This window comes from Choloepus didactylus, chromosome 9, assembly GCF_015220235.1.
Source record: "Choloepus didactylus isolate mChoDid1 chromosome 9, mChoDid1.pri, whole genome shotgun sequence".
Lineage (NCBI taxonomy): Eukaryota > Metazoa > Chordata > Mammalia > Pilosa > Megalonychidae > Choloepus > Choloepus didactylus.
In genome coordinates, this window is record NC_051315.1 from 53,144,875 (window position 1) to 53,407,755 (window position 262,881).

Consider the following 262,881-nt stretch of genomic DNA (forward strand, 5'->3'; position numbering starts at 1 on the left):
TCCAAATATAAGACTCAGTGGCATTCCAGAAGGGGAAGAGAAGGGTAAAGGTCTAGGAAGAGTATTCAAAGAAATTGTTGGGGAAAACTTCCCAAATCTTCTAAACACCATAAATACACAAATCATAAATGCCCAGCTAACTCCAAACAGAATAAATCCAAATAAACCCACTCTGAGACATATTCTGATCACACTTTCAAATATGGAAGGGAAGGAGCAAGCTCTGAAAGCAGCAAGAGGAAAGTAATTCACCACATACAAAGGAAACAACATAAGACTAAGTAGTGACAATTTAGCAGCCACCATGGAGATGAGAAGGCAGTGGCATGACATATTTAAAATTCTGAGAGAGAAAAATTTCCAACCAAGAATACTTTATCCAGCAAAGCTCTCCTTCAGCTTTGAGGGAGGGCTTAAATTTTTCACAGACAAACAAATGCTGAGAGAATTTGCTAACAAGAGACCTGTCCTACTTGAGATACTAAAGAGAGCCCTACAGACAGAGAAACAAAGAAAGGAAAGAGCGATAGGGAGAAAGGTTCAGTACTAAAGCGATTCAGTATTGGTTCATTAAAGGACAATAAGAGAGAGAGGTAAAAAATACACCTGACAAACATAAACCAAAGGATAAGATGGCTGATTCAAGAAATGCCTTCATGGTTATAATCCTGAATGTAAATGGATTAAACTCCCCAATTAAAAGATACAGATTCGCAGAATGGATCAAAAAAATGAACCATCAATACGTTGCATACAAGAGACTTATCTTAGACACAGGGACACAAAGAGATTGAAAGTGAAAGGACGGAAAAAATATTGCATGCAAGCTACAGCCAAAAGAAAGCAGGACTAGCAATATTAATCACAGATAAAATAGACTTTAAATGAAAGGATGTTAGGAGAGACAAAGAAGGCCACTACATACTAATAAAAGGGGCAATTCAACAAGAAGAAATAACAATCATAAATGTTTATGTACCCAATCAACGTGCCACAAAATACATGAGACAAACACTGGCAAAACTAAAGGAAGCAATTGACGTTTCCACAATAATTGTGGGAGACTTCAACACATCACTGTCTCCTATAAATAGATCAACCAGACAGAAGACCAATAAGGAAATTGAAAACCTAAACAATCTGATAAATGAATTAGATTTAACAGACATATATACAACCTTACATCCCAAATCACCAGGACACACATTCTTCTCTAGTGATCATGGAACTTTCTCCAGAATAGACCATATGCTGGGACATAAAACAAGCCTCAATAAATTTAAAAAAAATTGAAATTATTCAAAACACATTCTATGGCCACAATGGAATACAATTAGAAGTCAAAAACTATCAGAGACTTAGAAAATTCACAAATACTTGGAGATTAAACAACACGCTCCTTAACAATCAGTGGGTTAAAGAAGAAATAGCAAGAGAAATTGCTCAATATATAGAGATGAATGAAAATGAGAACACAACATACCAAAACCTATGGGATGCAGCAAAAGCAGTAGAGGGGGAAATTTATAGCACTAAACACATACATTAAAAAGGAAGAAAGAGCCAAAATCAAAGAACTAATGGGTCAACTGAAAAAGCTATAAAATGAACAGCAAACCAATTCTAAACAAAGTAGAAGAAAAGAAACAACAAGGATTAAAGCAGAAATAAATGACATAGAGAACAAAAAAAACAATAGAGAGAATAAATAACACCAAAAGTTGGTCCTTTGAGAAGATCAACAAGATTGACAAGCCGCTAGCTAGACTGACAAAATCAAGAAGAGAGAAGACCCATATAAACAAAATAATGAAAGAGAAAGGTGACATCACTGTGGATCCCGAAGAAATTAAAAAAATTGTAAGAGGATACTATGAACAACTGTACACCAACAAACTGGATAATGTAGAGGAAATGGACAATTTCCTGGAAACATATGAACAACCTAGACTGACCAGAGAAGAAATAGAAGACCTCAACCAACCAATCAGAAGCAAAGAGATACAATCCGTCATCAAAAAGCTTCACACAAATACATGCCCAGGGCCAGATGGCTTCACAGGGGAATTCTACCAAACTTTCCAAAAAGAACTGACAACGATCTTACTTAAGCTCTTTCAAAACATCAAAGAAAATGGAATACTACCTAACTCATTTTATGAAGCTGACATCAATCTAATACCAAAACCAGGCAAAGATGCTACAAAAAAGGAAAACTACAGACTTATCTCCCTAATGAATATAGATACAAAAATTCTCAACAAAATACTTGCAAATTGAATCCAAAGACACATTAAAAAAATCATACACCATGACCGAGTGGTGTTCATTCCAGGCATGCAAGGATGGTTCAACATAAGAAAATCAATCAATGTATTACAACACATTAACAAATCAAAAGGGAAAAATCAAATGATCATCTCAATAGATGCTGAAAAAGCATCTGAGAAATCTAACATCCCTTTTTGATAAAAACACTTCAAAAGGTAGGAATTGAAGGAAACTTCCTCAATATGCTAACAAGCATATATAAAAAACCCACAGCCAGCATAGTACTCAACGGTGAGAGACTGAAAGCCTTCCCTGTAAGGTCAGGAACAAGACAAGGATGCCCACTGTCACCACTGTTATTCAACATTGTGCTGGAAGTGCTAGCCAGGGCAATCCAGCAAGACAAAGAAATAAAAGGCATCCAAATTGGAAAGGAAGAAGTAAAACTGTCATTGTTTGCAGATGAAATGATCTTATATCTGGAAAACCCCGAGAAATCGCCAAGACAGCTATTAGAGCTAATAAACAAATTTAGCAAAGTAGCAGGATACAAGATAAATGCACATAAGTCAGTAATGTTTCTATATGCTAGAAATGAACAAATTGAAGAGACACTCAAGAAGAACATACCGTTTTCAATAGCAACTAAAAAAAATCAAGTACCTAGGAAAAACTTAACCAAAGATGTAAAAGACCTATACAAAGAAAACTACATAACTCTACTAAAAGAAATAGAAGGGGACCTTAAAAGATGGAAAAATATTCCATGTTCAGGGATAGGAAGGCTAAATGTCATTAAGATGTCAATTCTACCCAAACTCATCTATAGATTCAATGCAATCCCAATCAAAACTCCAACAACCTACATCGTAGACTTGGAAAAGCTAGTTATCAAATTTATTTGGAATGGGACGACGCCTCAAATTGCTAAAGACACTCTAAAAAAGAAAAACAAAGAGGGAAGACTTACACTCCCTGACTTTGAAGCTTATTATAAAGCCACACTTGTCAAAACAGCATGGTACTGGCACAAAGACATATTGATCAAAGGAATCAAATTGAGAATTCAGAGATAGACCCCCAGATCTACAACTGACTGATCTTTGATAAGGCCCCCAAAGGCACTGAACTGGGACATAACAGTCTTTTCAACAAATGGGGCTGGGAGAGTTGGATATCCATATCCAAAAGAATGAAAGAGGACCCTTACTCATACCCTACACAAAAATTAACTCAAAATGGACCAAAGATCTCAATATAAAAGTACCATAAAACTCCTAGAAGATAATGTAGGGAAACATCTTCAAGACCTTGTATTAGGCAGCCACTTCCTAGACTTTACACTCAAAGCACAAGCAACAAAAGAAAAAATAGATAAATGGGAACTCCTCAAGCTTAGAAGTTTCTGCACCTCAAAGGAATTTGTCAAAAAGGTGAAGAGGCAGCCAACTCAATGAGAAAAAATGTTTGGAAACCACGTATCTGACAAAAGACTGATATCTTGCATACATAAAGAAATCCTACAACTCAATGACAATAGTTCAGACAGCCCAATTATAAAATGGGCAAAAGATATGAAAAGACAGTTCTCTGAAGAGGAAATACAAATGGCCAAGAAACACATGAAAAAATGTTCAGTATCACTAGCTATTAGAGAGATGCAAATTAAGACCACAATGAGATACCATCTCACACCAATTAGAATGGCTGCCATTAAACAAACAGGAAACTACAAATGCTGGAGAGGTTGTGGAGAAATTGGAACTCTTATTCATTGTTGGTGGGACTGTATAATGGTTCAGCCACTCTGGAATTCAGTCTGGCAGTTCCTTAGAAAACTAGATATAGAGTTACCCTTCGATCCAGCGATTGCACTTCTCGGTATATACCCAGAAGATCTGAAAGCAGTGACACGAACAGGTATCTGCATGCCAATGTTCATAGCAGCATTATTCACAATTGCCAAGAGATGGAAACAACCCAAATGTCCTTCAACAGATGAGTGGATAAATAAAATGTGGTATATACACATGATGGAATATTACACGGCAGTAAGAAGGAACGATCTCGTGAAACATAGGACAACATGGATGAACCTTGAAGACATAATGCTGAGTGAAATAAGCCAGGCAAAAAAGAGAAATATTACATGCTGCCACTAATGTGAACATTGAAAAATGTAAAACAAATGGTTTATAATATAGAATGTAGGGGAACTAGTGATTAGAGAGCAATTAAGGAAGGGGGAATGATAACCCAATAAGAACAGATAAGCTATCGTGGGTATATTTAACTTTCAGGAATACCCAGGAATGACTATGGTCTGTTAATTTCTGATGGGTATAGTAGGAACAAGTTCACAGAAATGTTGCTATATTAGGTTATTTTCTTGGGGTAGAGTAGGAACATGTTGGAAATAAAGTAGTTATCTTAGCTTAGTTGTCTTTTTCTTACTCCCTTGTTATGGTTTGTTTGAAATGTTTTTTTTATTGTAGGTTTTTAAAATTTTTTTATATAGCTGATTTTAAAAAAAAGTTAATTAAAAAAAAACCTACAATAAAAAAAATTATGCAGAGCCCCCTTGAAGAGCTGGTGGAGAATGCAGGGGTGTTGGGCTTCCCCACCTCGATGGCTGCTGATGTGCTCACAGACACAGGGGACTGGTGGTTTGATGGACTGAGCCCTCTACCACAGGACTTGCCCTTGGGAAGACTGTTGCTGCAAAGGAAAGGCTAGGCCTCCCTATAATTGTGCCTAAGAGCCTCCTCCCGAATGCCTCTTTGTTGCTCAGATGTGGCCCTCTCTCTCTAGCTAAGCCAACTTGAAAGGTGAAATCACTGCCCTCCCCGCTACGTGGGATCTGATACCCAAGGGAGTGAATCTCCCTGGCAACATGGAATATGACTCCTGGGGAGGAATCTAGACCCGGCATCGTGGGATAGAGAACATCTTCTTGACCAAAAGGAGGATGTGAAAGAAAATGAAATAAGCTTCAGTGGCAGAGAGATTCCAAAAGGAGCTGAGAGGTCACTCTGGTGGACACACTTACGCACAATATAGACAACCCTTTTTAGGTTCTAATGAATTGGAAAAGCTAGCTGTAAATACCTGAAATTATCAAACTACAACCCAGAACCCATGAGTCCTGAAGAGGATTGCATAAAAATGTAGCTTATGAGGGGTGACAATGTGATTGGGAAAGCCATACGGACCACACTCCCCTTTGTCTAGTTTATGGATGGATGAGTAGAAAAATGAGGGAAGAAAAAAAAACAGGGGGGGCACACAATGTTCTTTTTGCTTTAATTGTTCTTTTTCACTTTAATTTTTATTTCTATTGTTCTTGTGTGTGTGGTGGTGAAAATGTCAAAGTTTAATTTTGGTGAGGAATGCACAACTATATAATGGCACTGTAAAGAATTGAATGTACACTTTGTTTTGTATGACTGCATGGTATGTGAATATATCTCAATAAAATGAATAAAAAAATGAATTAATTTGTATTCATACAATATTCATGACTGTACATAAATCATTTTTAATTAGATAATAGTGCTACATTCTTTTCATTTATCCAAGAAAAGTGAGAACTATATTCAAAACTTTATGCAAATAATTATAGGAGTTTTGCTCTTAATCTTCAAAACTTGGAAACAACTCAAATGCTCTTCAACTGGTCAGTGGATAACATAAATCCATACATTCATCTTACTCAACATTAAACAGAAAGAAACCAACTACTGGTACACAACAACATGAATGAATCTCAAAAGCTTTATGCTAAAAAGAAGAAACCAGGCTCAAAATGACACAGAATGTATAATTACATTTACATGATATTCTGGAAAAGGCAAACTATAGGTTACAGACCAGTGATTGTTGAGGGTCTGGAGATGGGAGAAGGGTTGACTGCAAAGGGGTACAAGGGAATTTGGGGAGTTATAGAATTGTTCTGTATCTTTATTGTGGCGGGTAGTTACATGACTTTATGTGTTTACCAAGTCTCATAAAACTGCATAGTAAAAAGGATGAATTTTACTGTATGTAAATAAATTCAATAAACCAAAGTTTTAAAAAATTAGTAAGTTGATAACAGACACTTACGGAGGCTTGGACTTCTGGTATTGACTGAGATAAACAATTACATGAAGTGTGATGGAAGTGGTCTTGACATTCTCTCAAAGCAGAAATTCCCAACTGGTTTGCCAAGAATAGGCTACAGGTAGACCAGGAATGTTGGCCCCTTCAGCCCAGACAGAGCAGGGCAGGCCTTTGGCCCCAGAGCTCCCAGGCCAGGCGGTTTCAGCTAGAAGCAGTCTCAACTCTGTCCCCATTGGACTGTATGCATACTATCTGTGTTGGCCGTGGTGTGAGGAAGCATGGGAAGCTCTGTCTTAAAAGGAGATGAGCCCTCAGATCTGACAGTTTCTAGGAAGGCAGCATCCCCTGATTAGGGAGTACTGCTCACTCCAGGCTACTTAGGGAAATCTGGTCCAGATAATAGAAGAAAACACAACCGCCATTACAGACTATTTACACAATAACAACATGTGAAAAGCTATATAATGAAACTTAAAGGATACAGTCAAATGTGTGATTAGAGGGAATTCATAATCCTAAAATGTTCTCAGTATTTAACAAGGATAAACTTGACATTTAAGTCAACACTGTGGGCTGGTTTGGGCGATAGGTACAATACAATTAATTTTAAGAAGAAATAAACAAGAAGGATGAAAGTAATAAAATACAGGCAGAAAGTGATACATCTGAAAAAAGAAAATATTGACGAGCTTCCACACACACAATTGGATATGGAAATGCAAGAAAAATAAGTATTCCAAATAAAAATTTGAACATAAATTATGTTCATATGATAAATAAAAATAAGGAATTTCAATAAAAATATAGGTTTCTAATAAGATAAAAAAATAATTACCAAAATTCATGCAAGAAAGAGAAAACCTGGATAAACCACTAACCATGAAAGAGGAAAAAAGTTGTCAAAAACTTAACTCATCTTTCCCTTGCTCTATAAACTTTTCCAGAACATAGAAAATGCTATCAGTGGTCATCACTAGATTATGTGAATGTTTATTTTCTGTTTCTTTTCTATATTCCCCAAATATCTAACCAACATGTAATACTTTCATAATATTATTTAAAAGAAACAGTCCTTATGAAAACTCTATCACTACTAGTTCATTTGAGATTTGGCCTTTGCTATCCTGCCTACCTCAACAATTTAAATGAAAGCACAAGTTTTCTAGAACTGTCCTCATTCTTGGAAAAAAAAAAAAAGAAAGAAAGAAAGAAAAAGTTTTGCATCTTCTCACTGAGTACATGCCACAGTCTGTTAATGGATGTATACCTGCTTAGGAGTAGAGAACTAGTTTAAATACATTTTAAACTATCCATGCTTCCAAAGGCCTGAATGGCCCTATGATCTGCAGGAATTCTCAAATGAATCTGTTCAAAGAGCTTGCCTCCAAGTTCTCCTTCATCACTTAACTGTTACATGAAAAGAAGAAAGTCAGATGACTTGAAGTGGTGAAATATAAACTCCCTCTGAAATCTAAGTTGTATTTTTGTTGGGTTTAAATAGTTCCCAAGCTACTGACAAAGTACTGGGAAATTTATTTTGTCTCTAAACATAATGAAAGTGTAAAGAAAAGACACTGCTACTGACATATTTCTCCTATATATGCTGACAGACAAGCCTCAAATTTTCATCAGTGGGGAACATGGGAACACGTCTGAAAGGGTCTGTACAGTGATTGGGCAGGAAGAATGACAGAGACAAGAAATCACTTTCTTAATAACAGAAGAAAAATCCAGGAAGAAAAATACAAAAGCATGAGAAAAAAAAAAGAAGAAAGAAAAGAAAATGCTGGAATTACCTGAAAAGATCATCTTGTTTTCTCTCCTTTCTTCTCTATTAAAACTGTAAAGATTGAGGGACAGATTTCAAGATCATCTAGAACACCAAACATATTAAATTAAAGATAGGTTCTAAATATGTCTGTACGTATTGAAGGACTGGAGGTGAGACCACCACAGAATTAGTGAGGAAGGTGTATCAAGAGAACTCCTGACCTCTTTAGCTAATATGAATGAGATGAAAGGCATATACAAAGGAATGTCTTTCAAGGGCATGAGAAATTTCGGTATCCATTTATCATGAATAAGTGTTCACCATATGTTCATTATGTAAATTAAATTTCCTCTTTTCTCTGACAGAAAGGTAGCACAAGCAAGAAGGCTGTCAGCTCATGGCTTCCCATTTTTCTAACAGTGATAGATTTGGGGATAGTATGGCCAGCAAAGGAAAAAGTCCCTAAACCTGTTCCTGAAAATCATGATGACTAAACTGACATGGGTTTATACTTTAGAATTTGATTTTTATCACACATTATGTTAAATTATTTCATATATATGCTGTATATGTATTGCTTTAAAAATATTAAAAGGAAAATACATTAGAATAATAAAGGGGAAAAAAAACAACAGAAGAGTAGCTGGCACAGGTGGGGACAATTTAAAATGGGGTTTAAATTTTCAAAAAGTTCTGTATGGATTTAGATTTAGTCATATTGTTTTTCACAATGATGAAGAGATAAGCAAATGTGATTTTATAAATACTGTGAGGAATACATAAGAAATCATAGAAGTTAAGGATGTATCGAAATACTGGAAATATGCAGGTTCCTATAATTCAAATCAGGGGGAGGATGTAGAAGTTTATTCATTCACCAATACATATTAAGGCCTATGATCAATGTGGCAAATAGAGCAGTGAACAAGAAAGAAAAATCTATTCTCTCCTGAATTTTACAGACAACGGCAGTGGTTCTCACAATGGGGGCAGCTTAAGATAGTCACTAGGGTTGGAAATAAAACATTAGAATTTGTCTTTGTAATTTTTTATCTTAGAAATAAGAAAGATATTAAACTATACTAATACCTAACACACAAATTGAAAAGAACATCCTCACCGAGCCCAAACGTGAAATGATCCTATGTGCTGCATGGTTTATTGAGATATCCTGATGGAACAGTAGGAGTTCAATAAGACAAGTGGTCTTCACTCATATTTGAAGTATTGCAATGTAAGTGCACTAGTTAAGCAGATTTACAGATTAAAATGTTTAGTTTTAACAAAATTCACCCTCAAAATGGGCAAGCAGTGAAAATGGACTCCTACAAAGGAGTACAGATTAAAGGCAAGTCTACTAATGCAAGTCCAAGTGCACAATTAGCAAATTCAAGTACTGTGATCTCTCTTCCTCCTTGTGCAAATTTCTTGTCAGAAATTTATGAGTTAAAAACAATGATAATCTCATCAGATCTAAAACAATCATGCTTTCACTAAAATATTGTATTAATTTATTAATATTAACTTTAATATAGTTATTAAAATGTAATGAGAAGGAAAGGTTTTCACACTGAAAACCAAAAAATATAAAATGAAAATAATTAATAATGGTGCATTTAACTTTAGCTCATTCTTTCTCAATTTCTAAATTGGTTGTTTCATAATATTTTATCATATTCATTTTTGGTTATATTTATATTTTAATAAAGAAAATAATTTATACATAAATAAACACTGGAATGCAAATTAATACAAATGTTTTTCTGTAAGGGGTATACTATCAAAAATATGTGGAAGCAATTGATTTGGAGAATATAAATCCTAAAAATAAAAGATCTGTGAGGCTAATGTACTCAGGAACATTCTAAAAGAAATACACTGTGAATATTTGAAAGAAATGTAAATATAATGAAAAGAATGTAGTGATCATTAGAAACCAGCATGACTCTTCTAAAAATGCATCATACAAACTGACTTCATCTGTCTTTCTAACTGATACCACTCTGACACTAAGAGAATGGAGTAAACACTATTATCCTGACTTGAGCAGAGCATTTAGAAAAAATCAAAATGTGAATAAATCATAGAATTTAGATGGCATACATTGGGAGGAATAGCTGGTAAGATAAATAACCAGAATAATCTTTCCAACTCACTTCCTCTTTTTTTTTTTTTTTTTTTTTTTTTTTTTTTTTTTTTTTTTTTTTTGGCTTTTATAAAAGGAGGTTTATTTGGTTACACAGTTACAGTCTTAAGGCCATAAAGTATCCAAGGTAACACATTGACAATTGAGTACCTTCACTGGAGGATGGTCAATGGTGTCCAGGAAACCTTTGTTAGCTGGGAAGGCACGTGGCTGGCGTCTGCTCCGGAGTTCTGGTTTCAAAATGGCTTTCTCCCATGACATTCATCTCTAGGCTTCAGCTTCTTTTCAAAATGTCACTCTTAGTTGTTCTTGAGGTGTTTGTCCTCTCTTAGCTTCTCCAGAGCAAAAGTCTGCTTTCAATGGCCATCATCTGCAGCTACTCTCTCAGCTCCTGTGCTTTCTTCAAAGTGTCCCTCTTGGCCGTAGCAAGCTCGCTTCTTCTGTCTGAGCTTATATAGTGCTCCAGTAAACTAATCAAGGCCCATGCTGAATGGGGGAGCCACTCCTCCATGGAAATTATCCAATGAAAGATCTCACCCACAATTGGATGATCACATCTGCACAGAAACATCCAATCAAAAATCTCCAACCCAATCAATACCAATACGATTCCTGCGCACACAAGACTGCATCAAAGATAATGGCGTTTTGGGGGACATAATACATTCAAACCAGCACACCAAGGAAGAACAACCTCCAGGATGATTCTCAGCTTCTCGCCAACTCAAGTTGGTGTCCTGGGTAAAGGATGTGTAGGCTGGAAATAGAGGCTAGGATATTTTCTGAATTTTGGGATAAAAGAAATCAAATTACTCTTGGTAATTTTTTCAAATGGTGACTAAGTACCTAGTAATTGACCACAGAGACAATTTTATGTCTTTCTTCTGGACCTTTTGTCTACCATTTCTTACCTGTAAACTTAAATGTGTTATAAAATTGGAACAACAGCATTGCAATGAAACAGCAACCAAAAAAGAACTCACATTTTTATCACTTCCTCTTTTACCTCAAATCCAAAGTCCTTCGATCTCTAGGAACATGAGATCTACAACCCATCGATCCTTCCATCCTTTCCCTGACCCTCACACCCCTCAAGCCCTCACTACCCTCGTTAGGCAGTTTGAATTCTGTGGTTCAATCATTACAATCATCTCTCACAGAGGCTCTCAGCCTCCTTGACTCTCCCTTGCTTTCCTGGCTAAACTTCCACTCTGCAATAAGTCTATACACGCTCCTCTGCAGCTAACTGGGCTGCAGCTAAACTAGCTACAGCCCTGCTATCTAGTCTCACTTTAAATTCATCACCAGGTAGCCCTTAATATCACCCAGGATCATGTTATGTCCCTCTGTCCATTCACACTCTCACACTCCTAAACAACCATTTCACACCTTCTTTTTTCCTTTTCAAAGCATCAACACTTTCTCCTCCATCCTCACTCTGTTCTAATGAATTTGCTCCCAATTTCACTGAGAAAATTGAAGCCATCACACCCACCCACCCACATCTGTGCCCATAAACTCTTCCTATTCTCCTGTTTATATGGAGAATGTTTCAGGTGTCTGTCAAAAATTATGATGGGTCTGAGATTTTTAACCTACTTGCAAGCTAATATGTTAGCCTGCCAGTTTCAATGGTGTTAGCAAAAGACATGAGACTCCTGGGTTGGACACAAAGGATGGTTTATTACTCATAGAAATTGCAATTGCTATCAAAGGTTCCCTGTGCTCCAGTTCCCACAGGGTGATATGATAAAGGCCAGGTAACATCTGCACCTGCAGTGGGTTGAATTATAAGAGAGGAACTTTGAGCATAGTATACAAAGTTTTATATTTTGTATAATGGCCTATGAGCAAACTTGCTCAACTTTTACTCAAGAAGAGGATACTATCTTTATTATACTAGAGAATAAGCAAACCTGCCTTTTCTCCAAAGGGAGAACTTCCAAGGCTCTTTGCTATATGGACAGACATTCTCAACAAGGTAGTCCAGATGTGTGCCTTTGCTTGTAACACATGCAGAAATGTAAGAACCCTGGGGAGACTTAAGAGTATCCCCTTTCATCTACTTAAGAAATTACATTAGCAATTTCCCCACCTCTCTCCTGAGTAACCAACTGCTCTTTCTCTATTGCTCATTCCCAATTAGATAAAGTTCTTTTATCTTAAAAAAAAAAAAAAAAATACATATTATCTTGACTTTTGGCTCCTTACTACCCTTGTTTCCCTCCTTCCTTTCATAGAAAATCCCATTTGAAAAAAACTCTTTAGGTTCACTAGCCCAAATTTCTCTCTTACATTGTCTCCTGGATGTACTCTTAGGCCTCTCCTCACCAGTCCACCAACCCTCCTCTTGTCAAGATCAACAACAAAATGATTTTAATGTTGCTAAATCCAAACGTCAATTATCGATTTTCATCTCACCTGACCTATTAGCAGTATTTAAGTCAGCCATGTTCCCTTTCCTTCTTGAATATATTTTTCACTTAGTTTTCAGGAAATCACTCTCATGACATTTTCCACCTGTCTTTCCGACCATTTCATTCTCCTTTGTCTGTTCCACCTCATCTCTCCAACCTCTAAATGTTGAAGTGCTGAGGGCTCAGTCCTTGGACTACTTCTGTATTCTATTTACACTCATTTCCTTGGTGATCCATCTAGTTTTATGGTTTTAAATACTATCTACTATGTGCTGTTGATGCTCAAGGTTGTATTTTCAGCCTATAGCTCTTCTCAGAACTTCAGACACTATGTCCACCTTCCTAATCAACATGCTTTCTTGAAGATGTTAACATGTATGGAACCTGGGTGAATGGTAGACAGGAAACCTCTGTACCATCTTAACAACTCTTCTAAAATTATTTGAAAATAAAAGTTTTAGAAAATCATGAATGTTCTACAGAGCATTCACATCCTACTTTTTTTCTTGCTGATAGTTTAGAATAAATTCTATTCTTTCATTTTAAGCCTCAAAAAAAAAAAAAAAAAAAAACACCAAAAAACCAATAGGCATATTATGGGATATTCATATAGTGAAATATTATCTGGTGTAAATTCATGAGGGAGGTCTGTGTTACCATCTGGACATGTTTAAGTGAAAATAATCTTTAGGGGAAAAAAGAGGAGCCCAAGGAAGTATTTACATACCGATGGCCACTGTATAAAAACCATTCATGACACATACACATTTTTTAAGAGTTGCAATTTATAGCCTTTAAGGAATAAGGCAGCACACTGGGCACTGCCAAGAAACCTGTGACAAATATGTAGGAATAATGTACAATAAGGAAGCCCAATTGTGGTCTAGGTTCCCTCAAAGCCCTGTGTGCAAGTCCTGGGTTTGTGGTTCAGCTGCGGGAAGAATGGGGTACATGTTCCTGTGCCATCAAGGTCAAAGGTCATAGCGGCCAGACCACCAGAGGGTGCTCCCCGCTTGCCTCCAGGTTCTGTTCTTGGCTCCTCCCCGCCTGCCGCCAGAGGGCGCTGCAGGCTGCCGGCACTCCGGTGTTATCTTGGGCCTCCAGGCTTTGGGCCCAGGAGGGCCCGAGTGGTGTGCAGAGGGGTTGGGGCCAGTGGCCATGATCATTTCATATGGAATAGTGGCTTTTTGGAGCTCACCAAGACCCTGGTGATCCAATAGCATAGGGTGCAAAAAAAGTGTTGGACTTCCTCACCTGGACTGGTGCTAATGTTGTCACAAACATTGGGACTGGCGGTTTGATGTGCTGAGCCCTCTATTGTGAGACTTGCCCTGATGAAAGTCGTTACTGCAAAGGAGAGACTAAACTTGCGTATAACTGTGCCCAAGAGTCTCCCCCTGAGTACCTCTTTGTTGCTCAGATGTGGCCCCCTCTCTCTCTCTCTAACTGAGACACCTTGGCAGGTGAACTCACTGCCCTCCCCCCAACGTGAGACCCGACTCCCAGGGGTGTAAACCTCCCTGGCAATGCAGGATATGACTCCCAGAATGAATCTAGACCCGGCATCGTGGGATTGAGAATATCTTCTTGACCAAAAGGAGGATGCAAAATGAGACAAAATAGTTTCAGTGGCTGAGAGATTTCAAATGGAGTTGAGAGGTCACTCTGGTGGACATTCTTATGCACTATATAGATAACACCTCTTAGGTTTTAATGTATTGGAGTAGCTAGAAGTAAATACCTGAAACTACCAAACTCCAACCCAGTAGTCTGGACTCCTGAAGACAACTGCATAACAATGTAGATTACAAGGGGTGACAGTGTGATTGTGAAAACCTTGTGGATCACACTCCCTTTATCTACTGTATGGATGGATGAGTAGAAAAATGGGGACAAAAACTAAATGACAAATAGGGTGGGATGGGGGGGATGGTTTGGGTGTTCTTTTTTTACTTTTATTTTTTATTCTTATACTGATGCTGATGTAAGGAAAATGTTCAGAAATAGATTGTGGTGATGAATGCATAACTATATGATGTTACTGTGAACAGTTGATTATATACCATGGATGATTGTATGGTATGTGAATATATTTCAATAAAACTGAATTTAAAAAAACAAAAAAACAAAACAAAACAAAAAAACATGCTTTCTTGAATAGCAACTTGGTATCTCAAACTTAGGCATTCCTGATATTTTCTCCTTAACTTGCTCCATTTGAAGTCTTTTCCACCTTGGTAAATGGCGACTCCACTCTTTTAGTTGCTCAGGCCAAAAACCTTAAAATCATCCCGCATTTCTTTCATATTCTGCATCCAACCCTTCAATTTAACCTGCCTGCTCTACCTTCAAAAGTATCCAGAATAAAACTGATTTTCATCACTTCCATTGCTACTACCATCCTAGTCCAAGCCACCAACATCTCTCACCTAGATTACTGGAATAGCAACACATCCCTCTTCACTTGCCAAAAACCCTGGTATCCTTCCTTTTGCCTACGGCCAGTTTTGGTTAATTCTCAATAGAGCAGCCAAAATAATCCTTTAACAATGTAAGTGACATCAAGTGATTCCTCTACTAAAATCCTCCAAGAGCTTTCCATTTCACTCAAGCAAAGTTCAAATTTCTTACGGTGACTTGTAAAGCAGACTTTTCTCTCTGACCTCATCCTACTCTTCTCTGCCAACTGTGCTTGAGGCACACTGTTCTCCTCTTGTTCCTTGAATACACCAGGCATACTCTGCTCTCAAGACCTTTACCATTCCTTCTGCCTGGAATGGTAAGCCCCCAAAGAGCCAAATGGCTTGGAATTTTGTTTCCTTCAGGTCTTTATTTTGTGGTACCCTACTTGGCCACCCTGTCCAAATTTGAAACAATTCTTCCACATTTTCTGCCTCTCATTTCTTTACATTTTTTCATCAGCATTTAATTATTATCTAATGTTTTATATTTCTCACTTATTTATCCTGTGTATTACCTACTACTCCCCCCACTAGATTATCAGCTTTATAAGAGCAGAAATTTGTGTCTGTTTTGCTTATTCCTCTATGCCCAGCACCTGCAAATGTGCCTGAAACACATGGTATTCATTTTTATTTATAGGAAGAATGAGTAAATCATTCAACAAGGTGGAACTTAAAAAGAGGTGAGTTAGTATATTAGTCAAGTTTCTCCAGGAAAACAGAAATCGCAGAAAATATATATAATGTAATATACATATATAATGTAATTTTTATATAATGTAATAATATAAATAATGTAAATATTGGCTCACAGAACTGTAGGGGTGGACAAGTCTGAATTCTATAAGGCAGGCTATAAACTGGGCACTCCAATGAAGGTTTTTGATGAATTCCCCAAGAGAAGCTGGCTGGCTGAAGTAGAGATGGAAATCCTTCCTTCTGACTCCTGACATCATCAGTTCTCCTTTTAAAGCCTTCAACTGATTGGATAAGACTTAGCTCCTTATTGAAGGCAGTCTCCTTAGTAATCAACCATAGATATAATCAACTTACTGATGATTTAACTTCACAAAATATTTTCACAGTAACAATCATGCCAGTGCTTGCCTAACCAGACAACTGGATACCATCATCTAGCCAAATTGACACATGAACTTAACCATCACAGTCCACCCCTTGTCAACTTGACACCAATACACATCTCCTTAAACCATACTTAATCTCTAAATAAAAACAGTAAAAATCATATTTTAACCTAACAATGCTCAATTATCTTGTGCACAACTGGAAACACACTAACTCTTTTCCCAGAAGAGGATTCAAGTCCTTGGGTAATATTTACTCTTAAACTTGAAAACTTAAATACTATAACATAAAGTTAATACAACTCATGTAATATGGTAAGAGGATAAGACAGGAGAGAAAACAAAGCTATTTGCATGATGTATATATGCAAACACATTCATAAAACAGAGAAAAAATACTCATAAACATTACAGTCCTTATTTCTGTAACTGGTCACATGGTCATAGTTCATATTTATAACTACCTTCTTCCACTACCCACTCCCTATCCCCTTTATCCTCAGCAAGCACCTCAGCTGGCTGTAGTTCTTTGACTGGTGGGGTGACCCAAACCTTAATTCCTGAAATTTCTGGGCCATTATTAGGCTGTCTGGATTGGGTTGTTGCAATTTTCCATTGATTTTAATCACAGGGTATGGTAGAACTAAGAGATGCCTAAGGGATGTTCTTTTTCTAGGCAAACTCTTCTTCACCTCCATTGTGTAGTAGAAGCCCCATTTTTCCTTGATAATCAGGATCAATCACCCCAGTCAGTACAGTAATTCCTTTCTTTGGCTGTTGATTCAGAGGCATGAGGAGCCCAAAGTGCCTGGGCTGCCATCTTTATCTTCTAGTTCACTGGAATCATTGTTGTGTCTCCTGATGGAAGCCCTCTGTGCTGGTTTGGCTGTATTATGTCTCCCAAGAAAAAGCCATGACCTTTTAATCCAATCTTGTGTGATATTTGGATTAAGATGTTTCCATTAAGCTATGACCCACCCAACTGTGGGTAATACCTTTGATTAGATTACTTCCATGGAGGTGTGGCCCCACCCATTCAGCATGGTCTTAACTAAATCACTGGAGCCCTATAAGAGCTCAGACAGAAGGAGCTCAGTGCTGCAGCTTAGAGAGACATTTTGGAGATGGCTGTTGAAAGCAGACTTTTGCTGATGCTTTGGAAATACTAGCCCAGAGTTTGCCCTGAGAAGCTGATGCAGAGACACTTTGGAGAATGCCATTTTGAAATGCAACCTTGGAGCACGCAGACGCCAGCCACATGCCTTCCAAGCTAACAGAGGTTTTCTGGATGCCATGGCCTTTCTCCAATGAAGGTATACTCATGTTTATGCCTTGGTTTGGACACTTTTATGGCTGTAGAACTGTAAATTTGTAACCAAATAAAACCCCCTTTATAATAGCCAATCCATTTCTGGTATTTTGTGAAATGGCAGTATTAGCAAACCAGAACACACTCCTCCTTTTGTAACTAAGACCTGTAGACTAACAGAGGTTCAGGTTCTGGGAACAGAAAGCAAATCTTTTTCTCATGGAACACTAGGAGTAATAGTGGTACCACTCCCATTTCTACCTCTTGATTCTGGGACCCATAATCCTGGCTACAGGAGAAAATGCACCACAGATTGGACACTAATATACAGCTTATACAGCTTCCTGGGGAACACTGCCCCAGGCCTGCAAGGTATTGCCTCCCAGTTGGCACCATAACTGGGTCTTCAAAAGGCCATGTCACCATTCTATCATTCCAGGTGCTTCAGGATGATGGAGAACATGGAAAGACTAGTGAATTCATGAATATGTGCCCACTCCCACACTTCGTTTGCTGTGGAGTGGATTCCTGGATCAGAGGTGATGCTGTGTGGAATACTGTAACAGCAGAAAAGACATGCTATACATGGATGATAGTTTTGGCAGAAGCATTGTATGCAGGGAAGGCAAAACAGTATCCATAGTATGTGTCTATTCTGGTTAGAATAAACACTGCCCCTTCCATGACGGAAGTGGTCCAATGTAATAAACCTGCCACCAGGTAGCAAGCTGATCATCTCAGGGGATGGTGCCATATTGGAGACTGAGTGTTGGTTTCTGCTGCTAGTAGATTCAGCACTCAGCAGTGGCTATAAACAGGTCAGCTTTGGTGAGTGGAAGTCCATGTCGTTGAGTCCATCCATAACCTCCATCCCTACCACTATGGCCACTCTGCTCACGAACCCATTGGTAATGACAGGAGGGGCTGGGGAAAGAGGCCAACCGGTTTCCAAGAAAAAGTAATCCTATCCACTTCATTATTAAAATCCTCCTCTGCTGAAGTCACCCTCTGGTGAGCATTCTCATGGTATGCAAATATCTTCATCTTTTGCCCACTCAGAGAGGTCTATCCATATAACCCCAGACTTCCTTGTCACCAATTTTCCAATCATGTTATTTCTAAGCCCCTGACCATCCAGACAAATCATTGGCCACAGCCCATGAATTAGTATACAAAAGCACCTCTAACCATTTCTCCTTACAAGCAAAATGAACAACCAGATGCACTACTCAAAGTTCTGCCTACTGGGAGGATTTCCCTTCACCACTGTCTTTCAGGGATGTCTCAGAAAGGGGCTATAGTCTACAGCTGTCTACTTTCAAGTGGTATCTGTAAACTGTTAAGAACCATTTGTAAATCAGTCAATTTGTGATAGGGAACTCCCCAAGAGGCCATAGCTGTGGGATTGGAAAGTGAAGGTAATGTGGCAGGATTTGGGGCTGTATTAGTTAGGTTCTCTAGGGAAACTGAACCAACTGGATATATCTGTAAATATGAGATTTTATAAAAGTGTCTCACACAACTGTGAGAATGCTTGAGTCCAAATTCCATAGGGCAGGATGCACAAGTCCAAATTCCATAGGGCAGGCAGTGAGCTGGCAATTCCAATGAAGATCATCAATGAACTCCCCAGGAGAGGCTGACTGGATGAAGAAGAAATGAAAGTTCTCTCTCTTCTCCTTTAAAAGTCTTTAACTGATTGGATTAAATCCAGCTGATTGAATTCTCTCATTGTGGAAGGCATGCCCTTCATTGATGTAGTCAGCCACAGATGCAATCAACTGACTGATGATTTAATAAACCAGTTTTCTGGTTTAATAACCAGCCACAAATATCCTTGCAGTAATGGTTAGGCCAGTGCTTGCTTGACCAGACACCTGGGCACCATCACCTGGCCAAGTTGACACATGAACCCTACAATCACTGGGGCCATGGACATTTGGGCAGCTTCCTCACATAACATACTTGTGCCTTCAATGCCTGCTCAAGCCCTATCTTGTATATACAACTTCCATTTTATGATGAAGTCCTGCTGTGTATACCCAACTTTATGGATTTGTGGGTCAGACATCACCCAGTTCATGATAGGCAACTCAGGTCTCATGGTAAATTTGTGGCCCATCATTAAGAACTTAGTTTCTACTAAGGCCCAGTAGCAGGTCAAAAGCTGTTTCTCAAAAGGAGAGTAGTTATCTGCAGAAGATGACAGGGATTTTCTCCAAAGTCCCAAGGGTCTGCACTGTGATTCTCCTATGGGAGCCTGCCAAAGGCTCCAGACAGCATCTCCATTTGTCACTGAAACTTCCAGCAACACTGAATCTGCTGGATCATGTGGGTCCATGTGGCAGAGCAGCTGGCACAGCAGCCTGGACCTGTTTCAGAGCCTCCTCTTATTCAGGTCCCCATTCAAAACTAGCATCTTTTGGGGTCACTCCATAAATAGGCCAGAGTAGCACACCCAAATGAGGAATATGTTTCTCCAAAATCCAAAGAGGCCAATCAGACACTGTGCCTCTTTTTTAGTTGTAGGAGGGGCCAGATTAAACAGCTTACCATTCACCTTAGGAGGGATATCACAACATGCCCCACACCACTGGATACCTAGAAGTTTCACTGAGATGGAAGGACCCTGAATTTTTGTTGGACTTATCTCCCAACCTCTGACACACAATTGCCTTACAAATAGTCTAGAGTTGTTGCTACTTCTTGCTCATTATGTCCAACCAACATGATATCATCAACAGAATAGAACCGTGTGATGTCTTGTAGAAGGAAGAGGAGATCAAGATCCCTGAGGACTAGATTATGTCAAAGAGCTAGAGAGTTTATATACTGATGTAGGACAGGGAAGATGTATTGCTGACCTTGCCACTGATTTCAAACTGCTTCTGGTGGTCTTTACTACTAGGAATCAAGAAAAAAACATTTGCTATATTAATAACTGCATACCAAGTACCAGGGGATGTGTTGATTTGCTCAAGCAATGATACCACATCTGGAATAGCAGCTATGATTGGAGTTACCACCTGGTTAAGTTTATGATAATCCACTGTCATCCTCCAACATATTTGTTTTCTGCACAAACCAAATAGGAGAATGAATAGGGATGTGGTGGGAAGCATCAACCCTCCATCCTTCAAATCACTGATTATGGCTAATTTCTGCAGTTCCTCCAGAATCCAGTATTGCTTTTGATTTATTACTTTGCCAGACAGAAGCAGTTCTACTGGCTTCCATTTGTTATTTCCTACTATAAGAGCCCTCACTCCACAACTCAGGGAACCAATGTGGGAACTTTGCAAGTTGTGGAGTATGTGGGAACTCTGCAAGTTGTGGAGTATGTCTGCTCCAATTAGGCATCCTGGGAGTGGGGGAAATAACCACAGAATGGATCCAGTAACCCACTGAACCCATTGTGAGACAGACCTGAGCTAAAACTCCATTGATCACCTGATCTCCATAAGCCACCACTCAGACTGGTGGATCACAGTGGCATTTTGGGTCTCCTGGAATTAATGCCACTTCCAAGCCAGTATATAAGAATCTCTAAAATGTGTGATCATTTCCTTTTCTCCAATACACAGTTACCCTGGAAAAAGGCCAGGTCCCCCTAGGGAATGCTGGGAAGATTAACATATAAATTTTGGGCAGTGTAGCATGGTCCTTCCCCAGGGGTATCTGGTCTCCCCTGCATTCAAGGGGTTCTGGGTCTGTAAACTGTCTCAAGTCTGGGAACTGATCGAGGGCCCACGATTCTCTGTTCTTGCTATTCAAGTTAGATTCTCATTCACTTGATCTAGAACTCTTCTGCTTATACAGATCAAGTAAGAATTTGGTAGACTGCCTATCTATTTTACTTCTAGGTACCCCATGATCTACTAGCCAACACCATAGATGTCTGCAAGACACAGTATTCTATTTACTAATTTTGACTCTGAGCCATGTCCATCTTGTCTTTGGTGATTAAGTGCTACAAATTGGCTTCTGCAAATCTGGGATTCAATCATCCCCATTGTGTTTAAGGATCCAAGTTCAATGACAGCAGTTCCCACAGTAATATCTGACATACAGAGAAGAGCAACAACAGACCTCTTATTGAGTTAGCCTCTTACAAATTTATTCCTCACAGTCTTGGTGAAAGGTGTGTTCTCTGGGCATTCCTAAGGTGGGTGAGCAGCTCTTACATGGTAAATCCACTCTAACATTCTAATCTCTCTGAGCTTTTGGATCCCCTCAACTACATTATATTTGGGCAATTCCAGCATTTCAACTTCAGGCAATGTAGGCCACCTTTTGGTCCATGCTACAGCCACTCACCTAAACAACATGTTAGGGCCTTTTCTAGCCTCTTGAGCTAGAATACTGAATCCAGAATCTCTGTTTAGTGGGACCACATCAATAAATTCAGCCTGATCTCATTTATATTCCTTCCACTATTTTCCCACACCCTTAGTATCCATTCTCACACACATACCCTAAATTCTGTCTATATAAATTGGAAAAATCATACAATTCTTTTGTAGTGTGGCACATCCTCTCAGTACCTCCTCTCCTTTTGGGGCTGTTGGGACTTCAGTCTAGTTATAGGTCTGGAAGAAAGTGGTGCTGGTGGGTCCTGAGAAGAATTAGCAGTGTCTTGCAAGTCAACTACCTCAAGGCATTCCATTACAGTGGTGTTAAGGGCTGTTTCCTCAAGTGGTTACAGGTTTATCAGGCAAAGCAGGGATAATATCTTCAGGTGGAAGCTGAATGGCTGATTCCTCAGGGCTTAGTGGAAAATACGTGGCTGATTCCTCAGGGGAGACCATCACAGATTTATCTGGCAAAGATGATCCAGCAGAATCTAGGGTTTCAATGTCCCCACTGTCATTATCAACCCAAATGTACCCATTCCAATTTTCAGGACCCCATTCCTTTCCAATCAACATCTCAGTTTAATAGCAAACATCCTGAAAGTTTAGAAATTCAATTTATGTTGTAATTCAGCCACTTACAGAATGAGACTCTGGGTCTGGTTTTCAGAAGTCTCAAGTCTCTGGCTACAAGAATAAGAGTTTCTTTCAGGATACAGACAGACACTTTTATGTCTTTCATGAGGCACTTAGCCTGCGAATTTGAAGCCTTAAGTTCATCCCTTTCTTTAACAACTGTATCCAACGTATTTAGGAATATCCAGCCAAAGTCATTATACTTTTTAACTCCATAAAACTCTGTTAAGGTGTCAAATACACTCTTGCTTTGCCTCCTAATAGCAGTATCCATGGTTGATATTTTGAGTATCTCTCTTGCCATTCACACTATGGATCTGATTATTCTTATCACTGGAAATAGACTCACTAGTGACTTTGAATCTAATCAGATTAGAGAACCAATTCCAAAAACCCCAGAACCAACTGACAGATCTCATCTTTAAGATTTTGTTTCTCAAGAATTACTCCTGATACCAAATCTGTGTTAGGATTCTGCAGGGAAACAGAATCAACAGGAGATGAACATTATAGGAATTGACTCACACAACTATGGGGATGGGCCAGTCTGAATTCCTTAGGGAAGGCTGCAAGCTAGGAACTCCCATGAAAGTTTTGATGAATTTCCCAGGAGAAGCTGAACGGCTGAAATAAATATGGAAATTCTTCCTTTGACTGCTGAAATCATCAGTTCTTCTTTTAAGGCCTTCAACTAATTGCATGATTTGCCTTGTTGAAGGCAATCTCCTTAGTTGATTGTAGACGTAATCAGCCATAGATGCAATCAACTTACTGATGATTTAAATTCATGAAATATCCTCACAGTAACAATTAGACCAGTGCTTGCCTGACCAAACTACTGACACCATAACCTGGCCAAGTTGACACATGAACTTAACCATCAGAGTCAGATTTGAATGCAAGAATCAATCATCCAAATCAAGGGGGGGCAGGGATTTTATTTGGTCCGTCTTGCAATTTTCCACAAATATTGTGGTATTTTGTTTCAGTGCCTTTGCATGTGCTTTTTCTTCTGGCTTCCATTCCCTTCTCCCTCAACATTCATCTCATTTATCAATTGTTAAATGAAGCATTTCCTACTATAAGACACCACCTCATAAATCCATGAAATCCTCTTCCAGGCTGCCTCTGTAGTACCCGCATACTTCTATTGTTGCCACTATTACACCATGTTGGAATTATTCCTTTTTTGTCTTTCACCTTAGAAGACTATGAATTCCTAGATGTTAAGATGTTAAGATCCATGTCTGTGATTTTCTAATGTCCATGTTAGATAACAATTTTTCAAATTCAATTAAATTTTCATTAAAAAAAGATACAGAATGATCTAATTTTCCAAAAGCTTTAATGTGAGACAAAATTATCATTAGTAGATATACATTATCCAGATTACAAAGAATTGATCTCAAATATTTATTATGCCAAACTGCTACTTGAGAGTGTGTCTCTTATCACCGGGTGTAATTAAGCAGAACTTGAATGGTAATGCTCAGGGATGCTTGAAAAAGAGGTTCCCGACTCACATGAGAAGTTGGACTTCAATTGCCTGAAGAGCCTGTAGAATTATGGTTATCTGAATCTTTGACTTGTCTTCTTTCATTGCAACTGATGGTCGTCTGAGGTTTTAGTATACTATACTGCTCTAATTTAGTAAAATTTGGATACAATTTAAGGATTAGGTGCAAAGTCAAATATGAATCTACAGTGAATATAATTTCTCAAGTAACAGAAATGATTTCACGGTCAAGATATTTTTTCAATTTAAAGGCCTCAGTGTCACATCAAATAAGTTATTTTTTATATTAATAAGCTTAGCTTTCAAATAACACAAGTATTTTGCTATTCTAAAACATAATTACTAATGATATTTTCCTTTGCTTCTTATTAATCTTCTCCTCTCCTTTCTCCCCTTTTCCATATTTTAAATTTAAATAGTTCTTCTATTTCTGTGAAATTTTATAAATGATTTTGAAATGTTTGGTATTTAGAAGCATCATTTATTACTGATTTTTATTTTTTAGAAAAAAATGTATTTAATCATTATAGTGTTAATGACTCAAGAATAACAACTTTGGCTTAAAATACCTTATTGCCTACTACAAATATAAAGATTAATCATGCTTCTACTGATAGGTTTATCACAGATGATATTTCACGAACTTATTATATTCTCCAACTATATCCTAAAGAAATACCAAACATAGAAAGACAAACATTGTTGTGCTCATTCTATAATGAATATTTTAGCACAGAAATGTTTAAAATGACTTGTCTAAGATCACATAGCAAGTCACTGGCAGACTTAAAAGTAAACTTTTTTCCTGAATTTTATCCCACAGTTCTGTACATTTCAAACCTACGAATAAGTGGGCTTTTGGAATCTACTAGATGGATGGATAATTTTTTCAGGATTTCCTTGAATTTATTTAAGGCAAAAATAAAAAGTTCAGTTTGCTTTTGGTTTACCTATATAAAAGAAAATGTATTTTGTCTTACTTGAAATTGAGTTTAAAAATTTGACTATCCCAAAACCAGACTAGACTCTTAAAATAAATATAAGATTTAATACTTGAAATGCAATACTCCACTAATAATTTTTTTTCTTTAAGTGTCCCCTCCCTGCCCCCAACTTCAGAAAGATGCCTTCACACATGAATTCCCGTCTACCAGGAGACCTTTTCTGCTCCTGATTTTTAAGGGATTTGACGTAATTTAAAATCATTCAAATTCTAAAAAGCATGCTTGGTTTATTGGCTAATTTTTTTCTGCTTTTTTATTATGCAAAAGTGTGATACTTTATTTCTTTTAATACATAAGAAGTCAAATTACTATCCGTGCTTCAGTCCTATGAGCAAGAAATGTGCAAAAATGTGCCATGAGTATAACTGCTAACACAATAAGCATTCTCCCAAGGGTCACTCTGAAGTCCGGGAACCTGTAGAAACTGAGAAAATGTTCCTTAAAAATATGTCTCAAGATTTTGAATTCTTTTTACTATGTTTGTGATAAACCCACACATTTTTACTAAAATATTTTCATCACACTAATAATATATTTTCTTTCTTAATGTCACAGTAGAAAGAAAGACAATGACTATAGAAATGAGGATTTTGAACCTGACTTCTGCAGATATTGCCATTCAGTAAATCAAAACTTCACAGAATAAATAGACAATTATTTGAGGAAATTAGTTTAGGAAATTAGAATTTTTCAAGGACATGTGGAAGTAGAGCTGAAAGCATATTTTACTAGAAAACATACATTTGTGTATATAAATTAATATAAAACATATATGCATATATGCATACATGTACATATATAAATTGTTCTTATTAGCAAAGGTTGTGTACTGTCAAGTAGGACATGTACATGATGTTCCTCAGGTTTTCTCTCTTTGTTTTGGGTCTACATAATACTTGAGAAAATGAAAATTCTAAAGAAGGCAGACAGTAATTTCCAAGAAAAAAAATAATAATAACCAATTTGTAGGTGTCTTAATCCTTGCTATGTTAGCCTTTGTTACTGAGCAAGGGCTCACTGCCCAACACACACAGAGGCCAATGTTATGACATTGGAATTCGGAGAAAAGAAAGAGTTTTATTGTCAGGTCAATTGGTAAGGAGAGAGTAGGTAAGAATCCAATCTGTCTCTCAGCTCTCATAACTAAGGGAAGTTTTACGGGAATTTGAGATGGGAGGTAGGGACAGAAGTGGATAGGTTTGACTTGGCATAGTCCAACTGGTTAATTAAAGAGTTGTCCATATGTTATAGAGTAGACTTCAGGCTATGTAAGGACCTCTAGCAGTTGATTTGTTTCTGATGTAACCTTGTCCTTGTACTCTTGGTTCCAAGGGAGGTGATCTTTGTTCCTGGTGTTTCAAAGGTCATCTAAAGGACAAAAGTCTGTTTCTGTGCCTTCGAAACAAACTCAGAAGAAAAGGTTATGGGAACAAAGGAAATTCCCATAAACTGGTTTTGGTCTGCTCTTGCCTTCACCTCAGCCTCAAGAGATAAACTAAGAGAGAAATAGATATACATCAAAAATTGCCTTGTATTAGGCATCTTTCTACTCAGCTATTCAATAGTGGCAATTAACCAACTTCTTAAATGAAGCAGATATCCATGGGACAAGTCAAGTTAGAGCATATTACAGAAACTCTCAAGACATTATCCTATTGTCCAAAAAAAGGCCTGTTTGTGAATCTGAAGAGGACAGATTAAAAACATAGCAAACATAGCAGCAGCTACAAAGGCTAGACTGGCTTTAATGATATAAATCACCAAACATTCTGTAGTACTTCCAAAGATTATTTCAAAAGAATTCTGTCCTGATCTATCCAAGTCATGAAGTTGTAGAATCATATTTGGAATAACATCCAGTCCATCCAATGGGAAATCCATTCATCTAAATAGACCTAGGTTGAATATTTCAGAGTCCCTGTACAACCAGAAGGGAGAAAGAGGGTAGGGGTGGGAAAGGAGGGGGGGGGGGGTGGAGTGGGGTGGGGAGAGAAGAAAGGAGGGAGAAAGGAAGGGAGGAAATTACTGACAATCTTTCAACATTTCTGTATGCCTTTCTGGAAGAATTTTACACTCAACCAGAATCAAGCTCTAGTATTCCTAAACTGCTGAAAGGTAATGAAAAACAAAATAAGAGTGCATGATCATCTGCGTAAAGCCTTATGTGGAAAACGCAACTCAAAAAAGAGTTTCCTTTGCAAACACGTATCTAAAATATCAAGCTTATAAAATATATACAACCATATTCTTTCAATGTCTTTTCAGAAATTCAACATGATACTTGACTATTTTAAAAATAAAATGTTCAAAATCCTTGGAGTTTAAAAACCTCTCCAGCAAATTTTCCCTGGGCACAGGATATGTGTAAACCATGGACACAATACAAAATATATGGAAGTAGGTATATGGCAATTTCATATAATTCAATATAATACATAAAACACACCTTTCCATTCCTTTGGTAACTACATAAAAGGAATCTAGATTATCACAAGTGATATTTATATGCTGTTTGTGTCTCAATAACAATGATGGGAAAAATTGGTGCATTCCTCAGATGTTTAAATCAACTGAAACATTACATTCTCATGATGCACTGTGGCATGAGTAAGGATATAATATCCTTAGTCATATACGCTTTGCTAATTGCCCTAGGTTCATTTATTCTGTTTTTTTTCCTGACATTTCCTTTGTACCCTACCCCCAATCTCTCCATCCTTCTCTCTCTCGCTCTCTCTCTCATTAGGCCACTTCTTTCTTCCTATCCTTCTTGCTCTAAATATACTTGCTACAAGTATTGCCTCTTTTCTACGTTATCTTTTTTTAAGCACAATGCCAGTGCCATTTTTCTTGTGATTTGTGAAAGGCTTTCTTGCCTGTGTCCCTGCCCAGGCCTCCTACCCCCTGCCTAAGCTTTTCCTTTTTCCTCTATTATCTAGTATGCTCTCTGTTATATTTCTAGCCCTTAAAGTTCACATGGCTCATGAGGAAAGAAAACTACAGCTGTGGTGAAACAACAGAGGTTTGTCCCAAAACTATCCTAGGTTATTTGGATCTAGTTTACGAAGTGGCCTCCAAACAAAAGCTTAATTGTGTGAGTCTTGAAAAAAATAAAACTGCAAAAATCAAGCAAAAGTCTTGGAGAAAGCACTTGGGATAATCAGTTGTCAAGATTTAGGGCCCTATCCAAATTGTACCACCCCTGAATCTATATGATAAAACAAGATATATTTATATTTTTCCCTTTGTTTACAAGGGAATTGGACCAAAAAAGCTTCTGTTTGCTCAATTACAATGAACTACTAATAGTAATATGATGCAGAATGCATCTTTAACTCTAAGTGATAAGTATAAGAAAACTACCTTAATTTGAATGGGATTTTGCAAACCTCTGGGGGGAGGTGAGCTTGTAGTGCCACTCAGAGAATCTCATGACTGAAGAAATTCCCAGAGGAGAATGCTGGAAGATAATAGCCAGTTTTGGCTTCCACACTTGAATCACCTCTTTGCTTAGAGATGTGATGATTTAAAAGTCATCAATTTGACCAGTTGTTATATTTTGTTTTTCTTTAACATCCTTTCACATTTATTTTCATGCCTGCTTCAGTTGCCTAAAAGTATTCCCTTTACTGTGCAGGCACAAGGTACCAGGTGACTGTGACTCGGTACTGATCAGCATTTTTCTTTTCATTTTACAAGTAAATACTTTTTTACATGCTTTGAAAAAGGAATAGATATATTTGAAGTCTTAATAGGGAAACTGGTCACTAATAACACAATTGGATCTGTCGCCTTCATCTTCCCTCTTCATGCATCTCCAATATGTCTGCTGAGCTGCTGGCCCATAGAGAAAAAATGATCCTGATTATAACTAGAAACATTAAAAATTCCTATATTTGCAAGATCAAAGTTGCTATTAGTATAGCACCAGGTATACTAATTTAAGTTATCTGTAAGCTACAGTCAGAAGTTAACAGTACAGAGAGAGTTAGTGGAATGGAACTTCTAAACAAAATCTTTCATAAAACCATACCTGAATCTTGTGGTAAAGATGGAATGTAGAAGATACGTGGATTCCAAAAAGGTCATTAGAAATTAAAGATGAACCAAACTGACAAAATAGGAGGAAAAAAAGCAAAAAGCTGGGGTACTGTTATTTAACTAATACTGATGTATAACCATGAATACAGAAATTGATACTCTAGGAATTTGTTAAAGAAGAATACTGTTGTGATAAGAGAAAAGGGGACATTAACACTGACCAGCTTTTGAGCAGTAATATTTTGCCCTGGGAAGTTCTGTGAAAATTGCACTGTACCAGTAATATTTAATTGTAGCATAAAAATTAAACACCATTTACTTGATATAAAGTAGGGATAGTATGTAAATTAAGTAAGTTTCAATTCATGTCTTCTTAACTCACATCTGTTGGCAGTTTAAATAGTTTTAATGTCATTAATTGTTATAAAAGTGCAAGATTTGCTGTATGCTTGCCACTTAGGACCAAAGGCACAAAAGTCTAATTGAACTAAGTAATTAGTAATTTGTCATTTCCTATTGTCAGCAATTACTTTCCATTAGAAATCCTCACTGAAAATTCTAATTTGAAGTGAGGTTTGCATTTTATTGCTGTCCATCCAAATTAGTTTAAAATTGACAGCTACATTTTCATTTAAAAATTTAAAGATATTAAATATGCTTGAAGAAACTGAAGCATACTAGGCTCCAAATAAGCCTGTGTGTGTGCGCGCGCATGTGCACATGAATACACTCAAAAGAAGACAGCTACCACTAAAGGTATAGTTTTATTTCCCGAAAAGGGAGTTGCTGTACAAATATCACAACATCATTGCTTCTGTAAAATTCCAGGTTTCTGACTGTTACACTCATGCACAGATCCCTGCAGTGATGCTCTCACCTGCACACAAGGACATAGCATACCATCAGCCTTTTTTCTGGGGTTCCAAACTCCCTCTGGGATGTGACTATTGGATGGTTTTTCAGTTATTCTTTCTTCATGCTCCACTAGCTAGTCAACATTGTCCCTTCCCTAAGTATGATGTTAAGGGAGGAATTTTATCAGCCCTCAAAAAAAAATGATACTAAAAAGGTAATTTATCATTAACATGGGTCTGCTGAACTGCTTTAATCTGAGGGCAACTAGTGAATGAAACTAATGCTTGGTTCCTTTGCAAAAGTTGGAGCACCACGTGTTTTTCCAACTAGACATTCCTCCTCTTTTAAAACTTAACAAGTCTGTTTCCCTTAAAGTACAGCTGGATTTCTTTAACAAATCTGATAGACCAGGTTTCCAACTGTTAAAATTAAAAACATAAAAATAAAGAATGTCACCTATTTTTCTCTGTACCTCATTATTAAAATCTTGAAATTGCATTTCAACAAATCTTTTTAACTGCAAGACTAGAGATAATATACTTGTACACAAAGGCCCAATGTCTTAGATGAGCCTAACAAAAGTTATTTAGGGAAAAGTATATTCATATGTTTATTATGATAAATCTGACTGCGTCCATAAAGAACAGATCTGATTTATTAACCTAGAGTTAGAATTACATTAAAGGGCAAAAGACAATGGAATTTCACAATTACATGTCTAATAATTCAATAACTAATAAGTGTTGAATGCATCTTTATATTAATTGGAGTGATATGGTATACTAACTTCATTTTTCCTTAGTTATATAAATGCTGTAATTGACTTGTAACACTAGAAATGGTGATGAATTTCTCTTTTTTTAAAATGACACTCTAATCATTACTCTAAATTCATATACTTTCACAGAACAAATTTTCTAGTTATCCCTTTACTAACTAACTAGATATATTGCACATCTGTAACACTTAAGTGAACATTAATTAGTGCTAATTTACAATCAAATTCCAATGGAGAAGCAAATTATGCTTTCTTGCACGTCAAAAGTCTTTATCATGACCATTATGATGAAGAATGCCAGAACATCTTAATTATTTCTGCTTATAAATAACGTTTCCCACAAATCTTCAAATTGCACAGGAATGCTCTAGAAAGACCAAAAAAAAAAAAAAAGCTCATCTCATTATAATTTGGTTTTAATTCAATGCTAATCCAGTTCAGTTCAGTGAATATTTTGCTCTCTTCACTGAAATAAAAAAGATTGCCTAGAAATTTAAGAGTGAATTTGTTCATTGGGTATATTGTTTGAGATATCTTGAAATGGATTTAAGAAATTTTGCTATATAAAATATCCCAGTTTAAAGAAACAAAAATTATTTAAATTATAAAATATTAGCCTCCTTTCATGTGTCATATTTCAATAGGTTCACGTAGTTCTATAGCGATATGTTTCACAGAAGAAAAAGCAGCAGCAAACACTTACAGACTCTTATTTGGCTCGTTCTAAAACTGCACATAATTGCCAATAAGGCACTGAAGAGAAAAGAGAATTAAATTAAAAGTTCAATAAACACTGATCGATATGCTTGTAAATACCAAGTCTATAAAATGATCTTCTCTTTAAATGTAGTTAATGTAGTTATAACACAGGTAAATGTTATATATTTTGAAAATGAGCTGATAATTTAAAAATCTAGTTAAATTTGTTTCTAACAGAAACATGCCAGAAATCTAGGAAGACTGCCAGAGAGGAATTTTTAAAAAAGAAAGAAAGAAAGAAAAAAAGAAAGAGAAAAGCAGCCTGTGTTCTCAAACTACAGCTGTCTTTTGGTTTAGCATTAGCTCACAATCAGCTGAATAAAGAAGTCATCTCTGTCTAAGACGTAAATAAATCACAAGCCTCAGTTACTTTACCACTAGCTGTTTGTCATTCAGGAAAATAATGGTTAATCAATGTCTAATCAATGAAGATGTGTAACATATTAGTTTGTAGTCCTTCATCATCCTATTTTCTTCAATTGCCTGGGGGTTTGTGTTCAGTACTTACAGAATCGATTACAATTGAGAGTGATCATTCAGCTCATGTTGAGAGCTGTCAGCTGTGCTTTCCGCCAAGCAGTTTTACTCTTGTGTTTAATATGAGATGCTAATATTTGGCTGCATCTGACAAACTGGAGTCCATGGTGGAACATTTCATGAGAAGTGCTTAAATAATTAATTGTATCACTACATGTCACTTGATGAAACTAAACTTTTCCTGACTTCACAATAATCATAAGCATTACTGGCGTGCTGTGGAAAATTAAAGGGAAATCGCTTCCTTCTTAAGTTTGATCATGCTCGCAGGAAAGGTCTAAGAAAGGCAACTACCAATGTTGCCTTTATAAATAACTACAGGGTGGGAGAGTGGGGTGGAGGGAAAGGCGGTGCAGGAGAGAAGACAACCCTTCAATTTTCATAACAAAGCAACATTTTCCCAGGTAAGGATGCTGTATCCTTATGTACAAGCATCCTTGAAAGTCCACAATTTCTCACAAACACCATGAGAAAAGTTAGACCACAGCCTTTCTGACACATTTCCTTTAAGAAACACCTTTTCTGGCTAGGCACAATTAAAGTCCAAAGAAAATGTTAATTGCCTGACAACCTGTTTCCTTGTCATTTATAAAAATGTGTCAACAACCTATATATCCTGAAGACTGGGAGAGCATTAAAAAGGGTGGGGGCAAGGAGAAGAATCTCGGTCAAGTTATGGAGCTTTTTGTTTTAATTACTGTTTTTATGATTTTCTTTGGAAATTGTGCTGATGACAATCATACGGCCTAATGTTAAAAACTAATAATGATATCAGATTTCATTAGAAACGTTTTTGGATCTTGATAGTACAGCTTTTAAAAGAACAAAGTTCAGTTCTCATTGTTAGTATCAGTTCCAACAGCACCCTCTAGTGCCCACAGCTTTGAAGAACCTGTGGAAGGGGGAAGTCATTTGTATGCAGTTCAAGCTCATTGACACTTGCTTTATTGCCAATATTAAGAAACTTTAAAAAGTATATCCATCATCGCAAGTGACCCAAATGTGCTCTTAAACTTAAAAATGTTTTAATATAATTCTGTGATTAAGCATACCAGAGAAAGTTAAGAATGATCTAAGATTTTTTTAAGTTTTAATGGTGCATTAACTTTATTAGAGCACTGCTTCAGTGATATACTGTCAAATTTTATGGACATTTTGGAATTTATTTTAATTGTTTAAACTGCTAGGATAGCTGAGAAAAACTTAACTAATGACAACACTTTAAAGAGAAAGGTTGCTTCATGCTGAATGCCAGAAAGTAAAATTAAATACTGAATTTACATTGTTTCCAGTAACAGCAGGAAGAAAAAAATTATTTCTTCATCCCAATCTTTAATAATGTGACTTGCTTTAAAAAGTAACTAATTTTAAAGGTGAGCAATAAATATCCCATCAACTGATTAAACAATCACTTTTGTTTTCTCTCCAGATTTAACTCCCTTCATTTCACAAATAAATCCCATTATAGTCGTGAGTACATTGAACTAAAATGAGCCTCTTGAAAAGATGGAATGATATCTGCAAAATACTGATTTTAATTAGATTTTTAAATAGAATTTCATGGTCAAAAAGAACAACTAAAGGGAACACATGTGGATTCAATTTTAAATAATGGATGTATCTTTGTGGGTTGATGAGCCAAATGTGTAATAAATGAATTTGAAACCATGAATTTGTAGTAATATTTTAAGCAGCCATGAACTGTATTCATACAAACAAGACATTTAGCCAACCTTACCTACAAAAACAAACTAAAACAAAAACAAAGAAAGAAGCAAAACCTCCCTCTTTAAATCAAAAACAGTCAAACCCTATCAGTTTTGTGCTTGGGGACAGAGTGAGGAAAGACTGAGGACAACATCGCTAGAGGCACCCTATCCTGGATAAATTCCCAATCCACAAAAATGCTACAACCTTATAAAATTATATATTATATTATATTATATTATATTATATTATATTATATTATAAAATACATGATTGTATTTGCCTCCTTTATACCCAAATTTCTTATTGAGAAAACAGTTCATACACTTACATCCTTAGGTGTTTCAGCAAAACCATAAACTTACTAAATTATTCCTTATGTATCTTTCTTATCACAATTAGCATATTTCAAAAGAAAAGAAAACTAACGTTTATGCAGTGCCTAATATATTCCACTTCATACTGTGGATAAGCATATGCATTACCTCTCAGAATCAGAGCAAGCTCTGTAATAAACTTGGTCACCATTTTCTAGAAGTTACTATTTGTTCCTATCACTCCATTAAACAGTTAGAATATGGGAAACCCTGTGCACTGGATATCTTTTAACTGGGCTACATATCTGGTGCAAATATTTGTAGTCTCCTTAAATTCCATTTTTACCATTAGAAGTTCCTAAATAGAACATATGCATTATAAAAGACAAACCAACAAAGAAGTATGTAAAAGATCTTCATCTTCTGCACAGCTACCATGTGAGGTGAGCTAGCCCCACGAAGGTCTGCACTTTGATACAAGAGCTGTGATAATGATAAAAAGTTAATGGATTTTTGCCTATGTCAACCTGATGATAGCAGACCTTGTTATTTTCATTATTTTCTAAGAAGGGGATGGCTGCCGCATGAATATGAAGGCATACGGCATTTCTTAGATTCATAGGTACAGGGGCTACAAAGCTTTCTCTCCTTTCTGAGGTAGATAAATTGAGTTCCATGCAGTTTACTATGTAGGGGTCTTTCAAATGAGACCACAAAATCTTAAATCCTTCCTCTCCTGTGTGGACATTAAAGGTCCCACAGCACTTTTCATGAGTAGGGCCTTGCCACCATGCCACTGGGCTAATTCCTGGGCTCTACCTTAAAGTCCAGCAGCCAGCTTCTCTCAACAGGATATTCATGTATTAAATACCCTGGAAAAGTTCAGTATATTTATTAAATTTATTTAAAATGTTATCCTAATGGTTCTGAATCTATTGTTTGTGTATTTTTTAACAAAAAAGAAATCAAAGGTCTCCTTAGGTGAAGTTACAGTAATGTTTGTTACATAAAATCAAACTTCCTTCCAAAATATTTGATTAGTCCTTTTGAACACAAATGCCTACAGTATTAATTTTATTTAAAAACAAAAACAACCAATATATAATAAAAAACAATCTTATAATACATGATCCATGCTTTCTGATACAGGTAATGTAAAATAAATGATATAATCTCCAAAACAATGACAAATGAAAGACTTGGAAAAGGTTATGGTTTGACAAGGTAACATTTTTGAAATCTGGACACCAATCAAATTGATGTAACTATTGGTGATGCAACACTCCCTGACACTAACATCTTTACCACTGCCTAAAATGTATAGAAGAGCCTATTGTGATTGCTTAACGTCAGCTTTTGTTCATAAGCTCTTTCATAAAACTGAAACCAGGAAAATGATTTAAAGCAGTTCAATTTGTCTATTTACCTTAATCTTTAACTATTCCCATATGTCTGGCTACATGATGTATGACTCTTCATAAACCAATTTTTCAAAGATATACACGACAGAAAAAAGTCAGGCTCCTAACCTTTTATGCACTGAACTTTTATAGAGCACTAGAAAACAAAATGCTTTTAGTTTTCAGAAAAGGAAAAAAAAAGGGGGAAAGGTTATTTTCTTCTCTCTCCTCTTAGTAAATATTTGCATCAGTGAAAGTAGAGCAAGCACTAATTTCTAGATATGAAATTTCTAGATATGAAAGGCCTTTCAAAGGTCCCACCTACAGACATCAATGGTAAAGGTTTGTTTAAAATATGATGATCTGCAAATTAAAATGATTAAACTCCTACAGGTCCTTTAGTCAAGGTAGGAATATTGTGCTACATATAATACCACTCAGCAAGGGTGAGGAGAAAATAAGAAATGCAGATTAGAGAAATCTCATTGTAAAGAGCCTGATTCATGATAATAGTGGAACTGCTTTAGCGTCAATCTTGGGGAAAATCGTAGGTGGTGAATTCGGTCAGCAATGAAATAGAATGTTCTCATTATTGTTAAAATAGCACAAGATTATTTCATCACTTCTTAATTAATTTGCATGACTTTATAAAGACAGAAACAAAAATAAATTGCCTCTTTCCATTCATTCATGTAACCATATTTACACTGCATACCTACCGTGTGCTTGCAAATGGATAAATAACTATGAAGGGAGAAATCCACAGCCAGGTCCTTGAGGAGCCTAGTTTAGTTTTAAAATGGAAAACCAGCTTCAGGATCCTTACTATAAGGTTATGATTATGAGCCAACAAAAAAGTGAAGTCTTTCTGGTACTCTTAGTCTTTAAACCTTCTTGAGCTTGGTCCTTATGCAAATGTTGTTCCTATATATCCTGTATTATTTTCAAGGTACACTCCAATTTCGCAGCTGGTTTGCCCAGTCTTCTCTCATACAAAGATTCAAAACATTAGAATTCTTGTGATGTATTATATGGAATGCAGAAAAGGGAAAGAGAGTTAGCATGTGTTAGACACTTAAAACTACGTGCCAAGCCCAAACCTAGGCACTTGGCATATGTTACCTAGGAATACAGTTATATCATGCAACCATTAACATTTTTACTGCAGATTTTCATCCTTCAGAAGCAGATTAAGATCGGTTTTATAAAATTGTATACTCTTTACCTGAAAATAGAAGAAAGTCAAATAGAAAAACCAACACATCATTAAAATCAACTCATTTCAGTGTCAACTGAATGATACCAACTGATTAGTCAACTGATATACCAACATTTCTCCATCTGTAGCTAGTTAAATAGCACTTTTCTTATACAGATTTTGTGAGAGGTCTAATGAATGACTATATTAATTGATAGGTCATCAGATTTAATGCAACTTCCTAAAGAAGTAGCTTTTATACTAAAAAACATTAAATCTTTCAATCAATGTGAAAAAAATTAACATTAAAACAAAATCTATATTTAAAATCTGCATGACAAAAATCAGGATGCTGTCTAAAGTTTATCAAAGAATTTTATTCTCAATAACACCATAGGTTGATTCTATGATTTGTCCATGACATTTACCAAATAACAATAAATGTCACACTAAGATCTGAGCACCAGTAAAGTACATCGTTTATCTATTTACTGTCCCCCAAGTGAAATGCTTAAAGTATATCCTTATGCATATGTTTTTGTTTACAGACATATATGTTTATACATCTATACATAAAATATTTACTGTTACACATTTTACTATATTTGCAGTACTTAAAATGCAGATGTGGCTATCCTTATAATTTTGGAAATGAGAAATCTAAAACTTACAAAATAGGTGCCAGATTTATCTGATGTGATAATCATTAAAGCTTTGAAAAGTAACTCACTTAATAAGTCTGTGAGAATGACAAGAAATGTTTATATTCCCAAATCAAAGATATTCCAAAATAATTTACTTTGTTCTGTTAGTGCGAATTCTACTTTCTAAGTTTTATTTCAATTTCAGACTAAGAAATTTATCATTTCTTAGTAATTTGGAATAAAGTAATTTGGAATAACTAAAGAAATGAAAGCACCGAATAATCTGAGTATAAAGTTATGTGGTTTAACAAAATTATACTGGCAGTTCTCAGAATCTAGAGAAAAGCAAACACATTTCTACAGCATTTGGTAAATGGCTCTAATCTGTTTACTTAGAAATCTTGCCACTTATCTTGTTCTTAATCCACTGGTAAAATAAAGACAAAAACAATTTAATAGAAATCAGATAGCCATCACAAGGTGCGTGTTTATATGGGGCTACATGTTTGATAATTGTGAGGTTTTAGGAGGCTAAATAGATAAGCATTTAACTGTTCTTATATAAATTTAAAAACTTGTACATAACTAATTTTTTTAATATTTTTAAAAATTTAAAATTATTAATTTTTTTGAAATAAAAGATATATTTAACCTAAAATATAAATAATTCAACTTTGACATTTAGCTCATTTGAATTAACATTCAAAACCAACTACTTCACAAAAAAACAAACTCATTTAAAATAGCTTTCTTTTATACTTAGGTTTTTTTTTTTTTAATAGCTCTTGTTAAAACTTCGAGTAGGCTTGAGAAACTGAATGTGGATCATGTATACAATGTAGGGTCAATGCTGTATTGAATTTCCAGACCATTTTCAGACTACCTTCTGGCGATGGAAGCATTTTGACCACTGACACTCCCTGTGGGTATATCTGACTATCCTGGTACAATGCACCATTCCCCATTATTGAATCTACAACAAACTGCTGTAGGTTATTCATTGATTGAGTGTTTAAGTATATTCTTTAGGAGCAAATAGAGAACTAATCTGTAAGCAATCACATAAAATAAAAAATCAGCAGAATTCTTGCTTCAAAGATGCTTTGAGCTATAACACTTAATTATGTGCATTCTTTGATTATATTGTGTCAGATTCAATAAAGATATGTAGGAATTCTATTTCTTTAGATCACTGTAGATTCTACTCAGTGCTTCATTGAACCAGCAAAGAAATTAAGAAAGTACCTTCCAGACCAATCACGCAGAGTTAAAGCGAATTTACTCCCTCCTTTTTATACCAACAGTTTTTGCCTGGATGAATAACAATATGCACCACCATCTTTATTTAATTGATAAAGATGCAGACAGTGACTCTGTAGTTTTCCAATACACAGTAAATTAAATATCAGATAAACTGTTTTCAGCCTATAGGCTGATGTGTAAATAGGCACATACGTCTCCATTCATCTTAACCAGACTGTATTCTAAAATTAGCTTAAGGGCCCTTTGCACAATCTTCTTAAACAATTCAGATCCTAAGTGTGTGTGTGGCGGCATGTGAGAGAGAGCAGACAGCTCTGCCTCCCTTCACGCGGTCCCTGTGTCAGCGCGTATTTAGGACAGCTTCCTAACATGCAATCCGTTCAGCCGCAGTACCGATTTCAGGGTTCTGAGGGAGGGAGAAAAGTTCAACTCCTTAAATGCATTTGCTATTCTTCTTCTCTGAGAACCTGATATGTTCCTTTATTTCTCAGAGAAATGATTTTTGAGAATATATCTGCCATGACAAACTGATTTCTTTTTGTTTGTATTGACCTGGTTGGTTTTTAGTATTTTAACAAATAAATATTTAGCAATGTAAGGATAGAGTAACATGTTTAAGAGATACATGCTTTCAAAAAAACAATTTAGAAATATGCACACCTTTGATAACAACTCCTGGCTTTCAGAAAGTGAGGTGGGAAGAAAACAGTGCAAATATTTTACATAATCTTATATCATGTAAAGCTCTATTTTATTCTTTTGTAAATAATGCTTTTGATTGGTTAGACTATGTTTTGTTTTGTTCTGTTTTGTTGCCAACAAAGCTATCAATGAAGTCACCATCTGCATCAGAGGGAAAAGAAGCCCAAATTATTAATATTAATAAGCAAAAAATTACAATTTCACCTAAATTCTTTTTCTGAAACTCAACAGTAGGCTGCTGTGCTGTTGTTGCTTTTTATTTGCTTAGCTCTTTTCACATTCATGGCAGCTTAGAAGTGTGTGGAAGAAGCTAGCACTTTGTTGGCCACTAATGTAAAAGTGGAGTAAAACCTAGAATTTAAACCAAAGAATGAAATTCTTGGGTATTTGAAGAGATTACTAAATTTGGAAGTAGTTTATTTCTAATAAAGCACTTCAGTAGTATTGCTTTTCAAGTGGCAAATAAGTAGGGAATAGAAAATAAATTTAAAATACAAGCAAAGAACATAAAAAGAAAATGCCAGTCTCTATGGTTCTTGTCACCTTTCTACTCACCTTTCTGCTCAAGTGTACAGAATTCTTCAAGTGTAACAATTAACGATCCAGGTCAGTTAATCTACGTGATTGATAGTGTGGAGATCTGTATATGTAAGAAAATGTGGCCCATTCAACAAAGGAATTTGCACTATAGAACCAGAACATAGAAATGGAACTCAGTTGCTTATAAAATAATTAAAAAAAAAATGTTGATGATATAGGAGGTTAAAAAATATATGATTGTGAACACTATTCTAGAGATTTCCACCCTCAGTTAGGAACTATTTAAAAGGATATAATAACTGATAATATTTCCCAACTTGAGGCCAAGCTTTTACTCCCACATATAATACTTTTATTGCATGGAATTTATTAACTGCATATTTTATATTCTTGAAAATGCATACATTTAACCAAGATACTTACTCAAAAGGGCAAGGGGAACTCTCCAATAATTTTTAATAGATTCATTTTGATTCCTCCAAGAAAATGTCTTTCTTCAATGTAAGAAAGATTCTTTCTACTGCTAAAAATTAACCCATATAGAAATGCCCATATCAAAAAATAAAAATCATTCAAGCCACCAATGAAACCCAGCTAACATCATCCCCCTGGCATCATTGTTACCACTTTATCTATACACTTATCACACCAAATTATTACTATCTTTTTTGTTTGCATGTAGTCCTTAGGAAATTATGAAAATTTTAAAGACTTGAACCATATTTCATTCAGAGCCTAACTCAGAGAGGAAAACCTAGCAAATTTTCAATTAGTATTTGTGGGAGAGGAGAATAGGAAGAAAAGAAAGGAAGGAAGGAAAAATGGAAGGATGGAAAAACTTGAATAAGGAAGCTGTTAGAGGACAACCCAAAAGAAAAACGAGTGGTATAAAATGTGTAACAGTATTAAGTTAAACAGCCTTTGCTATCAGACATCAATAGTATTAATCTATAATTAAGTAATACAGATATAAATATGGGTTGTTGAGTTGACAATTCATCCATTAAGAATTTCAAAGTGGAGTTTTTTTATTATATAAACTCACTTTACTGTTGTATAATTCTACGAGGACATATTTTATGAAGGTGAGTCTATGTTTTTGTTTCAAACAACAAGATCACATTCTACCCACCACTGCCTTGTTTCTGAGCCACACTGTCATAATTAAGTGTTCCTATGTGACAGTCACGTTTTTCCTACCAGATAATTTGTCCACCTGATATGGATAATCTGTGACATTCAGTGGCAAGTTAGGTGAGAATCCTACAGAAGATAACATCATCACTTTGGAGTAAACTGAAACATAAGGTCAGGGTATTCATGCACAGGAGTTTATGTTTTACTGGACCTCGTGTATACAGTATTTCATAATTCAGCCATGTGGGTATTTCACTCTAAAATGAGTTTTGTAGAAAGGGGCAAGATCCAGAATTGCAAAAGATTTTAAAAACCGATTTTGACAACTAAATTATATTCAGAGGGTAAACTTCCCATTGACTATGGACAATGATACCATCCCTTGCCATCCTCACCAATCCTCATCTTCTATTCCTCCCTGACTTAGAGGGCAACTATGGTGGTTTGCAGCTAGATACCCCAGAAAAAAACATGTTCTTAAACTTAATCCATTCCTGTGGTAGTGGTCACTTGTAAATAGGACTTTTTGATAAGGTTACTTTAATTAAGGTGTGGCCCAGCTGAATCAGGATGGGTCTTAATCCTATTACGGAAAGCTCATGGGAAAGGTCACACAGAGCGAGAGAAAGCCAGAGGGAGCAGGCAGAAGCTGAAGGCCAAAAGAACCAAGAAGAGAAGCCAGGGGAGGCTGCCATGTGCATTACCATGTAATAGAAAAGCCAGGGACCAAGGATCAGAATGCCAGCATCTTCCAGGAGGAAGCACCTCCTTGAAGATGCTTTGATTTTGGCTCCTCCTAGCCAATAAATTCTCATTGTTTAAGCCAACCCACTGCAAGTTAGCTTTGGCAGCTAGGAAACTGAAACAGCAATCCATGTACCATCTGTTTTAAACATTTGGTAACAGCGTAAGTGACCCACCTCATAGCACAGCTCTAGGACATACAGCTACTATCAATATATAGCCTCTAGTAATCACCAGCCTCTAGTAAGAACTAGCCTCTAAAATGTTTCTGATAGGATCTCCTGAACGTTTACCAGTAACAAAAAAGTGTCAACAATGGAGAGCAGGGGGAAAAAGTAGTCTACTAACTAGGAATTGCAATGAACTCTGTGGACTGACAATGTCCAGACTGAATGACAACAAGCTGCCCATGAACAATTAGGTGTGGTGAGCTGAGGGCACTAAAAGCAAAAGAAACACCAGATGGATGTTCTTATGAGCCACCAGATAAATGGCCCCCTGCAGCCAGCAGCAGCACAGCTGGTTCCAGAGTCTTCCCACAAGTGAAGACCCTACTTAGCAAGATCTCAGACTGACCTCAAGTCTAACAGGGAAAGTTGCCATCCCCAGTTTTTGCCGAGGCTACTGTACTCACTCCAAGAACAATAGTCACACGTGTACTATACAGAAAGCATTACTCCTTGGTCTCTGCAAAGAATACAGTCTTTGCTCACATTCATTTGTGAACTACAAAGAATGGCAGAGTTTTCTTAAAAGTACTCCTGAGATTTTAAAACTCTTAAATTTCATTCAGACAGAAATTGAAGTTCTATTATCAGCTCTTTTCTGGTAATAAGTAAGGCATTTTCATCTGACAACTGACATGGATTTCGATTCTACCAACCATAAGACAGGGTTTGCATTATGGTCGACAGCAGTGATTTCTCATTTGGCATAACGTCAAAATACATTGCCTAAAATTGCATTTTGTATTTGTCTGGAGCTTTAAAAACTAATAAAAATACATTCCAGTTTCCTATTATATAATCTATTATGAAGATGCTACCAAAATAAAAATAAATTAAAAGTTTGGAACATAGATTTGGAATAATCCTACAAACCAAGGAAAGGAGGAAAAGATACCTAACATACTAAATACTACGAAAAAAGAGCAGGGTGGAGTTGAATTCTTCATCTAAGATGAAGAGAAACATTTTCATTTCTTTTCAGTCTGCCTAAATTTAGTCAATTTTAGAAGACTGGATAATTTGCAAAATGAAATAATTTATTAAATTCTTCTATTTATTGAAGACAATTATATAATAATGTAGATTATAAGGGGTGACAGTGTGATTGTGAAGATCTTATGGATCACACCCCCTTTATCTAGTGTATGGATGAGTAGAAAAATGGGGATAAAAACTAAAGGACAAATGGGGTGGGATAGGGGGATGATTTGGGTGTTCTTTTTTCACATTTATTTTTTATTCTTGTTCTGGTTCTTTCTGATATAAGGAAAATGTTCATAGATAGATTGTGGTGATGAACGCGTAACTATGTTATCATACTATGGACAGTGGATTGTATACCATGGATGATTGTATTGTGTGCAAATGTATTTCAATAAAACTGAATTTAATAATAAAAAAAAATTCTTCTGTTTATATAGATCATTTACATGCTACTTGAGAACTGAAAATATCTTTTCTTGCTTACTATCAGGGCCTATTGCCAGATAGAAACCATATAGCTTTTGAATATGTTTGACTGGAATTAGGCTTTGGGTAGCTTTCATCTAGTTCACAGATAATGGTGATACAAGCTGAAAATAGTGAACAATTTTTTGATAATTTGTTTGTGGAGAAACAGAGAGAGAGAGGGAGGGAGAAAGTGAGGGAGGGAGGGAGGGATAAGCTTTAAGCTTAACTGCAAGAATCTCACTAAAAGATTTCATGAGGGTTTATTTGGTATTGACATGTACATGTATTTCCCTCTCAGCTGGAATGACTCCAAAAGGGCTGTCATGGTTGGCCGAGTAAATAATACATGCTTTAAAAACAATTATAAATCTGTATTCACCTGATGGACTTTGTATTCATTCCAGTCAATTGGGCATATAATACTCGTTTAAAAAATAAGTACATATAATGCATTAAAAACTGCTTAAACGCCCATTTAACCGGAGGGGCCAAAGCAGCTCTAAAATGGAGCATGTGATTAACACTAATGGAAGTTATGCATACGTAATGAAAGGAGAACTCCAAACCCTTTTAAAGAGGGTTATGACAGGAGAATGACAGCTAGGAAACATTAAGATTTAAGGCTTCTACTGCTTTCAAAAGCAGTCTCTGCCCTCACAGCAACCAATAATTCCCAGAATGGTGAATCTTAGGGTCCAAGGAAATAAATACACTGGTATTTAAGGTAAAATAATGGTAAGGGGAATGGCAGTAACAGCCTTATGATAAATAATTCAGCTCTGTAATTGGGTTGCATCTCTGTTCTTAAACAGCTATTTACTATGGCTCCTATCCCACTTAAATATCTTACACAAGATTCCTTCTTTGTTATGTCAAACACAAGAAAGACCTATATTCTAATATTTTAATGAGCATAACTTGGAAATAATTTCAAGATTTTTTTTATTCCTAATGTTTTCTTTTTAAAGAAGATGAAGGACATATGCAACAGTTGGCTTTAAAAACAGAATTGATTCTGGCTTATTTCTCTTTTGATTGGAGTTTTAAAAACTACTTATCAATTGGCTACATAAATCATGAGATTTGGGAAGCAATTAAAAGTCTGCCTCTGGACCAAATTGCTTCCCCTTTAGCCTGAGAAAGTGGTTTGAAATGATCATCAATGGAGATATTTGTGGGGGGTTAGGATGACAGAATCTCCCTGTTAAAATGCAAACATGTTATCGGACATAAATATGCATTAATTCATGAGTACTCCCTAGCCCATAAATTAACTTCCCAGATAAACTACCCCTGACCTTAAGAGGCACAGCATGTATGGCAATGGGACTCAGGATGGAGCAGTTCTGATGGGAGAAAAGGTACAAGGGCTGATGAGTGTGCTTAGAGGTAACACAAAAGACAAGGCTGTGTGCATTCAACAGGCAAACTAAAGCATGGAACTGTCTCAAGGAGCCCTTAAAAAAGACCTCACATTCTCATCCATTATCTTGCAGACCACTTTCAAAGTAATACGCCACTGATAACTACTAGAATTCTGCCTCAGTCTCAGTCTCTTTCCCACAGCCAATATTAAGTCACAAAGTTTGAATGCTGCTAGAATGTTGGTATCTAGAAAGTGAGGACTTTTTTTTTCATTGTAGCAAATAACACATGAGATTATAAGCATTAGAGCTCTACTGAAGGTAAATGGGATTGAAAGGGGTTGTTTAAAGTCATGTTTCCCACAGATCAGCACCACAGATATAGATAGGTGCTTGCATGATATACTTCTAAGGTATGATGCAAAGAAAGTTGAAAACAGAAGGGTATATGGGAAAAATCCACCTACTGCATACTAGAAAATAATTAATAGGAATACCATACACTAATACTAGGGACAAAAAATTAAAAGCTGACAAGAGCCACAAGGTGTTTTGGGTCATGAGAATGGTTTAAAATGGAGAATGATGAAGATTGTACAACTAAGTGATATAATGTGAGATATGGATAGATTATAGTGGACATAACATATGCTATGTGAACTTAGGAAGCTCCTACTTTATAAGTCACAGCAAAAGCAGGGATTTTTATGTGTATAGTATTTAAGTATTATTTATTTTATTTTATTTTGTGGTACCATATATAAAATAAATTTTTCCATTTTAACAGTCTTTAAGTGTATGATTCAGTGGCATTAACTGCACTACAGTGTTGTCCCACCATCACCACCATCTCTTCCCAAAACTTTTTCATCACCCCAAACACAAACTCTGCACTCTTTAAGCAATAACTCCCCATTCCTTAATAGTACTCCATTGTATGTATATACTACATGTTGTTTATCCAGTCATCTGTCAATGAACACTTGGGTTGTTTCCATCTTTTGGCAATCATGACTAAAGCTGCTATGAACATCAGTGTAAAAGTACCTATTTGAGCCCTTGATTTCAATTCTTTGGGGTATATATCTAGAAGTGGAATTGCCAGTTCATATGGTAATTCTATGTTTAACTTGTTGAGGAACCACCAAGCTGTTTTACACAGGGGTAATGCATGAGGGTTCCAATTTCTCCATATCTTAAACAATACATATTTTCCTTTTGTTTTAATAATAGCTATCCTAGTGGGTGTTATGAAGTATCTCATGGTTTGATTTGCACATTTCCCTAATGATTAACGATGTTGAACATCTTTTCATGTGCTTCTTGGTCATTTGAGTAGCAAGAGAGTATTATTAGTAATTGGAAGAATGTATAATATGTAGGAGTTGCTCAGTGAATATCTGTTGAGTGGATTAATGGAATGAATAATTGAGTAATACAGGAATGCTTTGCAAAGGCTCAGGACTAAAAATTAATTTCAAAGTCAAATAATGACCTGATTTCCTATTTAGTCTTACTTTCCAAGGTATAATGAAGATAATTTCAACTTTGAATAGATGCTTTGAATAAGTAAAAGCTTTCACACACACACACACACACACACACACACACACAAGGGTATTCACAGGAAAGGATGTGAAAGTAGCTAGCAGCAGGAGGAGAAAGGGGAAGGAAAAAAATTGAGAATGTCTTGGAGTCTCATTCATAGGAGAACACAAAAATTGATCAAACAAAAGTTTCTCAGAAATTCTTGAATCTAGTTCCAGTTTCTGCAAAGGCTGGCAAGTTATGTTTACTGTTCTTATATTCTCATAAGATAAATGCTGCCTTCCTTACTGCCAGGTATAGCCTTACAATAAATCACTATAACCTTAGCCTAGGAACTTCCTGGTCCCAGTTCTCTGAGAATGAGAAGTTGCTGGATCTCAGGCAGAGGGCAGAGGATCTCTTACCAAACTCTGTGCCGCCTTTATCACCTAGACAAGTGCAGGCCCAAAGAGTCCCACTGTTTCTGCCTCTTTCTCCAGAGTTGCCTAAACACAATCCCAGAGATATGAGTTGGCAGCAGGGTTGGAAAAGTGGCTCCATTTTAATTCCCATCCTACTCTATCCTCCCTACATCACACACCAAATCTACTCTCAACAGGTGAAAAAATTAAGCACCTGAATTAAAGGAATCAAATATTGGGGAAGTCGATGGGGAAGGGAAGTACAAGAGTAGCTTGCCCCAAAGTCCTATTAGACAGGTATTATTTCATGCAATCCTCACCACCTCTCTAGGAATTTATCTTCAGTTTCCACATGTGGAAACTGAGGCTAACTTGAGAGTTTAAGTAACTTGCCCACAATTTAATTTTTAATTGAGGCTGAGCTGGGATGTGGACCTAGAACACCAAAACATATGAACTTTAATTCTATGCTAGAAAAGGGAACAAACTATTTTTTACTTATTTTGTAAATCCATTAATGTATTAGCAATGCCTTGAGCATCTGACAGGCACCAGCACCAGAAGCCGAGTGTTCAACCAGAAAGACATGGGAGTACCCCTCACGGAGCATACAGATTAAAGGAGATGAAAAATAAACTTGAAATTAAATATAGTGTCATGAGTGCTACAGAAGCACCTAAGAGACCTTCTAACCCAGACCTGCCGAGTTAGAGAAAGTCCTGGTTACACTGAAATCTAAAAGGTGAATTGGATTTAGTCAAGCAAAGAGGCAGTGAAGGCAGTCCACATAGAAGAAACAATTCATGCAAAAGACCAGAGGTAAGACAAACAAAACTGAAGAGTGGAAAGGTGCACAAAAATGATGCGGAAGAAACCAGCAGAGACCAGTTCATGCAGGACCCAGTAGGCCATAGGAAGGAACTCAGACATTATCTTGAGGGCAAAGGAAAATCATTGAAAGGGTTTAATAAGAGTAAAATATAATCAGATCTGTGTTTTTGAAAGATTTCTCTGGCTCTGGTGTGAAACAAATTAATTGGAACAAATGAAAGGAAAATTATTTAGATTGAACTATATGAACGTAGACACTTTCCTTACCTTCTGTAGCTATGAGAAAACATGGACAGAACTTGAGGATTTGTTGGATTATGGTTAAGGGAGGGAAAGGAAGCAGCAAGCGTGACACTCCCCCAAGGTTTTGAGCCGCTGCTTAGATAGTGATGTCACTCATTCATGCAGGAGAGGGGAAGAAGAAAATCGAAGCAGATAGATAAAGAAAAAGCCTGGTTGGAGGGGATCACTTATTCCCACAGCTCACCACAGGATCAGAAGAGGCCGTGCTGTTTTTAATGAAAACCCTGATTCAACAAAAGGAAAATAATGAGGTTTAAAAAAAGGGGGGGGAGGATAATATTGTGAACAGAGTTATCAATTCTTTTATATTTAAAAAATAAAATCCTTAAACTAAATTCTCAATTCCCATTTTTCTGTAAAATAGATATCATTCTCAACCCATAAAAATAGGCTTTTATTTTTGCATAGATTTATAATCTGACCTTATCCAGGTTGCCAAACCCTAAGAAATAGCTTCAAGACTGTAGATTAACCTTTATAAGGTGTACTTGACATGAATTTTTAAGAGATATAGTGTCTTCAAATAAATGATCCCAACACAAATTTGAGATTCAATCAGCATTAATGGTGGTATTAGAAATGATAACTTCAATTATAGGCATAATGCATTTTCCCTTGGGAGATTAATTTATGTAGAGTAGGTACTTGGAGTTTGCCCTGGTACAGCCATACTTCAAACCTGCTTGTGACCAAGAAAAGGCATTTGCACTAGTTTCATTTTAGATCATAGCAAATGTTCTTTAAAAAATAATGTTATGTAACACACTTTTTCATAAAGTTGGGTTTTTTTCCAGTTATCTGAAGAAAGGGGCATGGGTTGAAAGTAAAAGGGACAAGATAAGGAATTAAAAAAAGAAATCTCTAATTTTGTCCTCATGTGAATTTTATTTTCAACTTGCAGTCTTGAAAGAAGTAGCTATAAAAATATTGTGCTATGTAAGAATAAAATATGCAATTTCCCTCAGTATTATTTTTCATTTCACTTTTTTAAGGAAAAATACAACTTTTCAAGGAGAGACATGGCTAAAAATCAAAAGTAATTTTGAAGGATGTTGGAAGTTATTTTTTCAAGGAGGATCATGAGTTTTCTCCTGAGGATAAAAACAAAAGTATCTATAAATCAAAATTATCCAAACTGAAAACTCAGAAGAGTATTTTTTCTGTAGGTAATTTAGAAAAAAACCACAAGAAAAAAATTTTCCTAGGGACACTGACAAGGTGGAGTAGAAAGATATACATTTCTTAAAATGTACTGTAAAATTCATGGATTGATATCCATATATAATATCAATAAAATACATAAAATTAGCATAATTTAAAAGTTGTTATTAATTTTAAAGTCCTAAACTGTTAATAATTACAAGTAACATTTACTGTAAAGCTTTTTATGTGCCAGGCAATATGTATCAGATGTGTTAGGTACTCTGAAGTAAGTTCTATTATCAGTCCCATTTTGCAGATGAGTAAACAAAGCCTGGAGTTTATATCCGCAAATCTGTAAAGCATGAGGTAAATACCAGCATGTTATGGTGCTCCTCTAGGAGAGAGTGAGGTGAGCTGACATAATTGTATTTAACTAATGGGGGGTGGGGGGGGTATAGCACTCAGAGGTGAGGATGGCCAACTAATTTTTAAAATCTCAAAATCTCATTTCTTAAGAATTGTGAAAACTGAGGTGGGGTAGGGGGGTGTCCAGTTATACTTCTGGCCTGATCATTGAGCTTATATCATTTGAGTCATTTATCCATTCAGTTTTTCTATCTGCAAAATGAGAATTAAACTGGATTGAACTAATGGAACATTCTGATTAAGTGGCATTTCTTATGTTTTAATGGTTATTATATAGAGTTATAATTTTTTTTAACTGTGGTTCATTTTTTTTTATTAAATTCAGTTTTACTGAAATACATTCACACACCATACAATCATCCATGATATACAATCCACTGTCCACATTATGATAACATAGTTATGCGTTCATCACCACAGTCTATCTCTGAACATTTTCCTTACATCAGAAAGAACCAGAACAAGAATAAAAAATAAAAGTGAAAAAAAACACCCAAATCATCCCCCCATCCCACCCCATTTGTCATTTAGTTTTTATCCCCATTCCTCCACTCATCCATACACTAGATAAAGGGGGTGTGATCCATAAGATCTTCACAATCACACTGTCACCCCTTATAATCTACATTATTATATAATTGTCTTCAGGAGTCCAGACTGCTGGGTTGGAGTTTGGTAGTTTCAGGTATTTACTTCTAGCTATTCCAATACATTAAAGCCTAAGAGGTGTTATCTATATAGTGCATAAGAATGTCCACCAGAGTGACCTCTCGACTCCATTTGGAATCTCTCAGCCACTGAAACTATTTCGTCTCATTTTGCATCCCCCTTTTGGTCAAGAAGATACTCTCAGTCCCACGATGCCGGGTCCACATTCATCCCCAGGAGTCATACTCTGCGTTGCTAGGGAGATTTACAACCCTGGGAATCAGGTCCCACGTAGGGGGGAGGGCAGCGAGTTCACCTGTTGAGATGGCTCAGTTAGAGAGAGAGAGGGCCACATCTGAGCAACAAAGAGGTACTCAGGGGGAGACTCTTAGGCACCATTACATACAACTTTAGACTTTCCTTTGTGGTAATGAGCTTCATAAGGGCAAGTCCCATGCTTGAGGACTCAGCACATCAAACTGCCAGTCCCAATGTCCGTGACAACATACGCTAGGGGATCAGCATCCCAAAGTCTAGAGATAGGCCCCACAATTCAGGGATAGAGCCAACTGCTGTAAGAGCTTACAATCTAGGGACTATTACAATTATTGTGTCCACGTTAGGCTATGTTCTAAGATTCAATTCTGAGTTTACACATTGTAGTTAGTCCATATTAGTGAGGCATCATTCCTTAGAGTTATAATTTTTAAGCCTTTAAATAATAAGTCCTTCATAAAAACTTTATTTTAAAATAATTCAATACAGTATTCATTAATTAATCCATCACATATTTGCTACACATTCAGAACACTTTGGTGGGTACATTGAGAGAAATAAAGGTCTCAGACAGTCTACACTATCCACGATATAAAAAGCTACTTGGAAGGATGGAAAATCACATGCAACCAGTATAAAATTGCTAAGCAATGTACAAACCAGTACAAAATAATATAGTAGAAACTATTCACCTAAATAATTATGATATATGAAATAAAGTCATAATCAGTGTGCACAAGTATAGCCAGGAAAGAGGATTGATTTTAAGGATGGGTTTTGAGCCAGAAAATCAAGATGAACATAGATGACCAAAGAGTAAAGGTTGTAAAGACTGAAAATGTGTATTTTGGGGGCTAATAAAGGTGTAGGAGAAAGAAGAGCTGAAACGTTGAGGGAGGGCAATTGACAAATGGCCTCAAAGCTCACACAACATAGATTTAAATGAAAATAACAGCAACCTTGTTTTGATCCAGATCTCCAAATTGCTTTTAAATTTTTGAAATCAAAAATTCTGATTCTAATATACTGTTTCCCTAAAGTATTTGCCTGAAGTATCTGTCTGTCATACCAGTGCTTCATAAGTTACTTTATGAGTTTCACACTAAACAAATTAAGTGAGAGAACCATTTTTCCTCTACCTCTCTGTAAAGTAGTCTTAATGGCAATTGTGTCTTTTGTTTGAATTTAATCTCCCTTGTGTAACTTTTAGTGCTTTCTGCAAAATTCAACAGTTCAATCTGGAGCCAAAGAAATAAAACCTTGATGACTCTTAAAGAGTTTAAGATTAATGCAGGAAGAAATTACCTTGGTTAGTCATGCCTATTCTTCTTAGCAGTCTGAAGTTTGCTTTTGTTGAAAAAGTTGTGGAAGTTTTATGTGAACAAGACTCAGTGGATCCTGAGGTATGGTTTGTTTTTTAATCACTGAATTCAAGGAGAAGCTAGAATTGCATTTTGAATGATTATATTACTGTATATGCTATCAAGTAATGGCCAAACAACATAGGGTATTAATGTGCATGATAAACAGAAATGAATCCAATCCTTCCTCTTTAGATTATGTCAATGGAACAAGTGAATACTCTATGGTTTGGAAACAATATAAACACACTTTTAATGTAAGCCCACATATAACTGTCATGAATATCTTTCCAAGAGTACTGTGGTAAACTACTCAACATCAAGACATGTATTACACTGGGGGACTTGTAATTGTCCTCCCAGAATGTGCTATGAACACTGCAGTGTTTAATCAATTAATCATGCAGCTACTGCTCTGCAAATCCTCTACCACATGAGTTGTCAGTATCTCTGCATAGTATGCATAAACTAAGAATGGAAACACAAAAGACCCCGTTTTATTTTTTGCTTTTTTTTTTTTCCCTGATGCCCCTTGTTCATAGCAAAAGACAGCAAGGCCATTTGAACTGTGGACTAAGAATATTAACACATAACCTAAGAGTGATTAGTATAACCTAGTTATCTGGTTTTATTTAATATCTACTAAAAATACTGTTCACATTATTATTAATGGGTAAAAATAGTATCTAATATCTATCAAGCAATTATTATATGCCAGATAACCATGCTGAATGCTTTCCATGCAATCTCATTTTTCCTCACAATTACTGTATTGCAGTGGTTCTCAACTGGGACCATTTTGCCCAGAGAGGACATTTGGCAATGTCTGGAAAATTTTTGGTTGCCACAGCTTGGGGGTGTGGGGGTTGTGCTATTGGCATCTAACGGGTAGAGGCCCCAGATGCTGCTAAACATACTACACTATACAGAACAGTCCCCACAAAAAAAAGAATTATCCACTCCAAAATGTCAATAGTGCTAAAGTTGAGAAACCCTACACTGTTTCTATTCTTATCTTCACTTAACTGATGGGAAAAATAAGGTTTAGAGAGGTTAAGCAATCTGCTCAAGGTCACAGAGCTAGTAAATGGCTGAGATGGGACTCAAACCCAGCACAGTCTGACTCCAAAGCCTACAGCCTCCCACCACATTCCACTCTTGCTGCAATGCGCCTTACTATAAAAACATTTGCCTCATTTTCTACGGTGGCTTAATGCAGTAAACTGAGTGCTTTGAATCAGAGGTCCTCAGTTTTGGTTTGGTTTGGTTTGTCACTAATTCTTTGATCTTCACAAGTCAGCCAAATTCTTATCAGTACGGTGGGAGCCTTCAGATAGTGCTTTACTAAATCTTTCTCCTTATTTTCTATGATTCTAAACACAGTTACCTGATTGCCTCTCCATCTCTCCTCTGGGTGTTAGATTAGGCCTTGATTAGGTTCTTCCCGTATTCTGTTCCTGCTCCTCAGCAAGCAGGAGAGAAATCCCTGGAGTGGCTGCCTGCTGACTTAACCATTTTCTCTATGGAACAGAATCCTGCCATCAGTGTAAGCAGGGATGACTTTTTCCACCTCTAGGGAACAACCCAAACACCACTGGGAAGCTAAGGGAGATTTGGCACTGCCCTATTCTTCTGTCTGTAGAGTTTCAGATATTCCATAGGGAAGCCACTCTGAAGTAGTAAAGATTCCTAGGGGAAGGGATCCACAGCCTAACCTCCAAACCAAATAGCTGAGGACTCAATATATGTTGCTCAGTTACCTGCATGCACCCCAGGGACCAACAGAAAAGAGCCCAAACAAAGTTAGCCATCAGCATGAAGCTGGAATCTCCTTGTCCTGGGTCATCTTATTTTTACACCCACTCTAGAAGTAACACACATGACCCCAAATAGCAGCTTCCCTAAACCACAGCATCAGGAGCTGTAATTTGTCTCTAAATAGATTTGAGCTAAAAGAAACAATACTTCTCTTTATGTGCCCTTTTGAGGGACCAGATTGGCTTCTGTGGAAAATGGGATGGGGAAGAACACGAAGAATGCACTAGGCTATCAAGCAGAACAAAACCCACTAAAGAGGATTCCATTACAAAGTGTTTTAAGAAGTGATTGCCAGCAGGACTTCTGGTTCTTGAAACTTGCTTGTGTGATCCAGAGGTGATGGGTCTTTCTGCCCTAGCTGAAACACTGAAACATATCACGCTCCTTTTCAGATCCCAATTATACATACCAATCATTGGTAGGCAGAACATGGATTAATCATAACCAGATAATTGAAATTTACGTCAGAAACTAAACTTAACAGTTTCTTCTTATCCTCCCTCACTGAGTCACCTCTGAGATGTGCCAATAAAGATCAAAATTACCCAGTGTGGACTCCATTTCTCTTATCTCTACCATGCCAGCTTCTCCCTGGCATTAAAGTCCAAGTAGCAGGATGAGAGAGAAACAGGAAACCTACAACATCCAGAAACTCAAAATTACCATGAGTAAGTACAAATGGGCTGCCACTTGATTACTTATGTCATGAAATCCTCCTTCCCCACTCCTCGCTCTGCCTAGTTTTTTTATAGTTTCTGCTTTAACCCCTCAGAGTGGAAAGCAGGACTGCTCACTGGAACAGAGGCAAAGTTCAGAAACAGGCAGACTCCTCATCAGAAAAACAACCACCACAACAATAAAAAACACGAGAAAACATCAATCGGCAAAGTTGCTCATGGAATTTGAGGCAGTGAGGTCCCCCCCAAACCACAGACCAGATGGCTGACCAATGCTGAGTGTAGCACCACTGGGGAGACTCAGGGTGAACTTCCTATTCCCTGAAAGCTAATCAAATACCTTAGAAAGAAAGCACAGTACCTCTCTACTCTTTGAGCTTTGGATAATGCAGAAATGGAATCAGTTGCTTCTAAAGGAGATCTGGGCTAATTTGAGTCTACATAACTCACTCTTTATCATGCCCCCACCCCTATCCAACATCCTATCTGAACACACACACACACACACACACACACACACACATACACACACACACACACACTTCTTTCATTGCATATCTTTCCAAATATTTAAGCGAGCTGGCTATATTAGGGTAGAGCTCCGGCAGCTGAAGCTGTCACAGAGCCATCTCCCCTTGACATTGCCATAATCTACTAGCAGTCATTTGTCTTTTCCTTCATCTCCTCAGAGCAGAGGCTGATGTTCAGGGTGGTTTTGGAATATGGACAGGGGTCTCCACAGCCAGGAAGAGACATCTAACGCCTCTCCTTCCCCTCCCGCAAACCGTGCTGAGCAGTTGTGACTCCTCTAAGGCTTGAATGTGGGTCTCCAGAGGTGAAAGGAGCACGGATTAGCCCACTGTGCTGCCTTGCCCACAGCATAGTATAATATTAATTAGTCACCTTCCTTATTATTCAGTCAAAACATGCCAGTCTGAAATAAATTACATTCTTAGCACATATTTCACACCCCTGGATCAAGTCTTGCAAGGGTTTTCTTTTATTATTTATAAGATCATGTGCTGTCTTCCTGCGGAAAATGAGATCGTCTGCATGAGGAAAAAGGTAAAAGAAATGCAGAGAAATGAAACAATCAGATATTCCCTAATGATATTTAAAAATAGAAAATTTGCTACTGTTACATACAGCGTGTTCCATCTTTTGAGATTTAATGGCTCTCTTGTGGTTTAATGGAGAATTACTTTCAGTAATTGATTATTAAAATTTAAAATTGCTAACCATCTTCATTATTAGATGAGCGAACATGTTATCCTTGTAATTAAAAAAGCCCAAGACTCACTTTCATCCTGTTGACAGAGCGGGCAGACTGTCTCCACACTCAGACTTGATGGTTTCAGGCTTCTTGTTTGACAAAAATAGCCAGCCAGTCATTTGATGATGAAAATGCAGAACATCCACGGAGACTGAGCAGAAAAAATATAATGACCAAAAAAATAAAATAATAAAAAGCCCTACAAGCTAATTGAAGTTTTCAGTCCCGACTCATTAAATGCTATGCATCACTTATGTGATATTTCAACATGCTGTGCTCAGGTAACACGGGATGCTGTCACATTTTTCCAGCCTCCCTCAACACACCTTTGCAAAGCATCACAACCTTTCCTCCTCCATGTGCAGTAGCGCTTGCTCTTTCACCTTTCACCTCTGATGTTACCATTACAAATTGTTGGTTTCAGCAACATACTATAAAAAGGGGCACTGGAAAAATCCAGGGTGATTTCCTGTTCTTGCGAATGTATTTATGATGTCTGGAGATTGGAATGGAGAGCTCAAAGGCTTAAGCCTCTCCTGAGTCAAAAGAGTGGTACATCAAAATCCTTCCCCAAGCCCCACATCCTGAGAGGGAAAGCTTTGTCAGTCAGTTATCCACACATGGGGGTGCGGGATTTGTCTTTACTTGGATCTTACATTTCCTTGAAAGCTTTCACCATATTAGAATGTTCATTTTGTGAAGGCAAAACTCAGTGATTTCCAAAGACAAACTGTATAACTGTCAATGCAAAGAGCTTATTCAAAGGGGAATCTTTCACAACTCAAGTATGAGATAGATGTCGGCGTCTGGGAAGGGAAAATGAGTACACTTGAGAAGCACAAATATAAGTGAAGCAAAAGATTATTGTACGTGAAGATTTATTCTGAAAATCAGGGAAAATCATTTGAATATCAGCTTTCCCATAAAGCCTAAATTGTTTGGCTTATAAAATCCCTGCTCAAAGACTGATTTTTAAAAATTGCAGAATGACTTGCTAATATTTCCCTAAGATCCAGACCTTCAAGGATGTCCTCTCTGATTCAACCAGCCAACCTTGATTATTCTCTAATGCAAATCACCACCCTACCCTTAGTCCACATTCAAAGACTATGATATCACTGGGCAGTATTTTACATCGTGATGTTCTCATGTATTTGTCCTTGTGTTTGTCTTCCGATTTGATTACAGAAACGTCGAGAGTAAGAACAATTTTGCTTTTTTTTATTTCTTCACTGTTTCCACTTACATACAGCCTCCTAGCTGTCATTGAGCTCAACAGGCATCAGGCCTACCACTCATCTTATTTGTTCACTGGTTTAAATATGGAGACTTGACAGGAAGCTGGGCTCTTCTATTTTAATTAAATAAAACCTTGAATTTAGGACCATACAGTCTAGATCAGCCTTTCTCAATCATGGAGCTTTTCTTTTTTTTTCATTTCTCCCCAAAATAGTGCATAGCTAGTTCCATTATAGATACACATAAGCAAATTCATTACATACAATGAGCATTTGGGCTTAAATTTTGGAACTGCTCAAGAAAGCCTTGTCTAGATCACTCTTTCATATGACCTTCAACAATCTCACAAAGCCATCAACAAATAAGAAAATCCCTTCCCTTTTCCAAAGTCATTCTGGCTTTGGTGATATGGCAACTTACATCCTTGAATAAAGTGCCATCCCATTTTTAAGACCATCTCATGTGGTTATCTCCTCATTATCACCTTCCTATACCTAAACACTGTGGCACTTAACCTGTTCTAATAACTGACATTTCTACACTTACTCAGGTACCACTACTAAATTGTATGTGTGCTAATAGCATAATTCATACGTGAACATTTTCTACATTATACAGCATGTAACAAGAGTGCTTTTTAATGTATAAGAGATTACAGTACATGTGAACTGAATAAATGAATGAGTGACTAGATGAAATCAAGCAAATGAGCTAGCTCAGGATTTCTTTCCCTTTCTCACCCCTGTTTCTTAAATTTAAATATGAATGAAAATGATACCCAATATGAGTATACCGATTAATGCTTTACAAAATGTTTCTTTGTCAGGTAGGCATCAGTAATTTACCATATCCAAAACAAATTCTTCCCAGTCTTCCATCTGAATTAATAGCCACTCAATCACTCCTGTTTCTCAGCCCATAAACCTCTGAGTCATCCTGAGTGTCTCTCTTTTTTCCATACCCTGTATTAAATTCACCAACAAATTACGTAGGTTCTTTTGTCAAAATAGATTCAGAATAGAGTCAGACCAACTACTACCACATTGGTCCAAGGCACCATCGTCTGTCGCCTGGAGACAATCACCTCTTAACTATTCTCTCTATTTACTGCCTGAATCATCCTGTTACAACATCACTTGGTTCCTGTGCCACAAACCATTGAATGGTTCCCCATTTCATTATAATGGCCCGTGAAGTCCTACAAGACCTTCTCCTCATCTTTAGTATCATCTCCTACCATCCCTCCTCTCCCTGGATTACCACCAAGCAACCTGGCCTCCTTGCTAGTCCCTGAACCAGGCACCCTCCTCAAGAAATGCTCAAGGCCTTTGCATTTGCTGCTCCCTTAACCTGGATTGCTCTTCCCCAGCACAGATGGAAAGAGAGATTTTTTCCTTCACTTTCTTCAGGTTACTGTCCAAATATCACCTTATTACTAAGGCCGTCAGAGGTGTATAAATCTGTCTTTTTACAACTAGTTTAATCTAGATAATTTTTCAAGTAGTTTTAAAATGCAAAAATTACAAAGGTTATAAACTACTTACAGAATATCACCATGTCACAGGAAAACCCATATTGACATAGTTTGGGTGTATAATATAAGCACATAATTTGGGAATGCCATGGCTCCCTAGGAGGGGACTGCTAAAATTGCTTTTCCCATAGTAGTTTCTTTCTCCCTTTTCCCTTTCATGTTCCACAAATTGTGAGGATACCTTAGAAGGGTTCTCCAGAGTTATTGCAAACAATAGAAATGGTTATCCCAACCCCATATTAGCTTCTAACATTGATTCTATTGTACCTATTTTTCCACAAGGCTCAGGGCTCAGAAGGAAGAAAGGAAAGGAGGGAGAGAATGAGGGAGAGAGGGAGGGGAGGGGAGGAACAGAGGAAGAAAAAGGGAAGGGAGGGAATTTTTTAAAAAAAAGAAAAGAAAGAGAAAACCTTTACTTACTACTTCTTTGTAGTCAGACAAACCACACTAAAAATAAAAATTCATTGAGCAGCAAAAGATTTTCCCCAAACTTTTGTTTTTGTTTGTGTTCTTATTCTCACCAGTTCTTCCACACATTATAAAGTACTGCAGCAACACAACTGATCTCAGCCTGTTGGCATCAAAACAATTTCTGGAAAATATTTCAGGTTTGCCAAATTCTTTCAATCTAACAAGTTATGGTGCCTGGACCAAGGTTAGTTTTTGTGGCTGAAGAAAAGACTTTCTAGAAGGAACTTTCCCTGATAAGAAGTTTTATATGTAATAAAAAAATTCCCAAGAATCCTTGAAAATTGGAATTGGATTGGACATCAGCTGATTTACCCTCCCTCATTTTACTGAGAACAAAAAGACCCAATGTGATTAAATGATTTGGCCAAGCCATGAGGTTTGTTCCTTGGCTCCTTCTGCTCCTCCATGTTATGTGCCTTTATATTATTGTATCATTCTAATACTCACATTGAAAATCCAACTAATGTCAGCCCTACTGCTTAGGAAGTCATAATCCAGAATTTGAAGACAAATGAGTAACGTGACAATAATCATAGTCACAATTATGATAAATAGAACTTCAAATACATCATTTATAACCTTCAAAGCATTTTCGTATCTATCACCTCATTTTATCCTAACAATTGCTCTACAAATTATAAAATAGAAAACATTGCATAAATATTAATATATACATCTTTTCTGTTCTCATATTCATATTTGGAATCCATTAATGCTGTATGCTATATATTTATGTGTCAGCACATACAAAAACCATCTAGGGGCTCTGTAAATGGCACAGAGTGAATAATTAAGATCAGACATCAAGACACTGACATCTCATTCACTGGTAACACAGAGGGATGGAATGCTGATAGTATTTTTAAATGCGCTCCAAGGGGAGAATCTAAGATGGTGGCTAGGAGAGACAGGGCAAAAAAACACCCCCATGAAAAATACTAGATAAAAGCCAGAGAGTGACCCAGAACACCAGTTCCAGCAATGAACCAGCTGGACAAGGTCTGCTAAGTCCACAGGGACCGTGCACTTGGTGAAACTGGGAGTCTGTGTTCTGAAACGAGTGCGTGAACCTGCTGAATGTCTGGCAGCCATGCTGTGGTGTGGAGAAACCGTGGGTTGGTGTTTAGAAACAGACTAGTTCTTTTTAAAAAAAAACCAAAAAGCGGCTGCAGATATGGCAGCGAGCGCCACACAGTGAAGTGCAGTGGGAATGGGCTGTGCGAACGCCTCATTATCCAGCATGGAAGATAGCCTTTCGTGGACCCACTGCTAATTGTCTCGGAACAAGGACAGCAGAGGTGAGCCAAAAGGGGAAAAACCACGCCCCTTGCAGCCATCTTCCCGGCTGCTGGGAATGCTCCTGCCCAGCACTGGAGCCACGGACAAGAGCCACACCAAGGGACCCAGTGTGACAGGAAGTGTTTCCCACAACACCGTGCACATGCCACAATATCGAGCATGGACAGTGGCCTTTCGTACACCCACAGCTGGTTGTCCCGGAGCTGGGAAGGCAGAGCTGTGCAAAAAGGGGGAGGTTAACATGCCCCATTCAGCCATCTTTACAGCAGGCTTAGAACACCCCTGCACAGCCCAGCAGCCCAGGGCTTCCTTTGAGGGATGGCACGTACTTGTGACGTAGCACAGCCTTCCACCAGCAGAGGCCCTAGAAGGGCACAGCTGGGAAGAGGGACCCACCCAGAAATCCCAGGGACCCTAAGCCAATACCAAGGACTCATGGGTCACTGGCAGAGACAGTCTGTGGCGAGACTGAAATGAAGGTCAAGACTCTTGCAACAGCCTTAAATCTCCAGGAACACCTGGGAGGTTTGACTATTGAAGCTGCCTTGCCTCCCTAACCGCTCACATGCCCCACATTCAGGGCAGCCAGCACCAACAACACACCCAAACTTGGTGCACCAATTGGACCCCACAAGAACCAGACCCCCACACACCACAAAGACAAAGTTGGGGAGAACTGACTTGAGGGGAATAGGTGACTCGTGGATGCCATCTGCTGGTTAGTAAGAGAAAGTGTACACCACCAAGCTGTAGATCTGACAAATTAGAGATTTGGGTTTGAATAATCCTTCATATCCTAAAAGAACACTATCAAGTAAAGCAAATGCCAAGAGCCCAAAAACAACAAAATTTTAAAGCATATGATAAAACCAGATGATATGGGTAATCCAAACCCAAACACCCAAATCAAAAGATCAGAGGAGACACAGTACTTGAAGCAATTAATCAAAGAACTAAAGACAAACAACAAGGGCATGGCACAGGATATAAAGGACATGAAGAAGACCCTAGAAGAGCATAAAGAAGAAATTGCAAGAGTAAATAAAAAAATAGATGAATTTATGGAAATAAAAGAAACTGTTGACCAAATTAAAAAGATTCTGGATACTCATAGTACAGGACTAGAGAAAGCTGAACAATGATTCAGCACCTCGAGAACCATAGAATGGAAAATGAAAGAACAAAAGAAAGAATGGGGAAAAAATAGAAAAAATCAAAATGGATCTCAGGGATACGATAGATAAAATAAAACATCCAAATATAAGACTCATTGGTGTCCCAGAAGGGGAAGAGAAGGGTAAAGGTCTAGAAAGAGTATTCAAAGAAATTGTTGGGGAAAACTTCCCCAACCTTCTACACAATATAAATACACAAAGCATAAATGCCCAGCAAACTCCAAATAGAATAAATCCAAATAAACCCACTTCGAGACATATTCTTATCAGACTCTCAAATACTGAAGAGAAGGAGCAAGTTCTGAAAGCAGCAAGAGAAAAGCAATTCACCACATACAAAGGAAACAACATAAGACTAAGTTGTGACTACTCAGCGGCCACCATGGAGGCGAGAAGGCAGTGGCATGACATATTTAAAATTCTGAGAGAGAAACATTTCCAACCAAGAATACTTTATCCAGCAAAACTCTCCTTCAAATTTGAGGGAGAGCTTAAATTTTTCACAAACAACTGCTGAGAGATTTTGCTAATAAAAGACCTTCCCTACTTCAGATACTAAAGGAAGCCCTACCACCAGTGAAACAAAGAAAGGAGAGAGAGATAAAGAGAAATTTAACAGACATATATAGAACATTTACATCCCAAATCACCAGTACACACATTCTTCTCTAGTGATCATGGAACTTTTCTCTAGAATAGACCATATGCTGGGACATAAAACAAGCCTCAATAAATTTAAAAAAAAATGAAATTATTCAAAGCACATTCTCTGACCACAATGGAATACAAATAGAAGTCAATAACCATCAGAGACTTAGAAAATTCACAAACACCTGGAGGGTAAAAATGAGGGGGAGATGAAAACATTCCCAGATAATCAAAAGCTGAGAGACTTCATCATCAGTAGATCAGTCCTATAAGAAATGCTAAAGGTAATTGTGCAGGCTGAAAGGAATGGACACTAAACAACTGACTGAAACCACATGAAGAAATAAAGATTTCCAGTAAAGATCACATGGTAAATATAAGTACCAATACTACTGTATTTTTGATTTATAACTCCACTATTAACTTCCTACAGGATCTAAAATACATAAACTGTAATGATAAATCAGTGGTTTTGGATTCAATGTAAAATAGGTAATTTTTGACAAGAACTACATAAAGGTGGGAGAATGGAGGAGTACAGGGACATAGTTTATGTGTCCTATTGAAGTTAAGTTGGTATCAAAGAAAACAAGACTGTTATAGACTTAAGATGTTAAATTTAAGCCCCACGGTAAACACAAAGAAAGTGTCAGAGAATATGATCATAGAGTTGAAAAGTAGAGTATGGGTTATGAGAAGTGGGGGAAGGGGAAATGGGGAGTTAATAAGAAATGAGTGTAGGGTTTCTGTTCGGGGTGAAGGGAAATTTCTAGTAATGGATGGTGGGAAGGTGATGGCATTGCAACATTGTGAATGTGATTAATCCCACTAAATGGAATGCTTGGGAGGAGTTGGAATGGGAAGATTTATGCTGTAGATATGTTTCCACAATTTAAAAGAAAGACAGTCTAAATAGATAATGACAATTAAACGACAATTAAATCCTGGATGAGATCTAAAAATAGAGAAGAAAAGGCTCAAAGGACACAATTGGGACATAAGAAAAAAATGAAATATAGAATGTAAACTTTGTATCAATGTTAAACTTCTTGAACTTCTTAACTACACTTAATGTGATTACATAAATGAATATTCTTGTTCATAGGAAATATATATGTGAATTATATTATTTGTTCAAGGATGTGCGCAACTTGCTCTCATATGTTCAGAAGACAGAGCAATAGATGATGGATGATAGGGAGGGAAGGAGGGAGGGAAGAAAGGAAAGAAAGAAATGGTAAAGTGACAAAATATTAAAGTTGGTAGATCGGGGTATCAGTGGAGGGGGTTTGGGGTATGCTGGAGTTCTGTGTACAGGGTTTGTATTCTTTTTGCAACTGTTCTGTAAGTTTGAATTTATTTCAAAATAAAAATAAATAAATAATAAATAAATAAATATGCTCCAAGGGAGGGATTTCCCAGATCCTTAATAAAATTTTCCCCCCATACATAATGGATACTACCAGTCAGAAACTGCATTCCACCACATAGCTTATGTCAAGATTTTGATGGAAAAAAAAGAAGAAAAGGACATTGTCCATTTGCTCATACAGTAGACAACTGTCTACTTTGTGAAATTTGAATGGAGTCAGGCAGGGCCTCTGGCCAAAAAAGTACATCCCTCAACACCTGTCAACTGCCTGAAATCCCACCATTACTGACTCAGTCTTTTATGTCTTGAAATCTTTTTCAGGCCTTATGCAATCCATTAAAATGGATATAGTTTTAGAAGGGCCAAAATCTTCTCACAGATTAGGCCCTTAATTAATGGAAACCAGTATAAGCCAGGGGTGAAGGAAATGACAGTAGAGGGGTGGTTTTAAAACAATACAACACAATCAAATATAAAGCCAATCATGTAAAACTTGCCTAGGCCCAACCTATGCATCAGAATGTTGAGTGGGACTTTCCTTGTTGCCTTAGTATGGACACCAGGATCCACAGATGAAAATAACAGGCAAAAACTGCCCAAATTCTTAGGCAGAAAATAAAAAAGTACTTGCAAAGCCCCCTGAGGGACTGGGGAAAAATGTAGAACTCTTAAACTTCCTCAACTAAGGAAATCCTGGTATTCTCTCAAGCTTTAGGAACTCCCAGTTTAATAAGCCAAGCCCTCAATCTAGAGGCCTGCCCTTATGAAACTTCTCTCTGCAATGTCGAAGCTAAGCCTACTTCTAACTATGCCTAAGAGTCACCCCCAGGACACCTCTTTTGCTGCTACTAAGCCTCTCTCTCTCTAAGCCAACTCTACAAATGAACTCACTACCCTCCCCTCTACATGGGACATGATTCCCAGGGGTGTAAATCTCCCTGGCAATGTGGGACATGACTCTCAGGGATGAGCCTGGCCCAGGCATGGTGGGATTGACAATGCCTTCTTGACCAAAAGGGGGAAAAGAAATGGAACAAAAAAACAGTTTCAGTGGCTAAGAAATGTCAAATAGAGTTGAGAGAGCATTCTGGAGGTTACTCTTGTGCAAGCTTCAACCAGATGTTGCAAATTGCCACAGCATGCCAAACCCCAACTAACAGTATTTCTGAAAACCCTAAAGAATACCCTGGGCTCTACCTAAAATTCTATAAATGTCTTACCTAGTAAGTTTATTTTTTCAGAAACTTAAGGTCTCCAGATTGTTCCTATGCCAGATAAACCCTGAAACCCAGGGGTACCAATCTTTCCAAGAATATCAGCCAGTTTATTCCTCTACCCCATAAGGTCAACACCCCCTTCCAGCATGAAGATAAAATGGTCATTGCCCAGATATCCCTGAAGATTGAGAGAAAGATCAAATGAGAGGGAGGAGGTATAACTGAGAAATTAGGATTTAACAAATGACTGTGACTACTGACTCATTATATAGATATTTCTTTTTGGTTTCTAGTATATTTAAATAACTAGATGTAATCCAGTAGCCCTGATCATTAATAATGATTGTATAGCTATAGAGCTAAAAAATAAAAAAAAGTCAGTTGCCCACGTTTGTATGGATCTACTTCTGGATGTTTTATTCCATTCCACAGATCTATATATCTATCTTTGACAATACCACACTGTCTTAGTTAACCTACCTTTATTGTAAATCTTAAAATTTGGTAGAGTGCAATACTAGGGGTCAACAAGGGGGAAGGGGGGGATAAGGAGTATGCGATGTTTGTGATTTTCTTTTTTCTTTTTATTTCTTTTTCTAGAGTAATGCAGATGTTCTAAAATTGAACATGGTGATGAATGCACAACTGTGTGATGATACTGTGAATCTCTGATTGTATACTTTGGATGGACTGTATGGTGTGTGAATATATCTCAATAAAATTACATTAAAAAATTTTTTTAAAACTGCCCAAATTCTAAAGAGAAACAACAATGACTGGGGCCAGGCAACTTGATCCAAGGAATGCAGAAGTTTGCCACCTGGGCAAATAATTGAAGCCTGGTTGTTGGGAAGGGGCTCCAGAGTGGAACCTTTACAAAAATTTTAAGCCTGTTTACTGTTGCTTGAGGGTCGGGGAAGAGGCTGGATAGGAAATGGTGCTGGGTGGTGGTGGTTGTTTCAACCTTTCTGAGCTCCCTGAGACCCTACATACCTACCAGAGTTTTAAGAACCAATTACATTATAACACTTATTTTTGTAAAAAAGTCAAATTATAGGCTAACCAAGAGGGAGACCCAACTCTAGTTGACCCAATATCATTAGTATTAAGATTTCTATAATCTACTAGCTTTAACCATCATGTGGAGTGTTGTAGGTTGAATTAGGTACTCCACGGAAAGACATATTCTTAATCCATGTTCCTGTGGGTGTGAAATCATGTGTTAATAGGATCTTTTGTAGATGCTATTTTTAGTTAAGGTGTAGTCCAACTTAATCAGGGTCAGCTTTAATCCATATCACTGGAGTAATAAGCAAAAGAAACTTGGACACCTTCAGTCACAGAAGGCCACAAGAAGGAGCCAAAAGCTGGAAGTCAGCAGAAATTGGAAGAGCAAACACATGGAGACAGAGATGGCTATGGATGGGAGGCAGATACAAGCTAAGGAACCCCAAAGATTGCAACAAGCCAGCAACAGAATGCCACAGATTTTGGTTAGAAAGTATGCTCTTGCTGACACCTTGATTTCAGACTGCTAGACTTGGAAACCATGAGACAGTAAATTCCTGTTGCTAATGCCAACCCATTACATGGCATTTGTCATAGAAGCCTGGCAAACTATGAATGGAGCTTAGATGATAGTCAGTCAAATCATTTACTGTGAGAATAAGTGTGTGTGTGTGTGTGTGTATAGACACAGTATGAAAACTCCCTGGGGGGAAACTGGCAGTGTGTGGTCAAGAGAACTGCTATGACCACCTGGTCATCCCATTCTTCCCAACCAAACACCCAGGTGCCTCCCAAGGCCATAGTCTAAGGATACTGGGCAAGGGGACTGCAAGGACTGGGAGCTGTGGGCAGCCCACTGCACATGCCAAGGCACAGCCAAGTACAACTTTCTCTACATTTTATTGTATCTGTTCATTTCACAACTAGTACTTGGGGAAGAAAACACCTGACCAGACCCTGAATACAAAATCCTACTTCGACTGGATAAAACTTTGGCTAGGTTGGAGGACACCTCACAATATCACAGCGAAAGAAGGAATGAAAATCCAAAATGCAAAGGATCCTAGTATATAGTAACTTTTTCTGACAAAACCCCCTCAGTAAAACCAAACTGACAGCCTGGGAAGCAGCAGCTTGTTTGATAAAGATGTTCTACAACCCTCAAGGTGATGGTGCTGCCACCAGGGACACATTCTACGAACATATATAGAAAGAGAGAGGAAAGGCTCTATTTGCTCACTGGAATTTTCCAGCACTTCCATAAATGTCAATAAACACTGGTCTAAGGGGTATATGATGTTCCAATATATTTTGGTATAAAAGTTGTAACCAGGAGAGTCTTAAAATCAAAGTGCTGGAGGAAAATTTGTGAGTCTGTTGAGGAAGACTAGGGCATTCTCAGAGGCAACATAAAACTTCAGAGTGGGCTGGAGTCCCCTGAAGCCAATCAAATGATCTGTTCCACTGAAACAATTATTAAACAACTGTTGAGTGGTCTGTATCGTTGTCTTTATTACAGGTGAATTGTAGCCATTGCCAGCTGTTTCTGTGGCAAGTTCTTTAGCTGCAGGAAAGCTGGCATTGTGCCCAGGTGCTTCCTGGGCACCACCACCTCTTCAAAGTGTTTTTTCTTTCTCCCAGAGAGTGCTTCATCCTGTCATTACATGGTTTCCCTGTGCGCTCATCATTACAACAATGGAATCCATAAAACCAGATGCAGAAACAAAGGAATAACTTATTGGCAACTAATGAAACACAGAAAGATTATTCAAGCACTACATGCGAAAGGACTTTGAACCAGTTTAAATGATCTTCTTGTATTCCACTGCCCCATTAACACAGGCGTGAAGGAAAGTGTCTCAGCTTCATAAAAATTACATGATCTTTGCCTTAAAAGTCTACTCTTGATACCCCTACATCTCAACCTCTTCTCAGAGTGCTGATTTGCTTCCTGTTCACTTATCCAAATTCTGCCCATCCATCAAGGCTTGCTCATCCCAGCTTTTCTAGGAAATGTTTCCAGATAACTCCAGTCTCCACTGATATTCCCTTCTTTGACATTCCTCCAATAATTTGGGTATGTGCCCAAATTTGGCCAACAGGCTCTAGGGTAAGTATGGTACATTTTAAGAAACAATGCACATTGCAAATAGACCAGGGCACTTTCTCCCTCTGATCCCAGATGTGCTCTCAGAAATGACTCAATCAACATTCCAAGTAGCTCCATCCGGTACTCCGCATCATCAGGTGGGATGAAACCTGTTTGCCATCCCTGGTACTGAGGAAAGAGACAACCCCAATCAGAGGCTTACAAGACATGTAACCATGGTTTTTCTTTTTGATGTTTTAATCCTCTGAATCCGTGTTTTACTCTGAAGGACAAAACCAACGCTGTCACCCTTCAGCGTGACAGTACACACTGCACCTGGCACACAGTAAGACCCTGGTATATGAATGTGCCCTCCTTCACCTGCCCCTGCCAATGGCACTCATTATCTTGTGCTGCTAACTAACTTTTCAGATCCTAACTATTCTAGTAGATTGCAGGTTCTTTGGGGATAGGAATATGCTAATGCTAAAACTGTATACATGGAATGTAGTTTTTACCTTTTTTCCTAAAATGGTAGCCACAGGCTGGAAGAAATTTAGGTGATTTCATTAATGGAAATAGAGGATTAATGAGCTAACACCTTCAAACAACTGATTCTAGCAATATGATCTCTTCTTCCATAGATGCTATTGATATGAAAGTTATTGAATAGAATAAATCCCTAAGCATTTGTTTCCATTTGGTCCAGATATGTAATAATCTTAAGAACCTACTTGTAGATTCCTGTGTATTGACAGAATTTTAATCCTTTCTTTTAAAGTCTTGATAGGGTGTACTGAAGTCCAGAGATGAACGCCCTGCTTTGGGCAGGCACAGCTTTCACAAATGGCAACTATACAAATGAGAAGTACATTTTCTATATTAGCTTTATGTGTTACACCAAATTGTGTTTGAAAACCGTTTTGAAAGAGGATTGGAAATAGCACCGGTGTCATGTTATTCTCCTAGAGAGAAGAACTAACTTATCATGAATATCAAATTGCCCTCAAACCTCAGGCCAGTAAAATTTTTTAATGCTTTGGTGGCCCCCAATGTGCCACTAAAGGGGCAGCTGACTGTGTATCATCCAAAATATAACAGAAATCAATTTCTTTAATTCAAACATCTCCATTCCATCTCTTCTGCAATCTAGTTTGTGATGCAAATGTCAAATTTTCCAAATTAAAAGTCCCCCTTTTTCCTTATATACACATAGTAAATGCAAAACTTCCAGTCACTAAAAAATAGATTAAGTAATCATATAATCATAGAATTTTCAGTGCTAGATGAGATCATCTGGCCCAACCCCCTTATTTAACAGATGAGGAGACTGATGTCAGTGGAGAATTATAGCCTCTGGGGTAAAACAGAGTTCATTAACTCATCTTAGAAGGATCTGTTTTTGTTGTTAGAATAAACGATTAAATGATTCCCATTTCATGCTATCTCCTTTATTCAGAAAGTGTACCATTCGCCATCTCCTTTTGTCTGTGTAACCATGACAATTGCTCGGAATAATATAGCTATCAGTATAAAAATAGCCTCATTAGCATCAACAAGGAGATCGCCTATCAACTTGGACCTATTAAAGAGCTGATAACCACGTTCCCTGCCTTGCAGTTTGCAACCACACAGTCTCCCTACTCCTCCCTCAGGCCAGCTCATTCTTTCAAGGCTGTGTCCTCCACAGTTTGACAGCTGGGATTTACAAGTTGAATCCTACCTTAGAAATCCCTGTTCTCAAGCAGGCTCAACTGGATCTTGTGCTTGGATTTCTGGCCTGCCTCTACTTTGGAGAACCCCTAATGTCATGTCTAAAGAAAAAGTGAACATTTTCCCTCTGTGTATACAGCAGAGGACAGAGAAAAATTAGTTATAATTTAGAAATAGACACATTCATTAGCAGGAATCCTTTAAAGAGGGTTTGGGATTTGTTTGCGGTTCTTCGATTTTTTTTCCACTCCCACTCTCTACCCTACCATGAGTAATTTGATAATTTATACCATTTTCTATAGATATATACAAAGTAAAAGAAAAAAAAAAAAAGTAAAAAACAAACAAACAATAAAAAACAGTTTGTCAAGGTATTTCCTTTACATCCCCACTCACCATAAAAGCACAAACCAGGTATAAATGAAAAACATGGGAAACAATACTTGTGAAGGGTAGAGAAAGACTTTCAACCAATTTTAAATCATCAGCTAAGTTAGCTTTGGCTAAATTTAAACTAAATTGAGTTGTCCAGTTGAACTACATAGAGGAAGAGGGAGAATGATGGAATGGCATTCAACAAACTGCCTCAAGAATTAAAAGGTTACAAAATATACCACTGCCTTGAAAACAGATAAATAGATTAGTGGAACAGAATGGAGAGTCTATAAATATATCCACACATTTTGACAGAGGTAGGAAGGCAATCCAGTGGAGACAGGATAGTGTTTCAACAAATGGTACTGGGGCAACTGAATATTATCCACATCCCCAAAAATGAACATTGATCCATAACATGCACAACATGAAAAAATTAACTCAAAAGGGATCACAGACCTAAAGTAGAATTTAAACCTATAAAACTTCTAGAAGAAAACACACAAAATGTGTAACCTTGAGTTAGGCAAAGATCCATGAAAGATAAAACTTTCATCCAAATTAAGAACTTCTCTTCAAAAGGCACTGTAAAGAGAATGAGAAGACAAACCACAAATAGAAAATATTTGCAAATTACATTTCTGATAAAGGATTTGTATCCAAAATATATAAATAACTCTCAAAATTCAATAATAAAAAAAAAATACAAAAAGGGATGCAAAATACTTGAACAGCTACTTCATCAGAAAGGATATATGGATGGCAGATAAGCACATACTAGCCATTAAGGAAATTAAAATCACAATGAGACACCATACATTAATTTTAGAATGGCTAAAATTAAAAAAGACCAACCATATCCAGTGTTGGTGAGGATGTGAAGCAACAAAACTCACATACACTGCTGGAGAGAATTTAGAATGCCATAACCACTTTGGAAAACAAATTAGCAGTTTCTTAAAAGGTTAAACATACATTTACCATATGATCTGCAATTCTACTCCTAGGTATTTCCCCAAGAGAAATGAAAGCATATATCTATAAGAAGACAAATCTAAATGTTCATAACAAATTTATCTGATATAACCAAAGAATGGAAACAACCCACAATACCCATATGGGTAAATAAATTGTGGTATATTCCAAACAATGGAATATTACTCAGCAAGAAAAAGGAACAGATTGTCAATACATGTGACAAAATGGATGCTGCTCAGGTAGAAACCATACCTTCAGTGGGATCAAATTGTTTGCTCTGAAAATAATGTTCAAAATAATTATGCTAAGGGAAAGAAGCCAGAGAGAAGGGGGGCGGGGAAGGAGAAAGAGAAAGAAACAACTAAACGACTTCATTTATAGACAATTCTAAAAAATGCAAACTACGCTAGTGACAGAAAGCATATCAATGATTGTCGGGGGGGGTTATGTAGAAAGGTCTCAGGGAGAGCAGAGAGAGGTATTAAAAACTTCAAAGGAAATTTTTTGGGGGGAGGGTGATGGATATATTCATTATTCTAACTGTGGTGATGGTTATGGGTATAACTATATGTAAAAAACATCTAATTTTGCAGTTGTTAAAAATAGATGGAGGGGATAAAACTAAGTATACCATGACCTGATTTATTGATAGGGTGGTTCCCTTTGATTACAGAGTGCTACTGTTGAGGACATGGGTAAAGGAAAAATAAAATATGAGGGAAGAACAGATAAAGAATATCCAGCCAAGGGGTCGCTACAATATTGCCAGCTGAGTTCCATTAGTTTAGCTTAATTTGGGAATCATTTTCTGTTGTACAGTTTCTAAAAGCAGCAATTTTTTGTTTCTTTTTACTCATCACCTCATGCATCACCATCCACTGAGCATTGACCTGTCCCTGGCATCTTACTAAGCACTTTACCTGCATTTTCTCATTTAATCCTTCCAGCAAGTGTTAGTGCGCCCTTTTTACAGATGAGGAAACTAGGACTCAAAGATTAAATAATTTGCTCCAAGTCAGACAACTAGTAAATGGCAGGCAGAGCTAGGATTCACAAGCAGGTCTGACTACAAAGCCCCATGCCCTAATATGTGCTATTTTTGCTGCTTACTCAGAAGATAGGAGTAATAGATTGGGTGTGAAAATAGCACCAAGCTTTTATGACTTAATGAATGTATCACTTAAAATGAGCTTCCCTATTCAGCCATACAATCTCCCCCTTGATGCAGATGCACTTTACTCCAAAACTCTTATCAGTTTGCTCTTCAGGGAATAGGCAGGCTGGGGGAAAGCCTGCTGGTCCTGATAATAAACCTGAAAGACATATGAAAACATGGATGAAGATAAGTAGAGATAAGAAAGATACAGAGATGAGACTTAAAGCAACTAAGGGAAGCCATGTTCGGCTGTGCAATTTGCTCATTTTACAAGGTCATATGACTGAAGGGGCAAGTGGAGGTTTCAGCCCAGACTCCCCAACCCCAGGCTTGTGACCTCATCTCAAGATGTTCTATCAGAGGAAATGAGGAAATGACACATTTTAAAAAATTGTGCAAAGCTGTGACATGAGTTAGGGGTGCCCTTAATGAGCAGATTTCCTTTGTTTGGCTTTTGTTCTTTTAATATCTTCCAAACTCATAGCATTGCATTGCCACTCTGTATTCTGCATTAGTCGTGTCAAATAATCTGCTAAATAATGTGTCCTAGAAGGCACGATCTGAGCCAAGGTAGCTCATGTAAAAAGAAAAAATAACGGCATAAATGATAAATGAAATGAATATTTTTAAAAGAAATTTTATGGTATTTAATTAATCTACCAGTTTTACTAAGTTGCTTTCAAGTGAAATGGTTCTTTACCAGCGCCTTTTGAAAAGGTTAGAAGTGAATTCCCTGAGCTACAATCATTAGCATATAGATGTCTCTAAGTGTTAATTTCTGTTTTCACTGAATGAATGTAATTTAAAATGAGGCCCTTTCAAATCAGTTAACTTCGGTCATTTGAGAAAGATAAGAAAAATGGACTCAAGCATGAACCCCCAACAGAACCTGCTTCTTCAGGATAAGTGCTATATGCCACAGCCATGCACTACTTTGGGAAATTACGGATCTGTTCAGAAAGAGAAGGAGGGTTTGAGGTGAGCAGGTTAAAAGGACCCCAAACATTTGCTTTCAAGTAAGCTAATCATGAAAAGGAAATTGAAAATGAATGAAGAAATCAATTTTCAAAAATATGGCAGTTCGGTCCCTATAGAAAAACCCAGTAATATAGTTGATGCAATCTGGAAACAGCAACTTTTTATTTCTGCACAGTGCTTGGCACATAGAGATTACTCAATACACTTTTGCTAGTTGTGTTATCATAAATGGAAAAATTGTCTAACAGTGATTTCTAACCTGGTAAGCCCCCACTTTCACTCATGCTCCCTTTATAGCACCTTCTCTTTACAGTAGTAATCCTTCCAAAATATAAATCATATCACGTCAATCCCATGCTTAAAACACTTCAGTGGCTTCCCCTTGCTCTTAGAATAAAAGTCAATCTCCTATCCATAATCCATGAAGCCCTACATGAGCCACCTTTTTTTCCTCATCTCACCTCCATTCCCACTAAGCTCAGCTAGACCACCTTCTCTCAGTCTTCCAGGTGCACGGCCCTCTCCTAACTCCAGGCCTGCAATTTTGCTGCCTCTGAATGGAAAGTTCTTCCTCCAGCTCTCCCAGAAGGCAGTTTAGCTCATCCCTCAAACCTCAGATCAAATGTTACTTCCCTCCAGACAGGTCCCCTCAATCAGCCTACCCAAAATGACTACCCCTAGTGGTTCTACATCTCATCGTTCTCTTTCCATCATAACACTTATCATAATCTAACTTAGTAATTATTTAATTCCTCACATGAATGGAAGGACTCTGAGGGATCTTGAAATTTAACTCTGGTCCAGTGTAATATCCCTGGATTTACCAGCTCCACTCTAGATTTTCTAACAGCCTATAGTCCTAAAGATACCTAAGGTCCATAGCTTATTCCATACAGAGTAAATCTCAGTACAGAAATCACTGCTTTCAAAACTCTATCTTAAAAATCCAAGGATTATCTACGTGTCCCTGTAATATTTATAGTACACAATAGCACAAAAGCACTTAATGCACAGTGCTGACCTGTCTACCATACTATACTTACCTGTTTATAGGACCATTCACTCACTCTAAATTGTAAGATGTGTCAGGAAACAGATCACATCTTGTTCAACTTTGTATCCCATAGAGTGTTCACATAACAAATACACAATAAATATCCAACCATTCCCCACCTTCACCAGAATTCAGACACACTGCCATTTGGAGTGCTTCTTGAAATTGGCATTCAGCACTCTCCATTCTGCCATAGTGAAGAGAAAAAGGCAGTCATAAACTGGGGGACCCTTATAACAGGTGAAGGTATTGGCTTGGGACTCCAATTCATATAACTAATTCATTAAATAGAGCACTATGAGACTGGGGTAGAACAATCAATTCATTCATTCATTCATTCATTCTTCATCCAACAAATGCTATTGAACACCCACCCACACACTGTGTGCTAGACACTAAACTAAGTATTAGGTATACAGTGATGAACAAGGCAGATTAGGGTCTTTTTTGGAGTTGACAGTCTAATAGAGAAGTAAAAACATAAGCAAATGTAAACAGGTAACAAAAATCCATAATTTAAAGTCATGTGAAGAGCGTTCTGAAGCTATGAATAGGGACCAGGTATAGAAAATAGGATTTGGAGGAGTAAGGTGGCTGGGCAGGCCTCTCTGAGATGGCATTTAAATGGAAACCAAAAAGAAGAGAAGAAACCATTCATGCATAAACATGGGGGGGGGGAATATTCAAGATAGAGAGAACAACATGTGTAGCAATCCTGAGCTGGGAAATGTCTGGGTACAATGAAGGACTTAAAGGAGGACTTAAGGAGACACTGAGTCGGGGAGGAATGGATAACAGGGCAGAGATAAGCATAGCCTGGATCACGGAGGACCTGGTAGTCACAGTAATAACTTTCTCTTGTATTCAAAGTACAATGGAAAGCCATTGAAGGGTTTGAAAAAGCAACCTGATAGTCTGTATTCTGATGATGAATGATTATTCTGGCTGATAGAGAGAGAATAGATTAGACATGGATATTTACAAGAGTCCTTCCTCTACATGCTAACATATTCTATCTGACAAAATCTTTCCTTAAGTAATGGGATCTCTTCCAATCCTCTCAGGAAACTCCTATTAGGATGTTTCACTTATTCAGGTATGTGATCACACTGTTGAGCTTATCATAACTTCTCAGTGCACAGGGACACTGATGCTAGGGATACTGGTGAATCCTTATGCTTTGACACTGGATCTATAAATGGATCTTGTGTACAGCTTCATTCTTTTGAGAGGAGGTCTATGGTGGTTTGGAGCTATATGTACCCCAGAAAAACATGTTCTTAAACTTAATCCAGTCCTGTGAGTGTGAAGCCATTGTAAGTAGGACCTTTTGATGAGGCTACTTCAGTTAAGGTGTGGCCCAGGGTGGGGCTTAATCCTTTCCTAGAGTCCTTTATAAGAAGAATGAAACTCAAACAGAAAGAGAAAAAGCCATGGGAAGCAAGAAGCTAAAATTTAATGGAAACTAGAAGAGGACAGAGAGGCCAGGAGACTGCGACATGCATCTTGCCATGTGACAGAGAAGCTCAGGACAAAGGATCACCAGTAGCCAGTCTCAGAAAGCCAGTGTTCAGGTTTGCTAATGCTGCCATTATGCTAAATATCAGAAATGGATTGGCTTTTATTAAAGGGTTTTATTTGGTTACAAATTTACAGTTCTACAGTTATAAAAGTGTTCAAACCAAGGCATAAAAATGAGTATACCTTCACTGGAGAAAGGCCATTGGTGTCCGGAAAACCTCTGTTAGCTCAGAAGGCATGTGGCTGGCGTCTGCTTGCTCCAAAGTTGTGTGTCAAAATCACATCCTCCAAAATGTCTCTAGGCTTAGCTTCTCAGGGCAAACTCCAGGCTAGTATCTCCAAAACATCAGTGAAAGTCTGCTTTCAATGACCATCTCCAAAATGTCTCTCTAAGCTGTAGCAGCATTTCAGTCTGTATGGCTCTTTTTAAAGTACTCCAGTAAACTAATTAAGACCCAAGCTGAATGGGCAGGGCCATATCTCTGTGGAAATAATCTAATCAAAGCTATTACCCACAGTTGGGTGGGTCACATCTCCATGGAAACAACCTAATCCAAAGATTCCAACCTCATCAACACTAATACATCTACCCCAACAAGACTGCATTAAAGAACATGACATTTTGGGGGACATAATACATCCAAACTGGCACAGTCAGTCTTTGAGTAGAAAGCAGCACCTTGGTGATGTCTCAAAGACTTTCCTCTTAGCCTTAAAACAATGAGCTAATAAATTCCTGTTGTTTAACCTGACTGATTTCTTGGTATTTGCTTAAGCAGCCAAGGAAAACTAAACCAGATTTTGGTACCAGGAGTGGGGTATTGCTATTGCAAATACCAAAAAAGTGGAAATGGCTTTGGAATTGGGTGATGGGTACAGTGTGGAAGAATTGTGCAGTGCTAGACAGAAAAAGCCTGAATTGCTTTGAAGAGACTGTTGACAGAAATATGGATGCTAAAGGTACTTCTAATGAGGCCTTAAATGGAAATGATGAATGTGTTCTTGGAAACTGGAGGGAAATTGATCCTTGTTTGAAAGTGGCAGAGAACTTGCCAAAATTGAGTTCTTACATTGGATGGAAAGCAGAATTCCAGAGTGATGAAACTGGATATTTAGCTGAAGAGGTTTCAAAGCTAAATGTAGAAAGTGCAATCTGGTTTCTCCTTGTGGTTTATAGTAAAATGTGAGAGGAAGGGATAGGCTGAGAACTGAACTCCTGAGCACAAAGAAACCAGAAATTGATGGTTTGGGAAATTCCGAGTTTCTGGAAAGCAAGTCTCCATACTCACATAGTGCTCCATGTGAGGGTTTAATTCAACATGGATCTAGTCAACTATTTCAGTGCAAGTCAGGACTGGAAATGCAGTTATCCAGGAAGGAGCTGTGGAAAGTCCTACTGCCTGATGGATTAGACCCCTGCATACTACATGCAAAACTGACAATTTTCTTTGTGAGATCTTTATAAATGGTATCACTGCCAGCCTGGCCAAAAAGGGACAAAGAAGGGACAGATTGAAGGAGAAATCACTTCAAGGGCAGAACTATGGAAGCTGAGGTCTGGACAGAAGACATCTTCTTGGGCCAAGAGAGTAGCCCCATCCATGTGTGTGGAAAGGGTGAGTTTGCTCTGGTGCTTGGAGGGGTCAGGCCTTCTGCCCCATTGTTCAGGGAGCATGGGGATGGTGAGACTGATGCCCCTGCATTTGTGAAGAGCCTGGCTGTTAATCAATGCTCAGAGATGATGGGGTTTGCAGAGAGAAGATGACGGATGTTCTGGGGTTTGCAAAGAGCCAGGCTGCCATCCAAATGCTTGGACAGGGTGGGGCTGGAGCTCTGGGCTTTGCTCACAGACTGGCTGCCATCCTGATGCTCAGAGAGGGTGGAGACTTCAGCCCAGTGTTGGGGAGAGCAAATCCACTTGGAACGGGTGGAGCTGCTGTTCTATCAGGCCTGAAGGAACAAAACATCGATCCATATCCTTGAAATCTAATGGAGTTTGCCCTACTGGGTTTCAGAATTATTTGAGATCTGTAGCCCCTTCTGCTGGTTTGAATCAATTATGTCCCCCACAAAAGCCATGTTCTTTAATGCAATCTTGTGAGGGCAGACTTACTAGTCTTTTGATTAGGGTGGGACCTTTTGATTAGGTTGTTTCCATGGAAATGTAACCAACCCAACTGTAGGTGAGACCTTTTGATTAGATCATTTCATGGAGGTGAGACCCCACCCATCCAGCGATTAGTTCACTGGAGTCCTTTAAGAGAGCTCATGGAGAGAAGGAGCTCAGAGAAGCTGAGAGACACATTTTGGAGAGAAGCAAAAATATGTAATCCAGAGTTTTCCCTGGAGAAGCCAAGAGAGGACTCTCAAATACTTAGAGAGAGAAATGCCTCAGGAGAACCAAGCAGAGCGATGAAAGATGCTAAGAGATGCAGAAGACCAGGGACATTTTGGAGAAAGCCATTTTGAAATGCAAACCAGGAGCAAAGGACCAGCGGATGACAACCACGTGCCTTCCCAGCTGACAGAGGTGTTCTGGATGCCATTGGCCTTTCTTCAGTGACGGTATCCTCTTGTTGATGCCTTAGTTTGGACACTTTTATGGCCTTAAAACTGTAAATGTGCAATATAATAAATTCCCTTTATAAAAGCCAATCTATTTCTGGTATTCTGCATAACAGCAGCTTTAGCAAACCGGAACACCCCTGTTTTCCTTCTAATTTTTCCCTATCGGAATGGGAATGCCTATGCTATGCCTTTCCCTCCATTGCATACTGGAAGCAGATAACTTGTTCTCTAGGTTTCACAGGTCCATAGACAGAGAAGAATTTGGCCCAGAATAGATCACACCCCTAAGACAGTTGTGATGGGAATTTTTACTTAGCATTGTTTCTGAAATGACTTAAGGCTTTGAAGACATTGTGAGGGAATGAATGTATTTTGTATGTAGAAAGAACATGTCTTTTGGGGAAACAAAGGGTTAAGGGTAGTGGTTTGGAGCTGTATGTATCCCAAAAACTACGCTCTTAACTTAACTCATTGACTCCTGTGGATGTGAATCTGTTGTTAGTCAAACCTTTTGATGAGGTTACTTCAGCTAAGGCCCGGCCCAGAATGAGGCTTAACCCTATTATAGGAGTCCTTTCTAAGCAGAATGAAAGACAGATACAGAAAAAGCCATGGGAAGCAAGAAGCTGAAATTCAGTGGAACCTGAAAGAGAAGGAAGAGGCCAGGAAAATGTACCATTCATATTGCCATGTGACAGAGGAGAAGCAAGGAGCAAGGATCACCAGAAGCCAGCCCCAGAAAGCCAGCTTTGAAAATAAAGTATTGCCCTGATTTGGACTTTCTTGTAGCCTCAAAACTGTGAGCTAATAAATTCACAGTTTTTAAAACCACCCATTGCTGGTATTTGCTTGAGTGGCCAAGGAAAACTAAAACAAGGTTATTCCTGTTTTGCTTGCTTGTTAATCTGTTTACGAAGGTCCCAGTTATATAACCATAAGGTCCCATTTTAAAGGCAAAAACCTAAGACACTAGAACTCCTACCTCCCATTGTAGTGCTAGGCATTCAAAGCCAGTTCTTCCAGTTCTAATAGTAATATCACTCCTATCCCTGTATATATCTATATAAACAGATATAAATTCTAATGGGATTAAAACCAAAATACAAAAACAAAAATAGGAAATATTTATTACCTTCAGATGCCAATCAATCAGGGATTATAAAGGAATGGGTTAATTAATTTGGCCTTCTGTACACAAAAGATACCATAAATAAAGTTTAAAGACAAGTCCCACACTGGAAGAAGAAATTTGAAACACATAAACCAAGGAATTAGTATCAAGAAAATTAAAATAACTCCTATAAATCAATGATGAAAATGCAACCTAATAGTAAAAGGGACAAAATACTTGAACAAATGTCAGAAGAGGACACTTGAATTGCCAATTAACAAGATTCTGTGAAAAGATACTAAGGTACATTACTATTTCCTATCAATCAGACTAGCAAAAATAATTAAGTCTGTAACTTAATTTAAGTGTTGGTGAGGATGTTCATAACTCTCATACCTTGCTGGTAGGAGTGTAAATTGTTAGGAATAATTAAGAAAGCATTCTGACAGTACCTTGTAACATAAAAGATGTGCACAATCAATAACCCAGCAATTCAACTCTAAGGTAGAGAGTCTAAAAATAAACAAAACAAAACAAACAAAATTCTCACAAAGAAGCACAACTTAGAATATTTTTGCAGCATTATTTATAATAAAATACGAAGCAATCTAAATAAATATCATATAGAGAAATGGACAAATAAATTGTTGTCCAATCTTTAAACGCAGCCAAAATGAAATACACATATAGCTAGAGAGATAGCTAACTAGGTGAACATGGATAGATGTCAAAATACAATATTCAGTTTAAAAAGCAAATTATTGAATATGTATAGGATGATAGAATTATGGAATTTTTCAAACTCACACAAAAATACAATTTATTGTCTATGATACTTACATATGTAGCAAAAATAAAATATAAAATTTGTGAACATGATTAACTTTGGGAGAAAAGGAGACGGAGGGCTGTAATGTTTTATTTCTTTAAAAAAAATCATGAAGCAAATATGATGAAATGTTATCACTTAAATCAACTCTGGAGCATGTGTAAAATGTTGTTTGTCATGAAAAATAAAGCTTCAGTGGGGGAAGGGGCAAGTAATAGTCCTGTTTCTTATACACTCAGGGAGTCAGTGCCATATCTCATTTCTCACATGCTTCACCTTCCTGAACTAGAGTTATCGTTATTATACACATTAATACTTGGATACTTTTTACTTTAAACAACTTGAAGTATCTTTCATTTAAGAAGCATCTGACTCCTGAGCTTACACAGACATAAACTAGGTAAGTTTTGATGTCCAGAAAGTACTAGCATTTATATTGGAACCACAAGCAGAAATAAGGAAAGGCTCTTACTCTGAATTATGGAAGTGGCGAATACCCTGTGTCAGGGCATTGATTAATTAGATTGGGCTACATTTTGGTTTGTAGCAAACAACCCCAAAACAACCCTAAATGGGTTTCACACAGAAATATTTCTTTCTCACTCATGTTATATGTGCAAAGGAAATGGGTTAAGAGTTTCTTTCCACCCAGGATCCCAGGTTATAGAGACTTCACCATCTTCTAGCTATTCTATCTGAAAGATATAACCACCTCAGTACCTTTATCAGGTCAAGAGAAGTGGAAAGAAGACAAACAAGCTGTTCACCACTGCACAGTGTTTTGACCAAGAAAACTAGCAAAAGTTACAAACTAATCCCAAGGGATTGTCTTCCATGCTCCTGAAAGGAGAGAAAAACTGAATGCTGCTCACTGCTAGTAATGTCTACCAAGGTGAAGGCCTGGGTAAGAGCTGGATATCCAGAAGGGTATCTGGAAAGGGCAGCAAATGCAAGGTTGAAAAGGTTGAAAAAGTATGAAAGGAGCAGACTACCAAATCCCTGTCTAAAAGCAATCCTTGGTAGATTAAAATGTTTGACAGACACACAGAAACTGGAAAAAGATAGCTCTAGTTCATCACATTAGTGTATGTGATGGTTTGGAGCTGTATGTACTCCAGAAAAACATGTTCTTAAACTTAATCCCTTCTTGTGTGTATGAAGTCATTATAATTAGAACCTTTTGATGAGGGTCAGTCGAGGAGTGGCCCAAGGTGGGTCCTTTATAATCATAATGAAACTCAGAGAGAGAGAGAGAAAGCCATGGAAAGCAAGAAGCTGAAATTCAACAGAAGCCAGGAGAGAATGAAGAGGCCACCATGTGCACTGCCATGCCACAGAGGAGTCCAGGACCAAGGATCAGCAGCAGCCAGCCCCAGAAAGCTAGTCTTTGGGAAAAAGCATTGCCTTGATGCCTTGATTTGCACTTTAACCTCAAAACTGTGAGCTACTAAATTCCCATTGTTTAAGTCAAACCATTACATGGTATTTGCTCAAGCAGCCCAGGAAACTAAAACAGATTTTGGTACCAGGAAAGCGGGGTGCTGCTATTGCAAATACCAAAAAGGTGTAAATCACTTTGGAATTAGGTAATGGGTAGGGGCTGGAAGAGTAGTGAGGTGATTGGTAGGAAAAAAACTTAGACTGCTTTGAAGAGACTGTTGGTAGAAGGTACTTCCGACCAGGCTTTAGAAGGAAATGATGAATATGTTATTGGAAACTGGAGGAAAGGAGATCCTTGTATGAAAGTGGCAGAGAACTTAAGAAATTGTGTTCTTATGTCAGACGGAAGGCAAAGCTTGAAAGCGATAAACGTGGATATTTAGCTGAGATTTCTAAGCTGAGATTTCTAAGCTAAGCAAGGAGATGCAGCCTGGTTATGTGGGAGGAAAGGGATATGCAGAAAACTGAATTCTTAAACACAAAGAAGCCAGACATTGATGGTTTGTAAAATTCTGAGCCTTATCCAGATAGTGTGCTCTGAGACTGGGTCCAGAAGCCCTAGTCTGGGATCTCCCTGAGCTTCCAGAAAGTGAATCCCTGGAAAACAGTGCTCCATGTGAGGGTTTAACTGAACATGGAACCAGTTAGCCATTTCAGAGGAAGTCAGGATTGGAAATGCAGCTGTGCAGGGAGGAGCTGTGAAAAGTCCTTTCATTCATGGTTTGGGTCCCTGTGAACTATGTGCAAAGTTGACAAGATTTTCGCAAAATTTGTATGAGAAGAACCACTCCCAGTCTGGACCGAAAGGGACAGAGAAGGGACAAATTGAAGTAAAAATGACTTAAAGGGCACGACCTTGGAATCCAAGGTCTGTACCAAAGAGATCTCCTCAGGCCAAGAGAGCAGGCCCACCCATGCATGTGGAAAGTGTGGGACTGCCCCTGCACTTGGAGGGGTGGGCCTTCCACCCTGTTGTTCAGGAAGAGTGCTGCTCCCTCAGTGCTCAGAGAGGTTGAGGCCTATGTCCTCGTGTTTGTGGACAGTCTAGCTGCCATCCTAGTAGTTGGAAAGGTCAGAGCCTGTGTATTAGTTAGGATTTTCTAGGGAAACAGAACCAACAAGAGATTATCTGTAAATACAAGATTTTATAAAAGTGTCTCACGCAACTGTGGGGATGCACAACTCCAAATTCTGCAGGGCAGTATGCATGAGTCCAAATTCCATAGGGCAGGCAATGAACTGGCAACTCCAAAGAAGGTGTTCGATGAACTCCTCAGGAGACACTGGCTAGCCAAAGAAGTGAAGGTCCTCTCTCTTTCTCCCTTAAAAGTCTTCAGCTGATTGGATTAAACCCAGCTGACTGAATTCTCTCATTGCAGAAGACACACCTTTCATTGATGTAATCAGTCACAGGAGCAGTCAACTGCCTGATAATTTAATAAACCAGCCTTCTGGTTTATTAACCAGCCACAAATGTCCTTACAGTAATGGTTAGGCCAATGCTTGCTTGACCAGACACCTGGCCACCTGGCCAAGTTAACACATGAACCTAACCATCACAGGCCTGTGTCTTGGGGTTTGTGGAGAGCCTGGCTGCCACCCCAATGTTCAGAGAAGAGCCTTTACCCCAGTGTTTGGGGAGAGCTTAGAAGGAGTTGAACTGCTGTTGCATCAGGCCCAGAAAACAAAACATTCATCTGTAGATGACTCTCAGACTCTCAATCTAACAGAGTTTGCCTTGCTGGGTTTCAAAATTGTTTGGGTTCTGTGATCACTATTTTCCTTCCAGTTTCTCCCTATTGGAATGGAAATGCCTATCTTATGCCTGTTTATCCCTTGGATATTATTAGAAGATAACTTATTTCTAGATTTCAGAGGGGAATTGTGCACCAGGACAGACCACACCCAAATCCAATTGTGATAAGACTTTTTACTTAGCATTGTCACAGATGACTTAAGCCTTTGGGGATGTTGTGAAGGAATGGATGCATTTTGCATGTAGAAAGAACATGTCTTTTTGGGATTCAGTGGGTGGAATTGGTGGTTTGGAGCTGAATGTACCCTGAAAATCACGTTCTTAAACTTAATCCGTTCCTGTGGATGTGAATCCATTTTAGGTAGGACCTTTTGATGAGGTAACTTCAGGTAAGTTGTGGCCCACCCCAATCACGATAAGTTTTAATCTTATCCTGGAGTCCTTTATAGGAGAATGAAATTCAGACACACAGAAAGAAAGCCACAGAGGGAGCAATCAAAAGCTAAACATCAACAGAACCTGGAAGAGAAGGGAGAGAATAGGAGACGCCACCATGTGCCTAACTATGTGACATGCTAAGGACCAAGAATCACCGACAGCCAGCCCCAGAATGCCAGTCATTGGGAAGAAAGCATCGCCTTGATGACATCTTGATTTGTACTTTCTTTTAACCTCAAAACCATGAGCTACTACATTCCCATTGTTTAACCAGACCAATTTCATAGTATTTGCTTGAGCAGCCAAAGAAACGAAAACAGTGTAGAACCTCAGTGCATTATGTACCAGATGCCCTGAATCAGAAATACTGGACGAACATTTTAAGTACACTTTTTCTCCCAACAATTCGAGCCAGATATCTTTCATTTTGCTTGTCACCGCAAATAGGTACTCAGTCTTCCATGATTTAATATGTTTACAAGAAAGTATAAAAGTCCAAGAGGGTAATTCATTCTCATTCTTTCACTTCTATTTACTGGATTCATTACAATAAAATGAAGCCCCAGAAACAGTTGGTGCAGACTAAAAACAAAAATCTTTTAAGGGGATTATGTTGTTTACCTTCAGTGATGCCAGAGCTTGTGCAATTATGCCTAAAATGAATCTCATTAGGCTGAGTCTCTACTAAGTTCATTTATTATACTATAGCTTCATAATATAGCAGATTCTCTATAGCAGAGCTAAACAGTAATCAGCTATACTGGCAGTTCTCTATGTGAGGTTTCATACTAGGTATTTCTAAATTCAAGGAAATTTACTGCAAAAATGTATCCATGTTCTATGACATGAAATTCTAAGCAAATATAACAGAGCTTGTCTGTCTCCTTTATCGTTTTAAAGAATTATTGGTAGTTGTAAAAATAACATAATCTGCCCTCAAGCACAATATTTAATTATTGGCTTATGATTTTTTTTAGCTTAATGCAGCACCAATAATGAGTTTGTGTCCATTTCTTCATTCTTAACCAAGATCTAGGGATTTATATGCCTATTCATACTAAAATCTAAAAGCACAATATCAATTTGATAAGATATTAAAACCTCAGGGAAATTGCTGTGGTAAGTTATCTGTTAATTTTGATTGCAGAGATTTAATAAGATCAACTTATTTGGGATTTTTTTTTCCTGCAGTTCATTTTTACTTACACATCTATTTTCAGGCATGTCTCTGACAGCAAGCCCCGATTTTCCTCCCTTTATCCTTTTGTGACAAAGAAAGAAAAGAGAGTTAGGGAACAATCCTTTCCCTAGAACAAGAGCAGCACAGCCTTTTAAAGGACTTTTATTATTTTATGTGGTAAATGTTCACAGCTCTCAAATTTATTAGTACAGCTGTCAACATGTATATTCAGTTTGATAATAATGTTTCACTTTAACGAGGCCTCTTGGAATTATTTATTATTAAATATCATTACTTTCTGCAAATGTTCATGCTGATTAAGCCCATCTTTTCAGTCTCTTATCACACTTAGACCCATCACAGTGTGATGAGATGTTGAAATTTAAGCTAACTTGCTTTACGCAGGAATTTTTTAAATATACTTTAATGAAATGTCTATTGACATAACTATGGAAAGTAGAAAAACTCATTTTTAAAAATCAACCGACCACGCCTGAAGTACATTTGCACTCTTCGACATGACAATAATCACTTAAACGTTTTGGACTGCCTTTGTGTGGAGAGCATTGCGATGAACTGCATTTACCAAATATTCTGCCTATGGTACTCTGCTATGAACATGGCATATCTTTCCCCAAGGCTCAGATGTCCATAAAAATGCCTTGAAATGTATTAAGTGACATAGAAATATAATGTGCTATTTTCTTTACTGCTGATGACAGTAAGAAGAGATGTTGTCCAAACTCTTGATGGTTTTGTAAGGTAATAATGGACATGTCAATATTATCAATATTGCCATATGAAGGTTCCTAGAGAGTAATTTCATGAGTACAATGGAAAAGTCCTATGAATGGATTTTATACATTTTATACCTTTTTCAACATGAACTATGAAAGTGTTAAGATTTTCTGATCTCAATTCAGTATGAAAGAGAAGTGTGGAGATTACGACAAGGGGTGTGTGTTTACTAAATGGAAATCTTTATGGGCAAGCTATGGGATAAAAATGTCTTATTTTGAAAAAAATTGCAGCCAAAAGCTACTTAAATTTGCCAATTTGGGTTGCTCCCATCATACCTATAAGTTCTATCACTGGACCAACCTTATTGCTTTATACTTATCAGTTTATGGATTTGTCCTCCTCATATTTGTGAGTCTATTGAGGACAGGCACTTTATATTATTTATGTTTCATTTCCTTAGCACCTAGACCATACTTAAGACATAGTAGACAAGAATTAAATGTAGACAAGAATTAAATATTAACTAAATTAATTGAAGGTAGAGAAAGCACACATGAACTTTGGAGATTTTCTTACATACAAATTGGTTTATATTTATTGTCATTGTCCTCAAACAGTAACTAGTGGTACTGGTGTAGGTGAAGAGAGAAGAGTGGCCAAAATTATTTCCAAAATCCTGAAGGATTATTTTACATTTTTTCTTTCTGTTATGGTTTGGTTGGAAATACATTTATTATTCAAATCAGCAAATCATGTTAATTCTACAAAGCCCAATTCAACCTATTCTCAGAAATGTAAAATTTTGAGAGAACTACTTACTGTATGAATTTAGAATTTTTCCCTTGGAAGACTTCATCAAAAAGGAATATTTCAAGTTGTGCTTTTAAGAACAAAAAGATTGTGAATAAATGGAGGCCTTGAATGAGAAAAAGTCTACTTCTAGGAGAACAAATATGAAAAGGTGAGCATGAGAACCTACCAAAAACAATGCAGGAATCAACAAACAGCAAAGGAGGAAGTGGAACCCAGAGTGGTTTTGGAGAAAATAGACTATTTAGAAGATAGGGCACTGAAAGATTATGACAAGGATGAAAATGGTAGTTAATGAATGGGTTAAAAATTACATATAGAGTGGCAATCTTGAATTCTTCCAACCAAAATTTGTCAAATGATTATTATGTTAATACAGGAATATTTATTGAGCTAGGCATTAGGTCTGGTATACTACATATTTTATCTCAATCCTATGCCAATTCATTTTGTAAAAAGAAACTGAAGTATAGAGAAATTAAGTTATTTGCCCCAAGGATCTGGTAAGTGGACTTGACCTCTCAGTCTTTCTTTGCCTAAAGTTTACGGTCTTTTCATCTCTCCACCTACCCCACCCACACCCCACACTGCCTCCCTTAAGTCCCTTCCAACTAACATAGCTCTTCTACAGAAAGGCTTTTAGCCGTTTTTTAAAAAAGGAAAAAAATACACACACACACACACACACACACACACACACACACCATTAAACAACAATTGCCAAACAACAAATACAAGTAACTGCAAAATAAACAGCTTTATCAAAATCTTGGGAAACAAACAAACCCTGAAATACGAAGGCACAGAAAACAGATTATAGCAAGATATTTATTCTACAAATCCAGAACTGTTGTTTCTTAATCATTTGACCTATTTTAAATCATTTTACAATTGCCATTTCATTCACCCACAATGTTTACCCACAGCTATGACTGTGTCATGTTGAGTGTGGGATGATGTCAGAGCATACAGTCAAAGACACCCCAGCATAAACCATAGTCTGAAAGCAACCTTCAGAGAAATGTCTCCAAAAGAGGTGGGATTGATGATCATCCTTAGACAGGTGGTATTAAGGGCCTAACATGAGAGGAGCGGGCGAATCTTAGAGTTCAGTCAGGACTCTTGAATGGCCTTAAGGCTACTGCTTATATTCATCATGGTCTTTCCATTTCTAAATCAAGACTGATTACGTCGTCTTCAGTTTCCTGCTTCTATGTCAATGTGTCAAAACATAACCAATAAACATTGATTTATTCATAAATGTTCTACACGGCTGTGACTCCAGAATCCCAGAAGTGTGAATAACTGGATAAAGTCCAATGGGTAGGCCCTAACAGAGCCCTCTTCAAACAGAAATGGAAGAGGCTTGGAAGATGCATTCTGTCCAGGAATGTTGTGTTTGGAATCAACGGCCCTCACATTGAGGCATGCACTCCCAGGCCCTTAGTCAAGATACTTCCCACGGAGCTTATTCAGGGGAATGTCTGAACCTTAGAAAGCATGATAGGAGCCTTATCTACTGAAAAGAGCCCCTTTGAAAAAAGGTCTTAAGCCTTTGAGTCAGGCACCCCATGATTTAAAAGCAAGCTCATCCACTCTACTTCTCTGTTTTCTCTTTTGAAACATCAGAATAGTACAACTTCCTTTTTTTTTTCAATTATTAAATGTGATAAATTATGCAAAGAGCCTATGATAGTGCCTGGCACTTAGCAGAGCCCTCCAAATTATAGTTATTCCTGATATTGTTTCATTTGCCCTGTAACACAGCTAAGAAAACAGAAGCATAAAAGTTTAAATGTCTTTTCTGCTATCGCACAATGGAAAGACCTGGACTGATTCCAAATTTGTGTTTGTAGCAAAGAAGAATCCATTATCTGGAGAAAGTTGCCTTTTAAAACCTAGAATTTGGAAGGAGGGGGAGCAGCAGTCAGAGCTGTTTAGTGCAATTTCTTAATTTTATAATTAACTAAAAATAGCTTTATTGTAAACTAAGGGATCTCAACAGCAGTCCCAATTTGATCTGAACATTTACGCTTCACTGCTTATACTTCACAACAAACCTTCAAATTGGAAAATTCACTGGAGTAATTAAGATTTTTAATTGGAGGAAAAAGTATACAATTCACAAAATGCATTTAATTAGCCCTCAGACCACTCACTGATCCAACACACAATTTCCAAAACAACTGAAGCATTCTATAACACAGTCTTTGCTACAAAGGGAACTGTATTTTTAAAACAAAACAACTGTAACTATCTTATGGAGTAAATGTGTCCTAATTGAAAGATTTTCTTACCTCTTAGCATTTAACCTTATTCCCTTTAATGTCTCACTTCTTTCTTAAACACTTTCAAGATTGTTTTCTTTATTAATTATACAAATCATTAGTATTAAAAGGCAATATAATGGTTTCAAGAAGTAGCTTCACAGAATATCTGCATATTTAATCAACTGTCTCTAAATTTTTAATCATTTGAATCAGGTTCTTGTCTTGCAGCTTAACTTGATAACAAACCTACCAACTGGTAGAACTAATTGGAACAGAATCAGTCAATAATTTATAAGGAAAGGAAAAAAAAAAAAAAACAAGTGTTCTAAAGGTATAAGACCACAAGTCCCAGTTATTTCTGAGAGGTAACAAACAGTGAAAACAATGCTTGGCTTTATAAATCCATGGCGCACTGGTGACATCCACTGGCTGTCCCTTAGCATCGTTCAATTCTTTGGCGTTTCAGTGAAGAACTCATAAAACGAGAACTGGTAGGTTTTACATATTTATATCTTTCCTTAATGTTAACATTAGTAGAATTACCATACATATCCGACATATCCATGGTATTTAGTGTATCATGTGTCCAACATTTAAAATCTTGAAATTCAATAATACATGAGAATATTCTAAATATTCTGTGCTACAGTAACTCCATTGAAACTCCTCACCACTGTGCGTCTGAAAGAGGACAAACTGAAATGTATTGAGAAGAGAAAACATCTTTCCTGGTTGTATGATCAGTGAAGAGCAATACTGTTATTTTATAATAGTAAGAATCTGGCAAAATGCTTTGCTGCTGTGATTTTGAAAATAGTGAAGCATTTGACAAAGATTAGCACTGGGCAGGAATTGGTCAGGTGCACTAAGATGGTGGCTCTCAAAGTTTAGGTAGCCTCAGAAGCATCTGGATGGCTTACTGCAAATGCATATTCCTAGGCCCCATTCTAGAGCTACATAAGCATCTTTGAGAGAAGCTTCTGATGCAATTGGTTCACAAACCACCCTTTGAGGAACACTGCAACAAGATAAAGAATCTCTTCTCCTCAGTTCAGAACACATACTATTTTGGATTCCCTTTTGGAGGCAGCATGGAAAGAGGTTCTACTTTATCACTGGGATAAATTCTTGAGAAATAATGTATTTTGCATTGTTTCATTTCCCAAAATTTCATATTCAAAATCAATAAAAATTGTAAAATGATTAAAAAAAAAAAACATTTCTCTAAATCTTCTAGGCAGTGAATAAATGGCAGGAATATTTCACTGTTGTTTTACATAAAAGTCAAGTGCCTGCAAAAAAAAATGAGATTAAATGGATGGGGGAAGACTAGTATGAAACTTTAAAAGTCAATACATAATTTATACTCCCTATACAAATCCATGTATTAATAGTAGCGTGTCACCTGTGAGTGGTAAAATTACAGGTGGATTTTTTTTCCTAGTAAAATTATCTTGTCTAATTTTTCCACAATGAAGATGTATTATTTATTTGATTTTTTAAAATGTTTGAGTAAAAATACCCTACAGATTCTGAGAAAATTATGGTGGTGCATGTAGTGCTAGATGGTGCATTTAGCAATTCTGATAATATTTAACCAATCATCATCATCATAATCATCATCATCCCTCATAATCCCACAACTACATTTCAATTAACCAGAAGCTTCATGGATTATTTTAAGAAATGAAGTACTGCATGAAGGGTTTGGGCATTTACTTGGGAGCTAGGATTTAAATACTCTGAGGTTCTAATTATGACTTGCAGAAAAAGGACAATTTTGAGAAGTACAAAGAAGGCAAAAGGGCAAGAAAGCACAAAGGCTAAGATTTCCTATGAGAAACTCAGGAAACAGTATTATAGGCATGAGTTATAAAATGGTAAGAACAGGAGAGACAGTATAAACAGCATCTAAAACTTGGGAAAAAATTATTTTTTCCTATTTTCTGGAGATACTGAAAACTCATTAGGTAGATAGAATTGATTCTAGGTGAGTTATGGAAATAACTGTATTAAAATGTTGCAATATTACAATGTACTGCAACAAGAAAATAATATCCTTTCAGGCAACATGCTCAAACAACCTGAAGATTTCCAAAGACCTGTGCAGGCTTCACAAATATCTGGGATAATGCTGCTGGAAAGGACCTGGGGAATTTGGTGCTGAAGCCAGTTTGCAATCTTCACCAGTCCTTCAAGATAAAAAAGCTGGGAGCTAGCTTAGCTTCAGAAGATAAAAACAGGTATCTTTTAATGAAAATTCTCTAGTTCCTTTGAGTTACAAAGACCACAGCCTGGGGAGAGAACCTAAATTTAGACTTCTCTTCCTTTCCTAAGAAAACAGGCATCTGCAGAGATTTGTGCTCATTGTCCATCGAGAATTAATGGGAAATAACTAATCCACATCTTTTGGCAGAAGAGTAATATGCTCAAATTGAAACACTAGATTGGATGGACAAGAAATCTAACAATCTACATGTGCATTTTATATTAAACAAGAATGCCAGATCACATTAAAAAATGACAAACAAATGAAGTAGGTAAATTTAGGGAAGTAGAGACTATATATAGAATAACTTGTCATTTTTTCCCCATGTAGGTAAGTCTATTTTTTTTTCTAAAATGAACTTTATTTTTTCTGATTATAAAAAAGTATACCAATCATGGACGACTACATAAAAAAAGACAAAGTTGACTTCCTTTTACACTTCCATACCCAAATTTCTAATTTTGTATGCAAAAGATAGTCTCTGTACTTTACTGTTTCCTTCTGATCAAGCCGTAAGGTCTCACCTTCCCTATGTAAAGTGGTTCTAAATAAAGACAGTTCTTTCTCTAAGAATTCTGATAACATCTGCTTAAATCATAAGTTTTTTACCACCACAAGTATTGCCATTCTCTTAGTGTCTCTGGCCTTAAACTACTAATATATTTCTCCCTCATTCCTCTCACCCAACCACTGATTCCGTCTCCACTAAATCATGTTTTCATGCTCACGGCTCGAAGGGAGGTTCTCCTGATTGTTGCCAAGACTACTGCAATAGTTTCTTGATGACTCTCCCTCCTTTCGTTCACTTCCTACCCTTATTCATGTTATCTACAGTTGCCATTCTAACTCCAGACCTCATTAGACTACTTCTGTCCTCAAATTATTTCAGCCATTCATTTTTGAGCTTTTTTGATACACAGAACAAAGACAAAAAGGTAAATAAAGCACAGCCTTGATTTCAACCAGGTAACATTTAATGAGGTGATTCACTGAGATACCTGGCTATGGCTTTCCATAACTAAAATGTAGACTGCTTTGCTGGGCATTGAAGGCTCTCCCTAAGGCAGCAGGAGCTTGCCTTTCCATTTTCCATGACTCCCCACACCTGTTACAGAGACCTGTTTACCTTAGTCACAATTAAACTGTCATTTGCTAAAAACTCTTAAATTGACTCTGTGCCCTTTCCAAGCTGCCTGATATTGCCTGCCTCCCCTCACCCCCACCAAATTATGATGACATTGTAGTCCTTTCTCCAAGGCTTTTCAATCTTAACTCCTACATGCTTTCCAAGAACCCACCTCTCTCTCCTTCAGCAAGTGCAACTAATGTCTCTCTCCCGTTGTATTTATAATATAATACTTGCCAAACCTGGCTTCTAGGATATCCTTGTATACCTACAGTTCTTTTCAATTTTGCATCTCTTAAAGTGCTTTTCACGTAACAGGCACTAAACGTATGCTGAAGTGAACTTAGCACACAAGAACATCATTTTCAGCTTCTAATCAGATGGCTGTAGTTACCAGAGCTTCTGTGCTGTAAAGGGGAGAATTACCAGCCAGGAGAGATATATAGATGGAACCTCCAGTTTTCTACTCTGTGTTCTTTAGAGAATACAGAGGGTGATTCACAGTCAGTGCCTTAGTTTGCCAGAGCTACCATCACAACTATCACAAACCCGTTTGGCTTAAACAACAGGAATTTACTGGCTCACCGCTTTGAGGTGAGATGTCCAAAATCAGATAACAGCAAGGCTTGCTTTCTCCTGGAGTGTGTTAGCACTCTGGTGCTGATAGCGAGCAATCCTTTGTATTCCTTGGCCTGGATCTCTGCCTCTCAGTAGCAGTGATCCCTTTCTCCTTTCGCCTGCTCTTCCGCTTTAACGCTGACTTCTGACTTCCGGCTTCCGGCCCCTCCCTATGGGTTTCTTCTTCTGGCTTCTGGTTTCATCTCTTTGTGTAAGACCTCCAGTAAGAGGAATTAAGAACTCTCCTTATTCAGTTGGGCCACAGCTTATCTAAAAAATAATCTCTTCAAGTATTTGTTTACAATGAGTTCAAACCCACAGGTATGTGGCTTGAGATAAAGAACATCTCTTAACTGGGGTACATAAGAATGCCTGTGTCAGGGAGAAGAGCTTTCAAAATAGCGGAGGGCAGCTTAGAACACCAAGTTGTAACCATTACCAGTGACAGTCTTTCCTCTTCAGAGAAGTCATGATCCAGGACATAGTCTGACATCACTAACAGAATACAAATACTATGTGTAGGCCTGGCATAGTTGGTGTTCAGAAGCCAGAGACGACATGGATGCTAAACTGGGACGTTGATGAACAGATATTGGCCACCCTGAAATGTAGTTAATCCAAATTCTCCATCCAATCTACTCAAGTCAGTCAGGGCTTACACAATTATATGTGTGAATATTATTCTTAATTGAAGCACTCCAAATTTTTATCTTGTTTTATTAGGTCTACTGGATGTTTCAAAATAATTACCTAATCCCTCAATATAAGGAAATAAAAAAACAACAAGGTGGTCTGCTGTGTTTACTTCTTTCTAGGAGACTGAAATATACCAACTCGAGCGCATGAACAGAAAAGGAAGAAGTCAGAACTGATATTGTCTTCATCCCTATTCAAAATGGTACAAGGTAGCAGAACTTAATTAAATTGAGAGATAATCCAAAGGTAATTCCTATTTACTTTGGGAATTGTTTTAATACCATACTGTAAATGTGTCTGACAGCCTCAGATTTACTTTTGTATTAGATTTAAACATAAAAACAAAGACATAGGAGGCGGGGAAAGATGGCAGACTGGTGAGCTGTATGTTTTAGTTACTCCTCCAGGAAAGTAGGTAGAAAGCCAGGAACTGTGTGGACTGGACACCACAGAGCAATCTGCGTTTGGGCATACTTCATACAACACTCATGAAAACGTGGAACTGCTGAGATCAGCGAAATCTGTAAGTTTTTGCGGCCAGGGGACCCGCGCCCCTCCCTGCCAGGCTCAGTCCCGGGGGAGGAGGGGCTGTCAGCTCCGGGAAGGAGAAGGGAGAACTGCAGTGGCAGCCCTTATCAGAAACTCATTCTACTGATTCAAACTCCAACCATAGATAGACTGAGACCAGACACCAGAGAATCTGAGAGCAGCCAGCCCAGCAGAGAGGAGACAGGCATAGAAAAAAAACAAGACGAAAAACTCCAAAATAAAAGCGGAGGATTTTTGGAGTCCTGGTGAACATAGAAAGGGGAAGGGCCCTGAGGCGCATATGCAAATCCCGAAGAAAAGCTGATCTCTCTGCCCTGTGGACCTTTCCTTAATGGCCCTGGTTGCTTTGTCTCTTAGCATTTCAATAACCCATTAGATCTCTGAGGAGGGCCCGTTTTTTTTTTTGTTTTGTTTTGTTTTGTTTTGTTTTTTTAATCCTTTTTTCTTTTTCTAAAACAATTACTCTAAGAAGCCCAATACAGAAAGCTTCAAAGACTTGCTATTTGGGCAGGTCAAGTCAAGAGCAGAACTAGGAGAGCTCTGAGACAAAACACAATAATCCAGTGGCTGAGAAAATTCACTAAACACCACAACCTCCCAAGAAAAGGGGGGTGTCCGCTCACAGCCATCATCCTGGTGGACAGGAAACACTCCTGCCCATCGCCAGCCCCATAGCCCAGAACTGCCCCAGACAACCCAGTGTGACGGAAGTGCTTCAAATAACAGGCACACACCACAAAACTGGGCGTGGACATTAGCCTTCCCTGCAACCTCAGCTGATTATCCCAGAGTTGGGAAGGTAGAGCAGTGTGAATTAACAAAGCCCCATTCAGTCATCATTTCAGCAGACTGGGAGCCTCCCTACACAGCCCAGCAGCCCAGAACTGCCCTGGGGGGACGGCACTCACCTGTGACATAGCACAGTCATCCCTCAACAGAGGACCCGGGGTGCACGGCCTGGAAGAGGGGCCCACTTGCAAGTCTCAGGAGCCATACGCCAATACCAAGGACTTGTGGGTCAGTGGCAGAGACAAACTGTGGCAGGACTGAACTGAAGGATTAGACTATTGCAGCAGCTTTAAAACTCTAGGATCACCAGGGAGATTTGATTGTTAGAGCCATCCCCCCCCCGACTGCCCAGAAACACTCCCCATATACAGGGCAGGCAACACCAACTACACACGCAAGCTTGGTACACCAATTGGACCCCACAAGACTCACTCCCCCACACACCAAAAAGGCTAAGCAGGGGAGAACTGGCTTGTGGAGAACAGGTGGCTCGTGGACGCCACCTGCTGGTTAGTTAGAGAAAGTGTACTCCACGAAGCTGTAGATCTGATAAATTAGAGATAAGGACTTCAATTGGTCTACAAATCCTAAAAGAACCCTATCAAGTTCAGCAAATGCCACGAGGCCAAAAACAACAGAAAATTATAAAGCATATGAAAAAACCAGACGATATGGATAACCCAAGCCCAAGCACCCAAATCAAAAGACCAGAAGAGACACAGCACCTAGAGCAGCTACTCAAAGAACTAAAGATGAACAATGAGACCATAGTACGGGAGATAAAGGAAATCAAGAAGACCCTAGAAGAGCATAAAGAAGACATTGCGTGACTAAATAAAAAAATGGATGATCTTATGGAAATTAAAGAAACTGTTGACCAAATTAAAAAGATTCTGGACACTCATAGTACAAGACTAGAGGAAGTTGAACAACGAATCAGTGACCTGGAAGATGACAAAATGGAAAATGAAAGCATAAAAGAAAGAATGGGGAAAAAATTGAAAAAATCGAAATGGACCTCAGGGATATGATAGATTATATGAAACGTCCAAATATAAGACTCATTGGTGTCCCAGAAGGGGAAGAAAAGGGTAAAGGTCTAGGAAGAGTATTCAAAGAAATTGTTGGGGAAAACTTCCCAAATCTTCTAAACAACATAAATACACAAATCATAAATGCTCAGCGAACTCCAAATAGAATAAATCCAAATAAACCCACTCCGAGACATATACTGATCACACTATCAAACACAGAAGAGAAGGAGCAAGTTCTGAAAGCAGCAAGAGAAAAGCAATTCACAATATACAAAGGAAACAGCATAAGACTAAGTAGTGACTACTCAGCAGCCACCATGGAGGCAAGAAGGCAGTGGCACGATATATTTAAAATTCTGAGTGAGAAAAATTTCCAACCAAGAATACTTTATCCAGCAAAGCTCTCCTTCAAATTTGAGGGAGAGCTTAAATTTTTCACAGACAAACAAATGCTGAGAGAATTTGCTAACAAGAGACCTGCCCTACTGGAGATACTCAAGGGAGCCCTACAGACAGAGAAACAAAGAAAGGACAGAGAGACTTGGAGAAAGATTCAGTACTAAAGAGATTTGGTATGGGTACAATAAAGGATATTAATAGACAGAGGGGAAAAATATGACAAACATAAACCAAAGGATAAGATGGCTGATTCAAGAAATGCCTTCACGGTTATAACGTTGAATGTAAATGGATTAAACGCCCCAATTAAAAGATACAGATTCGCAGAATGGATCAAAAAAAATGAACCATCAATATGTTGCATACAAGAGACTCATCTTAGACACAGGGACACAAAGAAACTGAAAGTGAAAGGATGGAAAAAAATATTTCATGCAAGCTACAGCCAAAAGAAAGCAGGTGTAGCAATATTAATCTCAGATAAAATAGACTTCAAATGCAGGGATGTCTTGAGAGACAAAGAAGGCTACTACATACTAATAAAAGGGGCAATTCAGCAAGAAGAAATAACAATCGTAAATGTCTATGCACCCAACCAAGGTGCCACAAAATACATGAGAGAAACACTGGCAAAACTAAAGGAAGCAATTGATGTTTCCACAATAATTGTGGGAGACTTCAACACATCACTCTCTCCTATAGATAGATCAACCAGACAGAAGACCAATAAGGAAATTGAAAACCTAAACAATCTGATAAATGAATTAGATTTAACAGACATCTACAGGACATTACATCCCAAATCACCAGGATACACATAATTTTCTAGTGCTCATGGAACTTTCTCCAGAATAGATCATATGCTGGGACATAAAACAAGCCTCAATAAATTTAAAAAGATTGAAATTATTCAAAGCACATTCTCTGACCACAATGGAATACAATTAGAAGTCAATAACCATCAGAGACTTAGAAAATTCACAAATACCTGGAGGTTAAACAACACACTCCTAAACAATCAGTGGGTTAAAGAAGAAATAGCAAGAGAAATTGCTAAATATATAGAGACGAATGAAAATGAGAACACAACATACCAAAACCTATGGGATGCAGCAAAAGCAGTGCTAAGGGGGAAATTTATAGCACTAAATGCATATATTAAAAAGGAAGAAAGAGCCAAAATCAAAGAACTAATGGATCAACTGAAGAAGCTAGAAAATGAACAGCAAACCAATCCTAAACCAAGTAGAAGAAAAGAAATAACAAGGATTAAAGCAGAAATAAATGACATAGAGAATAAAAAAACAATAGAGAGGATAAATATCACCAAAAGTTGGTTCTTTGAGAAGATCAACAAGATTGACAAGCCCCTAGCTAGACTGACAAAATCAAAAAGAGAGAAGACCCATATAAACAAAATAATGAATGAAAAAGGTGACATAACTGCAGATCCTGAAGAAATTAAAAAAATTATAAGAGGATACTATGAACAACTGTATGGCAACAAACTGGATAATGTAGAGGAAATGGACAATTTCCTGGAAACATATGAACAACCTAGACTGACCAGAGAAGAAATAGAAGACCTCAACCAACCCATCACAAGCAAAGAGATCCAATCAGTCATCAAAAATCTTCCCACAAATAAATGCCCAGGGCCAGATGGCTTCACAGGGGAATTCTACCAAACTTTCCAGAAAGAACTGACACCAATCTTACTCAAACTCTTTCAAAACATTGAAGAAAATGGAACACTACCTAACTCATTTTATGAAGCTAACATCAATCTAATACCAAAACCAGGCAAAGATGTTACAAAAAAGGAAAACTACCGGCCAATCTCCCTAATGAATATAGATGCAAAAATCCTCAACAAAATACTTGCAAATCGAATCCAAAGACACATTAAAAAAATCATACACCATGACCAAGTGGGATTTATTCCAGGCATGCAAGGATGGTTCAACATAAGAAAATCAATCAATGTATTACAACACATTAACAAGTCAAAAGGGAAAAATCAATTGATCATCTCAATAGATGCTGAAAAAGCATTTGACAAAATCCAACGTCCCTTTTTGATATAAACACTTCAAAAGGTAGGAATTGAAGGAAACTTCCTCAACATGATAAAGAGCATATATGAAAAACCCACAGCCAGCATAGTACTCAATGGTGAGAGACTGAAAGCCTTCCCTCTAAGATCAGGAACAAGACAAGGATGCCCGCTGTCACCACTGTTATTCAACATTGTGCTGGAAGTGCTAGCCAGGGCAATCTGGCAAGACAAAGAAATAAAAGGCATCCAAATTGGAAAAGAAGAAGTAAAACTGTCATTGTTTGCAGATGATATGATTTTATATCTAGAAAACCCTGAGAAATCGACGATACAGCTACTAGAGCTAATAAACAAATTTAGCAAAGTAGCGGGATACAAGGTTAATGCACATAAGTCAGTAATGTTTCTATTTGCTAGAAATGAACAAACTGAAGAGACACTCAAGAAAAAGATACCATTTTCAATAGCAACTAAAAAAATCAAGTACCTAGGAATCAACTTAACCAAAGATGTAAAAGACCTATACAAAGAAAACTACATAACTCTACTAAAAGAAATAGAAGGGGACCTTAAAAGATGGAAAAATATTCCATGTTCATGGATAGGAAGACTAAATGTCATTAAGATTTCAATTCTACCCAAACTCATCTACAGATTCAATGCAATCCCAATCAAAATTCCAACAACCTACTTTGCAGACTTGGAAAAGCTAGTTATCAAATTTATTTGGAAATGGAAGATGCCTCGAATTGCTAAAGACACTCTAAAAAAGAAAAACGAAGTGGGAGGACTTACACTCCCTGACTTTGAAGCTTATTATAAAGCCACAGTTGCCAAAACAGCATGGTACTGGCACAAAGATAGACATATAGATCAATGGAATCGAATTGAGAATTCGGAGATAGACCCTCAGATCTACGGCCGACTGATCTTTGATAAGGCCCCCAAAGTCACTGAACTGAGTCGCAATGGTCTTTTCAACAAATGGGGCTGTGAGAGTTGGATATCCATATCCAAAAGAATGAAAGAGGACCCCTACCTCACCCCCTACACAAAAATTAACTCAAAATGGACCAAAGATCTCAATATAAAAGAAAGTACCATAAAACTCCTAGAAGATAATGTAGGAAAACATCTTCAAGACCTTGTATTAGGCGGCCACTTCCTAGACTTTACACCCAAAGCATAAGCAACAAAAGAGAAAATAGATAAATGGGAACTCCTCAAGCTTAGAAGTTTCTGCACCTCAAAGGAATTTCTCAAAAAGGTAAAGAGGCAGCCAACTCAATGGGAAAAAATTTTTGGAAACCATGTATCTGACAAAAGACTGATATCTTGCATATATAAAGAAATCCTACAACTCAATGACAATAGGACAGTCGGCCCAATTATAAAATGGGCAAAAGATATGAAAAGACAGTTCTCTGAAGAGGAAATACAAATGGCCAAGAAACACATGAAAAAATGTTCAGCTTCACTAGCTATTAGAGAGATGCAAATTAAGACCACAATGAGATACCATCTAACACCGGTTAGAATGGCTGCCATTAAACAAACAGGAAACTACAAATGCTGGAGGGGATGTGGAGAAATTGGAACTCTTATTCACTGTTGGTGGGACTGTATAATGGTTCAGCCACTCTGGAAGTCAGTCTGGCAGTTCCTTAGAAAACTAGATATAGAGTTACCATTCGACCCAGCGATTGCACTTCTCGGTATATACCCGGAAGATCGGAAAGCAGTGACACGAACAGATATCTGCACGCCAATGTTCATAGCAGCATTATTCACAATTGCCAAGAGATGGAAACAACCCAAATGTCCGTCAACAGATGAGTGGATAAATAAAATGTGGTATATACACACGATGGAATACTACGCGGCAGTAAGAAGGAACGATCTCGTGAAACATATGACAACATGGATGAACCTTGAAGACATAATGCTGAGCGAAATAAGCCAGGCACAAAAAGAGAAATATTATATGCTACCACTAATGTGAACTTTGAAAAATGTAAAACAAATGGCTTATAATGTAGAATGTAGGGGAACTAGCAATAGAGAGCAATTAAGGAAGGGGGAACAATAATCCAAGTAGAACAGATAAGCTATTTAACGTTCTGGAGATGCCCAGGAATGACTATGGTCTGTTAATTTCTGATGGATATAGTAGGAGCAAGTTCACAGAAATGTTGCTATATTAGGTAACTTTCTTGGGGTAAAGTAGGAACATGTTGGAAGTTAAGCAGTTATCTTAGGTTAGTTGTCTTTTTCTTACTCCCTTGTTATGGTCTCTTTGAAATGTTCTTTTATTGTATGTTTGTTCTCTTTTTAACTTTTTTTTCATACAGTTGATTTAAAAAAGAAGGGAAAGTTAAAAAAAAAAAAAAAAAAAAAGATGCAGTGCCCCCTTGAGGAGCCTGTGGAGAATGCAGGGGTATTCTCGTACCCCACCTCCATGGTTGCTAACATGACCACAGACATAGGGGACTGGTGGTTTGATGGGTTGAGCCCTCTACCACAGGTTTTACCCTTGGGAAGACGGTTGCTGCAAAGGAGAGGCTAGGCCTCCCTATGGTTGTGCCTAAGAGCCTCCTCCCGAATGCCTCTTTGTTGCTCAGATGTGGCCCTCTCCCTCTAGCTAAGCCAACTTGAAAGGTGACATCACTGCCCTCCCCCCTACGTGGGATCAGACACCCAGGGGAGTGAATCTCCCTGGCAACGTGGAATATGACTCCCGGGGAGGAATGTAGACCTGGCATCGTGGGACGGAGAACATCTTCTTGACCAAAAGGGGGATGTGAAAGGAAATGAAATAAGCTTCAGTGGCAGAGAGATTCCAAAAGGAGCCGAGAGGTCACTCTGGTGGGCACTCTTATGCACACTTTAGACAACCCTTTTTAGGTTCCAAAGAATTGGGGTAGCTGGTGGTGGATACCTGAAACTATCAAACTACAACCCAGAACCCATGAATCTCGAAGACAGTTGTATAAAAATGTAGCTTATGAGGGGTGACAAGGGGATTGGGAAAGCCATAAGGACCACACTCCACTTTGTCTAGTTTATGGATGGATAAGTAGAAAAATAGGGGAAGGAAACAAACAGACAAAGGTACCCAGTGTTCTTTTTTACTTCAATTGCTCTTTTTCACTCTAATTATTATTCTTGTTATTCTTGTGTGTGTGCTAATGAAGGTGTCAGGGATTGATTTGGGTGATGAATGTACAACTATGTAATGGTACTGTGAACAATCGAAAGTACGATTTGTATTGTATGACTGCGTGGTATATGAATATATCTCAATAAAATGAAGATTAAAAAAAAAAAAAAAAAGACATAATGCTGAGCAAAATAAGCCAGGCACAAAAAGAGAGATATTGTATGTTACCACTAATGTGAATTCTGTGAAAAATGTACAATGTTTTATACTGTAGAATGTAGGGGACCTAGAGATACCAATTAGTGGAGGGGGAATGATAATCTAATAAGATCAGATAAACTATGGAGGGTAATCTCAATGTTATGGGAATGCTCAGGAATGATTATGGTTCGTAAACTTTCTTGGATATAGTAAGATCATGTTGGAAGCAATAGAGTTATTTTAGGTTTTTTTTTTCTCTTATTCCTTTGTTTTCTTAGGGGTTGTTAATTTTCTTGGGGTATGGTAGGAACTTGTTGGAAGCAATGTAGTTATTTTAGATTATTTGTTTTTCTTACTCCTCTGTTTGGACATGGTTTATTAATTTTCTTGGGGTATGGTAGGAACATATTGGAAGCAAAGTAGTTATTTTAGGTTATTTGTTTTCCTTAATCCATTGCTTTGTTTGAAATGCTGTGGGGTTTTTTTGGTTGTTGTTTGCCTGTTTGTTTTTAATTTTTTGATAAACAAAGTTAAAAAATTGAAAAAAAATCAGTAGAAAAATGGGAGTAAAAACTAAATGACAAATAGGGTGGGATGGGGGGATGGTTTGGGTATTCTCTTTTCACTTTTATTTTTTATTCTTCTTCTGATTCTTTCTGATGTAAGGAAAATGTTCAGAAATAGATTGTGGTGATGAACGCGTAACTATATGATCATACTGTGAACAGTTGATTGTATACCATGGATGACTGTATGGTTTGTGAATATATTTCAATAAAACTGAATTAAAAAAAACAAACAAACAAACAAAAAAAAACACACACATAAACACACATACGTGTGAGTAAAGCCCTTTATCAGAAGGAATCAGGAGAAAAAACAATTGCCCTCTGCCAACTTTTCCTCAATAATTTTACTTGATTACATACTTTAAGGTCAAAGTAAGAAATTACATCCAAAATCTGGATTCCATGATAATAAATTTAGATTATTGAAGTTATAGATGTAAGTAACAAAGATGAATAAATAGGTCAATTTATGACAGCATAGTATTTAAAATATTACATTTTCAGATATCATTGATCTGAACTGGTACAAAATGAGATGAGGCATTTCAAGTCAAAACTCAAGGTACTATTACAAATTAGGAATATTCAGGGCTGTTCTGAAAGGATGAAAGATGTGTGTTTAGTCCCTACTGTTGCATTTAGAAGTTCTATGTGTATTTCAAGCCTTTGTAGACAAAGGATCACTATTTCATAACATCAGATTTATGTTCTAAGTTTCAGAGTTTTAGGGAATTGGGTTTGCATTGGCTAAAAGTAAACTTAATATTTAAAAACTGAACCAATAATTTTTTCAGTTATAATTAATTTTATTAGGATTTCACGAATGTCTTCAGATGCTTTGCTACCAAAAAAGTATCTTTTATTTAAAACTAAAATATGCATTTTTTAAATACTGTTTAAAAAATATTTCTAACTTTCCCACAATGTTGTTACAAGGGCCAATTAGAGAAAATAGGCAATATCTTGCATGATTTTAATGTTTATTGGCTGTCCTTTTTTCTGCTCTTCTTCTTTTTTAGAACAATGAAAATCCTTCCCGTGAAAAAGGAGAAAAACAGAGTTATAGAATCCCATCAAAAACTTTTCAGATTGTCTCAAGGAGATGATAATGGAGGTTTTTGTCTCAAGTTTCCAAAATTTTTGGCTTCCATATTGATGTTGCTATGGTAAGAAACTGAAAAGGGGGTAGAAAAAGAGAGAAAGGATTTACCTATTAGGATCCTTATAGATTTTGAATCTTTTATTTCACCCATTTTGATTGGGTTAATGATCTAGTAGTGAAAAGATCTTAAGAGCCTCTGAAAGCTAGAGCATGAGACAAATGTGAAATATTAAGGTGACAATGTAACATTATGACAGCTCATATGCCACAAAAAGATGTGTGCAAATTACATGTGTCCTCTATATTTTGATCATTCTCTTAATAAGAATTTGGTTCTGGTAAATCATTAACTGATTGAAAAATTGCAATGAAAAATGGGTCACTAATAGTTACAATACCAGTATAAATTTTTCAGTATAGTTAATAATTCAATAACATATAAAATTCATTCAGAAAAAAATCAATATTTCAAAATAATTTTAAAGTACTTCAAAATATGGTGTGATTTTAAGGTTATGATAAAATATAAGCAGAAAATACAGAATTCAAAGTAGCTTTTAGTTTTATTAACAAGTTGTGGGTAGTTTCTTTTAATTGGTAACTTAAGATCTTAATCATACTTCTTAAGTTACAAAAAAAAGTAATGTAATTGAAATTCATTCTGCAAATTCATTCTGAACCCAGAAACTTTTCCATATTTTGTGAGTAAGAATTCTAATGCTGCTACAATAAATATGGACAAATAGATGTTTTAAATATGCATATTTGAAGAAAATATTATAGTAATATAAAATCACACAAGAACACACCAAATCATTTCTTTCTTAGATTTAATTTTAACGAATTTTAAATGATGAAAGAAATGTCAATCCAAGTCTTTGATTATTTGCAATGCACAAACAATTTTTTGAACTTGCAGGTGAAATACATTTTTTTCACCATGGCAACATTTTCACCCTTATTTCTGGTCTTTCTTTTTTCTTCCCCCACCCCTAGAGTCCTTTTTCTTTAACAGTTTAACAAGTCACTTCTGGTTTGGCTAAAGAGCAATCCTAGCACAATAATGTTTCAACTTGCAAGGAAGTACGCCCTTATTGAGTTGATAAAACTCCACCAGCTGGATTAGATCTGTGAATTTTGTGTGGCCGTCATCCAGGGTGTGGAATGTTTCACCGTCATCTTCCACCTACAAGAGGAATAACAGCAAACTGGTAAAGAAGGCAAATTACTGAGAACAGAAATCATATTTCATTGCATACTTAGGTCTTTATATGCCAAAATTGACAGGTTTCTAAAATTATAGAACAGTGAAAAGAATGATATGACATGCATACTTCTAAAAAAATCAACTGTTCCTAGTATAAGCAGCATGGCTGCACTTTCTCTACTTCTAATTCTTCCAACATTCTGTTAGTTAAGATAGTATCATTATCCTGAACAATGAATAATGAGAAATTTGCAAGGTCTGTGAAATAGTAACCAGAGGATTTTAATGCTCTCACATATAGAAATTAATCTCCGTTTCTAAATGTTGCCTACTTAATAGCCTCCCTTAGTATATTAAAAATGAATATTTACATTTGTATAACTAAATTGATTCTGAGGCCATCAAATATTATGCTAATGGAATGTCAGTGAGGTTTTTTGTTATTGTTTTGGTTTTTGTTGTTTTGGCTCTTTTTGGTAGTGAAGTCTTCTGGCATTAAACAAGTCATACTTGTTGGGACATTGATCACATAATCAAAGAAATAGGGAGGATACTTTTCATGGCCTTTGGATAATTCCCAAAAGAGGCAATCAATAGGAAATACTACTAATTTAACAATCTTACATAATACTTTCCCGAAAGTAGAATGAATCTCTATTTCATACTAAGTGGTTCCATCGTACAGACTACATACATTCAAGTGCACGTGTGTACGCACACACATACATAGGCACACACACAGCAGCAGCAATACAAAGCCCAAAGCAAATTGTGTCACCCAGAAGAGATTTTTTTATTTTTCACGGAGATTTTTTAAGTGTGTTCAGAATAGTTTAAAGGTTCACCAGTTCCATAACACCTGTATTTCTATCAGAACTATATAAACAAAACAAAACTAAAAATATTTTTGAGGAAGAGAGAAGGGGTTTTAACATAATTTTTAAAGAACCGTTAGTAGAATTCAAGAGAAAAAAATCTCTAGTGGCCTTTTAACAATAGGTGGCATGGGATCTATGCAATATCGCTAAATCATATTTCATGAAAAAGGAAAATTTGATTTTTATAATTCCTGTATTTCTTATATTAATTCAGGCTCATAAAATCATTTCTGCCAAACTTAACTCTAGTCAAAGCACAAGCTCCCAAATTATATTTAATAAGAGGACCAAAAGAAAACCAAAGTTTCCAAAAGCTTGTGCATTAAGATCACTTCTAATATAGGAATGTAAAATCACAGGTTACTTACTGGTATAATTTGAAAGTGCTTTATTTTTTGTCCATGACTCATTGACAGTACGAAAGTTTTGGGGTTACTCTGACTATCCCGTACCAAGAAAACTCTAAGGAGAGAGAAGTAATTTCAATATGTTGCTACATTTACTCATGGGTTGCATAAAATATAGCATGTAAAAAATCCAGGAAATGTATTCATGAATGTTGTAGCCTGGGTTTCCTTTACTGTGCATTCAATGGGTGGAATTATACAACACGGTAAAAAGTATGGTAAAATATAAACTTATATATAAAACTGTCATCAGTGCTAATAATCATTTTATAGAATAAACATACAGCCCATCTGTCAAATTGTTTGCTTACACAATAATTTATATAATGTTATGTTGGCATCAACAATTAATGCCATATGTCCTTTTTTAACTGGGAAAATGGGTATTCACATATAATTGTAGTTCTCTTTTGCAAAGAGAAAGAGGTATTAGTGTATTGGTGTTTTAGTTTTGGGGCCATATTTAGGCCATAAAGAGAGAAAATTATTTAGAATGAAATCATTTTCCTACCCCCTCTCCTATACTGGATCCCATTTCTTCTTTTGATTCTGGGTCCTACTGTTTTATGTACAACAAGAAGTCAGAACAGTGAGAAATGAATATTTTTTTCTTAAAAAATCAATCCTGAAATAATTTTTAAAAGTTTAAGCAAAACATATGAAGTAAAAGAATCACCCAAACAACATTTACCCTGAAGAATGGAGTGTAACAGAAAAGCATCTATAATGCCAGCCTAGAAACACAAAACATGGCCAAACAGCCTCAAGAAAAATGCTGCCAGCATAGATTTTTATGTACTGCCAATACAATGCAAAACCAGTTTTGTATTAATTGCTGGCAAACAGACTGTGCAAACAAGTCCCCACTTGTGACGCCAACCTAATGTTGCTGTGCCTGGGCAAGAGACACCACAGATATCTGATGAGATAATCCATTTTATTTGTGCTGTGTGAGATTCTGACATTACATCACTGCGAGATGGGACAAAAAGGAGTTTCAAGGATAAATCAAGCTGTAATTCTCTCCCTCTCCCAAGCAAATCTCCACTACCACCTAGTGGACTGCTTGGTACCATCACATCTCTCCAAAGGAATATTTAAAAAAAATTTTTTTTAATTATATATATGAATATATTATAATTTCTTATGTACAATTATTTGATTTGATTTACAAAAACTGGTCACAGAAACAAAGGAAAATTAATCCAAAATTAATCCTCCCAAGCATTTTAACAATTCTTTGTGAGTTATTCCTTTCTTGCTTTCCCCCAGATTGAAATTCTGCTGATTGTTCAAATTTATATCCAAAAAGGCTGTGCTCCACACAGAGAAGCATATGAAAATCTTTTCTTATTTAAAGTTTGGTGAAATACTGACTTTCTGTTAATAATCTTCCATATGAAGATATATTTTTATTCAAATTTCAGTATTAAATCACCTCAAAACCTTGTCATTACCTTAAGTCAACCCTTGAAGATAAAAGATTCCATCTTTTATTTTGTTTAAAATTATGTTGATTTTATTTCTCAGTCAAACCTCAAGACAACCTCCCTATTTTGCAATGAATTTGCAAAAAGAATTTAGAGTTTTAGATAGTATCCAAATTACTTAATAATTTCAGAAAAATAAAATGCTTTACATTATAAATTTTTCATAATATAATATTTATCTTGCATCCTCTCCATGGTATACAACAAAAAGATAACATGCGAAACAATCAAGAAGTACTACTATGTAGGTATATTACTTTAATCTGCTAAAATTTACAAGAAAAAAAATCGGGATGCAGAGAGAAAAAAAAAGAAACAAGCAGCAAATAATGTAAGAAACAGCCTTTACTTCATGTGTCTTGCGTTATACTTAAAAATAAAACTTGTAGGATAATATCACAAGACAAACCATATTTTGGAAAGCATATTAATTTCATATTCAAATAAAAATTTTTTCCAATATCTACCACCAACTTAATTAACACCTTAAAACAAGTTTAGTTATTTTTCCCATCTCAATATCTGAGATGTTGGAATTGCACATAATGGGTAATATTTGTGACCACTGGTTAAAAGCAGAGCATCCTACTGTGTGATCTGTTTATTTATGCAACAAATACTAAGCACACATGATATACTAGGTTTATGTGGATATTGGTAGGATACAATAGTCATCACCCTTAAAAAATGGTAATCACCCTTAAAAACAGAAGTTTCTTCTGTTTCATGATAAGCCAAAGTCAAAAACTTTATATATGTATTGAATAAGTAAGTACTGCTTATAGGAGACACTGAAATCACTACCATTCAAAATTGAAACAATCAAACTTACCCATCCACGAGCCCTTGCTGAATGATCAATCGCTGTGCTTCATCTCTAGAAATTTTGTGGTGAAACCATGGCTGTGATCGGTGGATGGCTGAAGAAATAAAATGGATGAATACGAAGATCTGTTTGAAATGTTCACAATTTAATTACATGTACTTTCTACTGTACCCCCTCACTGACTACATCTAAGTGCACACCCATCCATCCATTCAGTTATAAAGACTGTATACAGACCTACCCATGCTTGTGGCAGAGCTCTGGGAAGAGGCAGTGGGGCTACCATGAGTGCCCAGTCGTAAACATCCTTTTTTCTGCACAAGGAAGGGAGAAATGATTTTCAAGTTTTGAGTGCAACAAACTCAAATCATAAATAAATATTTTGAAGAAAGTGAAGCTACTAGTACCCTCCAAGCAAGTCCTTCTTCAACTGCAACTGAAAGGGCTTCAGTGGGATTTTCTATAACTCTGCTTTTCTGGCCTGAGAAGTCCATTGCTACCAGGGAATTCTCTGATATACTTCTCTGGAAAAAAAACACACTTTTAACTATGAAAATATCTTTCACAGTTATCTTTCAGTGCTTTGCTTAACAATAACTTTCCATTCCAGAAAGGAGTGAAAATGGTGGCTGGCAACAAAATACATTTTAGGTAATTAAAAAGTTAAAATACATAGTCAAGAAAAAATGGTGCTATAAAATATTTTGGTTAAATAAGTAATGCAGTTATGTAAGTGCTAGATTAAGGGGCAGATTTTTTCAAGGTAATCTTGTCTTTCTACTAAAACAATCCTATCTTTTCATATTCTCCAGTAAGATGGGAAAACTCCAATTTAGAAAGGAATAACCCATCCTCTGGTTAAGAGAATCCATTACTTCTGAACTCATGTCTTTAGTATGCTTTGAGATTCATGAATTGTCATTTAAATGTCAAGTCCATCTGCTTATGAAGCAGCTATATTATAAAAGTCAAGATACAAAAAAAGCTGTGATTTAGATTGACTTGCATCATGTCTTTGGAAAGAAATATTACTCATATTTTATAATGGAGAAAACTAGAATATGTATTTTTAAACTATCATTAACTTTTGTCTTAATCAGAAAATGAAATTTAATGAAGTTAAGAATTAAGATAATTTCATAATATTAAAATGTCTATGATTTACTATATGAACATTATTTTTATCTTATGAGGATAAATAAAAATGGCAAAATGGAGCTGCAAAAATAAATCTTAATGACTAAAGAAGAACTAATATAAAAGGAAGACATCTTGAAACAACATAATTTAAACAAGAGGTAAAGTCATCTTTTCTGCCAATTACTTCCTGTATTCATATTCTTTGGAAATAAAAATAAAATATCCAAAACCTGTATCTTATTTTTAATTTTCTTGTTTGCTTGTTGAGGGCTTGACTTCTTAATCATCTTTTTAAAAGTATGCTTCCAGTAGACAAAGATGGCAACATAAGAGGCTCAGGGTGCTGTTCCCCCAGAGGATCTTTGAACAACTAGCAAAAACTGGCAGAGGCATCATCCTCAAAGCTCTGGAAAATAGTTAAAGGGTTGCAGTAACTAGGTGACAGCTGAATCAAAAAAACACAGCATTAAATTTGGGTAGGGAGGGTGATGTCATCAACATGGTGATGTAAACAGCTGCTGAAAACTTCTCCCCAGAGATTCAATGAAAAAAAGGACAATTCTGAATTGTCTGAAACTCTGGAATAGGATATAGACTGGAGAAGGACCCTGCAGATGCTGAATTGAAGAAAGAGAAGAAATATCAGGTAGGACTCTTCCGTCCCAGATCAGCCAGTCCTCTCCCCTCCCCCTCACTTGGGCGCAGTGTGGGAAAGGCACAGAATCAGCAGATGGGAACCCTTCCACCAGGGACAGAGACTTAAAAACTCTCACAGCACTGAGACATACCCCCCATTGTTTGAAGACCCAGGGGACAGGGGAGGACATTTCAAGGTCCAGGTCAGTGAGGGACAAAGAGACTGAGAAAACACGGACGGAGACTGGGTCTGAAAACTGTTCTCCAGCCCTGGGTCTGAAAACCATTCCCTCACTCTTGAGGGAAGCAGCAGTCAGTGACCGTTTCCTTGCCTTGGGGATGGCTAGAGCACTAAGTCAGCTGAGGGAGTACTCTGCCACAGGTGTAACCCCACATCAAGCCAGATTTTGGTCAGCAAAGTGAAGGCATAGGAATCCCACAGTTTCCACTCACTTGTGCAGACCCAGCCTGTGCTCAGAGGCAAAGCAGCCTCTGAGGATGAGTAAGTTACTGAACAGCCCAATCTGCTGGACAGTCCAGAAAGTGCAAGGGAATAGAAACACTTTCAAAAAGATGCTCCAGACCCTTTATTAGGACCACAGGAGCTGGTCTACATGTCCTGCACAGAAACCCAGCCCCATTTTGGCTGAGCAATATGGACAACATGACTGTCAAAGCAGGGCTTTAAAAAAAAAAACCCAGGTCTTGCTGACTGGCAGAAAACACAGCACCACTGGAAGCCAGCAGATCTATATTATCACACATAGTGAACTTGCTGGGGTGTCCAGTGCCTACCTCCCATCACTGTGATAGATCATAGTGGGTGACTGATTTGGGGGGAAGCCTGGGGAGAAAGAGCCAATCGACAACCAGCCAGTGATAAAAACAAATAAATATAGAGATCAAAGAAAACCAACAAGAAAACTCTAGGCAAAAGAGAGAAAACAACCTCTAGAATAAACTAATCAAGAAAATCAAATGCCTAGACAGCAAAAAATCACAAGCCACAGCAGGAAACATGAATACATGGCCCAGTCAAAGGAACAACTAACATCCCAACTGAAATTCAAGAGTTGAAACAACTAATTAAAGATGTTCCAGCAAATCTAAATCAAATCAACGAGTTGAAAGAAAATGTGACAAAAGTGATGAAAGATATAAAGAAGACACTGGGTAACCATAAGGAAGAATTCTTAAGCTTGAAAAAACAAATGGCAGAACTTATGGGAATAAAAGGTACAATGGAAGAGATGAAAAACACAATGGAGACAAACAACAATAGACTTGCAGAGGCAGACGAAAGGATTACTGAACTAGAGGACAGAAAATCTGAAACCCTACACACAAAAGAACACAGAAGAAAAAGAATGGAAAAATACAAACAGGGGTTCAGGGAATGGAATGACAACATGAGGCACACAAATATACATGCTATAGGTGTCCCAGAAGGAGACGAGAAGGGAAAAGGGACAGAATGAATAATACAGGAAATAATCAATGAAAATTTCCCAACTCTTATGAAAGAGATAAAATTACAGGTCCAAGAAGCACAGCATACCCCAAACAGAAATGATCCAAATAGACCTACACCAAGATACTTATTAATCATATTTTCAAATATCAAAGACAGACAGAGAATTCTGAAAGCAGCAAGAGAAAATCAGTCCATCACATACAAGGGAATCTCAATAAGACTATGTGCAGATTTCTCAGTAGAAACCATGGAGGCGAGAAGGCAGTGCTGTGATATAGTCAAGATACTGAAAGAGAAAAACTGCCAACCAAGAATCCTATATCTAGCAAAATTGTGCTTCAAAAATTAGGGGGAGTTTAAAATATTTACAGAAAAACAGACACTGACTGAGAGAGTTCATGAACAGGAGACCCCCTCTATGAGAAATACTAAAGGGAGCGCTACAGACAGATAGGAAAAGACAGGACAGAGAGGTTTGGAGAAGAGTGTAGAAATGAAGATACCAGGAGAGAGAAAGAGGGTAAAGACTGGACATTTGATGCTGAAGGAATACAGAGTGTTCAACAGGATTGATTGTATAGATCCAGCAATGGATAGCACAATACTGGGTGATGGTAGCACAATATTTTAAGAACACTGAACAAAGAAGACTGTCAATACAGTTGAAGGAGGAAGGTTAGGGGCATGTAGGACACCAGAAGGAAAGATAGAAGATAAAGACTGGGCTGGTATAAAACTTAGTGAAACCTAGAGTGGTCAATGATTGTGATTAAATGTACAAATATAAGAATGTTTGTACAGGAAGGAGAACAAATGAATGTCAACTTTGCAAGGTGTTGAAAATGGGATGCTACTGGGGAAAAATACAATCAATGCAAACTAGAGTCTATGGTTAACAGTAGCATTGTAATATGCTTCCCTTAACTGTAACAAAAACAATATACGAAAGCTAAATATCTGTAAGAGGGGGATATCAGGAAGGGGTATGGGATTCTTAGCATTGGTGGTGTTGTCTGACCTTTTTATTGTATTTTGTTTTTTATTTTGTTGCTTTTTAGTTGTCATTTCTTTTCCTTTCTTTTCTTTTCTTTTTCTTTTTTTCACCTCTTCTTGTTTCTTTGTGGAAGAAATGGAAATGTCTTCATATAAATAGTGGTGGTGAATGCATAACTATATGATTATAAAGGGAACCATTGATTGTTTACTTAGGAGGGAATGTATGGTGTGTGAATTAAACTGTCTAAAAAATAAACAGAGGGATACAAGTGCCTGAGAAAATGTGGAGAGAGGGATGTACCTAATCACCATTGGTGGGGAAGCAGAATGGTATAGCCTATCTGGAGGGCAGTGTGGTGGTTCCACAAAAAGCTAAGCATGGGATTGCCATATGGTCCTGCAACTCTGTTACTGGGTATATACTTGTAAAGAACTGAAAAGAGGGGCACAAATGGACATTTGTACAGTGAGGTATATAAGGGCAGTATTCTCGATTCGCAGTGAATACAGGTGGCCTAAGGGTACATTGACTGATGAATGGAATGGCAAACTGTGGTATATACATACAATGGAATATTGAGCTGCTACAAGAAAGAATGAAATTGTGAGGTATGCAACTATGTGAATGGACATTGAGGACAGTATGTTGAGTGAAATAAACCAGAAATGAAAAGAAAAACATTATAATGCCTCACTAATATGGACTAACTACAATATGCCAACTCTGAGAATTGAATCTGAGAGCACAGGTTATCAGGGGAAGGCTTATTGTAAAGGTTCCTAGATTGTAAGCTCTTACAGCAGTTGCATCTATTCCCTGAGTTGTAATCGCTATTTCTGAATTCTGAGATGCTGAGCTCTTTGTGTATAACTTGGTCAGTCCCTGGAACTTCGGGTATTTGTGTGACACCCGAGACTCAGAGCCAGAGTCTGGCCGCTATGAATGTCAGCATTACCCCAGACAGCAAATGTTAAAGAGGTTGAAAAAGACATCAGACTTCAATTAGAGATATGCATGAAATGGACTTGTTTAGGACTAAGGTAAAACAGACTAAAGAGTAAAGGATGATATTGACGGTGTTTTAAAACTTCAACTTCTGTGTGAGACCAAAGGAAGAGATGTTTAATAGGTGTAAAATCTATATTTTTTGTAGCACCCTATAAAATTTAACTTGTATAGTCAGTTTATTGAAACACCATAATTATATGGAACTTTGAATAGGGAGTGAAATCTGGTTGGTTTGTACAGGTTTGTGTGAAGCTCTGGTACATCCCAGAGTAATTTGGGCAGAGAATAAAAATGTGTTTGCAAAACCCCCTTAAGGGACTGGGGGAAAATGTGGAAATATTAAACTTCACCACCTGGGGAATTACTGATACTCTCATAAGCACTGGGGACTACCAATTTAGAAGGCTGAGCCCTTGATCTTGGGGCTTGCCCTTATGAAGTCTGCTACTGCAAAGGAGAGGCTAGGCTAAGCCTTCTTAAAATTGTGCCTAATAGTCACCCCCAGAGAACCTTTTTTGTTGCACAGATGTGGCCTTCTCTCTCTAAGCCAACTCTGCAGGTAAACTCACTGCCCTCCCCCCTATGTGGGACATGACTCCCAGGGGTGTAAATCTCCATGGCAACAAGGGACATGACATGTGGGAATGAGCTTGGCCCTGTCATCATGGGATTGAGACTGCCTTCTTGGACCAAAAAGGGGAGGAGAAATGAAACAAAATAAAGTTTTAGTGGTTAAGGATCTCAAATAGAGTCAAGAGACAATTCTGGAGGTTATTCTTATGCATTATATATATATCTCTTTTTAGTTTTTAGTGTATTGGAATAGTTAGAAGGAAATACTAGAAACTGTTGAACTGCAACCCAGTAGCCTTGTTTCTTAAAGATGATTGTATAACTGTATAGCTTGCACTGTTTGACCATGTATTGTGAAAACCCTGTGGCTTACATTCCATGTATCCAGTGTATGGACAGATAAGTAGAAAAATGAGAACAAAAAGTAAATGAATAATTAGGAGGGATGGGGGATATGGGATGTTTTGGGTGTTCTTTTTTACTTTTATTTTTATTCTTATTCTTTTGTGTGTGTGTTAATAAAAATGTTAAAAAAATGTGGTGATGAATGTACAACTATATGATGGTACTGTGAACAACTGATTGTACACTGTGGATGACTGTATGGTTTGTGAATATATCTCACTAAAATTGAATTTAAAAAATAACTAGAGGATATGTATTTTAAAAATGGGTAGGAGAAGCTCATGATGCCCTTGCTAGCTTCTCTGTGAACCCATCCAAAGTGCAGCGTGGATCCAGTTTGAGCTCCCAATGTGGGTCCCTGACTCTGTTCTGGAGGGAACAGAATAACCCCTACACACATACTGTGCTGTATGTCAGTGCCAATATTTTGGGTAGCAGCCTAAAAGATCGAACTAGGAAACTCCTCTTGGACTCAAACCCCTAGAACTTGCCCTGTAGACAGAAGCAGCTTACTGACAGCTAAGCAGTATAAGAAACAATTAAGTCAAAGTGGCTGGGGGCAAAAGATTACCTGCTTTTTGTCATACAATAGAGGGAAAGATAGTCTATGTCATAGACAGTAGATGTGGCATTCAAATTCCGATAAATAGGGGACCTCCTAAGGCTACAAGGAAGATCAGTAAGGAAATAGAAGACTTGAATGATAGTATAAACCAAACAGACCTAACCGACATACATAGAACATTTCACCCAAAAGCAACAGAATCCACATTTTTCTCTAGTACACATGGATCATTCGCAAGAATTAAACATGTCACATTACAAAACAAGTCACAATAAATTGAAAAATATTGAAATCATACAGGTATCTTCTCTGACCACAATAGAATGAAGCTAGAAATAAAAAACAGAGGGAGAACTGGAAAATGCACAAATGTGGAAATTAAACAACACACACTTAAACAACCAATGGGTCAAAGAAGAAGTCACAAGAGAAATTAGGAAGTAATTTGAAACAATTGAAAATGAAAACACAACATATCAAAATGTATGGGATGCCGCAAAGGCAGTGCCCAGAGGGACATTCATAGCTTTATAAACGCTTTGAACTTAAATCAGCGACCTAAACTTACAACTGGAGAAATTCGAAAAAGAGAAAGCTAAAACCAATGTGAGCAGAAGGAAGGAAATAAAAAGATTATAGTGGAGATAAATGAACTAGAGAATTAAAAAAGAAAAGAAAAGAAAAGAAAAACCAAAAGTTGGTTCTTTGAAAAAAATCAATGGCTCTTTAGCTGAACTGACAAAGAAAAAAAGAGAGAGAACACAAATAACTAAAATTAGAAATGAAAGGAAGGCATTACTTCCAACCTCACAGAATTTAAAAAGATTTAAAGAGTATACTATGAAAAACTGTACATCAACAAATTAGATAACCCAGATGAAATGGACAAATTCCTAGAAACACACATACTATGATTCAAGAAATAATAGAAGATCTCACCACATGAATAACAAGTAAAGAGATTGAATTAGTTATCAAAACCCTCACAATACAGAAAAGTGCAGGACCAGATGGCTCCACTGGAGAATTTAGCAAACATTCCAAGAATTATCACCAATGCTGCTCAATCTCTTCTAAAAAATTGAAGAGGGGGGAACACACCTAACTCATTCTATGAGGCCAGCATCATCCTAATATCTAAGCAATATAAAGATAACACAAGAAAATAAAAAAATAAAATAATAGAACAATATCCCTGATGAATATAGATGTAAAATTCCTCAACAAAATACTAGCTAACTGAATCCAACAGAACATTAAAAGAATTATACACCATTATCAAGTGGGATTTATCCCAGGTGTACAAGAATGGTTCAGCATAAAAGAAACCCATACCTGATCATCTGAATTGACACAGAAAAGGCACTTGAAAAATCTAGCACTGCTAGATTTTGATAAAAACACTCAGAAAACTTAGAAGGAAACTCTCTCAACATGATACAAGATATATATGAAAAACCCAAAGCTAACATCATACTCAATGGGGAAAGACTGAAAATATTCCCTGTAAAATCAAGAACAAGACAAGAATGCCCACTGTCACCACTGTTACTCAACATCACACTGGAAGGTCTAGCCAGAGCAACTAGGCAAGAACAAGAAATAAAAGGCATCTAAATTGGAAAAGAAGTAATTAAACTTTCTCTATTTGACATGATCCCATATATATAAAAATCCACAACAAAGTTACTAGAACTAATAAACAAATTCAGCAAAGTGGTGGAGTACAAGATCAACCCTCACATGCAAACCTATTTTCTGGGGACTCACTTTCCAGAAACTCAGAATTTTCTAAACCATCAATTTCTGGTTTCTTTGTGCACAGGAATTCAGATCTCAGCTTATCCCTTTCCTTTCCCATTTTACTATAAGCTGAAAGGTGAAACTGGCTGCAGTCTCCACAATTAGTTTAGAAATCTTTCAGCTAAAGATCCAGGTTCATCACTCTCAAATTCTGCCTTCCATCCAACATCAGAACTCAATTTTCCCAAATTCTCTGCCATGTTCAAACAAGGATCACCTTTCCTCCAATTTCCAATATCACGTTCATTTCCTTTTAAGGCCTCATTGCAAATACCTTTAGCATCGATATTTTTGTCAATAGTCTCTTCAAAGCAATCTAGGCATTTTCTATCAAGCACTGTACAATTCTTCTAACCATTAGGTAATTCAAAAGCTGTTTCCACATTTTTTTTGGTATTTGCAATAGCAGCACCCCACTCTCCTGGTACCAAAATCTGTTTTAGCTTCCTAGACTGCTTAAAGAAAATACCATGAAATGGATTGGCCTAAACAATAGGAATTTATTAGCTTATAGTGTTGAAGTCATGAAAATGCCCAAATCAAGGCATTATTAAGGTGATGCTTTCTTCCCGAAGCCCAGTTGCTGGTGGTCCTTGGCTCCTCTGCCACATGGCAAGGCACATGGTGGTATCTCCTAGTCTCTCTCTCTCTTCCTTTTTTTTTTTTTTGGGGGGGGGTGCTGATTTCAGCTTCTTGCTTCTGTACCCTTCTCTCTTTGTATTCATTCCATTTTCAAAGGACTCAAGATTAGGGTTAAGACCCATCCTGAATGAGGTAGTTCACACCTTAACTGAAATAGCCTCATCAAAATGTCCTCCTCACAATAGGTCCACACCCTCAGGAATGGATTAAATTTAAGAACATGTTTCTCTGGGGTACATACAGCTTCAAACCATCATAACTAGTAATGAGCAATCTCAAGAGGAAATCAAGAAAAAAATTTAATTAAAAATAGCAATTAAAAGAATCAAGTATGTAGCAATAAATTTAACCAAGGATGTAAGTGATTTATACATGGAAAACTACAACACATTGCTGAAAGAAATCAAAGAAGACCTAAATAAATGGAAGAATATTCTGTGTTCATGTACTAGAAGACTAAATATTGTAAAGATATCAACCCCAACCAAAGCTATTTACAGATTCAATGTAATCCTACTCAAAATTCCAAAAGCCTTCTTTACCTGCCAGTCATCAAATTTATATGGAAGAGTAAGGGGTCAACACAGACATAGGGGACTGGTGGTTTGATGGGTTGAGCCCTCTACCATAAGTTTTACCCTTGGAAAGACGGTTGCTGCAAAGGAGAGGCTAGGCCTCCCTGTGGTTGTGCCTAAGAGCCTCCTCCCGAATGCCTCTTTGTTGCTCAGATGTGGCCCTCTCTCTCTGGCTAAGCCAACTTGAAAGGTGAAATCACTGCCCTCCCCCCTACGTGGGATCAGACACCCAGGGGAGTGAATCTCCCTGGCAACGTGGAATATGACTCCCGGGGAGGAATGTAGACCCGGCATCGTGGGATGGAGAACATCTTCTTGACCAAAAGGGGGATGTGAAAGGAAATGAAATAACCTTCAGTGGCAGAGAGATTCCAAAAGGAGCTGAGAGGTCACTCTGGTGGGCACTCTTACGCACACTTTAGACAACCCTTTTTAGGTTCCAAAGAATTGGGGTAGCTGGTGGTGGATACCTGAAACTATCAAACTACAACCCAGAACCCATGAATCTCGAAGACAGTTGTATAAAAATGTAGCTTATGAGGGGTGACAATGGGATTGGGAAAGCCATAAGGACCACACTCCACTTTGTCTAGTTTATGGATGGATGAGTAGAAAAATAGGGGAAGGAAACAGACAAAGGTACCCAGTGTTCTTTTTTACTTCAATTGTTCTTTTTCACTCTAATTACTATTCTTGTTATTTTTGTGTGTGTGCTAATGAAGGTGTCAGGGATTGATTTAGGTGATGAATGTACAACTATGTAATGGTACTGTAAACAATCGAAAGTACGATTTGTTTTGTATGACTGCGTGGTGTATGAATATATCTCAATAAAATGAAGATAAAAAAAAAGAGTAAGGGGTCAAAACTATCTTTAAAAAAGGAGAACAAAGTTTGAAGACTCACACTTTCCAATTTTAAAACTAATTGAAAGGGTACTGTAATCAAAAGAGCACATTCTTGGCAAAGGACAGACATATAGAACAATGAAACAAATTGAGAGATCAGAAATAAACCTCATATCTATGGCCAACGGATTCTTGACAAGGATGCCAATTCCACTTAACTGAGAAAGAATAGTCTCTTAAACAAATGATGCTGAGAAAACTGGATGCCCATAAGCAAAAGAATTAAGGGAACCCCTACCTCACATCATACATAAAAAAACCTCAAAATCTGTCAAAGAACTAAATATAAGTACCAAACTATAAAACTCCTAGAAGAAAACATAAGGACGCATCTTCACAATCTTGTGTTAGACAATGATTGCTTAGAATTCACACCAAAAGCAGGAACAACAAAAGAAAAAATAGAAAAATGGGACATCATCAAAATTAAAAACCTGTTTTTGCATCACAGGACTTTATCATGAAAGTAAAAAGAAAATCTATAAAAGGGTAGAAAATATTTGTAAACCACATATTCGATAAAAGGTTAATATCCAGAATATATACAGAAATTCTACAATGTTTCAACCAAAAGACAGACAACCCAATTAAAAAATGGGCAAAGACTTGATCAGACATTTCTCCAAAGAAGATATACCAATAGCCAAAAAAACCCAAAAAGAAGATATACAAACAGCCATTAGGGAAAAACAAATCGAAGCCACAGTGGGATACCACTTCACTCCCACGAGAATGGCTACTATTAAAATAAAGGACAATATCATTGGAGAGGATGATGAGATACAGGGAATAGTTGTATATTGCTGGTGAAAATGTAAAATGGTGCAGCTGCTGTGGAAAACAGTTTGGCAGTTTCACAGAAAATTAAGTATAGAATTACCAAATGTTCTGGCAATCCTACTTTTGGCATATAACTGGAAAAATTGAAAGGAGTGCATTCTTCACAATTGCCAAAAGATGGAAGCAACCCAAGTATCCATCAACTGATGAATGGATAAAAAAATTTAGGGGTGTGTGTGTACATACATAAATATATATACATATACAAATCTTATCCAGCTGCCAAAAGGAATGAGGTTCTTATTCATGATATATGTTATAATATGGATAAATCTTCAAGACATCATGTTGAGTGAAATAAGCCAGATATAAAAGGACAAATACTGTATGATTTCACTGATACGAAATAATTAAATTAAGCAAATTTATAAAGTCAGAAACTAGAATACAGGTTACCAGGGGCCAGGATGGGGATAGGGAATGGGGAGTTAAAGCTTAGTGGGTTCAGAGTTTCTGTTTGGAGTTTCAGAAAAGTCTTGAAAATGGTTGGTGGTGATGGCAGCTCAACACTGTGACTTTGATTCTGAATTATATATTTGAAGGTGGTTAAAAAAGGATATTTTAGGTTGTATATATGTTACTAGAATAAATTTTTTTTCAAAAGCATAGCACTTTACAATACAAACATTGAACCCTAATGTAAACTATGGACTATAGTTAATAGCACAATAATAATAATATTCTTTCATCAATTGTAAGAAAGGTACCACACCAATGCTATGTGTTCATAATAGGGGAAACTGCATGTATGACGAGATGAGGGTGTCACTCTTTTTATATAATATGAAAAAGAATTAAAATTCTCTGAAAGAAAAGAAATTAAAAAAAAACCCATATGGATAATGTTTAACATTTATTTCTCAATAGCTAAGAGAGGGGCAAATCCAAGAATGGAGTTCTAATGACAAAGTATGAATGAGGCTACCTGCATCTGGGGAACTATGGCTTATTAAGACCATTTTCTGTCTCTCTATGTGGATTCAGTCACACCTAGCTTGGTCTAACAGACTCTTGTCAAATGTTTGCTTGAAATAAAAACTTGTCCAAAACCAACATTTTAGGACTCATTTATCACTGCATCCACATCCCACTTTATTAGCATTTGTTATATTTTATTTCAAACCATGTTGTAGTGGTCCACAGTCTTATTATGGTTTATCTCTATTTCTAGAGATCCAGCATGCAATCTTTTATTTGTTGGAGCCTTTATAACTGACAGCTGCTCTTTCCAGACAGATGCTGTCTCTGTAATCTCTATTTGCTGTCACACCTTAGTTTGCCCTTCTCACCCCATGATCTTCTGTGCAGGGCTGTGGACCAGTCGGATATTCCTTTGCTTTGCTGACATTAATGAAAAGCCTCCACCTGCCTAAACCACAGAGTAACTAGCCTCAATCATAATGATAGCTTTATCCTTATACTATCGCTGCCTTCACATGCCAAGATGTGCTCTGTAATCTAAAGTTCCTGATAACATAAAAATACTGTAAAGAAAGAAAAATAAACATAACCAGTTGTGCTTTTTTTTTTTTCTGCCTACAGTATGACAGGCAGGAATATAAAATGAGATCCCATGTTCCATAATTACTTAAGTAGGGAAACTGCAATACAAATAAGAATTTTTTTTACTTGCTACATTACCTATATTATAGGAAAACACAGGAATGTAGCAAATGTTTTTGGCTGAATGGCAAGTGGAGGATAAAAAATTAATAGTTTACCTATGGTGGACAAAGAAATGGAAGTGAAGCCAAGTCTGACTTGAACGCAAAAGGTCATTTTCAGTTCAAGTTCTTTCACATAGGAAAGCATTCAGAATCAGTGTCTTTCTCAAATTATCTGTCCCTTTCTCTACCTCTTTCTTCTTGTGAGATAAACAAGGTGGGTCCTAAAAAAGGGGTCTAAGATTTTAATGGCACAACTCTCTGTTTAAGAAAGAGAGCCCCAGATAAACCCCGGGTTATCTAGGCCATACTTTGAAACAGGCCCCATCACTCTTAGTGAGATTTGCACATAAAATGTTTTTCAAGCGATTTAGTGTGTGGGAACAAGTAGCCACACAGTCTCAGTAATACACTTAAGGATCATTTAAAACTAGCAGTGCAGTCCTGAACATTAGGACACAGAATTTCCTCTGATATTGTTGTTTCAGGTGCTTCATACAGAGCCACAGGACATCCGAGATGTAATGGAGTCTACATATTATAACAACGATCCCCCTTATTTTACACTGGAGGACACCAATGACTTGACCAAGGTCATCCAGATGGGTGAAGCAGGAACAGACATGCCTTGTCTAGGGTTCTTTTATGGACCGCATTTGGAGGTACAGACCTTCCAAATGGCACTGCCTTGTGGAATGCCCAGCCCAGGGTCAAAGCGAGGAATAAGACGAATTTAAATAGATGTGTTTTCCCCTTCCCTGACTCTAGCCAGGGCTGTATTAACAGATGCTACTTTAAATAAATCCTTTATTTGCTCTCAAAAGGACCAAAAATATTTGGCTTCCTGAAACGTCTGCCAATGATTCTTATTTCAAAGGTTACCAGGTGCTAGTACGTGCTATCTGTAGCTATCATGTCCATTATAAGATAATATTTTTTTCTCATTTCCCTTATCAAAATTTGTACCTAGAGAAATTAAGTAAAGAATAATGTTCCTTTAAAAACATAACTAAACTATACCTAATTTTCTGTGCCCATCACCAAAAATAGTCCCTGGTATACAAAGAGCAGTGGTAGGTGAGGGGCACTGGCATATATTTTATAGGTCACTGATTCTTCAATAATAATCTAGAAATGCGGGATTCTGTATGTGGGATTCCCAAAATTTGTAGGTTCCTTCATTAGAAATTAAGAAAAATGGAGATACAATTTTCAAATGAGTCACTCTTCACTCTCCAATTCAGATTCCAAAAGCTACTCTCTCTGATCATGACAACTCCCATACAGTACAGGCCCTCACCATACAGGCAACGAAACCCCTGCCCTCTTCCTCTTCCTATAGAACCCTGCAATTCCCACCAGATTCATCCAAGGGATGTCTCATTACATCCATGGGGTTGAACAAGTAAACCTACACTAAACAAACTACCATATACATATTGACCAAAAGAAGAGACACATTTAATGGGAAAAGGCAACAATATACTATACTTGTATGCTAATAAGAGTGAAGAGAATAGAAAGTAGTTTGCTTTTCCTATGATTATTTCCTATGACTTGGCTACCGTCAACCAGCTCATAATAATAATTTTAGACTCTAAAAGAAATTTGGAAGGATTTAGGAAAGGATTACGGTAATAAAAGTCATTATTCTTTTTACACATATAAGGATTGAAAGATGAGGAGCTGATAAACTGTAAAAAAAATACCCACCTTAAAGTGATTGCTTTTATAAAAATTCATTACATTCTCTAGTTTCTTATTTTAGGGCTTAAAAGTAACATGATACAAAAATGAAAAGTTACTTTTCCATAACTTAGAGAAATGTTTAACCACAGAGTTGGAGTTCTTTTTCTGTATAGCCTATCAAGCTTCCTAATCAACATTATTTCATGCCTCATTCCTAGAACTGGGCATTTCATCTGCTATATTACATGTGGGGTAAATGCTCCTTCCTTGGTCATGCCATGAAGAGCATATGTTTAATCTAAGAGGAAATGCAGGTTTCAAAAATCGCACAGTAACTGATTTGTAACACAGGCATATAAATCTCAATTCCTAAACACACAATAAAAAGGAGCACAGCAAAAACAGCTGAACATAAACTTAAAGTTAAAAATTAAATTTCTTCTTTTAATGCAAAGCAAATTAAAATTAAGTCCTAAAGAAGGGTAAAGATGTGTTTGTGCATGTGTCTGCAAATAACGATCCAAATTACATGTATTATAAATATGAGAAGTAGTGCTAGAGTTAATGTAATGCATGACCTGTATTTTGCTCACAGTTTTGAGTTTCCTGGAAAGCAATCTACTTATTAAGGACCTGGAAATTTTAAACATTTTATTGTTAGAAAGTCAGAATGCAAAAGAGATTACACATCTACAGTGCATCTTTAAAATTCCAAACCATTGGCATCTTTATACTAGACTATGACAATCAAAGAATAAAAAGGAAAACAAATAAACAAACCCACAATCAAAACCAATAATTAAGTACACATCATTTACAATCCCAAGGAAATTGTCCTATATGCAACATTGTTAAGATCTAATCCTCAAATATCATAATGATACAGAATGACTCACATAACACCTTTTTTCAAATATTTAAAATTTTTCTTTAACATGTAATTTATTTTAATTGAATACTTCAAACGTACTGTACTGCTGTGATTTTTTTCACATAGGATGCAAACATAAAAAAATCAAAGATTGTAAAAGTAAACACGACATTATGGTGGTATAGTACCAAAGGGTTACTTTATTTGACCAAAGGGAAAAAATGTAAATAAAATGAAAATAAAGGTTCTATAATGTGGTCCTTACCATGGGTGATACACTCTGAGAAGTGCAGCCACTTCTACCTTGATATGGATGCAAGTAATTCTGGTACAGCTGCATGCCATACTGCAGAATGAATAAATAAAAACACATACCCACCACTTTTACTATACCAATTATTTATGGAAATCAACACTTGCATTAATTTTATATCACTATAAAATACTAAAAAATAGACACTTCCTAAAACAAATAAATAAGCAACTAAAATACTGAAAGGTAAACTGTTAGTGCCTTGCCCCAATACATTTAAAAAGACAGGGTTTTTTACATGGGCCTACAAATTAAGATCTAGCTCACCAGTATAAATTTCTGGAACTGACAGTCCTTCTCATTACTCTTATCACCAATATACACTACAACCACTTGGAATGGTTCATTGCCCCGTGATAAGAAAGCTCACTCAGAAAGGCTGTCATGTTTTGTGGTACAAAGACTAGAAATCCAGCACGAATTCTAAGCAACACTGGGTAAAATTCAATATGGCTCTTGACGACCAAGCAATGAACTGTACTGTGTCATCAGTAAACCCATAAACTTAACCCTCTATTGAAGATTCTCACTCTGGGATCAATACTCTTAGGCCATTTTTAATTTTAGGCCATTGCTCAAATTCAGGGAATTTGGCAAGAAGGGTGATGTCAGACTAAGGGTCACAAAATGCCATGTAAACAGCAATCCATGAGGGTGGTGGCATATTTGCTTTAGGAGAGAGCATGACGAGAGGCTGTCAGGCAACAATTGAAACGTGAGCCTAGGTTACAAATGGATTATTAGTTTGAGAAATATTAAAAATGCCAACTGCCCCAATCAAACTTATCCTGAAGGGGTTCCCACCTAAAACTGGAAGCTACCCCACTTAACCATAAACCGCTTTGTTAAAAAATAATAATAATTAAAGAAAACAGAAAACAAAGGGACAGGCCAGCTTTCCACAATTCTCAATTCTTTCCTTGTCCTGGGGCCAGAATTTCGCAATTCTCTCCTTTTCATGGGGCCATTAGGAACTTAAAAGTAGGTCTTAGAAAAAAAGAGATTGAAGAAACACGTGGAATTCACCTTAGAATTTAAACATTCTAACAGATATGATTCTCTACTAAAGACTATATCCTTAGTAGAAATTCCAGGAAAGTGCATATAGCTAGAATTAGGCGAAAAAAAAAAAATTGGGGGTGGGAGGTACCACTATTTTGAAGACTTGTCTTTTTAAGAAGAATGCAAACCCATACTCATTTAAAATTCTGTGTTGACTTCTTTATTCAATTATTTCCCAACTTCTAAAAACTATTTTTTAATTCAATGCTTGATTGACATTAATAGGATTTAATGAACTTTACTTTAAATCACTTCTAAGCATACGATCACTTTAAAAAGAAGACAGAGGAGTTGAATTTCTAGACAAATTCATTTTGGGGAATATACAATAACTCCAAACCAACACTTTCCATAAAGTACATGCTGCTTGGCCACTTTTTACTTATGTATGGCAAAAAGCCTGCTACCTACTAATAAGACTGTTTTCTTCTTATTGTATTGTCCCTGGTAACTATGGGGTTAGGTGCCTCTGTGCTGCTGGAGGTCCTTAACAGGTATTTAACTCTGGTGGAGGGGTAGGGCACAGGTCAGCTTAACATTTCCCTGTCCTATTTAGGGGCAGATAAGGAACCAAAATTTGTTAGAGAGATGGCTAAGCAGAAGGGGAAGAGACAATGTGTAACTAGTATACTATACATAAGCATATCTCCTCTTTTCAAAATTACAAATTTTTGATGATTCTATATGTAACTGTAATTTTCCCAAAGAGTATAACAGTGTCTCCACCTGATGCTACATGAGGAGATTGTATTGTACATGAAAAAGAATGGCAAATAAAAATAAAACAAGATTTCAAATTCTTGGAGGGGGGCTATCTCTAAAAGTGTGCAATGAAAACAAGAGGGCTACTTCTGCTCCAGTCAACATAGCACAAACTAGTCTCTCTCTGCTCCTGCCCACTAAGTACAATTATAAACTCTGGAAATAATGCAATAGGAAACCAAAGGAGGACTCTGAAAGGTAGAAAGAGGAAGGAAGACAGTTTAGGGACCCCACAACTGCAAACAACACAGAGAAGGTGATCCAGGCCCAGCATCTCCTACCCACCCCACCCCCCAACCTAACAACAAAAGGCTACCTGGGTAGGCTCTTTCCTCTCTTGGATCAAAGGGGAAGTCCTAACAACATCACCAGTGGGCAGACCTGCAACAATGAGGGGGATCAAGCAGGCGTCCCAGTGGGGTATAAAACCTAAAAGTAAGGCTCAGTGCTATGTGTATTGATTTTGTAAAATCAGTAGAGCCTCAAATGGCCTACCTATAAGTTCTCCTTCCTCCTGTGCTCTCATGGATAAAGCTCTGAAGATGCAGGAATGGGACATGAGCCCAGGACTGTTGTGGCTGGAAAGGGCAAGGAAACAGATTCCTACCTAGAGCCTCCAGAAGAGAAAGCAACCCCACCTACACCTTAATTTTAGCTAGGTGGGGTGCATTTTCAACATCAGAACTACAGAAACATAAGATAATATATTTGTGTTGTTTTAAGCCACTAAGTTTGTTACAGCAGACACAGAAAATTAATATAGATTTTGGTACCTGGAAGCAGGGTGCTACTTTAACAAGTAACTAAAAATGGGGAAATGGCTTTGGAACTGGGAAATAGGCAGGGATTGGAAGAATTGTGAAGAACATGATAGAAAAACCGCAGATTGTCTTGAACAGACTATTAGTAGAATTATAGATGTTAAGAGAGAACTAAGAAGGAAGTCAGGTGCATGGTAGAAAAGACCTAAATCATCATGAACAGACTGTTGGTAGAAATATGGATTTAAAATCACTGTCAATGAGGGCTTAGAAGAAATGAGGGACATTTTACTAGAAACTGGAGTAAAGGACAGTTTCTACTATACAGCAATAGAAAGCTTAGCAAAATTGTGTCCTGCAGTCAGATTCACTGAACAAAGGAATTGAGCTAACCACCTGCTTCTATGTTGTGCATCTGACTTTGAGCCCAAATTAGAAAGGAGGAAGACTTGGCTAACAAGGTTGGAGGACATCTCCTCCACCAGCCTAGTCTGATTTCCAGAGTTCCGGTGGAAGGGGAGAGAAAACAAGAGACTATAAGATAGCTTTTCTAACATAACTGATAATGGAGTAGAGCCTTCCAAAGATTGCCAACCTCCTAGTCTATAAAAGGACTGGACAAAGTCAATGATTCTTAGCCAGGCAGACACATGAAATTGACTCACTACATCAGAACCCCCAAGGATGGGGCTGGGGCACATATGACTTCAGAAAGCTCCTCAGGTGATTCCAGTGCATATCCTTAGTTACTTACTACTTCCTGGACTGTTTGCTTTTCAAGACTCTTTAAAGTTCTATTTTTTGAAAAATATTTTATGACAAACAAAGCAACATAAAAGCTACTACCTATCATGAGAATTTCAAAGAACCAAGCTTTCTAAACTTGGCTGAAACCAAAATATTGATCATCATGTTGACAGTAAAACACTTGAGAAACAAGAAAACAAATCTCTTATAAAGAGGTAACCATAGGGGCTATCTCCTATATCAGCAAAAGGAAATGAATTTCACAGTTACTAAGAAAAAATCATTTAAACTATTAAAAAACAACTGTCTTCTAATACCATTTCACACCCACTAGGATGACTATAATTTTTTTTTTAAAGTGTTAGTGAGAATGGGGGAATCAGAACCCTCACACATTGCTGGTGGAAATGTAAAATGGTTCAGCCACAGTGGAAAACTTTGACAGTTCTTCACAAAATTAAAAATAGAATTACCATATGACCCAGCAATTTGACTCCCAGGTATACACCCAGAGGGACTGAAAACGGGTATTCAAACAAATATATGTACATGCATATCCATAGCAGCACTATTCATAATAGCCAAAAGAGAGAAACAATCAAAATGCCCATCAATGGATGGATAAACAAATTGTAGTATATAACGTACAATAGATTATTATTCAGCAATGAAAAGGGATGAAGTACTGATAAATTCTACAACATGGATGAACTTCAAAAACAATATGCTAGGTGAAAGAAGCCCCAGACCAAAAAATATTTTATGATTCCTTTTATATGAAATATCCAGAAGAGGCAAATCCATAGAGATAGAATGTAAATTGGTGGTTGCCAGAGGCTAGGAGATGGGGGGAACAGGGAGTGACTCCTTAATGGGTACCATGTTTCCTTTTAGTGTGATAAAAATATGTTGGAACTAAAAAGAGATGATGGTTGCCCAACATGAATATACTAAATGCCACTGAATTTTTTAGGTTAAAATGGTTAATTTTGTTTTATGTGAACTTCACCTCAATAAAAAATAAATTAAAAAAAAAACCTTTCTTCCAAATCTGGCATGACAACCAACAATTCTGATTTTGATTATTCTATCCTTCTTCATTCTGATCTCTCTCTTAACAGGGATGCTAAGGAGAGGTTGCCAAATTACAGAACAAAAAATGGCAAATGACAATACACCTGGAAAATGCACACATTACAATTTAATTTAAAAATTGACTGCATCCTTTTCTTCAGGCTAAATGAAATGGTGAAACCAAAGGCTTCCCAATGCCCTACACTGCTTGGCGATTTTTCTTTCTAAATATAAGAGCCAGTTTTAATAGCTATACCAAATACAAATCACCTAAATCTTCCTATGATAATAAATGGATTATTATATTAGCAAATTATTTTAGTGTCCAGGCAGGAATCAAGAAGGTTTCCATTTTAAACCAAAGATTTAACAACATTGGTAAATTATGTATTTTGTTGAAGTGATTTTCACACTTCAGCAGCAATGGTATTGACCAGTTTTTCTAAAGGATGGCATATTCTTTGGATGTATCCATGCAAATAAAATATTGCTTAGTAATTTTCCCCCAATGTGACTATCAAAGGAATATCTTCAAAAGGAAATGACTGATAGTTTTTTCTTATAATTATAAATTTAAAATTGTGTTAAATTTACTGTTGAAAATAAATGTGTTTTTTATAGCATTCTAGAAGAAATAAATCCTGCATTTCTCTTCTCTAAGTCTATCTTACCTTTAGAACATTCTTACTCATCTCAAAATGCTCACTGACAAATTATGCTTATGGATGTTATAATTTCTACCTAACACAAGAGTAATATTTTAAATATATACCTATAGCAAAATTTATACAATAATTTTAATCCCAATTATTAAACTAGAAAGCAATTCAGAAAATGCTTAAATGAAACATAAAACAATTGCATTAAACATATCCAAGTGAGCAATTTAAAAATACAATTCATGTTAGATGGATGGCTGCATTTTTTAAAATGCAGACCAAGTTATATATAAAAGAAGCTTCAATCAGCTATACTGGCTATACATGTAATACCCTTATAAAAGTAAAAATCAGAACATTTTTAGAACTGTAATACTTAACTCCACACACAAAAGATAAATGTATTAGGTTATTCTACTCTCCACTGGAAATGTTGATCTTTTAGACTGGAAAAAAAAAAAACACATATATTTGGTGGCAATGATTTTTCTTCTTTCTCATATAGCCACACAGATTCATAGTGAGTTTTCACATTTTGATATACAGATATATTCAAACTCTCATGGTACTCACAGCATTTAATAGAAATTCATGCTTCCAGTGAGATTACCTTAAGCAATCTAATTGCAGTCACCCAGCACGTCCTGCTCTGCCCTTCTTCTGCACAGAGCATTCTCAGGTCTCGGGGCCCTCCCGCTTTGTTAGGCTAGAAGGCCACAGCACATTGTTTATCGTTAATGCATATCTTGAAGGTAACACCTGTTGAAATAAAAGCCACTAAAATTCTCCTATATATAAGAGAAAGCTGTCTCTTTTAAAAGAAATTAAAAGAAACTCAAGCTTACCTAAAAGGCTGAGGCTTGCTTTATTCATCTATCAAAATATTAAGCCTGTACCTTAAAGCAGAATCCATAGTTAGTCGGTGCTCCACATTTTTTTTTGCCTGCCAGTGACACATAAATATCACTATTGCCAAATTCGGTGAAAAACTGCAAATGCCGTGGTTCCTTAAAAAAAAAAAAAAGTGTGTTGAAATGGATACACATTTTTACAGTTTCTTTCTTGTATTCCTATTATATTACATAATTTACATGTTGGCAGAACTCATTCCAAACAAAATTTCAGTATAATGTCACAGAAGCTAAAGGAAAGAAAAAATGTATCTTTAAATAATCAGGAACTGCACACAATTTTATTTAATTTGGGAAGTGTCAGTTTGCTTATGTTAGCTTCCAGTAATACAAGAAAATATAACTTCCTATTTTAAAATTATTCTCTTTAACCACCATTGTAAGTAATCTGAGGGAAAGAAGATAATGAAGAACAGCTTTTCAAAATGTTTTCCTTTCCCCAGATCCAAATGATGACAATTCAACAAAGGGAAGAAAGCTGGTTTGAGCTTCTGCAACAGTTAGAGGACCAAAAAAGGAGGAAAGAGAGGATTCTTGCTCCATGATCATCCCTCATGTCTGTATAACACACCACAGGAAGCAAGGAGATGGCTGCGTGACTGTCTTCCTTTACGAAAAGAAGTAGTCTGTGCATTTGAGATCAGGGAAATTACCTGGCATGGAACCTGTCTGAATTCCAAGGCAAAGTGGAATCATGAAATGGCTATTTTTTCTCTGGGAAATCCATGAGATTTAGAGTTGGTCTTGGGAAATCACTGGGTCATATTATTCTCTGATTGGTTAATAACTTGGAGAAGTGCTTAATTCTGGAGTTGAAAAAATAATCAGAACTGATGGAAACATATTTGTTCTCTAAAACCTTGCTACTCCAAGAGTGGCTCAGACCAGCAGCAATAGCCTCATCTCAGGAATGCAGAATCTCAGGGCCCACCGCAGACCAACTGAACCAGAATCTGCATTTTAAAAAGATACCCAAGTGATACAGAGGCACTTTAAAATTTGAGAAGCAGAAAATTCAGCAATGTGAGCAACCCCATTTGAATCCAAACAATTCCAGTTATTTAGGAGTAGGCTATTCCATATCTGATAGCAGCTGGAGCAAGAGTCTCTATAGTGTACTTAGGCATTTTGGTCTAATAACTAACTCTAGTTCCCAACAGCATGAGAAAATCAGGCAGAAAAAGCTGTTAAAACAGTCCCAACTTAGGATCTCTTGGAACAAGGGTGGAAGAAGGAGAAAAGGACTCTTATTGACATAGCTTATACAACTTCATTCCTTTCTAGAAACTGATTTGCTGGTAAAATGTTTGATTTCTGTAAGTATTAGTCATTACTGTCCACTAATACTGTAGAAATCCATGTAACTGGCTCATTCGTATGTAAGAGACATCTCAAGAAACATTGGAAAGCAGCAATAGGCATGATCAGTTTCTCCTCTTGATTAATTTTTGTCCCATTACTGCACACATATCAAGGCTACAGTACTGCAGGATTACAAAGCTGAATTGGCAGTTAGCTAAAGTGAAGCATGGACATGTATATATCAGGGGGAAGTTGGAGAGGAGGATTCTCAGAGGTTTCTCTGTAAATACGTCATAGCCATATCTCCAAGGCTTGCAGCAGTGATTATCTGACTCCCAGGCAACTTTAGAAAGTAAAATAAATTGAGACTTCCTCATATAAAAGGGCGGGAGATGGTCTCTTTAAAATGATGGTCTCTTTATTTAAGAGCAGTATTTGTTATTTGTTTGGGCAATCACCTAAATTAGGAGAGTCCTAAAGTCCAAATCAACAATCCAACTTTAACATATCTGCTTATTGCTGGAACCCAAGAAGCAAACTGAGCCTGATATTACAGCATAAGAACAACGTAGCAGTGGATTTGTGTTTAGTAACCCCCAAAAATTACACTATAATACTGGCTAATGGGATCTGAGTTTTGGCCAATATCATGAAATAAAGAGAAACATACTCATCTCAACTCTGTTTGAAACTCGTAAGAATACTAGATTATATATAGAGACAGAAAGAGAGAATACATAATCTATATAATCTATATCTATCTATCTATCTATATAACACTTAATCACACTCAAAATAAACGTGTCCATGACCATGAAGGAGTTGTGAGGGAGAAAACCCATTATGGTAAGTAGGGAATGAATATGGACAATGTGGGCAGCCAGGATGATACTTCAAAGTCTGTTTGGGAGAAGGGACTACATGTTCCATGAAGGTGAACAATCTGCCTGTGTGAAGCCACAAGTGGGACCACATTTCTAGCAAGTGAACTGTACTTGAAATAATTGGAAATTGATTACTGTCTATTGCTTGGGGATGAAGAGGGCACTCTCCTACTCAAAAATAGATGCTGGGGCCTGCAGTGCACACAGAGGCAGAATTCAAATAAAGGCTAATCAGACAAGATCAGCAGTATGACCTGGGACAAAAAGGAAAAGTGTGATCTCAAAGACCTGCAGGTGTAGGATAAAGAGAGAGGGAGTGAATTCAAGGTTGGGAGGAAATGAGCAGCGTATGTGGTATTGTAATAAGAGAATCAAGAATTCGTCAAAAGATGTTTGTTGAAACTACCTATGTTGAAGCTGAATAGTTAGGTTTGAAACAGATTATGTAAACTGTTTGGAATATAAAAAAATTACCAACTATTGACATCACTTAATCAAGTTATAAATACAACAGGTAAAATCCATTTTAATTTGCAATTAACATATTATTCATAACACATCACTGATAATTTCAACTTACCTTTGATGTCCCTTTAGTAGAAAAATATAAACCAGATCTTCTTAGAAGGAAGTAAGTCTTTTTCCAGGACTTCTTTCCCTGTTCTTTTGCATGTAAGAAGCCATGGATTTCAGGATATGTGCTTGAACTCAGAAACATCTGGAAAAAAATTCCAACACTCTTATACTGTTATTGAACCAGTGACATCAGAGCCTTATAATGATCACATTAAGATCTGAAATATAAACACATAAAATCAAAAAGTGTTAATACTACTTAACCCATTACAGAAATGACTATATCTGTATCTACATCTATAAGTATATGTCTATCTATATCCCTATCTATCTATCTATCTAACCGTCTCATCTTCTATGGTTCTCAGTTATGGGTAGGTATAAGTGTGGGTGATCTGCATCAATATCTCCCATCTAACATGCTCATTTGCAATGTGACCCTACCACTGAACTATCAGTGTGTTTCGCCACCCCCCTGAATCTAGGTAAGCCTAGTGACTGCTTTGATTAATGTATGATGGAAGTAGCATTCTGCTAATTCTAAATATAGCCCTCAACTGGCCTGGTGGATTCCAATTCTTGACCCTTGGAAGCCAGCCGTCATTACAGAAATGCAACTACCTTGAGATCACCATGCTTACAGTAAGAGCTCAACCCAACTGTAACAACCCTGGAGGGTGAGACATCATGAGGCGAGAGAGAGAAGGCATGGAGCGCTGAGGCACAGATAGTGAAAAACTCATCTTGGAAGGGGATCCTCCACCCCCAGCCACTGAGTCAATGTGCATCAGAGATGACCCACACAGCTCAACCCTTCCTAAATCCCTGACCCACAAAATTGTTGGCAAAATATATGTAGGTGTTTTATGGCATCAACGTTTAAAATAGTTTGTTATACAGTAATAATTAACTGAGACAGTGGGCATGTGCTGGTCAGGAAAATGAGGATGAAAAGGAATAGCCTTCTGAGTGTACTCAGCATCCTTAATGAGGCAGTGGAAATGCATTAGTGTCTCATTAAAAGAAGAAAATAGAAAACCTTATGAATAAACAAATTCAAGATGGAAAAACTGAAAGCAAGAGAAGTTATTAGCTAAAACAATGTAACATTTTAAAAAGCTACTCAGGAAAATGCTGGTAGTACATATTTACTTTTTTAAAAAAAGTAAATTACTAAAAAATTTTTTAAATTTAATGATCCACAAATATTAATTAATTGATGCAAAACAGGGCAAGTCAGTTTTTTAGTCTGAGTGCTTTCCAAGTTATTAAATCAAACCAATTAAATTTTAGAAAAGGAGTCATACAGGTCACACTAGGGAAAAAAAAGGAAGCTTTTAGAAAGTGAAAACATTGCTTTGGTGGAGAGAAGAGGTCAGGGGCATGCGCAGGACTGTGTGATTCCCAAATTTATGATTTTTCGTGTTTTTATAATTTAACATAAAAGTAATATAGCTTTATTAGAGGAGGATTCAGGAAAGAAAACTCCAACCTACCACCCTTTCCTAATATAGTGGTGAAACATTCAGAAGGGCTGAGGTCTGGGATTCCTGGGGCACTACAGCTGAGTCATTTACTCTGATATACTCTCAGATTGTTCACTGTGAAAACCTAGTAGTGTACCAGTAGCTTTTAGAAAAATCTCTTGAGACTAATCACATTTCTAAAATATTTTGATATACTAAAATGAAAAATAACCTATTAAAAAGCTCACACACACAAAAAAACAAATCTGTGATAGATATGCCTGCCCAATATGTTGAGTATCAGAGCTATATCATAAAGACTTACTTAACTTTAACTTATTAATAATAATCACAAATCTATTGTGAAATCCACTAATCTATCAAAACTTAAGAAAAATGAATTGAAATAACTGAAGTCATTCTCTTATTGCAATGAAAATTTTGTAGAAAATAACTACCTCAACCAACTGCCAGTTTGGAAAAAATGATACCAATAGACACATAACTAGGTGATTTTTAATTAGGTAACTAGTATTCTTAATTTGCAAGGGCTATTTCACAAGTCTCTTCAAGCATTTCCATCACAGCTGTTAAAAAATTTAGTATGTTAAACAGAAATATTTTATATCCTTTTCCTCCTTTCATTTAATTGCTAAATATTTTATCACAGATAGGATTTAGGGAGTTAGTATAAAAGCTAATACTAGGTATCTATTAGTAAAATGTCTGTAATTTTCTGGGAATTCTGATGTTCAAAAGACTAACATATCTTTAAATATATTTCAGCAAATTTCCTTTCTGATATGCAATTTTTAATGTGTAAAATCTTGACCAAAACTGGGGAGGAGAATATTGCTAGGCAAAGGTTTTATTGATTTGGGGCACTCTTTACTCAAGTTTCTTTTTCTTCTTTTTCTTTTCTTTTTAGTTTTACTTTCATCAAAAATTAGTCATTCAAGGCATACTATTTCAAAATCTGGGCACGTACAAATATGAACCTCAAAACTTGCCTTTATTATGGCATTACTTACATGTTTTATAAAAAGTATATTTTTACCTGCAAAATCTGTGTGGGGGCTATTTCACCATTGGTTTCAGTTGCAAAAGACACCATATGCTCTGGAAAAAAATACTGACAAAAAGAGACAGGTTAAGTTACCCCAAAATTGATGGTAGAAAAGATTCAATTATGACCTACATAGTGGTTTAAAGCAAAAGTTCTTTAAACCATTGTGTCTAAAATTCACCGAAAGTGCCTTTCAGAAAATGCAAAACCTTGGACTCTATCCTCAGGTGTCTTAATGAGCAGGTCTGGGATAGGGTCCAAGGATTCACAAACACATCCAGATGATGCTAATGCAGAATGCTGCAAGTACTTCAAGTTCCAAAACACTGCCCTAAAGCTGACCTTTGTGCCCTAAAACTGACCTTGTGCTTACTCCCATAGTTCCCTGCACCCTACAACCACTCTCCCAGATACTGAAGGACTACCGACCACATCTTACAAAATCAAGGCTCAGAGCGGTCAAGGGTACGCACAAGGTCACAGCCCACACAGTACAGGAGCCAGGACTTAAACCAAGTTTGGGGAGCTGAAAGTCTGGTCCTTTCCACCTACTGTTTTCCAAACTTGTATGTTCATAAAGTTATCCACGGCAGTTGTTTAAAATAGGAATTCCCAGGCCTCTCCCTTAGAGTTTACGATTCAGTTAAGTCTGGGCAGAACCTTTCTACAGTCTGTGTTTTTAACAAGCATCCCTCTCTTCCCTCTGGTAATTTTTGTGATCAGAGAAGTTTGGGAAAACGCATTCAACTACACTTCCTCTAGGACAGGGATTTTCAACACTGGTTCTATTGACAATTTGGTATGATAACTCTTGGCTGTGGGGGCCGTACTGTGTGTCATAGGATGTTAAGCAGTATCCCTGGCCTGTTACCACTAGCACCTCCTCCTCATTTTGACAACCAAAAATGTCTCCAGGCATTGCCACATTGCCCTCAGTTGAGAAAAACTGCTTTAGGTCTAGAAAAGGAATGCCCACCTTGTTTAAAGAAAACAAAAACAAAACCTAAACCATATTCCTTTAAATACGGCTTTTAAATTCTTGCTTTGAATAAAGATTCACAGCAAGAAAACACTTGCCCTTCAAATTGTAATTCTATTTAATTTTTATTCAAAGTCTTATTTTCTTTATCAAAGATCACCCCATTATGTTTCTATTAACAGGCTAAAATAAAAGAGAACATAAGAGGTCTTTTGGGGTTTGAAAATATTCTATTATGGTGTGTATCATATATTTTTCATAAAGGATAATTTCAATCCAATTATCCAAAACTTAGTGCAAAAATGTGCTACAGCTGCAGGGACAAAAACAATTTAAAATAATGAGCCCAGAGCTATTCTGACTTCTCCAGATCCCTTGTCTTCATTAGAATGTGACATACATTTATTTTCTTTAAAGAGATCTGTAATGAAAGTAGTATTTACAAGATAATGCACTGGTCTTTATCTCATTTCTACTTAGCTCAATAATTATTCTATTGAAAACAAAACAATTTAAAACAGTCAGATTCATGTCAATCTTAAATTTCTGGCTAAGTTACAATACACTCAAAAATCATCAATCTGTTTTAACTTTAGAAAGTATATTATTTAAATTTCCAAAATTTTGTGAAGAGTATTAAATGATAATATTTTTGTAATCTGCTTGATGATATATAATAATTCATTCCCAAATCAAATTTATTATCATTTTTTTTCCTAAAAGGGAAGAAAAAGACGCAATCTCTCCTAAACTAGGATTCTCAGTAATTTTAAATAACTATTCCAAATTCCTCTCAATTTAGATTTTGTCAGCATGGTTAAAAAAATGTCACCTATGCATTTGAGTCTCTGCCTATGAGGCTGACTAATCCTTGCCAAGTAAGAAAAAAAATGATTATAATCTTAAAGGATGGGAATTCTTACCTACAATTTACCAAACACAGAATTGTATTTTATTTCTAGTTACTCTCTTCTTGGCATAAAATCAAAGAAAATTTAACTGATTCATTTATTTTCTAAAACCATTTATAGGAATTTCACTTACCATTGGGTTTTTAAAGAACTCATATTTAGCATAATTTTTTCTAAAGTATAATTTATTTTCTTCTTCCATTCCCCAATTAGAGAGCACTTCAATCACCAGTTCATGGTCTTCTATTGTTCTTTCTGTAAAGAATGCTTACATGAGTATGTTGATAGATATATAAATACATACATATACAGATATATATATACCAATGCAGACATAAAAAATCTATTATGTTTGAATCCTTATTAAACATAACAACTCAATTCTGAAATAAAGTCATATTGATGAAATTTCTCATGAATTCTGACTCAGTAATGTTGATTTTTATACAAGAGACTATAGCCTGAGAAAAAAATGACTACGATATCACGACTTTTCACTAATTCTCAGTCTTCTTTAATTGCCATGTAAATTATAATATAAATTTGATAACTAATCTGCTCTAAGAATATGAGAGCTAATTTTTCTTCACTTCATCATGGTGTCAACATAACATATTTATTTCAAGGTTGAAGAATTCATTCCATTAAGAAATGGAGACTGTTGACAGGTTCAAACAGACATAATCTGGATAACTGAGAAAAATTAAAATAGATGCTTTAAAAGGAAATTCTTAATTCAAGCAGATACAATTTTTAAGAAGACTAATTTTCTATGGCCCTTTATACTTTTAAAACTAATATTAAGGCAAATATACTTAATATTTACAATGAAGGTAATTAGGTAGGGTAGAAAGACATTTAGCAGGAAAAGCACTTAAACGAAGTAAGCAATGGTACCTTTAAAGAGGAAAACATAATATGCAACATTTCTATTTTAATAAGAAATTATAATGTTCATGTAAGTATTATTCATAATAACTCCAAAATGGAAACTACTCAAATGCCTATAAACATGGAAATGAATAAATCAATTATGTAACAGTCACACAGTGGAATATATATTACAACAACATGCAATAGTATGGATAAATTTCACATGATTATATTAAATGCGAGAAGTCAGGCGCAAAAAGTACATACTTATAATACCATTTATGTAAGGTACAAAACAGGCAAAATTAATCTATGGTGTTAGACTCACAATAATGCGGATGGTGGGTGAGCGGGGTCATGAAGAGGACCACTGGAGTGGGTAATATTCTGTTTCTTGACCTGGATGTCGGTAACTCAGGTACAAGCAATATCTGAGAATTCACCAAGCTGTCCATACATGGTTTGCTCATTTTTCTTAATGTATGTTATATTTCAAAAGAGCGTTGAAAAAATGTAACTGTTGAGATTACTAATGCAAATCAGGAAATGGAGATGAGCCAAATAAGGAATACAGAAATTCTCTGCTTTCTTAGGTGCTTCTAGGACCTTTTAGAAAGTATCTATGTCTGAGAAATTCAACACTCAATAGTGGTCTGTGACCTACAATACCCGAACCCTTGAAAGTAATGTCATACTTAAATAGAAGCCTATTCCTCTGAAAGGAAGTTCTTGTAAGAATGCTCAATGAATATGGATGAGTTTGAGCTAAGTGTATATCAACACTCAGGGTTCTGTTTCCAACTCTGACTGCTCTTTTTCTGTCTCATTGCCTGGCTCTCTTAGCTCCATCTCCCTCCTAGGACTCAGGCCTTGGCTCAACTCCTTTCTGTCTCCCTATGTCAGCAATTTATTCTCTACTTTCCAGCCTCCCCATCTGTCAGATTCCTTGAAATGAAACCTCTAGCTACAACTGCTTTTGCTTAAGTCCATTTCTAACTGCTGGACTCCCCCCCCACCTCAAATACAGTTTGTCTAAACCCAAAGTCGTCTTCCTTTTACCACCTAAAACTGCTTTCTCTTCCTTAATTTCATCTCCACTTCTGCTAGTGTCATTTTTACCACATTTTCTCAAAGAAATGTAGAATTAAAGCTAACCTTCGCATCTTTCTTGACCTCTACTCCAAGTCCAAATGATCCTCAGGTGATTCTTTCTCTGAGCTTCTCTCACACAACCAATAACCCCTGCCTCCCTATTCTCACGGCCACCATTCCAGTTTAGGCCATTATATTTTCTCGTGCAGTCTCTTAATTAATCTCCAAACTTCTAGTTTCTCATTCTTACAATCCAACCTGCAAAATGAAATCATAGCAAATCTCCTAAAACATTGAATCAATGTGACCCCTGCCCAAAAAAGCTTGTCTAAGTCCTACAACCTACATCCTATGGGATAAATCTAAATTTGTAGTCTGGCAGTTAAGATTTATTCATTCAACCATCCATTCATTCAGCAAATATTTATTGAAAGCCTACAATGTGTCAGGCATTCATCTAAGGGCTGGCAATTTTGTAGTAGATAAGAAAGTAAAAAAATCACTGCCCTCAGGGAGCTTACATTCTGATGAGAAGATACAGACAATAAATAAAATGCAAACTTCAAAAGGTAGCTATAAAACCTACAGAGAAAAATAAAGCAAGAAAATTTTTTTTTAAAATAATGCAAGAGGGAGAGAATGCTGAGGTCATAGGTGAGAGGAACCCATTTCCAATAGTTTACCAGGGAAGACCTCACTGAGAAGGGAATATTTGAATAAAGACCCAAAGAAGAAGAGGGCATGAGCCAAGCAGATAGCTAAAGGGAAAGCAAGAACAAAGCCCTTGAGGCAAGAGTAAACCTGTGATATTTTAAGTACAGCAAGGATGTCAATGTGATGGAAGGTGAGTGAGCAAAGAGTAGAGTACCAGGAAAGAGGTTAGGGAAGAGTGGTGATGAGCTGGGGTGACTGTAGAAAGCCTGTAGTCCATAGTCAAAATGCAGGCTTTTTCTCTGACTTAGATGAGAAGACACATGGAGCAGAGGAATGACAGAACTGACTTAGGTTTTAATCAGATCACACTGGCTGTTGAGTGGACAGTTGATTTTAAAAGGCTCAAGGGTGAAAGCAGAAATACCATTTAGTAGGCTATTGCAGTCAACTAAAGGAGAGAGATGTGCTTGGATTATTAGAGTGATCACAGCACACAGCAGGAAGATTCTAGATATATTTAAGGTAGAACCAACAGGATTTGCAGACAAATTGGACATGGAGTAAGAGAGAGGAGTCAAGAAAGACACCAAGGTTCTTGGCCTAAGTTCTTGGAAGGATTGAGTCACCATTAATAAGTTAGGAAGACTGAAAGATGAGTGAGTTGAGGGGAGACCAGTGATCACTCAGATGTAAAGTGGGAAAGTTCACTTCTATCAACCTTTCTCTCCTTACCTCTGTCTATGTCTCACTCAAACCCAGCTGGTATTTTCAAGCTTCTGAAACAGAGGTGCACATTATTAAACACAGTATGTGCTAAGCACTGTATCTATGTACTTTACAACTGCAGGGGGAGAAATTTTAAAGTTATTAACCAAGGTGTTTGCTTTGCCAAGCTGTGTTTCACTGTACCCATCTACCTCTCCCCTCCCAATAAGGAAGCAGCATATGTTCTGGCCTCAAGAAAAAAATGACAGAGAGGCATATTATAAGCTTTTGAGCTTCAAAGTAGACTATCAATCTTTGCCCAATATAATTGCTTCAGGAGCATTGTGTCTAGCCAATCCTCCACTGACCAATACAGGGATTCACCCTGTGAACTCTGGGAAAGGAGCTACAGTTAAGGGGTTAGAGGGAGGGTAGAATGGAGCCTGAGAGGAACTAGACAATAAGTGGATGGTGTAGGTCCCAGGCGACCCCATATGCCGCTGCCTTCCAGAGTTAGAACCTTTTTAGGGTAGGGAGTTGATGGTGATTTAAAAACAAAACAAGACAAAACAAAAAAACAGATAAGTTTAAGGGTGTTGTGACCTTAGGGGACCTCAAATAGAAGTCTTGCTTCTGGCATGGTGGAGAAGCAGTAGCCAAGTTTTATGTCAAAGCAGATGAATCCATAGCACCCCAGTACGGGAAAAGAGGCATGGAAGGGCTAAAAAAAAAAGACCATGAGTGGAAGGGGCTTGATGGTACAGGCAATGAGCTTGCAGAGAAGCAAAAATTTCTAGAACACAAAGAGAAGAGTTGGACAAAGTTACATCTCAGCAGGGGCCTTCGTCTCCCAATGCCAAGATGTACCAATATACTAGCTGGGACCTAGTTGCCCCACCACAGTGCTGGAGGAGTGAAGGTAGGTCTGAACTTTCAATTGAGAACATTTTAAACCTGAATGTAACTCACTTACAGAACCTGAACTGGTTATTACAATAAGACTGAGAACAATCCAGAATGTAAACAAATAGGAGATTAAACTGTCTGCTGTTAAGCAAACACAAGACCTACAGTCAAAATCCGAGGCTTTTTTCATTATTATAAGCAATTATTATAACACCTGTAGTAGGTTGAATAATGACGTAATCACTGGAAACTTTAAATGTAATGGGAAAGACTTTGCAGACTAAATTAAGGAGCGCTTGAGATGGAGAGATTATCCTGGATTATCAAGGTGGACCCTAAATGCACTCATGAGTGTCCTTATAAGACAGAGGCAGAGGAGACTGGATACAGAAGAAGAGAAGGCAATGTGAACATGGAGGCAGAGATTGGAGTGCTGTGGCCACAAGTCAAGAAATGCCCACAGCTGCCAGAATCAGAAGAAGCAGACAACAGCTGCCCCCCTAGAGCCTCTGGAGGGAGTGTGGCACTGCTAGCACCTGGATTTTGGCCCACTGAAACTGATTTTGTATGTCTGCACTGCAGAACTGCACAAATATAGATTTCTGTTGTTTTAAGTCAACAAGTGTGCGGTAATTTGTTACTACAGCCTTAGGAACCTAATACAACAATATTCTAATGAACAAGTTATCATAATTCCATTTTATAGACAATGAAACTGCGGTTCTGATTAGCTGACCTGCTCAGGACGTCAACTGCAGCCACTAGTCTGTCCCCAAAGGCCCTGTTCTTTGCATAGCACTGCCTCGGCTTTCACTGTAGTTCCCTGCTGCAGAACACTCCTTGCCTCCTCTGCTGGCTCTATTTATATCCTGCTCAATCTTTCTGCAGCAGCTAAAATCTCTCATGTTCCTATAGTTCTTATGTTTCAATTGCCTCAAATTCTTTTATTTGGAAATGTGTTCAATAAATATTTGCTAATTGACTGAAAATAAACAGACACGTTTTGAATGAAAGGGAAAAGAAAATAATGGCAAGATTTCAAATTATATCAATCTTAATCTCCCATGAAAGTAATATAAATCATTTGAATTTTACTGCATCAAAAAGGAAATAAAACAAAGAGGGTGGAAAAACCAAACTGCACGTGAACAATTGTGGCAAATGTGTTCCAAAAAGACCTAGCATAAGATGTATGGTCACCAAGAAGTTCAGCCTAGCATAGAGTTTTGTTGACTACATACAAATAAAGACCAGAAATCCAACCTAAAAAGGAAAAATGAGGGATAAAATATTTGCAGAAAATTTCACAGAACTATAATAGCAAACCTCTACACAATGAAATTATCGGCAATCAGGAGAAAGTTCTGATAACCTCAAGAAAAATATCTTCAAATAAGGCTAGCAAAACAAGAGAGTATATGAGAAAGCAAAAAACATACTTTCCATTTTTTCAAAGACAATTTTTGGTAGTATTCTACTGAAAATTTGGATAACATGTAGAGAAAGCAAATTTAAGTCTGGACGATCAAATGCAACCACCATTTTTTACCTTGTATACTGGCCTGGTGACCAAGACGAAACTTTCTTATTATAGAATCTGGGTTTTTGTTTTTGTTTTTCCAAATTATATTATATTAAGAACTCTTTTTAAAGATATATATCAATATCCCAAATCGGATGCATTTTCACATACCATCATCTCCCAACCAAGTCTCAATATGTTAAAGGACTGAAGCCACAATAATCCAAATAACCCTGGGAGGCATGATTGATTATCAGTTAATCACCTCACATTAGTGTGGGTGTGTGTGTGTTTATGCAGATATCTAACTAAATACACACCTAGTAGGGAGAAAGTTCAACATGAAGAGAGGGGCTACCTAGATGGGAAACTCTGGGAAGAAAATAAAAATACTTAAAGGGAAGGTAAAAGGCTGCTGAAGATATTTTTTTTTTTCTTTTCTTTTTTTTTTTTTTTGGAGGGGGGGATGCCTAGGCTTAGCCATGAACCAGCATCATCAAGACCTGAAGAAAGGAAAAACAAAACAAAATAAAACACTAGACCAGATGATTCCCAATAAGCTTTCTTTTGATTACTCCCCTTTAGTTCCATTCTAAAACTAAGCAGATTTTAACCAATTAAGTAATCCTCCTAAGTAACTCAAATTATTAAAGTACCCACAAGGAGCACATGCATTCTATAACTGGGGACCCTTTGCTGCAGTATTCAAAAACAACAATATTAGCAGCTGTAACCCAGAATGAATTCACATACTTTTTGAGTAACCATTTGAGAAATGACCCTAGGAAGTTTTCACATAAATTCATCATGATTATTTTAAAGACCTTATTTAAATAACTTCATATATCCATCTAAAATGCTATATTAAAATATAGTATTAAAACTTTGTAGATACAAGTCTATTTAAAAAAAACTTCTGAAATTATTTCTCAGGTATTAGATACTGAATTACAATTGCTGAGTGCCACCTCAAGTATATGGAAAATTAAGTCCTCTCAAGTCAATTCAAAATAGCCTAACTAAAGGGGGGAGGGGGGAAAAAAAAAAGCTTCCAAAACAGGAAAAAAAAAAACGCTTTATTTAAAAACAAAAACGAAATCACCACATTTAATTTTATTTTTGTTTCTGACAGTTCACTGAGGTACTATGATAATAGAATGAAATATTATCAAATAATAACAACATATAATTCTGTTTCCTATTTAATTTTCAGGAGCCTTTTCTTCAAAAAATAATAAAAAGAAGAAACGAAGAAGTTTCTTCTGAAACTGTTGATTTAACTTCAAAGTCTTTTATAAAACCTCAATCCTCTGAGAATGGAAAGTGTTCACCCATGACCTTCTGCCTGGATTTCTTCGTTGAATCTACTGAAAGTACAGCGTGGGGCTCAAATAGAAACCTGAGTCCCCACTCTTTTCATCACTTGATAAGAGAAGAAACAAAAGTGGCTTTTACCTCTAATTCGCTCAGAAAACAATTCTTTGTATACCTTTGTTACAGGAAACTCCAGGAGACAAATGGTCCTTGTACTTCTCTGTGCTCGGTAGAAACTACATACATTTTGTCAATCTTATTTTCAGATAAAAAATGAACAGCTTCTGACCAAGCAAAACAAAAATTGGAGAAGCAAAGAATAAAACAGGGCTCAATTTCTAAAAGGTTTCTTAACCTAAGAAAACTACTTAATACAGGCAGGATCCCCCAGAAAATTGCCACTGCCAGATTCAGCTCCCCAAGTGCAGTAACAGGAAAATCTTGACACTTCAGCTTGATCGGTATAAAGGTTTTGCAGTTCATTCTTCAACAAATCGAAATAGTCGTCATCTTAACTAACACTTAACAATTGCAACTTGTATTCATATAAAGACTTATTTTTCTACAAAGTGCTTGCATATATATTATCTCAAACTGACTGGTTAAACACCTGAAGAGCTGAAAAACAACTGCCATAAATTCTCATTTATCCAATGTATCCTTTAAGGACTAAAATGAGTAAATATCCATCTGTGTATAGCATGTGGATTTCTTTGGCTTCTTTTCTGAGCTTCTCTCCTCTATATACTTTATACTCTAGATATGTGCTATAAATACCTTACAGTATAGGAAAACTTAGTTCAAAAAACATTTATTTGTCCTAGACCCTGGGAGACAAAGATGTGAGTATACATAGAACCTCAGCCCTCATGGAATTACTGTCTAATTTTAACAATACGGTCACTATTAAGACTGTTACAGCGGCATAAAAGATGAGTACTTGGCTGAACCTGGGACTTCATAAAGATGTCTAAGCTAAGTCTTTAAAAATCTCCTTAAAAGTTTTTCAAATTATGTTTATTTCTGTTTTCTGATTACTGAAATAATATATTTCCACTATAGAAATTTTTAAAAACACAGACTGTAAGACAATCACAATCCATTTTTAAACCTACCAAACAGGAATGAGCATTTTTACATTTCAAAACATCCCCCCTTCTTGTCTTTTCTTCTGGGTCTCTAGAAGTGTGTATGTATATATTTTTAAATACAAAATTTAGGATGCATTGTATATACATTTATACATTATACACTGCTTTTCTTCTATCAATTGACCCTTATCAATTATTACTACCCTTACATTTGGCCACAGCAGTCTTCAAAGCAAGAACTTCAAAAGCATGGTCAATAGCTGCATAACCGTTCATGCTCTGAATGTACCAGAATTTGTAACATTCCCCTATTATTACACTTTTAGGTTTTACTTCTCTAGTTAATGGTTACTGTAAATAATACAGCTTTGAACAGTCTTATATCCAATTCTTCTCCACATTTGCTCGTTTCCCACACCCACCAACAGCACTTACTTGTGGGATCAACACCTCCTGGACCTCCCCTGCACTCTGTTGTTTCTGGGACTTGCACTTTCCTAAAGGGTGGATGGGAACAGGTGGTGCCAGGAAGCATTGTGGTCATGTTAAGGAACAGCCCCTGAGCAGCAGGGGTCTGAGCCATGGAAGAGGCAGATGCCTCAGATGGAAAGGACGAGTCTGCTTCACGGGCTGAGGGTGGGAATGCCACCAACGGTTTCAACTGGTTCTCTCTCTCTACTCTCCCAGATCGTACACTGGGTTATCTGTCCGTCAGCTTGGACAGATGAGAGTTTTAATCTTTACTGTTTTCATAGGCTTTCTGGGGAAGGGGCGAGGGTTTATGATTTACTATCATTTTCATCTAAAATGAGTACACCTTGGAGATGCAGAGGAGTTAGCCAGGTGAAGACGGGAGGAAAGGGCTTCCTGAGAAAGGTAACAGCGCGAGCGAGGATTCCAGGAAGTAGAAACCGTGAAGCCTGCGTATAAACTAAGAGGAGGGAGGAGTGAGGCCCAAGGCTGGAGACCTGTGGGCAGTTAGGTCACAGGGTTCTACAAGCCCCACTGGGGACCTTGGACCCTAGAGTGTGACATTTATGAAGGAGAATCGGGTCCGCATTCAGATGGAAAGCTGCCACAGACTGGAGACAAGAAGGCTGGTTGCAAGGCTAACCTAAAACCTAGGGAGAGATGATGAGGCCTGAACTCAGGTAATGGTGGCTATGAGAATATTTCAAAGGATAAATCAGCTGGACCAGGAGGCAGGTTTAGTCACAGGCACTTCCCACACCTTTGCCAGCTTAACATTTTCAACCTCTGGCCTGTGTGTGCCACCCAGGACTCTGTCTCCACCAAGCTCAGGCCAGTACCACATGATTATCTGTATAGGATGATGCACAGTGCCACATGGACTTAAAGCCTTCACAACTATTTCTGCTGGTGATGAGAGTGGTCATAATCCTGATGGCTGGTAGATCACAAACAGCACAGAAGATAAAACTCGGTACCAGTTTCAGACAACACGTGTGCCTCTTTTGTTATTAAAAAAAAAAAAAAAAAAGTGAAGGCGCCCCTTCAAAGCAGACAGCTGTGAAGAGTTCCCTGACGGCAGCTGTGCATTGCCCCGGTCTTATAGAGATCGTGTGGCTATAGCTGCACACATAAAAACGGGTTCATTAAAAGCCTGAAGTCATTCATTTTGCTTATTAAAGCCACTCCACAATGATATTCACAACGGAAATCTCAGCTGTCCCTAGCAATGACACTAAAATACAATTAATTCCTCTTCCTGAGGAGTTTATAGGTATGTGCTTGAGGTGTTATGTTAATTGCCATTGCTTCATACCACGGCTTCAATTAGGAATCAAAAGGGAGGAAGACAAACACAGATCCCATTAAGCTTCAGAGGACTTAAAACTAGTCTCCACTACACACAACCTCCTCTAATACTGATTAAAAAGCAGGGAACTCCATCTGGGGAGCTATGGTGACATCCAGTGGCTGTGATGTAAAATATGCTGGTTATGAAACCTGGTTTATTACATTATGAGAGAAGAGGAAATGTTTGCTGACATACTGACATTTTAAATTCAGTGCCTATAAAGCTGTGTGTACAACTACAACCTCACCATACCGTGACGCCAAATCAGATAAATCAGAGATTCAGAACATGCAAAACAGTTTTAGACACATCAGTTTCATATTTGATGCTGAGGAAGGTCACAGCATCTCAACAGTGGTTATTATCTTACCATATTATTAGAAAATAAATGGAAGCTATGAAATCTAATACATATTAGTATTTAGGTAAAATTAACATTTGCAATTTTTCTACCATTTAAAGATGTAATCTGAGTAGAGAACAAAAAGAAAAAGAACTCAAGAAAGCTCTGGAACTAAAATTGTCATTAGCTTTGGTCTAATGCATGGTTGATGAAGTCATGAAACAATAGTCTCACATCTTCTATTTTATTTTAGCAATTTTCAGAAAATACAGAAATGGGAAAAATACACTCATATTTGTACTTGATGCCTAAAAGTTTAAATTTAATATGTATCTTAAATTAATTCTCAATGTTCCATTTTAAGCTTCTACATTTATATTTATTCCATACATTTATTCTTCATATTTACATTATACTTAAATTTACATTTATATTTTATCTCTTAATATAAATAACTGCAATAGTCTCAATGAAAACTGAAGCTCAATTCATAGAGTAGATTTTTATTACTAACTTCAAGCTATTTGTTGGGGATACATTGTAGTGACAGTAACAAAAACTATTTTTTAAATACTGTAACTCCAAAAGAAAAATTTTTAAGCATAAATAATTATATTTTATGTGAATCAACGGCTATATTCCTATAAGCAAAAATAAATGAAATAGTTTGGAATATGGTAGATATGTATTGAGAATTTACACCATACTTTTGGGAAATTAACCATCATGGGTGCAAGTTAATTTAGTCACAAATGGCAATGAAGGAATCATTCCAAGTTTTTTTTTTCCCTGGGAAAGTGGGACAGCAGGTCACCCCGGCCAGTGCAGAATGCTTTCAGAATTCAAGTTTTCTTGGCAGGTATGAAACTACCTGTGCTCAGCTGTCAAGATCAGCTGGCAATATCAGTTATCAACTCAGAGGTGCTGGGTTCAGAATCCCTACGGAGACTGTCGCACTCCACAAGCTTCTTTTCCACAGACTTCACTCTGTTTACTCTCTGAGACTCTGACATATTCTAGGACAGCAGTCTTCAAATTGGAAGCACACAAAAACTTTCTGAAGGGCTCAGGGAACACAGTAGTTTTAAATGAACCACTTTCCAGCATCTTTTAAAACCCGAGCATGCTAAAAACACACCTTTTTCACCGACATCATCTTTACTCCATTAAAGAAAGATGAATCACTTATCTGAACTGAACCTTATTATGTTGCTTTGGTCTGGGGTGTAAAACCCTCTAATGCATCAAGCAAAATGACTCTAATGACTAGGTATAACATTATTTCACAGTTCTTTAAAGAAATTGAAAGAATTAACTGAATTGTCACTGGTAAATTACTAAAAATAATTTTTGATGATTTATTCCTATATGTTTTTTTTGACATATAATATAGAAGGGGTTGTGGGAGGCTGAATGATTGGCCCACCAAAAGATATCGATGTCCCAATCCCTAGAATATATGAATTTTACTTTATATGGCAATAAAAAGCACTTTGCAAATGAAATTAAGTAATGACCTTGAGATAGGGAGATTGCCCTGGATTATCTGCATGGACTCTAAAGGCAATCACAAGTGTCCTTATAAGACAGAGGCAGAGGGAGATTTGACTCAGACAGAAGAGGAGGTGACAATGTGAGAATGAAGGCAGACTGGAGTGATGTGGCCACAAGCTGAGGTATGCCCACAGCCCCCAGAATCAGGAAGAGGCAAAGAACACATTCTGCTATAGAGCCTCCAGAGAGAGCAAGACGCAAGACACCCTGATTTAGCCCTATAAGATTTTGTCTAGATTTCTGGTCTCCAGAACTTTAAGGTAATAAATTACTTTTTGTTTTACATCTCAGAGTTATGGTAATTTGTTGTAGCAGCCACAGGAAACTAATATAGTTCAAAGAATCAAAGGGCAGTGCTGTAACAAACTTCTTCCATTATCATCTACCTATATGACCACATTTTTTAGCACTTATTTCTGTAAAAATAGGAAGGGGGATTGTGGCTAGATCCTTTCTTATTTTAGCAGAAGAATGATAGTTATTTGATAACTTATTAAAATAATTTAAGGGGAAAAAAAGCCCTCCACAGTTTACTATACAGGGATTCATTTCAAATTAAAATTTATAAGTTTACTCTTCATATTTATGAGTTTATAAAGTGCAGGAGCTACTTCTTTCTTCAAAAAAATTTAGGGGGTACACTCCCATAAAGAGAACCACTACAATCAACTCAAAAAGTAGCCCAAATAACTAATTTTATTAATTTCTCAAATGTTTTTCATTGTGCTACTAAAGATTATTATGAAATCTCTTTAGCTTTCCATCAGTTTGGATTCTATGTTTTAGCTCCAAGATTCCCATAACTACTTAAACAAAGAGGGTTGGTAAATTTATAATATTTCTGCCATTGTTTCCACTGTGTGCTGCATTTTTATCAACCACCAAAAACCAAAAAAAAAAAAAAAAGAATAAAGAAAAAGGCTACTTATAATTCCCTTCTGCTCATTTTTCAACATCTGAAGAAAAACCTTTACATATGATCCATACTCTAATGAACAGAAAAGCAAGGATGCCAAACTGACTTTGTATCCTTACCTAAACCTATGTGAGGCAGGTGCTCAAACAGGGTCCAGCTGTGGTCATCAATATAATGATTCTTCAGGATCAACAACTGGCAAACATCTCGAGCTGTTATGTCACTGGGTACCTCTAAAGCCCTGCTGGTTTCATCTTCACTGTATACTTTAATTACCTGTGTTGAGAGAAAGAGGAAAATGTGAAAATATTCTAATAAGTCAGCAAACGTTTAATTTTCTTAGACGAATAAACGTTACCAATCCAAGACTCCTTATAATATGTGTCAAAGTCACTTTATCCAACAATTTCCAGTGTCTAAGCTAGAGATCATTCAGTGATGAGTCAAATGTCATTCAATATCATTCTCCAAACACTCTGTTACAATAAAAAGAGTTTTTAAAAAGCTATGTATTTCTTATCAATATTTAAAATTTTCTATTCCATATTTAAGTCCTGTAATAAGCCAAGTAACTGGGTGATTAGTTCTCAGATATAATCAAGTCGTATTACGTGGTGGATAGAATGAAACTTTATGAAAAAATTTCCCCATTTCAAATATGGAGGTTTTGGCAGAGACTGGCTAGACATTCATCAAATCCTTTTTTTCTTTTCTCCCTGGCAATTAGTTGTAGCCAGTGACTGAGTTCTAGTCAATGGAAAGTAAGCAAATAGGAGTTACATTCCCAGAACTAGCCCATAACGATCTCCCATAGGTTGTCCTCCATTCTCTTTCACCATCTTCCCTCTGGCTGGAAAGGATCACAAGGACTTCGAGAAGGGGACAGCCATGGACAGAAGGAGACTGTGTTCCTGAATGACCACATGGAAGGTGGCCAACTAAGGACACTCATATCAGGCTCCGATATGAGCAAAAAATAAACTTTTATTGTGTTAACACACTGTGAATTTGGATTTATCTCTTAGAGAATCTAGTGTTACCCTAAATTAAACAAAATTAGAGAAAATTTCACATACCACACTCACTCCCCTCAACATTTATTAAGCTCTGTTCCGTGCTAGAATTTCCACATGCATCACAAGAAGATAAATACCTATAACAATACTACAGTAAGATCAATGTATACATACAAGCAGACAATTGGGGAACTATAAGAACATTCAGCATAAAAAATGCACCTATTGCAAAACCATGGACATGTTCAATACTTTTAGAAATTCAAATAAATGCAAATTAAAACAATTATCAATTCTGTCCTATCATTTATGTTTCTAAATTACAATTTATAACAGTACAGTGACATGTGCTCTCTTACAACAATAGGGGTGATATAAATTTGTAAAACAATTATAGACATCTATTTGAAAGTATTTATCAAAAGTATTTATTAACATGTCTGTTCCATTGACCCAGTAATTTCACTTAGTCAAACTATCTCAATAAATCTGTTCTAAACGTGGAAAATGGCTCTAGGCATAAACATGTCCAGCAATGCGTTACTTATAATACTATCAACCTAAATATTTAAAAATAAAAGAATGTAAGCTACAGTACTTTGACAAAATGGAATATTATATGGTTCTTAAAAATGTTATTCAAGGAAATTAGACAACTTCTAAAAATTCTTAAGTAAAATAAAATCAAGATACCAGAGTATTTGTTAAATAAAACAATGAAAACATACTTGTTGGCTTTTGGCTCACCACCACCCACTGCTCTTCTAACAGCATTTTGATTTCCCTTTAGAGCTCCACTCCCTCCTTCACCATCAGTGTTTGTGTTTCTGGTAGTTACATCTTCAGCTCAGGGATGATGTGCTGGAGCTATGGGAACTGGCTTGCAAGAGCTGTCTATTAAACATTCAGGAACTTTGCAATCATTGAAATCAGCCTGATGGGAGTAGTTACAGCACAGAAGCTACAAATAAACACAAATACCCCTCCACCTTTTTTTTTTTTTTTTTTTGAGAGCCAGTTTACCAGTACCCTCTACCTCAGCTCTAGGGTTATGCAGATTGACCAGTCAGCATCCAGCACTGCCCTGGCAACAATAATTGCTTCAGGGATGTGCACATGACCTGACCAGAGCTATTACTGCTATCAAGATATCTGCTCACATGACCACAGAGTGGACTTTCTTTTCTACTGGACTTAAGCCTGAGAAGACATAGGCTGGAGCTACTGCTGTTCACAAAGAGAGTGCCTGTGGGCAAACGGAGCCCACATGTAGTACGCCAGCCAAAAGATAAAAAGAAAATTCCTCATGATACCATTTGAGTCCCTGGACAAAGGAACATTTGAAGTCTTTGTATTTTGATCATATGTATGCTCTGAGGCTATAAGTGTCTGGTGGTAATACCCACCTACTTATCTCCTTTGTGCATGCCTGCCCCCAATTAATTTTCCATAGTACTAGAAGAATAAACTTTCCAATAGCCAGTCCAGTCAGGTCAATCTGCTACAAATTCTTCAATGGCTCTGCATTGTCCTAACTCAAGCAGCTCATTGTGTTCATTAAGGCTCCATGTTAGGTGCAGGCCTTTTGCAAAGTACTTTAATACAAGGTTTTCACAAACAGATATGGTTGCTGTTCTCAGAGATTGAAAAGTCTATTGGGGAAAGCAGTATTAAAAATCAATAATTACAAAGTAGAGCATAAAAGTACAGCATGTTACTTAATCATAAAATGGGGATAAAGGCGAGGCCAGGAAGATATCCCTGAAAAGTAATATTTAAGCCAAGACCTTAAAGAGGAGTGGGCAGTAGCTCGGCAGACAGGGTAAGAGCATTTCAGGCAAAGTGGACAGGAACCATGCAAAGTCTCGGGGGCAGGAAAGAGATTGGCAAGTCCCAAGTATTAACAGGAGCCCAGGATAAAGGAATAGCAAACAGGGAACATGGTCCTAAGGAAACTGAAGTGGGAAGTGTGATTGCGAGATTTGGGAATGAAATATAAGTTTAGAATTGACTAGAGAATCATTAAGCTTCTAGATAGTGTTTTAGTGTCCCAGTTGCTAAAACAAATAACATATAATGGGTTGGCTTATCAATGGGAATTTATTGGCTCACAGTTCTGAGGCAAGACAATGCTTTCACCCTGAAGACTGCGGCATTCTGGGGCTGGCTGTTCTTGGTCCTTGGCTTTTCTGTCACATGGCAATGCACATGGCAGTGTCTATTCCTTCTTTTTCAGGTTCCATGGAATTCCAATATTTTAGTTTCCTAGGCTACTCAAAGCAGATAACCATGAAATGGGTTAGCTTTAAACAATGGGAATTTATTAGCTTACAGTCTGAGGCCATGAGAATGTCCAAATCAAAGCATCATCAAGGCAATGCCTTCTTCCTGAAGACCAGCTGCCAGCAATCCTTGGCCCCTCTACCACATGATAAGACACATGGTGGTGTCTGCTGGTCTCTCCCTTCTCTTCAGGGTTTCATTGCTTTCACTTTTTGCTTTTTGGTTTTCTCTCTGTGTAATCATCCCATTTATAAAGGGCGGTAAGAGGTTTAAGACTCATTCTAAATAAGGAGGGCACACCTTAACTGAAGTAGCCTCATCCAAAGATTCTACTTATAATGGGTCCACTCCCACAGGAATGGGTTAAATTTTCTGGGGTACACACAGTTTCACACCACTACATTCAGCCTCTGGTAATTCCCATGGTTTCTCTCTGTTTTCAATTTCCTATGCTTATAAAGACTTCAGCCATATTGGATTAAGACCCACCCTCATTCAGTGTGGGGACACTTTAATAACATCTTTAACAGTCCTACTTGCAAATGGGTTCACACCCACAGGAGCAGGGTTTAGGACCTGAACATGCCTTTTATGGAGGACATGATTCAATCTCCAACAGTCTCTCTTCTGGACCCCCAAAAGACATGTTCCTCCCACCTGCAAAATACATTTATTCAATCACAACCTCCCCAAAGCCTTAATTCATTTCAATAGCAATGCCAAGTACAAAGTCTCATCAACATTAGTGATGGGTGTGGTTTGTCCTGAGACAAAATTTCTCTGTTGCTGGACCTGTGAAACCTATAAAGCCAAGATATCTGCTCCAAAATACAATGGTGGGACAGGTAAAGGATAACTTTCTCATTCCAGAAAGGAGAAATTGGAAGGAAAACAGGGTCACAGTTTCCCCCAATAAGTCTGAAAACCAAAAGGGCAAAACTTCATTAGATTTCAAGTTCAGAGAGGCATATATTCATTGAAGTTTGTCCTCTGGACCTGATGGCATGGAAGCCCCACCCCTAACAAGCTCTTGCACAGCAGCCATGCTCTCCTGAACACTGTGGGACAGGCCCCAATCTCTCCAAGCATCAGGATGGCGGCAAGGCTCCCTCTGAATGCTGGGACAGATGGCCTGCCCTTTCCAAGTATATGGATGGGCCTGCTCTTGGCCTGAGGAGATCTTTTCAGTGCAGCTCTCAGCTTCTAAGGTTCTGCCCTGGAAGTCATTCTTCCTTCAATTAATCCTTTTTCTGTCCCTTTCAGTCCAGGCTGGCAGTGGTTCTTCTCCCACAAATTTTGCAAAAGCCTTGCCGGTTTTGCATGCCATTTCAGGGGGTCCAAACCATCAGACAATAGAAATTTCCCCAGATCCTTCCTGGGTATCTGCATCTTCAATCCTGGCTTCCACTGAAATAGCTAACTGGATTCATGTTCAGCCCACACCTTCTTTAGCAAAGAGTTCAGTTAAACCCTCACATGGAATCCTGTTCTCTAGGGAAGTCACTTCCCAAAAGCTGCAGGAGGTCCCTGATAGAACTGCTTCTGGCCCCAGTCTCAGAAAACACTATCTTGGATAGGCCGAGAATTTTCAAAATCACCAATTGTTGGTTCCTTCATACTTAAGAGTTTAAGTTTCAGTTTATCCCTTTCCTCTCACATTTTACTATAAGCTGCAAGGAGAAACCGGAGTGTAACTTCCACCCTTAGCTTGGAAAGCTCCTCAGCCAAATATACAAGTTCACTGCTTTCAAGTTCTGCCTTCCATTCAACTTAAGGGCAAAATTTAGCCAAGTTCTCTGTCACTGTATAATGAGGGTTTTCTCTAGTTTCCAAAAATACATTCATCATTTCCTTTTCAAGATTCACCAGAAATACCTTTAACATCCATATTTCCACCAACAGTCTCTTCAATGCAATCTAGGATTTTTCTATCAAGCACCTCACAGTTCCTCCAGCCTCAACCCATTACTCAATTCCAAAACTGTTTTCACATTTTTAGGTATTTGTCCTAGCAGCACCCCACTTTCCAATACCAAAAACTGTTTTAGTCTCCCATCTGCTAAAACAAATACCATACAATAGGTTGGCTTAAACAATGCAAATTTATCTGCTCATGGTTTTGAGGCTAGGAGAAGTCCAAAATCGACACACCAGCAGGGTGATGCTGTTTCCCTTAAGAATGTGGCATTCTGGGGCTGGCTGTTGGTGATCCTTGGTCATTGGCTTTTCTATCACAATGCAATGCACATGGCAGGGTCTTTTTTCTCTTTCAGGTTCTATGGACTTCCAACTTCTGACCTTCTGACTACTCCCGTGGCCTCTCTCTGTGATCAATTTCCTTTGCTTGTAAGGACTTCGATCTATAAAGAAGGCCCACCCTCTTTCAGTTTGTGCCCAAACTTAACTAATAATTATCTTCAAAGGTCCTATTTATAAGTGGGTTCACACCTACATGACCATAGGTTGGGATATGAACATGTCTTTTGTGGGGGAGATGACTCAATCCCCAACAGACAGTAAATGAACCCATGGACATGGGTAAGGCTGATAAGGGACAAAAGGAAGAACAAGGAGAGAAGAGAGCCTAGGACCAAATCCGGAGAAATTTCAATATTTAATGGTGAGAGTGGAGGAGATGGCAAGGAAGCCTGCAAGGTAAAGTGAGGTAAAAAGAGAACTAGGGAAGTGTGGGAGCCCATGGAATGAAGTCCAAATCCTTAGTAATGCACACTCTTCAGTAAAGCAGCTTTATGGAACGGGTCACTCTGTAATTCCTAGCCAAATATGATAAAATCTTGCAATCCATTCTTTCTTAGTTGTACATGTGGTACCTCTACCTGGAACAGACTTCTTTGCCCCACCAAAAAGATAATTTATTTGGCAAATTTCTACTTATCATTAACCCCAGTTTCAATGGCAGTTCCTCTAGGAAGTCTTCCTCGACTTCCCAGGGCTTTGAAGTATGTCCCTTTTATGTGCTCCTATTTTGTAATTTTCTGTTGGCAAGTCTTTCTCCATAACTGTGCTAGTAAACTCCTTTAAGGAAAACCTCTGTTTATTCATCAATTATCATTATATCTCCAGAACCTACCCAGGGCATTGCATGGCTTAATAAATATCTGTGGAATGAATAACTTTGTACTTCTTGCAAAGCATATCCTCAATACAGATTCATAAAATTTAATTTTAAAAATGTTTTCTACCACAAAGTATATGATTAATTATATTTTTATACTCAGGAAATCAAAATTATTCTCAATGAGTAACAGACACAACTTTTTATCATAAAAATCCAGACTAGAATTGACTCAATATTGCTGTTAGTGAGCAGTTCCAGGAGTGGAAGTCATTGTAGCGGCCATAAAGTCCTATGTATCAGGCCATGAAAATACACTGTTAAATTCAGATGCAAATTTTTCTGAGCTTTCATTTCAATTCATTCAATTTTTGGTTAATACACGTAGTTCACGATGATCCCAAGATCTCTTTGGACTTTCAGTGTTTCTCAGGCTTGCACCTGGGTATGCTATTGTTCTTAATTGGATGCCTTCAGTATTTATGCCTGTGCTAGGCAACTGGCACAATTCTAAGGGCCAATAAGCTCAGCTCTCTCCTTGGGGAACAGTAACCATACTTTTATTCTGAAAGGATGCCAAGCCTTCCACTAAACATTCACTCTGCCATGGTTGTAAATGCCTGGATCAAGCACTAGTATTCCTACCAAAAACCGCATGGAAAGGACCATTTCTGAGAGGAAACAAGGATCTGGGCTTGGGGTTACTCCTTCATATGGAGCACTGATGAGCCCCTGGTCCAGTTCCCTTAGAGGCCTGCTGAACATTCCATCCCAGGAAATAATGGAGAATTGGAATGACCTGGCAGCTTCTGAAAAGTTTTCCTGCACTTCCTGACTACACTATGTGTTTTCTTACAGTTAACTCCCATCACCTGGGGTAACAGAAGCACACCTCTTATTTTGCATGCACTGTCTTTTATTTCAGAGAAGCTATGAGAATGAAAAACCATAGACATTCTAAATCCTAAGCCAAATTCAAGAAAAGGCAAGAGTAGATCAAGAGATAGTTGGGAAAAATGAAATAATCAGCTAATCAGGAAGTATCATCATTTTGTTCAGATTAGGTTGTTGCAAATCTGAAAGAATTAAGTTGCCAAGGATAGGAGACACACACATTTAGAGGGACTAGACCAACTTAAATTTCTGGAATAGGTGGACACTCTCATTTTTAAATAAATAACACCAGCTGAGAGAAAAATTTAATACTTTTGTTTGAGCTCCATTTCAAACCCTAACATTATTTTTTAAATATCGCATTTAATACTGACGTGTCCAAAACACACATTCATCTATGAACAGATATTCAGATTGATATTCCACAGCAGGAAGTCCCTGTCATCTCTTAGATCTGTTCAGTAATTATCGAAATTTTTAACACTACCAATGGGGTGCCTTTATTAAAAAGTCATTTTATTTCTGTTTATTTTGCCTTAAATAATAGGAAAAAGGAAAGGACAATCTAAGCCTTAATTCAATTCTAGAATACGCCTTAAATCTTAATTCTAGAATACACCTCTTACCAAAACCAAACCTTCCTATTACAGAACGAAAAAAACAGTCAAATTATCACAGAAGCTACATGACAAGTATGGGTTAAAACTAAGTCAAAGACTTATGATCATGTAAAAACCAAACAGCAGAACTGTTCTTAAGAATCGTTAGAACAAAAGAGTGGTTTCCTATTTCCTCTACATAATGAGTGGTAAAAAGAGATTTAAAGTTTATATAATCATGTTATTTAACAGAGGGGTAGTATACATTTCCAGTTCAACAGCCCAACGTCCCAAATTGCTCTATAAAGTAAAAAAAAAAAAAAAGGAGAGGAGGAGAATATTATGCATATTAATTTATCTATAAGAAGGCTTAGGCTGTAAAGAAGAATAGGAACTTTCTTTGTTTCACCAAGGAATTGAAACTTGACTGGTAAGAAACATGGCCCTGATAAGGTCTGTCTATAACATCCCACCAGCATAAACAGAAGGACAGAAGGAGCACCCAAGGTCAGCCAACAGAGTACACACAGGCTGTGTTTGGTGAAACCCTTCTGTGTCCCTATAATCCTGACGATCAGAACAACCTTGGCCTTTGGAGTAGTTTCCAGTTTTATAAACTGCAGTAGGAGCAGATGGTATCTAACAACAAAAATTTAATGTATAGACACAGTAGCCCCCTGCAGGCAATAGGATGGAATGTGTGTTGAGCAGATCCCTATTTTGGCTGACATCCTTATCAACGTATGTTTACACTCCTTACACATCAACCCCTCTAGACTGTCCTCCATAAAAAGCTAAGTAGAAGAAAGAGATTTTAAAAATCAACACAACCCACTTAAAGCAGTAGACACAACGAGTTAAAATGCAAGAGATAGCAAGAAATGGTAACTGTTCAGGAAAAGCTTGAGGCCCCTCTAGGCTAAAGCAGATAGAATATTTAAAATAAAAAACCAACACCATTTCTAAAAACTAAACAAAGTAGATAGAATTTGGAAGTCTATTAAATATGTGTCACATTGCTTCCAAAGCACATACAGTATTCATCAGCTATCATCACCTGAAATTCTGATTCTAAAACATAATTTGGAAAGCCCTTAGGAAAGAACAGAGGAAGGGCACACAGTCAACCCACAAGGGATCCTTCTCCTCCTCTCCTGACCCCAAGCAATGGGACAGTATGGAACAGCCCAGTTCCTTTTCCAATCTGGATACACCCTATGGTATACAAAATGAACTCAGAGTTGTCATCTGGTCATTTGGCAATGCCATAGACAGAAAGGGGCACTGGAGCTGCCATGATCGGTATGTAATGAATTGCCCCATAGGTTTCCCCACTTATTCTCTGTTTCTTCAAAGGAAACAAGGAAATGGAAGAGATGAAAGCGGGTCATTCAACAGGTAAAAACATGTGCATATAGTAAACCTAAATAAATAAGAATCCCTAGGAAAAAATGAGAGGAAGAAAAAAAAGAAAGAAATACACTCAAGAGGGGGAAAAAAAGACAGTTGGGGCGTGGTTATCTTCTGTTACAAAGTTTGCTATTTTCAGAAAACCAGGCCACATTTAAATAGTAAGATGTTGCTGTGAACAAAAGTGTATAAATTCTTAAACAGAAATATATATTCATTAATTTATTATGTTTATTAATTAAATGTATTAACGCATAGTTACTAGAGAATAAAAACATAATAAACATGGCCTACAGAAATTTGTTCTCAACTAAGTCCCAAAGTATAGCTTATTTTTACAGCCCTTTAAAAGTATACAATCCAACTATAGGATTATAAAGCTATCTTCTAAGGCTTCAGATTTTTCTCTATTATTTTTGACAGATAGCAATGTACGTAAATCATGTGAAATATTTTTTATAGCGAGGTCAGAGTAGCCCTGGATTTTTACATTCTTCTAAATAAGGAATGCAGTGTCCTAAGATAAGTGGAGACATTCTTTGATATTCTGAATTAGGCAACTCAGTGTGCAACCTTGAAGGAATGGGAAATAATATATTTATTACTTATTCCAATTCTCTAAAAGTAGTTTCTAAAATTTTATATTTTAAAAACAAAGCCTGTTTCAACAGACCCTAATAGCTCAAGAAAAGCTGTTGCTTTCTTATTGCCATCCTATATTATCTTGTTAGCTGCCAAATATTTACTAAGAGCAAAAGAGTATACAGCTTATGAAAATTAGGTAACAGGGAAAGTCTCAAATTCTACCATTGAGAGAGATATTCAACAAAACATTTTACTTGAGCATGAGCAATATAACTTGAAAGAGATATTGTCATCAATTTCAGAATTACAGGAATCTGTTGACACAAAGAGGTCCATTCCATTTTCTTGTGACCCCTTTCAACTTTATTCTCTACAACCCCTGCCTTATTCTCTGACTCCAATCGCACATTTCTTTTTCTTTGTTCCTTGAGTCATGCTCTTTCCTGACACAGGACCTTTGCTCACGCTGCTAATTCTGTTTAGAATACTGTCTCCCAACTTTTTACTTCTCATCATTCCTCAGGTCTCAGATAAACCATTGTTGCTATGGGAATGTCTTCACAATGGCCCTCCCAGGTTAGGTCCTGGCCCTTTGTTCCACGTGTGTGTGTGTGTGTGTGTGTGTGTGTGTGTGTGTGTGTGTGTGACACTATTTAATGACTGACTATCCATCAGCTTCTACTACTCAGGATGCTATATGACAGAAGGTACCACATCAGTGCTTTACTTCTTATTGTATCCCCAGCAATTAGCACAGTGCCTGGCACATAGACGACACTCAAAAATATTCTTTTAGTGATGAGCGCAGTCATCAATGTATAGCCATATATGAGACAGTATTAGAGATTCCAAAACAGTACCTTTGAAACCTCATAGAGTTCAAAACCACCTGGGGAGAAAAGACACACATGAACAACATATCAGCAAGTTTTTATGAAAGCTGTGAATTGAACAAAGGTGGATAAGATAGGCTCTGTGGCCCCTTTCAAGTCTGGGATTCTGTGAGAATTAGAAAAGAAAGAAAGTGGGGGACAGTGACTGCAGTTAATTGTACAAATATAAGAATGTTCTTACATGAACCACAACAATATATGTCACTATTACAAGGTGTTAATATTAGGGTGGTATATGGGGGAAAAATAACTAATGCAAACTATCGACTACGGTTAATAGTAATACTGTAATATTCTTTCATCAATTGTAACAAAGGTACTATAGCAATGCTAAGTGCCAATAATAGGAGGGTATAAAGGGTATGGGCTTTTTCTTTTTGGAGCAATGAGAATGTTCTCCAATTGTGGTGATGAATGTCCAACTCAGGGATTATTCCAAGAGCCACTGATTGTGCACTTTGGATGTATGGTGTGTGAATAAAACCGTTCAATAAAAAAGTGGGAGGATATCTAGAAGGGCCAAATATTATGAGCAAAGATGCTGAGGAAGGAAGCAAAAAATAAGCAAGGAATAGTAAGCAGGTATATTATGAGCAAAGATGCTGAGGAAGGAAGCAAAAAATAAGCAAGGAATAGTAAGCAGGTCTCTTTAAGATCAAAGGAACTCAGTTATAAGGAACAGGTGAGGAAGCTCAGGAGCCAGGAGGCCCACAGAAGGAGTGTCTTCCCAAGCACTGCTAAGCATGGGCTTCCTTCATTGGAAGCTAGCAAGGTGCCACTACAATAGCGGATCATGCTTAAGATACAAAAATTACAGTCACAATTTTTTAATGGTTGGAAATGTTGAATTAAGTTTTTAAATGTTTTACATGAGCACAAAGTGGTGAAAGAATAAGTAAAAATACCCATGGTGACTGAATCATTTAGGAATGGCTTTGGCTACGATCAAAAGAAAATTACCCTACAATGGCTTGACCAAATTGATGTTTAATTTTTTTCTCACATTTAAAACTAGAGGCAGGCAGAGCAAGCCTTCGTGAGGCAGTTGCATAAATCACCACCATCCCAGACTCTTCCTGTCTGGTCATCCCACCACCTAGAAGGTGTGGTTCTTATCCTAGGGTCACAGGCTGGGTGGGTGACCACTCTGAAGTGGTAAGCATTTGTATGCTATTGCATTTCTTCAGGAAAGTTACAGGCATGCCTGGAAAGAGAGATGAAGTAATTCAGACTTAAAGGATCTATATTACTGGGGATCTATATGGATCTTCCAGAGGTCCCGGCTATGATTTCAAAATGCAAGCATGTAGTTTTATGATATGTTAATAATTTCCTATCCAGCATCAGGCCACAGAAGCCCCAGGAAGACTCACTACTGGAAATGCCCCCATCTTGACGGAGGGGGTTGAGCACTGCCTCTCCCGACTGCTGGGATCAGCGACGCTACAGAAGCAGGCCACGTCTAGGCTTTCAACCAAGAGAAGACAGACTGACTGCAGGCAAAGGAGGCCCAGAACGTCTCCTGAAAGCCCCTTTTTAGCCTACTTCTCTATTCTTTACCTTTTCTTCTCTTCCTGACTCCAGCCAAGAGCCTCAGTGACTACCTTTGGGCTTCCTTAGCTCTATGGGGTAGAAAGACCCTAACTCAAACAAAAGTGGTAGCTCAGTTTTACAAAGAGAAAAATCATATTTCTAGTTTGCTGTGCTATGTGGCAGGAAATAAGGCAAAAGAGCGGCTCCAAATTCATCATAAAAGAAGGCGAGTGTTAAAACCTAAGTTTAAAAAGTATTACACTAAACCATATTTATGACCACACACACACACACACACACACACACACACACACACACACACCACACCTATGTACATACACATGCTATTTCAGGGCCTAAATCCAATACGAACAATAAAGAGTCAAATCACAAATCCCATACTAATGTTTCTAGTGAATTCATCAAAGCAGTGTTCTCTGAAGCTACAGTGTTTTCAAAAACTCCTGCAATTCTTGCTAAGATGCCAGCGCTAACTCATCGTTAAAAGGAAGAAAGCCTTCACAAGTGCTAATGCTTATTCATATTTAAAGCAGAAAACCAGCGATCATGCTTTTGTTGGACACAATGTTGTTCCAGTATCTTAGTTTTAAGCAGTTTATTCCCAGAATAAACTGCAACATGTCCAAGCAAAAATGTTAAAAATGGGTTCACACAGTGAGAAAGAAGGGCAAGTTGGGGAGAGGGGTGAACAGAAAAGTAGTTAGAATAGGGGAAAACAGGAAGAGGGAGGAGAGACTATTAGACACCAGGACACATCAATTTGATTGCAATTATTGAATTGTCTGGCACTAATTGAAGCACTTTAGGAACGACCTTATTTCATTGATTTTTAAAAGCACATCTTTTTCACATTTAACTTATTTGAAACTGGGATATAACTTACTGTCAATGAATGGCATGTCACAGTTTCATGAGAAGCATATACACAGCTACACTTCTTGTAATTTAAAGTGTCACAGACACAAGAAAATATGCAATGTTCAGCCTTTCTGGAACATTTGGGGTATTATTTTATAAACTCAAAATAGCAAACAAAACATTGCTTTTTAGATTCTAGCATTCCCATGATGTGACAGCACTAGAAGCAACTGACTTATATCCATGTTGTAATTTTACTTTTCCTTCATTTTTTAAAATATTTATTTTATACCAGTGCAAAACATATATACAGCATATTCCTACAAATTAAATGGAATAAATCCTGTTAGAATCATAACATACTAAAGGTTAGAAGGGCTCCCAGAGAACATCCACTGAAATCCTCTCATTTTACAAATGAAGAGGTCGAGACTAGAGAGGGTTCTGAGTTGCCTGGGTTCCCAGCTGGTCACTGGCAGCGTCAGTCGTGGAAGACCATCCTGAACCCTGACCTTGTGTTCTTTCACTCTTCTCATCCAGCTTTTATGTTGCGGCTCCTACATGAAATATCGGATAAAAATAACTAAAAACTAGACCATAAATGTGCACATACTCCCCCAAAACACCTAGCTTTTTGAATGTCCAAAAGGTTTTTTTTCTTTTTCCTTTGTTTTCTCACTTAGCCTAACTTGCCAGAAAAGTTGCATGTTCTGGAGAAGCCAGCAGAGGGAGTATTTACTCTCAGAAGGTGCAAATAAAGAAAATGTTCTGAGAAGTACTTCAACAATATTAACTCCATGGAGTTCCTGCTTAGTATATTTACAAGCTTATAACAAAGGTTAAAGCTATTAAAAATTATTTATTCGAATTTTTAAGATAAATGATTTGTCAATCTTAAACTTCAATAAAGATACACACACATACACACACACACAAAGTATATATATAGAAGTCACCACACCAGGAATCTTTCCTGGGACTCAAGGTAGAAGTAGAAGGGTAATGTCAAAATTTTTCTTAAAATTTTAATAAATTTACCAAAATTAATTTGAATCCTGAAACTAAAATATATGCCTGATATTTTAACAAACACAACTGAAACATACTTGCCCAAATAACTACCTCCCATTAGAAGGCTATAATCCCTTTCTGATAATGTCATTTTTGCCAAAACAATTTTTGAATTCTTCTTTTGGAACTAAAAACAGCACTTTTAATATCCTTCAGGAGTGGGAAATCTTAATCCTCTTGTTTTAATATCTGAAGTGACTAAAAGTCTTTCTTCTTTTTTTTCTGACAAAAAAAAAAGATTCCTATTTTCTGGATTTGACTTGGGATGCTGGGTGCCTGCAGACCACCCCCAGCAGGAGCCCGAGACTGGTAATTGGTCCAGCTATTTTTCATCAGCCTTCATTGCTGGAGACAGACCATGCATCGTGGTTTACACAGTACGGTGAGGCATGGCTGGTTCTCAGGAAGGTTCAGTGCAGGTGCTCACAGCACAGGGGTGGACTCTGAAGTCCACCTGAGATCTGATCCTAGGTCTTATCAGCTACAAGTCTTAGTTTCCTCAGACTGCAAAATGGGCAAAATGGGCACAAACTGACAGCATTCAATTAATGTTAGCAATTATTACTATAATTTTGAAAGCAAAATAAGGCATTTATGATTAAGTCCCAAGAGACCTCTGAAGTCCTTCGAGCTCTAAGAAGCTATGGCATATTGGTTTAGTCACCATGTCTTTGTGGTAAGAGTGAATGCAGAGCAAGGAAAAATAACTAGGAGGGCCAACCACAGTTTGGGAAAAAAGGCAGGATTTGTCTGAGAAGTAGGTATAGGTGAGTGGGGAAAGCACAGTATCTCATGGAGCTCGGCTCTGCAGCTGACGTGTGCTCACACCTGGATCTCGGTCCTGCCTCTGTCATTCAATCAAGATATGCTTGGAGAAGACACTTCGCTTCTCCAGGCCTCATTTTCCTCATCCAAAATATAGGTTTGTCCAATGACCTTAGAACATTCTTATGAGGATAAAAGAGAATGTGCAATCTGAGTTGAACACACTGTAGCTGTTTTATCATTATCGGTTCAGAGGGCAGTAAGTAAACCAAACTGCCCACAGCAGCACTTGGGAGCTGGATCAAGGAAATGAAAAGGCAGGCTGCGCCAGGCAGAGGAGGGCGAGTGCCCAGCATTTCACAACAAGGGGTGAAGGCCAGGAAAAATGAAGTGAAAACAACAAAGAGGCAAACATAGAGAAGGAAATATCAAGTAGGTGAGTGTCTGTTCTGGATTAAAACATCCTCCACAAAGACACGTTCAAGTTCAAAACCTCAGTCCTGTTATTGAACACATTTTAAAATAGGTTCTTCAAAGATCCCTTGGTTAAGGCCAAACCGAATCAATGTGGGCCCTACTATAATAAGACTGGAGTTCTTGTAAGTGGAGGAAATTTGGACACAGAAGGAGACAGATTGTTGTGTGATGGAAGCAGAGTTTTGGATTGCCAGCAAGCCACCACCAGAATGCTGCGGACTTCAGAGAAAGCGTGATCTTGTCTACACCCTGATTTTGGACTTCTAGCCCCCAAAACTGTGAGACGATAAAATTCTGTTGTTTAAGGAAGCCCATCATTGATATTTTTTATGGTGGTCCCGGAAAACTAAGGGAGTGTCTAAAGAGCCCAATCTTGTTTTCTCAAAAATTATGTTTATCTACTAATAATATACTAACTCTGTCCCTTCCCTGGTTGGGCACTTGGGTCCAGTATGATAAAAAATGACACAGGCCAACATAAAGCTAACATTCTAGTCTTGTCACCCTTGTCTACCAAACAATATCTTAACACTAGGCACAATTTTACTTCTTTCAAAACATACAGAGCAGAAATCCCTATCAGATACTCCCTAGGATATTAAAAGGAGAAATAATCTAACCACCTATCTTGTATTTAAATTTATGATCCTAGATTAAAAATATAATAATACTTAAAAATAGTTGGATTAAGTTTTAAAAGTTCAATTTAGAAGCCTCCTAATGTTATTGAAAGGGGGCACAGTGAACATGCATTTGAAAGGCATATTGCCTTTCCCTCCTGGGATATTTTACATCAAGGACAACCACTTTTTGTTTGATTTGTTTGCCATAAGGAAATTTTTGGATGACCACCTTCATAGCTAAATTCATACTAGTAGGGAGATTCTAAATTAATTATGAAGCTAGAAAAACATAACATTTCAAAGGTGAAAAAATGGAATTCACATTTATTGAGTCTCTATTATGTGTCAAGCCCTTCTAAATATTTATTTAATCCTCACATCTGTTCTGAGAGGAAGCCTCATTATCCCCAAGACAGAGAAAATTATTCCTAGAAAGGTTTAAAAGAATGTATCCCAAGTCATACCACTGGTTAGTGACAGTGCTGAGCTCACACTCAGGGTGCCTCTAGCACATACAATCTCTAATACATAACACTTACTAAATGCTCACTGACAGGAAAAGGAAATATTTTGTGAAAACAGAAAAACTTTCCATCAGTATGACACCCTTCCTGGGTGACTATATAACTGGATTATCCCATAAACAAATGAATGGAGACAGGCGAAAACCAAGGTAGAATAGGAATGAAGATTCCTGAAAAATAGCAATAACAATAGTCACCACCACTGACCACCACCTTCCAAGCAAGTCAACCAACTACCCTCTGGCCACCATCAGTGCCCTTCCATTAGCCTCCCCAACTCAGAAAATCTCTCTTCCCAAGAACCACACCTTCTACTATCCCCATACAAGGAATAGGAGACTTTTGCCCATAAAGCATAATGAGATTTTGTACCTGGCATAACAATAATAAAAATCCAAGAGGCAGTTATTTGCTGAATGTCTAATACGTTCACAGCACTTCCAGTGGAGACAGCTAGTTGCCCTCCTTACCCCATTACTTCCCTCTAACCAACCTTTAATTCTGTTGAGGGTGACAGTGGGCTGGACTCAAAGCCTTGTATCCATGGGTAGCCATGTGACACAGTCCTGGCCAATGAGAAGTAAGCAAAGGCGGCTGGTTATCCCAGAGCAGCATGTTAATATGGAGCAGAATTGGCTGGCATACCCCTGACACTTCCCATTCTCTATGCCAGGATCAAGAATGGGGAGACTCAAGCTTTTGCATTTATCTGCTGCATAAAACAGAAAGGAACCCATGCTGGGGACACTGTGGGGCTACTACATTAGTTTTGGACTGATTCTTCTCATTAAGTGAAAGAAAAATAAACCCCTTCCATGTTTAATCCACTGTCATTTTTCTGGTTACATGCTATTAAATGGAATTTCTAACTGATAAAGCATTTTATAAAAATATCCTTTCCCTGAAAAACTTAAAATCTAGTTGCAAGGCAAAAAAGAAAACCAAATAATATAAGATATACACAACTACACAAGACACACAAGAGAAGACTAAAAGATTAATCTGAAAAACAGAAGAGCATAAGATACATACCTATGGATAGCTAGTAAGCCTTAAATAGCATCAAAGGTAACCAAAAAATTGATATGGCCACAGAGCATGAGTTGCTGAATCAACAAGTAACAAGTACCTGTCTCCTACTAATAAATCAAGTCACCGTTATGATAACTGTGACAAGAAAGAACCTTAGAAGGTTATTGGATGGTTTCATGGCCTAAGCTGACACCTGGATAATAGACGGAATTTGGGAATGCAAACAGGAGCATAGAGTTGTCTATAGGCCATAGAGCACAAGGGTGGAAACAGAAGTACAGAGATACAAACATTAAATGCTCTTTGGGGCACAAGAAGGCAGGCAGTTTGCTGGAATGGAGGCTTCAGGTAGAAGAACAAGAAGCTGGGGAAACCAACAGGCATCCAGGCCCTAAAGCACAGTGAATGCTACATAAGTTTTGGCTGATTTTGTACATTTTTAAAAGTTTATAGGCAAGACAGTGATACGACACTCTGTATTCTTTTACTCTTTACAAAATCTTTTTTCAGAAACTCATAGCAATGATTCAAATTGTATGAGGAAGGAAATGGATATAAAGTATATTCTCTTGTATGGATGCAGCATTGAGTTCTCTGCTAAATAGCATCTCTCCATAATATGAGTTTGAGATTTGCAAAAAGATTTTAATCTTAAAAAAATATATCCTTAAAATTATTCCATTTTTCTCTGAGATTTCAGAAAACACTCATGATGTTTTGTGCTTATAAGAATCTCTCAAAATTGTACTGTGGATAAAAAAATGAAGAAATGCTTAAAAACATAATTTAGAAAACAATTAATCTAAAAAGGCATGAAACATGCCTACCTAAAAAGTCAGAATATAAACATCAGGCCTTCTGACATTGCAACCTTTCTATAAAAATCATATGAATTTCATATCACCCTTAAATTTTATCTTACAATACTTGAGAGTTTTTTCTTACTTTTTAGGGATCTTAAGATGTTTTCTTGGCGTAATGTGCCAAACTAGAGCTTGGGGTATAAATTATCTTTCCATCACACCACACACACACACACACACACACAACTTTGCTGCTTATAATTGCTTTCTTACTAAAAGTTTTCTACACTAAGCATATGGGAGTTGGTGGAGGTGCAGAAGGCGGTGACAGGATTTGCCTAAACTAATTCCAGACTTGGAGTTGAATGGCAATTATTTACACCGTAAGGCAAGTTCATTAACATATTAATTTCAGGAGATTTCATGTATTTAGGAGAAACATACTGGAAGTCACAAGACCTAGATTCTATTTCTAGCTTTGTCATTGACCTTCTGGGTGACCTTGCATAAGTCACTCAACTCCCTAGAGACTTAGTCTTCTCATATGGAAAAAAAAAATGCATAACTTACAAATTCTCTAAGAAGAGAACTATGAGGCAAAGGATTCATTCAGAATATTTGGTGACAATTTCTGAGAGATATCATGAAATCTTCTTCACTAGAACTCTGATTCGCTAGAATCAAGGAAAGAAGATAATGATAGAATTAGCGGAAGGCAAAAATTGCTTGCCTATTTACTTGATAGGTATTCTACCAAAACACACTGTTCCTCAAAGATCAAATCGTATTTGGTCTTCTGCAAAAAAGATCCATACAATATTAAAGACAAGTTTAAAAATTCAAGTTCCCAACCACTCACAAGAGAATTTTAAGGCCATTTAGATCAGACACACTAGCTGATGAGAAAATCACTTCCTAGTGCTAGTGAACATGTTCAAAGATTCTCTCAGCCTTTCAAATGATTAGGATTACAGTCAGCAAATTATCATTCAGGAGTCACTCATTCAGTATAAGCAAACATTATGCCAAACCTGTGGGAAAAAACACGTGTTTTCTTGGGAAAATGAGAATCTGTCCCCCAAAATACTCTGAGAATGCTTTTACTAATTTTTAAGATCATCTTAAATTATGGCACATAAGCTTGGAATAACTTTCTATCTTGAGAAAATAAAACAACTTAGTCTTGGTATGACCAAAGGAGATGAATGTTTTTTAATCAAAAAAGCACCCCATTCTTTAAATAAAAGATATTAAGTTTTTCAGAATTATCAAATAGACAAAAGGGTTCTTTAGGGGTTAAAATGTCAGGAGAAAAAATAGCATAAGTACTTTCAGAAAATGATGATGTGCTAAATTATATGTACATTTAAAATGTGTATTCATAGGAAAGGAATAACAGAGTTTGGTTTAGGGAATTCTAACTTACAAAATTATTATAATAGAAAGCTTATTATAAACAGACCAAGACACAGAAATCACAATGATGTGTCCATTGGCAGCTCAGATCAAGCATCAATAATAATCACAGCTTTCCAGCATAGTCTTGCTTTGCTACTTACCATTCAGTACTAGAAGTTATTTTCTAGCCAAGTCTTACTCATACAAATTTTCCCTAGACTAACTGCTCAAAGTCCTTGCAAATGATAACATCTTTTTCTAATGTTTCATACACTGAAAAAAAGTTTAAAATCATTTAAGTATCTTACTATAACTAGGAAAATATAAAATATATTTGTCTTTTCACAGATTTATAGACACAAACAGGACTGAAGGGATCATTTAATGAAAATCCGTCAGCTATTCTCTTACAGATGAGGAAGTAAAGACTCCTAGAATTTAAAGGATTTACCCAAGGTCACACAGCTAGTACACGCAGAGTCCAGATGGTATGCTTTCCACCACACCAACACGCCTGCCTAAAAACCCACATGATGAAAGCCTCTTGGTCCATCTAAACTGCTGGTATTAACTGGATAAAGAACTCAAACATAAGCACATAGAGTTGATACACATTAATATACCTTTTCACATTCCCAATGAGTCAGAGAACCTAGACTGTTGTTATTAATGTGCTGCTAAATCCAATTCAAAATAAAGATTCCGTCTCAGAGCAAAATATTTTAATTAAATTTGCTTCAGTTATACAGATCAAAGAAAAGGCATAAAAAAGATGAAGAATAAATGTTGGCAAAATTACCAAGTAGCAATTCCAAAGCCAAGTAAATGGCCCATGTCATATATAAACGGCCCGTATGGATAAGAAAATAGATTGAAAGCCTAAAAACTAAAAACAATTTTAAAAAGACACTTCTTTAAAAAAAAAACCTTAGTTTTTAGATTTGTCATGTTTCAAGTAATTAAAACATGACCTTTGACTTAGTGAAATACACTAATAGTTAACAGTTAACTATTAAAAGTTGGGCAAGGAAAGAAACATTACAGTTTACAGTGTCACCAAAACCATTCAGAAAGCAGATTTCCAAAAACGTAAGTTCGGCTTTCCTTCTCTATGCAACAGATTCTTTAAGAAGTTCAATGCAATATTTTTATTTGGTATATTTACAAGAGAAGTTTTCTATATTCTGTTGTACTTACATGACAATATTACATGGTGTATATATCACCTTACAAAATGCAATGCTAAAATAAGACATGAAAATAATCTTTACAAAAAAATTAATAGATAAAATATTTTTATAAACAGGATTGATTGTATTAATTATTAACAGAAAGCCCTTTAATGGGGGAATTTAGTGGAAAGTTTTTCTTAAGCAAATAGAAATTCAATAGAAATGGGTAAAAATTTGAGAATAACAAACAAGTGAAACAATTATGTAACCCATTCAACAATGAAAATGGATATATTACGAATTATAGTGAAACAAAGAAATTGCTCTTTCAAAAACAAATATAAAACATAATAGCTAGCAGATTTCCTATTGAACCAAAGGCAAACAGGCCTGAAATTACAGTAGAAGGGAAAAAAAAGAAAACATGTCAATACAGTCTACATCACAATGACCAGAAAGGGAGACTAAACTGCTTTTACCTGGAGGTTTGTTACTACAGCGATGTTCTAATACAGCATTTTTTCCCTAGTTCAATTCCAATAATATGTCCTTTAATTAACCACAGCCTCAATGCATTATAGTCTCTTTCAGGATATGTAACAAACTTTCCCACACAATAATAAAAACACAGTAACAGGGGAAAGAAAACAAACAAACAAAAGACAGCAAGGGGGAAAAAAAGAAAAAAGGAAAAAGAAGTCACATACCCTTTTCTGTAGAACTATTGGCGTTATTGCAGGCAGAGTGACTCTTCTCGCACTCAAACTCATGCCTGCTCTTCTTACAATGATCCTCTCTTGTGGATCATGTACGAAATGAAAGAAATCTTTTACAGTTACTCCTTGGGAATCTCAGGGCTCAGTGCAAAGAAACAACTAGGAAAGTAATAAATGTCACCCTGTTTATGCGATTCCAATCTACCCAAAACCAATTAAGGATGGCTGTGGGACAGGACAAAGCAGCGACCAATCAAAGGCTGGAAAATTCCGCCTTTGTCCTTGGAAACACATTCTGATACTTTTGTTTATGATATTTAAAGAACCAGATTAACAGGCATCTAGTTCACTTAACTTTTTTTTCCAAAACAGTGCAATTCAATGCCATCTTTGTTGACGAGGCAATTACGTCTTTACTTTACTGAAGCATTTCAACATATGGCAGATAAGAAACTGTTTACATTGGTCTATTTAAAGTATATAAATATGTAGATGAACTAAATTTACTTATGTTACTTATAAAATTGGTGAATGGGTCAACTGGAGCATAATATATGGGGCTCAGAAAATAATCTTGAAATTAGAACTGGTTCAAAGGTGCTAATTTATATATTATAATAAAATGTTTCAATATATATTTCTACATGTCATCTCCTAAACAGCTGAAATTTGTGTTTTATGGACCTTTCAGCTATCGTCATGGTCACATTTAAATATTACCTGTTAAATATTACCTTAAAAATCAAACCAAAAGTAATGTTAAATATAAATGGAATATTAAATTACAATGTATTAATCTCAAACACTTTTGTTTTTAAACAGCACAGATTCTGTGTAATTTAGCATATTTTATTTAAGTAAATGCATTTAAATGATAATCATGTTCAAAACTCTCAACCTTTTAATGACCATTTTGTCCTTTTTCTTAGAATAACTAAAAATGTTATTCTAATACTTTCAGGTTGGAGGAGGAGAACAACTAAAAATACTGCTCTCTAACAAGCAAATTTTCAATAAAGATCTAAATAGTGAAATATACAGTCAAAAATGGCAAAAAAGTCAAAACTTTTTAAGCTGATATTTAATATATTTAATATCAGATATTATAAATATAAAAACTAATCTGAGTTTTCACAATCATGAAATCCCTCATGCACTGACACCTTACCAAGTTTTACTAATCCTGTTCACCAGTGACCCACTGAAAAACCTACTGCCTTCAGCATGAGAGGAACTCCTGGTAATTACTAGATAACAGCACAATCTCTGTAGTAACAAGGCAAAATGGAAGATCCTCAGCAAGCTAGACACAAACTTTCCATTTCATTATCTAAGCCGCTACTAGGCAGGGTTCACTTTACAGCTTTACTCTTGAGTGTGTTTTCTGTGCATGGTGAGCTCATATTCCTCAAAAGAAAGAGACACTACCAACTCTAGTGTTCCCTACTTTGAATTTCAAAACCTACAATCCTCTATTATGATTGTTAGGAGACAAAAAGCACGCTTAATATAAAAATTCACTAACACATCTAGTTCAGGGGCATTAAGTTAATAGCTATCCAGTTCGGGTTATCATGATCTTTAAAAACAAAACTACTACAGAAATCTACTAATACGGGGAGAGTTCCAGTTGTGAAGTGAAAGATCGAGTCTGGTTTAACCTTGAGTCACTTTCTCACAGGCTAACAATACAAAGCCCATGGTAACTACATAATTTCAAGAAAATTATCTATTATATTTGGACTGACTTTGTTTCCTTTCTAAATTTACTCTTTGAATATTACAAAGTATTATATCTGGTCTCAAAAATCTTATTGGGTTCCATCATAATCAAAACAATTAATTCCATTAAACAGTTTAACAAAGTACCAACAATATGCCAGGCTTTATGATAGAGACATACTGTTGAATAAAATATGGGCACTGGCTCACAGTGGAATAAAGGAATTATTTTTTTTTATTAGGTAAGTTGAAGGTTTACAGAAAATTCATGCAGAAAATATAGAGCTCCTATACACTGCCCCACACACACAGTTCTCCCCATCACTTTGCACCAGTGTGGGACCCCCGTTGCGAACTAACAAAACATCATCACTATAATTATACCATTAACCAAAGCCCATAGCTTAGATTAGGGTTCAGCATGTGTATTATATAGTCTAACATTTGTTTTTTTAATTTTCAACATATGCTACAAAATTTACCCTCTGAACCATATTCAAACACACAATTCAGTGGTTCCAATCACATTCACAATGTTGTGCCACCATCACCACCATTCATTACCAAATCTTTTCCATCACTTCAAATAGGAACTCTGTACCAACAAATAATTAACTCCTCATTATCTACCCCAACCCCAACCCCTGGAAACCTTTATTCTAGTGTCTGACTCTAAGAATTGGCTTATTCCTCTTTGTTGCTCAGATGTGGCCCTCTCTCTCTAGCTAAGCCAACTTGAAAGGTGAAATCACTGCCCTCCCCACTACGTGGGATCAGACACCCAGCGGAGTGAATCTCCCTGGCAATGTGGAATATGACTCCCAGGGAGGAATGTAGACCCGGCATCGTGGGATGGAGAACATCTTCTTTACCAAAAGGGGGATGTGAAAGGAAATGAAATAAGCTTCAGTGGCAGAGAGATTCCAAAAGGAGCCGAGAGGTCACTCTGGTGGGCACTCTTACGCACAATTTAGACAACCCTTTTTAGGTTCTAAAGAATTGGGATAGCTGGTGGTAGATACCTGAAACTATCAAACTACAACCCAGAACCCATGAATCTCGAAGACAATTGTATAAAAATGTAGCTTATGAGGGGTGACAATGGGATTGGGAAAGCCATAAGGACCACACTCCCCTTTGTCTAGTTTATGGATGGATGAGTAGAAAAATAGGGGAAGGAAACAAACAAACAGACAGACAAAGGTACCCAGTGTTCTTTTTTACTTCAATTGCTCTTTTTCACTTTAATTATTATTCTTGTTATTTTTGTGTGTGTGCTAATGAAGGTGTCAGGGATTGATGTAGGTGATGAATGTACAACTATGTAATGGTACTGTGAACAATCGAATGTACGATTTGTTTTGTATGACTGCGTGATACGTGAATATATCTCAATAAAATGAAGATTTAAAAAAAAAGAATTGGCTTATTCTATTATTTCGTATCAATCAGATCATGCAATATTTGTTCTTTTCTGTCTGGCTTATTTCATTCAACATGATGTCTTCAAGGTTCATCCATGCTGTCACATGTATGAGAACTTCATTACTTTTTACAGTAAAATAATATTCCATTGTACATATATTCCACATTTTGTTTATCCAGTCATCTGTTGATGGACACTTGGGTTGCTTCCATCTTTTGGCAAATGTGAATAATACCGCTATGAATATCGGTGTGAAAATATCTGTTTGAGTTCCTGCTTTCAGTTCTTATGGTTATACACCTAGAAGCAGGATTGCTGTGACATATGGTAATTCTATCTTTAACTTTCTGTGGAACTGCCAACTGTTTTTCATAGCACCTGCACCATTTTACATTCCCATCAACAATGAATAAATATTCCTATTTCTCCACACCTTCTCCAATACTTGTTACTTTCCATTTTATTTTTTTAATAGTTGTTATTCTAGTGGGTGTAAAATGGTATCTCACTGTAGTTTTGATTTGTATTTCCCTGATGATATCAAGCAGGTTTACATGTGCTTCTTTGGCTGTTTACATATCTTCTTTGGAGAAATGTCTATTCAAGTCTTTTGCCCATTTTGTAATCTGGTTGGTTGTTTTTTGGTCGTGCAATTGTAGGATTTCTTTATACTTTATAAATATTAAAGTATTATCAGATATGTGGTTTCCAAATATTTCCTCCTATTCTGTAAGTTGTCTTTTTACTTTCATGATGAAGCCCTTTGATGCTGAAACGCTTTTAATTTTGATGAAGTCCTATTTATCTATTTTTTCTTTTGTTGCTTGGGCTTTTGATGCAAAGCCTAAGAAACCACTAACACAATACCCTAAAGATGCATCCCTGTGTTTTCTTCTAGGAGTATTATAGTTTTGGTACTTATATTTAGATATTTGATCCATTTTGAATTTATCTTATATATATATGGTGTGAAGTAGGGGTCAACCTTCATTCTTTTGTATACAGATATCCAGTTCTCCCACTACCATTTGTTAAAGAGACTATTCATCCCCCATTGAGCAGAATTGGCACCCTTGTCAAAAATCAATGGGCTACTCAGTAGCTGAGAGATTTCAAATGGAGTCGAGAGGTCACTCTGGAGGGCATTCTTATGAGCTATATAGATATCCCTTTTTAGTTTTTAGTGTACTGGAATAGCTAGAAGGAAATACCTGAAACTGTCAAAATGCAACCCAGTAGCCTTGATTCTTGATGATGATTACATAACTGTGTAGCTTAAACTGTGTGATTGTGTGATTATGAAAACCTCATGATTCACACTCCCTTTGTCCAGTGTATGGATAGATGAGTAGAAAAATGGGGACAAAAGCTAAATAAAAACAGGGTGGGATGGGGGGCAATGGAATGTTTTGGATGTTCTTTTTTTACTTTTATTTTTATTTTTTTTTTTTTTTTTGGAGTAAGAAAAATGTTCAAAAGTTGATTCTGGTGATGAATGCACAAATATATGATGGTACTGTGAATGGCTGATTGTACACTGTGGATGACTGTAGGGTATGTGAATATATCTCAATAAAACTGTATTTAAAAAAATCAATGAGCTATAAACATGAAGGCTTAATTCTGAACTGTCAGTTGATTCCCTTGAACTATGTCTGTCATTGTGCCACTACCATACTGTTTTGATTATTGCAACTTTGTAATAAGTTTTAAAATTGCAAAGTGTGAGTCCTCCAACTTTGTTCTTCTTTTTCAAGATGAGTTTGGCTATTTGGGGTCTGTGCCAGTTTGTATATATTATGTCCCAGAAAAAGCCATGTTCTCTGATGCAATCTTGTGGGGGCAGATGTATTAGTTGACTAGGTAGTAACCTTTTGATTGTTTCCATGGAGCTGTGACTAGTAACACCTTTGATTAGGGTGTGACCTGTTGATGGGATAGTTTCCATGGAGGTATGGCCCCGCCCATTCACCTTGGGTCTTGATTTAATTACTGAAGCCCTATAAAAGCTCAGGAACAGAAGGAACACAGAGCAGCTGCAACTGAGAGACACATTTGGAAGATGGCCATTGGAAGCTGACACTGACATTTTGGAGAACACCATTTTGAAATGCAATCTGGGAGCAAGCAGATGCCAGCCATGTGCCTTCCCAGCTAATAGAGGTTTTCCGGATACCAATGGCCTTTCTTCAGTGAAAGTACCCTATTATAGTTGCCTTACCTTGGACCTTAAGACTGTAACTGTGTACCCAAATAAACCCTCTTGATAAAAGCCAATCCATTTCTGGTATTTTGCATTCTGGCAGCATTAGCAAACCAGAACAGGGTCCCTTACCCTTCCAAATAAATTTGATGATTGGCTTTTCCATTTCTGCAAAGAAAAATGTTAGAATTTTGATTGGGAGTGTGTTGAATCTGTAAATCACTTGGGATAGAGTTGACTTCTTAACAATATTTAGCCTTCCTATCCTTGTACATGTAATGCCTTTCCATTTATTTAGGTTTTCTCTTATATCTTTTAGAAACGTTTTGAACAAGTCCTTTACATCTAAGGTTAAATTTATTTCTAGATATTTGATTCTTTTAGTTGCTATTGTAAATGAATTTTTTCTTGATTTCCTCTTCCAATTTTTTTATTATTAATGCAAAGAAACACTACTGATTTTTGCATGTTGACCTACCTTGCCAATTTGCTGAATTAGTTGATTAGCTCTAGTAGCTTTGTTGCTGATTTATCACGATATTCTATATATAAGATGACGTCATCTGCAAACAGGCAAAGTTTTACTTCTTCTTTTCCAATTTGGATGCCTTTTATTTCTTTTTCTTGCCTAGTTGCTTTGGCCAGACCTTCAGTACAATGTTGAATAACAGTGGTGACAGTGGGTAGCCTTGCCTTTTTCCTAATCTTAGAGGGAAAGCTTTCAGTCTTTCATCATTGAGTATGGTGGTCATATATGCCTTTATCATGTTGAGGAAGTTCCCTTTTATTCCTAGTGTTCTAAGTGTTCATGCCAGCAAAGGCTGGTTTGAAAATTTTAGAAAATCGCTTAGCCTACACAATATAAAAGTGATGGGAGAGGCAGTGTCTGCTGATCAAGAGGCAGTAGGAAGTTTCCTGAAACCCTGGGGAAAAAAATGTATTTAGATTTTCCAGATCACAGGATCCCAACACCCCTAATCCCTTTGATGTGGAAGGAATAACTATTTAGTTGAGGATTTTTGCATCTATAATCACAGAGGATATTAATCTGTAGTTTTCTTTTCTGGCAGTATCTTTATCTGGCTTTGGTAATATGGTGGTGCTGGCCTCACAGAATTATTTAGCAAGTATTCCCTCCTCTTCATTTTTTGGAAGAGTTTGAGCAGGATAATTAATTTTAATTTTTCTTAGAATGTTTGATAAAAGACACCAGTGAAGTCATCTGGTCCTGGACTTTTCTTTCTTGGTAGATTTTGAATACTTCAATTTCTGTACTGATTCAATTCTTTTTACTTCTATTTCTTCTTGAGACATTGTAGGTAGTATGCGTGTTCCTAGAAATTTGTTCATTTCATCTAGGTTATCCAACTGGTTGTTGTACAGTTGTTCATAGTACCCTCTTATAATCCTTTTTATTTCTTTGGGGTCAGTAGTAATGCCTGCCCTTTAATTACTGCTTTTAGTTATTTTCATCCTTTCTCTATTTTTCCTTTTTCTGTCTGGATAAAGATTTGTTGAATTTTTATAACCAATGTTTGGTTTTGTTGATTTTCTCTATTGTTTTTTATTCTCTATTTCATTTATCTCCATTCTAGTCTTTGCTATTTCCTTCCTTCTGCTTGTTTTTGGGATTAATTTGCTCTTCTTTTTCTACATACTCCCAGTTGTGAGGTTAGGTCTGATTTGAGATCTTTCTTCTTTTTTAATGTAAGCATTTAGAGCTATAAATTTCCCTCTCAGCACTGCCTCTGCTGCATCCCACAAGTTTTGGTATGTTGTGTTTTCATTTTTATTTGTCTCAAGGTATTTCCAAATTTCCTTTGTAATCTCTTCTTTGACCCATTGGTTGTTTGAGTGTGTTGTTTAATTTCAATATATTTGTGAAATTTTTCCAGTTCTCCCTTTGTTAATGATTTCTAGCATCATTCCATTGTGATCTGAGAAGATACACTGTGTGATTTCAATATTTTTGAATGGATAAGACTTGTTTTGTTTACTACTATATGGTTTATCCTAGAGAATGACAATGTTCACTAGAAAAGAATGGGTATTCTACTGCAGTTGGGTGAAATGTTCTATATATAGTGGTTAGGTATAGTTAGTTGATTTATACTATCATTCAAGTCTTCTATTCCCTTATTAATCTTCTGTCTAGATGTTCTAGACATTATTGAAATTGGTATATTGAAGACTCCTACTATTAATGTAGAACCATTTATTTCTCCCTTCAAATACATCAGTAATGCTTCATATATTTGGGAGCTCTGCCATTAAGTGCATATATATATTTATAATTGGCGCCTTTTTGTGGAATTGACCACTTTATCAGTATATAGTGACCTTCTTTGTTCTTCATAACAGTTTTTGATTTAAAGTCTGTGTTCTCTAATAGTACAGCTTCTCCAGTTCTGTTTTGGTTACTATTGCATGGTATATACTTTCATCATTTCACTTTCACCTACTTGTGTCTCTTATAAACAGCTTATAGTTGAGTGACTTTTTTAATCCATTTTGCCAATCTGTGCTTTTTGATTAGAGAGTTTAATCCATTTGCATTTAAAGTAACTACTAATAATGCATGACTTTCTTCTGCCATTTTGCAATTTGATGTTTTTAAATCATATACACTTTTGTATCTCAAGTCATCCATGAATGCTTACTTTCACATTTATTTGAATGCTTTGTGGTATACCACTGTCAGTCCCTTTTCATCTCCTTTCGTATATATTTTTCAAATATTTTCTTTATGGTTGCCATGCAGCTTAAATTTAACATCCTAAATCCACAGCAATCACATTTGATTTGATACCAACTTAACTTCAATAGCATAGACAAGCACTGTTCCCATGTTCCTCCACAACTTTTTAGTGCTTCTTACAAATTATATTTTTATACACTGTATAAACCAAACCACGGATTTGTCATTACTTTTTATGCATATCTGTTGACCAGAAGACTGAGAAATTAATTTTTTAATTTTAAAAATCATAATTTTTAATAATAAAAACCTACTGAAAGGGCATACAGTTCTCCAGAGAAACTCATCAAAGCAATCAATACCAAGACACATTCCAGTAAAGTCACTGGATTTCAAATTTAAAGAACCCTTTGGATGGCTAGACAAAAACGTCTGAGTAGCTTATAAGGGGGAAATCAGTTTGTTGTCATATTTCTCCACAGCAACTTTCAACAGTAGGATACAATGGACTCCACTGCCTTCTAATTACTCCACTGGATATAGTTACATCCACAAAATCCTTGAGGAAAGAAAAAATAATGAGATTTTAAAACCCAGCCAAACTCATTAATTATAAAGGAAACAGGCAATATTCAAAAGTTTCTGAACATATAGAACAAATAGAAACACATAAAATTTAGTTCCTATGGGATCTTCTTGAGGAGTTTTCTAGAAGATAATGTGGAGTCACTGTTTCTTCTTTAGGAAAAAAACAGAGAAAAGGAATAGAATAAACAAACTAATTATGGGACTAAATCCCCATCAAGTATGTGATTATGTTACTATAATAAAACGTAAGTAATATAAGCCTTAACAATGTAGGAACGATAGAACTTTTTTTTAAAAGGTGAAAGTTGAAGGGGGAAGAATGTGGTACAATTTAGTATATAAACTGACTGCTTTTATAACTGCGATTAAAAGATATTATAAACTGATAAATCAAAGGAAAATTTTAAGTAAATTATTTTATAATGCTAAGATCAGTTGGAAGAAAAAGGGAGAAAGGAGAGAGAAATATTAATTTTACTATTGTTCCTTAAAGGGAATTAATAGATAATGTTTAAAGAAATAGAGGATTCAAGGTTTCATACAGTTATACTTATCATGATAACTGAAAAATAAACCTGATTTAAAAAAAGCAAATACAGAGCTAGGAAATTAGAACACATGATTTTTTTTTCAAAATCAGCAAATTAAAAACATAATTATAAAATGATACAGCAGTAACACCATGCTTTTATGTTATTTCACTAAATGTCAGAAAGCTAAACTCACATACCGAAAAGAAACAAACTTCCACCTTCAATTAAGCAGATACCTTTTATTGTGTGTGAAAGAGGAATCTCTATAAGCTCATGATTCACAAAGTATGAAAACAAAAGAATCAGCAAAGGCATACCAGGCTACTAAAGAAAAAAGAAAGAGAAAGAAAAGAATTCAGTAATCAATATCATGTGATTTAACTCGGGAACAAAAGCATTACACAAGCAAAGGAGAAAACTTGATAATGGTGAAATTCAAAATAAAAATATACAATTATGACTATCATATAACACACATTTCTAAAGCCAACACTATAGGAAATATAAGGAGAATCAGATGGAAACAATATTAATAAACTATTATTCAATCCTCTAAAGCCATGATGCATAGTGGATTTAAATGCAGGTATAAGTATGAAAAATATAAATAGGCTAACATAATAAAACAGATTTAATTGTTGCATACTGAATACTGAGGTGAAAGAGAATATACCTTCTCTTTAAGAAAGCGGTTTAAGGAAAAAAAAATGGTCACATTTTAGGTCACAGATAAACTCGAATAAATTCCAATAGTGGAAAGAGCACAAAAAAAAATTCTGGTCATTTTCAAATAAAATGAAGACTTACTAATAAAATCTGGTGCTAAGAAGCTCCTAGAATATGAAAATTTTAAGTTTCATCAAACAACATATCTGTCAAAGAGAAAAATGAAAAATGAAATTGCATAATGTCTATGTAATGATAATAATAAATACAACGAAAACACCATACATCATATTATACTGTTAAACAGTTCTCAGAATATAATTCATAGCATTAAATACACATCTATTAATAAGCAAACAAGATTGAAAATTAATGAATTCATTAATATCCAAAATTAGAAAATACCAAATTAAAACAGAAAAGTAGAAGGAAGAAACTAATAAAAGATAAAAGCAGAAATTAAAACTTGGGGGGGGGGACCAAAATAGCAGTAATAAATAAATCTAAGATCTCTTCATGGGGGAAAAGAACAGAATAGATAAATAGAGAAAAAAAATCGCAGGGAAAAAAAAAAAGAATAGAAGAAAGCAATACACAAAATAAGAAATGATACCAGAGAAATAAAGAATAAATGAAAAGAATCACAAGAAACTACTTCTACCAATTTTATGCAATAAAACCTTGAAGAAAAGAACAACTATCTAGGACAATATGATTTATACAAATTGACTCCAGAAGACACAGAAAATTTAAAGGGAACAATTACCATAGAAGAAAGAGAGAAAATTGCCAAAAAGCTGTCCCCAAAAAGTGGACCAGTTCCAGAGAAATTCTACATAAGCTTTAAGGAAGAGATATTTTCAATGCTATTTAAACTGTTTCAGAGTAAAGAAAATGGGCAATTACAGCTAAGTTAAGAAGAACATAATTAATGAATTCTTTTCATATATGATATGCCTACTATATTACAAAACTGCAGTAATACAATTTGGAACGGGTACTCACAGACTCATGTACATGAACAGTTGATACTAAAAATCAATGGGAGAAAGGCTCAGATGCTCAAAAAAAGACAGACTACTCACTTGAGTAAGCAAAAAATGTAGATTCTTTATCTAATATACACTAAAACAGGTTCCAAAACTTAAAAACTAAAGAGAAATTGTTAAAGATTAACTAATTTATACACACGTTAGAAGAAATAAAAGAATGGTTTAATCACCTTCTAGTGGGAATGGCCTTCCTGAATAAGACCCAGAAGACTTAAAGAACCAACAAAATTAACTACATAAATAACCTTGTAGTGGGAAAGGCCTTCCTACGTAAGACCTAGGAGCCTTAAAGAACCAAAAAAATTAACTACATAATTTTTAATGTTTAGAGTACAAAGGACCCCATATATAAAGTTCAAATGTAAGGCACAAAGAGAGAGAGAAAATATTTGCAACATATCCAGGACTAATACCAGACTACATTAAGGAGAGCTCCTAAAATTAAACAGAAAAAAGGAGAACATCCCCAAAGAAAACTGGACAAACACAGATATGAGCAGACAATTCATTCACACACATTCACACACACACACACACACAATATATCACTGAATATAAATATGAACACATATTGAATCTCATTAGCAATAGAGAAAAATGTATCTTAAGGCAGTTTTCACTAGATGGACAAAAAACGGAAAGACTGGCAATGTCAAATGCTGGCACCAGTGCTGAGTAAAAGAATGGAATATCCAGATACTGATGAAAAGAGTATAAATTGGAACAGATTTTACAGAAGGAAATTTGGCAGAATCTATAAAAATATTGATAAGTCACGCCCTTTGATACACTCATTCCTTTTCTGGTTCTCTGCTCTACAGACTAACCAGAAAAGATAACTAGAAAGTCATCTTGAAGGATGTTCATTGCTTGACTGTTACAAGAGAAAAAATTGGAAATAACTAATATATTGGAAAATGGTTACCTATTAATAAAATGTAGTTCAACCAGAATATTAGCTAGTAATTTAAAAACAAAACACACCCAGGTATGGACTAACAACAACAACCAACCACCACAACCAAAAAAAAAGAAAAAGAAAAAATGACACCAAGACATACTATTAAATCAAAAAAATAAAAAATAAAACCAGAACAGTAATCTAACATGGCCCCATTTGTTTGGAAACACATGGAATACCCTATACTTTTGTATATACACATAAGACCAGGTAAACCCATAGAAAAAGCCCTAGAAGAATCCAGGCAAAATTTTAAAAAATTGTTATATCTCAGGAGGAAAGTGAGATTGAGGGGAGAGATGATATTAAAGTGGTTATTTTTTTAATTTATGATTTTTTCATTTTTGCCATTTTTATGAGTCAATGTTCACCTATATTGGTGTAAAAATTAAAATTTTAAAAAGCTATACAATTACTTGTGTTAAAGGTCAAGTAAATGTAGAGTGCTATGAGCTTTCACTGCTCAAATATTGACAATGACTCCTTAAGAACTCTTACTGTATTCTTTAGTCCTGAGCAAAGGTCTCTGGTATTGGCATTTAACACATTCTATGCTATATTACCCATTTATTTAAAAATATATTGTATTTAGGAAATACATGTTACTTACAAAATTAGCAAATACTAGAATTGTCTATGAGGTTATCTAGTTTTACTTAGTAACCAGAAATCCTTTCTAAACTCCTCCGGATATATGGTCATTCAGCATGCTTGAATACCTTCAGCAGGACAGAGGTCATAACCACCCTGGGTTGTACATCTCTGTACCTCTGTACCCACTGGGTTCTCTGCACACAGCAGACTCTCATTCCCTATTAGCTAAATGAAGGGAAACTCTAGTTGTTAGGGTGGTACTCACTTCTGGGGATCTCCTCCCTGTCCATCTCCTCTCTGTGCCTCTCTCCCAAAGTAAATAAAACAATCTCTATTGTAATGAGGAAATAGGAAATATCAGCTACAATATCTCCACCATCAGGAATATCCACCCATATCTTGCGCATGTTTACCTTCCTTCTTTCCAATTAAATTAGAAAAGTTTCCCTTCTTTCTTCTAGGACTTATCCCTCCAATTGTGCTTGGTCCCAAGTGGGAGGCTGAATAAAGTGCCACCCCCAAGATGTCCACATCCTACTCCCGGAACCTGTGATTATGTTACCATAGACAGCAAAAGCAACACTGCAAATGTGACTGAGTTAAGGGTTTTCATAAAGGAAGATTACCAGGGTGCTCCCTTTAAAGAGGGAGGCCAGGGGGTCGGAGTCAGAGAAGCAATGTGACAATGGAAGCAGAGGGAGAGAAGAGATGCTGGGCCATGATCCAAGCAATTGGAGCAGCCTCTAGAAGCCAGAAAAGTCAAGGAAATGGATCCCCCATAAAGCCTCCAGAAAGAACACAGCCCTGCTGACACCTTAATTTTAGTCCGGCAAAATTGAGTTCAGATTTCTGACTTCCAGAACTGAAAGAAAATAAATTTGTGTCGTTTTTAAGCATAAATTTGTTATAATTGTAATAGCAGCATGTTCCAGTTTGTTAATGCTGCCATTATGTAAACTATCAGAAATGGATTGGCTTTTATAAAGGGGGTTTCTTTGGTTACAGATTTAGTTCTGAGGCCATAAAAGTGTTCAAATTAGGGCATTCAACAAGAGGATATCTTCACTGAAGAATGGCAGATGGCATCCAGAAAACCTCTGTTAGCTGACAAGGCACGTGGCTAGCATCTGCTGGTCCTTTGTTCCTGGGTTGTATTTCAAAATGACTTTCTCCAAAATGTCTCTGGGTTTCTGTCTTCTATACTTTCTCTCAGTCCCTGTGCATCCTTGCTTCTTTCTCCCAGGGCATTGCTCTCTAAGCATCTGAGGGTCCTCTCTTAGCTTCTCTGGGGCAAACTCTGGGCTTTATCTCTTAACTTAGCATATCCAGATGCCCTTCTATCCACATCTCCAAGTATCTCTAAACATCAGCAAGCATCTGTGCTGGCTTTTGAGTTCTCTTAGGTAATCCAGTGAACCAGTCAAGATCCACCCTGAGTGGGCAGGGTCCACACCTCCATGAAATAATTTGATCAAATGTATCACCCACAGTTGGTCAAGTCACATCTCCATGGAAACACTCAATCAAGAGGTTCCACCCAACAAGATTGGGTTAGAAGATCATGACTTTTGTGGGGAACACAATATATCCAAACCGACACACAGCAATAGAAAACTTATACATTCCCTTACATTCCCAGCTTCTTAGAAACCTTACTCTATTATGATCTCTTCTCTCTCCTGGATATTTAGCCTCTTATCAACCAATTTCCTCTCACTGGCATTTAAACATATTGAATCCCCTCAATTTAAAAACAAAACATACTAAAATTTTCTTGCAGCTAAAACACCTATCTTTTCCCTCTTTTAACACCAAACTTCTCCAAGTGCAATCTAAGGTCTCAACTACTCTACCAATGATCTCCATGAGACTAAGTACAACAGACATTTTTCATTTGCCCTTTGACATTATGTTGAAGTTCTTGGTTAGGCCCTTTGTTGACTCTTCTTTGGTCACCTTATTCAGACCCAAAACTTCAGTTACAAATTTTATATTTCCAACCCAGAGAAATCTTCAAAGTAATAGACCCATATATTTGTTTGATACATCCCATATACCTTCAGCCTCTTCTTTCAACATGGCTTTCATCTTCTTACTCTAACTGAAACCTGATTATAACTGTGGCCGTATGGCCCTCTTACATTGTACCTATTTTCACTCCCACACCTCTCATGGCCCTGAACCCTCAGGTGGACAGGAGCCCTGATTGTCTCCCATTGCTATTATTAGACAGGCCTCCCTTCCACCTCCCTAAATTTTCCTGGCTTTAAATCCTGCATGATCAAACTACATCACCCACAATTTCTCCTTGTAGCAGTCATCTTTGGACATCTGAGCTCCTTCCCTGAATGGATTGAGGTGATCCATCCAATCACAGAATAGAAAGAATATTCTCAGGAGGAAGATAACTCTACCTAGAACATCTTCAATTTTCATACACAACGTCCAGGGTTTGATTAAAAATTAACTGGCACACAAACAAGGTCAGAGGGAAAGATCAAACCATAGAAAAACACTAGATATTGCAATGATCAGACATGGACTTCAAAATAACTGTAGTAAATGTGTTCAAGAAAACAGATGAAAAAACTGGTGAATGGCACAAAAGAACCTAAATCTATAAAAATGAATTAAATTAATATTCTAGAACTGAAAAATGCAATAATGAAATTAAAAACTCAAAATATGGCTTTAATATCAGATTGGATACAGCCAAAGAGAAGATTAGTGAACTGGAATATGTCCATAAAAAAAAAAAAAAAAATCCAGACTTACATAAGGAAAGCAAAGGGAAGGAAAAAAAGAGCACAAAGTATAGATAGACAAACAGACTGCCTCAGATACACACACAAACACACCTCTATATGACAAGGAGAAAAAAATAAGACAGGCAAGATAGAAATAATTAGAAAGAAACAACATTTGAACAACTTTCTCCAGATGGCCAAGAACACTCCAAAATTCAGGAAAGCCATCAAGTCACAGATTAAAGAAGCACTATAAATATCAAGCAGATTGATGTTAATAAAACTATACCTAAACTCAACTAAAGGCAACTTGAAAATTTTAAAAGCAAAGTGAATGAGGGAAAGATATCTTTGAAAGATCAGTATAAACCCTGACAGCCTATTTCTCAACAGAAATGAGAGAAATCAAAAGACAATGAAAAGACAGTTATATGGTGAAGGAAAGTAAATGGCAACCTAGAAGTTTACACACAATGAAAATACCCTTAGAAATAAAGGCAAAATAGAGACATTTCCAGACAAAAAAAAAAAAAAAAACAGAGATAATTTTCTATTAGCAGAATAGCACTAAAATAAATATTAAAGGGAATTCTTCAGGCAAAGTGAAAGTGATCTCAGAAAAAGAAAAAAATGCAGGATGGAAGGAAGAGCAATGGAAAAGGTAAATAAATAGGTAATTTACAATAAATGTCTAGGCAACGTGATGAAGTTTAAAATACATGCAGAATCAAATTGTAACAACAGTAATACAAAGGGAGAAGGGCAATAAATGGAGGTGACATGTCTGCACAGGAGGAACAGTACATTAATGAGTCAAGGAAGCATGCCACAAAAAAACAGTAAAATAATGTAAAACCATAAACTAATAGAATTAAAACACTTGATTATTCTTACTGGTGTCTACAGTGCATACTTATTCTGTCTCCTGAATATCTGATGTGATTAAGTAACCTCATATGCATTCTGGCATTATAATCAAATTATATCTCAGAACTTGAGATAAATTTAAGTTTAATTCCATTTATAAACTACAGAAGGTTTAACCCATTTTCCATTTCTATCATATTTATTTTAAATAGAAAATTTTTATTCACCCCAATAATGAAGTAGTTTTATTCTTTCTTTCTGGGTTGTAACACAAGTATGCAGTACAATGATACAAAATAACACTTAAGAAAACATTACTAATACTAATGTTGTGAAGTTAGTTAAAAATTAATTCTTAGTTCCTTTAGAGACATTATAGTCACTCAAAAGCTTCGTTTAAAAAGTGAAAGCACAGACTACCAAATCTCTGGGTGACAGTGAAAACTCTGAAGTCAGAATGCTTGTGTTTGAATCCCAACTCAACTACTTAGTGACTGTGTGATCTTGAGAAAGCTACTTAACTTCTCAGTACCTCAGCTTCCTTATCCATAAAACAGAGTAGTAAAAGTACCTAACTCTTAGGATTGCTGGCAAATTAAATAAATTAACACATACAAAACACTTAGAATAGAGTCTGGCATATCAAAAAAGGTTGGCTGCTATTATGATTACTGTTAATCATAATATGAATATTAATTGCTGTTAATATTGTTAGTATTAAATTGGAAGGCTTGAGTTTTGGTCCTAGGTCCTCTATTAACTCACAAAGCTACTTTCCTTAACTGTAAAATGAGTTACAATGGTATTTGAACAAAATGATTTTTAAGGATATTTCCATTAAGAAAGAAAAAAAATTGTTAAAATAAACTGGAAAACACTCATTTCTTGACAGAAATTAAAATATTTGTATATTTTTTAGAGGGAAGTAAAGAATAAGTCCCTACAATTTATAAGTCCTTTTCAGGTAGTGTGAGAAATTTTCTCTTAAACATCATCACCATTGCAAAAATACAGAGGAGTACATTGAGTTGCCACAAATCACAATCACCCTGCTTGAAGATACAAAATTCTGGCTACTCCCCTCCCAAATATTATAAATCACACTGTAACAAGCTATCACGTGATATCTTCCCTACTCTTCTCGTTCATATCCACCAAGAAACTGCTAATTCCTTTAGAAAAGTCACATGCTTCCTTACAGAGAATGATACAACTTAAAGAATAGGATATTTCTGTATCTCCATTTTCATCAGTGGAAAAGAAATTTAAGAATGCCTTTCAGAATAGACCACAATTCTCAGCAGATTTATTACTGTCAATCCCAGTAACATGTCAGCTTATTTTCCAACGATTTCTCCAAGCAAAACAAGTTAGATGGTGCAAGAAAGCTTATTAAAATGCACACTATTTTCAGTCACAAGCAGTAATTATATTTGATTTTCAATTTTTGTCACATAAACTTTGGAGAGTAAAAGGAATAAAAGTTGAGCAACTATTTTTCAAATATCTGACAATATTCCTATGCCATTAGCGAGTGCTTATTGGAAGTTATCATACAGATAATATAAAACCTTTAAGTCAAAATATTCAAACAAGTACAATTTTTTTCATCACCAGTCACCTCTATTAAAAAAAATTTTTTAATAAGCAAACCTCCAGATTTACTTTGTTCCACATAAAACACTGCAATGCAGCATAAATGTGATGCATCCATTCACTTATTCCTTCAATTATACTCACTGGGTACAGATTACATGTGAAACAGTTAGGCCATAGCAGATACACAGATGGATATGACAGTTCCTGTCCTAAAGGAGCTTCAAGGTAGTACACAAGGTGCTCTAAGAGATGTACAAACCAAGTGCTTTGAGGAGTCCAGAAAATTAGTACACGAAATTGCAGATTGCCAAAGGCTTTGTAAAGAAAGTGTTCTTGGAGTTGGACTTCAAAAGAGAAGGATTTCATTGGTATAAATGGGATGAGGGGAAATTCCAGTCAAAAAAAAACCCAGCATGGGATCAGCTGGGGGAACGCAGAGTTATATATTTTGGTTTGATTGCAAGAATACATAGGGAATAGCCAATCTTTTTGGGGACCTGAATATTAATCGGAGTCAATTTTGTAGGCAGTGGCAGGCCAATGAAGATTATTAAGAAAGGGTGTGACAAAACAAGAGCTATTCTTCTTCTTTTTTTTTTAATTTTATTTTGAAATAAATTCAAATTTACAGGAACAGTCGCAAAGACAATACAAACCCCATACACAGAACTCCAGCATACCCCGAACCCCTTCCCCCAATACCCCGATCCACCAACTTTAACATCCTGTCACACCACCATTTCTGTCTTTCCCTCCCTCCCTCTCTATCATCCATCATCTATTGCTCTGTCTTCTGAACACATGACAGCAAGCTGCACACATCCTTGAACAAACACTATAATTCACATATACACCTCCCATGAACAAGAACATTCATTTATGCATTCCCATTAAACGCAGCTAAGAAGTTCAAGAAATTCAACATTGGTACAAAGCTTACATTCTATATTTCCTCTTTTTTTTTTTCTTCTGTCCCATCTGTGTTCCTTTGAGCCTCCTCTCCTCCATCCTCAGATCCCATCCAGAATCATCCTTGGCATTTAATTGTCATCTATTTAGACTGTCTTTTTTTTTTTTCTCTCAATTGTGGAAACATACATACAGCCTAAATCTTCCCATTCCAACCCCTCCCTAGCATTCCATTAGTGAGATTAATCACATTTAGAATGTTGCAATGCTATCACCTTCCCACCATCCATTACCAGAAATTTCCCTTCACCCCAAACAGAAACCCTACACTCATTTCTTAACTCCCCATTGCCCCTTCCCCCATTTCTCATAACTCATACTCTACTTTTCATCTCTATGGTCATATTCTCTGATACTTTCTTTGTGTTTACCATGGGGCTTAAATTTAATCTCTTAAATCTATAGCAATCTTGTTTTTCTTTGATACCAACTTAACTTCAATAGGACACAAAAACTATGTTCCTATACTCCATCATTCTCCCACCTTTATGTAGTTCTTGTTAAAAATTACATATTTTACATTGAGTCCAAAACCACTGATTTCTCATTACAGTTTATGTATTTTAGATCCTGTAGGAAGTAAATAGTGGAGTTAAATCAAAAATACAGTAGTATTGGTATTTATATTTACCATGTGATCTTTACTGGAGATCTTTATTTCTTCATGTAGTTTCAGTCAATTGTTTAGTGTCCCTTCCTTTCAGCCTGCTCAACTCTCTTTAGCATTTCTTATAGGACCACTCTACTGGTGATGAAGGCCCTCAGCTTTTGATTATCCAAGAATGTTTTCATCTCCCCCTCATTTTTTAACCTCCAGTTGTTTGTGAATTCTCCAAGTCTCTGATGGTTATTGACTTGTATTTGTATTCCACTGTGGTCAGAGAATGTGCTTTGAACAAATTCAATTTTTTTTTTTTTAATTTATTGAGGCTTGTTTTATGTCCCAGCATATGGTCCATTCTGCAGAAAGATCCGTGATCACTAGAGAAAAATGTGTGTCCCGGTGACCTGGGATGTAATGTTCTACATATGTCTGTTAAATTTCTCTATATCTCTCTCTCCTTTCTTTGTTTCGCTGTCGGTAGGGCTCCCTTTAGTATCTGAAGTAGGGCAGGTCTTTTATTAGCAAAATCTCTCAGCATTTGTTTGTCTGTGAAAAATTTAAGCTCTCCCTCAAATTTGAAGGAGAGTTTTGCTGGATAAAGTATTCTTGGTTGGAAATTTTTCTCTCTCAGAATTTTAAATATGTCATGCCACTTCCTTCTCGCCTCCATGGTGGCCACTGAGTAGTCACTAAGTCTTATGCTGTTTCCTTTGTATGTGGTGAATTGCTTTTCTCTTGCTGCTTTCAGAACTTCTCCTTCTCTTCAGTATTTGACAGTCTGATCAGAATATGTCTTGGAGTGGGTTTATTTGGATTTATTCTATTTGGAGTTTGCTGGGCATTTATGCTTTGTGTATTTATATTGTGTAGAAGGTTTGGGAAGTTTTCCTCAACAATTTCTTTGAATACTCTTTCTAGACCTTTACCCTGCTCTTCCCCTTCTGGGAAACCAATGAGTCTTAAATTTGGATGTTTTATTTTATCTATCATATCCCTGAGATCCATTTCAATTTTTTCGATTTTTCCCCCCATTCTTTCTTTTGTTCTTTCATTTTCCATTCTGTGGCCCTCGAGGAGGCTGAGTTATTGTTCAACTTCCTCTAATCTTGTATTATGAGTATCTAGAGTCTTTTTAATTTGACCAACAGTTTCTTTTATTTCCATAAGATCTTCTATTTTTTTATTTACTCTGGCAATTTCTTCTTTACGCTCTTCTAGGGTCTTTTTTATGTCCTTTATATTCTGTACCATGTTCTTCTTCATGTCCTTTATATCCTGTGCCATGCTCTCGTTGTTTGTCTTTAGTTCTTTGATTAATTGCCTCAAGTACTGTGTCTCCTCTGATCCTTTCATTTGGGTGTTTGGGTTTGGGTTCTCCATATTGTCTGGTTTTATCATATGCTTTAAGATTTTCTGTTGTTTTTGGCCTCTTGTCATTTGCTTTACTTGATAGGGTTCTTTTAGGATATGAAGGATTATTCAGACACCAATCTCTAATTTGTCAGATCTATAGCTTGGTGGCGTACACTTTCTCCTACTAACCAGCAGATGGCATCCATGAGTCACCTATTCTCCTCAAGTCAGTTCTCCCCAACTTTGCCTTTGTGGTGTGTGGGGGTCTGATTCTTGTGGGGTTGAATTGGTGCACCAAGTTTGGGTGTGTTGTTGCTGTCTACCCTGAATGTGGGGCGTGTGTCTGGGTGGTTAGGGAGGCAGGGCAGCTTTAATAATCAAACCTCTAGGTATTCCCGGAGATTTAAGGCTGTTGCAAGAGTCTAAGCCTTCATTTCATTCTTGCCACAGATTGTCTCTGCCGCTGACCCTTAAGTCCTTGGTATTGGCGTAGGGTCCCTGGGATTTCTGAGTGAGTCCCCCTTCTCAGCCGTGCTCTTCCAGGACCTCTGCTGAGGGAAGGTTGCGCCACGTCACAAGTGTGCACCAGCGCTCCAGGGAAGCCCTGGGCCGCTGGGCCATGCAGGGGCATTCCCAGCCTGATGTAAAGATGGTTGAATGGGGCATGTTAATTTCCCCCTTTTCGCACAGCTCCACCTTCTAAGCTCCGGGACAATTAGCTGTGGGTGCACTAAAGGCCACTGTCCACGGCTGATACTATGGCCTGTGCGCGGTGCTGCAGGAAATACTCCCTGTCACACTGGGACCCTTGGCATGGCTCTGGTCTATGGCTCCAGTCCCGGGCAGGAGTGTCCCCAGCCCGCCGGGGAGATGGCTGCAAGAGGTGCAGTTTCTTTCTTCTTTTGCCTCCCCTCTGCCCCCTGGCCCCGAGACAATCAGCAGCGGGTGTGGTAAGGGCTATCCTCCATGCCAGACACTGAGGCGTTGGGACAGCCCGCTCCTGCTGTGCTTCATTGTACAGTTCTCCCCGTCGTATCCACAGCTGCTCTTGGGTTTTTTTTTTTTAAAAGAACTAGTCCGTCTCCAAACACCAACCCACGGTTTCCCCACACAGCAGCATGGCTGCCAGATATCCAACAGGTTTTTTCACTCGTTTCAGAATGCAGACTCCTGGTTTCACCAAATGCACGGTCCCTGTGGTTTTAGCAGACCTTGTCCAGCTAGTGCATCACTGGAACTGGTGTTTCTGGGTCACTTTCTGGTTTTTATCTAGTATTTTTCACAGAGGTGTTTTTTTTGCCCTGTCTTACCTACCCGCCATCTCAGGTTTCTCCGCTATTCTTCTTAAAAGATTAACCTGGCAGCTGTTGGTCAGAAGAGCTCATGAGGGAATATTCTAGATTTAGGAACATAAACTGAAGTTTTCTCCCACTATTTTCTTTTCTAGACTTTGACCTTAGAGTCTAAGAGTCATCTTATTATCGAACATTCCATCTCCCATTTCCACACATACTTTGACCTTTGTGTGTGTGTCCTGACCTCTGCATTTGCCATATAGCATAGGCTACAGTATCCAAAGTAGCCTTCAGAAACAAGTCACTGTTACCTTGAGAAAGACCAGAGGCATGTCCAATAACCCTTCATGCTAAAAACAGCAAGAACATAACCTGAAGAGCCAGAAGTCTATATTTAGATTCAAGTGCCTTGATCAAAACAATAAGCTTAGAGGAGCAAGGCATCTGAAGGAGAAAGAATAATTACCATTTATAGCTACTAGCCTCCTGGGATTACAATTTCCACTTTATAATAATGCAACTGATTATCAAAGACTTTAGAGGTTAACTTACTCAAAACCATAAGGCTGATACAATGCTTAGCAAAATGTGGACCCAGAAGAGGAAAAAGAGGGAAAATAATGAAATACATTATGTTCCCTTAGCTAATTAAAAGACTGCAGGCTTTAGATTAAATGAGCCTGCCAAAAACAGAGCAAGAATAGTTGTGTGTTTTTAAGACAATTGTTAAACATATTTTAGTGAAATATCATAATTTCAACAATATGAGAAAATCTGCAAAGTTTCCAAAGAGATGATTAAAAACCAATAAACAAAAACAAAACAAAATGCTCTTCTTACAAATAAACAGGAATCAGACTGGCAATAAACTTTTTATCCGCAAAAATTCTGGATGCTGGGTGACAATGGATTAATATCTTCAAAATTCTGAGATTAAAATTATTTTGAACCTAGAACTCTCTACCTAGTCAAATCATTAAACAAGTGTGAGGGTAAAATGAAGACATTCTTAGAAACAGAGCTCCTCATTGTTCAATACCCTTTCCGTTTTAGGCACTGTGCTGAGCATTCATTACCTAAAGTAAACTACTCGATCCAGGGCAGTTTCTCTACATAAAAAATTTTAGTTAATGAAAAAATTCAGTTTCTGGGACACTGCATCCTCAAACATGCTTAACTGCAATGTCTCTATGGAGGAAACAGTATTTTTTTAATATATGAATGGACACAATAATGTTTTATTGCTTATATCTCCCAATTCCACACCACAGACCAATACTTAACTTTACTATCAAAAAAGCAAGGGAAGGAAAGACGGAGTCAGTCGGGGCAATTCATTTAAACTCCAATAAATAATACACAGCAAAGATCTTTACACATTTCTGTTTTCCCAACTCAGAGTCTGTTAATTCATTACTTAGTAAAGTAGATCAGAAATTGACATTTTGGATTATCTTCCCAATCAAATTTTAATTCTGATATCAGGACAAATTGTAAAGAAAACTTCACCTGATACAAAACTTTTCACACAGAAGTAAAAGCACCACATCAAAAGGGGTGAAGTGGAATCATAGCCACTGACACTTGAAGGAGGTGAGCACTGGAAGGGCCCTTTATGAAGACGGCATTTGTCAGGGCAATTTTTGAAATATATGTCCAGTTCCAAAGAGGGCCCCTGGGCTCAATGAGGATGTCCTCTCTATTCATTTAGAATCATCCACAGTAGAAGCACAGGGGTCACCAAAGCATTTCTTAAGCCAAATAAGATGGTCGACTTCTTGTCAATTGGTAACAGAAAATCTGTTTTCAGTCTTCTAAGGCTCTCTATATATAACAGGAGTTAGAGCTATAACTACCTCTTTAAAAGATAATGCCACATGGAAAAATGTGTTTCATTACTTAAATGATTCATGTAATGGTTTTATAAAGAGAAGAAAACTAACGACAATGCCCAGTCTGCAAGAAACGCAGAAATTGTGCCAATGTACCTCATCTTAACAGCAGCATCCTTATGTTCTCTCATTAGGCTCTCCTGAGCAGATTGAAGAGAACTACTGAATTAAATAAGGGCCAAAGAATTTTTCTACTCAAATCAACAGACCATCTGGTCCACGATGCTGTTCCTGCCAGTGGTCACAGCAGAAACTCAAGAGGAAGCAAATGTGGACATTGTTAAAGAATTGGTATGTAGGTGGAAAGAGAAAAGTATTCTGAACTGCAATTATGGGAGAATATGTATTTTTTTTTGACCTAGAGTTCAAATATTTATGAGGTGTGACTGTGCGATAATGATACTGACTGAACAAATTTACCAGAATATATAGATGCAGCAAATGAATGAAATCCTTCCAAAGTAGACCTCATCATGTGGAACTTCAATCTAAATTGTTTAAAAGAAACCTATGTATTTTTTTTAATTTTCAGCTACCTTTATCCACTTGACAGTTTATTAAAAAAGGAGAAACCATTATTTTCTGGTATAAATGAGAAGGATTTGCAAGCTATTTTAAGCAATCTGATTCTAAAGTCAATGCAGTGGTTTCAAATGCTCAGTTTGCTGCAGGGAAAGCTATTTAGAGAAAAAAAATGGCTTCTATTTAAATCTCTCAGATACTCTTATTACAATTCCCAATTCAGTAAAATCATTCCCCAAATTCCTTTTAGATAACATTAGTTTAATGATAGTTAGGGTTATAAATCCAGCATACTCGTTGTAAGTCAAAATTGACGACACGTTTACTATGTTGAATGTATACATATATAGAGGTCTCTCCCAAAGTAAATGTGTTCATTTGCAGACATTTTATAGGAGGTGAAATATAAGTATTCAAATGCTGTTTATTGAGGTTTATAGTTATCGTATTTTTGCTTTCAGTAAACTGTCCTACTAACCTTTGCAAAACACAATCCCAGGTAGAATGCTCTACTTTATAATCCCAGGAAAACCATCAAAGAAAAAATTTTAGACATCCTATACCCTTATTCCAACAATTCCTCTTCACAAGCACCTTTTTTTATTCTTCTTAGGAAATACCAAAATGTACGAGTCACACAAGAAACTCAGGGTCTCCTTAACTTCTTTATGTAGTTCCCAGTTTGATTTCCCCATAATTGTCTCTAAAGAGTTTTTTGCACCTTCTCAAAATCAGATATACTCAAGGAATTAAGATCAATCACCAATGGGAAGACTTAAAAGATTTTTACAAATCTTAAAAATCAGGTTAGTAGTTCCAAACCTATTGAGCAATAACATCCGACAACATCAATGGTGTTTCCCAGTGACTACCTTGAATGAAACCACACTCACTTGGATGTATAAATTCTGGTATTATATTAATGAATTAATTAAATCACATGAACTTGAGCCACACTCAAATGAAACTAATCAATATTCTGTGTGGGGGGCAGGGAGCAATAACACTATTATTTAGATTATAACCTGGCTCAAACTGACATTCAATCCACACTGTACATACAGCAACATAACACCCTTACACCTGATGGATCCTGCAAGATGAAACATGTCTCCTCTCTGGCTGAAACTACTTTGACAGTGCTCTGTAAAAGTGGTTTCATTTTTTTAAATTTCACAAACAAGATGCAATCTTATTTCTCATTCTATGAAAACAAAATGTTAACTCCATTAATTTGGTATTAAAGTGCTCTAAATATACAACTGCACTGGTTCCACTGTTCTAATCCATATTTGCAAAACTGCCACTTGATTTCAAAAACTAAAGCACATGTGTAATGACACATCAATACCTGGCTGTAAACCTATATCAGTTTGGCAGGTGGTTACCCAGAAAAATAATTTGGACTAAAGACTCTCTATCAGCCCTAAGAAATTGTTCTCAGTCCTAATGCTAAGCTGACTGGAGATAATGCATAGGACGGTCTCTCTGTACATTTAACAGAGAGATCCTCTCAAACCCAGCAGTTGATAAACTAGCAGTTTAAAATATTCTTTCCCATCAGTCTTCTATACAGAATGCAAAGTCTTTCTAAAACTAGGGACGGAGAAAGAGTAAACAAGGAAGATTACACTAGCATTTGTTTCTACTGTCATCTTATCACGGCAGTGAAAAGCCATAAATAAGGGGATTTGGGCAAAACGTTGCCTTGAAAGTTTCAATTGAGTAAGATAAATACATAAATAAATAAAATCACTGCTCCCTCCTCCCCATATTCCTCTCCTCAATAATATCTCATGCAGATCTTCTGACCCAGTCTTCTTTAATAGTACTTACAGAGGTGAAGGGAAGAGGCTGCTCTGCCCCAGGTCCATCTGGGTCCTGGAACACCATTCTGTGGCTAACTCTCACACTCAGGGAGGCCTGGTCTCCCCCAATGCCCTGGGTGGCTGTTCTGGAAGCCCGAAGTTTCTAAAGGCCTCAGAGTAGTTTACTTTCCTATCATTCCTCCCTAATCTTCAGGAATGATTTCCTGGTCCCACCCCCTTCTCCAAATCAGAATCTATTGTTCTGGGAGGCTAAGCAGACACGCTGGGTAAACTTGGTCCAGAGCCTTTGCTTCACAAAGTACTGATTTGGTGAGACCTTTGAGTCCCAACCCTGAACAAGCCAGCTCTCTCTTGAAGTCCCTGCCTCTCTGCTTCTTGCTTACTTTGCATGTGCTTTGTATATAATAAACACCATACTGTGTAGACTATTTCTTCCCATATGTGGAAATCTTCCTCAGTTTATGAAAGTTGGCCTAAATAGACACCTCCAATTTTCTTCTTACTTCCTTTCGTCATTACTCTGCCTCTCTCGCTGCACTTCAACTCTGCCTACATGCCTTGACCTCTCTGATCTGTTTTTCCCTAATCTTTTGCATTTCTCAGACCATAAGCCTTGAGTGTAACAAACACATGATTCCAAATGTTCAAGAACAAACACTAACATATACATTGGTACAAACTACTTTATGGTGTGCAGTGGTTTGTACTTTTTAAATTGCTTTCATGTAAAGATATTCAGAGAAAATCTTAAGCCAAACAGGCAAAGTAAACAGGTTATACCTATAAATAGTAATATATATTAAGAGTCATTAGTATTTACATAAATAAAACAGGGGTTATAAAAAATTAATAAAAGTGGATTCCTATAGGGATTGCAGAAGGCATCATGGGCCACTGGATTTAAGAATAGGAGTAAGACACCTCAGTGAATAGTTTTAATATCATTTTTTGTTTGTGAATTATTTTTTGTTTGTATATGTATTGCCTACTCAAAGGAATAAAATTTAATAAATAAATAAGCATATTTTCAGGGGATTTAAAGTTTCAGCATGGCAGAGTAATGCATTTTTCCTCCCCCTTTTCAGATTCACCCAAAACAAAAGATCAACTCCAACTACAAAAGAAGAAAAAAGAAAGAAAGAAAAACAACCCAACAGGGAACACATTTAACCATGAACTTTAATATATAAAAACATAAAATAACTGGAAAAATGGTAATGACTTAGGAGAATGAAGGAAGGTCAAACCTGAGGGCAGAAGCAATAAGAAGTAAGAAGCAATACAATATGCCCTGCAAAGGCACACATGGAGGAAGTGTTGCTACCAGGCATAAAAAAAGAAATGGCCTGAAAATCTATATAAAGAGTAGTTACATCACCAAATTCCTCCCTCTTCATCCTGCAGAATCAGGCCACAGCTTCTACCATCATTACAGTCTTCAGAGAAATGGAGCAAGAGAGCTCTGGGTCAGAGGAGGTGGGGGTGAAACCTAGTAAAGAGATTGCCACCCCCTAAGCCCTCCTTCCTCACCTAGCTTGCACACACTGGCTGCCAGGCTTATATCCCCAAGCAGAACATTGGAGGATCCTTGCCTCCATGAACTGAGTGGCCTCAAGAGCCCTACTATGAAAGCTACTAGCCAACAAGCCGACTTTTCAACTGCTATTTTATTATCTCACTTTTAAATACAAATGGGTAGCCAAAAATTAAGACATTTGATGAAAGTTTCCATCATAGAAGAAAGGGCCCACAAATAAACAGAGAAAAGAATCAGATGCAATTAATGGAACAGAAGGTAACTTCAAAGAAACCATGAATAATATCCTGAGAGAGATGGTAGAAATAAGATCCAGATACTACTGAAAAAGGAATATGTAGAAATTAAAAAGTGATCTTAGACTTTAAAGATGTAAATACTGAAACAAAGTGGTTATGGCAACATAAATTGAGAAAATTATGCAGAAAATAAGACAAAAAAAATGGAAGGAAAGAGATGATAAGAAAATTATATCTATAAGAGGCTCAGAATCTGACTCATAATTCCAAAAAGAGAAAAGAGAAAATAGAGGGTAGGAACATGCCAAAGAAATAATACAAGATACCAAAGGATCAGTTTCCAGATTAAAACGGTCACTACAAAGCGTCCTGCATAACGAATAAAACATTTTGTTTTAAGTCCCACACCAAAACATCTCATCATGAAATTCCAGAACATCAGTGATAAAGAGAAGGTCCTAAAAGCTTCCAGAGAGAAAAAAACAGGTCACAAAAGACTGAAAGTATGAATGAATTGGAACTCCCAAAAAATATAGACAAGATAATAGAGAAATGCCTTAAAAGAGTAAAAATGACTAGAATTCTATATTCAGCAAAACCATTGCTGAATTGTGAGATTAATATAAAGCAATTTTCAGACTGAAAGACTTAAAAAAAAATTATCCAGCTATGTACACCACCAAAAACCAAAACAAAACAAACAAAAAAAGAGGCAAAGAAAGAAATCATGAGACCCAGAAAACAGTAATACAGAAGAGAGACAAAAGGAATTCCTAGAATAAAGGCAAAGTTAAGTCTCAAGGTGAGGACAGCTCTGTAGTAGTCACAGAGAACAATCTTTCCAGATAGGAGGAGAATAATAGAAATTTCCAGAAGGGATGTCTGGGGGTGGGGGAAGGACTGATAAATGACTACAGAGTTGCAGTCCTGGAAGTCTGTGTTGAGTGTTTTACCAGAATATTGGATAAGCCGATTAGATTTTCATCATAGGATCAAAGAAAAGGAAGCAAATGAAAAAACTGAGGCAATTAATTAACTTTAGGAAAAACAAAAAGTTCTCACAATAAAAGAAATATAATAACTACATAGCAGTGACTAACATTTCCACAGTTATATTAACAAATAGCAAAAAAAAATCTGATCTGACCACACTGGCTGTTGAGGACAGGCTGCTGAAGAACTAAAACTTTTCAACTGCCATAATAGGAAGTCAATGAATAACATGTAAATATCTTGTGTTTATATCCTATTAAAAAATATCCATCTCATGTTGACTCACAGAAGTAGATGTAGAATTTAAAACACACTGGTAAATAATAGAAAAAAAGGGCTAAATCCTTTAGCAGAAGGAAAAAAATGGAGGCTTTTAATTTTATAAGACACTTATTTCTTGATTTTTTAAAGCTATGTGCATGTATTATTTGATACAAAATAATTTCAGGCATCTCCTTAACTATTTTAATATTTGATCCTCATGACACCATGTGAGATAAATGGCATGAGTATCATCTCTATATTACTGATGAGGAAACATGCAAAGTGCTTCTGACTTATTCACCAACTATCCAGCTCACAAATGTCAGAGCCAGGGATAGAATTTTTTACCTCTTACTTCAGGAAGCTTTGAACTCACCTATAATTTGACAATCTCCAGGATTTCATTTGGAGTAGCCATATTTAAGGGCAGGAAGAAGCAAATAATTTCTTATTAAATTTCTATATAAATAATATTACAGTTATACATTTTTACCATAAATATTTTATACACATGCTTTAATTTATCTACCCAATATTTTTCTGTAAACTTTTATTAAAAAGGAAATTTACAAAAGTAAAAACAGCATTTAGAGAAGGAAAAAGAAGAAAGCTCCCCTATCCAAATAGGCTTTAGATTATTCTGTGAAGTCCGACTTGTGCTTCTGTTCTTAGCCAAAGTTTCTTCATGAAAATGCTTTTACTCCTCAACTGCTAAATTATAATATCAGACCTATTAATAGTCCATGTTGGTTTCATTCACCAGAACCCAGCTTAGTGTCTGTGCATGGGGAACACAATCCATGTTTATTAAATAAATCAATGGATGAGCAGAACAAGCTCAGATGATCAATAACTTGAGGCAAGCAAAGGGTTTTGTGATAAATCAATGTTTATGCAGGGAAATGTACATTAAGAATTTCAATTTGTTAAGACTAGTCATTTTCATTCCATAATCTTTTTTCAGTACTTCTGTGCCAAGGCCTATGTGCTAAGGATCTACGGATAAGTAGAACATAATCCCTATTCTCAGAGGGTTGAAAGGGACAGAAAAAACTACAATTAGGACATGGATGTTATAGGCATGATGAAAACTGCTGCATAGGATACAGTGGGGCCCATGGAGATCACAGTCCATTTTCCTTGAGAATATTAGGACATGCTCTTTAGCAAAGATGATAATTCCTTCTGGGATGGCAAATTGCTAACTAAGCTTGAAGGAGAATGTAAAAGGTGGTGTGAGATGAGACAGCAGGCAAGGCGGAGTTGTCAAGAGCCAGTTAACAAAAGGCCTGGTAAGCCATGGAAGAGTTCAAGCTATTCTGTAAGCTGTGTGGAGGCAGTTAAGAACTAACATAGCAGAATGCCATGGTCAGATTTAGGTTTTTAGAAAGAAGACTCTAGCAATAACACAGAAAAAGAACAGAGAAGTGTAATCTGGGAGACCAGCTGGCAGCGTTTAAAAGACTATTGCAATAGGGCAGGAATGTTGACACTAGCTCAGAATATAAGCCTAGTTGTAATATGCTCAGTGGAAAATATAAACTAAAGCTGCCTCCTATATCTGGTGCCTAAATACAGACCACTCGGAGTGCTCTGTTGGTATTCCATTGCATGCACAATTACAAATTAGTTTTTCCTCAAACATAAGTGATTAAACACTGATAGAATGGACATAACAAAGAGTTGTTTTATGTAGAATTACATAACTACAGAGTTACTTTGTATATCTATAACACAGATATAAGTCAAGTTTTAGTAAAGCAAATAGAGCCAAGTTCCATCTTCTGAAATATCTAGTTTCTAAGGAATTTGTGCCCTGATGGAAATCTGAACAATCCTGAACACTCCATAAAAAGAGGTAATTAATACCCTTCAAGTCATTAAAATGCCAGATCTTTAAAAAAAAAAAAAAAAAAAAAAGGACCAAGAGTTAACCAACCTCCTTAACAAAAAGTTTCCTTACATATTATTTTAAGTTTCTCTTAAAATTACTATCTGGGATTCTCTCATAGCTGTGTTTCTTGATGACTTTTGTAATAATTTAAAGTACATTTGGTCTAAGAAGATAAAAATAACAAGTAGTTTAGAATGGTTAGAGCAAAAAACTGATAAAGATAACATTTTGTAGAATAATATGTTCTTCACCTTGGGACTTCTTGGCACTTTATTTTTACACTTTAAATCAGACTCAAGAAAACATAAAACTCAAAAATTACCTTGAACTTTTTCAACACAATTTTTGTCTTATCCTTGGGGAAAGCTGGAACTGTCACAGTGCAAATTATTCTGTTTGAGTAAATAACTATTATATGTCATTTGTCTTCAGAAAGCCAGCTGAAAAAATTAAATGATTCCTACATCTAGTCCTTAATCCCTGAAATAACCTACAAACCGTACACTTATTTAATCTTATTCTAAGGACTAGAAGTATTTACTGTCAGGTACTGCTCTTATCATAAGTGAGTTAACCACACTACACCTCTGGCATTACAGAGCACTGCTGCTTGATGGCATCATAACAAGAGAGTCAAGTATTATCACAAGAACATCAGTGAAAAATAAAGGCAAAAGAAAAGAGCAGGGGAAAAAACTGACTTGAAGATCTCACATATACTTGCAACAAACACACAGCTTAGAAATGTAGGCAATATGCAAGTATTCACACAATTTTAAAATAAGTTTCCGTGCATTTCACCCTCTTTCACAGCATAGATATATAATCATACAGAGATGTCATAGCTGTCATCTTTAATCTTTATTCATTTACTCAATAAATATTGTTACTAATTTCAAAATTATTTGGTAAGAAACTAATGAGATGTAGACGCTGCTCTTCAAGATTTACAGTCTAGTAGAAATACTTATAACTTGTTTTAGTTATATAAGCAGCAAAGATACAGAGTATGTTACTCAATTTCCCTAAATCTAAAAATAAGCTGAAGAATTTAATTAATGATATGAGTTAACAATTCCCAAGGCATAAAAGAAATTAGGTTGACCTTAAGAAACATAAGGCAATGGGGCAAGAGGAAGGAAAATATAAAGCAAGCAAGAAAGAAAAGAAAAATACTGTCTTGCGTTTAAAAACAGGAAGCAGAAAAATAATGAAAATACTTCATCCTGTTCTCTAGTAAGTTTAAGAACTGATACCGTGAAAGGAAAACAAGTAAACCAATCCCTAGAAAACTTAGAAGAGACAGGGCAGGAGAGCTGAACTGAACTAAGAAATTTAATCACCAACAGTTCTGGACCATGCTTTGGCTCTGTTTCTTTTCCTCATCTCCAAGGGCAGAAGAGCCATTCTCCAAGTGTACGGAGCACCCAGAACCTACTCTCCCTTCATCCTCAGGCATAAGAAGTCCTGTGCCTCAGGCTGGTACTAAGAACAGGGTAAGATGCTCACTCCCATTGCCCAATAACAAAGACGAGGAGAACCCAGTTCCTATGCCAAAGTCAAAGTGGGGAGTTGAACTGATGGGTTCACAGATATCAAGCTGGAATTAGGAAGCATCTTCCCATAGAAAACTGTTAAGTATAGTGATTACTTATAGTGCTATAGTTTAGGATATTATATGCTAAATTGAATATTGGATATCATTGTTTCTATGGGAAAATGCATTCTAAGTTTCTAAATTTACCAAGGATTATTGGAATGCAAATTGTATGAATGTTGAGACTGCCTACATACAATATGAGCATTCATTATTTGTGTGCATGCTTACTTTTCTATCATAATTTACTATTTTGAATGTTGAATGAGTCACACATTTATACTAGAATGTAACATTTTATAACTAGAAATAGTACAAAATGGTTGGCCTGAGTATTCCTGGAACAAACACTGTTTTAGGGTACTTTCCTATTGAGGTTACAAACTTTCTTTTAGTCATGGTGTTAGTTCTTTATGTATCTGTAGGTTATATTTATGTGTCTCCAATTACCAGCTGTAAAAAGCAAAATTAATTATCTCCAAGGGGTGCAAAGGCAACAAGTCAGATTAGAGTCCTGACTGTAACCATGTCTGGGTGGTTGATTTTGAATTTGTCATTTCAACTCACTGGAATGCAGTTTTTCATCCTTAAGAGGGAATAATTAAAGGAGATGTTCTCCAAGGTCCCTTCCAGTTGCCATAATCTACTCTTCTCTCAGATACTTAGGTTGACTTTTGATCATTCTATCCGAGCATAACAACCTGTCCCAAACACAGTGACTTAAATAACAATCTTTTTATTCTATCTTACAGTTTTGTGGGTCAGGAAAGCAGAGCTTGGCTAAGGATTCTTCAGTTCCACATGGTCTCAATGATGGTCACAAGGTATTCAGTTGGTGGATCATGTCTGGCACCTTGGAAGGGATGGCAGAAAATCTCGGCTCAGCTGGGACTGCCGATCAGAGAGCCTGCGAGTGGCCTCTCCAGCCTGGTGGTCGCAATACAGTCAGACGACTTATAAGGCAGCTCAGGGTTCACAAAAAGAGTGCTCCAAGAAGTAGGGAATGAAAGCTGCCAGCCTCCATTGTATTATATTCCTTGGTCAAATAATCAAAACCCTCCCAGATTCTAGAGAAGACAAAGATTCTTTGCTACACCTCTCAATTTATGCCATTTTTAATACACCATAGTGATGCTCACCACTCTGTTCAATGTTTCATGGTAGACACTGAAGAAATAAAAAAGATGAATAAGAAACAGTACCTGCCTTCAGAAAAGAACACAGATGGAAAAACAAAAAGAAAAGGAGGCATTCCTTTTCTGTTTAACCTAACACAAGCTGATTTATTCTAATATAACTAATAGAGCATTAACTGGTAAAAAAAGAGCACATACAGGCCCTCTCTCTCTAGCTAAGCCAACTTGAAAGGTGAAATCACTGCCCTCCCCACTATGTGGGATCAGACACCCAGGGGAGTGAATCTCCCTGGCAACATGGAATATGACTCCCGGGGAGGAATGTAGACCTGGCATCGTGGGATGGAGAACATCTACTTGACCAAAAGGGGGATGTGAAAGGAAATGAAATAAGCTTCAGTGGCAGAGAGATTCCAAAAGGAGCCGACAGGTCACTCTGGTGGGCACTCTTACGCACAATTTAGACAACTCTTTTTAGGTTCTAAAGAACTGGGATAGCTGGTGGTAGATACCTGAAACTATCAAACTACAACCCAGAACCCATGAATCTTGAAGACAATTGTATAAAAATGTAGCTTATGAGGGGTGACAGTGGGATTGGGAAAGCCATAAGGACCACACTCCCCTTTGTCTAGTTTATGGATGGATGAGTAGAAAAATAGGGGAAGGAAACAAACAAACAGACAAAGGTACCCAGTGTTCTTTTTTACTTCAATTGCTCTCTTTCACTTTAATTATTATTCTTGTTCTTTTTGTGTGTGTGCTAATGAAGGTGTCAGGGATTGATTTAGGTGATGAATGTACAACTATGTAATGGTACTGTGAACAATCAAATGTACGATTTGTTTTGTATAACTGCGTGGTATGTGAATATATCTCAATAAAACGAAGCTTTAAAAAAAACAGTAAAAAAAAAAAAAAAGAGCACATACAGAAAAAATGCTACACATTAAAAAACATTATGTTATCACCAAAATACCTGCATATGCACTAAGTCTAAAAAGGAAGAGAAATGTTTTGGGATATGGGATTCATTTTCAATTTTTCAATGATATAATATGGTCTTGAATGATATATAAAATTTTTAGGCAAAACATTACAAAACATTGTTCACAAATAATAAGCAGGTGATATTTGGTCAATTCTAGTTCAGAATATCAGAATCCTAATCCTTCCAACTAAAAAAAAAATCCCCTACATAGAAAAGATATTGTCTAGAGCCACTGTTCATAATGTACTATAAAAATGTGCAAAGAAACCAAAACTATTTAAAATATTTTTCTTCAAATAAATAACATAAAAACTCAGATGGTCTTAATTCCTATTTTAGCTTCCAATCACATGGTCCTTTCTGGTTGGAGCAAATCATACTTTTCAAAGTGAAATGAAATTAACAATACAATCTTAAAGTAAGTCACACTAAAACAATCAAGTCATGAGTTGTGTGTCATTCAAAGCATGCCCCCTCTGCTGCACGTATTTGGAACTAGGAACGGACAAAAATATACTTAAACAGCGCCCTCCTGTGTGATCAACTTCAGCAACTGCATTAGCAGTCACGCAGAGGTGGCAATCCCCATTGCCATTTATTAAATGGTAAATTCTCTAATTTTAAAGGTAACACAATTTAAAATTCAAATAAAATTTAATCAGCTTAGAAAAGAAGTGAAGATTTAAAAGTGTTATCACTTAGAAAAAATAATGATAGCAACCAAGAATATATATAAATCATGTGGTTGCACAAATAAAACCTCCTCCCTTAATGACGGCAGACTGCCTAGCTCTTCCTCCATAGGGAAAATGCTTGTCTTCCAACCCACTCCTGCTTTCAATCACATTATACCAGGGTTTCTTCAAAAGTGGTCTACAGACACTGCATCAGAAACATATGAATCGCCTGGCAGATGCTTGTTAAAAGTTCTAATACCTCAAGTCCCCATTCTGGACCTATATAAATAGACTCTCCAGGGATTAAATACAGGAATCTGCATTTATGTCAAATACCGAATGTATGTGATATGCCCATTGAGGTTCAAGAATTGTTGCCATAAAGCACTACTATAAAACAACTTTTCTAAAATTGAAAGATAATGACATTAATAAGAAAAAGACTGATAACTTCTTGTTTTAAAATGGAATTTAATTCAGTTTCTAAATACTTGAACCATTTTTCTTATGCTTTAAAAGCTAGAATTCCTTGCACAGATATTTATAGACCCACGTTTATTCTAATGATGGATATTTGACTGCTAATTGTGACCATGTGGTGGCAGGACGGGTCCACTACCAAATCTCTACTATTTCTGCAGGTGATCTGGGTTCTGTACAATGGAAAAAGAGGTGGAGGAAATACATTCTTCCCTAATTCACCTATTTTGCCAATTATTCTTTAGGCCAAGAGACAGGGTTTTTACTGACTTAAAATCTCAGTTAAATCCCAGACAAGGGTCAGTCAATGAAAATTAATTTAATACCCCAGAGTACAGCTAAGCTCTTTCAGTCAGAATTCATCCTAATCTTAGAATGATTCTATTTCCCCAGTAGTTTCTGAAACTCATTCAAAATCCTACAAATTTAAAAAAATAATCAAAAAGGATTTCTAATATCCTGCAACAATAAAAAGATTTCTGACATTTCCTGAAGGCAATATGCCAATACTATAAGAAAAACAGTGTGGCAATAGCGGGAAATCGGGATATATCAAGGTTGATTTTCAGGTACTATTTAAAGGAAGGTTCTTTTTTTAATTGTCACAATTCATGCTTCAATATATAAAACTCTGCGATATTAAAACCACAGAAGGATATATTTTATACGTAGTTTTTAAACAGAAAGTTACCTGTCAATTTTGTGTTATATACTCAGGGCTGGAATTGAAATCTGGAAATCTGGGTTCGACTCATGACTGTCATACATTATCTATGTGATGTAACCCTTGATCTTTGACCCCATTTTTTCACCTATAAAATTAGGGTAAAACCAACTCATCTACTTACGATATACAGATGTTAAAATGATCAAAAAATGATAATCTATTTGAGAGTACCTTGAAAATCATAAAGCATTACAACTAATATAAAGGCATGATATATGCACACTTATAAACCAGTGTAAGAGAAAAAAGTTACTTCTTTACAACTGCACAGTCCTCCACAGTTTAGGATATAGTCTTAACAGTTTTGAAGAATCATTTTTCTGAAAGAAATCAAGATCATTTTTATATTTAAATTTTAAATGTTGTATAATAAATATATCAACTAATCAAGCCCAAACTAATGTTGAGTGGAAAAATAAAACTGGTTCTATTCCATCAGCATATTGGTTAAACCATGGAAGAGGATGCCTCTGCAACGCCTACCTCTAGAATTCTACCCTGCAATATTATCCACAGTATGGGGCCTGGTCTACTAAAAGAATATTTTTTTTAATATTTTCATAAAATTTTTTAAAAAAAGAAGGAAGGAAGGAAAGAAGGAAGGAAGGAAGGAAGGAAGGATGGAAGAAAGGAAAAGAGGGAGGGAGGAAGGAAGGAGTGAGGGAGGGAGGGAGGGAAGGAAAGAAGGAAGGAAGAAAAGAAGGAGGGAAGGAGGGATGGAGGGAGGAAAGGAAGGAAGGAAGGAAGGAAGGAAAAGAGGAAAGAAGGAAGGAAAAGAGGTGGTGGTGGTGGGGTTTGGTTAGTTGGGTCATCAGGATCCTGCCAATCCCACTAACAAAAGGCAGACTATTCAAATCCTGGCTCTTCCACATCCTAGATACATAATTTTGATCAAATAATTTAACCTTTCTTAAACCTAAATGTCCTCCTCTTTAATGTGGACATGGTAATAGTATCTACCTCACTGAGATATTGGGAAAAGTGAATATCATAAAACTTGTCAACTTCTTAGCACAAGTGTCTAGTACAATGTAAGGACTGAATAAATGTTAATGATAATAATTAATAATAACTAAGTTATTATTTCTGAACAGGCCTCTAGATAGATCAAACGAATATCTAAGATTGAAAATATCTTGATTTCTAAAGGATAATTGAGAAAGTGTTTCATGACACTCCACCAAGACTAGAATGATTGTATCATTATACATATACCAAAAATATTGATTAGTACATAGAAGGCACTCAATAAATAGTAATTGAATGGATTTGAACATGTTGAGAAAACTTAATCAAAATGTTGGTTAGCCCATTATCAATACCTTTGAAGGCAGGTTAGAGTGGCAAGCTTTGTAACCCTTGAATGAAAACCCTAATATTATATATATCAACCTGCATATGATGCAAAGCTGAAAGGGACAATTACTATTATGAAAGAATAAACTTCAATAATATCCTGGCATGCTGGAAAAATGGATCAAAATTGAGATTTAAATAGGGATAAATGTAAAATTCTGCAAGAAAAAATCCTGCATTTAAGTTTTTTTCTACAAATTATATATAACCCTGGTTTACATGTAGTTCATGAGAAAGCATTTATATAGCTATTGACCACAAGCAAAATGAGCTCTATCATTGAAAATGTTCAAATGGAGATTTTATGCATGATCATCTTTCAGATTAGATTCTAGAGATGAATCGTACTTTGGATGAGCATGTTATCTGGGCCATCTGTTATCAGCCAGTGTTTAGAGGACCTACTATGTGCCAGACATAGTGCTAGGGTCTGGAAATACATTAATGACCAAGCATGGTTCCTGCTGCCCCCAGGGAACTTACTGGGTAGTGGAATCCTGAAAGGTAAACAGACTAATAATTAATTATGACAACTGACCTGGTAGATTATCTCTAAACAGGACAACCAGGGCAGATCTAGTAGGGAGAGAGAAGCCATCTCTCAACTGAGTCTTCAAGGAGAAGAAATGGAGGTTAGCTATTTAAAGATTAAAGAGAAGAGAGATACAGGAACTTAGAACATCTTCTGTAAATACTGACCCTCATTGAAGTAAGAGAAAAAATGACAAGCTAGAAAACTTAGAGAAATTGGATGTGGTCAAAGCACAAAACATAAGGAGGAAATAGAGACGTGATTAGAGACACGGTCCAGCTATTCAGTACCAAGAGATCCATTAAACACTTTGACCTGTATTTAAAGAATGACCGAGGATCAATGGAATGGTTTTAATTAAAAGAAGAGTAACATCATCTGATTTACCCTTTAAAATGATCACTTCTACCTATAAAAATGAGAGCTTGATACATGATGAATGAAGTATTAAAAAGCTTTGGGAGAGTCACCTGCTGGGGGCTTTTCTGAATGGGAAGCTGTGCTGCCTTTCATTGGAAGTGGGGAGAGACCAAGGTGGGACCAATGGCACTGGGACCATTGTTGGCAAACTCCTGGATCCTAAGTTCAGCAGTGATTCTGGGAGATGCTACTTGGAGGAGTTTTCCAGAGTCTTACTGAAAAGCACAGGTGATTCTGGGAAGATGGCAGATTAGGAGAGACACAGCAAAATTCTCCTCCATGAGAAACACTAGATAAAGGACAGAAAGGGATCCAGAACAGCAGTTCCAGTGTTCTCCCAGCTTGGCAGGGATTTCTATACCACACAGTGAGTACACAGCTGGCAAAGTCTAGAAAAACAAGCCTCAATAAATTTTAAAAGATTGAAATTATTCAAAGCACATTCTCTGACCACAATGGAATGCAACTGGAAATAAATAACCATCAAAGATCTAGAACATTCACAAATATCTGGAGGTTAAACAACACACTCCTAAGCAATCAGTGGGTCAAAGAAGAAATTGCAAGAGAAATTGCTAAATATCTAGAGACAAATGAAAATGAGAACACAACTATCAAAACTTATGGGATGCAGCAAAGGTGGTGTTGAGGGGGAAATTTTCAGCTCAACACATACATGAAAAAGGAAGAAAGAGCTAAAATCAAACAGCAAACAGAACTGAAGAAGCTAGAGAATGATCAGCCAACTAATCCTAAAGCAAGTAGAAGAAAAGAAATAACAAAGATTAAAACAGAAATAAATGATATGGAGAAGAAAAAAAAACAATAGAATAAATAAAACCAAAAGTTGGTTCTTTGAGAAGATCAACAATATTGACAAACCTTGGGCTAGACTGACAAAGTCAAAAAGAGAGATGAACCAAATAAACAAAATAATAAATGAGAGGGGGAAAATAGCGGATCCCGAATCATAAGTAAAGAGATCCAATCAGTCATCAAAAAGCTTCCTACAAATAAAAGCCCAGAGCCAAATGGCTTCATAGGGGAATTTACCAAACTTTCCAAAAAGAGCTGACACCTTTCCTACTCAAACATTTGGAAAAAAATTGAAGAAAATGGAACACTACCTAACTCCTTTTCTGAAGCCAACACATCACTCTAATACCAAAACCAGATAAAGATGCTACAAGAAAGGAAAACTACAAGCTAATCTCCCTAATAAATATAGATGCAAACATTCTCGACAAAATACTTGCAAATCAAATCCAAAGATACATTAAAAAAAATCATACACATCAAAAACTAGCTGGCTAGGAGGAGCTAAGATGGCGGCATAGAGAGGTGTGGAATTTAGTCAGTCCCCTGGAACAACTAATAAACAATGAGGAACAACTAGTAAATAATCTGGAACAACTGCTGGGGGACAACTGTGACTGCCCACATATCGTACACCAACCTGGATTAGGTGGAATGGCTGAGATCACAACATAAAATCTGTAAGCAAAAACTGTGGAACCGCTCCAGGAGCACCCTCCCCCCATGGCAGGCTGAGCAGCAGGACCTCCCTATGGGAGAAAGCAGCATTCTCTGAGCAAGGGAATATATAGCTTAGCCCAGCTCCAACTGGGGTTTTAATTAACAAATATGGACTGCTAAACACAAACTACAAACATAGACAAGCAGCAAAGAACCCTGAGGTCGCTCCCAGTGGAGAGGAGGTGGGGCTTACAGAGAGGAAAAAAATTAATTAAAAAAAGAAAAGAAAACTACAGAGACTTTTAGAAACTGACCTTAGAGAGCCAGAAAACATCTGTGCTCTGGGAGGGGGAGCCCAGAAGACCAGGTGCTCTATCTGACCAAAAGGCAAAACTGGGGAGCCTGTCTGAAGGAGGGCTTTCTTTCCCTTTTTCCCTCTCTCAACCTGAGTGGCTCAGTGGAGCCTCAGCCATTTTCAGTTCACAGCACTCAAACCCAAACAGAGGTGGAGTTGACAGAGCCAGACAAAGAAACTATTGAAATTCAGAAGACAGCTCCCTAGAGGGTGTATCTTCCCTAAGAAGAAGGAGGTGGGGCCCAGTTCAAGGGTTTGCTCCTCCCTCAGAACTCAGACTGCAGGGTCTGCAGCCAAAACAGAAACACCTAAGAATTAAAGGTGCCACACCTCTTTACATGAGTTGGGAGTGATAGGCTGACAGGCACCACCTGCTAGACAGGTTAGTAAAAGCACAGGAACTAGAGACCTCATAGGAAAGTCTGTCAAACACAGACACACCCTCAGGGAGACTTGAAACTGAATATAACCCCATTCTGAGATCTGAACCTGTTCTGGTTGGGGAAAATTTGATTGGGGTAACCAGAGAAGCCAGATGCCTAGACAACAGAGGACTAAAAACTATAGTGGGAAGGGTGGAGATATGGCCCAGTCAAAGGAACAAACTTACACTTCGATCAAGATACAGCTTTAATGAAACAGTCAATTAAAGATTTTCAAAGAAATATGCTAAATCAAATCAAAAACCAAATCAATGAGTTCAGGGAAGATATGGCAAAAGAGATAAGGGATATAAAGAAAACACTGGGTGAACACAAGGAAGAAATCGAAAGTTTGAAAAACCAACTGGCAGAATCTATGGAAATGAAAGGCACAACACAAGAGATGAAAAACGCAATAGAGACATACAACAGCAGAGTTCAAGAGGCAGAAGAAAACACTCAGGAACTGCAGAAGACACCTGAAATCCTACACACAAAAGAACACATAGGAAAAAAGAATGGAGAAATATGAGCAATGTCTTGGGGAACTGAATGACAACATGAAGCACATGAATGCATGTGTCATGGGTGTTCCAGAAGGAGAAGAGAAGGGAAAAGGGGCAGAAGCAATAATAAAGGAAATAATCACTGAAAATTTCCCAAGTCTTATGAAAGACATAAAATTACAGATCCAAGAAGCATAGCATATCCCAAACAGAACAGATCTGAATAGACTTACACCAAACACTTAATAATCAGATTATCAAACATCAAGGACAAAGAGAGAATCCTGAAAGCAGCAAGAGAAAAGCAATCCATCACATACAAAGGAAGCTTGATAAGACTATGTGTGGATTTCTCAATAGAAACCATGGAAGCAAGAAGGAAGTGGTGTGATATATTTTAAGATACTGAAAGAGAAAAACCACCAACCAAGAATCTTATATCTGGCAAAACTGTCCTTCATATATGAGGGAGAGTTTAAAATATTCTCTGACAAACAGACAATGACAGAGTTTGTGAACAAGATACCTGCTCTACAGGAAATACTAAAGGAAGCGCTACAGACAGATAGGAAAAGACAGGAGTGAGAGGTTTGGAACACAATTTTGGGTGATGGTAGCAAAGCAATGTAAGTACACTGAACAAAGATGACTGTGAGTATGGTTGAAAAAGGAAGCTTAGGAGCATGTGGGACTCCAGAAGGAAAGAGGAAAGAAAAAGTCTGGGACTGTATAACTCAGTGAAACCTAGAGTGCTCAACAACTGTGATAAAATATACAAATATGTTTTTACATGAGGGAGAACAAATGAATGTCAACATTGCAAGGTGTTAAAAATGGGGTGGTATTGGGGAAAAAATACAGTCAATGCAAACTAGAGATATAGTTAGCAGAAACATTGTATTATGCTTCCTTTAATGTAACAAAGGCAATATACCAAAGCTAAATGTATATAAGAGGGGGATATAAGGGAGGGGTAAGGGACTCTTGGCATTGATGATATTGTCTGACTCTTTTATTCTACTTTACTTTAATCCTGTCTTTCCTTTGGTTGCCTTTTCAGCTGTCTTTTTTTTTTCTTTCTTTTTCCTTTGTCTCTCTACCTTCTTTGACTCTTCCTCCTCCTTTGTGGAAGAAATGGAGTGTCCTTATATAGATAGTGGTGATGGTGGTGAATGCATAAATACGTGACTAAACGGGGAACCATCAATTGTTTACAAAGGACGGAATGTATGGTAGGTGAACAAAACCGTCTTAAAAAAAAACAAAAAAATAAAAAAATGGGATGATGAAGAAACGCTGAGGGCACAATATTAAGTGAAATAAATCAAACACAAAAGGACAAATATTGCATGGTCTCACTGATATGAACTAATTATAATATGTAAACTCATAGACATGAAATATAAATTACCAAGATATACAACGAGGCTAAAGGGGAGCGGTTGCATATTATAAACAGAATGTTTAACTAGGTTGACTTAAAGTGTTTGGAAATGGACAGAGGTGATGGTAGCATGTTATGTTGAGAATAACTAACAGTGCTGAATGGTGTGTGAATGTGGTGTAAAGGGGAAGCTTAGAGTCACGTATGTCACCAGAAGGAAAGTTGGAGGTTAGAATAGGGAAATGTATAAAACAGTGAATCTTGTGGTGGACAATGTCCATGATTAACTGTACAAATATTAGAAATCTCTTTCATGAACTAGAACAAATGTATGACACTATAATTTGAAGCTAATAATAGAGGGGTTTATAGGGAAAAAAATATATACCTATTGCAAACTATCTACTACAGTTACTGGTACTTTAATTTTCTTCCATCAACAGTAACAAATGTACTATACCAATACTATGAGTTAATAATGGAGGGGGGGGTTAGGGGTATGGGAGGATTTGCATTTTCTTTTATCTTTTTATTTCCTTTCTGGAATAATGGATGCATAGCTGTATGATGGTACCATGGGCAACTGTTCATGGGTACATGAACAATCTCAATAAAATTGAATTAAATAAAAAAAAATCATACTCCATGACTAAGTGCAGTTCATCCCAGGCATGCAAGGGTGGTTCAACATGAAAAAACAATCAATGTATTATAACACATCAACAACTTAAAAGGGAAAAATCAAATGATCATCTCAAGATGCTGAAAAAGCATTCAATAAAATCCAGTATCCTTTTTGATAAAAACACTTCAAAAGATAGGAATTGAAGGAAACTTCCTCAATATGTTAAAGGACATATATGAAAAACCCACAGCCAGCACATACTGAATGGTGAGAGACTGAAAGCCTTTCCTCTAAGATCAGAAACGAGACAAGGATGCCCGCTCTCAACACTGTTATTCAACATTGTGCTAGAAGTTCTAGCCAGAGCAATCTGGCAAGACAAAGAAACAAAAGGCATCCAAATTGGAAAGGAAGAAGTAAAACTGCTATTGTTTGCAGATGATATGATGGTATATTTGCAAAATCCTGAGAAATCGACGACACAGCTACTTGAGCTAATAAATTCAGCAAAGTGGTGGAATACAAGATTAATGTGCAAAATCAGTAATGTTCCTATACACTAGAAATGACCTAACTGAAGAGACACTCAAGAAAAATATTCCATTCTCAATAGCAACTAAAAAAAATCAAGTACCTAGGAATAAACTTAAACAAGGATGTAAAAGACCTCTACACATGTTCTGGTTTGCTAATGCTGCCAGAATGCAAAACACCAGAGATGGATTGGCTTTTATAAAAGGGGTTTATTTCACTACACAGTTACAGTCTTAAGGCCATAAAGTGTCCAAGGTAACATATCAGCAATCAGGTACCTTCAGTGGAGGATGGCCAATGGTGTCCGGAAAACCTCTGTTAACTGGGAAGGCATGTGGCTGGCATCTGCTCCAAAGTACTGGTTTCAAAATGGCTCTCTCCCAGGATGTTCCTCTGTAGGCAGCAGTTCCTCAAAAATGTCACTCTTAGTTGCACTTGAGGTATTTGTCCTCTCTTAGCTTCTCGGGAGCAAGAGTCTGCTTTCAACAGCTGTCTTCAAAATGTCTCTCATCTGCAGCTCCTGTGCTTTCTTCTAAGTGTTCCTCTTGGCTGTAGTTCCTCTTCAAAATGTCACTCACAGCTGTACTGAGTTCCCCCTGCCCATCAGCTCATTTACATGGCTCCACTGATCAAGGCCCACCCTGAATGGGTGGGGCCACACCTCCATGGAAATATCAGAGTTATCACCTACAATTGGATGGGGTGCATTTCCATGCAAACAACCTAATCCAAACATTCCAACTTAATCCCCACTAATATGTCTGCCCCACAAGATTGCATCAAAGAATATGGCTTTTTCTGGGGGACATAATACATTCACACCAGCACAACACATAAATTACACAACTTCACTAAAAAAAAAAAGGGGGGGACCTAAAGAGATGGAAAGATACTCTGTGTTCATGCATAGGAAGACTAAATGTTGTTAAGAAGTCAATCTTATCCAAACTGATCTACAGATTCAATGCAATTCCAATCACAATTCTAACAACATACTTTGCAGATTTGGAAAAGCTAGCCATCAAATTTATTTGAAAGGGAAAGGGGCCTCAAATTGCTAAAAATATTCTAAAAAAGAAAAATGAAGTGGGAGGAGTTACACTTCCTGACTTGGAAGCCTACTATAAAACCATAGTAGTCAAAACAGCATGGTATTGGCACAAAGACAGTGACATTGATCAGTGGATATTGATAAGATATTGATCAATGGAATCAAATTTAGAATTTAGAAATAGTCTCCCATATCTATGATTGACTGATTTTTGATAAGGCCTCCAAATCCACTGAACTGAGACAGAACAGTCTCTTTAACAAACTGGGCCTGGAGAACTGGATAGAATGAAAGAGGAACCCTACCTCACACCCTATACAAAAATTAACTCAAAGTGGATCAAAGACTTCAAAATGAGATGCAGTACCATAAAACTCCTAGAAAATAATGTAGGGAAACAACTTCAAGACCCAGTATTAGGAGGTAGCTTCTTAGACCTTACACCCAAAGCACAAGCAATGAAAGAAAAATAAATAAACAAATGAGTACTCCTCAAAATCAATAGCTTCTGTACCTCAAAGGAATTTGTCAAAAAGGTGAAGAGGCAGCCAATGCAATGGGAGAAAATGTTTCGAAAACATATTTCTGATAAGAGACTGATATCTTGCATATAAAAAGAAATCCTACAACTCAAAGACAATAGTACAAACAACACAATTATAAAATGGGCAAAAGATATGAGAAGACATTTCTCTAAAGAGGAAATAAATATGGCTAAAAAACACATGAAACACATGAAAAAATGTTCATCTTCACTAGCTAGTAGGGAAATGCAAATCAAGGCCACAATGAGATACCATCTCACACCAATTAGATTGGCTGCCATTAAACAAACAGGAAACTACAAACGCTGGAGAGGATGTGGGAAAACTGGAACTCTTATTCATTGTTGGTGGGACTGTATAATGGTACAGCCACTGTGGAAGACAGTTTGGCAGTTCATCAGAAAACTAGATGTTGAGAAACACTATGATCCAGCAATTTCATTTCTTGGTATATACCCAGAAGATCTGAAAGCAGAGACACAAGCAGATATTTGCACACCGATGTTCACAGCAGCATTGTTCACAACTGCCAAGAGATGGCAACAGACAAGTGGATAAACAAAATGCGGTATATACATACGACGGAATACTGTACAGCAGTTAGAAGGAATGAGTTCATGAAACAAATGACAACATGGATGAACCTCGAAGACATATGCTGAGTGAAACAAGCCAGACACAAAAGGAAAGATATTGTATGTTACCACTAATGTGAACTCCATGAAAAATGTAAAATAAGTGTCTTATGATGTAGAATATGGGGACCTAGAAATAAACAGAAGCTAGTGAAGGGGGAATGATAATCTAATACATACAGATATGATAATGAGGGTGAACTTAATGGCATGGGAATGGCCAGGTGTGACTACGGCTCATTAATAGGATTATAAGTATCAGTGACACACTGAAGGCAAACATGTTCGTAAATGGTTGTTTAACAGCATGTAACCCACAGAGTAGTACCACAAACTTAAATTAAGTTTTAGCATGATATACTTATAAGGTATGACACCGGTACAGAGAGTTAACAACAGAGTGGTATATGGAAAAACTACTCATTACATATTATAGACTATATTTAATAGCAATATCTTACCAGCACTACACTAATACTAGGGATGAATAACTAGCTACTGATAAGAGTTCTGGGATGTTTTATGCTATAATAATTGTTAAAAGTTGAGAGTGATGAGGATTGTACAACTAAGTGAATATAATGTAAGAAACTGACCATTTGTCTTGGGATAGAATATAATATTACGTGAAATTAGGAAACCACTACTTAATAAATCATGCCCTCAACTTGAGGCTTGCTCTTGTGTAACTTAGGGCTGTAGATGGGAGGTTGAGCCTTCCTATAATTATGTAAGAGGCACCTCCAGGGAACCTCTTTTGTTGCTCAGATGTGGCCTTTTTCTCTCTAAGCCCAACTCAGCAAATAAATTCATTAACCTCCACTCCACCCCCACCCACCCACAAGGGACATGACTCCCAGGGGAATGAATCTCCCTGGTGATGTGGGAAATGACTCCCAGGAATGAGACTGGCCCTGGCAGCAAGGGACTGAAAATGTATACGTGACCAAAAGAGGGGAAAAGAAAGGCAACAAGCTGGGTTACTGTGGCCAAGAGATCCCAAATATTGTTGAGAGGCTAACCTGGAGGTTTCTCTTATACAAGACATCCCAAAACGGCCACAGTATACCATGCCCTTACCAAAAGTAGTCCCTCAAATACCTAGGTCCCTACCTGAGAGTCTATAAAAGATTAACTCACTAAGTTTTATCTCTCAGAAACTTAAATCCACCAGAGTGTTCCTATGCCAGACAAGTCCTAAAACTCAGAGGCAACAGCCTCTTTAAGAACAACAATCAGATGCAGCCCCTTTCTCCATACTGTCAACACCCCCTTTCAATATGAACAAGTTATGGTGGTTACTGCCTAGACACCCATGAAGACAGAAAAAGAGATTAAGTGAGAGGAAAGGGTAGTAACAAACAAGATAAGATTTAACAAAGGTCTATGAATACTGAAACTTTACATATATATATATATATATATATATATACACACACACACACACACATATACATACATACATATATATCTCAGATGCTAGGGTGTTGGAATAGCCAGAAGGAGGTAAATGACATGATGGAACTGAAATCTATAACATTCTTTGAAATTTGCTCTATATCTACTCGTTGAACTGTGCTTTGAAAGTCTTCACCTTTCTGTATATACCCTATATTTCATAATAAGGGAAAGAACTGAATCCATGAAACTCTAATCCATAACAATTTTTGAAATTACCTATACAGCTCCTTGTTGAGCTGTACATTGAAAGTTAACACCTTTCTATACATATGTTATATTTTACAATAATGGAAATTGTTGAAGCTGTGGAACTGTGACCCATGACATTCTTTGAAATTTGGTAACTACTTGTTAAATTGTACTTTGAAAGGTACACTGTTATGTATATATGTTAAACTTCACAATAAAAAATGCATTTAAAAAAGCTTTAGGAAAAGAAGAGACAATTCATTTAATCATTGGTGCAAATATAAGTGGATATTCATTTGGAAAAAAATTAGATTCCTATAGCGTAAAAATAAATCATGCTGTCTAAAAGACCCAAATGTGAGAAGTAAAATGTTAAAATCTTTAGATTTTATATTATATTCAAGACACAGAGGAAGGAAAAAAATTCTTAAATGTGGGTCTAAAGTATAATGCCAAATATAATGGAATTTTAAAAAAAACATTCTGTATCATATGAGTCACTGTAAACAAAGATAAGACAAGGCACAATTACTGAGTGCAGTGCTTTTAATTGCAAAAGGATCCATATGCAGACTATATAAAGGGCTCTTACAAATAAATTAGTAGAAGACAAAGAATCAAAATATATATATATACGGAAAATTCACAGAGAAAGAATAATGAATGGCCAAGAAACAAATGAAAAGATGCTCAACCTTTCAAGTAATCAGGGTAATGTAAATTAACACAGTAATTAAATTTCATTACATTCTGAAAATACCAGCTGTTGATGAGAAAGCGAGGAAATGGAGAAGCATATAATGCTGGTGGGTACAATCATGTTGGAAAGCAAGTTGGCAATATCTAATAAAACTTAACACGCACCTGTTCTACAGCCAAGCAATTTCACTTCTAAGTACATACAGTAGAGAAATCCTTGCATATGGGCACAAACATTTTCACTACAGCATGGTTTGTGATGATGAGAATTAAAAAGATTCTCAATTTTCTTTAATGAAGAATAAATAATTGTCATGAAAACATACAATGAAATAAAATTAAAATAAACTAGATTTACATTCATTAACATGGATTAGTCAAAAATGTTGAATGAAAACAGCAAGCTGCAGATACATATATATTTTTACATAAATTAGTAAAGCACAGTACAGTGCTCTACACTGTAATAGTATAAAAACATGGTAGGAAATGACACCAACTTCAGAACAGTGGTTTCCTTCTAGTAGGGAGGAAGGAGAACAAAAACGGGTTGAGAACAAAAGCACAGAGAGCCATCATGTATAAACACTCTGACTTCTTAATTAGGAAAAAAAAAGTACTCCTCTAAATGTTTGAAATATTTCATGAGTAAAAGCATGTGATTATATGATACAATATGGATGAACTTTGAAAACATTATGCTAATTCAAAGAAGTTAGACACAAAAGGTCACATATTTTATGATTCCATTTACATGAAATATCCTGAATAGGTAAATCCATCAACAGAAAGATTAGTGGTTGTCAGGGGCTGGGGAAAGCAAAGGATGGGGAGTGACAGTTTAATGGTTATGGAGTTTCCTTTTGGGGTGATGAAAACGCTTTGGAACTACATGGAGGTGATGACTGTACAACATTATGAATATACTAATGACACTGAATTGTATACTTTAAAACGGGTAACTTTATGTTGTGTGAATTTTACCTCTTCAATTAAAAAAAGCATATTACACTTCTAGGAATAAACAAAGACTAAAAATAGAGTAATCAGTGAGGATACTGTCAAAGTCATTATGCAAGAGATGATTTGGCCTGAATTAGTACCGTGGATAAACTCAAGAGATGTTTTTTCCAAAAGGACTTAGTAACCAACTGGATGAGGAACAAGAGGAGCCAAAGATGAATTAAGGTTTCTGATTTTTTTTGAATGGGTAGGGGGTATGACATTCCCAATGAAGGGAAACTTGGGAGAAGGAGCAAGTTTAACAGGGTAAGTATTAATTTGGTTTGGTATAAGCTGAGTTTGAAATCATTATGGGCAATATAAGTGAAGATATCTAGCAGGCAGCCCAGGATAAAGATCTAGTCTAGACTTACATGTTTCGGAGTCATCACCATCTATATTGCTATTTAGGCCATAGGAGTAGTTGAGATCATCCCAGCAGTAAAAGGAAAACAAAAACAAAAAGTTCTAGGACAAAACCCTAAGAAACACCAAACAGGATAAAGAACACCAAACCAAAACCATGCAACAAAGGCCTGTAAGAGGTAGAAGTCAAAAAAAGAAAGTGTTTCAAAAAGGAAAGAGTAGTCAACGAGGTCCAAAACTGCTAAGATATCAAAATAAAGACAGAGAAGTAGGTCTTCAGAAATGAGATGGTCTTCAGAGACATTCGTGAAAGCAATTTCCTGCCAAACTGCAAGAAAGTAGAGTAGAAAAAATATTTCAAATACTTAAAAACCTAATATCCTCAATATTAATGCATACAAAATTAAAAAAACCCTAGAGAGAAAGAACCTTAGTTAAGAAGAAAAGAGAGAAGATAATCTACTCTCCTGATGATTACAGAGTCACTCAGAAACAGTACTAACGCTTCTCAAATTTTTCTACCAGATTTATCCAAAATGCAAAAGAAAGCAATTGCACAAGTCTTGGGTTCATCATTTACATACGGGTCTCCCACAATTCTCACACACCCCATATATTCATATACATATCATCTTCTCCCACTTTGAGAAAGAAAAAGGAGGTTTTTCATTCTGCAAGAATGACCTCCTCTGGAAATTTCTTCACTTAGCATCTGCTAAAGCTTAAGACTGAAAAAGTGCTACAGGGCCTGTAAACATGTTTTCCTTTCATTTTTCTTAAAGCTGCCCTCTTCAGTTTCAAAGTATGTCTCAGATATCATGGAATTTGGTAACTAAACCCATGTTGAAGAGACTTCAATTATGCCTCCTCTTCATCTTTATCAATTACAGTCATAAATTTATTAAGTACTCTTTACATGGAGGTTGACCCAATACCTCTGAATATTTAGTCACTTTTCCCTGAATCTCTCCCATATCCTTTCTAAGGTGAAGACGTAATTTTGTAAAGGGGCCCTTCTGCCTTTGGGACAAAGGTAGGTTCAGCCTAAATGAGGTCATTAAAACAAAACATCAAGTTTCCAGTGCCCTAAGATTCCAAGCCAATGACCTACAGAACGTTCCAAGTGATCTTAATTTCCTTGGCAAAGCACAGTAAGCGTATTGTAATATAATGCAAAATGTCTCTAAAAGAAACTAGATACTAGCCAGAATTTTGCCAATACACAGTTAAATAACGCCAAAATACCCCTTTCATGTGAATACTGCATTTCACATGCACATGTCACCCTTCCCAAGAATGAAAGTAATCTTCCACTGTGAATGTGGGTTGATAGAAAAGCTTTTACTTGACTCAGCCCCAGCCCTATAAAGTATGCAGGCTTTTTAGTTGGCACACATGTGCAGGTAAGACTGAAAACACTCACATGGGAACCAAAGAGACAAAGAACAGAGCTTATTCTGAGCAAGGATAATCCAAATTTAGAATGTGAATAGAGGTAAATCAATATGCAAACGTTTATCCTAACTAGGGCCTCTTAAGTCTGACAATATTCAGACCCCTCTCAGTAACTAAACTAAACTTCAACTTTCCTAAGTTTCCTTATACACTATATCATTTATTTTAAACGTTCCGAAATATTCTTTCATTCCTTCCCATAAATACAACCAGTTCTCTGCTTCTTTCCCATTCATTTATTTAGTCATTCACTCTCATTTGGCAAAAATTTACTGAGGGACAAGGAAGTGCCAGACCTGCTCCACCTGCTAGAAGCTGGGCACTGTACAAAACAAAGTTCCTGTTCTAATGGGAAAACGTTATGTCCTCCTGGAAAAAGGCAAAGAATAAGGACATAGATGTATGAACATATAATATGTCACATGATGATAAGTGCTAGAGAGAAAAATTAAACTGGGTAAGGGAAGAGAGGGAGTGAAGACATGGTAGAAGGCAAAGTCAATCCTTGAATTTCACTGGCATTAAAATCATTTTTAATGATCTATCATTCAGTAAATCAATTACGGTCACCTATAATGTGACTGAAAAAAAAAAAAAGAACTGGAAACCACCTGACTTGAAAAAGATTTGTTATCCAATCAGATTCATCCACTTTCTCATTTTCTGGGTAGTTTATCAAGACTTTACTATTAATTATCTATTACTCTTTCATTAAATATAGCTTGCTGAGAAAGTTTTGGGGGGAAAATATTAATTGTATCACACCTTTGCCAAACCAACATGCTTTTGCGTGATTTCTTTCAAATTTTTTTATAAAATGTTTTTTTCATATAATTTATTTAAAATGTATTTTCATCAAAAGTTCAGTTCATTCAATTTAAAAAAAATGATAAACATATAATTGGAAAAGTCAGCCCTTACTCTCAAATCAGTCAGGCAAAACAGACATATTTTATCATAGAAGGTCCAAATTTATTTTCCATTGAAATAAAGGTATCACTATGCATTTTGAGAAAAAAAATTATAAAAACCATTAAAAATTCTATTATGGTTTATATCTTAGAGAAATTACTAAAAGTAGTCAAAATTAAAATATATAGTTATAATAATAATGTTATAAATATTAGATACTAAATCAATATACTATTTCTCATTACTTAATTTGTAATAATGCTATGAAATACGTTCCTAAGATTACAAGTTACATATGAACTGAAGAAAATGATAAAAGGCATGGAATTCCTTTTGTAATTTGAGTATACATTTCCAACTCTGGTTTTCAGCTTTTGGATGTTATCAAATAAAAATAAGTATAAAATTAGAAATAGCTCCAAAAACTGCAGAGGTCATCATGATCAAAATTTCTTGTTTTTAATGAGGACAAATAATGGTATATGTCAAAAAAAAAAAAAAAATGAATTTAGCTAGCTTGGTAGTCTGGGAAAAGATTTCTGTTACATTTAAAAGAATCAGTCACTAACTGTAGTAGATGCTGCGGCATACCATCCAAAATGCCCCTTCAGGACTGATGCATTCATTCACCCAGCTCTTAGGAGTGTGAGCCTCTGAAAGGGTGTAGCTAAGTCTTCCCTTCCTGCCACTGCCCTCAGCAGAAGGAACCCATCATGTCCAAGGTCAGACTCTTCCTGGGCAGCCAGTATTCAATGACTGGAGGTTGCAGTGATATAAAGGCCCAGCCCCTCTGCCTATTGCTGAACAATTCTATAGGGCCATCCAAGCTCCAGAGTACCTATGGATTCAGCTAAGGCCTTTGTTGTGGCTGCACTGCCCCCAGCTTCGTCTGTGCAGTCCCACTGGTACTGTTTCCAAACACTCCCCCCAATAAACTCCCTGCAGGCAAAGCTCTACCTCAGAGTCTGCTTCACAGGAAACCTCAGCTGCACCACTAACCTATATCACATCAGGTATTGGTAGGTGCATTTCCTTTCAGCTACTGACAATCCTACAAATAAGTATTGAAAAGATTGGAAAATACATTTTAAAATATGACAAAGTCCATTTTCAGCATTCAGTATTGCACAGTGATGCACTCCTTGCTTTGTTCTTAGAAAGTCTCTCTCAAGAGTGATATATTCTTTGACAACAGTCAGGAGATGGAATAAGTGGGATGAATAAATGAAAATTGCCACTACTCCCATCACACCTTTATATATCTGAATTCAGAACATTTCAACACTGGTCAAAATCCTCAATCCTAACCATGTTTCACCTTTAACAGAAATGTTTAAGGAATAACAAGACAGAAACCCCTCTGGTTCGCAGTACTTTAATTAGTCAACCATTAAAGGAAGCTTTCCCTGTGTGTGATGTCCTGGAGGTTTATATAAACCAGGCAAAAAGGGTTATTTTGGACATAGGTGGATTCTCCAGAGGGTAAGTTTTGGAAACAAGTTCATATGGAAGAAAAGAATCTGAAACTGATTCACTTAAATCCTTAAGTTTGTACACCCCTTAGAAAGTCTTCATTATATTCAATGAGTACATGTCTCTCCATTTCCCTGTGATAAATACTGACCTAAAATATTCACCAATAGCATTAATGCTTAATATTTGAAAATATATATCTGGAAATGATATATCTGATAAGAAACTGATATCCTGCATATATAAAGAAATCCTACAACTCAACATCAATAGTACCAACAACCTGATTATAAAATGGGCAAAAGATATGAAAAGGTATTTTTCCAAAGAGGAAATATAAATATCTAAAAAATAACATGAAAAAATGTTCATCTTCACTAGCTAGTAGGGAAATGCAGATCAAAGACACAATGAGATACCATCTGTTCTAGTTTGCTAATGCTGCCAGAATACAAAACACCAGAGATAGACTGGCTTTTATAAAAGGGGGTTTATTTGGTTACCCAGTTACATCTTAAGGCCATAAAGTGTCCAAGGCAAAACATCAGCAATTGGGTACCTTCACTGAAGGATGGCCAATGGTGTCCAGAAAACCTCGGTTAGCTGGGAAGGCACGTGGCTGGCTTCTGCTCCAGAGTTCTGTGTTCAAAATGGCTTTCTCCCAGGACATTCCTCTCTAGGCAGCAGTTCCTCAAAAATGTCACTCTCAGTTGCTCTGGGGGCGTTTGTCCTCTCTTAGCTTCTCCAGAGCAAACGTCTGCTTTCAATGGCCATCTTCAAATTGTCTCTCATCTGCAGCTACTCTCTCAGCTTCTGTGCATTCTTTAAAGTGTGCCTCTTGGCTGTAGCAAGCTTGCTCTTTCTGTCTGAGCTTATACAGTGCTCCAGTAATTTAATTCAGACCCACCCTGAATGGGGGGGGGGGGGCAACACCTCCATGGAAATTACCCAAACAAAGGTCTAGTCCACAGTTGATTGAATCACATCTCCATGGAAACACCCAAAGGATTCCAAAATCTAATCAACACTAATATGTCTGCCCACACAAGATTGCATCAAAGATAATGGTGTTTTGGGGTACATAATACATTGAACTGGCACACCATCTAACACCAATAAGAATGGCTGCCATTAAACAAACAGGAAACTACAAATGCTGGAGAGGATGTGAAGAACTGGAACTCTTATTCATTGCTGGTGGGACTGTATAATGGTACAGCCACTCTGGAAGGCAGTTTGGCAGTTCCCTCAGAAAACCAGATACCAAGTTACCCTATGATCCGGCAATTTCACTTCTCAGTATATACCTGGAAGATCTGAAAGCAGTGACATGAACAGAAATTTGCACACTGATGTTCATAGCAGCATTGCTCACAATTGCCAAGAGATGGAAACAATCCAAATGTCCTTCAACAGATGAGTGGATAAACAAAATGTGGTATATACAACACAACAGAGTAATATGCAGCAGTAAGAAAGAAAAAGATCCTGAAATATATGGCAACATGGATGAACCTTGAAGATATAATGCTGTGTGAAACAAGTCAGACACAAAGGGAGAGATATTATATGTTACCCCTTCTATGAACTCCCTGTACAATGTAAAATCAATGTTTTATAATGTAGACTATTGGGAACTTAGTGATAGACGTTAGTGGAAGGGGAATGATATGTTAATGACGGTGAATTCAAAGGTATGGGAATGGATAGGGGTGATTGTTTGTTATTGGGATCATAAGTATCAGAGCTGTATTGAAGGTGAATAGGATTAAAAGGAGTTGTTTAAAGGCATGTATCCCACAGATAAGCATTACAAATAGAGACGAGTGCTTGCATAATATACTTCTAAGGTATGACACTGGGACAGAGAGTTGACAACAGAATGGTATATGGGAAAAATCTACCTGTTGCATACTAGGGACTATAATTAATAGGAATATCTTACTAGGACCATACAAATACTAGGGACAAATAATTAAGGGCTGAAAAGAGCTACAATGTGTTGATGTGTTTTGGGTCATGAGAATTGTTTAAAATGGAGAGTGATGAGGATTGTACAACTAATTGATGATATTGTAAGATATGGATGGATTATTGTGGACATACATATGCTATGTGAACTTAGGAACCCACTTTATAAGTCAAGCCCTTGATCTTGAGACTTGCTCCTGTGAAACTTATGGTTGTAAAGGGAGGCTAATACAGACAGTTAGTGGTCCCTCAAGGCTCATCACTCGTCCCTGCTTAGTGCTAACACTCACGGCAGTTTCGCGCACTGTTCTGAATGGTGATTTATGCAGAGGGAGCTGGGGTGGGGAGGGGGCTCTGGGGGGGAAGAGCTGCCGCCCACCCTCCTCCCACCCTCCTCTCTTCCCTCACTCAGCTCAGACCTGCCTGGCTTTGTGAGAGGCCACAGCTTCTCTCTGCTGTTAGATGGTCCTAACGCAGAGAGAGAGAGAAGGGAGGACTTGAGAAACAAACAGATTCTTCTAGATCGTGCTATTCTGCAAGTGAGCTCCCCCCTCCTATTTTTTTTATTTTAATAAACGAATTATTGTATTTCTTTTTGTTGTGTTACTTTGTTTTGTGTTTGTCTGACTTTAAAAAGAAGTGAATTGCTTTCCACTTACACCTCTGGGAAAATCGTGTCTGAATTTATTACTTTAGTTTGTTTATAAAAAAAAAAAAAAAGGGAGGCTAAGCCCACCTATAATTACGCCTAAGAGTCACCTCCAGAGAACCTCTTTTGTTGCTCAAATGTGGACTTCCTCTAAGCCTAGCTCTGAAAAAAAAAAAAAATTGCTAGCATCTACCCCTAGCTCTGAGATCCTCAGATTATAAAACCTATTGATATTTCCAAGTGTATTTTTCTAAAATGGTGTGGATTTTTGTTAACACACAATAAACTAGAAGAAGGTATAGCAGCCCACTAAGCACTCTTTGCCTATAATTCCATTAAATAAGAATAGTATAAAATCAGAAGTATCTCCATTAATTTCATTACACATGATCAAAATGTCCTATGTATATAATGGAAGCAAAAGATACATACTACTAGAAACCAATGGATCCAGCAGCCTAGCATATAATTTTATTTTTGTTAATAGAATTAGAAACACTTTTTAAAAACGTGATGAAGATAAGTGCACTATGCCAGTTTGAATCTGTTATGTACCCCATAAAAGACTATGTTCTTTTAATCCACTCTTGCGAAGGCAGACCTATTGTGGGTGGGACCTTTTGATTTAATTGTTTCCATGGAGATGTGCCCCTGCCCATCCAAGATGAGTCTCAACCCTTTACTGAATCCTTTAATAGAGCTCACAGACAGAGAGAGAGTTTAGACAGAAACACCCCAGGAGAAACAAGCAAGGAGTCAAGAGAAGCTAACATATGTAATCCAGAGTTTGTACCCAGAAGAAGTTAAAAGAGAAGCTGAGAGAGATATTTTGGAGAGAAGTTAATGTATGTAATCCAGAATCACCGCCCCCTGCCCTCCGCCCCCCAACCACCACCACCTGGGAGAAGCTAAGAGAGACAGAAACCCAGAGATATTTGGGAGAAAGCTATTTTGAAACCAGAACCCAGGAGAAGGACCAGCAGACATTGCCCTGTGCCTACCCATGTGACAGAGGAACCCTGGAGGCCATCGGCCTTTCCTCAAAGAAGGTATCTACCTTTTGAGGCCTTAATTTGGACATTTTCACGGCCTTAGGACTGTATGTGCAACCTAATAAATCCCCATTGTAAAAGCCAATCCATTTCTGGTATGTTGCATTCTGGCAGCTTTAGCAAACTGCAATAATAAGGAAAGATAGATAAATAAATGGATAGTTAGAACAATACAGGAAATGTGGCAAAACTTTAAAAGTTGGAGGATCTAGGTATCTGGGTAGGGAATTTGATGGAGTTCTCTGTATGGGTTTGTATTATTCTTGTAAATATCGTATAAGTTTGAAATTATTTCAAATTAAAAAAAATTGAATGCAACTTGAGAAAATTTGTTTTAACTATTTATCTTCAAAAATCCATTTGCTGAGAGGGAGGAGTTGTAACAGAGAAGACAGGATTTAACTTAATGATTATGACTGCTGAATCATTATATAGATATTTCTTTTCGGTCTCTAATGTATTAGAACAGCTAGAAGGAAATACCTGAAATTGTGGAACTGTAATTCATACCATACTTTGAAATCTGCTCTATAAATTGCTTGTTAAAATGTATTTTGAAATTTATCACTCTTCTGCATGTTATATTTCACAATAAAAAATGTTTTAAAAAGCCCATTTTGCTCATTTATTCTTTGAACAACTAGGTAAGACCCCAGAAAACGAACCCTAGATAATCTATAAACAAACCCCTGATAATAATCTATTTGAAGAGAAAACCAATAAATAATTAGGCCAAATAGACAGACAAGACAATTCAGATTATAAATACAGTCAAGGAAATAAACCAGGCAATGTGATGAGAGAAAGAAAGAAAAAAAAAAAAAAAAAGAGAGGACTAATTCAGACAGGCTGGTGGGAAAAGGCCTTCAGAGATGACCCTAAGCTGAGACCTAAAGGATAAAAAGGAGTCAGCTATGTACAGAGCCAGGAAACAGGTTTCGTGCACAGAAAACAGCAAAGCAAAGGTTTGGAGGTAGAAAGAGGTTGCCAGGTTCACATTCACAGACAGCTAGGATGGCCCATCCACTGTGGCTGGAGGACAATGAACAAAAAGGGGGGAAAACAGATGAGGTTTAAGAGGCAGGCAGGGGCCCAACCATGCAGAGTCCTGTAGGCCAAGGTAAGACATTGGGATTTTACTCTAAGCTTTCAAAAGTTTTTCAACCAAGGAGTAACACGATCTAATCTACATGTTTGAAGGTTCACTGTAACAAGTATGTGGAGAATGGACCAAGACTGACCGGAGTAGAAGCAAGGAGGCCATTTGCTAGGCTTCTGTGGGTGAGAGGACAGTGGCCTAAATTAGGATGTTAGCAGTGGAGAAGGAGAGAAGTTTTATGAATTCAAGTATATTGTGATGCTCAACTTGACAAAAGACAAGATAAGAGAGAAAAAAGTCTCCTTGGTTTTTGGCTTGAACAACCAAGTGAATGATTTTCTAATTTGTGCAGGAATGCTATTTGATGGTAGAGCAAGAGGAATTTAGAGAAGGATTTAGGGGCTATGACCACCCTGGACCCTTTAAGCCAAGCAGAGCCAAATGCATACTGGATCCATGCCAGCCTCAAATGTTCACCTCTAATCTCATATCCTAACATCTAAGTTTAACTACTTGGTTCTGTACTTCAACTGCACCCCCTACGCAGGCCCTTCCCAGATTATGTATCCTTCCGATTCTCCTTCTGATATTTGGACCTTGCCCTTCAGGCACAATTTCCAGTTTTACCAGTCCCTCCCGCCCCCATCCTATCCATGAAGTTGGCTCCTAAGCTCCATGTCCCCATGGAACCCCAAACACGCTCTTTATCAAAGGAGGTGCAGAGACCCTGTGGGAAGATTTGAACAAAGGCTGAGAGGGAGTTTCTAGGGCCAGTGGGACAAACGAAGCCTGCATCTATTGCATAGGGTTACTAGAACTTCAGGAGCCATCAATATCACTTGCTCTTGGAATGGAATAAAACTATAAAGCTCTGAGGCCCAGAAAGAGTGGGCACTAGGCTCATATACCTCACACATCGTAGCAGGACCAGATTTAAAAGTAGGTGATTCCAAGTCTAGTATCTTTCAATCACATCATATTGACTCACACCTTTCCATTGAAACAGTATTACAGAACAGTGCCTGGGATGTTGTTGGTGTCTATTCTTTGGCTCTATCATGAGTTTAAAAGCTTTTACTGGGTGGCCTGAGAATCCAACCACCACATATAACATTACATCCATGCAAAAATGTATGTGAATAAGTGGTCAATTTATTAATAATCTTTTGGAATTCAACCACTTGTTAGTTGGTGAAGAATGGATTTTAAACTTACTATTTGTGTTTATTTCCTCTGTGACTTTAAAAAAAAATTAAGTGGGTGGGATCAAAGGGAAGGGCAAAAAGTAAAGGACACTCTCTATCTCAATTCTCCCATTTCTCTTCTAAATTGATTCTGACCCTTGCCCTCCTGCTCTTTTGCCTTGGCAAAAGCTTATGGACACTTTTTACTCTTTCTTTTGATCTTTTATCTCGAGTATTAAAGGAGAACCCCAAGTTTGCTTATCACTGCTCAAATACACATAAGTAAAATGCAATTAAATGTATTACTATTCCACATGAGCTCACATTTTTCAAAGCAACATACATATGCCTGCAGAACCCTTTTTATTTTAATTAAGATCCACATTTATATTGAACCACGGATGATTCCAATTTTCCCTCTCTTGATAGAACATAATATATACCCCTAGGAAAAAACAAACCAGAAGCCAAGCTTACAAAGAAGTGAAAAATAGAACCCATATTGCAGATAAAGGTTGGAATGCAAATGTACTCAGCAAATTAAGCAAAAATTAGAGGCAACCTTCAAACTGGAAATAAAACCTTGGCAAATAGACCTGCTAGGGGATTTAAGTTTTAAAACAGGAAGAGACAGCTGTCTTTTACCACACATGGAGGTGAGTAAGCATGAGGCGGGGGGGATCCTGACTTGGTAGCTATTGCCATGAAGTCTAAGGAACCTCAGTAAGATGCAGGCTCCAGTCAATGGCTAAGGAAGATGACCATCACTGAAGGGTGGTAAATATTCTTCAAGTAAATTAAATGAGTTGAGGCAAAGGAACTGGACACTGAACTGGATAGGCTAAGCCAGGCAAGCCAATTGGTGGATAATCACATATCACCCATCTATGATAACAATTTGCTTTTGTGTCCTCTTGCTTTTGATTTGTGCTCTTCGTTTTTTCTTAGGACATTGGATGCCCATGGTTTCCTCCCCAACCCCACAGGTCATCCTGGTGAAGCTGCTTCTCCTTCTCACGGAATCTGTTCCCACAGCCCCTGCTGAGTGAGCAGTGAGTGGCCCAGGTCTCTCCACCCCCGTGGACACAGCTGACTGTATATGACACTTGGAGCTAATCTCTCTCTCTTTCTATGGAATCCAGTTAGTTATCACGTGCTGAACCAGTAACAGGAGCAAAACTCAGGGGCAGCCATTTAGGGTCAGATGTGCTAACACAATCAGAACAAGCAAGTCTACAGAGAAACATCAGGGAATGAAGCAGATATGCCAGGAAAAGCAGAGATTATTTGCTGTGCATGAAAGAGAACAAAAGAGAAAAAAGAGAAAATTATTGCCTTGATTTTTGCTGACTCTCTAGTTCCCAATTCCAGCCTCTCATGAGACCAGTGAACTTTTGGCCTTCAGGTATAAACACATAATCTTTCAGGCTAGTTCATGTGAGGCTATTTCCTCCAAACAATCAATACCTAGCTAAAATACCAACTAAAGTCCATTCATAAGATTCCCATCTTTTCTCAACTAAACAAAATTTCCCATGACTTTGGAAGGTCAGATTGCCATTGACAGAGAATAAGAGTAGTACTGATTTCGTGTATATATCAAAGAGAAGAAAAATAAGAAGACAAATTCCTATGCCTTTCTCCAAGTAACTATTATTTAATCAGTTTTTATTAACCAGCTCTGCTGATTCTGAGGAAGGTGGTCCACTTTGAGAAGAAAAGCTCTAATGCCTGCTTCAACATTCCTACAAAAATCTGTCTACTTTCAAATTCTTCTCCAAAAAAATTGATATTCATCAAGTACCAGCATTCAGAAGTAGCAAATTGCTGTTGAAAAAATAAATATAGCATCAAAATTTAAATCCTAACAGGAGCAAATATTGTTTCTATTATTCTTTCTGCATATATTATATGTATGCAGAATATATATATATTTGTGTTCCATTTCACCTTTCATGGGATTTTGTGAAATAATTTGGGGGGGGGGGGGTGGTCCAACTACAATTTATGAGGTTTCCATCTGAAAATGAATTCCAGCTTCCCAAGAGCTAAACTGCAGACTTCTGAAACACAGCCAGTTTGTAATTTGAGGGTTTGATGTGTCATTCCAACTGAGAAAATCTGAATATGGATGGTTTTAGATGATACCAAGGAATTATTATTTTTGTTAGGTGAATAATAGGTAAGTAGGAATGAAATGACATGATGTCATGATTTGCTTTAAAATACTTCAGCAAAGAAACTAAAAAGAGAGAAAAAAAAAGGAATACATGAAGTAACTAAGACAAAATCTTGATAATTGCTAGGTCTGAGTAATGGGAGGATGGGGTTATAGTTTATTTCTTTCTACTTCTGTATATATTAAAGATATTAATACTGAGAGTTTAGTTAATACAGCAGCCACACAAGAGTCCTACAGGACCACACATACAGGCTCAGCACTATATACATTGGGATAATTACTGGCATCACAAAGGAATTATATCAGAGGCCCTGTAATTTGGGGATAGAAATCTACTTATCCTTTGATAGATCCTGGCATACAAGAGGAAAAAGAAATCAAAGTCTGAACATATAGAAAAGTAATTTCTCAATTATTTGGAAGATATTTTTTACTCTGCTGAATGATATATACAAAAAGTCTTAATTCAATAGAAAATAGACTAGAAACAGGGTGGTGAGGAGTAAAGGACACTGAAACACTATATATGTTTTATCTCCCTTTATTTAAACTGTGGAACCATGGGAACCACTTCCAGTTTTTGTACTTTCATTCTTAAAATCTTAAACTGGGATTGTCATACCAACTTCCTGGTGTTCTTCTAAGATGACATCCTGGGGATTGCCAATTATATGCAAGAATTGGTTATTAATAATATTAATAAATCTTACTTGATGATATAACCACTTATTTAGATCTTTCATACCAATTTTAGAGAGAATATGGAAAAGAAAGCTAGAGGACAAAACACAAAGAAACAATTGTGTTAGAGGAAGGATAAAGGAGGAATTCATTCCAGGTCCTTCAATGAATGTTAACAAATGTCATTTGTCACCCTGGGTCTTCATGTACTATAGGCAGTTATAACTAACAGCACAGATATAAATTTATTATTTGTTCTACTCTTATGGTTCTTGCTTTCTTTAGAAAATGCACTTCCTAAAAAAGAACTGTTTCAACCTCAGGAAATTCAGATTAATTTGGCTGTGCCACTATAAGCCAATGAGTTGAAAAGTGTTCCCCCAAAATTCGTGACTACTGGGAACCTTAGAATGTAACCTTACTTGGAAATAGGGTTTTTGTACATGTAAATAGTTAAGGATTTCAAGATGCAATCATCCTGGGTTCAGGGTGGGCCCTACATCCAATGACTGGTGCCCAGATAAGAAGAGGAGAGGTCAGAGACACACACAAGGAAAGGACATGTGAAGACAGGCAGCAGTTGGAGCAGCACTGCCACAGCCCAGGAACGCCTGACTTCACCAGAAGCTGGAGGGGCAAGGAAGGATTCTTCCCTAGATGGTTCCACAGGAGCCTCCCCCTGCTGACACCTTGCTTTTGGACTTCAAGCATCCAGAACTGTGAGAAAATAAATTTCTGCCGTTTTAAGCCACCTAGTTTGTGTGGCTACCCTAGGAAATGAATGCAGCCCAAATAACAGCACAGAATTTCTTAAACTCAATGTACTTATCTGTGAAAGAAGAGCATCAGATGATCTCAAAGATCTCTTCCAGCTCGGACATTCTACTATGCACAGTTCTCCAAAGTTTTTGTTGTTGTTGTTGTTGTTGTTGTTGTTGTTTATCTTTAAAACCGTCAGATGCTTTACTCTGAATTAGATGTGCCACTGAGTCCAGGGAAGCAACTTACCAAGAGCTACAACACAATATGGGTCTAAGCACAAAAATTACCTATGTGCAAACAAACTTCAGACAGGAACTAACCTGCTACAAGGGCTAAAGGTGTCTTACCCTTACCCTTTATTCAAATAATTGGTCTTTAAGATTTATTGCTAAGGAATAATTTCCTGGTTAATTTCAATAAGAATTTATTTTTTTAAAAAGAAATACCTATATTCATAAGGTAAGCAGCTTTTAATATGAACTCTAAATTACAAATAAGCTTTCTATACCATCTAGATAAAGGAATATTTACTTTAAATCTGCTTGATTGGGAAACATGAAGAGACATACCTAGGAAATATATCTGGCCAGCATTATAACAAGAGGGACAGGAAAAAAAAAAAAAAAAAGTTTCTACTTCATTCCAGCTCTCATTTTCAAATAAAAATACTGAAAGTCTACAGTATTGTGAACTTTAGGGCATTTTATTTGCAAAAAGAGATTAAACATATACAATTTGTGGCTTCAACGTACTTTACCACTCATGCATTATGTAGACATCTCAAATTGTAAAAAAAAAAAAAACTTCTGACCTATAAAATGATTTTTGACTGTGGTTTTGAAACACCAGATAAAATGTAACATTTCTATTCTGGATTCCTTCTAACTTTCTGATCATTTATTTGTAAATAACAAATGCAGTTCTTCACATATTCCATGCAGAAGAAAGCATTGCTAAAATGAATGGAATGGCTAAACAACAACAACAAAATGAAAGAACATAAAGAAAAGAGACATCTTCTCCTATAATATTTCAACCGTAAATAATAATCAGTAAAACCCATCACATAAACTCACTGACATAATCTCAACATAAGGTAAGATATCATTTGGCCAGAAATACCATCTTGTAAAAGGGTAATCTGTGTCCCAAGATTCTGAGCTTGGGGAAATTACTGATATGGAGCCATCTATTCTCAAACCTCACTCATTCCAAAAAAGTGAGCTACATACAAAGAAATAAGAACAAAGGATCAGTGCTACATGCAAAGTCGAGGTGGGAAAAATGGAAACATAAAAGAATGTAAAACGAATCTTTCTCCTCTCCACCTTTGGAATACTCCTCTCTGAATTCATAGAGACCCCAACCCTCAGGCCTAGGAAGAAGTTAGCAGAAACAAGCCTGCTAAGGTAGGAACACCCTCCAGGACTAGTCCCAGGAGTCAAGCCAGAACTCTGCTCATTAAACAACGTGGAGTGGTGTTCTCTGAACCAGGATACAAGGTCAGAGCAGGAAACCTGTCTGGAAACAACAGTAACATATCAACCTTTCCCATTTTGCCAATTTGCTAACCCTGATCTGAAGAAATGTTGCCATTCCCCATACTTAGGGCTCACCCTGCCTTAACCCCGACACCTTACCCACTCTCTAATCTCTTTTTACTCCATTGACACAAGCATACCAACACCTATTCTCTTTCTCTACTCAAAACAAACATTGCCTCATCAACAAATTTCTTAGACACAGACATTCTTCCAGTGTCCATACACCAAATTAAAGCAAGAGTCAGCTGAGAGCTCTCTTCCTCTACTACCCTTCTTCTCATCATCATCCTCCCCTAACCTAACCCCAGGTCAACACCCTGCTTGGATAAACACCCTGTGGAAGGTATCTTTGCTAGCTCAATGCCTCAGTGCCTAGGATAGTTCAAGGAACATAGCAGGCCTTCTGCAAATATGGAAATAATCTATTAAGTTCCTCAGATGACTGTATGGCATCATTAGACATATCTTCTTCCCATTCCGGGTCACACAGCCAATCCAGAACTGATTTCCTCCAGCACCATCACACACAATCAAATCTATCATCCCTAGTCCCATCTTACATCCCAACCCAAAAGACAAACTCTCAAAGGGTCTAGACTTTTCACCAGGCGTGTTTTTACTTTGGGATCTGACTCAAAACCTCACCCTGATAACAAAGCTCTCCAAGAGAATCTCCCCCATCCATCTTCTCATCCAAAGTCACAGTCAGCTCTACTCACTTCAGGACTTCCCTGCCCAGGGCAGACCCTGATTGAAAGCATACCTCTTCCTGGAATACTTATTCCCACTTTATCCAATCCGTATCCAAAACACATATACCAATTAGACTTCAATGTTCCCCAAAAAGTGTATATGCCTTGCTATACCGACATCCATCAAAACACAGCATTCCATGGAAAGCTTCCTACTGCCTCTGTTATGGCTCTATGTTACAAAGAATTCATCTTTTCCATAGGATATTTCCTCCATTCCTAAAAGTATAAACACACATTCTTTAACCCATCACAGAGGAGGTAGTAAAATTACAGAAAAAAGAAAGAGGACAATAGATGGGGAGAAATGATCAACTGTCTCACCTGTCTGTGTTCATTATCCTCCTCCTCGCTGCTAGCATATGACTGTTTAAATTTATTGCTTCAACCCTTGCAAGAATAAGATACATTACACCTAGAGAAGCCTCTCTTTGTTTTGCTGGTTCAAAACCAGGGGCGGGAGGAGGCTGGCAAGTTAGGTGGGTGTGCCGGTTTGAATGTATTGTGTCCCCCAAATGCCATTATCTTTGTGGTCTTCTGGGACAGACGTTTTGGTGCTGGTTAGATTTGCTTGGAATGTGCCCCACCCAGCTGTGGGTGGTGACTTTGGTGGGATACTCCCATAGAGGTGTGGCCCCACCCATTCAGGGTGGGCCTTGATCAGTGGAGCCATATAAAACATGCTGACTCAAAGAGACTGAATGCAGTGCAGCTATGAGTGATGTTATTTGAAGAGGAGCAAGCTTGCTAGAGAGGAATGTCCTGGGAGAAGCCATTTTGAAACCAGAACTTTGGAGCAGACGCCAGCCACATGCCTTCCCAGCTAACAGAGGTTTTCCGGACGCCATTGGCCATCCTCCAGTGAAGGTACCCGATTACTGATGTGTTACCTTGGACACTTTGTGGCCTTAAGACTGTAACTGTATAGCCAAATAAACCCCCTTTTTATAAAAGCCAATCCATCTCTGGTGTTTTGCATTCCGCAGCATTAGCAAACTAAAACAGATTTTGGTACCAGAGAAGTGGGGTGCTTTTGCTGCTGAGTTTGCAAATACCAAACATGCTGGAACGGCTTTTTAAATGGATAAGGGGAAGACTCTGGAGGAATTGTGAGGAGCTTGATAGAAAAGGCCTAAACTGCTTTAAAGAGACTGTTTGTGGAAATATGGACTCTAAAGATACTTCTGATGAGGTCTTGAACAGAAATGATGAATGTGTTGTTGCAAACTGGAAGAAAGGCGAACCTTGTTTTAAAGTGGCAGAGAATTTGGCAAAATTGAGTCCTGGTGTCAGATGGAAGGAAGAATTTAAAAGTGACAAACTGGAATACTTAGCTGAGGAGATCTCCAGACTACCTGTGGAGGATATATCCTGGCTTCTCCTTGCAGCTTATAGTAAAATGCGAGCAGAGAGAGATAAACTTAGAACTGAACTCTTGGGTTCCAAGAAACCAGAAACTGATGGCTTGGAAAATTACAGGATTCCAGGGGGTGGAATCCCAGAAGCTACAGCCCAACGTGAGGATGGAACCAAACATGGAACCCAGCCGCCATTTCAGTACAAGCCAAGATTGGAAAAGGAGTTAAGCAGAAAGGATTTGTGGAAACTCCTATTGTCTGATGGCTTTGACCCCTGCATGCTTCATGCAAAGCCAACAGAATTTTTGCGAGATCTTTATAGACGGAGCCATTGCCGGTCTGGACTGGAGGAGACAGACAAGGAAAAAATTAAAGGAAAAATCTCTTCAAAGACAGAGCCATGGAGGTTGAGGTCTGGAGTCAAGAGGTTTAGGGCTGGGAGAGCGGAGCAGCCCACATGCATGGAAAGAGTGAGTTTGCCCTGGAGGTCGAGGGCGGGCTTTCCACCTCCATGCTCTGGAAGAGTTTTGCCACCTCAGGTCCCAAAGAGGTTGGAGCACATTCCCAGGGAATTGGGGAGAGCCTGGCTGCCACCACACTGTTCTGAAGGGGTTGAGCGTGTGCCCCGGAGATGGAAGGGAATCCGGGAGCTGCCCCGATGTTTGAGGAGGGTGGGGCCGAGAAGGTGGTCTCCCCAATGTGTGGGTATGTTGGAGCACTCACCTAAGCGTTTGGAGAGGAAAGGGCTGCCGAAAAGGCCCTTAGGAAGAGTTAGGCTCCCACTCTCTCAAGCCCCAAGGATGCAACGTTGTTCTGTTAATGACTCTCAGACCTTGAAATCTAATGGAGTTTGTCCTGCAGGTTTTAAGAACTGTTTTGGTCCTGTTAACCCTGTTTTCCTTACTGTTTCTCCTTATGGCAATGGAAATGTTTATCCTATGAATGTCCCTCCTTTGTATATTGGAAGCATATAACTTGTTCTAAGTCCACAGATCCAAGCTAAAGGAAAAGTTTGCCTTAGGACTGACCACGCCTATATTTGAGTTTGATGGGATTTTGTACTTAACTATTGTTACTGAAATGATTTAAGTTTCTGTGGTATTGTGGGATGAATGTATTTTGTATTTGGAAAGATAATGTCATTTTGGGGTCCAGGGGGTGGAATGTGCCGGTTTGAATGTATTGTGTCCCCCAAATGCCATTATCTTTGTGGTCTTCTGGGACAGACGTTTTGGTGCTGGTTAGATTTGCTTGGAATGTGCCCCACCCAGCTGTGGGTGGTGACTTTGGTGGGATACTCCCATAGAGGTGTGGCCCCACCCATTCAGGGTGGGCCTTGATCAGTGGAGCCATATAAAACATGCTGACTCAAAGAGACTGAATGCAGTGCAGCTATGAGTGATGTTATTTGAAGAGGAGCAAGCTTGCTAGAGAGGAATGTCCTGGGAGAAGCCATTTTGAAACCAGAACTTTGGAGCAGACGCCAGCCACATGCCTTCCCAGCTAACAGAGGTTTTCCGGACGCCATTGGCCATCCTCCAGTGAAGGTACCCGATTACTGATGTGTTACCTTGGACACTTTGTGGCCTTAAGACTGTAACTGTATAGCCAAATAAACCCCCTTTTTATAAAAGCCAATCCATCTCTGGTGTTTTGCATTCCGCAGCATTAGCAAACTAAAACAGTGGGTATATCGAGAAGAGATGGATCATTCTAGGATACCCTGATTTTTTTTTCTCTCTCAATATACATAATCATGATGGATCTCGCATAGTTGCTTTGTCCTTATTTCTTTGAAATCTAAGTTGCTTAAGTCAGTCCCAAACTAGAAACTTGAAAAGAAAGGGAAATCACAAAAATAAAGTCCATCTTCTAATCATCACTTAGAAGTCATCTGCCTTATGCAGCTGGAAGCCTCTGAACTGAGTAATTGACTGAAATAAAGACATGTTGAGTCCGAAATTCCAACTGTCTTTTGCCACAGGTTCACTATATCACTTCCCTTTAGTAAATGAGGTTGGCTTGGGTTGGGAATATGAAAGATCAAAGAAGGTATTGAAAGAATCAACCAATCTCCTTCTCACCCCACTACCACTGCCTGCCTTTCCGATTCCTGATTTAAGACTGATAATCTATTAGAACATTTAACTCTCCCACCTATCCCGTGAGTAATAGCTCCAAGTACTGTGCTTTACATATATTCTCTCTTTTAACCCAACTCAAAACTCTAAGAGGTAAGTTTTAACATCCCCATTACAGAGATAAAAAATCTGAGGCCTGCAAAGGAAAGGAATGCTGAAGAACTGTCAGTCAACAGTGTTTAACATAAACCATGCTAATCTTTTGTGATTATTGTAAAACACTGAATATCTTAAAATCGTATGATTTTTAGAACTCCTAAGATTTTTGAATTAGAAAATTTTAAAATGTATACCTGTTTTTTCATTGAATTTGCTTTGGGAAACAGGCCTGCTGACAACACAGATGTAAATGGAGAACAGCACAGCTCAGGAAAAGGGTTTGGAATAGATGGCATTTCCAGAACATCAAGATCTTTCTTTTTTCTCCTACACCAAGAGAACATAGGATGTAATTTACATAAAACAGAATGTAAAATATAATTGCTGTCAGGATTAAAAAATGTGTTAAGGACAACATGTACAGCTCTATGACAACACTAATATAAAGTATACAGTAAAGTATACAGAAAAGATCAGTGATGGACTTTCTGTGGGTCAAATTAAAATGCTAACTAATACAAATAAATCATCTATAGTATTCCTATTCTTTTTTTGTGAGGGATTTTTTAAAAATCACCAGGCATGGAAACTCCATTTCCAGCACTTTTCATACTCTTCCTGAAGGAGAAATGTAGAATACACAATTACAATTGCAAAAATTATCCTGAGTAGTTAGTCATTGTTATGCATCCATGAAATTGACAAAATCTATGTTACATTTAGTGAATTCATTTCTATGATATTTTACTAATCACTTTTGGAAGCTATGACTTATTAATTATAGCTGTGGTTCATCTCACTTCAAATTTCATTCACAATGTTGCCCACACACAGTCTGTTGATTTTTCAAGTGCTTATAGATACTAAACAGCAAGGCAGTGTTTTTGAAGAGGTAAGTCAATAGAACTTGTTAGTATAAATGTACTCTAATCCACTGGAGAGTAATTTTAACTTCACTGAAGTTGGAGCACTTTGAAATCTGGAGAAAAACTGCCATTTAAACGTATAAATATAAAGGACTATAGATTTTTGTATTGTTGCAGCCTTTTTCTTTCCTAAAGTATGTGCAAAACTGTGAACTCTAAAGGCAATTAATGCTGAATGCTATAGAGATTGGGAAACCTTTTAAAGCCTCTATTCTTTCCTCTGAAACAGCAAGACTGCTCAAATGTCAATTCAGTGCTCTGCTTCTCCTGGGTCGCTGTAAAACTCTATGTGGGAGGTGAACTCATTATGCTACGATCCTTAAATACATACTTAAAAGAATTATTTATTAAAAAAAAAAAAAAAAAAAATCCAGGGCCACGAAGAAGGAAGGCCGGGGGTGGAGGTCAATCTGGAGATTGGCCTCCTAGTTTACACCGATGGGCAGAAGCCAGAGAGACCCAGAGCTCTCAATGAAACGGTGATGCTATTTATAAGGCGCTGTGAGATCGCAATGTCCTGCCTATCTGGTAGGAGCCAGCTCAAAGGGAATTGTCTTCAGAGACTTTCACAAACTTGGCCCGGCTCTGGGCACATGGCTCACCCCCTAGGACCGCCTCCTCACCCCTTCACCGGCTGCCAACCCAGGACACTCCCCCGCGCCCTCCCAGGGCTGCCTACCTGTCCGTAGCACAGCCACGGGTCGCGTCCGGAGGGGGCAGGAGCGCCCGCGCGTGCAGCCAGGGGGCTGGCGCCAGGTCGCCGGCGTCGCCCCTCCCCTGGGCAGTGCCGCACACCTGGGCGGCCAGCGGCGAGTCCCGGGCAACCGCCCTGCCCGCGGCGCTCTGCCCATCTTGCAGAGAAGTGGTCATTGTCGCCGGCCGGGGGACTCGGGCGTCATGGGAGACCCGGCGCGGGGAGACAGGGGCTCGGGCGGCTAGAGGCGAGGTGCGGCTCAGGCAGCCGGAGCGCTCTGCAGGTGCGGCGGCCTCACCGCCCGCGCTCGCGGCCAGGGCGGCTCGGGAGAGCGGCGGAGCAGTCTGCGAGGCGGCGGGGGAGGGGAGGGGGCGGAGGAGGAAGGTGGGGAGAGGGGCGGAGCGGCCGGTGGGTGGGGGCCGCGGGCGGGACGGGGAGCGCGTGCAAGCGCCGGGTCTGCCCTGCGCGTGGCCCGAGGCGCTCGGCGGCGCTGGTGTGGGTCTCCGGGCGGCCGCCCCTCAGCCTCCAGCCGCCCGCTCCCGAGGCAGGGCCGCGGCCGTCCCTCTAGGTGGGCGCCCGAGCGCGAGGCTGAGACCCAGTCAGGGCGGAACCCGCGCCGCTGTAGGCGGGGACCGGGCTGAGTCGGTGCGCGCGCCGGGCTTGCCTTGCGGACAGCGGCGGGCAGGAGTCTCGGCAGCGCAGACCCCCCGGCCCTTGCATTCTTCCTGCTCTCCCATTTGAGATCACCTGAGGTGTCGCTGGGCCGCCATGACAGGCCTCACCGTGTCAGGGGGCTAGGTTGCCCCTTCTCCATGGGCCACTTCTTCCATCTACACCGCAGCCAAAGATGGGGTCTGAGAGTCGGGGAGGAAGCAGGGAGTACATCATTTTAGAAAACTACTGAGAATTTGAGAATTCTGAATAAAGCGTAAACCTGAAGATGTCGTTGGAATTAGGAAAATCATTCATTTTCTTTTTAATAAGAGCAGCTCTCGTTTAATGATTCCCTACTCTGCCTTGTGCTATTCCACCCTCACAGTGGCCCTATGAATTTGATGTTTACCCCATTTTACAGATAAGAAAATCAAGGCTCCAAGCCACAGAGGACTTTGCACAACAGCAGTAGTAACTGGGGCTGTCAAGATTCCAACTCAGAGGCTTCCTTCCAAAAACCTAGAAATCTGAAATTGTAATAAAGTTATCCTCACCCTCTGAGAGACAGTGAACCCCTACCCTGACATTCTGGATGATATCTTTTCTGCTCTTCAGTAGGTGCCCCCATCCCAGTGCGCTGTTGAAGATTACCAAATGTTTTACACACTCTTTGTTCTTTGACCAAATTAGGTAACATCTGTCCCTGGCTTCTGCTTCACCTCCACAACCTCTGCCCAGGGAAAGACAAACACTGCCTTCCCAGTATTTCGACTCCCTGCACCCCAAACCCATATCCATGCATCCTCCTGCCTTGGAATCAGGCAGTGCTGACACCTAGGGATCAATAACTTCCAGCCTGTGAAGAAACCTTGGAGTGTTCCTGAGCACAAAATCTTTGAGTCAAAGCACTTAAGGAATCTTTCATTTACCTGATGGCAAAATTGAGGCCCAGGAAAGAGCAGGACTGGCCTAGCTAACATGGTGACCGTGGTCTCCAGGAACTTGATCCAATGCAATGGGCCAAGACAAAAGGGTGGTTCTCCTGAATGATAAAAATAATAATACTAATAAATAATAACTAACATTTATTGACTCCATGTGCCAGGCAAGCCCTCACATCCAATTCCCTGAATTATAGCCTGAGTTTTAAATGAGTTTAATGTAAAAGCACACATATTTGTCATTCCAGAAAAATTAAAAAGAGCTATGTATTTGCAGATAGCTGGAACTAAAGAAACAAAGAAAGAAATAAACTTTAATTATCATTATCATCATCGTCTCTGTTTTCATCCAAAACTCTTCTCATGGCAGCCATTTCTCCTCTGTAATAATATAGTTTAAGCAATCTAACTGGGTGAATCAGTGACTGAAGTTTGTTCCCTTCCCACCCCGGACAATACCTTCTCTCTCCCTCCCTCTCCCTCTCTCCCCCACCCCCCATCCCTCCCTCCCTCTCTCTCTTTCTCTCACACACAGACACAACACAGCAGGCTCTCATTTTTGTTGTTGTAGAGGTGGTAGGCAGAAACCCCATACATCTTTGGAACCTGGAAACACCATGCCCCAATAGTGTGTCTTGCTGCACTTGGCAGCATAATTTTGACCTTAAAAAGAGACTATTCATTACTCGGTATGAGATCTTAACTGGTCTCCCCTATCCAAGCATTCAAATTGCTTTCTCCCAGTTAGAGAAAGATCCAAGGAGTATCTATTTCTAAGCTTTATGATCCTCCTCTAACCCCCATTGGTAAAAATTACACAACCTGTAGTCATCAGAGACACTAAAGCAAAAAAAAAAAAAGACCTTTAAGGTACAAGAATATTAATAATCTTGACTTGGAAATTGGCATTAAATATTGAATTTACTCCCAGTAATACCTGGAGGATCTGAACCAAGAATTATTAGAATTAGCTTGTTTACATTTTTGAAGCAAGCCAACAAAAGAACTAGTTTTCATATCCAAGAGATATAAAAGAAATGATTCTAAATTTAAAAAAACTATGCAATAATAAAAGGTGCAGAGTGCTGTCAGACCTCCTATAGCCTATGAGAAGACAGCATTTTTCTATCAAAAGGGAAGTTAAAAAGATTTCCCTTCCCATACCTGTCAAGGATTTCTGAAACTCTAAGAAAGCATATATCTTGGTACCAAACAGCAGGTGCTCCTCTGGGTGGCTGCTTTCCTTTTTGAGTTGAGCCTGTGAAATTATAAAGAAAGCAGTTTGTCTCCTAGCCCTTCCTCCACACCATAGGCTTTTCATGTCTCTTTGCAGCTCCTCCTGTCTCCTTCTCCAGGGATCCCTGCCTTCCCATCCTTTATGGAAAATGTGCTCTCCTTGCTTTACTCTGTCTTTGCTCATCAAATCAAATTTCTTAAGCCTTTATATCACGAAAGGTAACACATATACAGAAAAGAAGTTCATGAAATAAAAATATACAATAACTTTATCACAAGGCAAATGCTGATGTCAGGTCATGAAATAGAATATTGTTAGCCTACCAGAAGCCCCTCTCTGGCCCCTCCCCCAATGCAGATGTTCACAGTAAGGGATTCCTTGTTTTTATTTATAGTTGCACCACCTAAATATTCATCTGTAAACACAATAGATTAGTTTGTCTGGTTTTGACCTTTATAGAGAGGGAATCTTACAGTATGTGCCATTTTGTGCTTGACTTGGTTCCCTTTACAGCATATTTGTGATATTCTTCTATGCTCTTGCTAGTAGCTGTAGTTCTTTCATTCTTCTGTTGTACGGAAATACCACAATCTACCCGTTCTACTGTAGGTAAAGGTCTTGGCTATTTCCACCTTTTGACTATTATAAGTAATGCTGCAATAAACATTCTTATATTGTAAGTAATGCTGCAATGAGTAGTCTTGTGTGTGTCTTCTGGGGCACATATGTGTGTATATGTGGCATTGCGAGGTCATGGGATGTGTATGTTCAGCTTTAGTAGATTCTGCCAGTTTCCCAATTTGATTATACCAATTTTCACTGCCCCTAACATTGCATCTGTCCTCACTTCTTCACATCCTTGACAATTGGGCTATTATTACAATTTTCACATTAGACATTCTAGTGAGGGTATAGCTGTATCTTACTGTGGACTTTAACTTCTCCTGATGACTAATGAGGCACTTTTTAATGTGATTGTCTGCCATTTGGACATCGTCTTTTGACAAGTACCAATTCAAGTCTCTTGCCCACTTTTATGTTTTTTTGTCTTTATCTTATTCATTTATAGTTCTTTTCGTATTCTGACAACTAGCTCTTCATTGGTTTTACATTTTTTAAGTATCTTCTCCCATTCTGTGGCTTGCTTTTTTTGATATCTTAATGGTGTCTTTTGATAAACAGAAGTTCTTGATTTTAATGTAGCCAAATTTGTATCTTTTTATTATTATACTTTTTATATGCTGCTTAGAAGTCTTTCCCTATATATTCCAGAAATTTATTACTTTTTCTTTCACATTTAAATCCATGATCTATCTGGGATTGATTTTTTTTCTTATGGTGTGAAATAGAGGTTGTTTTATTTTTTCCCATGTAAATAGGTAATTTTCCCAACACATTCACTGAAAGGATCATACTTTTCCTCATGACTCTGCAGTGCCTCCTTTTTCATCTTTGTCAGTTGTCCATTGTCAGTTCAATTGCTAAAATCTTCCATTTGCTTATATCTGTTTGTCACCATGATATCCTATGGTTTTCTGCATAGAAGACATCTATTGTTAGACATATTCTTAGTTATTTGATATTTTTACAATTTTCAGACACCTTTTATAAAAGTTTTTATTCTATCATTTGTTGTGATACAGAGGAAAACAACTGATTTCTGTATGTTAATCTTTCTATACACATAATTGCTTTCACTCATTAATTCTATTAACTTACCTATAAACTTTTTTAGGTTTATCTGTGAATAATGAGTTTTATTTATATCTTCCTAACCCTTAAATTATCTTTTTCCAGCCTTACTACACTAAGTCATGAATACAATGTTGAATATAAGTGTATATAGCAGGGATCCTACTGTTATTCGAGATCTCAAAGGACAGTTTTCAATATTTTGCTGTTGAATAAAAAACAGTTATAACTTTATCATTGATATTCTTTATCAGATTAAGGGGAACAGATGGACTCTCCTTTTCCTTGGGTGTTAAGAATGTTTATTATGAGTGGATATTGAATATTATTAAACAGCTTTTCTGCATCTACTGAGCTGATCATGTGGTTTTCCTCCTTCATCATACTGAAGTCATGAACCGTGTTGATTTTTTAAACAGTAAACCCAACTTGCATTCATACAATAAACCCTACTCAATCCTTTTAATATATTATTGATCAGTTTGCTAATATTTTGCTTATATTTTTTACAGCTATGTTGACAAATGAGATTGGCTTGTAATTTTCATTTCCTGTAATATTCTTATGAGGTATTGATGGAGAGTTACCCTGGCCTAATTAGATGTGGGACAGTTCCCTCTTTTCTTCTTTGCTTGAAGAGTTTGTAAAAGAATGGTGTTATTTCCATCCTAATAGTTGGCAGAATTTACTTGTATTGCCACTGGGCACTGTGATTTACTTTGTGGAAAAGTTTTTGATAAGTGACTTGGTATCTTAAGAACTGTTCTGATTTCTTATTTCTTCTAGTGTCAATTTTGACATGTACATTTTCATTATTATTCAGTTCAAAATATTTTATATTTTATATTTTCCTTGGTAATGGAGATTTTCCTAGCTATCATTTTTGTTTTATTTTTTAATATAGAGTTTAACTACCTTGTAGTCACAGAATATAGTTTGTACAAATTTATTCATTTGAAATTTGTTAAAACTTGCTCTATGACACAGCATACAGTCAATTATTGCTATATTCTGTGTGTGTTTGCAAAGAAGGTGTTTTCTGCAGTTGTTGGATATATTGTTCTATATGTCAGCTAGGTCAAGTATGTTACCCATGTTTTTTAAAAACCTCTCTGTCTTACTGATTTTCTATTTGTTTTTTCTGTCACTTCCTGAGAGATTTACATTAAAATCTCCCACAATGATTATGAATTTATTTGTCTTTTGTAATTTGATTTTTGCTTTTTTTGTTTTGTTTTTGCTTTATATGTGTGCAGGTTTGAATGTATTATGTCCCCCAGAAAAAGCCATATTCTTTGATGCAGTCTTGTTGGGCAGACGTTTTGGTGCTGATTAGATTTGCACGGAAATGTGCCCCACCCAACTGTAGGTGATAACTGATGAGATATTTCCATGGAGGCGTGGCCCCACCCATTCAGGGTGGGCCTTGATCGGTGGAGCCATATAAATGAGCTGACGGGCAGAGGGAACTCAGTGCAGCTGAGAATGACATTTTGAAGAGGAGCTACAGCCAAGGGAAACACTTTGAAGAAAGCACAGGAGCTGCAGATGAGAGTTTGAAGATGGCCATTGAAAGCAGACTCTTGCTCTGGAGAAGCTGAGAGAGGACAAATACCCCAAGTGCAACTAAGAGTGACATTTTTGAGGAACTGCAGCCTAGAGAGGAACGTCCTGGGAGAAAGCTATTTTGAAACCAGAACTTTGGAGCAGACGCCAGCCACGTGCTTTCCCAGCTAACAGAGGTTTTCTGGACACCATTGGCCATTCTCCAGTGAAGGTACAGTGAAGTTGATGACTTACCTTGGACACTTTGTGGCCTTAAGACTGTAACTCTGTAACCAAATAAACCCCCTTTATAAAAGCCAATCCATTTCTGGTGTTTTGCATTCCAGCAGTATTAGCAAACTAGAACAATATGCTTTGAGGCTATGTTTTTAGATGCTCACAAATTTAGAATTATTGGGTCTTCTTGGTAAATTGAAGCTTTTAACATTTTATGGTGTCTTTTTAGCTCTAGTAATTTTTTGCCTTCAACTTTTTGCTTGATATTAGTATAGTTTTAGCTGATCCTTTTTCCATATTTTCACTATCAACATTTTATATCTCTATGTTTTAGAAGTATTCTTTGTAAATGACATACAGTTGGGGACTTTTTATTATTTTGTTTTTATCCAATTAGACAATTGTTTTTAACTGAAGCACTAAAACATTTTAACTTTGGGTTAAATCTACTATCCCATTAAGTGCTCTCTATTTGTCTAATAAGTTCAGTATATCTTTTGCGCTTCCTTGTTATCATCTTCTGGATTATTTTGTAACATTGCGTTTTTCCCCTCTGCCCATCCATTTGTCCCATTAGATCCACACTCTATCCTTCTCCACCTTGCTCTTGGCCCTAGGAGAGTCAACTTTACAGAGGACATCAAAGGACTCCCTTGCTCTCTGACTTCTGACTGGGTTTGGTCAATCAGAGACACTGGCAGGGAATTGAATAATATGCAGTTGGGTATTCACTCTCTTTTCCCCCTCCCTGCCAGGTCACTGTGGTTCCTTTTCTATAATGCCACCCAGTGTGTGTGCAGTTGTTACAGGACCTTCCTCATGTCACCCTATGAAAACCGAAGCTCAGAACCGACACAAATGATGCCACTTTGTCCACAGCTAGTTTTGTGAGAAACTGTCCTTTATAGCTGAACTTTATATATCTTCTGCCAGGCTAAGTTGTTAGCTTGCAAGTAGAGTAAAACCTCAAAACCATAACAGTTCTTGCTGTCCTCCAGTTCCACACTGTATCTTTTTATTTTGTATTGTTTTGTTTTGTTTAAACTTGCTCACACCTTTATAAGATCTCTTTTATTAAACTCTCCTCAAGTTTCCTGGTTTGGGTGTACCATGTGTTTCCTGCCTTATTACCTTGGAAATAATACCCATTCTTACTTTTTTTTACTGGTTACACAGAGATTACACCATACATCCTTGACTTATCAAAATATATTATTAGTAATTTTCTTTTATCTCTATTTATCCCCGTCTTAACTTCTATGTCACTGTTGCAGTACATATGTATGAATCTTTCCATATATGTGTATTATATCTCCATAAAATATTGTTATTATTGTTTTACACAGTAAATACTCATTTGTTTTTACACACAAATTTACAATTATGTTGGTCTTCATTCTTTTCAGTGTCTTCAAACTTTCATCTATAATCATTTTTTTTCTGCCTGAAGAACACTCTTTTGTATGTCATTTAGTGTGAGAGGGTTGGTGAGTATGCTATCTGTTCTGTTTGTCTGAAAATGTCTTTATAGTCTTTTTAAAAATATATAATAGGTTTATTTAGATATGATTCACATACTACACAATTCACCCATCCAAAGTGTATAATTCTATGGCATTTAATATCTACATACAGTTGTGAAAACAGCATCACAATCAATTTTAGAGCATTTTAATCACCCCAAAAAGAAACCCCCATACCTATAAGCAATCACTCTCTATTTTCCCCAACCTATCCCTAGACAACCACTAATCTACTTCCTTTCTGTATAGAGTCACATATTCTGGACAGTTCATATTTATGGGATCAAAACATATTTTTTTTTATTGTGGAATATAGCATATATACATAGAAGTGATAACTTTCTAAGTGCAATTTAACAAGTAGCTAGAGAAGAAATTTCAATTTGTTACAGTTACAGTTCCACAGTTACAGTTATTTCCTTATTGTGAAATATGACATATATGCAAAAAGGTGATAACTTTCAAATTACAATTCAACCAGTAGCTATTGAGCAAGTTTCAAAGAATGCTATGGGTTACAGTTCCACCATTTCATTTCTTTCCTTCTAGCTATTCTAATACCTTAGCAACTAAGAAAAAGAAAATTATATAGAGATTCAGTATTCATAATCCTTTGTTAAATTCCATCTTGTCTGTTGCTACCCCTTCCCCTCGTTTAATCACTTTTCCAATCTAGGCAGTGACCACCCTGACATGTTCATTGTTGAAAAGGGGTGTCGACATTATGAGAAAAAGGGATGCAACTGGTTGATTTTCTTGAAGAGATTGTTGCCTCTGGGTTTTGGGACTTAGCTGCCATAGGAGCTCTCTGGAGGATTTTAGTTTCTGAAGAATAAACTTAGTGAGTAAAACTTTATAGAGTCTTGGATAGGGACCTGGGCATTTTTAGGGCCTTTGGGACTACTGTTGACTTGAGCTTATGATACCATGACCATTTGGCATATCTTGCTGAAATTGCATAGGAGTAACCTCCAGGACAGCCTCTTGACTCTTTTTGAATTCTCTTAGCCACTGAAACCTTATTTTGTTGACTTTCTTTTCCCCCTTTTGGTCAAAAAGGTATTCTTAACCCCTTGATGCCAGGGTCAGACTCATTCCCAGAATCTGTGTGCCACATCACCAGGGAGACTCACTTACCTGGGGCATCCTGTCCCACGTCAGGGGCATATTTCTTATGAGTGCCTTCTTTCACTTAGCACAATATTTCTAAGGTTCATCCATGTTGTAGTGTGCATCAGAATTTCATTTCTTTTTCATTCTGAATAATGTTCCATTTTAGGGATATACCACATTTTATTCAGCCATTGATCAGTTGATGGACATTTGGGTTATTTCCACTTTTTGGCTCTTTCGGAAAATGCTGTACACATTGTGAACATCAGTGTAAAAGTTTCGTATGGACATATATTTTCATTTCTCTTGGGTATATGCATAGGATTGGAATTGCTGATAACTCTATGTTTAACCATTTGAAGAACTAGCACACTTTTTTCCAAAGTTGCTGCACCATTTTACATTCCCACTAGCATTGTATGAGGGTTCCAATTTCTCCACAGCCTTGTCAACTTTTGTTATTATCTCTCTTTTTGATTATAGCCATCCTGGTGGTTATGAAGTGGCATATCATTGTGATTTTGATTTGCATTTCCATGATGATTAATGATGCTGAGTGTCTTTTCATGCTTTTATTGACCACTTGTTTATCTTCTTTGGAGAAATGTCTACTCAAGTCCTTTGTCCATTTTTTAATTGGGTTATTTTTCTTTTATTATTGAGTTGAAGACTACTTTATATATTCTAGAGGCAAATCCCTTATGATTTGAAAATAATTTTTTCCAATGTTTTAGGTTGTATTTTCATTTTCTTGATGGTATCCTTTGAAGAACAATGTTTTTAATTTTGATGTAATCCAATTTATCTACTTTTTCTTTTGCTGCATGTGCTTTTGTTGTCATATCTAAGAAGGCTTTTCCTAACCCAAGGTCATGGAGATTTACCCCTATATTTTCCTTTAAGAGTTCTGTAGTTTTAGATCTTACATTTAGGTCTATGATCCATTTTGTATTAATTTTTGTGCATAGCATGAGGAAGGAGCGCAACTTCATTTTTTTTTTTTTTTTTTTTTTTTTTTGGCATGTGGATATCGATTGTCCCAACCCCATTTATCAAAAAGACCTATTTCTAATTTGGATTGTCTTGGCCCACTTGTCTATAATCAACTGACCATATATTTGCAGGTTTATTTCTGGATTCAATTTATTCTATCACTCTATATGTCTAGCTTTATGCCAGTACCACAATGTTTTGACTACTGTAGCTTTGTAATAAATTTGAAATTGGGAAGCGTAAGTCTTCTAACTTTTTCTTCTTTTTCAAGATTGTTTTGGATATTCAGGGTGCCTTGAATTTCCATATGAATTTTAGAGCCAGATTGCCAATTTCTGAAAAGGAGACAGCTAAGATTTTGTTATGGATTGTACTGGATCTGTAAATCAATTTGGGGAGCATTGCCATCTTAATAATATTAAGTCTTCTGATCCATGAACATTTATTTAGGTCTTCTTTAATTTCTTTTGGCAATGTTTTATAGTTTTCAGAGTATAAATTTTATACTTCTTTTGTTATTTTGTTTAATTTACTCCTAAATATTTTACTCTTTTTGATGCTATTAGAAATGAAATTCTCTGAATTTCATTTTCAAACTGTTCATTGTTAGCATATAGAAATACTATTAAGTTTTGTATATTGATCTTGTATGCTGCAACCTTGATGAACACATTTATTAGCTCTTTGTGTGTGTGTGTGTGTGTGTGTGTGTGTGTGTATTCCTTAGGATTTTCTATATATAATATCATATCATCTGCAAATAGAGATAGTTTTACTTCTTCCTTTCTAATCTAGGTACATTTTATTTAATTTTCTTGCCTAATTTCTCTGGCCAAAACCTCCAGTAGAATATTAAGTAGAAATGGTGAGAAAGGACATCCTTGTCTTCTCCTGATATTAGATGAAAAGCTTCAATCTTTCACCATTAATTATGATGTTAACTGTGGTTTATTCATAGATGCCCTTCATCAGGTTACGTCCTCTTTTATTCCTAGTTTGTTGATAGTTTTTATCATGAAGAGTTGTGGATTTTTTCAAATGCATTTTCTATTACCATTCATATTTAAATAATATTTTCATTGTGTATAGACTTTTTGATTGGCAGCTACTTTCTTTCAAAACTTTGAATATATCTTTCCATTGCTTCTGGCTTAATTGTTTACATTGAAAAGTCAGCTGTTAGTGTAATTGTCATTTGTTTTTGGTGTAATTTGACTTTTATTCCTTCTCTGGTTATTTTTAAGGTTTCACTTTCGGGGGGCTTTCAGCAGTTTTACAATGATGTTAGGATTTCTTTTTATTTATTCTTCTTTCAGTTTGTAAGTGATCTTGAATCTATGACAAAAAGGTTTTCATCAGTTTAGGAATACTTTCAGCCATTACCTCTTCAATAGAACTTCCATCCCCACTCTCATTTCTCTACTTTGTAACTCCAATTATGCATATCTTGGACCTTATCAGTTTCTCATGTTTTTATCAACTCTTTGTTTCTCTGTGGTTTACTCTGGGTATTTCCTTCTAATGTATCTTTCTTTAGTTGAGTTCAACATGCTAATGAACATATCCATTGAGTTCTTAATTTGGATTATTGTATTTTTTATAGTTTCTACATATCTGCGGAAATTCTCAATCTTACATCTTATCTCCTTGAAAATAGTAAGATGTTATTTGTAGTCTGCCTCTTACAACACCAATATGTAAGACCTGTGGGATTTTTTCTATTGTCTGCTATTTTTGCTAGTTTTTATTCATGTTTTGTTGTCTAACTTCCTTTAGAGAGGGTCATAATTGCTTCTGCTCAGTGCCTGGCAGTGCTAGCAGTCTGGCATCATCTCATCTGGAGATGATTTAACATTGATCTGTAGGCTCTGTAAAGTCTTACTTTTAGTTCATCATTATGTCTAGGGTGCATCCTTTTGAAGACCCAACCCAAATCAAGGAGGGGTAGCCAGGACCCTTCCCCCCACCTTGGCATTCCCTATCCTCATAGCCCCTAGTAAATGATAAAAAAAGAGTTGCCCAGCTTTTTGATCATCACCTAAAATTGACAGTACTTCCAGGGGAGAAAAACCCTCAAATCCTAACCTATTCTACACCTTATGTCTTTAAAACAGGTCTCCCTTAGTTCCACTGCTTATAACTAGTTATTCTACCAAAGCAATCTGTACTTATGGGAAAGGCTTAAGCATCTTCTAGCTGATCTAGGGACCATGTTTTTTTTTCAGTGACTTTTGGAAGATAAAGTCAACACTTGAGTAATATACTGCACAAGAGAATAGTAGTCACAATTTAAGTTTTGCTATGATAAGAGGGTGGTACTTTCATCAACTAATGAAAGGCTTATTTTATAGGAAGAATCTATTAGAGATCCCATTATCGTCTGTTAAGTGGTCCTCTCCCATGAAAGACCATTTAAAATAATCTTCATGGCTAATTAAAAGTGAAACTTGGAATGCAAAATGATACAGCCACTTTGGAAGGCAGTTTGGCAGTTTCTTACAAAGATAAACATAAGCTTACCATATAATCTAGCAATTGGACTCCTAGGTATTTACTCAAAGGAGTTCAAAATTTATGTTCACACAAAAACCTGAATGCGAATGTTTACAGCAGCTTTATTCATAATTGCCCCAAAAAGGAAGCAATCAGTGTCCTTCCCAAGCTGAATGGTTAAACAAATGTGGCACATTCATATAATGGAATGTTATTCAGCAATAAGAAATGAGCTATCCCAAGAAAAAACAATACACATTTCTAAGTGAAAAAATTCAGTCTGAAAAGGCTACATACTGTATGATTCCAAAGATATGATATTGTGGAAGTCAAATCTATAGAGATAGTAAAAAGATCAGTTGTTGTCATGGGTTGAGAGGGTGGGATTGAGGGCAGGGGTGAATAGGTGGAGCATAGGACATTTTTAGGGCAGTGAAACTATTCTCTACAATAAGGTAATAGTGAATATATGACATTATCAATTTGTCTTCACCCATAAACAGTATATATAAATAGTGAACCCCAATGTTAATTGTGGACTTTAGCTCCTAATAATCTATCAGTATTGGTTCATCACTTGTAAAAAATGTACCACATTAATACAAGGTGTTAATAATAGGAAAAACTGGTGGGGGGAGGGGTATGTGGGAAGTTATACTTTCTGTGCAATTTTTCTGTAAACCTAAAACTGCTGTAAAGATAGTTTATTTAAAAAAAAAGAAGAAGAAACTTGAATGAGCAATACTTCAGTTGACATGTAAAGTTACTTACAATTCTATGAAATTATCCATTTATCTCCTACCACATTCTTCCAATGCTGATGCATGTAAAAATGTTGGCATGCTTAAGAGTTTCTGTAATGCAGCCCCAAGTAAGTCCTGTTACCAAGAAGGTGTCTACAGATTTGTAATATCCTTGCCTATGCTGCTCTTGTTTAATGGGAAGAAGAAATTTTGAGCACCCAAATTGTCAGTCTGACACTTTTATGAGCTACATGCACTACAATTTCATCTTTTGAAAGTGGAAAAGGAAACCACAAAATTACTCCAGGGAGCATGCTTTGTTATTCAGCCCTGGACACATGACTTTTAGTGAGTGCCTCTCAGCACACCTGTGCACACATGCCTTTATTAGATCAAAAATGTGCAGTCCCTTAGACCCCCGAGCTTCAGATAGCTCGCAGTCATTTTGTTACCAACTTTTTATATGGAAGTTTTAAGTGTAACTATTTTATATTTCAAATTTTATTATTTTTGGTGTATGGGCATAGTTCCCTTCTCGCTGATTTTTTTTTTTTTTTTTTGAATTATAAATAAATTTGGTATCTCTGATTTAAACAGTCCTTGGTAAATCCAAGAGCTACCCTTTGAATGAGGAGCACCAGGGATTAGATTTAAAAAAAAGAAAGAAAGAAAAAGGAAACAGAGTTAAAAATTGTGATAGTAGCAAGATAAAATAGAAATGGAAATTCCCTTAAGAAACATTTAACAGGAATTGAAAATCTCAGGTAACAGTTTTTAAACTAGCTACACATCATGGGTTTGGGTTTAGGCCTAAGGAAATTGGCCAGCTTACCTAAAGAAATGCTAATATATGCCTCCTTCCCTACAGATTCTCTTTTGGCTTCATGTTCTAAGGAACTTGGGTTTTCCAGGGAAATCAGAATATACCGGCAAAGATCAAATGCTTATATAAGAAAGCTCAGTGCCATTCCGTTTATAACAAGTAAACAGGTCCCAAAATCCTGCATTCTGCATATGAGTAATACCCCAGCCTTAGTTTATTCCCTTTTCCTTATTTTCAGCATTGACTTTGGCTTCCTTCTGGATACTTTTTTTGTTGCTGTTATTTTTGTTGTTATTTTGCTGTATTTGTGTAAGCCACCTCAAATCCTTTTTGTAATGAACCTAGTGGTGGATAGATGGACATATAATAATAATAGTTAACAACTTATAATGATTATTATGTATTCTACTGTTTTGGGAAGGGATAAATGGCCCACAGAGCAAACTTGGGCAAAGCCAAAGAAACATTATTTTGATAAGGCTATTTTGACTTTATATTTTCCCTTTCACTCATGCCTAGTCAAATGTCTTAGGGTTCTCTCTTTTACTGGATACTTAAATATCAAAGGAATATTAGGAAGCTAGAGATAAAAAATTTTAGTCTCTTCTCTGGTGCTGACGCAATAGTCCTTACATCTCTAGCCACTTAAGGCCTGCTCTCCACACGCCTTCATCCAGCTCCCAAATGTCTTTCTCAGAATGGGGCTTAACTAATGTGCAGATGATGCCCGATGATATGTATGTCCTTTAGTTAAAGGATAAGATTAGTCCTTCTTTCTCTCTTTAAGTATTGATTCAGAGCCTATCATCTATAGGTATGGTATTCTGATTCAAAGCCAAAACAGGCCTTGTTTCAGCCTACAAGCAATTTAAATAACAAATTAGTAAACACAGAATTTAATAGCAGTACAATCCATATCTGTGAAAATAATGATATTTCTTTTGGCTTGGTACTAAAATCCAGTCCTTGACTCTGAGCTGCCACCTTTCCTGATGCATTTCAGTTTATTCTCTCTTATCCATTGATATCTGTTGTCACACATGGATTCAGAAGTGATGTTCAAAATTTAGTTCAAAGTTCTACTACCCCTTCCTCTCAATACCATCCCAGTCTCTCCATGAGGTGACACTTCGTGCAGAGATCTATGGGAAGCATTTCCATCCCTTCCTTTAAGATCCATAAGAATTTTGGAACCTCTTTTGCAATACTGAGAAACTAAGGAAGATAGGCTATGGGGGTCATTCGGGGGCTTCTCTTGGGCTTAGATATTCCAGGTGCCCTCTTGTTTGCCTTCCTTCATGCCTAGTGGGAAAGGGGATATCCACAGGGTTCAATGTCCTCAACGGTCCCAGGAGGGACAAATGGAGGATGAATCCCTTTCCCTTAATCCCCCACGTTAGTCAAGAATTGAATGTTTAAGTGAATAAGTAGGTTAGATGTGATACATGCTACAAGTGATAGAAAATGAGCCCATAAATCCTAGGTATTTTATATTTTTTATTCCGTTATATTCTCACTTCCCCCCCTGAGGAAGGTGGTGCAGTACAAGAGAGCAATGGAGCTGCCCCTTTCTTTGAAATTAGCATTGCCCTCTAAGAAGTAAAGTGGTGAAGTAAAGTCAGTCAGAGGTGAGAAATGCATAGTTTTCTTAAGAGAATTGCTCATAGTCCAGCAGAAATTAATAGAAACCAGACTGAAGCTACAAACCTGTATTAAGAAACAAAGTCTATCTTCTTGTTTTGGAGATTAAAACCCATCTGGCTACCAGAGCTGAATCTATCAAATATTCTCATTTTCTCCTTCTGTACAGTTACCCAGTTAGACCAATGTCAAGGAGCCAGTCTGCTTGACAGGTACATTTATCATAAAAATAAGAAGGCTGGTTTCATATACCAGCCTCCTAAGGGTATTGTCAGCAAGTCATATCTAGTATTCCCATCAGTTCTAGAATAATGAGGAGATCAAGTTTCTGGGCCTGCAAAATAGAGGCTAGACTCTGGGCTGAGGTAAATTTAGATGTTAAGACTGGTAGGCTCCATGAAGTCAGGCATTGTGTTTGTCTTGTTCATTTTACATTGTTTATTTTCCAATGCATGGTCCCTAGTTGGCATGTGATTATCTGAGGGAATGAAAACTTTACCTTCTCAGGCTTCTTGGAAGCCAGTCCTCTGGCCTCTTTCTTTGAGACATTAATCACACCACCCAGGGTTTCTTTTGAACTACTTGGTAGGTGGTATTATTACGATTTTATAGATGACAAAACCAAGACTCAAAGTGATTAAGTAACATTTGTATTGTCCCAAACCAAACCAAATAACTTTGGAATCCAGCTCTACAGAATTCCAAAGCCTACGCCCTTGCTATTATATCACATTCCCCACTGGAATATCAATAGTTAGAGAAGTCACAGCCAGCTGGAGCTACCAGACAAAACTTCTTGGGAAAGGTATAATTTGAACTGGATCTTGAAAGTTGAGTAGTATTGCAAGAGCTAGAGACAGGAGGCCCAACTTCAGCAAGGTAAAGGGGCAAATATTGCATTATATATTTTGGAAACCTTAAGTAATAAAGTTCAGCTTTAATTCATAAGCTATAAGTAATAGGATGATGGGTGATTAATCCAGAAACATATAATCCTGAAACTCTTGAATGCCAGACTGAAGAGTTTGAACATTGTTCATAGGTAACCACAAAAAAAGCAATGAAAAGTCTTTTAGAAGATACATGATTATAGAAGATACGTGATAACATGATTAAACCATGCTTTAGAATGATGATTCAAGTTGACATGTTCCTCAACTGGAAGTAAGGAGACTAGTTAAGAAGTATTGAAAATAGTGCATGTGATGATAGCAAGGGGGGAAGACAGCAGGAGAGGAGAGGGGGAACTCAAAGAAGGTTCTGAACTTCAAGGCCAGGTAGGTAGGGGGATGGGACGTCAACAAAAATAGGGGATCAGTAGGAGAAGTTAGGTGGATAATGTAGGAAGATCATGATTTTGGTTTTGAGCATACTAAGTTTTCATTGCTTGTAGGATATCCAAATGTAGATGACCAGAAGAAAGTTGGAAGGTGGGCTGGTAGCTTGAAAATCCTCAGCTGGAGTCACCTATTAGGGATTCTTCTATGTGGAGGCAGTAATTGAAATCATAGGGTAAATGAGATTATGAGAGCCAAGGCTATGAAAAGTGAAGAGCAGAAACTTGAAGACTGAACCTCAGGCAGGAACATTTAGGAGGCAGGAGGAGAAAGAGGAAGCCTCAAAGTAGACAGAGAAGGTGCGGTCTTAGAGGTAGGTAGTCATTACTTCCCTGGCGGTTATTTCTGCCAGTTTCAAGACTGAGAGCTACTGTCTTAGTTTAATGATAGAAGGACGATGAAAATAGCTAGGAGAAAGTAAGTTGGTAAATATGGATCAGGCCAAGGCAAATTTGATGAGCTGAATAGAATTTTTTTGGTGGGCCTCCCATTGACTTTTAAAACCTTTTTTGCAATGTTACTTCAATCCTGGTTTATTTTCCCAGGATTTTTTTTTTTCTTCCTGTTCTGAATCAAAATAGGTTGGGAGAATCTAGGTATACTAGTGGACAATAGGCTCCTAGAGAATTATTACTATAAAACACAGTACTAGTCTTCTAAGCTAAGTGTGAGGCTTGTTTCAAATGTGAATTGAATTACTGGCAATTGAAGTTACCATTAGCTTTGAATTGACAATAAAGTCAGCTAAATGAATGACTTTATCTCAGCTATTAATGTGCACTTTATTTTTCTAATATTTTGTCTGTGAACTACTAATCCTCTTTACCCTCTGATTTACCAATCCTTATTAAGTTAGATAATGTAATTTTATTTTTAAACATTTCAATTTGACATAAGTAATGTTTGCTTTTCCATCCTTTCATAATGCTAAAGTTTCAGCAATAATTTTCTTCCTTTGGATATTTTTGGTTGATAAGCCCACAGAATATTTCTATTGTTTCATCATGTAATGCTTTTATAAAAACACACAAAAGTAAGTGAAAACTTTGTTCAAGATCAAAACTTGCTTGTCAGTCTTAACAAGAAAATAATTTGTGTCATGGCTTTCTAAATATTTTCTCTTATTCTAGGCTTCTTCATTTTGATGAGAAAACAGGGGCTTTGGAAAATTGCTTTTTAACTGCAGAAAGAACATTTATTCAACCTTTATTATTGGTTTAATTGATATGAGAAATCTTAAAAATAATCTGCATAAAGCATAGACTAGAAAGCATCTGTAAACTTTATGTTTGTTGTTATTACTTTTAAAGAATATTTTGGTTGGAAAAAATGAGAAAAGGAATTGATGTCATAATAGAAATTATGTTAGGAAGAGAGAACTAGAATAAAAAGTAAAAAGAGATGGAAATATCCAAAGGTTTTTTAACAGAGTGGTCTCCAAAGTCAAATAATCCATTGCAGTGCAGGATCAAAAAACCAATCCTTCTATCTATAATTATGTCTTTGCCTTAAAAGAAAGAATTAAGTAAGCTAATATTTAATATAGATATTTACATAAGCACCTCTTTTATGTGTATCAGAAAGGTATGTATCATTTAGAGTACAAGGTATGCTGAGGGCATATTGCAAAACTCAAAACTCTTTGAGAATTATTCTGTCATTCTTTAGATCCCTTTCAGCATATTGCCATATATTGCTATTCCATTAAGTGAATATTAAACTTTATTATTGAAACATTATAATTTCTAAATACTTTATAATGAGGAAGAGAATGACCACACCTCTCTCCTACACAGAGATTCATTAGTATCTTGTCAAACTACTTCAAGTGGTTGTTGAAATTGTAAAAAGTTATACATTTTTCTTTTACAAATTAGATAAGTGCTCCAAATTTGCTGACCATTGCTGCAAGGACAAGTAGTCTTTGTAGAATGCTACCTTTTAGCTATTTTTTGAGCAAAAATGTTTTCTTAATCCAATCCATCACCGCCCATAAAGGTGATCTTTTAAGGATGAGTGATTCACTAACTGCTTCTCACAAGAAATAAATAATGAGAAAACATTTAAAAAGTGAATCTTTAGAAATGTTTCCATTGTTGTTTGATTTCTCTGATAAATTGATGTAAATAAGTCACTTAAAATACTCTCCTTTAGTTAACTTCTTAATTAAAAAAAAAAAAAAAACTTGATTATATATAGCCTGTTTAAAAATCTTCCAGATGAAAAATTTCAATGGGTCTTGAACTCATTACTAAAAATTCAACGTGACAGTTTCTGATTAGGTGTCTAGAAGAAATGATTAGTATCCAAGAATTTATCAAGTTGCTGAATTTCAACAAAATGTTAGCATAATTGGTAGATGAGACTGAAAACTTAGTATCATGGTTTACTAAGTGCTACCCTTGATGTACTCTCTCCATCGGAATATACACATTTTTGTGAAATATCGTTTTCAGCTATGATAGCCCATAAAGCTATAACTGAACTCTCAGATCACAAAATGTTAAAATAAGACTTCCAAAGAAATCCAGCATATTCAACTATATTGTTCTTACTAAAAACAATTATTAATAATTTTATTAAGGATAGAGAATATTTTACATGTCATTAATTTTTTTAAAAATTGTTTAATCATGCTTGTTTTATCTTTAATCAAGCTTTAAAGTTTTTCTATTTGCATATTTATAATTATATATGTGTTGTATTGCATACAATATAGATAGAAGATATATATAATTTTACAATAAATATATACCTAAGAGTTACAAAATATTTTTCCTTATTAAATTCAAATAGCTTAGAGTCCACTGATTTAATAAGTTTAAAAGAAAGTACAAAATAAAATGTTTTTCTGTTAGAGTAATAATTGTTTTGAACAGTAAACAGTACCTTAGAATCTGTTACAATGTAAGAACTGAGGACCACAATATAATATTTGCCTTGTGGGCCCCTTCCTCCATAAACAATATTGAAAGTTATATGACTGTATTGGTGTAAAGATGAATATATTAATTTTACTTGTTTCCCTTGACCTAAACATTCATTTTTTACTTCTGATTTTAAAAGAAACTAAGACTTCTTTTATGAGCCCCCAAAATCACTATGGGCACTAAGTACTGTGCCTGCTGTGCCTAATGGATAAGTTGGCCCTGGCACCAGCATTACAAGA

At 37.1% G+C, this 262,881-nt stretch overlaps 1 protein-coding gene across 5 annotated transcripts; it reads right to left on the bottom strand.

The window, feature by feature from the left end:
- Nucleotides 1–103,552: 103,552 nt before the first annotated feature.
- Nucleotides 103,553–243,093, bottom strand: GRB14 (growth factor receptor bound protein 14). Of its 5 annotated transcripts, none has more exons than XM_037849996.1 (14): nt 242,726–243,093; nt 241,315–241,447; nt 149,964–150,120; nt 137,186–137,307; nt 135,154–135,228; nt 132,635–132,772; nt 129,854–129,964; nt 129,568–129,663; nt 123,845–123,925; nt 108,197–108,313; nt 108,031–108,103; nt 107,796–107,883; nt 105,435–105,528; nt 103,565–104,167 (listed from the first exon to the last, which is right to left on the bottom strand). In XM_037849996.1, exons 1-14 carry the CDS (start codon nt 242,914–242,916, stop codon nt 104,021–104,023), a joined length of 1,623 nt encoding a protein of 540 aa, XP_037705924.1. In that variant the 5' UTR covers nt 242,917–243,093; the 3' UTR covers nt 103,565–104,020. The 5 variants fall into 5 exon arrangements, with proteins under 5 accessions (XP_037705927.1, XP_037705925.1, XP_037705924.1 ...); XM_037849998.1 differs by having other exon boundaries at nt 104,040–104,170; XM_037849999.1 differs by lacking the exon at nt 105,435–105,528 and having other exon boundaries at nt 103,553–104,167.
- Nucleotides 243,094–262,881: the final 19,788 nt, after the last annotated feature.

What these genes read in the sequence shown, in the direction of transcription:
- GRB14 (XM_037849996.1), bottom strand. Translation starts at nt 242,916, where the DNA reads ATGACCACTTCTCTGCAAGATGGGCAGAGCGCCGCGGGCAGGGCGGTT. An exon ending in AGTTCTTTAAAAACCCAATG is followed by an intron (nt 135,229 to 137,185) that starts GTAAGTGAAATT and finishes TCTTTTTGTCAG; the next exon opens with TATTTTTTTCCAGAGCATAT. An exon ending in GAGCTCTGCCACAAGCATGG is followed by an intron (nt 107,884 to 108,030) that starts GTAGGTCTGTAT and finishes TTATTTCTTCAG; the next exon opens with CCATCCACCGATCACAGCCA.